Raw genomic sequence first — 288,358 nt, 5'->3', positions numbered from 1 at the left:
AGAAAAAAAAGTAAAACACAAATTTGTACGGGGTGGAGGTTAGGTGAAAATGGTTGTCAACCTTACTAACTGTAGCTATTTCGATTTTTATGCTAGGGTTGGGCGTATAATTGAACAGGGTATTGACTCTCTTATAATGACAAAGGAGAATACTCAATAAACGCGGATGTAATTAGTTCTCAAATCCGCTAAGAGACGAAGCCATGAGCTGAAAGATTGTACTTGAAAAAACAAAAATTTATGGGCCGTTTGCAGCAGCTAAAGATAAATGTTTGGAAAAGGTAGCAAATTATTTCTCCTTTGTAGCCTTTGGCACGTGGAGAGAATAGAAGACGAAGGGAAATAAGTTAATGATATATATATATATATATATATACACAAGTACACAGAAATATTTCGCACAAAAATACAAACACACTCGCGATGAGCATATTGTAGGAAGCAGAAAACTACACAATAGGCTGTGTTGGCTATGTGTACTTCTGGGAATTGAGCCCCGTATTTTGTCGTTAGGAAATCTGTAATCTTTTGCCACCCCGACAGAAAACATGGAGAACGTAAACAGAAAGAATACAAGAATTATTATGGCAGGGTTGAAAGTCTTAATTTAGTGTGTTTCAAATAAGATATTGTTTCTACTTTAATATTGTTGTTGTTTTTTCTGTGACACGTTAAGAGCAAGGGAATCATTTTTATATTTCTATTAATCAAGGTTCATCAGTAGTTTTATTGTAGAGATGAAACTGTTTTATTAGAAATAGAAACATACCTGGTTTTAAAATTATTTGCTGCGGAATTCCGATAAAATCAACAAATCCATTTCTTCTCTTCTTTCAGCCACGAATCTCCTGAGCTTAACACGATTTTACGTCATTGCACGTGTTGTTCACCAGACTCTTCTAATCATTCATAGCGGCCCAAAACAAACTTGCCAACTTTAGACAGCCAGAAAATTTAACAACTAACGTATTCTCAGCGGTGATCGATTTTAGCGTAATTTGGTTTGGTTTGTTTTGAATTTCGCGCAGAGATACTCGAGGGCTACCTGCGCTAGCCGTCCCTAATTTAGTAGTGTGAGACCAGAGGAAAGGAAGTTAATCATCACCACCTACCGCCAACTCTTTGGTTTCTCTTTTACCAACAAATAGTGCAACTGACGGTAACTTTATAACCCCCGCGGCTAAAAGGGTGAGCACGTTTGGTGCGACCAGGATTCGAACACGCGACCCGCTGATTACGAGTCGAACGCCTCAACACACTTGGCCATGCCGGGCCGTTCTTCGATTACTAAGATATTACATAATTAGTTTACGTAATGTAGATTGTACTTAATAGCATATTTCATATATTATAGTAAATAATTCAGAAAGACAAATAAACATAAAATTGTATTTAAAATATAATAACATTGTACTTTTATCATATTATTGAAGTTATTTGTAAAAATAAAATAAATAACAAATGTCCACACAATAATTTGACAGCTGATGTTCTAATAATTAATAATCTTATTTACTGAATGTAATTCACATTTCACTAGATGTCAGGGCAGATTAGGTGTATGATGTCACCCTTATAGTGTTTTCAATAGATAAATAATTTATGTACAACTTGACTTTAATAACAAGAAGTAAATAATAAAACAATAAAAATGATTTTTATCAAATAACCTGAAACTTTAGACAATTAAAAAAGGTTTGTGAAACAGGAATTGGACTATAAATTTAATTAACACCACTGTGTTCTTTAGTAGCAAATCATATATTAAGATGTTCCTTTGATTAAAGTTTCAGTGGGGTCCACCCCAACCACTGTGTGGGTATGCGTGGTACTGTACTTCATGGTCTAGGATCCGTATAGTGTTCTTCCTATTAATTGTATGACCCTGGCATGTGGTCATCAATTGTATGCCTACACAGTGAGTTGGGGTGAAGTGGAGGTGGAGAGCGTGGGTTCTCGAAATGTCCCCTTAACGTTGGTTCAATGCTCCGGGGTACTTGTACCGTCCAGGAGGAACCATTCCACCTTCATTGACCTCCAAAAAATAGAAAACAAAAACGTATATTTCATTTATTAACCTCATTTGTTAAAACAAGAAAAAAATTTATTGTGGTTAAAATTGGTATTTTAGGACTTTCGTTATCTGCCACTAGAGGGGGGAACAGTATAATTTGCTCGTTTTTTATTAACTGTGAAACTACAGAAAGAGGCTATCTGTAATCAGCCCTCATTTGTTATCTATCTCTGTTTTCAATCGTTGTAAGTGCTATTGGGAAGACTCGTTTCATTTATGAACAAGTCTAATAAGTGGATTTTTCTTTGTAATACTAAGAAATATCTTTCGTAATATGATAAACTATGACACAAGAAGAAACTAAAACGCTTGTGATTTTTTTTTCCAAACTAATGTAATGTCAAAGAGTCATTTTACATGTACTGGTGTGTATTGCATTATAACAGTAGAGTCATAAATTAATTATAAAACACGAAGTACAAGATCATGACAAGAATGTGCAGTCAATCCCACTGTTCATTGGTAAAAGAACAGCCCAAGAGTTGGTGGTGATGGCTTGCTGCCTTCTCTGTAGTCTTACACTGTTTTTATATCTGATTTCTCTCTCTTTGAACACAAATATAATCTCTCACTTTCACCATTATAGTTAACTAAATGTTTTCAAATGAAACTTACTGGCTCATATCAACGTTCTTTAGTTGAAAAGAAAAGCTCTATAAGGCTCGGCATGGCCAGGTGGGTTAAGGCGTTCGACTCGTAATCTGAAGGTCACGGGTTTAAATCCCCGTCGCTCCAAAATTTAGCAGTGTAAGATTAGAGGGAAGGCAGCTAGTCATCACCACCCACCGCCAACTCTTAGGCTACTCTTTTACCAACGAATAGTGGGATTGACCACATAATTACAAAGCTCCCACGGCTGAAAGGACGAGCATGTTTGGTGTGAGGAGAACTCAGACCCGCGACCCTCAGATTACGATTCGAGTGCCTTAACCACCTGGCCATGCAAAGCCCTATTATAGCTTCAGACTTTTACCACGATAATTAAAGGAATTGAAACACGCTATGAACAAACTCAGAAGAGTATTATTATAGAATAAGTGTTGAAACATCAGAAAGTCGTGAGTACTCCTTGAATTGTCTCTTAAGTTAATTTATATCTTTGTTTAAATAATTGATTACTGTTTTGCTCTTCAAAATATTTTAAACTCTTTAATTCTATCCGTTTTTTGTGGTTCACCCTGTAGCAAAATTATCATTCTCAGTTCCTTTTAATAGTTTTACGAAAAGTTGTTAAAATGTTTACATCAGCCTCAAAATTATCAGAAAAGTTTATTATTTTTCTCTAAATTATTCAAGTCATAGGAAAGTAAAGTATTTAAAATTTTGGTAATTATTGACTTTGGACTTTATTAGATAATCTGAATAAAGTTTAGCTTAAAGGTTTTGATAACAATAGTTATCTTTTTTTCCTTCCTCAACCAAGAAACTCTTCTATAAATGTATGTTTAGCCAAAACAAATTCAAAGAGAAAGAATTATATAAGTTTTATTTAACATATTGAGCACAACTCACTTAATCACTAAACACATGGCACATATAAACCAAGAAATATTTTTGTAAGTTATCTCTAAGTAATAAACTCCTGTTCCTATGGATACACTAATTATCTCTTCAACTTTAAAGACACAGTAGCATAAATATGTTAATTGATTTAATTATGTTACTATTAGTGGTTATGGTTACAACATCGGCCAGAGAAGGGTTCTTTTGCAGAACATTTGTCAGTATCCATTTCTTATTCACAAAGTGACAACTGGAATTCTTAAGCCTACTTATAAGCGTTGTGATTATCTGTTAATTTACCGTTAACAATATTTAGTTACTTAACATAAATATTTCCCCCGCTATTTCAGCGGTATGTATCCGGATTTCCACCGCTAAAATCAGGGGTTCGATTTCCCTCGGGGGGTGAGAAAAGATCTTTCTTGTTGGGGTTTGTGCAGTAGGCTAACAACCTACTCACTTAAAAACCAGCCTGTTACAGAAACTGCAGTGATTGCGGCCCTGTGTTCCTTAAGGAATTTATTGTCATATTATATTATTATAAATATAAATTAAAGGTATTTGTGTTTTCTTTTTACAACGTGATGACAAAGACAGTTATTGGCCAACAGTAAAGCAACACGTCAATCAAACGTAAGCCTGACCTTATTAACAACTTAATATTTAACTACACTAACTAAGAATTCTAACTTAGCTTTTTCTCACCAGTGTTTCAGTAACAAAGTTTATTATCAATTTTAAAATCATTTTCAGTATATCTGTGTGAAACTTTAAGGAGATAGAATTTGGTAAGGCAACCATATGAAGGCTAACCCTATACACGTACAATACGTGGTCTCTCAAAACGAATATACCGAAAAAGAAATGCGAATAAGTTTTTTATTATTTAAGATAATAATAACATTCAAAAATAAATATCGTGTGAAATCTTGTAAGTTTTATTTCAATTAGTTATCATTTTTATCACTTAAATTATTTATGAACGTATTTTATTTGTTTTAATGTATATTTCAGAACTCACCCTGTTTTAAAGTAAAATAACAATCCCTTAAGATCTCCCCAATTTCTCTACTTTGGACTTTTGTCCTTGGAGCTTTATCGAAACAAAAAAACTATTAGGACAAACAAAGGAGTCTTGAGGTACTAAAACTTCGTATCTGTGATACATACTTACCCATTCCTTCAGCGTTCGACTCGTAATCTGAGAGTCGCGGGTACGAATCCCGTTCGCAGCAAACATGCTCGCCCTCCGAGCCGTAGGTGTGTTATAATGTGACGGTCAATCCAACTATTCGTTGGTAAAAGAGTAGCCGAAGAGTTAGTTGTGGGTGGTGATGACTAGCTGCCTTCCTTCTAATCTTACACAGCTAAATTAGGGACGGCTAGCACAGATAGCCCTCAGTAGCTTTGTGCGAAATTCAAAATAAACAAAAGAAAATAATTCTAGTCTTACACTGCTAAATTAGGGACGGCTATCGTAGTTAGCCCTCGAGTAGCTTTGCGCAAAATTCAAAAACCTACAGCTGTGTTGGAAAATGTGTTCTCTGAATCTGAACATAGCTAATGATAGACGACGTCTAGAATATTATTAAATAATTAAAATAAAGGTTACAATCTTCAAAATATATTTTGTTTTTAATTTTATTGTTATCTGAAATGTAACGTTATTTCTCTTTGGTTTATATATTATGGGATACTTTATATATAAATAAGTAAATGTTACGTGAATTAACTGTCCTCTAAGATATCAATTTTAGTTTCATATCTAACCACCAAAAAATCGCAATTACATGACGTAAACTGCATCGATTTGCATTCACGTGTTTCGGTTAAAAAAACCTTATCCATTCACTAATATGTAACGAAATTGTAATTGTTTGTATGCTGAACTCCAACGAATTCATGGTTCTCTGCATTTATTTAGCGCGAACAAATTATCGTATTCCCTTGTGATACATGAGCTGTAAATTATAATTGTTTTATGAATAAGTCCCGATGTTACACCTATATATGGATTAACTTTGATCTGCACGTGAAGGTTTGGTAAGTTTATTATTACTTTCTTAATAACTAACAATACAGTTACAAAGAGCTTAATGTCTAAACTTACATTTTCTTAACTACAGCAATGACAAATCAAGGATCTGTAAAACATGCAGAACTATTATGTTTTAATAAAGTTTTTCTTCTGTTTTAACTCAAAACGTAATAGGTTGATCCTGTTTTATTAATATCATAAAATGTCTTCTTTTTCTCCTAAATGTTCCGCTCTTCAGAGCTCTGCAAGGTTATAACAGAGATTTAAAATAGTGACGAGGTGGTTAAGCACTCTACTCGTAATCTGAAGGTCAGAGGTTCGAATCCCATTCACACCAAACATTCCATTCAGCCGTGGGGGCATTATAATGAGACGGTCAATCCCACTATTCGCTGGTAAAAGAGTAGCCCAAAAGTTGGCGGTGGGTAGTGATGAGTAACTGCCTTCCCTCTAGTCTTACACTGCTAAATTAAGAACGGTTACCGCAGATAGCCCTCGTGTAGCTTTGCACGAAATTCAAACCAAACCAAACCTGAATGAGTGAAAAAGAAAATCTGCGAACGTAATGAAGAAAAGAAAAGTAAAAAACAAAACAAATAAGAATATTCAGAAGTGAACTAAAATCAGCTTTCTAGATTTTAAAATATGATGGGGTAGTCCAGTCTCTAAAAATATGTAAACTGAATGTCAGTCTACTAGTGGGATAGTAGTAAATCAGTAGACTTACAAAGCTAAAATCTGGGGCTCGATTCTTCATGATGAACACAATAGATAACACAATAAATACTTGTTCTAAAACAAACAAGCTCAAAAATAGAAGGTATATTTTGTATCCCGATGGGGCAGCGATACGTCGACGGATTTACAACACTAAAATGAGGGGTTCGATTTTCATCGGTGAATACAACTGACAACCCGATGTCGCTTTCCTATATGAAAATACACATACGCAATATTATGTCTTGTTCAGACGAAAATATTGACCTGGCTTTTAACATGCAATCGGAGAAATTAACAAACTACAGTGTTGTCGTCCAATTACTCAGAAGTATATTTTTTAATCGCGCAAACTTGAAAATTTATAAAACGAGGATCTCGCGAAATTGAAAAAAAAACACGAAAAAATTAGGTTTTCCAAAAATACAGACATTACAACATGCATTTTTAAAAATTTAAATATTGACATAAATACAACAGTAATTAAAGTTTCTTACCAAAAGTTTTAAACAGTATGACCTGATCTGATACTTAATTACTTAATATGATGTTCCACAAATGATATCCAGTTGTTACGTATTCAGGTATAGACAAGACTATTTACCGAATATTATAATAGATTATATTTCGAATACCGGTCGCACCAAACTTGCTCGCCCTTTCAGCCGTGAGGGCGTTATAATGTGATGGTAAATCTCACTATTCGTTGGTAAAAAATTAGCCCAAGAGCTGGCGGTGGGTGGGTATAAGTAGCTGCCTTTCCTCTAGTCTTACACTGCTGAATTAGGGATAGCGCAGATAGTCCTCGTGTAGCTTTGTGCGAAATTCAAAAGAAATTTTATCTTATTTAATTTAGAATAATCTTAATGAGTGGAAACACTTTTATTTAATGGCTGAAATACCTCGATTGGCTTAGTAGTAAGATTGAGGACTTATTGTGCTAAATTCGAGTTTCGATACCCACGGTGGTCAGAGCACAGATATTCCATTGTAAAACTTTGTGCTTGACACCAAACGTACAAAATATAACCGCGTCTAAATTTTCCAGGGATGTATCTACCATTACTGAAGATTTGACCGTTATACCAGAATGTTATTCTTACATAATAGCACATGAAAAAGTTTCATAAATGTATCACCTAATGGTGAATATATGGAGCATTATGCCCACATGTTATTCTTAAATACCACAGTACTTAAAGTTTTCGTTATCATAATAATTAAGCCAACTTTAATTTAGACTTATTTGTTTTATTACCACGTCTGGAAACATTTAGCAAGCTCACGTGGTAAATACTCTGCAACTTAACTAAGCCTACATTAATTTAGACTAATTTGTTCTATAACCACGTCTGGAAACATTGAGCAAGTTCACGTGGTAAATACTTTGCATTAAATCAATTTATATAAAAAGAAAAAAGTCTATACACTCGTAGATAGCATTTAGCCCTAGCACACATTTTCTGAGCTACTTAAGTACCAACTCAGTGTTGGTTCATGAACTTATTAGTATGGGATTTTAAATAGCATATGAACTATATAAAACATACCAATATTGCATTAAATCCACCTAATCATTGTTCATTTTACAGAAAATGCGTGATTTTTCTCAGTGTATGAGGCCAGTTTTTCACACCGACATTTGTAACAGACAAGAAACATAAACTTAATTTGAAGCAGTATGTGTAGCACACAGTTGGCTCAGCGATAACTGTGAAAACTTTGAACAAACACAAAAAATTGGGTTTTGATACCGTACTGGCTTTATTACAAATAGCCCAATATGTAGGTTTGGGCTTAACATCAAACAACTATTGAAGATGATCACATGGCCGTAACATCTGATTCTGGAGGACGTTTTCGATTTATTTTTTCTTTACGTGTAAAGAACAAATAATTAACATGTATTAAAAAAGAAAAGCTAACCCTATTTTAAGACTTATGTGTCAGGTCATCCCATGAATATTATCTGATAATTTAATACACAAAGTATGTCATCATTTCTCTCTTTGTAGAAAGCTTTAATGACTAAAATATGTAGTAGGACGTGTGTAAAAATGTTCAGACAAATAAAAGAAACTGACCCAACTCCATTTTTTCAGATCATTAATCAAATAAACCCTTATGAAGATGGATGTGTCTGAGGAGCACATTAGGTATATAATGCTTTATGAATTTAAAAAAGGCAATAGTGCAGCAGAAACTACACGAAACATTCAAGGTGTTTATGGTGCGGAGTCTCTCAATGAAAGAAAATGTTGAAGGTGGTTCCAGAAGATCAGATGACTACAGTTTAAGTGATGCACCACGTTCTGGTCATCCTGTTGAATTTAATGATGACTTGCTGCTGGCTGCACTTGATGAAGATTGTACTGTAACAGTTGAAGAACTAGCACAGAAGTTTAATTCAACACATTCAACAGTTCACCGTCATCTGCAACACCTTGAAAACATTTCAAAACTTGGAAAATGTGTCCCCCATGATTTTACAGAAGCCAACCTTAAAGCAAGAGTGGACATTTGCACTTTTCTTCACTCTCGTGAACGTAACTCACCTTTTTTGAACAGTTTAGTGACTGTAGATGAAAAACGGATATATTTTTTTTAAATGTTAAGTACTGCAAACAATGACTCAGTGCAGGTAAACTGGCTGAAGCACTATCAGAAATAGACCTTGACCCTAGAACAATCTTGTTAAGCGTTTGGTGGAATACTGTTGGTGTGGTCCACTTTGAGTTGCAATCACTCAATGAAACGATTACATCAGACTTCTATTGTCAAGAGTTAGAGTGCTTGAATGTTTCACTGAAAGAAAAGAGGCCTGCTTTGATCAGTCGTTAAGGTGTTGTGTTACACCAGGATAATGCACAGCCCCATACAGCAAGGATCACATCTGTAAAGATTGAAGAACTAGACTGGGAAAAACATCCACATCCTCCTTATTCTCCAGATCTTGCTCCATCTGATTATCATCTATTTTAAAGTTTGTAGAACTATCTTGAAGGAAAAGAGCTTGGAACACATGAAGATGTCAAAACTACCCTCTCTACATTCTTTTCCTTTAAACCCCAAGGATTTTACAGAACTGACTTTCAGAAGCTTGTGAATTGTTGGCAGGAAGTAAGTTATAATAATGGAACATACATCATTGATAAAATAACATTAAAAACGTTTCTCTTTTTTCAAACCTAAAAATCGGACATTACTTAAGGGATGACTTGATGCCTAAAGCAAATTTTTGTGTCAGGGCTTCACACATAAAATTAATATTACGTTTTTGCTGTCGAGACGGATAACATTATAACAATATTACTGCACAGACGTATCGAAAGCAGTAGTATGGGCTTCATTGTTATTTAAAATTTAAGAAACCAATGTTTTCTGAACTATTTAATAACATTTTCGTCAAAAAGTAAACAATTAATAAATCTAGTAATTATTAACAAGTGAAGATTCTTCAATACTGAGATAATAATGATAAAAGTATACAGAAAATGTAAGTTTAATGTTAAGGGTATTACAAATATAATGTAATGGTTTCCATATTTCACTTTTTCATTTTTACCATCTAGAAACTTGTACAAACCTTTATGATCCAGGAACGCTTATAAATTTTTATCATGTAGAATCTTTTACAAACCTCTACTATCTAAAAACTTTTACAAATCTTTATTATCTAGAAACTTCTAAACAATTTTACAAAACTTTACCACCTGGAAACTTCTACAAACCAGATGCCCATTTTTCAAAGTTTACCCTCTAATTATAAACAATAGAATATACTTATAACCAAGATATTTGTCAATCATAAGATCTCACTTTAGAAACACCACAACATGGAGTTTGAACATGGAGTTTTAAATAATTAACCTGTATTAAAAAAGAAAAGCTAACCCTATTTTAAGACTTATGTATCAGGTCACTTTGATTGAGCGTCACTTTATAACGCCCCCACGTCTGTAAGGGCGAGCATGTTTCGGGCGACGGGGATGCGAACCCGCAACCCTCAGATTACGAATCGCACGCCTTAACACTCTTACAATGAGAATGACAAACTTACATAATAATCACCCATCAGATCGCCTGGTCATTGTTACTTGCTTTGTTACAAAATATTCATGACCAGTTGACACTGTCGTTTGGTCCTATTGTAATTATAATTATTATAATTAATTTTTATTCCTTAAAATTAATATCCTGCTAAGTTAATTAATATATATTGTTTTGTCATTATTATATTTTTTTATTATAATTCATTCCATAACATTTCTGGTCCTATTATAGATCTAATTATATCGCTTCTTATCCCGTTATAGCTTTATCTATATCATTTTTGTCCGTTTTTGTATTTCGCGCAAAGCTACACGAGGGCTATCTGCGCTAGCCATCCATTATTTAGCAGTGTAAGACTAGAAGGAAAGCTGCTTGTCGTCTTGAGCTACTCTTTTACGAAAGAATAATGGGACTGACCGTGACATTATAACGCCCATACGACTAAAAGGGCGAGCATATTTGGTGCGACCGGGATTCGATCCCGCGATCCTGAAATAGGTTTGTGACATAGGAATTGGACTATAAATTTAGTTAACACCACTGTGTTCTTCAGTAGCAAATCATATATTATAATGTTCTTTTGGTTTAAATTTTCAGTGGGTGGGTATAGTAGGAATCCGTATAGTGTCGTCCTTATTAATTGTTATGACCCTGGCATGTGGTCATCAATTGTATACCCACACAGTGAGTTGGGGCGAAGGTAGAGAGCGTGGGTTCTCGAAATGTCCCCTTAACGTTGGTTCAACGCTCCGGGGTATTTGTACCGTCTAGGAGGAACCATTCCACCTTCACTGGCCTCCAAATATTCTAAAAACAGAAAAAAAACATGTCATTTACTACTCTCATTTGGTAAAATTATGAAAAAATTTATTGTGGTTGAAATTGGTATTTTGGGACTTTCGTTATCTGTCACTTGAGGAGGAATAGTTCAATTTGTTCTTTTTTTTAACAATAAAATTACAGAAAGGGGCTATCTGTGTTCATTCCTCGTTTGTTATCTCTGCCTTTTTTCAAGCATTGTAAGTCCTACTGGGAAGACTCGTTTCCTTAATAACCAAGTCTAGTAAGTAAATTTTTCTTCAAAATCATTGTTATGCTAAGAAATATCTTTCGTAATATGATAAACTATGCCACAAGAAGCAACTAAAACGCTTGTGAATTTTCGTTCTAAATAAATGTAATGTCAAAGAGTCATTTTACATGTACTGGTGTGTATTGCATTATAACAGTAGAGTCATAAATTAGTTATAAAACGCGAAGTACACGTTTATGACAAGAATGTGCAGTCAATCCCACTGTTCATTGGTAAAAGAATAGCCCAAGAGTTGGTGGTGATGGCTTGCTGCCTTCTCTCTAGTCTTACACTGTTTTTAAATCTGATGTCTCTCTTTTTGAACACAAATATAATCTCCCACTTTCAACATTATAGTTAACTAAATGTTTTCAAATGAAACTTACTGGTTCATATCAACGTTCTTTAGTTTAAAAGAAAAGCTCTACAAGGCCCGGCATGGCCAGGTGGGTTAAGGTGTTCGACTCGTAATCTGAAGGTCACGGGTTCAAATCCCCGTCGCTCCAAATTTAGCAGAGTAAGACTAGAGGAAAGGCAGCTAGTCATCACCACCCATCGCCAACTCTTAGGCTACTCTTTTACCAACGAATAGTGGGATTGACCACATAATTACAAAGCTCCCACGGCTGAAAGGACGAGCATGTTTGGTCTGACGAGGACTCAGACCCGCCACCCTCAGATTACGATTCGAGTGCCTTAACCACCTGGCCATGCAAAGCCCTATTATAGCTTCATACTTTTACCAAGATACTAAAGGAATTGAAAGACGCTATGAATAAACTTCGAAGAGTATTATCATGGAATAAGTGTTGAAACATCAGGAAGTCGTGAATACTCCTTGAATTGTCTCTTAAGTTAATTTATATCTTTGTTTAAATAATTGATTACTGTTTTGCTCTTTAAAATATTCTAAACTCTTTAACTCTATTTGTTTTTTGTGGTTCACCCTGTAGCAAAATTATCATTCTCAGTTCCTTTTAATAGTTTTACGAAAAGTTGTTAAAATGTTTACATCAGCCACAAAATTATCAGAAAAGTTTATTATTTTTTTCTAAATTATTCAAGTCATAGGAAAGTAAAGTATTTAAAATTTTGGTAATTATTGACATTGGACTTCATTAGATAATCTGAATAAAGTTTAGCTTAAAGGTTTTGATAACAATACTGTTATCCTTTTTTCCTTCCTCAATCATGAAACTCTTCTATAAATGTATGTTTAGCCAAAACAAATTCAAAGATAAAGAATTATATAAGTTTTATTTAACATATTGAGCACAACTCACTTAATCACTAAACACATGGCATATAAAAACCAAGAAATATTGTTGTAAGTTATCTCTAAGTAATAAACTCCTGTTCCTATGGATACACTAATTATCTCTTCAACTTTAAAGATAGAGTAGCATAAATATGTTAATTGATTTAATTATGTTACGATTAGTGGTTATGGTTACAACATCGGCCAGAGAAGGGTTCTTTTGCAGAACATTTGTCAGTATCCATTTCTTATTCACAAAGTGACAACTGGAATTCTTAAGCCTACTTATAAGCTTTGTGATTATCTGTTAATTTACCTTCTCAAATATTTAGTTACTTAATATAAATATAAATTAAAGGTATTTGTGTTTGTATTATAAGAACGTGATGATGAAGACAGTTATTGGCCAACAGTAAAGCAACACGTCAATCAAACGTAAGCCTGACCTAATTAACAAATTAATATATAACTACACTAACTAAGAATTCTAACTAAGCTTTTTCTCACCAGTGTTTCAGTAACAAAGTTTGTTATCAATTTTAAAATCATTCTTAGTATATCTGTGTGAAACTTCTAGGAGATAGAATTTGGTAAGGCAACCATATGAAGGCTAACCCTATACACATACAATACGTGGTCTCCTAAGACGAATATACCGAAAAAGAAATACGAATAAGTTTTTATTATTAAAGATAATAATAACATTCAAAAATAAATATCGTCTGAAGTCTTGTTAGTTTTATTTCAATTAGTTATCATTTTTATCACTTAAATTATTTATGAACGTATTTTATTTCTTTTAATGTGTATTTCAGAACTCACCCTGTTTTAAAATCAAATAACAATCGTTTAAGATCTCCAAGATTTCTCTTCTTTGGACTTTTGTCCTTGGAGATTTATCGAAACAAAACTCTATCAAGACAAACAAAGGAGGCTTGAGGTACTGAAACTTCGTATCTCTGATACTAACTTAACAATTCCTGCAGCGTTCGACTTGTAATCTGAGGGTCGCAGGTATGAATCCCGTTCGCACCAAACATGCTCGCCCTTTCAGCCGTGGGAGCATTATAATATGACTGTCAATATCACTATACGTTGGTAAAAGGGTAGCCAAAATTAAGCGGTGGGTGGTGATGACTAGCTGACTACCCTCTAGTCTTACAGTGATACATTATGGACGATTAGCACAGATAGCCCTCGAGTAGCTTTGCGCGCGAAATTAAAAAAAACACACACCAAAAGAAGACAAACTCTATGACAAAATGACAGCATCACATGAGAAAACAGACGAGGAAAACAGGTTAAAATTATTACGAATCCAAAAAGGAAAATAAGTTAGAAGTCAGTACAAATTAAGCCTGGATTAATTCTCTGTTTCGTAGTGTATATTGGAAACCTACCCTTGAGAATTATTAAAACTTATGTAGTTAATTTAAGCTGCTGTAATTAGAATGCATTTGCTGTAGAAATATCTCTTCAGCTACGTTCCGTTAACACTTCTTAGTAGTCTAGGATAACAGACTGTCTGTTCGTGACTGTTGTGTACAGGTTCACTCCACCTATGTGTATTTGTTTTACTACTATGAGCAGCATATCTGTATTAGATATATCCGTAAAGTTACTTAACATCAGAAGTTTCAATAAAAAATAAAACATAGATTTAAGTATTTTAATAATTTCTAAAAACTGAAGAACGGGTTACGTCTGGAAAGCGTTCTGTCCTTTTCGTATATCCTTGTTTGATCACATGTCAGGCAAAAAAGAAATCTTAATTTCGTGTGCATGTTTTGAATTTACTAGCTTCTCTTTAGCTTGTTCCGAATCGGTTAACGATAAATGTAAGGGCTTGAAACGTTAAGGTCCGAGATTCAATTCCCTCACAGTGGAAAGGAACCACGTAGTCCATTGTGTATCTTTATACAAAAACAGTACTGTTCTCGTTAATTTATACATATACGTTATTCTAATGAGCTACACACATGATTATAATAATTTATGTGTTCTTCCTCATTTCATTATCACATACACACGTGATTATAGTAATTTATGTGTTCCTTAGTTTATTATTACGTGTACATGTGATTACAGTAATTATAGTAAAATTAAATTTTCAGAGTGTTAATGGTTAATACAAAGTTTAGCATACGAAGTTCAAACTCCATGTTGTGGTGTTCCATGTTAAAAACCAGGTAAATATTTTCGTGTGTACAAGACATAATATTGTGTATGTGTATTTTCATTTTGGAAAGCCATATCGTGTTGTCAGTTGTATTCACCGATGAAAATCGAACCCCTGATTTTAGTGTTGTAAATCCGTAGACTTACAGCTGCCCCATCGGGGGACAAAATACACTTCTATTTTTGAGCTTGTTTGTTTTAGAACAAACATGTATTGTGTTATCTATTGTGTTCATCATGAAGAATCGATCCCCAGATTTTAGCATTGTAAGTCTACTGATTTACCACTATCCCACTAGTAGACTGACATTCAGTTTACATATTTTAAGAGACTTGACTACCACATCATATTTTAAAATCTAGAAAGCTGATTTTAGTTCACTTCTGAATATTCTTATTTGTTTTGTTTTTTCCTTTTCTTTTCTTCATTACGTTCGCAGATTTTCTTTTTCACTCATTCAGGTTTGGTTTGGTTTGAATTTCGTGCAAAGCTATAAGAGGGCTATCTCCGCTAACCGTTCTTAATTTAGCAGTGTAAGACTAGAGGGAAGGCAGTTAGTCATCACTACCCACCGCCAACTTTTGGGCTACTCTTTTACCAGCGAATAGTGGGATTCACCGTCATATTATAACGCACCAACGGCTGAAGGGGATGTTTGGTGTGACGGGGATTCGAACCTACGACCCTCGGATTACTAATAGAGTGCTTAACCACCTCGTCACTATTTTAAATCTCTGTTATAACCTTGCAGAGCTCTGAAGAGCGGAACATTTAGGAGAAAAAGAAGACATTTTATGATATGAATAAAACAAAATCAACCTATTACGTTTTGAGTTAAAACAGAAGAAAAACTTTATTAAAACATAATAGTTCTGCATGTTTTACAGATTCTTGGTTTGTCATTGGTGTAGTTTTGAAAAGAAAATATAAGTTTAGACATTAAGCTCTTTCTAACTGTATTGTTAGTTATTAAGAAAGTAATAATAAACTTACCAAACCTTCACGTGCAGATCAAAGTTAATCCACATATAGGTGTAACTTCGGGACTTATTTATAAAACAATTATAATTTACAGCTTATGTATCACAAGGGAATACGATAATTTATATGCGCAAAATGAATGCAGAGAGCCATGATTTCGTTGGAGTTCAGCTTACAAACAATTACAATTTCGTGACATATTAGTGAATGGGTAAGGTTGTTTTAAACCGAAACACGTGAATGCAAATCGTTGCAGTTTACGTCATGTAATTGCGATTTTTTGGTGGTTAGATATGAAACTAAAATTGATATCTTAGAGGTCAATTAATTCACGTGACATTTACTTATTTATATATAAAGTATCCCATAATATATAAACCAAGGAGAAATAAAGTCTTATTTCAGATAACAACAAAATTAAAAACAAAATATATTTTGAAGATTGTAACCTTTATTTTAACTAATTAATAATATTCTACACGTCTTCTATCATTAGCTGTGTTCAGATTCAGAGAACACATTTTCCAACACAGCTTCAGGTTTTTGAATTTTGCGCAAAGCTACTTGAGGGCTAACTGCGCTAGCCGTCCCTAATTTAGCAGTGTAAGACTAGAATTATTTTCTTTTGTTTATTTTGAATTTCGCACAAAGTTATTGAGGGCTATCTGTGCTAGCCGTCCCTAATTTAGCTGTGTAAGACAAGAAGGAAGGCAGCTAGTCATCACCACCCACAACTAACTCTTCGGCTACTCTTTTACCAACGAATAGTTGGATTGACCGTCACATTATAACACACCTACGGCTCGGAGGGCGAGCATGTTTGGTGCGAACGGGATTCGTACCCGCGACTCTCAGATTACGAGTCGAACGCTGAAGGAATGGGTAAGTTAGTATCACAGATACGAAGTTTCAGTACCTCAAAACTCCTATCTTTGTCCTAATAGTTTTTTTGTTTCGATAAAGCTCCAAGGACAAAAGTCCAAAGTAGAGAAATCGGGGAGATCTTAAGGGATTGTTATTTTACTTTAAAACAGGGTGAGTTCTGAAATATACATTAAAACAAATAAAATACGTTCATAAATAATTTAAGTGATAAAAATGATAACTAATTGAAATGAAACTTACAAGATTTCACACGATATTTATTTTTGAATGTTATTGTTATCTCAAATAATAAAAAACTTATTCGCATTTCTTTTTCGGTATATTCGTTTTGAGAGACCACGTATTGTACGTGTATAGGGTTAGCCTTCATATGGTTGCCTTACCAAATTCTATCTCCTTAAAGTTTCACACAGATATACTGAAAATGATTTTAAAATTGATAATAAAATTTGTTACTGAAAGACTGGTGAGAAAAAGCTAAGTTAGAATTCTTAGTTAGTGTAGTTATATATTACGTTGTTAATAAGGTCAGGCTTACGTTTGATTGTCGTGGTGCTTTACTGTTGGCCAATAACTGTCTTTGTCATCACGTTCTAAAAAGAAAACACAAATACCTTTAATATATATTTATAATAATATAGTATGCCAATAAATTCCTTAAGGAACACAGGGCCGCAATCACTGCGGTTTCTCTAACAGGCTGGTTTTTAAGTGAGTAGGTTGTTAGCCTACTGCACAAACCCCAATTAGAAGGATCTTTTCTCAACCCACCGAGGGAAATCGAACCCCTGATTTTAGCGGTGGAAATCCGGATACATACCGCTGAAATAGCGGGGGAAATATTTATGTTAAGTAACTAAATATTGTTAAAGGTAAATTAACAGATAATCACAACGCTTATAAGTAGGTTTAAGAATTCCAGTTGTCACTTTGTGAATAAGCAATGGATACTGACAAATGTTCTGCAAAAGAACCCTTCTCTGGCCGATGTTGTAACCATAACCACTAATAGTAACATAATTAAATCAATTAACATATTTATGCTACTGTGTCTTTAAAGTTGAAGAGATAATTAGTGTATCCATAGGAACAGGAGTTTATTACTTAGAGATAACTTACAACAATATTTCTTGGTTTTTATGTGCCATGTGTTTAGTGATTAAGTGAGTTGTGCTCAATATATTAAATAAAACTTAAATAGTTCTTTCTCTTTGAATTTGTTTTGGCTAAACATACATTTATAGAAGAGTTTCTTGGTTGAGGAAGGAAAAAAGGATAACAATATTGTTATCAAAACCTTTAAGCTAAACTTTATTCAGATTATCTAATAAAGTCCAATGTCAACAATTACCAAAATTTTAAATACTTTACTTTCCTGTGACTTGAATAATTTAGAGAAAAATAATAAACTTTTTTGATAATTTTGTGGCTGATGTAAATATTTTAACAACTTTTCGTAAAACTCTTAAAAGGAACTGAGAATCATAATTTTGCTACAGTGTGAACCACAAAAAACGAATAGAGTTAAAGAGTTTAGAATATTTTAAAGAGCAAAACAGTAATCAATTATTTAAACAAAGATATAAATTAACTTAAGAGACAATTCAAGGAGTATTCACGACTTCCTGATGTTTCAACACTTATTCCATGATAATACTCTTCGAAGTTTATTCATAGCGTCTTTCAATTCCTTTAGTATCTTGGTAAAAGTATGAAGCTATAATAGGGCTTTGCATGGCCAGGTGGTTAAGGCACTCGAATCGTAATCTGAGGGTCGCGGGTCTGAGTTCTCGTCACACCAAACATGCTCGTCCTTTCATCCGTGGGAGCTTTGTAATTATGTGGTCAATCCCACTATTCGTTGGTAAAAGAGTAGCCTAAGAGTTGGCAATGGGTGGTGATGACTAGCTACCTTCCCTCTACTCTTACTCTGCTTAATTTCGAGCGACGAGGATTTGAACCCGTGACCTTCAGATTACGAGTCGAACACCTTAACCCACCTGGCCATGCCGGGCCTTGTAGAGGTTTTCTTTTAAACTAAAGAACGTTGATATGAGCCGGTAAGTTTCATTTGAAAACATTTAGTTAACTATAATGGTGAAAGTGGGAGATTATATTTCTGTTCAAAGAGAGAGAAAACAGATATAAAAACAGTGTAAGACTAAATAGAAGGCAGCAAGGCATCACCACCAACTCTTGGGCTATTCTTTTACCAATGAACAGTGGGATTGACTGCACATTCTTGTCATAAACTTGTACTATGTGTTTTATAACTAATTTATGACTCTACTTTTATAATGCAATACACTCCAGTACATGTAAAATGACTCTTTGACATTACATTAGTTTACAACGAAAATTCACAAGCGTTTTAGTTGCTTCTTGTATCATAGTTTATCATCTTACGAAAGATATTTCTTAGCATAACAATGATTTTGAAGAAAAATCCACTTACTAGACTTGGTCATTAATGAAACGAGTCTTCCCAGTAGGACTTACAATGCTGACTTACAATGCTTGAAAAAAGGCAAAGATATCAAACGTGGGCAGAACACAGATAGCCCCTTTCTGTAATTTTATTGTTAATAAAAAAGAACAAATTGAACTATTTCTCCTCAAGTGACAGATAACGAAAGACTCAAAATACCAATTTCAACCACAATAATTTTTTTTCATAATTTTACCAAATGAGGCTAGTAAATAACATGTTTCTTTTTTCTGTTTTTAGAATATTTGGAGGCCAGTGAAGGTGGAATGGTTCCTCCTGGACGGTACAAGTACCCCGGAGCGTTGAACCAACGTTAAGGGGACATTTCGAGAACCCACGCTCTCTACCTTCGCCCCAACTCACTGTGTGGATATACAATTGATGACCACATGCCAGGGTCATAACAATTAATAGGGACGACACTATACGGATTCCCACTATACCAACACAGCTGTCAGGCTCGATCCCACTGAAAATTTAAACCAAAAAGAACATTATAATATATGAATTGCTACTAAAGAACACAGTTGTGTTAACTAAATTTATAGTCCAATTCCTATGTCACAAACCTATTTCAGGGTCGCGGGATCGAATCCCGATCGCACCAAATATGCTCGCCCTTTTAGTCGTATGGGCGTTATAATGTCACGGTCAATCCCATTATTAGTTTGTAAAAGAGTAGCTCAAGACGACAAGCAGCCTTCCCTCTAGTCTTACACTGCTAAATTATGGATGGCTAGCGCAGATAGCCCTCGTGTAGCTTTGCGCGAAATACAAAAACAGACAGAAATGATATCGATAAAGCTATATTGGGATAAGAAGCGATATAATTAGATCTATAATAGGACCAGAAATGTTATGGAATGAATTATTATAGGAAAAATAATAATGACAAAACAATATATATTAATTAACTTAGCAGGATATTAATTTTAAGGAATAAAAAATTAATTATAATAATTATAATTACAATAGAACCAAACGACAGTGTCAACTGGTCATGAATATTTTGTAACAAAGCAAATAACAATGACCAGGCGATCTGATGGGTGATTATTATGTAAGTTTGTCATTCTCATTGTAAGCGTGTTAAGGCGTGCGACTCGTAATCTGAGGGTGACGGGTTCGCATCCCCGTCGCACGAAACATGCTTGCCCTTTCAGCAGTGGGGGCGTTATAAAGTGACGCTCAATCTTGTTATTCGTTGGTAAAAGAGTAGCGCAAGAAATGGCGGTGGGTGGTGATGACTAGCTGCCGTTCCTCTAGTCTTACACTGCTGAATTAGAGACGGCTAACGCAGACAGCCCTCGAGTCGAGTAGCTTTGTGCGAAATTCAAAAAACAATCAATCATTCTCATTGTAAGTTGAAGTATTTAGGTTTGTACAAGAACTTACAAACACGATTACTTAAATTCCGCTAAGATCTGAAGAGAGTATTAATTTCTATAAATAACTGAAGACATTTTACTGTTCCAGTTCTCATTACTTGACTTACATGGAGAAACTTCCTTTTTCCACATTATTAAAAAAAAAAAAAGTAAAACACAAATTTGTACGGGACGGAGGTTAGGTGAAAATGGTTGTCAACCTTACTAACTGTAGCTATTTCGATTTTTATACTAGGGTTGAGCGTATAATTGAACAAGGTATTGACTCTCTTGTAATGACAAAAGAGAATACTCAATAGCCGCGACTGTAAAACGCTCTCAAATCCGCTAAGAGACGAAGCCATGAAGTTTGTACTTGAAAAACCAAAAATTTATGGGCCGTTTGCAGCAGCTAAAGATAAAAGACGCTAATGTTTGGAAAAGGTAGCAAATTATTTCTCCTTTGTAGCCTTTGGCACGTGGAGAGAATAGAAGACGAAGGGAAATAAGTTAATGATATATATATATATATATATACACAAGTACACAGAAATATTTTGCACTAAAATAGAAACACACTCGCGATGAGCATATTGTAGGAAGCAGAAAACTACACAATAGGCTGTGTTGGCTATGAGTACTTCTGGGAATTGGGCCCCGTATTTTGTCGTTAGGAAATCTGTAATCTTTTGCCACCCCGACAGAAAACATGGAGAACGTAAACAGAAAGAATACAAGAATTATTATGGCAGGGTTGAAAGTCTTAATTAAGTGTGTTTCAAATAAGATATTGTTTCTACTTTAATATTGTTGTTGTTTTTTCTGTGACACGTTAAGAGCAAGGGAATCATTTTTATATTTCTATTAATCAAGGTTCATCAGTAGTTTTATTGTAGAGATGAAACTGTTTTATTAGAAATAGAAACATACCTGGTTTTAAAATTATTTGCTGCGGAATTCCGATAAAATCAACAAATCCATTTCTTCTCTTCTTTCAGCCACGAATCTCCTGAGCTTAACACGATTTTACGTCATTGCACGTGTTGTTCACCAGACTCTTCTAATCATTCATAGCGGCCCAAAACAAACTTACCAACTTTCGACAGCCAGAAAATTTAACAACTAACGTATTCTCAACGGTAATCGATTTTAGCGTAATTTGGTTTGGTTTGTTTTGAATTTCGCGCAGAGATACTCGAGGGCTACCTGCGCTAGACGTCCCTAATTTAGCAGTGTGAGACCAGAGGAAAGGAAGTTAATCATCACCACCTACCGCCAACTCTTTGGTTTCTCTTTTACCAACAAATAGTGCAACTGACGGTAACTTTATAACCCCCGCGGCTAAAAGGGTGGGCACGTTTGGTGCGACCAGGATTCGAAGACGCGACCCGCTGATTACGAGTCGAACGCCTCAACACACTTGGCCATGCCGGGCCGTTCTTCGATTACTAAGATATTAAATAATTAGTTTATGTAATGTAGATTGTACTTAATAGCATATTTCATATATTATAGTAAATAATTCAGAAAGACAAATAAACATAAAATTCTATTTAAAATATAATAACATTGTACTTTTATCATATTATTGAAGTTATTTGTAAAAATAAAATAAATAACAAATGTCCACACAATAATTTGACAGCTGATGTTCTAATAATTAATAATCTTATTTACTGAATGTAATTCACATTTCACTAGATGTCAGGGCAGATTAGGTGTATGATGTCACCCTTATAGTGTTTTCAATAGATAAATAATTTATGTACAACTTGACTTTAATAACAAGAAGTAAATAATAAAACAATAAAAATGATTTTTAGCAAATAACCTGAAACTTTAGACAATTAAAAAGGTTTGTGAAACAGGAATTGGACTATAAATTTAATTAACACCACTGTGTTCTTTAGTAGCAAATCATATATTAAGATGTTCCTTTGATTAAAGTTTCAGTGGGGTCCACCCCAACCACTGTGTGGGTATGCGTGGTACTATACTTCATGGCCTAGGATCCGTATAGTGTCCTCCCTATTAATTGTATGACCCTGGCATGTGGTCATCAATTGTATGCCTACACAGTGAGTTGGAGTGAAGTGGAGGTGGAGAGCGTGGGTTCTCGAAATGTCCCCTTAACGTTGGTTCAATGCTCCGGGGTACTTGTATCGTCCAGGAGGAACCATTCCACCTTCATTGACCTCCAAAAAATAGAAAACAAAAACGTATGTTTCATTTATTAACCTCATTTGTTAAAACAAGAAAAAAAATTATTGTGGTTAAAATTCGTATTTTAGGACTTTCGTTATCTGCCACTAGAGGGGGAACAGTATAATTTGCTCGTTTTTTATTAACTGTGAAACTACAGAAAGAGGCTATCTGTAATCAGCCCACATTTGTTATCTATCTCTGTTTTCAATCATTGTAAGTGCTACTGGGAAGACTCGTTTCATTTATGAACACGTCTAATAAGTGGATTTTTCTTTAAAATCATTGTAATACTAAGAAATATCTTTCGTAATATGATAAACTATGACACAAGAAGAAACTAAAACGCTTGTGATTTTTTTTTCCACACTAATGAAATGTCAAAGAGTCATTTTACATGTACTGGTGTGTATTGCATTATAACAGTAGAGTCATAAATTAATTATAAAACACGAAGTACAAGATCATGACAAGAATGTGCAGTCAATCCCACTGTTCATTGGTAAAAGAACAGCCCAAGAGTTGGTGGTGATGGCTTGCTGCCTTCTCTCTTGTCTTACACTGTTTTTATATCTGTTTTCTCTCTCTTTGAACACAAATATAATCTCTCACTTTCACCATTATAGTTAACTAAATGTTTTCAAATGAAACTTACTGGCTCATATCAACGTTCTTTAGTTGAAAAGAAAAGCTCTATAAGGTCCGGCATGGCCAGGTGGGTTAAGGTGTTCGACTCGTAATCTGAAGGTCACGGGTTCAAATCACCGTCGCTCCATAATTTAGCAGTGTAAGACTAGAGGAAAGGCAGCTAGTCATCACCACCCACAACTAACTCTTCGGCTACTCTTTTACCAACGAATAGTTGGATTGACCGTCACATTATAACACACCTACGGCTCGGAGGGCGAGCATGTTTGCTGCGAACGGGATTCGTACCCGCGACTCTCAGATTACGAGTCGAACGCTGAAGGAATGGGTAAGTATGTATCACAGATACGAAGTTTTAGTACCTGAAGACTCCTTTGTTTGTCCTAATAGTTTTTTTGTTTCGATAAAGCTCCAAGGACAAAAGTCCAAAGTAGAGAAATCGGGGAGATCTTAAGGGATTGTTATTTTACTTTAAAACAGGGTGAGTTCTGAAATATACATTAAAACAAATAAAATACGTTCATAAATAATTTAAGTGATAAAAATGATAACTAATTGAAATAAAACTTACAAGATTTCACACGATATTTATTTTTGAATGTTATTATTATCTTAAATAATAAAAAACTTATTCGCATTTCTTTTTCGGTATATTCGTTTTGAGAGACCACGTATTGTACGTGTATAGGGTTAGCCTTCATATGGTTGCCTTACCAAATTCTATCTCCTTAAAGTTTCACACAGATATACTGAAAATGATTTTAAAATTGATAATAAACTTTGTTACTGAAACACTGGTGAGAAAAAGCTAAGTTAGAATTCTTAGTTAGTGTAGTTATATATTAAGTTGTTAATTAGGTCAGGCTTACGTTTGATTGACGTGTTGCTTTACTGTTGGCCAATAACTGTCTTTGTCATCACGTTCTAAAAAGAAAACACAAATACCTTTAATTTATATTTATAATAATATAATATGACAATAAATAGAACGAAAATTCACAAGCGTTTTAGTTTCTTCTTGTGGCATAGTTTATCATATTACGAAAGATATTTCTTAGTATTACAATGATTTTAAAGAAAAATCCACTTATTAGACTTGTTCATAAATGAAACGAGTCTTCCCAGTAGTACTTACAATGATTGAAAACAGGGATAGATAACAAATGTGGGCTGATTACAGATAGCCTCTTTCTGTAGTTTCACAGTTAATAAACAACGAGCAAATTATACTGTTCCCCCTCTAGTGGCAGATAACGAAAGTCCTAAAATACCAATTTTAACCACAAAAATTTTTTTTCTTGTTTTAACAAATGAGGCTAATAAATGAAATATACGTTTTTGTTTTCTATTTTTTGATTATTTGGAGGTCAGTGAAGATGGAATGGTTCCTCCTGGACGGTACAAGTACCCCGGAGCAGTGAACCAATGTTAAGGGGACATTTCGAGAACCCACGCTCTCCACCTCCACTTCACCCCAACTCACTGTGTAAGCATACAATTGATGACCACATGTCAGGGTCATACATTTAATAGGGAGGACACTATACGGGTCCTAGGCCATGAAGTATAGTACCACGCATACCCACATAGCTGTTGGGGTCGACCCCACTGAAAACTTTAACCAAAAGAACATCTTAATATATGATTTGCTACTAAAGAACACAGTGGTGTTAACTAAATTTATAGGTCAATTCCTGTTTCACAAACCTTTTAAATTGTCTAAAGTTTCAGGTTATTTGAAAAAAATCATTTTAATTGTTTTATTATTTACTTCTTGTTATTAAAGTCAAGTTGTACATAAATTATTTATGTATTGAAAACACTATATGGGTGACATCATACACCTAATCTGCCCTGACATCTAGTGAAATGTGAATTACATTCAGTAAATAAGATTATTAATTATCAGAACATCAGCTGTCAAATTATTGTGTGGACATTTGTTATTTATTTTATTTTTACGAATAACTTCAATAATATGATAAAAGTACAATGTTATTATATATTAAATACAGTTTCATGTTTATTTGTCTTTTTGAATTATTTACTATAATATATGAAATATGCTATTAAGTACAATCTACATTACATAAACTAATTATGTAATATCTTAGTAATCGAAGTACGGCCCGCCATAGCCACGCGTGTTGAGGCGTTCGACTCGCAATCAGCGGGTCGCGGGTTCGAATCCTGGTCGCACCAAACGTGCTCACCCTTTTAGCCGCGAGGGTTATAAAGTTACCGTCAGTTGCACTATTTGTTGGTAAAAGAGAAACCAAAGAGTTGGCGGTGGGTGGTGATGATTAACTTCCTTTCCTCTGGTCTCACACTGCTAAATTAGGGACGGCTAGCGCAGGTAGCCCTCGAGTATCTATACGCGAAATTCAAAACAAACCAAACCAAATTACGCTAAAATCGATCACCGCTGAGAATACGTTAGTTGTTAAATTTTCTGGCTGTCTAAAGTTGGTAAGTTTGTTTTGGGCAGCAATGAATGATTAGAAGAGTCTGGTGAACAACACGTGCAATGACGTAAAATCGTGTTAAGCTCAGGAGATTCGTGGCTGAAAGAAGAGAAGAAATGAATTCGTTGATTTTATAGGAATTCCGCAGCAAATAATTTTAAAACCAAATATGTTTCTCTTTGTAATAAAACAGTTTCATCTCTACAATAAAACTACTGAAGGACCTCCATTACTAGAAATATAAAAATGATTCCCTTGCTCTTAACGTGTCACAGAAAAAACAACAACAATATTAAAGTAGAAACAATATCTTATTTGAAACACACTTAATTATGACTTTCAACCCTGCCATAATAATTCTTGTATTTTTCTGTTTACGTTCTCCATGTTTTCTGTCGGGGTGGCAAAAGATTACAGATTTCCTAACGACAAAATACGGGGCTCAATTCCCAGAAGTACACATAGTAAAGACAGCCTATTGTGTAGTTTTCTGCTTCCTACAATATGCTCATCGCGAGTGTGTTTCTATTTTAGTGCGAAATATTTCTGTGTACTTGTGTATATATATATATATATTATTAACTTATTTCCCGTCGTCTTCTATTCTCTCCTTGTGCCAAAAGCTACAAAGAAGAAATAATTTGCTACCTTTTCCAAACATTAGCGTCTTTTATCTTTAGCTGCTGCAAACGGCCCATAAATTTTTGTTTTTTCAAGTACAATCTTTCAGCTCATGGCTTCGTCTCTTAGCGGATTTGAGAACTAATTACATCCGCGTTTATTGAGTATTCTCTTTAGTCATTATAAGAGAGTCAATACCCTGTTCAATTATACGCCCAACTTTAGCATAAAAATCGAAATAGCTACAGTTAGTAAGGTTGACAACCATTTTCACCTAACCTCCGTCCCGTACAAATTTGTGTTTTACTTTTTTTTTTAGATAATTAGGAAATAGGAAGTTTCTCCATGTAAGTCAAGTAATGAGAACTGGAACAGTAAAATGTCTTCAGTTATTTATAGAAATTAATACTCTCTTCAGATCTTAGCGGAAGTTAAGAAATCGTGTTTGTAAGTTCTTGTACAAACATAAATACTTCAACCTACAGTGAAAATGTTTGTTTGTTTTTTGAATTTCGCACAAAGCTACTCGACTCGAGGGCTCTCTGTGCTAGCCGTCCCTAATTCAGCAGTGTAAGACTAGAGGGACGGAGGCTAGTCTTCACCATCCACCGCCAACTCTTGGGCTACTCTTTTACCAACGAATAATGGGATTGAACGTCACTTTATAACGCCCCCATGGCTGTAAGGGCGAGCATCTTTCGTGCGACGGGGATTCGAAACCGTGACTCTCAAATTACGAGTCGAACGCCTTAACCCACCTGGCCATGCCGGACCTTACAGATATTTTCTTTTCAACTAAAGTAAGTTGATATGAGCCAGTAAGTTTCCTTTGAAAACATTTAGTTAAGTATAATGGTGAAAGTTTCTTATTCGTCTCATGAACTTGTACTTCGTGTGTTAGGGACGGCTAGCGGAGATACCCATCGAGTAGCTTTATGCGAAGTTCAAAAAACAAAACTTCCTTTACTATAATTGTGTATTTTATCTGGTTACAACCTAATTATAATTTTAAAAATAGCTGAATTTATAAAATAATGAGGATGAATTTTCTCTCAATAATCTAAGGTCTGATACGTGAAAGTGATTTACATTACAGTCGCAAATCTCGAAAAACTACTCCTAAAAATTTTTGTATAACTTTAGTATAAATACATGTAAATCTTGATTCATATGTTGTCTTATACAGACTTTATGTAAATGAAAATGTTCAAATTTGTCCGTTTTTACATAGAAAATAGGTTAAATTATAAATTTCATTATTCAGGTCACAAAAGCAAAGTTTCAAGGGAAAAATGGCCATTTTCTATACTTTTACAACATTAGTGATTAACAAATAACACATACTATCTAGTAACAAAATGTGTTACATAGTGTAAGTCAGTCACATAAAACAAACACGAATCACATTAAATATTTTAATACTCAAATACGAGCACGATTAGAAAAATATTCAAAACGAATGTTTTCATACGTTTCGAAAAGATGGTTAAAAATTATGAAACTTGTTAAACTAACAATTTAGTTTCGTCATTTTTAACTTAGTTTTCATGAGTTTTCAATGTATTACGCTAACGCGAATTTCTTCAAAAACGGTTTTATACTTTCATACTGGATAAAGCTGGATTTGTTCCTTTGATGTACATGTTCTCGTCAGTTAACCACCAACTCTAAGCCTAATGAAATAAACGTACTTTAAAATAGTAAAGATCTCACACAATTTTTCACGATCTGACTTAAATAACTTTGTGTTTTATACAGTTTTCTTGATTGTATATCATGATAACATTGCATATTTACAAATTTATTTTTGTGATGCATTGAGAAACAATAACTTTAACTTATTTCAGTTTGCATTGACGTCAGAACCTGTGGAGTATAAATTTTGTTTTAGATTAAAGTTTGTTTGTTTTGAGATTTTGAAAGACTTATATATAGTCCGTCATTATTTGATATGCGTTTAAATATATAATCAAATATCTTTCACTTGCCACATAAAAGTGAAGCATGGAAGTGAACCTTTCATGACAAATATTTAATATTTGTTTAAATATGTTAAATAAATTACAGTAATTATACTGCTAGAAAAATATTTATTAATACACATATAATAATTCAATTGTAGATTGCTCTTAACGACTACGGGATTCAATCCACGTCACACCGAACATGCTCGCCTTTCAAACCGTGAAGGCGTTATAATGTAACAGTCAATCCCTTTTTCCGTTGGTGAAAATAGTTCAAGAGTTGAAGGTGGTTGGTGTTGACCAGCTGCCTTCCCTTAAGTCTGTCATTTGTAAATTTGCAACAACTAGTTCAGATAGTCCTCGAATAGCTTTTAGCAAAATAAATAAAATAAATAATCTGACCTTCTAGGAAGTGTGGAATTGGACGTTAGCCAGTTAATAAACAAGGTATGACCAATAAATTCAGCTGCCATGTTTATACCCAAGAAAGAATGTTTACATGCAGTTGAAGCGACTCATCAAATTATACTTTATGGTGGCGATCCACTCTTTACCATTGCTGTTCAACGAACTGCACCATAAGGAACTGTATTGTCGTGTACTTTACCGTACAGCCTCGGATTGGCTAGTGTAACATGCTGATGAAACAGAAAGGAAAACTTTCTGTTCACGTGTAAATATGTTAAAAAGTATACAATACGTATAAACGTGTTCGTATGAAATAACATATAGCTTTAGTTTTCCGAGTCCAAAAATACATACCACGAATACCAGATTGTGATATAATTATTTCTATGTGGCCTCTTTGACCTGTTATAAACTTTACTTAAAAGTCAAATGTTTAATGAAAATATGTGAGAATAGCATCATACTAAATAGAAAAGTTTCATAAACTATTTTGTTAATCATTAGCTCATAATTTACCTGATGCGCTAAATAAAAACCCTCAATTTGTGTTACTAACTGCCCAACGATAAAAGTTATGAGTGCCCAAAAGTTATATTAAATATTCACTTAAATAATTGCATTCCTAACTTATTAGCATCATGAACTAATCAGAACTTTAAGAAAATCTCTTGTGATCATAAATTTGTAATATCAAGCAGAAACAATCTCGATAAATATTGTCCCCGGATTACAACGCCAAAATCAGAGGTTCGATTCCCCTCGGTGAACTCAGCAGATATCCCGATGTGGCTTTGCTATAAGAAACACACACGCACTCGATAAGTATTACTCCCAAGAAGCATGCCCCGAACAAATTCAGGTGTGTTTAAATATACAAATTTTGGCGTAAAGAATTGTCGTTACCCATAGTTTACGTTTTGTGCCGAAATAAACTCACCGATAAAACGTTAACGTGCACCCAATATTTTCTATATTCATATTAGTAAAACCAAAAACAGACACACAACCTGGCTTCTAAAGCTCCTCCTGGTAAAATCAATGCTTTCGGTCTGCACTTAGCCATCTTACGATATTTGCATTTGAATACGTCAGATCCGGGCCAGTGCTGTGAGCTTATACGTTTTTGTTTCTTTTTCATAGAAAATAGGTATGCTCGAAATAATCCTAATGGAATATTGAATCATACAACGCTAACTTTAAAAGTAATATTTATATGTGAATTTGTTTATCCAGACGTTGAAGTTTTCATTGATTGTTTGAAGTTAAGCTACAAAGCTACACAAGTATCGAAACCCGCTTACTAGCGTTGTAAATCCGCAGACATTACGCTGTGCTTATGGGGATGGGGGCGCCATTTTTTTACTTTAAACAAAATGAAACATTTATGTAACTCCAAATAAACACTTCAGACATGTTACACTTGATTTTAAAACCCTTACTAATGGACATGATAAAAGAATCATTTGAATAAATTTCTGTGTTTTATCACTTGAAATGTAAGTGGTCGTAAACATAAGGTGAAATGTCAAAGTTTCATAGTGGACGTTTAGCGCTTCTAGGATTCCTTCCTTGAACACTCGCAGACATATCCGAATACTTTTGACATTTATTATAATGTTAATCTTACACTACGAAGAATCAGAGAAGTTTTCCAGTGTCTAGCCATCAATTACCTCAGCACTTATCTAATTACACGTATTTACCTTCAGGCACATTGAGATAATTAGACAACATCCTAAACAATATCCGTGTTTTCAAACACAAGGCAATTTACGTCTACTACAGAATGTTATTTATAATAAATGTTAATTTCTTGAAAGTTCTACCCTATTCGACTCTACATACGTAGGAAGTTAACAAAGTGTTACGGTTTTAAACTACAAGTAACGATTTTACTGAATGTAGATTGTATCTGGTTTGATATTTTTACTTTAAAAAAAGCCACAATTTACTGTTTGACAACTTTTTTTTTACAATCCAGGTTTTTATGTGAATTCTGTTCTGTCTTATCCACACAAATATTAATTTTTTCTTATCTGAATTGTAGCCGATCATAAACTGTGGACCATTCAAGAAATACTAATGGAAGTCAACAATAAGGTTCAAACACTACCCTTAAATTGTGTAAAATATTCAAGAAATTCAAGTGGAAGACAACAATAAGGCTCAAACACTATCCTTAAATTGTGTAAACCATTCAAGAAATACTGACGGAAGGCAACAATAAGGCTCAAATACTACCCTTAAATTCTGTAAACTATTCAAGAAATACTAACGGAAGGCAACCGCAAAGCTCAAACATTAAGTTATATCATCTTAACATGCTGGGACGGAACATTTAAGACAAAATTATTTAATTCTCTTTTAAAAACAACATTTTATCAGTGGAACTAGAAACTTTTATATAATCAATTAATTTGACATTGAATGTTTAGTTTTAAACTTCTTAATAGTTTGTTTTAATTTTTACGGACAAACTCTATAACATTTAACTCTATAATAAATTCATTTTATTTCTAAGCTAAAGATTTTTTTTGTCTAATTAACGAAATTGACGTTCAAAGTGTAGTTCTGAACTTTACAACAGAAGTTACGTTAGACGTGTTAAAGGCTATAATAATTTTACTCTATACTAAATACAACACTTTATCGATGGAAGTAAAACTTGCATAAGATAAAGTAAACTGGTAGTAAAGTTTAGTTTTAAATTTTATCACAGAAATTGTTTCGTTAGAAGTATTAACTGCTAAGACAATTTCTTTATGTTATAAACACAACATGGAGTTGACTGTTGATTCTCTATTATAGATGTTTATCAACAGAATTCAGTCCACTTTTGGTCACTCTGTAACGTTCCACTTTTTCAAAGATTTCAGTGGTGCTTCAGAAACATAGTCTTAAACAGAGTGTTTACTTCATACATATATATATTTAAATTATTTTATAAAATATATACTAAATAAGGTTTGTGCTGTCTCCTGGCTTCTACCTAATGCCTTAAGAACAAACTTACTTCGCTTTGCATTACATTATATTTTATTATTGGTGGACCACAGAAAATGGACCATAAACACAAAGTTATTTTCAAAGCCCTTTGTATCACTCCAAACATAAGTCACCACTAAACTATGGTCTATAGTATATCTTCTCACCAACTGGATATTTGCGTGCTAGTCTAGAAATGCATTAGGTTAAATATATTCTGGAAAGTGTAATAGCAGTTAGTAACTGTAAACAAATGGAAATTGTTGTCTGAAACGGATCTCGAACAAAATAAAACTTTTTTTTACATAAAACTGTATTAACTGTATTTACTGTATTTTAACTATCATACAGGATTGCACATAAGACTGGTACGTAGGAAAAACATAACATAAACTACACATAAGAAACATTTTTTTTAAATCAAATATCTAAGTGTAGACAAAACACCTTTAACTATTTACCAGGTTATAGTATTCTAACAATAAGATACTGAACCATTTTATATGATTATTTTTAATTTAACTTCATCTTCAGTGGTTTTGTTTTACGTATCCAATTCCAGTGTTTATACTACCTTAATAATAAGATGTTATAATTAATTATACTTTGTTTCCAAGTAACCATAGTTATTTTACAATTAGCAACTGAAGATATGAATTTTTAAAAAACTTAAACTGATCTGTGACACAAAACTCATAATATTTTAACTTGTGCATTATTGGAAGCCAGATGATTAAAGCGCTCGACTCGTAATCCGAGGGTCGTGGATTCGAAAACCTTTTACACCAAACATGCTCGCCCTTTCAGCCATGGGGGCATTTTAATGTGACGGTCAATCCCACTATTCGTTGATAAAAGAGTAGCCCAAGAGTTGGCGGAGGGTGATGTTGACTATCTACTTTTCTTCTAGTCTTATACTGCTAAATTAGGGACGGCTAGAGCAGATTGTCTTCGTGCAGCTTTGGCGCGACTCGGGCGCGAACCAGCGGCCCTCAGATTACGAAGCGCACGCCATAACGCGCTAGGCCATGCCAGGCCCTAATTGTGTTTCTAGTTTTATTATTTGACTTAACCGATATTACAAACAAAGCTGAAGGAAACAAAACAAAGAAAAGGCTTTAGTGTCGACAGCAGCGCTACCTAAGTACATTCTGTATCGTATATCAGTATTATGTAATTGTTATCACTTTATTTACTAAGGTTCCTTTTCAGATACCTATTCTACAGAAGATAAATTTTCCAGTAACATATAAAACCTCGAGAAAATAATGTATTTAGGTTATACAGAATAGTTCTCTCGTTTTAATGGTCTATTTATTAAAATATAGTAAGTTATATGCTAAAGATACGAACGTGCACTTTCCTGTTTCAATATATTTATACATATACACCCGATTTATGCTTAAAGAATTTATATGTATAAAACAAAACAACTGATCGATACCCAATGTCAGTTTTAGAAATCCATAGTATGGTTGGTAACATCAGATTAGACGATTTCCGCAAAAACAACAACATGAATTTCTGAACTGTTTTAAACAAACTTAAATACACTCAAATGAAGTTAAATATATTTGTATATATATGGTATTTATTATTTCATTATACAAATAAGACCAACTATTACTGACCCGGAATGGCCAGGTAGTTAAGGCACTTGACTCGTAATCTGAGGGTTACGGGTTCGAATCCCCATCACATGAAATATGCTAGCCCTTTCAGCCGTGGGTATGTTGTAATGTGACGGTCAATCCCACTTTTCGTTGGTGAAATAGTAGCCCAAGAGTTGACGGTGGGTGGTAATGACTAGCTGCCTTCCCTCTAGTCTTACACTGCAATATTAGGGACGGCTAGAACAGATAGCCTTCGAATGACTTTGTACGAAATTCAAAAACAATCATTCTGTTTGGCCCAAAAAATAACTTTCTTTTAAATTCGGCATCGTATGTAAAACACTTTCCCATGGGTAAAAAAAACGCATTAAAAATAAAAATAGCAATGAAATAGCGCCTGAACAACAGGAAAATCAGAAGATGGTGATGTCCAAATATACCGCTAGAGGCGCTGGCGTTGGCAAAATTAACATTTGTAGTATTTTTGGTCCTTTTAAGCTTACTTCTTTTAAAATATATTCCAATCTGTTTGTTAATACAAAACATTTTTCGAAAATCTTTCATATTCGAGGAAAATGATGTTTTCGAGACTTTAGAAGAGTGAAAATTATAGTTCGAATTTCAGACACACCCTAATTTTCAATTCGTAAAATTTTAAGAAAAATGGTCTTAAATATCTCACATAACGACGTGGTTCCTTGAACTAGCGGTAAGATCGTAGCTGGTAACAATAATGACGACATGGTTGGCAGTTCCGGCGGTAAGGTTGTGGTTACTAATCGTGATAACTACGTATCTTGTTATGAGTACGTTGGTGCGACCGGGATTGAAATCCGCGACTTTCGGAATCGAAGCTCGTCGCGAAACATGCTCGCCTTTCCTCTCTTAGATGATACAAAATAACTTAATAATAACCAATTCAGTAGGTGTTGTATTCCCTCTAGTTTATCGCTGCTATATTAGGAACGGCTAGTGCAGACAAAACTATTAGGCGATTGCACTTCCTATTATGAACGTTTAGATTAGATGCCGTTATTGAAGCTCGCCAGCGCCATCTCTCGGGGATACTCTTGTCTCACCAAAAGTGAAATATGATCGTTTCTCTTCTGGTGCACAAACAAAACAAGCATCAATCTCTTGTTTTGAATTTCGCGCAAAGCTACACGAGGGTTATCTGGGCTTAGCCGTCCATAATTTATTAGTGTAAGATTAAAGGGCAGCTAGAGATCACCACCAACTACGAACTCTTGAACTACTCTTTTACCAACGAATAGTGGGATTGACGGACAAATTATAACGCCCCACGGCTTGAAGGGCAAGCACGTTTGGTGTGATAGGGCTTCGAATCCCCAACCCTCATATTACGAGTCGAGCGACCTAACGTGTAAATCGCATTTTTGTATAAAAATACGACAACCGATAAACTCTCTGATTCAAGGTTTGATCTCGTTAAGTACAAAAGCCATTGATCCTTTCAGATTGAAAATATAGAATATTTATATAAAATGATTTGAATAATTGTTTAACATGTTAACAAAACTGAATTTTTAATAACTGTTTTTGGTATTTTTTAAAATTAAAAATATATATATATACAATTTTGCATTTAACCTTTCTGTTTCATGGTCCACTGGTAACTGAATCTAAAATTCAACAGTAATTTCTCTTTTAAAAAGTCACTCAGTTGCTTAGGAGCAATTGGTCCGAAGGCAAGTAACGCTGGAAATTGGATTGCGTAACCCATAGTGGCCATAGCACAGAGAGCCCATTGTGTAGCTTTGCTTTGTTTGTTTGTTTGTTTTTTTGTTTTTTTGGAATTTCGCACAAAGCTACTCGAGGGTTATCTGTGCTAGCCGTCCCTAATTTAGCAGTGTAAGACTAAAGGGAAGGCAGCTTGTCATCACCACCCACCGCCAACTCTTGGGCTACTCTTTTACTAACGAAAGTGGGATTGACATTATAACGCCCCACGGCTGGGAGGGCGAGGATGTTTAGCGCGACGCGGGCGCGAACCCACGACCCTCGGATTACGATTCGCGCGCCTTACGCGCTTGGCCATGCCGGGCCCCATGTGTAGCTTTGCACATGACAACAAAAAACTTTTAAGTTTTTAAACTTTAATGTATAAAATTTAAAGTAAATTATTTCTGGTACAGACTTCATCGTTTCTTTATGTTATTCTGAAAACCTAGTATAACTTTTTTTGTTAATATTTTCAGTTCGGTTGTTTGAAGAATTCCAAGGTACACGATACGTGAAATCGTTTGTTTTGGGTTTTCTTTTGTTTTTTTCTAATATTTAATAATTACCTGCCACCTATTGAGCATTCTCTAAATCAGCTGCGAGAAAAAAAAATTCTTAATTTCACGTTAGGACTTTACTGCCTCTTTTATTCCATTGGTTTCGACTTTTGTTTTAACATTTTAATAAGAATTTGATTAGGAACGAAAACGAATTTAAGCGGAACAATTTCTCATGTTCTAAAGTGACTTTTTCATTACTCACGAATTTACATAACTTCCGTCCTGGAACTGGGTACTTTAGCGAGTTCTGCAGTATTAAAGTTTCTTTTGTTTTTGAATTTTGCGCAAAGTTACTCGAGGGCTATCTGCGCTAGCCGTCCCTAGTTTAGCAGTGTAAGACTAGAGGGAAGTCATCACCATCCACCGCCGATGTTTGGGGATCTTTTTTTACCATCGAATAGTGGGATTGACCGTTACATTATAACGCTCCCATATATCATACGTGTATATTTCCAATAGAAGGTAAATTAGTGATAACACCATGTAAGCAAATAAATTAACTAAATGTTTGAATGCTCCATAACTTCACGTTTACAAGCAGAACATTCTTTAGACAGTGCCTGTCAAATGTTATTGTCAACTGTATGAAGGCCCGACATGGACCAGCTGGTTAAGTCACTCGACTTGTAATCGAAAGGTTGCGGGTTCGAATCCCCGTCATACCAAACATGCTCTCCCTATCAGCCGTGGGGACGTTATGATGTGACGGTCAATCCCACTATTCGTTGGTGAAAGAGTAGCCCAAGAGTTGACGGTGGGTAGTGATGACTAGCTGTCTTCTTTCTATTCTTACACTGCTAAATTAGGGACAACTGAAGCAGATAGCCCTCGTGTAGCTTTGCCCGAAATTCAAACCAAACTGAACAGTATGAAACTATTGCCAATAAAACAGTATCCTACTTTATCAGATTAAAATCGAAGTATATTTATCATTCTAAACATGATTAGGGCAACGTCTAGTATTACTAAAGAGGAAAACGTTAAATATTTAATAGTTTTGGTGGGTTTGTTTTGAATTTCGCGCAAAGCTATTTGACGTAAATACATCTGCGCTATTAACTGTCTCTAATTTGTAAGTAATGGACTATATGGAAGGCAGTTACTGAACATCATCCAACGTTTGCTCTTGGGTTACTCTTTTATCAATGAAAATTAGAATGCACCGTCACATTATAACGCTGAAAGAGTGATCATGTTCAGTTATGGGATTCGAACAAACTACCTTCAGTGTGAGAGTCAAACGACATAGCTCTCAGGTTATAATTAGGCCTAAAAACACTAAAAATTAAATTTAACATATTTTAAACATTCTGTATAATATATATTTATTGTAAGGGAAAGCCCTTTCATAGCCCGGATATTAGAGCGTTAGACTTGAAATATAGCGGTCAAAGGTTCGAATTATCATCGCCGAAGATGTTTGCCTTTTCAAAGTAATGGCGTTATATTGAATCTATAAATCTCAAAATTCATTGATAAAAGAGTACCACCAGATTTTGCGGTAGATGTTTTCAGCAAACTGCCTTCCTTCTAATCTTCTCTTGCTGCTAAATTAGGGACGACTACCTGGAGAATATATTAGCGCCACCAGGTAAATATGCCCGAAAATAACCAATGATGTATTTTTATTTAAGGTACCTCAACGGTCATAGGAAGAGAGACTAAAAAAAATTGTAAGACTAAACATAGGCCTAGTTTTTAGCCAACCGAGCTGCGTATCAGGCAGTTCAATGCTCAGATACCGATGTGCTGCTTAGCATATTCCATACTTTCGGCTATGGAAACGTTATAAGTGTAATAGTAATTCATAATAGACGATTAACTAAACCAATGTTAAACAGCAAGTACTGTAGTTTGTATCCCTCCTTTTGGTAAACACTTAGGTATCTTTATTTGCCGTGTCTAAACCTAAAAGTCTGGGTTGTGGCCGTCTAGATCTTGTGTCGCCTGTTAAAATGTACTGTACTGTCATTTTTTCCCCAATACCTGCAGTGGTTCCAACATAAGAGATGATAACATTGTGCGTTTTATTTATGAATAACTCATTTCCCGAACTATGAAATTCTTGTATCTTTCTTTTTGAATTTTGTGAGAGGTATCTGCTTCCAATCGTTCCTAATTTAACAATAAAAGACGAGAGGGTAGGCAGCTAATCATTACCACCCACCGCCAACTCTTGGGCTACTCTTTTACCAACGAATAGTGTAATTGACCGTAACTTTATAACGCCCCCACGGTTGAAAGGGCGAGTCTGCTTGGTGTGCCGGAGATTCACACTCAGATTACGAGTCGAGTACCCTAATCACCGAGCCATGACTATGAAAATAGCATCTGGATTGAAATAATACAAAGAATAGTGAATGTTAAGATTTTATAAATATTTCTATCGATAAACTGTGCAAATAGACAGCTGACACTAAGTTATTGTGTTCTTAGTTAATGCAAAGTAACTTATAAATAATCTATTTCATTACAGCAACGTGCTTTCTTTAAAGAAAACGTATTCCATTACATGTTTCTCTTTAATATATTATCCCAAAAACAAAATTTAAAATATATTTCTTTTACGTACAGTAGTACTTTATTATAGGAATCGACAAGGATTACATATAATTCATGCATCGAGAACCCATTCTATCGCATCCCTAAGCGAAAAACCGACCATTCAAACTATTGGTTGCGAAATATTACGCACATATATACTAATAACACACCAGAATGTTCATCAACATTTCTTGTATAAAATTCAAAATTTTCTAAAATAGCAACTTTTCGTCTACCAGCTACATACATGACCACGTCAGCAAGGCGATCCTCTAGACGGCTCGATTTTTTGTTTGTTTGTTTTTAAATTTCCCGTAAAGCTACACGAGGGTTATCTGCGCTAGCCGTCCCTAATTTAGCAGTGTAAGACTAGAGGGTTGGGTTTGTTTCGAATTTCGTGCAAAGCTACACGAGGACTATCTGCGCTAGTCGTCCTTAATTTAACAGTGTAAGACTAGACGGAAGGCAGCTAGTCATCACCACCCACCGCCAACTCCTGAGCTATTCTTTTACCAACGAATAGCGGGATTGACCGTCACTTATAACGCACCCACAGCTGAAAGGGCGAGCATATTTGGTGTGACGGGGATTCAAACCCGCGACCCTCAGATTAGGAGTCGCACGCCTTAACCCACCTCGCCATGCGGGCAGACGGTTTGAATTATAAAATTCCTCCAGCTTACTTGATTGATCACTTGGTGTCCACTTTTGATATTCCCTTTTAAAATCCATATATATACATATATACAGGTATAATGCAAATGCACGTACATTAATTCAACCCCATAAATGGTACGACATTTCATTGGATAGTCACGCAACAGGTTCTAAAGGTCAATAATATTTATTGTTCAGGTAAACTAACAAGCGAATTAAAATGTTATGGGTTTTAAAATGAAGTAAAAATCCTGATATAAGAAAAGTAATACAACAGGAATTAAAACCTCCATCACAAAATATAATTATATGATTAATTTGCGACTGTTGTATTAATTGTTTCTTTACCTTTTCATTCCAGAATCCAACTTCTTATTATAATTCGCATGTTAACACTCTTGCGCAATTTAAAATTCACATATGTGTTGTGCTGCCATCTAGTGAATATATGTTTATATACTGCATAAAGGAAAATTAAGATCGTATATGTTTTCAAGTTGAAAACGACCGAGACAATAGAACCTCACATCACTTGGATCGTTATAAATTACGTTCTTGATGTCGAAAACCAAGTTTTGTAACCTGTTATTAAAAAAAACGCAATATGTCATAAAATATATATTAATACGAAATATAACAAAATATACCTGATGTTTCATTGGAAAGTGAATTCAGTCTCAACGTGTTAGGTTTGACACTTTATGAATACTATTTGTGAATAACACAGGTTTCTTGAATGTTGTAAATTCTTAGTGTTTCACGTTGAAAATAGAGATGAATATCTTCAGAGGTTTTTCTCAGACGTATGACCATATGTTTTAATTTGTTTCACAGTCAAAACTATAATATCCTTCCAAACAACTAATGCGTCATCAGTGGTTCTGTGAGACGTGTTGCCCAAAACTTTTCCTAAGGACTTTTTTCAAAGTACAAATATATTTTAACGTCATAAATTTTGATACAAGATGCCTTATTGGACCTCATATAATCAAGCCTAGTAATAAATGATATAAAAACATATTCTAGTAAATACGTTTATTTATTAACTCTGAAATTAAATGTTATAATCTTATATACGTTTATTTTTTTAAATTTTCATTCTCTTAAATTTACTTATATAGGTGAATTTTCAACTGTACAAACATTTCTTACTGGTGTACAATTTGTGATCACGCTAAACAAACCCATGGTAAGACCCCACGTTTCAATTCTAAATCAAATCGTGTCCCTCAAAAGTGGTTTTCTGAGACGTGTGTTCCCACATTTTGATACTTCTTACTGTGTATCAGTGATTACCTATATTGTGATTTTGTAACAAATAAAAGCTTTTATGATCTGCCACATTAAATGTGCCTGATAATTATATAAGACTTAAACTGTAAAATTTACTATATCAGACTAAGCTACGTAGTATCAGTGTCAGCAATTACCGTCATTAGTATAGTTATATAAACACACCTCTAGATGGCAGCACAATATTTTAAAACAAAATTGCAGTAAAATCTTAAAAGATGTAATGCTACGATTGACACCAGTTCAAGTTAGAGTTTTACGACCACATTTACAACTAAAATGTCATAATTCTACGAAATTACAATAGATGGACTTAGTGTTCCGAAAGTTGTTTAATCTCAAAATATAAGTTCAAAAGAGGTCCAGTTCAGTCTACACTTTAGTCAACATGTGTTATTTTCTTAAACTAGTTTAGGATAAGTCCACACTTCATCAGCAACCATGAGCACAAGTTAACCACAAAGAAAGAACCTGGACTTGTACCATTAGTAAAAAGTATCAAAGGTGTTGGTGTTTTTGCGCTTTGTGGTCACTATGAGAGAAACCTATACACTGGATAGGTGAAGATTGGACATCATTCAGTCCTTCAAATTATATAACCACACATTAGCTTCTTCGTTTCACCTGTCCAGTGTACAGGTTTCCTGGAAGTGACTACAAAGCATGTTCACACCAACAGTGTGTTTAAAGGGTAAGTTGTAACATGTGAGCCAGATTACAGCTGCCATATCCAATACCGACAACACTTTTCGAAATAGCAGAGGTGATTCGGCAGACACACTGACATTGTTTGTTTTTGAATTTCGTGCAAAGCTACTCGAGGGATATCTGCGCTAGCCGTCTCTAATTTAGCAGTGTATGACTAGAGAGAAGGCAACTAATCATCACCACCCGCCGCCAACTCTTGGGCTACTCTTTTACCAACGAATAGTTGGATTGACCGTCACGTTATAACACCCTCACGGCTGGGAGAGCGAGCATGTTTGGTGCGACCGTGATTCGAACCCGCGATCCTCAAATTACGAGTCGAACGCCTTAACCCACCTGGCAATGCTGAGCCCAACAATTTTACTATAATTCATAATAACCAAAATAATGCTTTTATTCTCGGGGCAGTTAGCTTGTATTTTAAATACTCGAATACGTCTATATGGTCTCATCAACAGAGAATGTGTGAAACAATGGAGAAATGCTTTACGTGCCATATTATGAGAAATTTAAATTTGTATAGATCACGCTTATTATACAGTTTGTATTCCTTCACGCTCAGATTACAGTTTCCTTATCTAAGCACAAAGCTTCGCAATGCATATCTACATGCATTGCAAGGATCAAACCCGCGTTTTTAGTGTTATGAATTCTCAATGTTATCACTAAGTTAACAAGAGAGCATAGCTTTAACCTATTGAGTGCCAAGTATTTCAGCTGCTACAATACAACTCTAATGCTTCTTCATTTTGTAACTGTTTTCTCTATGCCATTTTGGATCGAAAGTGAAACAATTCGTAAGTAGGTCAAATGCATGTATGGTGCTGACGTCTAGCGTTGAAGTTAGGTATTATTGGGAACGAATTAACTTGTCCGTGGCACTGTGTTACCGATCGGCTTGGACTGATTATCTCGTCTACGGAACTGAACAGGTTAAAATAAACGAATAATTAACTTATCTTTTATCTAATTTTGCGCACAGCTGATGTCGACATCCACAACCATTCTGTATTTATTTTTCATATGACTCACATTTTTAGAATTTCATAAATTAAAAGTATCAAATAGTAGAGATTTATATAGATTTTTTTCTTTTGTCCCATACTGTGAAAAACAAATCCACCAGTCTCTGAAACTGACGATGAAACCGTTTTTAGTCATTTCATTCTTGTATTAAAAAAAAATGATATTAATACGACTACACTACTTATATGGGCCCCTGCATGGCCAGGTGGTTAAGGCACTCAACTCGTATTCTGAGAGTCGCGGGATCGAATCCCCGTCACACCAAACATGCTCGTCCTTACAGCCGTGGGGACATTATAAAGTGACGGTGAATCCTAATATTTGTTGGTAAAAGAGTAGCTCAAAAGTTGGCTGTCGGTGGTGATGACTAGCTGCCTTCCCTCCAGTCTTACACTGATAAATTAGGGACGGCTAGTGCAGATAGCTTTCTTGTAGCTTTGCGCGAAATTGAAAACACACTACTTATATTTATGTCTTAAACTCACGACTATTGTGAGGTGGCGGTGTGTGTCGCCACACATCATTCTTCTATAGCTAGTTAAACGACAATGAGTAGTGAGAATAAAACAGATGAAAATAATAATTACAATGTGATTACAAAATAGCCCTCCAGTGGCTCAGCGGTATGTCTGCGGACTTACAACGCTAAAATCCGGGTTTCGACACCCGTGGTGGGCAGAGCACAGAGAGCCCATTGCGTAGCTTTGTGCTTAATTCAAAACAACAACAACAGATAACAAAATAAAACAAGCTCGAAAATACTTCGTCTATCCTTCTCCTCTGTGTGAGCTCCCTCTGTGGGACAGCGGTACAGTTACAGAATTACAACGCCAGAAATCGGTCACTGATTACCCGCGGTGACAAAACAGGTAACCTAACGTGGCTTTTCCCTAAAACAAAGAAACAAAATACATGTCTCTATTTCTCGAGTGTTTGTGTCTAAATTTTCACTTGGTAATGCGTTATATTTTTGTGTAGGAATTTCAGAAAACGTCTGGAGAAAACATGTTCAAACAATCAGAACACGACACGACCTAAACAATGATGAAAATGAGTTTTCTTGTTTCATTTATATTAACTAACTGCCGATCAAAATGGTTAGAGCGCACAAACTCTGTCATTGTTAATTGCATGAGTGAATGTTATTTGGAAAACACCACGTCACTATTTCCAAGTTGTGTTGTTTAAACACTAAAACATAAAGTCTTAGTTTTTTTCAAGGAAACTGTTTTCATGAATTTCGCGCAATGCTACACGAAGGCTATCTGCGCCAACCGTTCTTAATTTAGCAGTGTAAGCCTAGAGGAAAGACAGCTAGTCATCACCACCCACCGCCAACTCTTAAGCTACTCTTTTATCAACGAATAGTGGGATTAACTGTAACATTATAACGCCCCCACAGCTGAAAGAGAGAGCATGTTTGGTGTGACGGGGATTCTAACCCGCGACCCTCAGATTACGAGTCGAGTGCCTTAACCACTTAGCCATGCCGGGCCATTTCGAAGTTTGGACAGTGTCATTGGTACCAGCAATAATCATCAGATTGCTAATGTTTCTAGTCATCCATCTTTCATCTGGTTTTCAATTTGCTGGTTTTTCCTCTTTAACTTTTACCTTATTTCCTTTCATGAATTTTTCATCAAACGTTTTACCAACTGTTCGGCGCAGATAGCTTCATTGTTTTGCGCCGTTGAACTCTAAACACCCAACCAAAACCCAACACAATGAGGTAAGAAAGCCTAAATTCATTTGAATTGAAAAGTCCTAATACATTCATGATAACACCACAATTCAAACGTGATGTTTAAACTTTTTAGCCTGTGATTTTTTTAAAAAACGAAGGAAAAGAATGGCAACTGTACCTGCGAACTCATCTATAAAATACGTCACACCCAACGTCACTTAAGAACAACCTGGTCTAGCTGTCACAGTTTTCAACTGATAGACTAGAAACGATTCACTGACATCTTTCGGCTTATCTTATCTGGTGGTCAATCTTATAAAGCACATATGGCCCTTAAATACGTAGGTCAGTTATATAGCAACAGAACTCTTCGCAGTCCGTCTCAAGATATATACGATTTTATGATTATTTCCATGAAAACAAATTTTGTCACTGATTTGATTTAATAATCTTCTTTTGACTAAATAAACTAGATATATATATTCGATACCTTATAACACTAGTGCTTAAGAAGCCGCTCGGGTCATAGGGTATCGCATTTTGGCGTTAATGTTGTTTTATAAATTCTGTGCTTTAGATGTTTCGATAGGAAATGAATTTTTGTAAACGGCAACTTTATCTTAAAATACCAAAAAACACCACAAATGTTTGGGAGAGAAGGGAATTATTCAACATTGGAGACGTATATAAAAGACCACGTCTTTACCTCCTAATGACGTACTTGTATTGCCAGAAACGTCGTCTCGCACGTGAGTGACATACTTCCGGCAGTCAGCTCTTCCTTCCTGTTGGGTAGCGAGTGCATTCTCTAGTAGCCAAGAGTCGGTGAGAAAATCTATGTAGTAATAAAGTTGAAACCGTTTTCCGATGGAGATTATTGGGCAAAATTTCAAAATTTGTGCTTGAGTTGTTTTTTTTTCTTTTCACAGTTAAATCTCCTCAGAAATAAAAGACAGACAGTAAAAAATCGTTTAATTAAAAGATAATTTTATATTAAAATCTGGATTTACAAGTTTGAGTAATTTGGTCAAATTATTAATTCTATTCATAGGTTGTTTGTTTTGTTTTTTGGAATTTCGCGCAAAGCTACTCGAGGGCTATCTGCGCTAGCCGTCCCTAATTTAGCAGTGTAAGACTAGAGGGAAGGCAGCTAGTCATCACCACCCACCGCCAATTCTTGAGCTACTCTTTTACCAACGAATAGTGGGATTTATCGTCACATTATAACACCCCCACAACTGAAAGGGCGAGCATGTTTGGCGCGACGGGGATGCGAACCCGCGACCCTCAGATTACGAGTCGCACGCCTCAACACGCTTGGCCATGCCGAGCCTAAATTTAATGTGTGTTTTCTTTCAGCAAAGCCACCTCGAGCTATCTTCTGACCCCACCGAGGGAATCGAACCCTGATCTTATCATTGTAAATCCGTAGACTTACCGCTGGACTAACGGAAGGCGTGCGTCACCACACTAAATAAAGATAAATTATAGGGTTGAACGTGACACAGTGCCTAGTTAGCCGGGTTGTGGACCGTATTTCTCGTCCCGTTACCGTCAACGCACTAAATAAAGATAAATTACGTGAATTGTAATGTTGACGATTAAATCACGCTATTTCATTAAGTCAGCCGGAGAGTTGGCGGCGGGTGATGTTCGCTAGTTGCCTTTTCAGTTTAAAATTAGAAATGTTATCCTTGCACATCATTCAACAACGCATAGAAAAGAAAATGCTGTTCAAATCCCCCCAAGTTTCAGTTTTTCTATGAAAGAAATAATTAAACTCGTTTTTAACCTATTCTTTTCTCGTGCCTCCCCTCCCCTTGGTACAGGGGTAAGTCTTCGAATTTACAACGCTAAAATCAGGGATTCGATTCCCCTCGGTGGGCTCAGCAGATAGACCCATGTGGCTTTGCTATAAGAAAACATACAAAAACAAAGACATTCCCCTGCTAGTACAGAGGTAAGTCTTCGGATTTACAACGATGAAATGAGAGGTTCGATTCCCTTCGATGGGCTCAGCAGATAAACAGATATGGCTTTGCTATAAGAAAACACACACACTTTTCTTTATTTCACTAAAACACCCAGCAGTTGTTGTTGTTATTTTGAATTAAGCACAAAGCTACACAATGGTCTATCTGTGCTCTACCCACCACGGGTATCGAAACCCAGTTTTTAGCGTTGTAAGTCCGCAGACATATCGCTGAGCCACTGGTGGGCAGTTATGACTGACTAGGCCTGATTGTATAATTTTTAAGAGAACGTAGCTGTCTAGCTCAGTCAGACCGATCAAACATGTCCGGATAAAAAAAAGTCTTTAATCGAAGACTGACCATCAGACCGATCAAACATGTCCTGATAAAAAAAGTCTTTAATCGAAGACTGACCACTGAAGTGTCTGCAATTTTTTCGTCCTTATTCCGTTCCGGACAAAAGTGATAGAAATACAATATAAGGAAATAAATAAAGGACAGTTTCGACAATCTTCAGTAATCTGTGAAAACCAATGTTGTGTCGACCAGTTAAGTCACATTATTTTCTTTTGTCGTGGTCTTCACGCCTAGCATGTGCAGTAGAATTGGACGTTAAAGAGGGAAAATGGTGGTGGAAGAAAGGGAAAACTATTCTCTGTAATCAAAGAGCCTTTCCGATGTCGAACCTCCACGTATAACCATTCCCACAGAATGAGTGCTCCAATTAGAGTCGCTTGAGTGCAGTCTAAAAGGCCAACTCCGTGCGAACTAATTGAGGGTCGCGCGGTCAAGAAGAATTATAAATCTGCTATTCAGTGCAGTCCAGTTAGTTGAATAAAACCATGCAAAATGAATGTAATGTTTGTACAAGTTGTAATCAACTGTAATCTTTTTTTTTTTATTTACTTTTACCTAGATTTACCGAGTAAGCCACTTCATGGTTAATGTTTAACAATTGTTTGTTTTTGAATTTCGCGCAAAGCTACTCGAGGGCTATCTGCGCTAGTCGTCCCTAATTTAGCAGTGTAAGGCTAGAGGGAAGGCAGCTAGTCATCACCACCCACCGCCAACTCTTGGGCTACTCTTTTACCAACGAATAGTAGAATTGGCCGACACATTATAACGCCCCCACGGCTGAAAAGGGGAGCATGTTGGTGCGACGTGGATGCGAATCCGCGACCCTCAGATTACGAGTCGCACGCCTTAACCCACCTGACCATGTCGGGCCTAATGTTTAACAGTGAAGTGTTATCGTATTTGCCGCTACAACAATATATAAATGAGTGAAATTAAAACCATTTTATTATGATTTTTTTTGTTTTATTTGTTAGTTTTAACGCAAAGCTATGCAATGAGATGTATGCCCTGTCTCCATCAATGAGAATCGAACCTCGAATTTTAACGTTGTAAATCTCTGAAAAAAAATAAAATTGTTTCGAAACGTGTTGGACTGTGCATCTGAGATTAGCGTTCCTTTAGCGACTAAAAAAAAAGAAATCTAGACCTTCACCCTGCGGCCGTAGGTGAGTTAAGACTTTTTATATGTGTGGCTAATAGTCGTGTTCTGGATTAAATAAGTGATATGTAAGTATGAAGTTCATAATTTCTTTAGTAATACAGATGGAAATGCCTATATTCATATATCTAATTATATAGACGGGATAACGTGATATTGTTATTGTTATTTTGAAGTAAGCACAAAGCTCCACAATGGGCTATGTGTGCTATGCCCACCATGGGTATCGAAACTCGGTTTTAGCGTTGTAAGTCAGCAGACATACCGCTGAGCCACTGGTGGGCATTACGTGATATATATATATATATATACGTAATTCAGGGTCAATAACTCTTTACTAATAAAGGCACGCTAAATATATATAAATATATTAAAAGCCATTATTAGTCAAACAACAACTGTACAGTTAACCAGATGGTTTCCCTCAAGTCTGTCTGTTCAAAATCAGAAACGTTTTGAAGCAAAGGACACGAGATTCTGATTTTGACTCATCATAAAATAAAATGTTTTTGTTGGTTTTTCTAGTGCTACAATTCAAGCCTTCCCCCAGTAGATGGCGGTACGTCTGCGTATGTAAAACACCAAAAACCGAGTTTCGATACTCGTGGTAGACACATAATAATAGGTTATAGGTGCTCTGTCCACAGCGACACCTATTGTAATTAGTCAATGTCTGCTTAATTACAAACAAATCTCAAAACAGTTCAAGTAACTGGTTCTTCTACCGATAGGCTCAGTTAACCAGGACTGGACAACAGGGCCCGGCATAGCCAAGCGTGTTAAGGCGTGCGACTCGTAAACTGAATGTCGCGGGTTCGCATCCCCTTCACGCCAAACATGCTCGCCATTTCAACCGTGGGGCGTTATAATGTGACGGTCAATCCCACTATTCGTTGATAAAAGAGTAGCCCAAGAGTTGGCGGTGGGTGGTGATGACTAGCTACCTTTCCTCTAGTCTTACACTACTAAATTAGGGACGGCTAGCGCAGATAGCCCTCGAGTTGCTTTGTGCGAAATTCCATAACAAACAAACAAACTGGACAATAGAAAGGTTGTTCGAGATGTTGACCAATAAAGTTCTTTACTTTGGCGATATTTCATGGATTCTCTTCCCTCCATCACGAGCCATCAATAGACTCATGTCATTTGTATTTACAAAGACTGACAACTTTAAATGTGTTTTCGAAGACGTGTCTTATTTATAGCTGGAACTACTGATTGCAAATCACAAGGAAACAACGTTTTAGTTTGGAAATCGTCCTTTGGTGGTCCATAACATGACTCACTTGTTGTTGTCATTCTTCGATACCAACTTTTATTACGAGTGTTCGTATAATCGAATAGTAACAACCAAAGATTAAAGAGACGGACAATTGTTTTGTAGTCTACCAGTTCTTTTCGAACCCCCAGAGATTGCAACTGCTGTTTCGCGGCCTGATTCACTTTTCTTTAACCGGAAGAAGATGAAAGGCCACTTCCGCTCTAAGTGAAAGTGAGTAAAACTTGAAGATTTCTAACTTAGTAGACGCAAACCCCAACAGTAGACAGAGACCCCAACGTTTCTGTATGCTTCTGACTTATCGAGATTTTAACGCGTGTCACACACACCTGAACAGAGTTGCGTGACACTTTTAAAAGAAACATAGGTCACGCGCAAAGATACTCGTAAAATATATTCATATAGATGTCCGTAATTTTGAATTAATAAATTAGCAGGAAAGCAGCTAGTCAAGAGTACCCACCGCCAACTGGGACACAGCTCTTGTCTGACGGAATAGTGGGATACTACATTCATTCTTATAACTCACAAACGAAGTAACTGGACCCGAACAGCGAATCCGATAATTTATAGTCCTAGTAAGCAAACCAACAGACTACGCCAGTTCCGAAACGAAATAAAAACTCCATATTGCAATTCTTATTAAAATTAAACTGGAAAACTGACGATGTGGTCGTTGGGACCTCTTTCTGACAGATCACTTACCACAGAATAATCACTACTGCATGTACTACGAATTCTTTAAGCATTTTATGTTATACAGAAGCTAAAAAAATAAACACATATTGATTAATTTACATGCATACGAAAATCCCGCATGTAATCCATATTAAATAGTACTGTTTCCGATACTGATTGTTTTATCTGATACCATCTTGATTTGGTTGTATTAAATCATTTAAATAAATATACAATAACCTCCAAATTGAGAAACAAACATTCACAATAAGCTTCAACGTTAGAATTGAGGACTCGTTGTAAGTTCCTTGTTCCACCATTTATCCTTCAATTTGCCGTTCTACCTAACAGTCAAAGTTTACACGTTACTGATGTTGCGCGAGTATTCTTACATTTTTGACATCTGCAACAACCGCACGTTGAGATTTTCCATTAATGTTTTTCGTGTCGTCGAATAAAAGAAGACGGCCTTGTTCTTCTGCCTTGCATAGGTTGAAAGGCACGTGTTGGAGCTGACCCTGTCAATATACAAGAAGGCCTGCTAGTAGCTGTTTCCCGCGCGTTTCCCTCCCCCATGTTCTTCCACCACTCCCTCCGTCTTCTGAGGACCATGTTCTCGCTTGCCACAAAAGGTTAAAAGCCTCCTTGACCTCCGGGTTTACTCGAACATTGCTGTGACATGTAAATGGTTTGGAAACACCTTGTTACAGTCTTGTTAGATATATTGAAACCTTTATAAATACATCCAGTTAAACCGCGTTTGGTTCGCTGACTTTAAATTAAAGAAAGAAAAGAGTTACTTTCAAGGGTGTTGAGCCACGGGAAGCCATTGCAAAAGAAAGGCAGCTCATAGTATCCAATCATATTTCTTCTTGTTAAGAGACCGGATGTAATCGTATATCTAACGGTCCGTTAGTTTCGTTGTAGGATTTTTACGCACCTAAAAGCCGTTTCGAAACATGGTTCCGTGTGACAAAACATTTGACATTGTCCACAGTTCATTTATTCCACTAGTTCTGTTGGAACTGGAAACATGCATGCAATCGCTTGCATTACGGTTTTGGAGTTCTTACCACCTCCTCAATAGAATTTGTAGAAAATGTACAATATATAGACCCAATTTCTTTTGATCGGATCCCTTTTTATAAAACCAGAGGAAGGTCCTTAAAACTGTCCAAGTTGCCACAAAAATTAATATGGATGATTTATTTTAGTTTCTCTAAAGTAAAAAAGCTTACTTAAAACTTCAGTTTAAATAGAATATTCACACAACTGTGTATAAAACATTCAGAATATTCACATAACTGTGTACAAAACATTCAGAATATTCACATAACTGTGTACAAAACATTCAGAATATTCACACAACTGTGTATAAAACATTCAGAATATTCACACAACTGTGTATAAAACATTCAGAATATTCACATAACTGTAAATAAAACATTCACAATATTCACACAACTGTGTACAAAACATTCAGAATATTCACACAACTGTGTATAAAACATTCAGAATATTCACATAACTGTGTATAAAACATTCATAATATTCACATAACTGTGTACAAAACATTCACAATATTCACACAACTGTGTACAAAACATTCAGAATATTCACACAACTGTGTATAAAACATTCAGAATATTCACATAACTGTGTATAAAACATTCAGAATATTCACATAACTGTGTACAAAACATTCAGAATATTCACACAACTGTGTATAAAACATTCAGAATATTCACATAACTGTGTATAAAACATTCACAATATTCACATAACTGTGTATAAAACATTCAGAATATTCACACAACTGTGTACAAAACATTCAGAATATTCACACAATATTCACACAACTGTGTACAAAACATTCAGAATATTAATTTTAAACAAGGTATTCAATATGATCAGAAAATTTATACTCATAAATGTTTGTTCTTCCAAATTCTTAAAATGTCTTATTTTTGTTTGTTTTTAGCAAAGCACAAAGCAATCCAATGGGCTATCTGTGTTGTGCCCACTACGGGTATCGAATCCCGATTTTTAGCGATGTAAGTCCGTATACTTTCCGCTGAGCCATTGGAGAACAATTTTTTAATTTAGACACTAAAAGCAATCTAAACATAACATGAGAATGTTTCCATGTAACTTGTAAGTGTTTTTGTTACCCATAAACCCATATCAGTATTGTTACCCATAAACCCATATCAGTATTAACCTTCCAGGTAACTTTACACGAGTTTCTTTGATCATCTTGTGACTCATAATTTTCGGATGTCCATTTATCTGACATAAGTATCATCGCGTGCTTCATAACTTACCAAGAAGTACTTCAAAATATTTCACTGTTCATCACTTGAAATATAGCTTCACACGAACATTATTTTATATGGGTTTCTTCCAACAACACGCCATATATACGTATGGTAATAATTACTGTTTGATTTTAAGATCAGTGAATGTTTCTTGGGTGTTCTCACATTCAATAAACAAAATGTTCAGATCGAAGTATATATGTAATCAGATATTGACACTCAGACAATTCTATATAATAGAGATTAAACTCAGTTACATATAACCAAATATTCACACTCAAACAGTTCTATATAAACAAATATTCACCTTCAGGCTGTTTTTAGCTGTTTACATGTAACCAAAGATTCACACTCAAACAATTCTATATAAACAAATATTCACCTTCAGGCAGTTTTTAGCTGGTTACATGTAACCAAATATTCACACTTAAACAGTTCTATATAAACAATTATTCACCTTCAGGCAGTTTTAGCTGTTTACATGTAACCAAAGATTCACACTCAAACAGTTCTATATAAACAAATATTCACACACATACAGTTCTATATAAACAAAGATTCACACTCAAACAGTTCTATATAAACAAATATTCACACACATACAGTTCTATATAAACAAAGATTCACACTCAAACAGTTCTATATAAACAAATATTCACACACATACAGTTCTATATAAACAAAGATTCACACTCAAACAGTTCTATATAAACAAAGATTCACACTCAAACAGTTCTATATAACAAGGGTTCCTCCCTCCCTAAACAGGGTTCTTGACAAATTAGAAAGATACGAAACTGATTACTTAGAATCTAAAGATTGAAGAAATTTCCAACTATCTGCTGACTTCTTTCAGCACGAGCTCAACATTCCTGTTTTATTTTACCCCGTCACGTGCAAGTGGATCAACCTCAACTCCGATTTGTTAAAAGGAGATAGTTATGGCTGTTATTACGTTTCGTCATCTACCTCAGATGTCTCAAAATTGACACGCACACAAAATCCACCACAATCCACAGATTATAGCATATAAGCTCTAACTACAAGTTTGTCCTATGCACAGTACGACATATGGTCGTCTACTCGTAACGCCACGTGTCATGGAGCTTGGAGTAGGTTCCACATACACACACACACACACGCAGTAATGTCCCACAGCCAGACAGTTAAAAAAAAAAACTCTAGGGATCAGATATCACTGTGATGTTCCTTCTCCATTCGGTGACGTTCAAAGGACCCAGACTGAAAATTAGTAGTTTCGACATGGAAAAAGACTATTTTTGATTTAAGTAAAAGGAGATTTGCTGTAGTCTAAATAGGAAAGCACCCCACAACAGCGCGCGTGTTCTACCACTCTAGTGTGTTTAGTCGCACGTGCCGTCTCTTTGGGAACCCGAGAAATACGCAAAGCTAGAACAGATTGTTCCAAAGAACAAATGAATAGATTTCCATTCAGCGCTGGCTTATTTCAACTGTTTTTCTCACGAATGAAATTCATTTGTGTGATGGATAAATATCAGAAAAATTCTCTGCACAGTCAGAGGTATAGCACAACAGAGAGAAAAACAACAACAACTGTACACACTGAAATTTAAAATTATGAAGTACAAAATGAGACAAGCATCGCAGTCTGTATGCGTTAAAAATTAATTATAATAATTAGATCAGTAATTTCTCGCAAAAGTTAAGAAATGCGCAAATATTTCTCTTAACCTCGAGCTTCCAGAACGTTTAACGTTTCACATTTCGCGCGTCGTGAAAGACTGTAATCAGGTTTCAGATTAATATTTCGGGTTATACCTGTCTTTTTAAGTCTAAGTTACAGAGCAAATCGAAATATTGCTACGTTTGGTTGAAAAACGCTAATACTGTAATAAGCAACTTGTTTTTATTAAGAACTGTAATGCAATATGTGTGTCTAGATGCAAATGAGGTAAAAAAAAACCTATGCAGTTTTCATCCAAATAGTTGTTATGCAGCGACCGTTTTAAAGTTTCAACGAGGGTCATGACTTAGTATTAAATTAGTTTGTTCGTTTTGTTTGTTTTAGTATTCTGCTCTGTCCATTACGTGGCATCAAACTACATATTTTAGCGGAAGTATACCCTGACTTACTGGAGTACTACGACATCAAACAAGCCCGAGTTGGAGAACAATAGTTGGTAAAATACAACTTCTACAAGTTGTATCTCAGGAGGACTGGTATGGATATTAACAGTTTACAAGTTGTATCTCAGGAGGACTGGTATGGATATTAACAGTTTACAAGTTGTATCTCAGGAGGACTGGTATGGATATTAACAGTTTACAAGTTGTATCTCAGGAGGACTGGTATGGATATTAACAGTTTACAAGTTGTATCTCAGGAGGACTGGTATGGATATTAACAGTTTACAAGTTGTATCTCAGGAGGACTGGTATGGATATTAACAGTTTACAAGTTGTATCTCAGGAGGACTGGTATGGATATTAACAGTTTACAAGTTGTATCTCAGGAGGACTGGTATGGATATTAACAGTTTACAAGTTGTATCTCAGGAGGACTGGTATGGATATTAACAGTTTACAAGTTGTATCTCAGGAGGACTGGTATGGATATTAACAGTTTACAAGTTGTATCTCAGGAGGACTGGTATGGATATTAACAGTTTACAAGTTGTATCTCAGGAGGACTGGTATGGATATTAACAGTTTACAAGTTGTATCTCAGGAGGACCGGTATGGATATTAACAGTTTACAAGTTGTATCTCAGGAGGACCGGTATGGATATTAACAGTTTACAAGTTGTATCTCAGGAGGACTGGTATGGATATTAACAGTTTACAAGTTGTATCTCAGGAGGACTGGTATGGATATTAACAGTTTACAAGTTGTATCTCAGGAGGACTGGTATGGATATTAACAGTTTACAAGTTGTATCTCAGGAGGACTGGTATGGATATTAACAGTTTACAAGTTGTATCTCAGGAGGACTGGTATGGATATTAACAGTTTACAAGTTGTATCTCAGGAGGACTGGTATGGATATTAACAGTTTACAAGTTGTATCTCAGGAGGACCGGTATGGATATTAACAGTTTACAAGTTGTATCTCAGGAGGACTGGTATGGATATTAACAGTTTACAAGTTGTATCTCAGGAGGACTGGTATGGATATTAACAGTTTACAAGTTGTATCTCAGGAGGACTGGTATGGATATTAACAGTTTACAAGTTGTATCTCAGGAGGACTGGTATGGATATTAACAGTTTACAAGTTGTATCTCAGGAGGACCGGTATGGATATTAACAGTTTACAAGTTGTATCTCAGGAGGACTGGTATGGATATTAACAGTTTACAAGTTGTATCTCAGGAGGACTGGTATGGATATTAACAGTTTACAAGTTGTATCTCAGGAGGACTGGTATGGATATTAACAGTTTACAAGTTGTATCTCAGGAGGACTGGTATGGATATTAACAGTTTACAAGTTGTATCTCAGGAGGACTGGTATGGATATTAACAGTTTACAAGTTGTATCTCAGGAGGACTGGTATGGATATTAACAGTTTACAAGTTGTATCTCAGGAGGACTGGTATGGATATTAACAGTTTACAAGTTGTATCTCAGGAGGACTGGTATGGATATTAACAGTTTACAAGTTGTATCTCAGGAGGACTGGTATGGATATTAACAGTTTACAAGTTGTATCTCAGGAGGACCGGTATGGATATTAACAGTTTTATCAAAATAAAGTAGACATCTTCTTAGGACGTCTTCAGGTTAACAAACTGTGTTTGTTTACTTGAATTGCAGGAAAAAAGTAATAGTCATATAACAGTTTTACAGTATAGATCAAGATGTATTACAGTATAGATCAAGATGTATTACAGTATAGATCAAGATGTATTACAGTATAGATCAAGATGTATTACAGTTTTACAGTATGGATCAAGATGTGTTACAGTTTTACAGTATAGATCAAGATGTCCCTTGATGGCTCAGCTGTATGACAGTTTTACAGTATAGATCAAGATGTCCCTTGATGGTTCTGCTGTATGATAGTTTTACTATATAGATCAAGATATCCCTTGATGGCTCCGCTGTATGACAGTTTTACAGTATAGATCAAGATGTCCCTTGATGGCTCGCTGTATGACAGTTTTACAGTATAGATCAAGATGTCCCTTGATGGTTCTGCGGTATGACAGTTTTACTATATAGATCAAGATGTCCCTTGATGGCTCCGCTGTATGACAGTTTTACAGTATAGATCAAGATGTCCCTTGATGGCTCGCTGTATGACAGTTTTACAGTATAGATCAAGATGTCCCTTGATGGTTCTGCGGTATGACAGTTTTACTATATAAATCAAGATGTCCCTTGATGGCACCGCTGTATGACAGTTTTACAGTATAAATCAAGATGTCCCTTGATGCCTCCGCTGTATGACAGTTTTACAGTATAGATCAAGATGTCCCTTGATGGTTCTGCTGTATGACAGTTTTACTGTATAGATAAAGATGTCTCTTGATGGCTCCGCTGTATTGGTTTGGTTTGTTTTGAATTTCTTGTAAAGCTACACGAGGGCTATCTGCGCCAGTCGTCCTTAATTTAGCAGTGTAAGACTATAAGGAAAGCAGCTAGTCATCACCACCCACCGCCAACTCTTGGGCTACTTTTTTACCAACGAATAGTGGGATTGACTGTAACATTATAACGCCCCCACGGCTGAAACGGCGAGCATGTTTGGTGCGACCGGGATTCGAACTCGCGGCCCTCAGTCTAAGAGTGCTTTAACCACCTGACCATGTCGGGCCTGTGTCATGACATAGAGAATGACATGGATCTACACGATAACTAGATTATGTCATAAAATAGAGGGCGACATCATGATATGGGTGATGATATTAATATACAAAATAATTAGATAGTATCACGACATAAATATGAATTGTTGACATTCTTAGAATTTAAAACACCTGAAAGAAATTGGCACTTTTGAAAATTGATCTGAAAATAGGTGGGTTTATTTATTATTATTATTATTTATTGTCAAATGAAGCATTTTAAATATCATTTCTCATAATCAGTAAGGAATAGTTACTGTTCACACACATTAGGCTCAGCATGGCCAAGCGTGTTAAGGCGTGCGACTCGTAATCTGAGGGTCGCGGGTTCGCATCCCCATCGTGCCAAACATGCTAGCCATTCCAGCCGTGGGGCGTTATAATGTGACGGTCAATACCACTATTCGTTAATAAGTTGATTGATGATTTCACCTTCGTTGTATTCAACAAACAGGCAAATCTAGAGTTTTCTCTTATCATTATTTGGCATGGCCACATGATTAAGGCACAAGACTCGTAATCCGAGGATCGCGGGTTCGAATCCCCATCAAACCAAACATGCTCGCCCTTTCAGCCATGGGGCGTTATAATATAACGGTCAATCCCACTATTCGTTGGTAAAGAAGTAACCCAAAAGTTAGCGGTAGGTGATGATGACTAGTTGCCTTCCCTCTAGTCTCACACTGCTAAATTAGGGACGGCTAGTGCAGATAGCTTTGCGTGAAATTAAAAAAAAAATCCAAACCAAACCTTTACTAGTGTAACATAGTTCCTCATTTGTTCGCTAGAGTTCCGTGGTCTTGGAGGGAGTGGACTTGTCAGTAAAGGAAAACTGTAAGTACCAACTTAGTTTATTCTGCCCAGCAGGGAGCTGTCACCTCATGAGATGCTAAAAGCTAGAAAATCCTCAAAGTTGGTATTCCATAGTTTGAACAAATAGCGTAATGTGTTTTCCACGGAACCGGGAACGGATTGCTAAGGTTAAAGTGGGTTTTGACAAGTTTATAGACTTTCAAAGTAGATTAGTGTACATTTCTTTTTCTCCAAAGCTGAGAAAAAAAGGTTGAACTTTAAACAGAACGAAACCACCGCAGATGTTTTCACCTGAACTTTCAGTAGATTTCTACCCCATTGTCATTCTTACTGTTTCTTTAGTTGTTTGTTTACTGTGTACAATGGTTCATATGTGTTCATTTAATTCAAATATTAACAGTGTTTATGGCAAAGTTTTGTGCACATTGGCAGAAAGTGTTATTTCCCAATTGCTTATGCCTAAAGTAAATGAAAAGACCTATTTTTATCTTCACACTTTGCTTTTGTGACCTGGGAACGTATAACGAAAACACGATGGGAGACTATATTTGGGGCTGATACGTGAAAGTGATTTACATTACAGTCGCAAATCTCGAAAACCTACTCACTTCTAAACATTTTTGTACAACTTTAGTATAAATACATGTAAATCTTGGTTCATATGTTGTTTTATTCAGACCTTATGTAAATGAAAATGTACAAATTTGTCCGTTTTTACACAGAAAATCAGTTAATTTCTAAATTTCATTATACAAGTCACAAAAGCAAAGTTTGAAGGGAATGATGGCCATTTTCTGTACTTTACAACATAAACAATTAAGAAATAACACATACTATCCAGGAACAAAATTTGTGTTACATAGTGTTATCCTTCTGGTAAAACTAAAACACTGGTCCACAAACACTTCTGGATGACGTCATAAACTGCTCCTCGAATTATTTTTGAAATCAGAAGTAAATAATCATTCTTAGTTCATTGTATGGAGCTTTCAATCCGTTTGTATAAAACTCGAATGCAGCATATCGATTGGTTAGTTTAAATTAAAAAAAAAAACTGGATCTAATTTCTAACAATAAAATAAATAGATAAATAACATTATCCGGTTATTTTAGGTTAAATATTCTGGTTACTGTTAAGTAAAACTATATTTGTGCGGTCAAGTGAGGTGTTCTTTGTTTTATGTAAATACCTACGACGAACAATAAAGCAAACACATATTCTTAATACGGCTGGAACGGGTATTAAAACTTCAATTAAAATAAAGTACAGACCTTCTTAGGTCATCTTTAGGTTAACCATACCAGGTCATCACGAATAAAGCAAACAAAATCACCTGGCCATACATTTGTTTGTTTATGTTTGAATATCGCGCAAGGCTACAAGTGGGCCATCTGTACTTCCCGTCCATAATTTTAGCAGTTTAAGACTAAAGAGAACGCAGCTAGTCATCACCACCCACCGCCAACTCTTGAGCTACTCTTTTACCAACGAATAGTGGGACTGACCGTTACATTGTAACGCGCCCACGGCTGAAAGGGCGAGCATGTTTGGTGCGACCGGGACTCGAACCCGTGACTCTCAGATTACGATTCGAACGCCCTAACCACCTGGACATCCATAGAGTTGAAGAGACTTTTATCGAGTTTTCTGCAGACCATGTGGATAACACTAAATGTTCTAAATCTTACGTTTCACTCGTATACTAAGTTCCAGTTTTTAAATTAATTAAAAATGATTGAAGCATGTATGTTACGAACTGTTCATTTGAAGACAACAGTCTGTTGCTCCACAACTGAAGAAAGCGTTATTAACCAATGGGCTTAAAAAAGATTGTGTAACACTGTTTTTTCATTACTGCCTGGATAATATCTTATATTGGTTACGCGTGAGTTTTATCTATGACTAACACAAAGGTAATACATCGATAAAACAACAACGTATGATAAGTACACATGTCAAGACGGGTAGCATATCCATATCTGTCCCTGAGTTATGAAACTAGACAAAGATGAATTTGTTTCTAATTTCTAAATTACATCGTTTCCTATTTGTTCGTTTGATGTTGTTTTAATCCAGTGTGGGATACCCACTCTGATTAAGTCCACTCCATGAAAAACAAACTAACCAGTACAAGACGATTACATGCTTGACTCGTAAGGTGAGGATCACGGGTTCGAATCCCTGTCTTCCCAAATATTCTTGTCTTTACAGCCGTGGGAGCGTTATAATGGTACAATCAATCCTACTATTTGTTGGTAAAAAAAAATAGAGCAACAGTTAACGGCGGGTAGCGATGACTAACTGTCATCTCTAGTCTTACACTAATTAGGGACGGCTAGTGCAAACAGTCCTCGTGTAGCTTTGCGCGAAATTCAAAACAAACCAAACAATCAAGACGAATTACAACTCATATGAAATACACGGAAACTACTTGCAAAACAAAAGGTTACATAGAGCGGTCCCCCGCTAGGATAACGCTAAAATCTTGGATTCGATTCTCCACGGTATACACAGCAACTGGTCCAGTGTGGCTTTGTTCTAAGTGGATCAAATACTCAAAGCGTAATTTAAGATGCCAATAAAAAAACACGAAGTCCAGGAGTGACAGGGATCAAACGCGGGATTAGCATGCATTAGGTCCGTGGACATGTCGATTATATGAAAGAGGTGAAATAGTGACGTCAGGAGCACGAGAGTGACACACAGAAAACCCAACGTGGTTCATAAGAGATCTGGGAACGTTTAGATGGTGCGTACAATGATCAGGGATACTTGAGTGATGCGCATTGAGTCTAGGACGAAATAATACACGTTTGCACTATGAATAAACTGAAACTATGAATAAATGAATAAGTTTATGCATTTGTAAAGAAGGGGAAAAACTGCATTAAACTTAAATTAAAGCGAAAAAAACGACGTTGTAAACATTGATTCAATTCATTCTATGATTAACTGACGAGGGTCGCGGGTTCGAATCCCGGTCGCATCAAACAAGCTCGCCCTTTAAGCCGTGGGGGCTTTATAATGTGACGGCCAATCCCAATGTTCTTTGGTAAAAGAGTAGCCCAAGAGATGGCGGTGGGTCATGAAGACTAGCTGCCTTCCTTCTAGTCTTACACTGTTAAATTAGGGACGGCAAGCGCAGATAGCCCTCGAGTAGCTTTGCGCAACATTCAAAACAAACCAATAACATGTGTAATTTTTTACATAAAAGTTTAATAGATAAAGTCTGGTTTCTAATTAGTGTTGGTGAGACAAATATTTATGTTATAATAGTATTACGTTACTATTGTAGATGTGTGAAGAATTCTGCTCATAAAACATGAAAAGCAACTTTATTCGCTGATTTGATTTCTGGTCCCATTATCTTTGTTTTATTCTCTTTATAAATGTATTTATGAAAATATTTATGCTAATATCATGGATGAAATCTTAAACTGTGTCAATGAAACAATGAGTAATATAAATTATTCGTACACCAATGCAAACATAACTCAGCCAGTTATGTAAGTTTCACGCTGTGTCAATAAGTCTATTTACATTGTAAAAAAAAAGTTATATTAATAGCTATGTTTTTACTCTATCAAGAGTAGTGGGCAGTTGTTATGTTATTTTAATAGGTTAACACTAACGATATTTTTCCTTCCACTTTGTTAATAGGTCACAGTAGTCGTGACGAGACCTTGTATTGTGTCAATATCCAATGAGTAATAACAAGTTTTAAATGTTCACACTGTTACAATAAGAATGTAAGGAGGGATGAGTAGTTCTTCTGATCCAATAAATCTGACATTAATAATAAGTTTTAAATGTTCACACTGTTACAATAAGAATGTAAGGAGGGATGAGTAGTTCTTCTGATCCAATAAATCTGACAACAATGATAAGTTTTAAATGTTCACATTGTTACAATAAGAATGTAAGGAGGGATGAGTAGTTCTTCTGCTCCAATAAATCTGACATTAATAACAAGTTTTAAACTTTCACACTGTTACAATAAGAATGTAAGGAGGGATGAGTAGTTCTTCTGATCCAATAAATCTGACATTAATAATAAGTTTTAAACTTTCACATTGTTACAATAGGAATGTAAGGAGGGATGAGTAGTTCTTCTGATCCAATAAATCTGACATTAATAATAAGTTTTAAACTTTCACAATGTTACAATAGGAATGTAAGGAGGGATGAGTAGTTCTTCTGATCCAATAAATCTGACATTAATAACAAGTTTTAAATTTTCACACTGTTACAATAGGAATGTAAGGAGGGATGAGTAGTTCTTCTGCTCCAATAAATCTGACATTAATAATAAGTTTTAAACTTTCACACTGTTACAATAAGAATGTAAGGAGGGATGAGTAGTTCTTCTGCTCCAATAAATCTGACAACAATGATAAGTTTTAAATGTTCACACTGTTACAATAAGAATGTAAGGAGGGATGAGTAGTTCTTCTGCTCCAATAAATCTGACATTAATGATAAGTTTTAAATTTTCACACTGTTACAATAAGAATGTAAGGAGGGATGAGTAGTTCTTCTGCTCCAATAAATCTGACAACAATGATAAGTTTTAAATATTCACATTGTTACAATAAGAATGTAAGGAGGGATGAGTAGTTCTTCTGATCCAATAAATCTGACAACAATGATAAGTTTTAAATTTTGACACTGTTACAATAAGAATGTAAGGAGGGATGAGTAGTTCTTCTGCTCCAATAAATCTGACAACAATGATAAGTTTTAAATATTCACATTGTTACAATAAGAATGTAAGGAGGGATGAGTAGTTCTTCTGATCCAATAAATCTGACAACAATGATAAGTTTTAAATTTTCACACTGTTACAATAAGAATGTAAGGAGGGATGAGTAGTTCTTCTGCTCCAATAAATCTGACAACAATGATAAGTTTTAAATATTCACATTGTTACAATAAGAATGTAAGGAGGGATGAGTAGTTCTTCTGATCCAATAAATCTGACATTAATGATAAGTTTTAAATTTTCACACTGTTACAATAAGAATGTAAGGAGGGATGAGTAGTTCTTCTGCTCCAATAAATCTGACAACAATGATAAGTTTTAAATATTCACATTGTTACAATAAGAATGTAAGGAGGGATGAGTAGTTCTTCTGCTCCAATAAATCTGACATTAATAATAAGTTTTAAATGTTCACATTGTTACAATAAGAATGTAAGGAGGGATAAGTAGTTCTTCTGATCCAATAAATCTGACATTAATAATAAGTTTTAAACTTTCACATTGTTACAATAGGAATGTAAGGAGGGATGAGTAGTTCTTCTGATCCAATAAATCTGACATTAATAACAAGTTTTAAATTTTCACACTGTTACAATATGAATGTAAGGAGGGATGAGTAGTTCTTCTGATCCAATAAATCTGACATTAATAATAAGTTTTAAACTTTCACACTGTTACAATAAGAATGTAAGGAGGGATGAGTAGTTCTTCTGCTCCAATAAATCTGACATTAATAATAAGTTTTAAACTTTCACACTGTTACAATAAGAATGTAAGGAGGGATGAGTAGTTCTTCTGATCCAATAAATCTGACATTAATAATAAGTTTTAAATGTTCACACTGTTACAATAAGAATGTAAGGAGGGATGAGTAGTTCTTCTGATCCAATAAATCTGACATTAATGATAAGTTTTAAATTTTCACATTGTTACAATAAGAATGTAAGGAGGGATGAGTAGTTCTTCTGCTCCAATAAATCTGACATTAATGATAAGTTTTAAGTTTTCACACTGTTACAATAAGAATGTAAGGAGGGATGAGTAGTTCTTCTGATCCAATAAATCTGACATTAATAATAAGTTTTAAACTTTCACACTGTTACAATAAGAATGTAAGGAGGGATGAGTAGTTCTTCTGATCCAATAAATCTGACATTAATAATAAGTTTTAAACTTTCACACTGTTACAATAAGAATGTAAGGAGGGATGAATAGTTCTTCTGCTCCAATAAATCTGACATTAATAATAAGTTTTAAATGTTCACACTGTTACAATAGGAATGTAAGGAGGGATGAGTAGTTCTTCTGCTCCAATAAATCTGACATTAATGATAAGTTTTAAGTTTTCACACTGTTACAATAAGAATGTAAGGAGGGATGAGTAGTTCTTCTGCTCCAATAAATCTGACATTAGTAATAAGTTTTAAACTTTCACACTGTTACAATAAGAATGTAAGGAGGGATGAGTAGTTCTTCTGCTCCAATAAATCTGACATTAATAATAAGTTTTAAATTTTCACACTGTTACAATAAGAATGTAAGGAGGGATGAGTAGTTCTTCTGCTCCAATAAATCTGACATTAATAATAAGTTTTAAACTTTCACACTGTTACAATAAGAATGTAAGGAGGGATGAGTAGTTCTTCTGCTCCAATAAATCTGACATTAATGATAAGTTTTAAATTTTCACACTGTTACAATAAGAATGTAAGGAGGGATGAGTAGTTCTTCTGCTCCAATAAATCTGACATTAATGATAAGTTTTAAATTTTCACACTGTTACAATAAGAATGTAAGGAGGGATGAGTAGTTCTTCTGCTCCAATAAATCTGACATTAATAATAAGTTTTAAATTTTGACACTGTTACAATAAGAATGTAAGGAGGGATGAGTAGTTCTTCTGCTCCAATAAATCTGACATTAATAATAAGTTTTAAACTTTCACACTGTTACAATAGGAATGTAAGGAGGGATGAGTAGTTCTTCTGCTCCAATAAATCTGACATTAATAATAAGTTTTAAATGTTCACATTGTTACAATAAGAATGTAAGGAGGGATGAGTAGTTCTTCTGATCCAATAAATCTGACAACAATGATAAGTTTTAAATGTTCACACTGTTACAATAGAAATGTAAGGAGGGATGAGTAGTTCTTCTGATCCAATAAATCTGACAACAATGATAAGTTTTAAATGTTCACATTGTTACAATAAGAATGTAAGGAGGGATGAGTAGTTCTTCTGATCCAATAAATCTGACAACAATGATAAGTTTTAAATGTTCACATTGTTACAATAAGAATGTAAGGAGGGATGAGTAGTTCTTCTGCTCCAATAAATCTGACATTAATAATAAGTTTTAAATTTTGACACTGTTACAATAAGAATGTAAGGAGGGATGAGTAGTTCTTCTGCTCCAATAAATCTGACATTAATAATAAGTTTTAAACTTTCACACTGTTACAATAGGAATGTAAGGAGGGATGAGTAGTTCTTCTGATCCAATAAATCTGACATTAATAATAAGTTTTAAACTTTCACACTGTTACAATAAGAATGTAAGGAGGGATGAGTAGTTCTTCTGCTCCAATAAATCTGACATTAATAACAAGTTTTAAACTTTCACACTGTTACAATAAGAATGTAAGGAGGGATGAGTAGTTCTTCTGATCCAATAAATCTGACATTAATAATAAGTTTTAAACTTTCACATTGTTACAATAAGAATGTAAGGAGGGATGAGTAGTTCTTCTGCTCCAATAAATCTGACATTAATAACAAGTTTTAAACTTTCACACTGTTACAATAAGAATGTAAGGAGGGATGAGTAGTTCTTCTGATCCAATAAATCTGACATTAATAATAAGTTTTAAACTTTCACATTGTTACAATAAGAATGTAAGGAGGGATGAGTAGTTCTTCTGCTCCAATAAATCTGACATTAATAACAAGTTTTAAACTTTCACACTGTTACAATAAGAATGTAAGAAGGGATGAGTAGTTCTTCTGATCCAATAAATCTGACATTAATAATAAGTTTTAAACTTTCACACTGTTACAATAAGAATGTAAGGAGGGATGAGTAGTTCTTCTGCTCCAATAAATCTGACATTAATAACAAGTTTTAAACTTTCACACTGTTACAATAAGAATGTAAGGAGGGATGAGTAGTTCTTCTGATCCAATAAATCTGACATTAATAATAAGTTTTAAACTTTCACATTGTTACAATAAGAATGTAAGGAGGGATGAGTAGTTCTTCTGATCCAATAAATCTGACAACAATGATAAGTTTTAAATGTTCACACTGTTACAATAGAAATGTAAGGAGGGATGAGTAGTTCTTCTGATCCAATAAATCTGACAACAATGATAAGTTTTAAATGTTCACATTGTTACAATAAGAATGTAAGGAGGGATGAGTAGTTCTTCTGATCCAATAAATCTGACAACAATGATAAGTTTTAAATGTTCACATTGTTACAATAAGAATGTAAGGAGGGATGAGTAGTTCTTCTGCTCCAATAAATCTGACATTAATAATAAGTTTTAAATTTTGACACTGTTACAATAAGAATGTAAGGAGGGATGAGTAGTTCTTCTGCTCCAATAAATCTGACATTAATAATAAGTTTTAAACTTTCACACTGTTACAATAGGAATGTAAGGAGGGATGAGTAGTTCTTCTGATCCAATAAATCTGACATTAATAATAAGTTTTAAACTTTCACACTGTTACAATAAGAATGTAAGGAGGGATGAGTAGTTCTTCTGCTCCAATAAATCTGACATTAATAACAAGTTTTAAACTTTCACACTGTTACAATAAGAATGTAAGGAGGGATGAGTAGTTCTTCTGATCCAATAAATCTGACATTAATAATAAGTTTTAAACTTTCACATTGTTACAATAAGAATGTAAGGAGGGATGAGTAGTTCTTCTGCTCCAATAAATCTGACATTAATAACAAGTTTTAAACTTTCACACTGTTACAATAAGAATGTAAGGAGGGATGAGTAGTTCTTCTGATCCAATAAATCTGACATTAATAATAAGTTTTAAACTTTCACATTGTTACAATAAGAATGTAAGGAGGGATGAGTAGTTCTTCTGCTCCAATAAATCTGACATTAATAACAAGTTTTAAACTTTCACACTGTTACAATAAGAATGTAAGAAGGGATGAGTAGTTCTTCTGATCCAATAAATCTGACATTAATAATAAGTTTTAAACTTTCACACTGTTACAATAAGAATGTAAGGAGGGATGAGTAGTTCTTCTGCTCCAATAAATCTGACATTAATAACAAGTTTTAAACTTTCACACTGTTACAATAAGAATGTAAGGAGGGATGAGTAGTTCTTCTGATCCAATAAATCTGACATTAATAATATGTTTTAAACTTTCACATTGTTACAATAAGAATGTAAGGAGGGATGAGTAGTTCTTCTGCTCCAATAAATCTGACATTAATAACAAGTTTTAAACTTTCACACTGTTACAATAAGAATGTAAGGAGGGATGAGTAGTTCTTCTGATCCAATAAATCTGACATTAATAATAAGTTTTAAACTTTCACACTGTTACAATAAGAATGTAAGGAGGGATGAGTAGTTCTTCTGATCCAATAAATCTGACATTAATAATAAGTTTTAAACTTTCACACTGTTACAATAAGAATGTAAGGAGGGATGAGTAGTTCTTCTGATCCAATAAATCTGACATTAATAATAAGTTTTAAACTTTCACATTGTTACAATAAGAATGTAAGGAGGGATGAGTAGTTCTTCTGCTCCAATAAATCTGACATTAATAACAAGTTTTAAACTTTCACACTGTTACAATAAGAATGTAAGGAGGGATGAGTAGTTCTTCTGATCCAATAAATCTGACATTAATAATAAGTTTTAAACTTTCACACTGTTACAATAAGAATGTAAGGAGGGATGAGTAGTTCTTCTGCTCCAATAAATCTGACATTAATAACAAGTTTTAAACTTTCACACTGTTACAATAAGAATGTAAGGAGGGATGAGTAGTTCTTCTGATCCAATAAATCTGACATTAATAATAAGTTTTAAACTTTCACATTGTTACAATAAGAATGTAAGGAGGGATGAGTAGTTCTTCTGCTCCAATAAATCTGACATTAATAATAAGTTTTAAACTTTCACATTGTTACAATAAGAATGTAAGGAGGGATGAGTAGTTCTTCTGATCCAATAAATCTGACATTAATAACAAGTTTTAAACTTTCACACTGTTACAATAAGAATGTAAGGAGGGATGAGTAGTTCTTCTGATCCAATAAATCTGACATTAATAATAAGTTTTAAACTTTCACACTGTTACAATAAGAATGTAAGGAGGGATGAGTAGTTCTTCTGATCCAATAAATCTGACATTAATAATAAGTTTTAAACTTTCACACTGTTACAATAAGAATGTAAGGAGGGATGAGTAGTTCTTCTGATCCAATAAATCTGACATTAATGATAAGTTTTAAACTTTCACATTGTTACAATAAGAATGTAAGGAGGGATGAGTAGTTCTTCTGATCCAATAAATCTGACATTAATAATAAGTTTTAAACTTTCACACTGTTACAATAAGAATGTAAGGAGGGATGAGTAGTTCTTCTGATCCAATAAATCTGACATTAATAATAAGTTTTAAACTTTCACACTGTTACAATAAGAATGTAAGGAGGGATGAGTAGTTCTTCTGATCCAATAAATCTGACATTAATGATAAGTTTTAAACTTTCACATTGTTACAATAAGAATGTAAGGAGGGATGAGTAGTTCTTCTGATCCAATAAATCTGACATTAATGATAAGTTTTGACACAGTTGGCAGCGATAAATTCACACATAAGTCAGTTAATGTACGGTATCATTAATTTCTGTTTCACACTTTAAGACTCTGGGTTTCTTATTCTTCGACTTTGTCCACTTTTCCTTTCTGGAGATAATTCCAGTCATTAATTTATGTTTTGTCTTCAACATCCAAACAATAAAATCCCCAGATTTTGTGCGTGTGTATGTGTGTTTTCTTACAGCAAAGGCACATCGAGCTATCTGCTGAGTCCACGGAGGAGAATCGAACCCCTTTTTTCAGATTTTGTGTATGATAAAGTATTACTATTGAATTAAAACGAAATGCTATTGACAATTGGTTGATTGTTCCAAAAGTAATAATTCAGTTTCTAAATACATTGAATCCAGGAAAAAACATATTTTTAACCGTCAAAGTGGGAAGCATGCAAATTATGTAGCATTTTTTTTATTTCGAATGTTTCTTTCCTTGAGTACGCTTTGTTTACTTTAAAGATCTGTTTCTATAATATTGTTTGTAGTCACAAACAACCTCACAGTAAAAGTTTTAACTTTTTTTTTTTAACCTTATTGGCACATCATCTACTTTGGAAATTTCTTAAAACTAGGGTCACTTGGCTAACACGAGTTCGTACCTTTACGTGTGTTGGTTATTACGTTGTTGTCATTGGGAAGGGACAAGAGATATCTCGGTAGTTCACAGCAGGGACCGCCACCGACAGTTAGTGAATTACTAGGGCCGGGAAATATGATTAGGGAAGAAAGAATAATGCGTGAATCCGTTTATATAAACACCACTCTATGAGATACTCCAGGAAGACGGGACAAAAGAAGTTGAACACGTGGGGAAGTGAAAGTTTTAAAAAATGTTCTGCTACCTAACAAAAGATAAAAGCCTTGCTGACAGGCGTGTACGAAGAGAATAAACACACTGACAGTCTAAATTGGCCATATTTTTTTTTATTACTCACTGAAGATCTTTACAACTGAAAGCCTACAACCAAGTATTCTTCAGGGAATAAGCCCAGGCCATTCTCCAAACAGATGTGGCCATCTCTTTGCTTATGTCCTGCTAACCACACTTACGGTTTTTATCAGGCCAGTTAACCTAAAGATGTCTTTATAAAGGACTGTTTTTTTTTTCCCTGTGTGTGTGTGTGTGTTTTTTTTCTGTTAGAGCCACGGCAGATCAAAGAGCCTAACGAATCCAAACATTACAAGCCACGAACATCTAATCATAACTGTTTAGGTTAAGTGACATTCACGTAACATTTTAAGTTTGAAAATCTCATTTTATTTGTGGAGTTAAGCGCAATGGGCTGTATGTGCTCTGCCCACCACGGGTATCAAAACCCGGTTTCTACCGTTGTAAGTCCGCAGACATACCGCTATGCCACTGAGGGAGGGAGGGCTTAAAAAGTCATCCTTATCTTTCATCCATTAATTTCTTTAAGTGTGTTCTGTAACGTCCTATAAACTTAGTCTTAGGAACCACTTCAATATCATCGCATAGTTTTAGGTTTATTAAAAGCTTAGGATAATTCGGTGTAATATACGCTTCAATGACACTTATACCGAAATCTGAGTTTTCCGCCAGAAGTTACAAAAATTCATCGGTCCTCTCAAATAACTAAGTAATTAAGTTATTAATGTTGTTGCGTTTTAAAATTATTTTATTATTTAAATAAGTATTATTGCCTTAATATTAACAAATTATATAAATCGCCACGTGTGAAGATAAACACAAAACATACATACAAAAAGAATTACGCAAAATTATTAATCACGTTCACGTTTTGTAAAGTCCAGTTTATCTGTAAATGAAAAAAACAAACAACACAAATTTGACCAATACGCCATAATACCAGAGAGATGTCATCTTCCGAAGCTGGACAAAAAAAAAACAATACAACACCAACTATCGCTTCCATATTGCAAACCACGTACACTTGTGAATTACTTCATATCTCACATTTAGGTTAATTCTTCGATGAATGTAAGTTCCAAAAATAAAACACTCACACTATGACGATTCTTTTGCGTTTGGCCCGGCATGGCCAGGTGGGTTAAGGCGTTCGACTCGTAATCTGAGGGTCACGGGTTCGAATCCCGGTCGCACAAAACCTGCTCGCCCTTTCAACCGTGGGGCGTTATAAAGTGACGATTAAATCCCACTATTCGTTCGTAAAAGAGTAGCCCAAGAGTTGGTGGTGGGTGGCGATGACCAGTAGCCTTTCCTTTAGTTTTACACTGCTAAATTAGAAACGGCTAGTGCAGATAGCCCTCGAGTAGTTTTGCGCGAAGTTTAAAAAACAAAAGACAAACAAATCTTTTGCGTTTGTCAGAAAATTAATTGATGTAAATGCATTATTTGCGTACAAACGACGTGTGTGCGTATTAGATACGTAGTTTGCCATGTGGTTTCGACCTATGTCACCGAGCTTGTACACTCCTTCCTAACTTCTGGAGTTTGTGACCTCAGGTTAAAGAAATGAGACAAACAGTTCATGTCTAAATTATATAGGCTGCATGGTGTTGAACGTTTGAAAGTTTCGGTTTCTTTCTTAAAACAATCTCTTTTACAATCTTTAGCCAAGACCATAATTAGACACCACTTTGTTTCTAAACGTTTATGCCATATTACGATCGGGACTAGTTCTCTGTTGTTGCCCGGCATGGCCAGGTGGTTAAGACACACGACTCGTAACCTAAGGATCGCAGGTTCGAGTCCCCGTCACACCAAACATGCTCGCTTTTCAGCCGTGGGGACGTTATAAGTGACGTTCAATCCCACTATTCGTTGCTAAAAGAGTAGTCCAAGAGTTGGTAGCGGGTGGTGATGACTAGCTAGCTGCCTTCCCTCTAGTCCTACACTGCTAAATTAGAGACGGCTAGCGCAGAAAGGATTCGCGTAGCTTTGCGCAAAATTCAAAATCAAACAAGTTTTCTGTTGTTTTCTATTATGTGTTTCAAATCCAACGAAACGTTTCTAGTAGCCTTGTACAGAATGATAAAAATATGAATCGTCTTTGAACGAGCAAACTGATATAAAGCATTACAAATGTTCTCGAATATTAACGTTCTTCGCAGCGCGAGAGTTCAGTAGTTTCTTCTCTTCACATTAAATAAAAATCGAGATTTAATTATTAGATTAGTACCAAAAATCATTACTTTAAATAATGCGTACAAGCTGTTTAGATAAATGAAATAATTTAATCCACTTTTAAAGATTTTGGTTAATGTATGACATTTCATTAAAAAATGGCGGGTTTTTTTTTTTTTTAATTCGGAAGAAAACTTGTATTTCATGTTTAAAAAATAACTTTTACGTTTGAATTTCGCGCAAAGCTACTCGAGGGCTATCTGCGCTAGTCATCTAGGAAGGCAGCTAGTCATCACCACCCACCGCCAACTCTTGGGCTACTCTTTTACCAACGAATAGTGGGATTGACCGTCACGGCTGAAAAGGCGAGCATGTTTGGTGTGACCGGGATTCGCACCCGTGACCCTCAGATTACGAGTCGTGTGCCTTAACCACCTGGCCATGCTGGGCCACAAATAATAAAATGAAAACCAACTTTAAAAGGATCTTATAACACGTGTAGAAACTCTGTTTCCTTTTATACCTGTCGTTTCGCGTATTAAATACGAAGAGACTTTAAAACTTTCATTTCATTACACGTAAAAACTACATGTGAAAGAACGAAGTGTCAAAAGTTATGTTATTTTAAGCCGTAAGAATAAACGTTACTTTTATGACTCTGTTGCTGGTTCAGGAGATACGTTTTTCAATTTATTTTTGTGTCGGGAGAATTAAACAAATTCAGTCATACCACGTGTTTATAAAAGTTGTTTCTTGGTATGTGCTTAGTTGTAAAACGAATGAGTTACCGGGGCAAACACGGATAAAAAACGCTCGCTTTGAACCCATAGACTCTAAGGTAAAATGTTCTTTTAATAACACACACATTTTATTTTACATAGCAAGTGCGAAGATTACACATTAAAACACTTGTCTCACAATAATAAACTAAGTTTAACAGTTAATGTTTCATATAAAATGTTTGAAACACACGAAATAAGCAGTAGTAGGTATTTTTATAGTCCGCAAAGACGGTTTAGCTTTAATTTAAAATTATTTTGCACTGAAACATTACATTAATTGGAAATCATTTCGGTTACTAGAAGATCACGTGACAATTACAGGAATGAAAGAAACGTTACCAAATATTAGCGATTTTTTTCCCTCAGGTTCTCATAAACACGCTATTGTATCATTGGGTTGTTATACCATTAGCGGAATGACGGCATAATTAGCGTGTACATAGAAGTAATTTCATGTCATTCAGTAGTCTCTAGTTTTCTTATGCGAGTTCACTTGACATGTTTGGTGAGGGATGTGTGAAAGGTTAAAGTAATATGAGGGGCAAATTAACTTATAAAACAACGAGATACTTTCCCTATGTGCATACTTGACTTAGTTTTAATGTCTCAATAATGTGGAGTTTAGCCATTACCGCTCTTATGACGAAAGAAGTTTGGAAAACTCAGAATGTTTTAAGTTCATCGGTTCATCATAATGATTAGTTTGTATTATTTCACACTTGAAATAACGAGTGTTTCGGTAGATATTTCTCTTTAAAATATTCGAGATAAGCAAAAGTTAAATGGGCCACGTTTTCCAACAAACAGGGGGAATGCATTAAAAGACAACAAACGGACAACTCTTATATCCTTCGAAAGCTGTTCCTACGAACAAGTACAAATAGAATGAAAAATTATCAAGATGTTTACAAAATAAACAAGCTGCCAAAGCTGACTTACCCAGTACACAAATGACCTTTTTTTAAAAACGTTTCTTAATTAATAAACAAACTCACGTTTCTAAGTTGGTTCGTAAAACAGTTATTTGATCGTTCATAATAACTCATTCGTTAATTTGAATGGTAATAATTTACAATCCATCGATAGCTGGAATAAGACGTGATTTTTTTTTTTTTGTCTGCACTTGAAGGGTAGAGCCACGAAGCTTAACACAGACTCAATAAAGCATTCCGTGATTAACGAATGTTGGAAACATCGAACTCTTTAGTCTGTTGAATGCGTTTCAAGTTAAGATTCTAAATGTGGTTTTTGAACAAACTCGGTGTACAAGCAGAACATGATGACTGTGGTAATTTCGAAACATTCTCAAAATTATTATGTATTACAGAATTTTGGAAGAGCTGCACATGCGCGTTAGGTAGTTTCAGTGAAGCAGCGGAATCTTCTTCAACTGTGTCCACTAAGAAACTACAGGACCCTTCGTCATGTTCTAAGTCCCCTGTTACATCCAAGGTTTTCTCGCGATCATATTGGTTGTGGTAATGATTATTAACCCGCAGCTCAGATGGCGGTGACACTCGAGTGTTTCCACTAGTAGAGCAGATACTCTTTGCTATTGCTGTGTCTTCTGGATGGTCAGGGGCAAGTAAGCTTTCAACATCAAACATCCTTCGTTTTGTGCAAAGGCTGCCCTTTGGGGCTTTCGTGACTTCTGATTTTTCGAAGTTCGTGAGGATCCTTTGGTGTTGCTCGTGTGAAAGAGAAGACGAGTGGTTGCTTTCAAGTGGTAGAACAGAACCAGAGCTGTCATCTTCTTCAAGCACATCCAACCCCATGTGCTTTCTAACTTTTCTCTGGGCCTTTCGACGCGTAAAGTCTCCCTTTTTAAAGTCTTCCACATTGGCTGGATGGACGGCCCAGTAATGTCCCTTTCCATTAGCGCTTCGTCCAGCTTTGACGAAACAATCGTTCAGAGACAAGTTATGACGAATACTGTTCCTCCAGCCGGGTCCTCGGTTCCGGAAATAAGGGTAATTATCCAAGATGTATTGATATATATCACTTAATATTAACTTCTTCTCTGCCGAACTGAGGATGGCCTTAGCAATCAGGCCAATGTAGGACTGCTGAGGCTTCGGTTCTTCGTACAGAAATCTTCCTCTGAAATCATAGTGAGTGAAAGGAGTAGACACGAAGGGTAGAGGTGGACGTCCAGTAGCTTGGACACTGTATGGTTCAATGGTGTAAGCCGGTAAGCAGGCTGGATGCTCACATCGAACATTGGATATAGCTTGAATATATTCGTAGAACTGGAGTCGCTGGTACTCCATTAACACAGTGGAATTTCCTGCAACACAACGAGGTCCAAAGGAAATGTTCGTGGGAACCGACATATCTTTTATCACGAAAGGTATTGGCATTTGAAGACGGTTAGTAAACATTACTTGCTCAGACTAAAGATTAGCACCACAATGTTCGGTTCTGAAACCATCCAAATAATCAAACTAAATCGTCCGTAATGTTTTCTTAACCTGTCGCCCGCTGGATGTCTGTATCAACCGAAATCGCTGATTGGTCAGAGAAATGATTGACAATCATTGGCAAGCGTTGGTGTCGGCCCCAAACTGCGTTGTCAATCAATCTACTAACGATGGGGGTGGGGAAAGCCAAATGAATGGAGCAGTAGACCTCACGTGGTTGGTGAGGTAGAAGAAAGGTTTCTCCAGTTGCTAATCGAACCTCGATCGTTGTTATCGTGAAAGTTAAGGCTCAGTTGGATATGTTTAAAAAAACTTAGCTAAAAGTTCTTTGTTAATAGTATAAAGAAAGATGTCTTCTTTTCGTAATAACGATTTATATTAGATTTGTGATATATATACAGTGGAGAGAACAAACAAGGTATTGATATATGTATAGTGGAGAGAACAAACAAGGTATTGATATATATATAGTGAAGAGAACAAACAAGGTATTGATATATATATAGTGGAGAGAACAAACAAGGTATTGATATATATACAGTGGAGAGAACAAACAAGGTATTGATATATATATAGTGGAGAGAACAAACAAGGTATTGATATATATACAGTCTAGAGAACAAACAAGGTATTGATATATATATAGTGGAGAGAACAAACAAGGTATTGATATATATATAGTGGAGAGAACAAACAAGGTATTGATATATATACAGTGGAGAGAACAAACAAGGTATTGATATATATATAGTGGAGAGAACAAACAAGGTATTGATATATATATAGTGGAGAGAACAAACAAGGTATTGATATATGTATAGTGGAGAGAACAAACAAGGTATTGATATATATACAGTCTAGAGAACAAACAAGGTATTGATATATATATAGTGGAGAGAACAAACAAGGTATTGATATATATATAGTGGAGAGAACAAACAAGGTATTGATATATGTATAGTGGAGAGAACAAACAAGGTATTGATATATATACAGTGGAGAGAACAAACAAGGTATTGATATATGTATAGTGGAGAGAACAAACAAGGTATTGATATATATATAGTGAAGAGAACAAACAAGGTATTGATATATATATAGTGGAGAGAACAAACAAGGTATTGATATATATACAGTGGAGAGAACAAACAAGGTATTGATATATATACAGTGGAGAGAACAAACAAGGTATTGATATATATACAGTCTAGAGAACAAACAAGGTATTGATATATATATAGTGGAGAGAACAAACAAGGTATTGATATATATATAGTGGAGAGAACAAACAAGGTATTGATATATGTATAGTGGAGAGAACAAACAAGGTATTGATATATATATAGTGAAGAGAACAAACAAGGTATTGATATATATATAGTGGAGAGAACAAACAAGGTATTGATATATATACAGTGGAGAGAACAAACAAGGTATTGATATATACACAGTGGAGAGAACAAACAAGGTATTGATATATATACAGTCTAGAGAACAAAACAAGGTATTGATATATATATAGTGGAGAGAACAAACAAGGTATTGATATATATAGTGGAGAGAACAAACAAGGTATTGATATATGTATAGTGGAGAGAACAAACAAGGTATTGATATATATACAGTGGAGAGAACAAACAAGGTATTGATATATGTATAGTGGAGAGAACAAACAAGGTATTGATATATATATAGTGGAGAGAACAAACAAGGTATTGATATATATACAGTGGAGAGAACAAACAAGGTATTGATATATATACAGTGGAGAGAACAAACAAGGTATTGATATATATACAGTCTAGAGAACAAACAAGGTATTGATATATATATAGTGGAGAGAACAAACAAGGTATTGATATATATATAGTGGAGAGAACAAACAAGGTATTGATATATATATAGTGGAGAGAACAAACAAGGTGTTGATATATATACAGTGGAGAGAACAAACAAGGTATTGATATATATATAGTAGAGAGAACAAACAAGGTATTGATATACATATAGTGGAGAGAACAAACAAGGTATTGATATATATACAGTGGAGAGAACAAACAAGGTATTGATATATATACAGTGGAGAGAACAAACAAGGTATTGATATATATACAGTCTAGAGAATAAACAAGGTATTGATATATATACAGTCTAGAGAACAAACAAGGTATTGATATATATATAGTGGAAAGAACAAACAAGGTATTGATATATATACAGTCTAGAGAACAAACAAGGTATTGATATATATATAGTGGAGAGAACAAACAAGGTATTGATATATATACAGTGGAGAGGACAAACAAGGTATTGATATATATATAGTGGAGAGAACAAACAAGGTATTGATATATATATAGTGGAGAGAACAAACAAGGTATTGATATATATACAGTGGAGAGAACAAACTGAATCGAATTGACAAAGTGTTCTTCCAAAAAAGGTATACTGTGTAAAACAAGGTTTACTGTGTTAAACAAGGTGTAATGTGTTAAACAAGGTATACTGTGTAAAACAAGGTATACTGTGTTAAACAAGGTGTACTGTGTTAAACAAGGTAAACTGTGTTAAACAAGGTATACTGTGTTAAACAAGGTGTACTGTGTTAAACAAGGTATACTGTGTTAAACAAGGTGCACTGTGTTAAACAAGGTATACTGTGTAAAACAAGGTATACTGTGTTAAACAAGGTGTGCTGTGTTAAACAAGGTGTACTGTGTTAAACAAAATGTACTGTGTTAAACAAGGTTAAACACTGTGTGTTAAACAAGGTGTACTGTGTTAAACAAGGTGTACTGTGTTAAACAAGGTATACTGTGTAAAACAAGGTATACTGTGTTAAAACAAGGTGTACTGTGTTAAACAAGGTATACTGTGTTAAACAAGGTGTACTGTGTTAAACAAGGTATACTGTGTTAAACAAGGTGTACTGTGTTAAACAAGGTATACTGTGTTAAACAAGGTGTACTGTGTTAAACAAGGTATACTGTGTTAAACAAGGTGTACTGTGTTAAACAAGGTATACTGTGTTAAACAAGGTATACTGTGTTAAACAAGGTGTACTGTGTTAAACAAGGTATACTGTGTTAAAAACAAGGTGTACTGTGTTAAACAAGGTATACTGTGTTAAAACAAGGTGTACTGTGTTAAACAAGGTGTACTGTGTTAAACAAGGTATACTGTGTTAAAACAAGGTATACTGTGTTAAAACAAGGTGTACTGTGTTAAACAAGGTATACTGTGTTAAACAAGGTATACTGTGTTAAACAAGGTATACTGTGTTAAACAAGGTATACTGTGTTAAACAAGGTATACTGTGTTAAACAAGGTATACTGTGTTAAACAAGGTATACTGTGTTAAACAAGGTGTACTGTGTTAAACAAGGTATACTGTGTTAAACAAGGTGTACTGTGTTAAACAAGGTATACTGTGTTAAACAAGGTGTACTGTGTTAAACAAGGTATACTGTGTTAAACAAGGTATACTGTGTTAAACAAGGTGTACTGTGTTAAACAAGGTAGGTATACTGTGTTAAACAAGGTGTACTGTGTTAAACAAGGTATACTGTGTTAAACAAGGTGTACTGTGTTAAACAAGGTGTACTGTGTTAAACAAGGTATACTGTGTTAAACAAGGTATACTGTGTTAAACAAGGTGTACAAACAAGGTATACTGTGTTAAACAAGGTGTACTGTGTTAAATAAGGTATGCTGTGTTAAACAAAATGTACTGTGTTAAATAAGGTGTACTGTGTTAAACAAGGTGTACCGTGTTAAACAAGGTATACTGTGTTAAACAAGGTGTACTGTGTTAAACAAGGTATAATGTGTTAAACAAGGTGTACTGTGTTAAACAAGGTGTACTGTGTTAAACAAGGTATACTGTGTTAAACAAGGTGTACTGTGTTAAACAAGGTATACTGTGTTAAACAAGGTGTACTGTGTTAAACAAGGTATACTGTGTTAAACAAGGTGTGCTGTGTTAAACAAGGTGTACTGTGTTAAACAAGGTATACTGTGTTAAACAAGGTGTACTGTGTTAAACAAGGTGTACTGTGTTAAACAAGGTATACTGTGTAAAACAAGGTATACTGTGTTAAACAAGGTGTACAAGGTATACTGTGTTAAACAAGGTGTACTGTGTTAAACAAGGTATACACTGTGTTAAACAAAGGTATACTGTGTTAAACAAGGTGTACTGTGTTAAACAAGGTATACTGTGTTAAACAAGGTATACTGTGTTAAACAAGGTATACTGTGTTAAACAAGGTATACTGTGTTAAACAAGGTGTACTGTGTTAAACAAGGTGTACTGTGTTAAACAAGGTATACTGTGTTAAACAAGGTGTACTGTGTTAAACAAGGTGTGTTAAACAAGGTATACTGTGTTAAACAAGGTGTACTGTGTTAAACAAGGTATACTGTGTTAAACAAGGTATACTGTGTTAAACAAGGTATACTGTGTTAAACAAGGTATACTGTGTTAAACAAGGTGTACTGTGTTAAACAAGGTGTACTGTGTTAAACAAGGTGTACTGTGTTAAACAAGGTATACTGTGTTAAACAAGGTATACTGTGTTAAACAAGGTGTACTGTGTTAAACAAAGTGTACTGTGTTAAACAAGGTATACTGTGTTAAACAAGGTGTACTGTGTTAAACAAGGTGTGTTAAAACAAGGTATACTGTGTTAAACAAGGTATACTGTGTTAAACAAGGTGCACTGTGTTAAACAAGTACTGTGTTAAACAAGGTGTACTGTGTTAAACAAGGTGTGTTAAACAAGGTGTACTGTGTTAAACAAGGTATACTGTGTTAAACAAGGTATACTGTGTTAAACAAGGTGTACTGTGTTAAACAAGGTATACTGTGTTAAACAAGGTGTACTGTGTTAAACAAGGTGTACTGTGTTAAACAAGGTATACTGTGTTAAACAAGGTATACTGTGTTAAACAAGGTGTACTGTGTTAAACAAGGTATACTGTGTTAAACAAGGTATACTGTGTTAAACAAGGTATACTGTGTTAAACAAGGTGTACTGTGTTAAACAAGGTATACTGTGTTAAACAAGGTGTACTGTGTTAAACAAGGTGTACTGTGTTAAACAAGGTATACTGTGTTAAACAAGGTGTACTGTGTTAAACAAGGTGTACTGTGTTAAACAAGGTAAAACAAGGTATACTGTGTTAAACAAGGTATACTGTGTTAAACAAGGTGTACTGTGTTAAACAAGGTATACTGTGTTAAACAAGGTGTACTGTGTTAAACAAGGTATACTGTGTTAAACAAGGTGTACTGTGTTAAACAAGGTATACTGTGTTAAACAAGGTGTACTGTGTTAAACAAGGTATACTGTGTTAAACAAGGTGTACTGTGTTAAACAAGGTATACTGTGTTAAACAAGGTGTAGTGTGATAAACAAGGTATACTGTGTTAAACAACTGTGTTAAACAAGGTATACTGTGTTAAACAAGGTGTACTGTGTTAAACAAGGTGTACTGTGTTAAACAAGGTATACTGTGTTAAACAAGGTATACTGTGTTAAACAAGGTGTACTGTGTTAAACAAGGTATACTGTGTTAAACAAGGTATACTGTGTTAAACAAGGTATACTGTGTTAAACAAGGTGTTAAACAAGGTGTGTTAAACAAGGTGTACTGTGTTAAACAAGGTATACTGTGTTAAACAAGGTGTACTGTGTTAAACAAGGTATACTGTGTTAAACAAGGTATACTGTGTTAAACAAGGTATACTGTGTTAAACAAGGTATACTGTGTTAAACAAGGTGTACTGTGTTTAAACAAGGTATACTGTGTTAAACAAGGTGTACTGTGTTAAACAAGGTATACTGTGTTAAACAAGGTATACTGTGTTAAACAAGGTATACTGTGTTAAACAAGGTATACTGTGTTAAACAAGGTATACTGTGTTAAACAAGGTATACTGTGTTAAACAAGGTGTACTGTGTTAAACAAGGTATACTGTGTTAAACAAGGTATACTGTGTTAAACAAGGTGTACTGTGTTAAACAAGGTGTACTGTGTTAAACAAGGTATACTGTGTTAAACAAGGTGTACTGTGTTAAACAAGGTATACTGTGTTAAACAAGGTGTACTGTGTTAAACAAGGTGTACTGTGTTAAACAAGGTGTACTGTGTTAAACAAGGTATACTGTGTTAAACAAGGTATACTGTGTTAAACAAGGTATACTGTGTTAAACAAGGTGTACTGTGTTAAACAAGGTATACTGTGTTAAACAAGGTATACTGTGTTAAACAAGGTGTACTGTGTTAAACAAGGTGTACTGTGTTAAACAAGGTGTGTTAAACAAGGTATACTGTGTTAAACAAGGTGTACTGTGTTAAACAAAAGGTGTGTTAAACAAGTGTTAAACAAGGTGTGTTAAACAAGGGTACTGTGTTAAACAAGGTATACTGTGTTAAACAAGGTATACTGTGTTAAACAAGGTGTACTGTGTTAAACAAGGTGTGTTAAACAAGGTGTACTGTGTTAAACAAGGTATACTGTGTTAAACAAGGTATACTGTGTTAAACAAGGTATACTGTGTTAAACAAGGTGTACTGTGTTAAACAAGGTATACTGTGTTAAACAAGGTATACTGTGTTAAACAAGGTATACTGTGTTAAACAAGGTATACTGTGTTAAACAAGGTATACTGTGTTAAACAAGGTGTACTGTGTTAAACAAGGTATACTGTGTTAAACAAGGTATACTGTGTTAAACAAGGTATACTGTGTTAAAACAAGGTGTACTGTGTTAAACAAAAAACAAGGTATACTGTGTTAAACAAGGTGTACTGTGTTAAACAAGGTGTACTGTGTTAAACAAGGTGTACTGTGTTAAACAAGGTATACTGTGTTAAACAAGGTATACTGTGTTAAACAAGGTGTACTGTGTTAAACAAGGTGTACTGTGTTAAACAAGGTATACTGTGTTAAACAAGGTGTACTGTGTTAAACAAGGTATACTGTGTTAAACAAGGTGTACTGTGTTAAACAAGGTATACTGTGTTAAACAAGGTGTACTGTGTTAAACAAGGTATACTGTGTTAAACAAGGTATACTGTGTTAAACAAGGTGTAAGTGTTAAACAAGGTGTGTTAAACAAGGTATACTGTGTTAAACAAGGTGTACTGTGTTAAACAAGGTATACTGTGTTAAACAAGGTGTACTGTGTTAAACAAGGTATACTGTGTTAAACAAGGTGTACTGTGTTAAACAAGGTGTACTGTGTTAAACAAGGTATACTGTGTTAAACAAGGTATACAAACAAGGTATACTGTGTTAAACAAGGTGTACTGTGTTAAACAAGGTATACTGTGTTAAACAAGGTAAGGTTAAACAAGGTATACTGTGTTAAACAAGGTATACTGTGTTAAACAAGGTATACTGTGTTAAACAAGGTGTACTGTGTTAAACAAGGTGTACTGTGTTAAACAAGGTATACTGTGGTGTGTAAACAAGGTATACTGTGTTAAACAAGGTGTACTGTGTTAAACAAGGTATACTGTGTTAAACAAGGTGTACTGTGTTAAACAAGGTGTACTGTGTTAAACAAGGTATACTGTGTTAAACAAGGTATACTGTGTTAAACAAGGTTAAACAAGGTACTGTGTTAAACAAGGTGTACTGTGTTAAACAAGGTATACTGTGTTAAACAAGGTGTACTGTGTTAAACAAGGTATACTGTGTTAAACAAGGTATACTGTGTTAAACAAGGTATACTGTGTTAAACAAGGTATACTGTAAACAAGGTTACTGTGTTAAACAAGGTGTACTGTGTTAAACAAGGTGTACTGTGTTAAACAAGGTATACTGTGTTAAACAAGGTGTGTTTAAACAAGGTATACTGTGTTAAACAAGGTGTAAACAAGGTTAAACACAAGGTATACTGTGTTAAACAAAGGTATACTGTGTTAAACACTGTGTTAAACAAGGTATACTGTGTTAAACAAGGTGTACTGTGTTAAACAAGGTGTACTGTGTTAAACAAGGTATACTGTGTTAAACAAGGTGTAACTGTGTTAAACAAGGTGTACTGTGTTAAACAAGGTAAATACTGTGTTAAACAAGGTATACTGTGTTAAACAAGGTATACTGTGTTAAACAAGGTATACTGTGTTAAACAAGGTACTGTGTTAAACAATACTGGTATACTGTGTTAAACAAGGTATACTGTGTTAAACAAGGTATACTGTGTTAAACAAGGTATACTGTGTTAAACAAAGGTATACTGTGTTAAACAAGGTGTACTGTGTTAAACAAGGTATACTGTGTTAAACAAGGTGTACTGTGTTAAACAAACAAGGTACTACTGTGTTAAACAAGGTATACTGTGTTAAACAAGGTATACTGTGTTAAACAAGGTGTACTGTGTTAAACAAGGTGTACTAAGGTATACTGTGTTAAACAAGGTATACTGTGTTAAACAAGGTATACTGTGTTAAACAAGGTGTACTGTGTTAAACAAGGTGTACAAGTGTTAAACAAGGTATACTGTGTTAAACAAGGTGGTACTGTGTTAAACAAGGTTAAACAAAGGTGTACTGTGTTAAACAAGGTATACTGTACTGTGTTAAACAAGGTGTATACTGTGTTAAACAAGGTATACTGTGTTAAACAAGGTATACTATACTGTGTTAAACTGTGTTAAACAAGGTATACTGTGTTAAACAAGGTGTACTGTGTTAAACAAGGTATACTGTTAAACAAGGTGTTAAACAAGGTACTGTGTTAAACAAGGTATACTGTGTTAAACAAGGTGTACTGTGTTAAACAAGGTGTACTGTGTTAAACAAGGTATACTGTGTTAAACAAGGTATACTGTGTTAAACAAGGTGTACTGTGTTACTGTGTTAAACAAGGTATACTGTGTTAAACAAGGTGTACTGTGTTAAACAAGGTATACTGTGTTAAACAAGGTATACTGTGTTAAACAAGGTGTTAAACAAGGTACTGTGTTAAACAAGGTATACTGTGTTAAACAAGGTGTTAAACTGTGTTTAAACAAGGTATACTGTGTTAAACAAGGTATACTGTGTTAAACAAGGTATACTGTGTTAAACAAGGTGTACTGTGTTAAACAAGGTGTACTGTGTTAAACAAGGTGTACTGTGTTAAACAAGGTATACTGTGTTAAACAAGGTATACTGTGTTAAACAAGGTATACTGTGTTAAACAAGGTATACTGTGTTAAACAAGGTATACTGTGTTAAACAAGGTATACTGTGTTAAACAAGGTGTACTGTGTTAAACAAGGTATACTGTGTTAAACAAGGTATACTGTGTTAAACAAGGTGTACTGTGTTAAACAAGGTATACTGTGTTAAACAAGGTGTACTGTGTTAAACAAGGTATACTGTGTTAAACAAGGTGTACTGTGTTAAACAAGGTATACTGTGTTAAACAAGGTATACTGTGTTAAACAAGGTATACTGTGTTAAACAAGGTGTACTGTGTTAAACAAGGTATACTGTGTTAAACAAGGTATACTGTGTTAAACAAGGTATACTGTGTTAAACAAGGTGTACTGTGTTAAACAAGGTGTACTGTGTTAAACAAGGTGTACTGTGTTAAACAAGGTATACTGTGTTAAACAAGGTATACTGTGTTAAACAAGGTATACTGTGTTAAACAAGGTGTACTGTGTTAAACAAGGTATACTGTGTTAAACAAGGTATACTGTGTTAAACAAGGTGTACTGTTTAAACAAGGTATACTGTGTTAAACAAGGTATACTGTGTTAAACAAGGTATACTGTGTTAAACAAGGTATACTGTGTTAAACAAGGTATACTGTGTTAAATAAGGTATACTGTGTTAAACAAGGTGTACTGTGTTAAACAAGGTATACTGTGTTAAACAAGGTATACTGTGTTAAACAAGGTATACTGTGTTAAACAAGGTGTACTGTGTTAAACAAGGTGTACTGTGTTAAATAAGGTATACTGTGTTAAACAAGGTGTGTTAAATAAGGTATACTGTGTTAAACAAGGTATACTGTGTTAAACAAGGTATACTGTGTTAAACAAGGTATACTGTGTTAAATAAGGTGTACTGTGTTAAACAAGGTATACTGTGTTAAACAAGGTATACTGTGTTAAACAAGGTGTACTGTGTTAAATAAGTGTTAAACAAGGTGTACTGTGTTAAACAAGGTATACTGTGTTAAACAAGGTATACTGTGTTAAACAAGGTATACTGTGTAAAACAAGATATACTGTGTTAAATAAGGTATACTGTGTTAAACAAGGTGTACTGTGTTAAATAAGGTATACTGTGTTAAACAAGGTATACTGTGCTAAACAAGGTATGCTGTGTTAAATAAGGTATGGTGTGCTAAACAAAAGGTATTACGTAACATGCGACATCTAATAGATAGTTTTACTTATAAAATATATTGTTTAAACCAAAATCTTTTGTGTTAAATAGGGCGTTTTATGTTTAAAACTATATAGTGTTGAATAAAATGTGCTATAGTAAATAAACTGTTTCGTATTAAATAGGGCGTTTTATGTTTAAAACTATTTAGTGTTGAATAAAATATGCTATATTAAATAAACTAAATAGGTCGTTTTATGTTTAAAACTATTTAGTGTTGAATAAAATACGCTATAGTAAATAAACTGTTTCGTATTAAATAGGGCGTTTTATGTTTAAAACTATTTAGTGTTGAATAAAATATGCTATATTAAATAAACTAAATAGGTCGTTTTATGTTTAAAACTATTTAGTGTTGAATAAAATACGTTATAGTAAATAAACTGTTTCGTATTAAATAGGGCGTTTTATGTTTAAAACTATTTAGTGTTGAATAAAATATGCTATATTAAATAAACTAAATAGGGCGTTTTATATTTAAAACATTCTTATGTTGAACAAAATGTGCTACATTAAACTAACTGTTTGATGTTAAAACTATATCATACTAACTAAAATGTGCTATGTTAAACAAACTGTATAGTGTTAAAAAGGACAATGTGTTTTAAAATAAATTATTATGTGTTAAAAAACTATGTGATAGTAAGTATGGAATACTGTTTTAGGTAAACTGTGTCTTTGTAAGAAAAGTGTATTATGTTAAAAACGTTTTCTCGTGTTAGCTGTCATAAAACTAATATCCTATAAATACTGTAGCACTGAAACTGTAGGATAATACCAAGCAATATTGTTTAACAAACATTAATGTATTACAGTAATGGAAGCTAATAGCTAGAGTTTCTTTGTTCCAGAGCAAGGTATACTTTGTTATTTCTTTACTGTTACTTTATTTTAGACATATTTAATACGTCTAATGTCATTATGTTTAATTTATTCTAAAGACTGTTTTCTATTGTAATCTTAACGTGTAGATTAAGGACTAATCTAAGATTCTTAAGTTGGTCGAACCTCGTGACATATTAATGGGTTTACGACCGAAAATATCGCTCAAAGCGAGGATATCTAGTTACGACACAATGCATTTTAATCTGTATAAATAAGAATGTAAAACGTTTGTTTAATAATTAACTATATTAATTACTAGGCTGACTTTTCTATTCCATAGAAAGTCAATATTTATTACAACTATATAATTATTTCATGTTATATTGTAACACGGAAGTAGTAATTACAGTAAACCATATGGTAACGTTGTAATTTTATAATTATAGTAGACCGTATGGTGACATTCTAATTTTATAATTACAGTAAACCATATGGTAACGTTGTAATTTTATAATTATACCAAACCATATGGTAATGTTCTAATTTTATAATTATAGTAGACCGTATGGTGACATTCTAATTTTATAATTACAGTAAACCATATGGTAACGTTGTAATTTTATAATTATACCAAACCATATGGTAACATTCTAATTTTATAATTATACCAAACCATATGGTAACGTTAAAATTGTACAATTGTTGACATACGATAATTACGAGCTGTACGGTGACACGTAGATCGTGTTATGATAATTAGCAATGGCATAACATTAAAGTTGCAACATAAAAGTGAAGCGCCGTACGTCAATCACGTTGTGATGAATTTCACGCACCACCAATAGCATAATAAATTACGAGTGACGCCCCTTTAAAATCAGTTAAAAGTGTGTTGTATCTCACGGCATCGTACTTGATTAATTTATAGTAAAATAAGACAAAAATATCATATACAAATAAATAAATAAAAATGAATAATTCGTTTGCAAATCATTTCAACTTTTATCAAAGCGTTTAAGAAATTTATACATCAAACGAAGGACAAAGTACATCCGTGAATAGTTTAGCGACACCTCGTATTCAAATTATTTATTACTCTGTCAATCCAAGCAATAAACACGATATCAATATAACACAAATACCCAAGCCAAACATTTCAATAGAATAGAACTTAAAACGAAAGGATCAGCCGTATATAAAAAATACAATAAACAGCTGGGTAAAACAGAAAATTGGGTAACGATGCAATTTAATAGTAGGTAATATAAATAAGAGAAACATTTTAAAAAAATGTGCTGTCCCATTTGTTTATATGTACTTCCGTTCCTGTTCGTACTAGACGACATAAACATGCTATCTGTGTGGAGAAATTAATCATACGAATTAGTAAAGAAGATTAATCAGAATTATCTACCAGGCTACACGTTAAGCTATCTGTGCTCTGTCGAAACCCGGTTTTTAGCGATCAGTTCGCAGACGTACCACTGTGCCACTGGGAGACACTTTATTAAAGAAACATTAGTATAAGGCCTACATTTGTCATCAATCCACAGTTTTTAACAGTATATATATAAGTGTAATTGTTTTCCGAGCTAAACATCCTGTGTTTGCTTCACGATTCGCTTATACAACTAGAACAAAAAAACAATAATTTTCTTACATTTTCTTCGTTTGTTTTGAATTTCGTGCAAAGCTACTTGAGGGCTATCTGCGCTAGCCGTCCCTAATTTAGCAGTGTAAGACAAGAGTGAAGGCAGCTAGTCATCATTACCCATCGCCACCTCTTGGGCTACTAGTTTGCCAACGAATAATGGGATTGATCGTACATTATAACGCCCCCACGGATGAAAGGGCGAGCATGTTTGGTGTAGCAGGATTCGAACCCGCGACCCTGGCCGATACATTTTTTTTATCGATTATTTCTTTTCACCTGACGCAGACATTACAGATTTGTTTTAGATCTGATCAAAGAGTGTTTTGCTATGTGTAGAAATATTAGATTAGTTATACCACTTAGAACAGAGCTGGTTCGATCTTTTTGAAAATAACTTCCTAACTTGGCTGGAATCTATAAGTTGCCAGTCTTTACCTAAAGGTTTGTATAAAATGGTCCAAATGTTCTGTTAAACCTCTTATGAGAATTAGATGCGTTTGTTTTTCTTGCAGATCCTAATTCAAAGTGTTATCAGCTTTGTATTATGGATAACTGTATATAATGGTATATTATCTGAACTTAAAGATAAACACCATGCTTTAATATTATGTGTTACCTAAGTTTCATTATGACACGATGTCGAAAGAGGTGATACCACACATCAGCGTGATGTGTGTTTTATCGGAGTTTAAAGTAGTTTTGTGTCGTAAGGATACACATGAAACAACAGTGTGCAATGTACCATGTGAAGATAATACAAGAATAACAGTGTGTTGTTATGTGCGAACCTAGGATACGTTACTTTAAAAGGTTCTTATTTCAGCTTACATTCTCTATAAATATATTGTATAACACAAAATGGCCTGTGAATTTTCGTACGTTTCGATCTGAAGAGAGTGAGTTATTTTAAGAAGAAATGTATGGTTGGATACAATAGTTTTAGTGGAGCAAAATCACACTTGTCTGATAGTAGTTTTTTTATTGGTTGTTTAGGATTCAGCACAAAGCTACACAATGAATTATTTGTGCTCTGTCCACCACGAGTATTGAAACCCGGTTTCTAACGGTGAGTCCGCAGATATACTGCTAAGCCATTGGAGGATAATATTAGTTTATAGTAGGTGTATAATGTTAGAAAACTTTGTTTATTTTATGTACATTGTAGGAGACTTCAGAGAAAACATGTTATAGGGAGTTGATACTAGCACTAATATCAGTCATATTATATGGAATTTTAGAGGATTCATGTTATAAGAATTATGTATTTGCTTCTTTATGGTTGGGAGAGATTTGTATTAATCTTTATACCAGACGTATTATAGAAAACTGGTTTTAGTTTTTATATGAAACATAACTTAGGGAGTCTATATAAATGTTTACACGAGGTACAACGTATATAGAATGTTCAAATGTAAACATACTTTAAGAAGCTGGCACCAGTGTGTGTGTGTGTTTTCTTATAGCAAAGCCACATCGAGCTATCTGCCTAGTTCACCGAGGGGAATCGAATCCCTGATTTTAGCGAAGGACGTTGGTACTAGATACTATGCGAAAGATATTTTAAAATATTGATATAAGTTTTACAATAAGAAATACTATAGAACAGTGGTATTAAAATTTATATGCGCGAATTGAAAAGAACAATTTTTTTTCACTTAATACAAGTTTTTAAGATATGACGGAATGTTGTTGAAACTTTTCCTCACATAGTATGGTTGTGTCGTTTAACTGGCAGTTGAAATCAAACAAATGTTGTACCTTCGATGTTTACGTGCGTGTCATTGGTAAAAATCCAACTCCTGTTCATCTGTGGTGAAATCAAATAATTTAGTTTTTGTTTCACGAGAAAAAAAACACTGACGTATTTTTAAATATTTGCCGTTTTATCTAATTCTTCTGGCTTAGCGGCAAGCTTAACGACTTACAGCGTTAAATCCGAGGTTCGATACCAGTGATAAGGGCAAAACTGAGAGCCCATTGTGCAGCTTTGCGCTAAAAAGACAAATGAGAAAACAATTTTTAGGCCCACGACTCATGGCTAATTATGAGGGTTTATAACATTAAACAATGAGGTTCAATATCCTCATTTCGCACAACACAGATAGTCCATTGTGTAGCTTTGCGCCTAGCAACGAACAAACTAAACAATAGCTCGCAATATTTCGATGTCGTAAGCTCGACAAGAATGTTGACATCTTTGATGCATAGTGGCCTTTAGTGAGTTAAACTATTCTATTTAAAACATGTAATCTGATTGAACTTTAGATAATTAAACACAGAAAGAATATTAAATGCAAAAATCCGCACTCCAGCAAAAGAAAGTCCTGGACATCAGCATTGGAAGACATTGATGGTAGGTATTCTGGAGATTACACGGGAGGGAGGGGGTCTTTCGAACAGCATATGTCCGAGGAAAAGACCAAAATCCTACCAAGTTTATTTGTCATAAGGTGTCAAAGGTGTTTTGAGTATATAAAGTGTCAACACCAAACCTCTGAACTGTCAAGTGGCCCACGTTCTGGTGACGGGTTAGTGTGTTATTCATTGGGCCTTACAAATCTGTGGTCTGTTTATATTGGCCCTTGTACTGTTGACGTTTCTCAACAGACCTCGCCAGTAACAATGAGCATTGCCCACTTCAACTCAGATTTCAGCAATTACAAGGACGACAGAATCATTGTTGACAGAGCATCCTTTCACGCCATACGAGCAGCCCCTCCGAACGACAAATGGTCCTTTTCATACCAGTAATTCAAATCTCTTGTCTTCGTAAACACTGCCCTGTTTTGTAGCCGTACTCGCAGATACCATGAATATAAGGTTTTCTTTTAGAGCCTGCCCCTTTTTGCCCTTCTTTTTTGGGCGCTCTGTAACTCCATCAAACGTTCTGTGTTTATATACATATATTGTATATGTGTGTATATATATTTATTCAGAGAAAGTGACATTTCCTAGTATTGTGGACACTGTATCGTTGGGGAAAACTCCGCGACTGTTTCGTTTGAAAGTACGATATTCGTGTATATATAGCATGAATTATAATTTTGGTTTCTAAACACTAAATGTGTATTTTTTTTTATCAGTGTCACTCAAATATGCTTCATATATTCCACTTAATTACGTGGGTGAGCATGTTGACACTGACTTGGACAATATTTTCGGTTTGTTACTAAAAATCTTTTACAATAGCTTGAATAAAGTTTCCTGTTTGTTTCTGCGTTATGTTTACATGAACCTGAGGAAACCTTTCGGTTAGTTACTACATACCCTTTGTAGTAACGTGAACAAATATTTCCCTTTGTTACTACCTAATATTTGAAGGAACTTGAAGAGAGCTCTCTGTTTGTTACAACGTAATACAGTAACTTAAACAAAGCTTTCTCTTTGTTTCTACGTAATATTTACAGGAACTTGAAGAAAGCTTTCTGTTTGTTACAACGTAATACAGTAACTTAAACAAAGCTTTCTCTTTGTTTCTACGTAATATTTACAGGAACTTGAAGAGAGCTTTCTGTTTGTTACAACGTAATACAGTAACTTAAACAAAGCTTTCTGTTTGTTTCTACGTAATATTTACAGGAACTTGAAGAGAGCTTTCTGTTTGTTACAACGTAATACAGTAACTTAAACAAAGCTTTCTGTTTGTTTCTACGTAATATTTACAGGAACTTGAAGAGAGCTTTCTGTTTGTTACAGCGTAATACAGTAACTTAAACAAAGCTTTCTGTTTGTTTCTACGTAATATTTACAGGAACTTGAAGAGAGCTTTCTGTTTGTTACAACGTAATACAGTAACTTAAACAAAGCTTTCTGTTTGTTTCTACGTAATACAGTAACTTAAACAAAGCTTTCTCTTTGTTTCTACGTAATATTTACAGGAACTTCAACAAAGCTTTCTGTTTGTTACAACGTAATACAGTAACTTCAACAAAGCTTTCTGTTTGTTACAACGTAATACAGTAACTTCAACAAAGCTTTCTCTTTGTTTCTACGTAATATTTACAGGAACTTCAACAAAGCTTTCTGTTTGTTACAACGTAATACAGTAACTTCAACAAAGCTTTCTGTTTGTTACTTGTGTTAATCACAGTAACTTCAACAAAGCTTTCTGTTTGTTACTTGTGTTATTTACAGTAACTTCAATAAAGCTTTCTGTTTGTTACTACGTAATATTTACAGTAACTTAAAGCTTTCTGTTTGTTACTTGTGTTATTTCCACTAACTAAGCATAAACTAAGACTGTCCATGGTATACTTTTCCACAATTTAACTTGAATAAATAAGCACTGTGCCTGGAAAAAAAAACAAAAAACAATCAGTCAACGTTTCGTTTCTATAGTTTAATCAGTAACAATCTTCCACTTAATAAATAAACTTAACAAAACGTAATCATCATTCCAAGTGTATTAAACTTGTATTCATTTTTTTTCATTAACAACGTTAAGCATTTATAGTATTATTCTTTTACGGTGAAAATAATTCCGAGTATAAACAGTGATTTTTAGTTTGATATTTGTAAGTCTGTACAAATAAGCAGAACAAAGGGAATGATTGACACAAATAAGTGATATAAACCACTGTTAAACTACGTAAACAATATATTACAGAATTATATTATGCTCATTGTTATGAGAACTTTACATAAATTCCCCCCCCCAGCCGTTTCGAGTTATCAACATCTACCGATTTCCTTTTCATCATAACGTTGCTATCTTAATCATAACATACAGATGGTACCTTAATACCACAGAGCTTTTTTTAATACATTTTTCAAAAGTATTTATATATCAAATCGCTTGTGATTCCTTACATGGCTGTCAGATGTCTGGTCTCCAATACCACATTAATCGCACATAAGAGTGGACAAAAATATCTTAAATAATGTGATTGGTTCCACTAATTATTGTCAAGATCCCCTCTGTAGTTTATACAGAAATTGACCGGTTTCCCTAATTGTTTTGATTCATTAGAATAAACGTCGTAACCGGTAGAAACATAAAGGTGCTCTCTGTGTGTCCCTGGCGAGTCAACGGTAAGACTTCGAATCTACAACGCTGAAATCATGAGTTTAGTTCTCGATGTACACACCAGATAGCCCGATATGACTTTGCCATAAAAAAACACATACGCACACACTCCTTACGTGGAACAGTATATATAAGAGGATAATAATTTGCGGGTTTCAGTGGGTGGATAATGGTAGAACGCTTTGTTTGTTTATAATTAAGAACAAAGCTAAACAATGGATTATCTGTGCTCTGCCCACCACGGGTATCGAAACGCTGTTTCTAGCAGTGTGAGTCCGCAGACACACAGCTGTGCCACTGAGGAAGGAGAAGTTGTTAGGTTGACTATCCTCAGATCTGTACCTCAAGACAAGTGGTTCTTAAACTTTAATAACTCGAGGGCCTCTTTTAATTTGGATTTTTTTTCGGGGGCTCTAAAACCTATCGATATTTCAATTAAAAAAAAGGAACATAAAAAACAAACAAGCCTGTAGTCCAAAATTAAATGTTTTAGTTTTATCGAAGATGTTATTTTTTGTTCTGTAAATTGTACTTTTAAAATATTTTTTATGAAATTTCGGGCATCGCACGTTCCTCAGGTTAAGAAACTATACTTTCAAGCACAGTATGAGGTATACAATCATACGATTGTGACCGTATCGGTATTTTTCTTCTTATTATTATTATTAATCGAATTAGTTTGTTGTTGTTGCAGTTACAAGTGTTAATATTTCTTTTTAAAGAATACGTTCTAGTTGTCAAATAACACAAGTAACGTGAACAAGGTTCTGTCTGATCAAATTTACCGAGTTGATTTTGTTCACGAAATAAAAAAATTAAAATAGGCTTCAAAGATAGCCCTAAATATTCGAGTGTGTTTTCCGTTCTCAGGTAACGTGATCAATTTCAGTTCAATGGAACCAACGCAGCACACATGTGTTACGGGTATTTTCTTTGTATGTATCACATTGAATAATCACGCATATAAATCACTTAGTTAACACGAACAATTGCACAGACACTTTAATAGACTGCCGCTGCATTTAATCTTCTACTTTATATACAGAACCTGTGGGAGGCTTGAGCTAATTACCGATGCACAGACTTAGGTGTCCTGTTACCCAACGGTTAGGACGGTGCTGATGAGACGCTCTCAAGAGGTGTCACCTTCTTGATGGCGTCAACCATACCAAAGAAGGAAGGGAACCACTGTGATTGGATTGGCTAGCCTCGTATCTCACAACGTCATCACCATCACACCTATCTCAATTAGTTCTCGAATGTCATCTATTCGACTCCACTTGCTTCTGGCGAATATTATGCTCCCATGGGTGGGGGACGTATGCTTGTAAAAATACGAAGAGTCCAGCTTAGTAAAACCTATAAGGCTTAAACTGGCTTTTATTAAGCAGATAATCCGATATACTCGTATATTATGTCCCTCATAAGCATTCACGTTGATTTTGAATAGGACAATATTCGTACATTATGAAGCCTTGCTCGCTGGATAGAACTGTATTTTGTGGTCTTTATCAGACAAGCAAGAGTTATTCACACATGTAACCATATGGTGCATTAAATCTCCAAGTCTTAAAAAGAGATCTTTAATTGTTTTAGTCCTAGTATGAAACACTCTGCTGAGAATTATAAAGCTAATACAGGAGATAATATATAATAATAACGCAGTTCAACTAAATATATATTGGGGTATGGCATGTTCAGGTGATTAGAACGTTGGTATAGCAATCTTCGTGTAGCGGGTTAAAACCCAATCACCGAACATTGGGACGTTACGACGTGACGGTGGCCTAAAAGTTAGCAGTGAGTGGTGTTGACCAGCTGCCTCTATTCTATTACATCAAAATTAGGGACGGCTAGCGCAGATAGCCGTCGAAATTCAATAAACACACAAATTATTAATAATTGCGTGCAACCTGAAGCTATTTCACCTGATTATTAAGAATGAAACACGTTTTACTTTACTTGTTACGTGTGAATGAATAAAAGCACTTTAAGCCTACAGAATAATATTCTACTATCCGAATGCATTTAAGTTTCTACATCTTTTGAAATCTGCTTGATCTACAGTCGCGGCATATCGGCTAATAGATGGCTCTGAGTTTTTGTTTTCAAGTACAAACGTTTAATTCATAATTCCGTCAACTCTTGACCGATTTGAGATCTAATTACAGCTGCGACAACTGAGGATCCTCTTTTGTTTTCGTGGCTCATTATGGTTAAACCATTACATGAATAATAATTTCAAAGATCATTTACCAGGGAACGTCTATTTCTCTAGGTTTACAAGAATATACATCATTGATGCTACTGGTTTAGTTTATTAGTCTGTTTGTTTGTTTGTTTTGAATTTTGCGCAAAGCTACTCGAGGGCTATCTGCGCTAGCCGTCCCTAATTTAGCAGTGTAAGACTAGAGGGAAGGCAGCTAGTCATCACCACCCACCGCCAACTCTTGGACTACTCTTTTACCAACGAATAGTGGGACTTTGTTTTTCTGTCCAATAAAATCTCGTCTTTGAATTCTGTTTCATGCTATTCAGGTTGGTTTTCTTAAACTGCTACATTTACCTGTGAATAAAAACCTTTTGACACAGGCAGCAGTAAAGACCGAGCGATAATATTGTCTGTTGTATTGTTAACCTGAGAAATTCTATATTCTAACACTTAAAGGCACTCAACTCGAACAATAACACTTCCTCTGTCACAGGGATTTGACTGAGATCGGAGCTTTTCATAGCTGACGTCAAAAGAAGAAGAAGAAAAAGAAACTGTTTATTTATTTTGTGATATATCACAATAACAACACCTGCAAACAGCGCAAAGTAAAAAGCAAACACTTCAGTGTGGGTACGGATATGTGTGTTTCTTAGCAAACCCTCATCAACTGTATTCGAAGAATGGAACATGAGAAATGTGACAGGAATGAGAAGACAATTCGAGATGCTTATCTAACTGTTGGATAATACAGAGAGGGTTTTATGTTGGGAACAAAAACTTCAACCATTGAAAAAACAACAACGAGATGTTGCAAATGACATTAAACTGTAACAACTGTTAAACCAACGTCTTTTCCCTCAAATATTTTTCGAAATATTCCAGCTGTTAGACTAGCTTCGTTTTCAATAAATAGCTATCACACAGAACAGTGGTTATATCAACTTTGTCTCCGGTTATTTTCAAATTATAATTGTTATGTCAGTTTGTTCGTCACCAAATGTATTTCACACTATATCAAGTGTTAAACCAACTTTGTGAGCTTGTTGCTTTCAAACTGCAACAGTTGTAAAGTTTGTCACTCATATACTTTCAAACTATATCAGTTGCTTAGACAGCTACGTGGCCCAGTTACTCTGTAATTCAGCAATGTGGGAAGGCAGCCACTTAGCACCCTTTTACCAGGGAATAGCGAAATTGACCGTCCTATTATAACGTCCCACGGCTGAAAGAGTGAACGTCTTCAGTGTAGGGGATTCGACACGCGATCTCTACATTAGGAGTCGAGCGCCCTAACCTTCAGACCATGTCGGACCTCACATGTCAAGTAAAACTCTATTAATCAAATATCAACAACTTTCACTGACCAGTTACTAATTGTTTTATTCTTTTTCTGACAAACTTCCATCTAAAATTGTTTCATTGTTTTTCTCTATATTAATGGAGGCACATTGTAGTTCTTGTTGAACATGGTGTGGACAGTTCATTTACCAATTTATATGCAAAAACGGCTCGTTTGGGTTGATAAAATATTTTACACAGAAGAGCGAACAACGTTTCGACCTTCTTCGGTCATCGTCAGGTTCACAAAGAAAGAGGTAACTGACCGGAAGCTGACCACATGTTTGAAAGGGGTTGTGTAAGTGTGTATCGAAATGTAGAGGGCGGTGTTAGATGTTTGAATATAATTTTACCACTTTCACATACCACATTCAGAGCTGGGACTTCAGGTGACATTGTGCTATCACAATCTCCAACGAGTTTACAAGTGCTATAACACTTGTGCAATACATTAAGTAACATCCACAATGTTACATCTTTAAGGTTTCTTATGAAAGTACAAATACCCTGTAGGGTCCAAGATAACGAAATACAGCATAAGTAAAATAAACATTCTACTTATTAAACTGCGCCTAAAAAGTCGAAATATTGAAATGAAAATATAAAGAATAAATAAATGATGGGTCCTCATTAAACGCACGGTTTGTTTACTTGTAAATAAGTGCTAAGATATACAATTAACTGTCTGTGTTGCCTACCATGGATATCGAAACTCGGAGTCTTACAAGTCCGTAAGTTTGTCAATTTGCCACTAGGGGACTATAGAAATACACGAAGTGGAAAAGAGGCACAAAGGCTGTTTGTTTTGAATTTCAGCGTAGAGCTACACGAGGGCTATTTGCGTTAGCCGTTCCTAATTTAGCAGTGTAAAACTAGAGGGAAGGCAGCTAGTCATCACCACCCACCGCCAACTGTTGGGGCTACTCTTTTACCAACGAATAGTGGGATTTACCGTCACATTATAACGTACCAACGGCTGAAACGGCGAGCATATTTAGTGTGATGGGGATTTGAACTCGTGACCCTCGAATTATAAAACCTCCTAAACACCTGGCCGTGCCGGACCAGGGCCGGGAACAGATATCTACAAAGTAGAATATTTTACTCATTTCTTTTCTGAACAACTGGAAACTATCATTAAAAATAGTATTATTACCAGTTCTGATACGAAATTACAGGCCCGGCACGTCCATGTGGGTTAAGGCGTTCGACTCGTAATCTGAGGGTTGCGGGTTCGAATCCTCGTCGCATCAAACATGCTCGCACTTTCAGCCGTGGGGACGTTATAAAGTGACTTCAATCCCATTATTCGTTGGTAAAAGAGTAGCCCAAGAATTGGCGGTGGGTAGTAATGACTAGCTGCCTTTGCTCTAGTCTTACTCTGCTAAATTAGGGACGGCTAGCGCAGATAGCCCTAATGTAGCTTTGCGAGAAATTGAAAAATAAACACAAAATCATATAATATAGATAATAGTTTTTCAAACTGTAGTCCGACATTTCATATAAATATTTTTAAAATATGATTTATAAAATTAAAAAAAATATTTCAGTAAAATTAAATCTATATAAATTTGAACTATATAAATATCTATATAAATTTGGACTTATAAATATCTATATAAATTTGAACTATATAAATATCTATATAAGTTTGAACTATATAAATATCTATATAAATTTGGACTGTATAAATATCTATATAAATTTGGACTATATAAATATCTATATACATTTGGACTCTATAAATATCTATATAAATTTGAACTATATAAATATCTATATAAATTTGGACTGTATAAATATCTATATAAATTTGGACTATATAAATATCTATATAAATTTGGACTCCTTAAACCACTTTGAGCGACATTATACCCGTTTTACTCCTTTATGGACTGTAAGTGATTCCTAAATATATTTAATATGACATCATTTTTCTTAGGCTATCTGCGTGTATATATATATATTTGTCTTTAATGTCAGAGCTTTATTATTCAAGCTCCAAAACGACAGAGTTTGAGAGGACAACTTAAGCTCTGATGACCATGAATGGCATTATCTACCTTTAGGGCTCTGAAACTGATTGGTCATTACGTTGTGAGTCACTCACGTTTCTTCCCTGAGTCACGAACGGTCAATTTTCACGAACAGGAATTTTTGGCTCGTCAGAACCCTGAATGGTTGTTAACTTATTGTTGTCCATCTGGTGAATCAGATGTCAGATAACGTCCAGTCTCGTTGAGTGTAGGTGTTAGAGTCCGTATAGCTTTTAACATCTTTGTTTTACCCATTACTAGTTCTTTTGACACAAAATCGTGTTTGTTCGTGTACTTGCAATTTCTAATCGTTTAAAAATAAATCCTTTGTTACTACACTTTTAACATTTATTAATTTTTAACTTTCGAATATTATATTCCACAGAAAAATAGCTTGGAAGACACATATGAAAAAAAACAAAACCGCCCTTAATGTATACAGCTTTGTGCTTACGTAACAAACACCATTTTTTTCCGTAAAGTGTGGGCGCAATATTTTTTATTATTATGGCAGTCAAAACCAGAAGTTCTGTAAAAATGAATATTAAATATTTCTTTATTTTAGGACTTCGAATAAAGACACACACACAAACATTACCTGCATATAACAGTCTCTAAATTTTGAACTAATAGACTAGTCAAAAGCAATGACTGCTAACTCGTGGGTTATTCTTAAAATACCTGATTTGTCAGTCACTCTTACGACACCCACTACACCAAAATGCGATTATGGGTATCTAGTAACGGAACACGAATTCAAAATCTTTGGTTTCACACTCCGGTACGTTAAACAATTGGACAAGCATTGTCCGTAGTTGAGGAACATTAAATAGTATTTTGACACTGTAACAACTCATGTCACCAGTTCAAGATTACTTGTTAGAGTACCAATAAAATCTGAACAAAGTAAGCTAATCTACAGAAAATACAGTTGATTTGTTTGTTTGCTTTTTTTTTTAATTCCGCGCAAAGCGACACGTTGTCTATCTGTGCTAGCCGTCCTTAATTTAGCAGTGTATTGCTTTTGTTTGTTTTTTTGAATTTCGCGCAAAGCTACAAGAGGGCTATCTGCAATAGCCGTCCCTAATTTAGTAGTGTAAGGCTAGAGGGAAGGCAGCTAGTCATCACCACCCACCACAAACTCTTGGAATACTCTTTTACCAACGAATAGTTGGATTGACCATCACATTATAACGCCCCCACGGTTAAAAGGATGAGCATGTTTGATGCGACGGGGATTACGAATCGAACGTCTTCACCCACCTGGCTATGCCGGGCCTTCTTAAAACTTTAAAAATGAAAATTTCTTAATGGATTAATGAAATAAGTATTGTATATTTTTTATGTTTCTCCTTTCACACCTGTAAGTTCGTAATTTTAGTCCTAACTACATAAGCATTTTAGAGTCTTCTAATTAACGTCTACAGAATTTGTTATATAATAAAATTTTTCTTTGGAAAGTGGATCCTTTCTTCGTCTTTCTTTGTTTTCATGGGTGAACTGGAAAGTGTTGCGAGTTGTCATGTTTCTAGTTTTATTATTTGACTTAACCGATATTACAAACAAAGCTGAAGGAAACGAAACAAAGAAAAGGCTTTAGTGTCGACAGCAGCGCCACCTAAGTACATTCTGTATCGTATATCAGTATTATGTAATTGTTATCACTTTATTTACTAAGCTTGTTTGGTGTGATGCGGAAAATACAGTTGAAAGTTAACTTAGTAATTAATATAACTAGGATCACATATTATTCTTAAACAAGTTACGCATACAAACAAGTAATAACAAAAGCACTGATTATAGAATTGAGCATCCTCTATTATGAACTATTGGAATGTTACGTTTATCTATTGCTGACAGCTAGTCCGATGTCGCTTTGCTATAAGAAGACACACACGCATGAAGATACTATTATTTTATAAAGTTTTTTTTTTAAATTAATTTAAACTTAAATGAATTATTGACTACTTTGTTGTGTTAGCACACGTGCGAAAGTATATATTTTTTTTACATATGATCTGGCCTGGCATGGCCAAGCGTGTTAAGGCGTTCGACTCGTAATCTGAGGGTCACAGGTTCGAATTCCAGTCGCACCAAACATGTTCGCCCTTTCAGCCGTGGGGTCGTTATAATTTGAAGGTCAATCCCACTATTCGTTGGTAAAAGAGTCGTCCAAGAGCTGGCGGTGGGTGGTGATGACTAGCTGCCTTCCCTCTAGTCTTACACTGCTAAATTAGGGACGGCTAGCACAGATAGCCCTCGAGTAACTTTGTGCGAAATTCCAAAAAACAAAAAAACAAAACAAACTTTGCGCGAAATTCGAAAACAAACAAACACGTGACCTGGAAGACTCAGGTGTCTATCTGTCTGTCTATCTCCTCTTAATCTAATAAATCTGTCGTTTATTAAAACAATATTCTCTCAAAATGAGACATATACTTGTTACCTTTCGTCAACATGAAAATGTTGCTTAGGTTACATGGAATTGGTAAAAGCCTGACTATGTGAAGAATAGCCGACAAATAAAATGCCTTATAACACTTCCGGTAATAATTTCACTATCACTCAGTCATCCGGAAGTGCATGTAACCGTCAGCATCATTCGCGTGACCCTTAGACGCGTGCATGTTCGCGGTGTCATAATGCAAGGACAATATAAAACTCTCTTATTACTGCATTATGTCATGACAAGTACAGATAAAGAGCCACTCTACACTGATTCTGAAACGGTGCTGGGCTTGTAGGTACGTCCACCTAGCGAAGATGAGTGTGTCATTAAATCAACAACGTGATCAGTTTCCGACAATCCCCGTCACTCCACACAGTGATAAACACAAGCATTACTGTTTCTATCCTTTCAACACACGCCAGTTTATGGCTATGGTTTACACGGTATCTAGTGCCTAAGCTATATACAACACATCCTGTAGCATAATGTTTAACGTGACCTGTAAAAGCGACAGGTTACTTGGCTGAAAGTTTGACTACGTACAGGTGGAAAGGACTTTTCTCTAAAAAAAAAAACCACGTGTTGTCATTTAAAGTTTCGCATAATTTAGGCTTATATCTTGCTAAAAACTATGAAAAAGTAATATTTGTATATATATTTATGTATATATTAGTGAAAATAATTACATTTTAAGGAAGTTAAATAAGTACAATAATAAGGTAGGACTGCGTTAAAAACAGCAAATCCAAACCTCTGACTAATCATATAATGTGTTATTTGAACTCAAATACAAGCGGAAATAAAAACAAATTAAACAAAAAACGCTGCGTTAACTGAAAAGATCCCAGGGTGCAAGCTATAATGTGTGATTATAAAATATGTCCTAAGTTTTTGTAAGTAATGCCTAGTAAAGGCTTGAAAAGGTTACCGTATCATACACGTTAAAATGCTTGTTTTTGCTCAAACCAGCCATTTTATTTTATAAAGTGCTGCCATCTAGGGACTACTTTAAAAGTGGAAAATAGAACAATAGAAAAAATTAACATTGACATATTTAATATTAAAACAAAATAATTACATAATGAACACATAACTGACAGATTTATGCCGCAATTCGAATTTTACGTTGTTGTTGGAAATAACTTTTGAAACAGAAAAATGGAGATCAGTTCTCGTAATTTTTAAATTTTAACACTTGTAGTTTTGTTTAACGAACCTTGTATGTATTTTTTTCTGGAGGTGTCTGAGCTCGCACTCGGAACCTCATATAAATAATCTGTGTCCATGTTTGTGTTTCTTGCAACCTTGTAGAGTTCCGTGAAAATTAGAAACATGGACTATAATATTTTATTATTGAAATGTAAACTTTCTATTGGGTTCGGGATATGAACGTTGGTTTCCTAGGTATGTACTGTTTGTTTTAAATTAAAGCCACTTTGTGATAGCTACTGTGTCCACAATGTGGAATCGAGCCCCGAACGTTATCGTAATAAGTTCGTAAAGTTGACCACTGTATCACCGTGGGAGAAATTTATACATCGTAAATATTAACTTAAATGAATCACCCTCAACTGGACATACAGTAAAAGAAAATATTGGAACAAAACATAATTTTTATTAGTGTATACAAGAAATATTAAGCACAATATTTTTTCTAGCTTATGTTTCGTTATTTTGAACTTTATATTTTCAAAATATAAAACGCCCCCGCAAGTACAGCGGTATGTCTCCGGATTTACAACGCTAAAATCAGGGGTTCGATTCCCCTTCGTGGACTCAGCAGATAGCCCAATCTGGCTTTGCTATAACAAAACACAAACACACAAAATATAAAACTATAGCGACACGATCACGATAGTATCCGAATTTATTGTCCTTTAGTAGCGCCATCTGTATGTCGTTTTACTCATCCTTGGAGTTTCATTTATTTAAAAATCCGAAAAATGATGAACATTTCAAGAAGACATCGGATGATCTCAGTATTTTTTATTAATTTATTTATTGACTATTCATACACATATTAGAAATCTATATTGTAATAATTGTATTTTGGCTATTCTCACCAGAGGCTGGTATGAGCTGATGGTAAGTTTGTTTGTTTGGAATTTCGCGCAAAGCTACTCGAGGGTTATCTGCGCTATCCGTCCCTAATTTAGCAGTGTAACACTAGAGAGAAGGTAGCTAGTCATCACCATCCACCGTCAACTCTTGGGCTACTCTTTTACCAACGAATAGTGGGACTGACCGTCATATTATAACACCTCCACGGCTGAAAGGGCGAGCATGTTTGGTGCGACCGAGATTCGAACCCACATCCCTCAGATTACGAGTCGAATGCCTTAACACGCTTGGCCATGCCCGGCCATGATGGTAAAACAGCAGTCTCCGGGTCGCGGGTTGAAATCTCGTCAGCGAACATACTGATCATTTCAGTAGTGGGAGCGTTATAATGTGATGGCCAATTCCCCTATGAGTAGTGTTGACTAGCTGTTCTTCCTCTAGTCTATAACTTCCATATTATGGATGTCTGACGGAGATAGCCCTCGAATAGCTTTGCGCAAAATTCGACAAACTAAATGAAGCAAACCGGCCTTGTGGTGGTTGAGCGACAAATCGGAGGTCTTATAACGCTAAGAATGGGGTTTCAATACCTGTGGTGAGCACAACACAATTAGCCCATTTGTGTAGCACAAAGCTACTCAGTGGTTTATCCCTGATGTATCTAAACCGCAGACTCAACACTGAGCCACTGGATGCAGATTTGTGTTTTCAATGTTTATGTTACTGAAGAAAAATACGGTAAAAATTATAAATAATCTTTATTGCTTAGGAAAAACGTTTGTTTTAGGAGTAAGATGAAAATGTAGTGATAGATAATATTAGATTAAATAAAATCACAGAACTTTTATTCAAACTAAACAAACACACGGAAAACTATGATCAATATCAAATAAATAAATGTCCCTGGACGTGATATTAAAAATAAATAACACACGAAATGGGGACATATCGAAAAATACATTTAATTAATTATGATCGGAAAGAAAACTTGGTGCATTTTAACAGTGTATTTAATACATTTTTCATAATACTCTGAATGTATAATCGAAGAGTAATTTATAATACATTGTGGAGTTGGTGAATGTTTATCTGTTTTTGAATTTAGCGTGCACTAAGCCGTCATGATTTTCAAATGATAAACCATAAGGTAGGCAGTCAGTCAACACCATTCATTGCCAACTGTTGGGCTACTTTTTACCATCAAATATTAGGATTGACAACACATTATAACGTACCCGATAAGCGGGTTTGTTCAGTGAGAGGATTCGAACCGCGATCTTCAGAGAACGTAAGAGAAGCAATCCAACACATTGACAGAAACACATGCTACACATTACGTGAAGCTTATAGACGTTCATTAACAAATATTAAAACAAAATGTTTATAGATTGTTGTACACCACAGCATAGACTGATGTTGAATTTGGTTACATAAAATCTTAAATCAATGCAAGTAAAAAACTAATGTCATATTTTGTCAAGTTACTGCGTGACAAAAAAACAAAACAACAACCAGTAAAATCGTGCGACGCACTGAGTCGGATGAAAAAAAAAGTTGGTAAATAACTTGGGTTAATCGATAAAGGGAGCAAGTTCTTTTGGAAGCTGATGAGATAGTTTGACATTTAATGGTCAACAAATAACGACAAGCTGATTCTGAGACACTTTAATTATCCTCCATTCAATTAGCAGAATCTCTAACTGGACGAATGAATCATTCAGGTTAACAAATAAAAAATACATCAACTACTTTATTGATCAAATAAAAGATAGGTGTTTGTGTGTTTTTCTTATTCCAAAGCCACAGGGGACTATCTGCTAAGTCTACTGAAGAGAATCGAACCAGTACTTTTAGTGTTATAAATCTACAGTCTTACCGTTGTACCAGCGGGAAACGAATGATATGTAAAGCGCATTATGTAATATTATGGAGATGACAAATATAATGTGGTTGTTGTTATTACCATTCTAATTGTTGAAAATACCTAAGGGACTAGATGTTTGTTTGTTTGATTTTTGAATTTCGCACAAAGCAACTCGAGGGCTATCTGTGCTAGCCGTCCCTAATTTAGTAGTGTAAGACTAGAGGGAAGGCAGCTAGTGATCACCACCCATCGCCAATTCTTGGGCTACTCTTCTACTAACGAATAGTGGGATTGACCGTTACATACACGCCTTAACACGCTTGGCCATGCCGGGCTTAAGGGATTAAATAAAGAACATAGTACTCAACACTGTCGTAGGCCTAATAGTAATGTTTCTTAACAAATATAATTGAATATCTTATTTAAAACCAACTTTGAAACATTATTTTGTCTTTTTTTAATTAATTGGCCCGGCACGGCCAGGTGGTTAAGGCGTTCAACCCGTAATCTGAGGGTCGCGGGTTCGTATCCCCATCGCACTAAACATGGAGACGTTATAATGTGACGGTCAATCCCACTATTCATTGGTAAAAGAGTAGCCCAAGAGTTGGTAGTGGGTGGTGATGACTAGCTGCCTTCCCTCTAGTCTTACGCTGCTAAATTAGGGACGGCTAGCGGAGATAGCCCTCGTGAGCTTTGCGAGAAATTTCAAAAACAAATAAGCAACCATCTCCAAATTAAAAAAAAATATATATATAGTAACTGCTTGGTTTATTTAAACCAGAAAATTCGGAAATGTATCTACAATTTTTATGTATTCAAATAAGTCTCAAAAATCGAGTTAGTTTAATTAACAATCGCGCACAAAACCACAGTACAAGTGGGAGCAAATGGGCTTTGAAGAAGAAACTCTTGTAACAAGATTTGGTTCGCGTGTTTTGTGTTGACTTCGAAAGATATAAATATATATATCTACAAAAGACCTCCACGACCCAGGTGTGCCATCCATCTGTCAGTGGTGCTGAGTCAAAGCTAAATCTGCACGTGGAACCACTACCAGATCTATATGTGTCTGAGAACACGCGCTCAAGCATGTTGTTGCGCACATTTATAGAGAAACCAACTGAGTATCTAATGAGCACCTAACTCTAACTAAAACAAGATATAATAACAACAACAGAAAAGACGCCCTTAACAAGCAAGAAGTGAGATCGTTCTGCGCTGTTACTTGACCACAGTTTCTGAAAAAAATACACACATTTTTAGGGCTTTAATTCCGTGTGTCGTATATCTGAGACAGTTTCAAATAACTACTGCGTAGCTTCGGGTATTTGTATTTATACTGAAAAGAAACCGGTCGCTAATTCGCAATGTCTCAAAAAAGGTGTCTCTGCTTTCAACCAGCCCTTTTTATCGTCATATCGTTAACTTGTTTGGGGATGCTGAGTTTGAACTACTGGGATTTATATGTTAGTTACAAAGATGTGTTTCAACAGTTGCGAGAAGTGAGAGAACAAGAACGAGTTGCGAACCAGAAAAGAGCCGAATCTGAAACGTACGCCGATAAGACGAAAATCGATTTATACAACCTTCGAGAAGAATTTGATAAAATAAAATTTGAGTTTAGCAGGAAAGATAAGATTCTACAAGATAAAGATAAAGAGCTGATGAAGAAAACGGAAGAAGCAGAAAATCTGACCAATAGGATGGTGGAATTGAACAAAACGTCATCCGAGCTCCAGACTTGTGAAGAAGAGTTGGTTTGTATTTCAGATACGTACTTCAAGTACAATAGCAATACGATTGGTATCAAGTCGTACATTGTTTTGTTCTTATTTTGTTTTGTTTGTTTTTAATTTCGCGCAAAGCTACTCGAGGGCTATCTGCGCTAGCCGTCCCTAATTTAGCAGTGTAAGACGAGAGGGAAGGCAGCTAGTCATAACCACCCACCGTCAACTCTTGGGCTACTCTTTTACCAACGAATAGTGGGATTGACCGTCACATACACGCCTTAACGCGCTTGGCCATGCCGGGCCTAAGGGATTAGATAAAGAACATAGTACTTAACATTGTCGTAGGTCAATCCCATTATTCGTTGGTAAAAGAGTAGCCCAAGATGACTAGCAGTCTTCCCTCTAGTCTTACACTGCTAAATTATGGATGGATATATAATTAGATCTATAATAGGACCAGAAATGTTATGGAAGGAATTATAATAGGGAAAAATAATAATGACAAAACAATATATATTAATTAACTTAGCAGGATATTAATTTTAAGGAATAAAAATTAATTATAATAATTATAATTATAATAGGACCAAACGATAGTGTCAACTGGTCATGAATATTTTGTAACAAAGCAAGTAACAATGACCAGGCGATCTGATGGGTGATTATTATGTAAGTTTGTCATTCTCATTGTAAGCGTGTTAAGGCGTGCGACGTAATCTGAGGGTTGCGGGTTCGCATCCCCGTTGCGCCAAACATGCTCGCCCTTTCAGCCGAGGGGGCGTTATAATGTAAAAGTCAATCTCACTATTCGTTGGTAAAAGAGTAGCCCCAAAATTGGCGGTGGGTGGTGATGACTAGCTGTCTTCCTTCTAGTCTGACACTGCTAAATTAGGGACGGCTAGCACAGATAGCCCTCGAGTAGCTTTGTGCGAAATTCAAAAACAAACAAACGAAGATACACCTGGCAGAAAGATCTGTGATGCTATTTTGAATTTCCTTGTATGCGACACCTGCTAAAAATGTAATCTGGGTTATGAAACAGAGAGAAAAACGAAATACGTGTTACATATACATATATATATATATTTGCTGTAACAGCCGGGAAACGCTTCGACAGGTAAGAGATGAATTATACTTTCTAAATAAATAAATAATTGCCGAAGCTCGCTCAACGTTTGTGCAAAATGCATCCTTTTTAAATAAAAATGGTTTAAATAAAATATATATATATATAAAGAGAGAAAACTCCCTCTTACGGACAATAGTATAAAATAAAACAAATATTTTAAAGTAAACTATTTTATCGCTTTTGAAGTTTCACGTTCTCTTCAGGGTAGATCAATAAACCGTAATGTGTGAAATTAATAAAAATCAATTAACGTTATTACATTTGTCTTCGATTATATGCGAATACATAATTTTTTATGTAATTATAAAAGATTTTTTTTCCTCAACACTATAGGTTATAATTAGGTGATAAAATACATTTTGTTATTGTGAGGGCCCAGCATGGCCAGTAAGGCGCTCGACTCGCAATCCTAGGGTCGCGGGTTTGAATCCCAGTGCACCAAAACATGCACACCCTTTCAGTCGTGGGGACGTTATAATGTGACGGTCAATCCCACTATTTGTTGGTAAAAGAGTAGCCCAAGAGTTGGCAGTGGGAGGTGATGACTAGCTGCCTTCCCTCTAGCCTTACACTGCTAAATTAGGGACGACTAGCGCAGATAACCCTCGTGTAGCTTTGCACGAAATTTAAAAAACAAACAAAATGTTATTAAACATGGTATACAGTGGAGCATCATTTAGGCTTAGCACACACTCAAATGTGATTAGAATAATCGTCAGTTTTACTGTGATCTCATATTTATATTCAATAATTAAAGAAAACCACAGAAGTGTTTCATTTCGTATTCTTCCTAAGCATTATGCAATAGTTATGACGTCAATAGCATCCTCTTGATACTAGTCTCGGTCGTCGCGTGACTCCAGGATACTGCTTGTTATCCAAGATGGCGGACAGAAAAGTTGCGATGTCAGTTATGGTTTTAAACTGAGAGGGTTTCTCTATTTTTCCAAATGAATAGTAATAGTAAAAGTAACTTTTAAACCGATCTAAACTGCACACTTGCTTTTAGGTCTCCTACCTTGTGCTGTACACGTGTACGATTATCATTATTCAAATTTATGGTTTATCCAATTTATCGGATTTTTACCCAATGGCATGATATTTCTTTCTTTTTCTAACAAACTGCTGCATACGCATGCGTGTAAATAATTAATAACGTTGTTGGATTATTTTAATACTCAGTGGTATCTACACCCTTGTGCAAATTAATTGAAACAAATGGCCATTTTACGATATTTTCAGCATGGCGGCCGGTGTAGGCTTGCTGGACCCGCTGATTTCCTTTAATAGTCATTTTTTTCACACAGATGGCGTCATTAGCTGTGTTTTGCAGTATGGTCGATCTATTTTTGGGATATATGATGAGATTTTGAGGAATATTACGTCATTCTCAAATTGCGTTACAAGGGCAAGGAGACCAGTCAAAAAACAACTTCTTACCAACTCAATGAAGAAAAAACTGTATCAATGGGGTCTGAAATACAAGAACTGGACGCCAGAACAATGGAGGAAGATATTATTCAGTGACGAGACTCATTTTTTCGTACAGGGTAAAAGAAATCTGCATGTTCGCAGATCTCCAGGTGAGAAACTTCGAGAATCTCACATCAGTCAGTTCGTAAAACATCCCTTGAAGAAGATGTTTTGGGGCTTTTTCAGTTACTATGGCATCGGAGGCTTACATATCGTAGAAAGTATGATGCGAGGACCACAGTACATCGAAGTATTGCAGAGAAGAGTGGTTCCAGAATTGAAAAAGAGATTTTCAGATGTATCTGTCATTTTTCAGCAAGATCTGGCTCCATGCCACACATCGAAACTTGTGAAGAATTTTATGACCACAACGGGAATAAAGGTGCTGGACTGTCCTGGAAACTCTCCGGACTTAAATCCTATTGAAAATATTTGGCCGATTTGTAAAGAAAGATTTCGGGGCAAAGACTGTACTAGGAAAGAAAAGTTAATTGAGGCCATAATTGAGGTGTGGTACCGCGATCCAAAAATTAGTAAATATTGCAGTCAACTCGTGGACTCGATGCCAAAGCGGATTAATGATCTTCTGAAAAATAAAGGCGGTCATATCATGTATTAATTTGTGAGTAAATTTTGGATTCTCAGAAAAAAAAAATGCAGAAAATTGAAAAAATCGTAATTTTCCGTCTTGTTTCAATTAATTTGCACAAGGATGTAGTAAGGTTATTATAGAGTTTGACTGTATTTCTTCAACTACAGTTGTTGTACTCATTGCTGTTTCTCTGAAGTTATGATAAAATACAGTCAAATTGTAACTCAAGAACACACACATCACAGTTACCAAAAATCGCACCTTAACTCAGTAATACACTGTATAGCTGTAATAAGTCACATTATAACTCTAAAATACACACCACACCAGTAGCCACATGGTAACTGAAAAATGTACATCATAGCTCTCAGAAATCATATGGTAACTGAAAAATACACATCACAGCTATAAGAAATCACGTAGTAACTCAGAAACACACAGTACAACTCTTAAAAATTACATTTTAACTCAAGAATACACAGCACAGTTCTCAGAGGTCACATTACAACTCAAGAATACACAGCACAGTTCTCAGAGGTCACATTACAACTCAAGAATACACAGCACAGTTCTCAGATGTCACATTACAACTCAAGAATACACAGCACAGCTATGAGAAGTCACATTATAACTCAAGAATACACAGCATAGCTATCAGAAGTCACATTACAATTCAAGAATACACAGCACAGCTATCAGGAGTCACATTATAAACTCTATACAGTCACAATATTGATTTTAACCTCTTCGCATCAGAAGCAGTGTTTATCCCTTTACGGATTTTTATTCATTTTGATTGTTTGATGAATTGGTTTTGACATTGAGGTCTCCACGACATAACTCCAAGGTCTCTAAAAATCATCTGAGTCCAAAGTAGTTTGTTTAGTTATACCTGTCGCCGTCTCTAATTTTGACAAGCCATCAGAAGAGAAGATAACCAGCTGGCAGCATGTATCGAAAAAATTTGGGTTACTTTTTAATCAACATATAGCAGGATTAAACTTCACATTATAATAACCCCACGGCCGGAAGGGTGAACAAGTTTCGATCCCACGACCCACAAATTGTGAGTGAGTGTCCTTACCATCAGAGTAATAACAATACATTAGAATCATTTGTTTTGTAGCTCTATAGTCGTGCATTTGTTAGTAATTCACAGAAACTGATACTGTTCCCATTTATTGGGCCCAGATGAATTAATCTGAGGGTCACAGATTCGTGTCCCGGTCGCACCAAACATGCTCGCCCTTTCAGCCGTGAGGGCATTATAATGTGACGGTCAATCCCACTATTCATTGGTAAAAGAGTAGCTCAAGAGTTGGCGGTGGGTGGCGATGACTAGCTGCTTTCCTTCTAGTCTTACACTGATAAATTAGGGACGGCTAGCGCAGATAGCCCTTGAGTAGCTTTACGCGAAATCCAAAAAACAAATTTCTCAGACGTATATAGGCTTACACAAATACTGTTTCAATATCACGTGAACGTAGATTGTCGGCCACTTCGGACACACAAGTATTGAAGTGAATAACTGTTATTGATACACCAGCCCTTAACGAATTAATGAATGCGCCAACAACAACAATAATAAAATCTATGCGCGCTTGTCTCTTGATCTTGTACGATTTCACCCGCAGATAGCCCTCGTGTAGCTTTGCGCGAAATTCCAAAAAAACAAACAATCCCATGCATTTAGTTTTATTCATTTTAATACACGTAAATTAAACGACCACTTTACAGACATCCAGTAAACAAAACGTTTCAAATAAATCTTGATGCGTCTCCGATAATCAATGTTGTTTTATCGGGGGAGGGGTGAAGATAGCGAAAAAAACATTTGTGTAAACATAACTAATCGTTTTTTATTTGAGTTTATCGGGCCTAAATAGTAACATATCGTAGCACATGTTTGTTTGTTTGTTTCGAAATTCGCGCAAAGCTACACGAGGGCTATCTGCGCTAGCCGTCCCAAATTTAGCAGTGTAAGACTAGAGGGTAGGCAGCTAGTCATCACCACCCACCGCCAAGTCTTGGGCTACTCTTTTACCAACGTATAGTGGGATTGACCGTAACATTATAACGTCCCCACGGCTTAAAGGGCGAGCATGTTTGGTGTGACGAGGATTCCAATCCTCGATCATCGGATTACAAGTCGAGTGCTTTAACCACCTGGCTATGCCGGGCTCGTAGCACGTATAAAGAAGTGAATGTTGGAGAGCCCCCAGGATTTACCCCAAATCTTCTGTCCTGGGGTAACTACATGGCTTTGTCATGTGATCCAGAAATCACGAGCATTTCTCTGAGGTGAGTTTTATGCACAGTCAAAACATCTTTAATTACGTGTGGTATAATTATACAATTAACACCTGTCAAGTTATACAAACTGTCAGCATGTTGTATGCAATACGACACAACGAAGCGAAACGGTTAAAACACGTATAAGATCTCCATGTAGCCCAATATTCATTTGTTTTACAATAAAGTCATAGCTCTTTGTAGTTCAAGTAATCTGAGGGTCGCAGGTTCGCATCCTGGTCGCGTCAAACATGATCGCCCTTTCAGCCGTGGGGGCGTTATAATGTGACGATCAATTCCACTATTCGTTGGTAAAAGAGTAGCCCAAGAGTTGGCGGTGGGTGGTGATGACTAGCTGCCTTCCCTCTAGTCTTACACTACTAAATTAGGGACGGTTAGCGCAGATAGCCCTCGAGTAGCTTTGTGCGAAATTCAAAAACAAAAAAATTGTAGTTCAATGATAAATGCGTAACACAGGCCGTAGCTTTCTTAGTTTAATAGCAACTATGGAAGACAGGTCATAGTTCTCTGTACTTCAATGGTAACTGTGAACATAGGTCATAGTTTTCTTAGTTCAGTGGAAACAGTAGAAACACAGGTCCTAGTCATAGCTCTCTCTAGTTCTCTGGTAACTGTAAAACACAGGTCGTGGTTCTCTGTGGTTGAATGGTATTGTTTGAACGCGTTACATATATCTACACAATCTATGGCTTTCGGCTTTCTATAGTTCAGTAACTGTAGAACATGGGCTGTAGCTCTCTTAGTTCAACAGTAACAATTAAACACAGGTCATAGCTATCTGTAATTCAGTGGTAAATGTAGAATATGGGTCATAGCTCTCTTAGTTCAACGGTAACTGTATAACACAAATATATGTGTTCTTGTAATCATATGACAGCACTAAAAGATACGTCATTAACCTATAGTATCATGAAAGTAAAGGTCGTTGTTTATTATAGTCACGTGGTAATTCTGAATATTATACAGTCATCAAATGGTATTACTGGACCACTATTCGTTGATAACAAAATATAAAGACGAAACTATTTGTGTTACAGATGGTTTTAGATATCAATTGTCCAATGAGAGTGAGCTCAGACATCCAAATAATTTGTTTTAATTTTGTAGATATAATTTGTTAATATTTGTCTTATAGGAAAACATCTTAAGTTGGCAGATTTGTGGTAAAAGTAAGCTTTTTAATGCGATTCACAAAAAACTATTAGTGTTAAGTTCCAAACTTTCTGGTACGTCATATATTCTAATGTTATTAATAGATTTCACAAGAATAAGCCGACAGTTTCATGAAAGCAACTAAACTTCCTTTTATTTTAACGTATTTCGTTCAACCAGTAACTTACAAAGTTCTAGCTTTCACACTATACGCTATTTGATAATCAACAGGTTTTGTTCGTATGTAATTACGCAGAAAGCTACACAATGGGTTGTCGATGCTCTGCTTTCCACGGGTATCAAAACTCGGTTTAAAGCGTTGTAAGTCTGCAGATGTCCCACTGGGGACTAATCAATAGCCTGTTGTTTTTTTTTAATTTCGCGCAAAGCTATACTAGGGCTATCCGTGCTTAATTTAGCATTGTAAGACCAGAGGGAAGGCAGCTAGTCACCACTACCCACCGCCAATTCTTCTACCTACGAATAGTGGAATTGGCCGTCACATTATAATGCCCCCATATGTTAATGTGATTGGGAATCGAACCCGTCACCCTCAGATTACGAGTCGAGTGCCCTAACCACCTGCCCATGACGGGCCAGGCTAATCACTAGGAAATCACTTTTGTATAAAAATTATAATCAGACTATAGTTATTTAAAAACTTTGTAAATCTAAATACTGAATTAAAAACCTGGTTTTGGAAACCTGTACAAAAGTTAATTATTTTTCTTCAAAATTATTCTAGCAAAGTTGTCTAAAAGATTCCAAGGGTAAAGAAGAAAGCAACAGGAATCTTGAAGGTAAGCCTTTCATTCGGAAATTGTTGTTGTTGTTGTTCTGAATTAAGCACAAAGCTACACAATGGACTATCTGTGCTCTGCCCACCACGGGTATCGAAACCCGGTTTTTAGCGTTGTAAGTCCGAACACATACTGCTGAGCCACTGGGGGCCATTCGGAAATTGCAAGAAGTGTTCACTGCCCTGTTTATGTTGTTTTTTTATTTTCTAATGTAAAAAATAGACTCAAAATCTTTCTCATTAAATTCGCTTTAAAATAAAAATTCGTCATTCGGGATTTCCAAAAATATTTAACGGATTGTTTGTTCGTTTGTTTTGAATTTCGCGCAAAGCTACTCGAGGGCTATCTGCGCCAGCCGTCCCTAATTTAGCAGTGTAAGACTAGAGGAAGGCAACTAGTCATCACCACCCATCATCAACTCTTGGGCTAGTCTTTTACCAACGAATAGTGGGATTGACCGTCATGTTATAACACCCCCACGGCTGAAAGGGCGAGCATGTTTGGTGCGACCGGGATTCGAACGCCTTAACACACGCTTGGCCATGCCGGGCCCACATTTAACGGAGAAATAACGTTTTTCAATGCCAGATTTATTGTTTAGCGCGTAAGTTTTATTAACAGACGTTTAGCCCTGTTAAGTCACATTAATAGAAAACATTTATATTTAGTCAAATTAAAAATCTTAATTTGTTCCCTATTATTAATTAATAAAAAACGGGGAAGCATAAATTATCTCGGGAGTTAATTATATTAGTCGATAAGGATAATTTCAATTAATTTATTTATTTTATAGAGCTTAGACTTCATATAATATTTTTAGAAGTTAGTCATAACTCATGACTAACGTGACTCTAAAATACAGATAATAGAAGACACAATAGGCGTTTTATTTGTTTGTTTACTTATGCGTCTTGTTGCTGACTTCGTAAGTTAATGAAAACAATCACACGTTGATCATATATTCGATTATTTAAGTTATATACGTTTGTTCAATACTTGTTTCTTAAATACCAGCTATGTAAGATAAACTATACAGAGACATTGTTTGTGTAAATTAACGAGCTAACTTCTGAAAACCTTTCTTTTAATTTATGGAAAAGTTCTCTCTATGTGTCCGTCAATTACTAACAATATAGATTTATATTACTCTGTATGTATTATAAGTTATTTTAGTGTCAGGATTTTCATTACAGCTGAAATATTCGTGCTTAAAGACGATAATAATCAACTTAAGGAGACGTTGGATAAACTGCGGTAAGTGTAGTTTTTTATCAGCTAAGTTCTCTTTAATGATAAAATGAAATATATTTTTCATCATATATACATTTTAATGCAAGTTTATCTGTTAGTCACTAAAAATTTAGTTTCAGTTACAGTAAAAAATTTTCCCTTAAGTTTGCGTTACTAAATAGTTTATCCTTAAAACTAACTTGTCAGTGTGACAGATAGATGGCAGTATTATTATATTCCATTTTCATTGGGCAATATGCTAATCTTCAAAATTTATATACTGCATGAAACTTGATCCTGTTTAAATACAATCATGATATATTCTTAAAATATAAAATAACAGCTATTGCGATTTTAATTGTAATTCAAGTTCAAATAAGAACACATGATTTTAAATTAAAGAATAATAGAAATAATTGTCGCTAATTAAATTAATTATTAAAATCATAATAATTAATCATAATTTATGAAATTTGTAGGCCTAGAAAGAATGAGTTTGCTTTTAGTCTACACTGGGAGCATATGGTTAAGGACTTCCATTCGCAAACAGTGGGTTCGAATTCCGACACCTAACATTTGGTATTTGTTTTTTTTAATTTTGCACAAATCAACACAAGAACTATATGAGCTATCCGTCCCGAATTTAGCAGTGACAGATATGAAGAACGGAAGCTAGTCAACACCACCCAACGCCAATCTCTGAACTACTCTTTTACGAACGAATAAGACTAGCATGTTCGGTGAAAGGGATTCGATCCTGCGACTCTCAGGTTGCGAGTAAAGTCCCATAACCATCAAGCCTCCTGCGAAGAGATAAAAGTGGTAAATAATCTAGCTAAGCTACCCAAAATTTCGTAATAGGAGATTAGCAAAAGCTCAAAGAATGCGGCCCGGCATGGATAGGTGGTTAAGTCACTCGACTCGTAATCCGAGGGTCTCGGTTTCGAATCCTGGTCGCGCCAAACATGCTCGCCCTTTCAACCGTGGGGGCGTTATAATGCGACGGTTAAGCCCACTATTCGTTGGTAAAAGAGCCACCCACGAGTTGGCGGTGGGCGGTGATGACTAGCTGCCTTCCCTCTAGTCTATCGCAGATAGCCCTCATGTAGCTTTGCGCGAAATTCAAAACAATCAAAAAAATATACTTATTTTTCATAAAACGTGATAAAAGTTTTGATTTACTGAAGTTTTACTTGTGTAGAACCTATTCTTACTTTCGCTGAAAGTAGTTGAAAAGCGGTACTATAGGTTTTCTTAGTCTCATATAAAGCTGTCACATAATTACCTAATTTTTGCTCCGGAAGTGCATCTTTATCTTCAATAATGATCAAAATTGCTGAAGTTTAAACTTATCAAACATAAATCTACGTAATAAATTTCTGGTTATTTTCGATAACAAGCTAGAATATAATTTAGTAACCTTATGAGATGTGGTACATTTTAATGAAACGACTTTATGTTACAATAACAACAATAAAGTCGCAATGGAACGTAATGTATCACAAAAACATTTTGACATTGCTTGATGTTTTGTAGATAGTGTGATGACCCCAATAGACTGTTCTCCTTTTTTGGGATGTGTATACAACATGATTTTCCGACTCAAAACATTCATACACTCAAATAACATAGAGCATCAGAACCATTCAGAAATAGACTTGCAACAAGTCGCACCGCAGTCCTGATAAGTAAAATGCGTCGTCTTGTAACAGATGATAATCCACTAACACAAAGGTCAGAAGCTGCTCACATGTCCTAGGCAATATCGGGTATCATAATCAGGAAGAATATAGTCTGAAAACGAGGGTAGCAAAGTAAAGGATTACCAAGAAAACACTTCTAGTTATATCTCCTATTTAACCCCCACATACCCCAAACAGATTGAGAATGAAACAGGGGTTCATGCTACTCTATATGAATACATACCAGTCATGTCGTCATATGCAGCACTACTGCATATTTGTGTGATAAGACCTTAGAAACGGGCATTGAGAAGCCGTCGTTTTTGTAAGTAGATGGAGCATGAAAAGCATGCAGGGCGGAGTGACGTGCTTTGAACAAGTCAGTTTTCCTCTGAAATAGTAGCTGCAGAAGTTTAGTCAAGACGCACAATAATCAGACAGAGCATGACCGAACGTGGCGACATGACTGTTATGGCGTTGTGGAGTCCCCAAATCGTTTGAACACAATGTATTCAGTCTTGCGTATACAAGCAAAACTTTTGTATTGCGTTAAACTTATGCTCCATTCAGAGTCGTATAAATTGTCACATTATTTGCTGGTTTTAAATAAAAATGTATTTCAGTCGCGTTTTGTAATTGATACTTTAACAACGTATTTTATTTCCTAGAAAGAGAATTCCAGAGGGCGTTCTAGAAGGTATGTAATCCTTCATATTCAAACTATGGATTAACTATTAAAATCATAAATATAAACCATCTTATACACCTGTTCTGATGAAAGACATATAAGTAGATAATTAACGTAAGGTACTGTTTAAATATTAAGAAAGTTTATTACGAACGTTAGTCACAAACTTATTTTTCGAAAGATTTACTAATTTGTAGAACGAAATAGTATTATATTTAGTAATAAAATGAACACATATTTTATTGTATCATAGAGAAAAAAATTCGAATCTGTATATCTGAGAAGTACCTTAATTCATTTTTACTGTGTGATCTGTATATCTGAAAAGTACCTTAATTCATTGTTACTGTGTGTTCTTTTAACAAGACTATAAAAACTGACATTAAAATGTTATAATCCTTAGGCACCGGCCTGGCACGGCCAAGTAGTTAAGGCACTTGACTCGTAATCTGAGGGTTGCCGGTTCGTATCCCCTTCACAACAAACATGCTCGCCCTTTCAGCTGTGAGAGCGTTATAATGTGAGAGCCAATCCCATTATTCGTTGGTATAGAAGTAGCCCAAGAGTTGGCAGTGGGTACTAATGACTAGCCGCCTTTCCTCAAGACTTACGCTGCTAAATTAGAGAAAGATAGCGCAGATGGCCCTTGTATAGCTTTGAGCGAAAGCTCAAAACAAACAAACAATTCCTTTGACCAAAAATTCCAATGTATGTCGATAAAGATTTTACGAGCAAGAAATCCCCCTAATCTTCTGTAATATTGTGTTTTGTTACTTTTGGCAACAAGATAACACAAGAAGTTCAGCAAGAAATCCCCCTAATCTTCTGTGATATTGTGTTTTGTTACTTTAGGCAACCAGATAACACAAGAAGTTCAGCAAATGAGGATTGCAAAAGGCCAAAAAGAGAACCAGTTCGAAATGAACAAAGATGAGACTGAAGAAGAACTGACCAACACCAATAACGATGGAGTCGTAAACGCCGAAACTGCAGAAGAAAGTAAACATAGTTTAAAAAGAAAGGTTCGGAGTTTAACCTGTTTTACGTTTTGTTAAATTTCATTAAAGATGAAAAAAACACAGTAATAAAAACGAAGAAAACTAAAAACATATAACTTCAACGAGATGGGTTTGATGACAAATAGAAAGACGTACAAATTATATATTTTTTCTCTCTGATCTAGTGATAGGAATAACAAATTTTGTCTAAGAAATACAACAAATATCTTTAAATTTATCATTTTTTTCGCCCTCTTTAGTAGTTCGAAGGTAAACATTTTAATATTGTATTTCCAGATTTTACGCGTACATGGTGTACCGCGAATATTATATTTTATTTTAAACAAATAATTTTACACCTTGCTAAAGAGTCCATTAAAAAGTGTTCTATTACAGTATGTTACGGTTTATGTTTTTTTTACAGAATCAAAAACTGTATTTTATCTAACTGCGTAACTCTAGCTCAAAGTTTACAGAAAATAAATTAATTACTAAAATAGTGAAAATTATTTAATTAAATTTATAAAATAAAAAAAAAACGTGGATAACTTCAATAATCCTGTTACCTATTATTATTATTTTCTCACTATTTTTACAGTTACTGTCCCTTGACAAGAGTGGTTACTACAATCAGTGGGAACCTACTCATAAAAATTCAAACACTTACAATGAAAAACTCGGTTCGTCGCTCCACAATTACGAGCAGCCTTTGGAAGAAATTATAGGTTATACCACTGATAATGAAGACAACAGCCAGAACGTTGAAAACAGTCCTGATATATCACCTTATAGGCCTAGCGTGAAAGTTCCTCCCATTCAAACCGTCTTCTTTTCTGGAAACATGTTAGACCCGAAGAAAACTGGTATTTCAAACGGAAATGCTCCTATTTCACAACAACAGGGTGTGCAAGCGCGTGATGAAGACCCCCAGTTATCACCTGGAATGTCTCTCCAATCTGATTATTACCGTCTGTCAGAACAAAGACCTTACTACATTATATATTCAAAAGAAAATAAACCGAAGTTAGTCGAGTTACCTAATACATCAGAAGGAAGCCATAACGAGATAAACGCAGATGAAAGTCAAAGAACAAACTTTATTTCTAGTCAAAATAATAGAGCAATGATTAATGATATCAGGGAAGGTTTGGATAAATATTATCATTTGGTGGATTGGAAAGAAAACGCTCAGAAGTTAGCTGTAGACAAAAGCGATGAGCAGGACGAAAATGAAAGACTTGCTAGGCCCTGGGAAACACGAGATAAACCTGAAACAGATTTAAATTGGAAACAATCAGATAACACACTGCAGATTCAGTTGAGAGCCAAAAATTCTCCATCAGAAAATGAGATGACGTTTCAATCAGAAGTAGGGCATAAATCATCTGATAAACCGAATGACGCTGCTCCAACCCAAACATTTAATATAGACGATAAAAATCAAAACCTAATACATGGGAAAAGAGAAAGGGAATTAGCTTTTCTTGACAACATTTCGAACATTTTAAATAAGGTTAAAATACAGTTAGATGACATGCAATTACATGTACTTCGGTCTTCAGACAATAATAAGAGGTATCCAATTGGGACACAAGCGGAGAGACATCATGCAACAAAACAAATCTACAACAATAGGTACACAGTAGATGCGCAAGAGCAAAATAATCGCCCATTAATACAAAACTACTATAACAGAAACTCAGCAGAGACACATCCACAAACATATCATGAAATAGAAAAAGTTCAGTCTTATGAGAATTACCGAAACGTTCGCAACGAATTAGAGTCTGACCTAGATAGAAACATGAAGGACTTTCAGAGTAAAAGGTCAGCGTGGTCAGAGTTGTTGCACAGGTCCCTAATTCCCGAGGTTGAAAAGAACGAAAACTCTGAAAGTGTTGTTAGTAGCGAAGAAAACCAATATTCAAGAAATATTTTGCCCAATAATTTCTTTAACCCAAAAAATGTGCTCGACCTCGAATTACAAAATGAAGTTCAAGAAAAATCGCAGCTGTCTAACCAAACCTTATATGAGACTTTTAAGATCTCTGATATACCCAATACCTTAAGAGCGAATGGATCCGATGTTATCCAATTAAAAATGATACAACAGCGCTTTGACGTTCCTGGAGATATCTTTGATACCAGAGAGGTGCGTATTGCACATTGAATGAAGAAATACGTTTGTTTACTTAAGATTTCTTTTGACGCCATATTGAAGTTCAACAACCCAATAAACGTTTATGTAAAGGAAAACAACATAGCTCTCTCAAAACATTAATAAGAATAGCGAAATATTTGGATGTAATTACGTGGTAAGTTTAGTTTGTTTTGAAGTTAACGCAAAGCTATACGAACGTTGCCTGTGATAACCATCCCTAATTTTCCAATGACAGACTAGAGAAAAGACATTAGTTAGTCAATGCCACCCAACGCCAACTCTTGCGTTACTCTTTTACCAATAAATAGTAGGATCGACCGAGCGTTATAACGGCCCCATGGGTTATTCGAATCGAATAGTAGGACGCTGACAAAACAACGCACAGGGCAATATGTTTCCTATCCACAGAAGGACTGTCTGTCTGTTTTGAATTTCGCACAAAGCTACTCGAGGGCTATCTGCGCTAGCCGTCCCTGATTTTGCAGTATAAGACTAGAGGGAAGGCCACTAGTCATCATCACCCACCACCAACTCCCCTACCAATGAATAGTGGAATTGACCGTAACATTATAACGCCCCTACAGCAGAAATGATGAGCATGATTGGTGCGACAGGGATTCGAACCAGCGACCCTTAGCTTAGGAGTCGAAAGCCTTAACCACCTGGCCATGCCTACCTGGTGTCAATTATGAATAGCACTTATTAAACCCCAATAAAATATACGAGATTTTTTATCTATAAATGGAGTTAACAGTTTTAAAAATGGTTTTGTCATCATTAAAGTAAAATGTTTATTGTTTTTAAAATCTTAGCCTGTTTCATTTAAGGTTTGCTAATGTCACATTTGTTTCCAAACTTTTATTTAGCATTACAAAATGTAGCACAATATAAATACATTTAAGACATGATTAAAAGATAGTTTTACTTTTAGTCTTTGATTATTTCTTAGGTTAACGAGAGAAAACTTGAAACGGACGAGGAAAAGGAAGACATTGAAGGTATCGTAACTACTACTTTGCCGTAATTTGTGTATTGTAAAAACAAATTTTAGCGTCGCGATTGTCAATAGATGGCGCGAGTTTTCAATTTTTGCATGAATCGTTCTGTAGCCATGTTTGAAACGCACCTTAAATGTCAGCACTGACAGTTTAATTTTGGTTTGAATTTCGAGCAAAGCTACACGAGAGCTATCTGCGCTAGCCGTCCCTAATTTAGCAGTGTAAGACTAGAGGGAAGACAGCTAGTCATCACCAGTCACCGCCAACTGTTGGGCTACTCTTCAACCAACGAATAGTAGGATTAACTGTCACATTATAGCGACTCACGGCTAAAAGGGCGAGCATGTTTGACATGACGGGGATTTTAACCCGCGACCCTCCCGATTATGTGTCGAGTGCTTTAGCAACTTGGCTATACTCGGCCAATCACTGACAGTATAAACATACATCTATTATACCACAAATTGTCTTCTTAAAGATATACTTGTAAATTGTATTAACAATTTAAAAACTTTGAGAAAACATAATATAAAGAATAATATATATAGCTTTCACTAAGCTTTAAGAAAATAATAAAAAGAAACATTCACCACGACTGCGTATCTATTATAAATTAATGATGGTTTTAAATAACTCCTGACAAAAAACAATGTTTTTTGTAAGCAGAAAACTTGAAAATAACCACTTGTAGTGAAAAGGAACGTGGGGAATATGTAAATGAGAGATAGACAAAAAACTCTTGTTCAAGATGTACCAAACATGTTTGAGAAAAGCTCACCTACACATCTGTAGGAGTTGAAATAAATCATTTGTATGATGTTATAGTCTTCTGAGAGATATTGTCCAACAAGAGCATGATGAAAAACAGCGAAAATGTCTCACTAATCCTGTGATCATTTTGGTAAGCCTCACTAATCCTGTGATCATTTTGGTAAGCCTCACTAATCCTGTGATCACTTTGGTAAGCCTCACTAATCCTGTGATCATTTTGGTAAGCCTCACTAATCATGCGATCATTTTGGTAAGCCTCACTAATCATGCGATCATTTTGGTAAGCCTCAATAATCCTGTGATCATTTTGGTAAGCCTCAATAATCCTGCGATCATTTGGTAAGCCTCACTAATCCTGTGATCACTTTGGTAAGCCTCACTAATCCTGCAATCATTTGGTAAGCCTCACTAATCCTGTGATCACTTTGGTAAGGCTCACTAATCCTGCAATCATTTGGTAAGCCTCACTAATCCTTCGATCACTTTGGTAAGCCTCACTAATCCGGTGATCATTTTGGTAAGCCTCACTAATCCTGCGATCATTTTGGTAAGTCTCACTAATCCTGCGATCACTTTGGTAAGCCTCACTAATCCTGTAATCATTTTGGTAAGTCTCACTAATCCTGCGATCATTTTGGTAAGCCTCACTAATTCTGTGATCATTTTGGTAAGCCTCACTAATCCTGCAATCATTTTGGTAAGCCTCACTAATCCTGTAATCATTTTGGTAAGTCTCACTAATCCTGTAATCATTTTGGTAAGCCTCACTAATCCTGCGATCATTTTGGTAAGTCTCACTAATCCTGCAATCATTTTGGTAAGCCTCACTAATCCTGCGATCACTTTGGTAAGCCTCACTAATCCTGTAATCATTTTGGTAAGTCTCACTAATCCTGTGATCATTTTGGTAAGCCTCACTAATCCCGTGATCATTTTGGTAAGCCTCACTAATCCTGTGATCATTTTGGTAAACTCACAACAAAATATATGAAGTAACAAACGTGGGCGGCGCGTAACTTGAGTAACCCAACTGCACTGTTTACAGAATTGCCTGGCGGTTAAGTAGAACAATACACCAGTAACACATATATTTACACTAGAATAACACATACATATTGTGTAGATTTTTAGCTACTGGTCTAAGAGTTAAGTGGAGTTTACATCAATAACACATTCTAAAGTAACACACTGGCTTAGCAATCAGTTAAAGCAGTGCATCGTTAAAACATTAATATCTGTATTAGAGCAATTTCGACCATCTATTATGGCCCTCATTAGGGTTAACATCCTTGATCATGCATCCGAAATCGAAAAAAAAGGATAGCATATAAATAATTATTTAACATGGAAAATATTTAAACAACAAACTAGCCTTGTTAGAAATCTAACTAAATAACTTGCACAGCGTAGAGTTTCTTATTTCATAACTGACATAAATAAGTAATCCATTGTTTAACGCTTTTCCATACAATATTCAGTCCATTAATTTTGATATAAGATCAAGCGATATAGTTGTTATCAATAATAAATTTACTGGATTCGTTATATATTTTAGCACACAAAATGTACAGGCACTTTTTCTTTCAGGTAAAAAATACTTCTATCTTCCTGATTGGAAATCGTCTAGTGACTATAACAAAGAGAAGTCGTTTAAACAACAGACGAACAACGATGAAACCAATTGGAATCTTCTATGGAATACTGAAGATGATACTAGGGATAACCACCAGCGACAAAGAGAATCATGGAACAACAGAGACAAATCGAATAAGGAAAGACAGAGGTATGAACTTATTTCAAATGGTAAAACGGTAGAGGACGACACTGACGAAATTTACAGTGCGCCATCTTATTACTATTACGACGAAGAAGACATTGAAATGAATCAAAACTACAACAGCGACACTGATACCAAACTTATAAAGAATGACGACTCGTACAGAGAAGAAAGTGAATAGCTTTAGGACAAAGATAAGAAAATTGGGTTATCCTGGTAAAGATCGCTAGGAAAGATAGTATACAAAAGATAGACCTGTCTGAAAATGACAGAATGTGTTAATTTCTCGTTTTTAAGCTTTGAAAGATGAAATCATTTGAATGGGTTTTCTCAGGTATCGCATAATAATGTTTGAATGCACCATTATACAATATATAATTATAAATTAAACACAGCATCTGATTTAACTCGGTTTGTTGTTGCTGTTTTCAAACTTTTTTATTTTAACAATTTGTAATTAATTGCGTTCGCTATCAATGCTTGTATGTAACTGAACGTTTCTATTAAAATATTTTTAGTCACATGTTCCATGTTGACAAATTATTTTCGTGGCTACTTTTTCGTATAGGGAATTCAAACTTTCTGTTAGCTTGTTATAAAAAAAGAAAAAAAGTATTCAAAAATAAAACTCTTACTAATCTTAAAGGTTCAGTCGCAAATGCATTTAATTTTGTCATAAATATTCAAGCTCTCAAATTTTTATCCTGCGCACAACAGACAACGCGCCACCAAGCGAGATTTGTATATAATTTCTAATAACCGCCATAAATCAGGTGTCACGTGCAGCTCGCGGAAGGTGGTGGTAGGCGGCAGCTTCCTTATGTAATTGTTATAATTGTCGTTACACAGATCACGAGGTAGTTACAATAATAATTAATTACTTAGTGGGTTAACGATATTCTACAAACGGTTTTTTGGTCGTATAAATAGTTTGTGTGAATAAAGATTTCCTTTTGTTTTAAGAGCGTATTTTATGATTGACTTTCAATTTCAATCTTTGTTTGTGCACCATTTAGACATGTCTTACTGCCACTACTATTGTTAGTTCTTCAGGTTTCATTTGTACTCAGAAAAAGGTAAGTTTCCTTTATTAAATTTAAAACAATTGCGCATATTTTCTAAAGTTTTTCGAGCTCCATATTTCAACAGTGTAATATTTTTGGCGTTGTACCGCGAAGGTCAATCCCGCTGTTTGTTGGTAAAAGAGTTGGCGGTGGATAGTAATGAGTAGCTGCCTTTTCAGTTGTTATTCACTGCTAAATTAGGGATGGCCAGCATAAATAACCCTGGTGTAGCTATTCGCGAAACTCCCAACAGATAAACGTAAAAGCCAGCGATAGAGGTGATAGGGTTAGAGTTCTACCACATTTTAGGCTAGTTATCACAATATTTTAAAACTTTTATTGATCAATATAGCAGTAAATCCTACAAGTTTTATATACGATACACACACACAACTTAAAGTACATGACAAACCTAAAAGCACGATAAAACGCATCTATATGTCCTTACATTAAGCTGCTTCTAACAGTTGTTCTAACTTAATGGTCCTGCCAGCAAAATGTAGCTTCACATTAGGCTTAGCAACAAACGAGTACTTTTTACACGTTGGTAAAACACACACAAGCTCTTTAAAAAAAGATAATTTAAACTCACTAACCTCTTGTAAATCACGTAACAATCAGGTGGTAATGGATATTAACATGAATCTATAATCATTGCTAGAACATAAATATTAAAATGTTTTATAGACATGACATTTTTGGGTTACTGTTATTTCTCGGGAGCAGCACGTTTTCTGAATAATCTATGTTCTTAACCCGTGTATTTAATACGTAGAAATACAGTCATCGTGGTAAAGTAAATACGTTTCATGTTCGTAAGGTAAGCTTCGCTAGTTTAGTTGAGTAACAAACTTAAATACACCTTTCTTTCGAATAGCAAACATAACGATGCCTTTCTTTCTAGGACTAAAATCAAGGGTTCGATTCCCCTCAGTGGACTAGGCAGATAGTCCAACGTCGCTTTGCTATAAGGAAACCATAACCTTTCTAGGACTAGCTACTTTATATAATAAATTTAACAACACTTTCCTTTCTACGAACGACTAGTTTATATAAAAACTTAAATGTACCTTACTTTCTACAAATAACATCTAGTTTAATTAATAATAAACATAACAATGCCTTTCTTTCTAGGACTAGCTAGTTTAGATAATAAAATTAACAATACCTTCCTTTCTAGGAACATCCAGTTCAATTGACAGTAAACGATCCTTTTCTCTCTAGGACTAGCTAGTCTATAAAGTATGATGCTGTTCACATATTTTTAAATATTTCGTGAAAGTGAGACAGTCAGTGAGGTTTACATTTATCAGGTTAGTCTATTTTATAAAACACATTTCACTATTTCGGCTTCTTTAATTTTTCATTTAAAACTCCTTAAAAAGGAAACCTTGTATACATACCACCTATCGGAGAAAATCAAAGTACAGAAAATAAAGTTCGATATAACAGATATAAAAACACAATAAGACAGATTATAAAAAACCTACCAAACCAAATAACAGTTTACGCTGCCTTCTTCTAACAGCGGTATGTCTCCAGATTTACAACGCAAAAATCAGGGGTTCGATTCCCCTCGGTGGGCTCAGCAGATAGCCCGATATGGCTTTGCTATAAGAAAACACATTCTTCTAATAAGAATAATTACATAGAAGTTCATTAAAAGGCCCGGCATGGTCGGGTGGGTTAAGGCGTTTCACTCGTACTCTTGGGGTCGTGGGTTCGAATCCCCGTCGCACCAAACATGCTCGCCCTTTCAGCTGTGGGGGCGTTATGATGATACGGTCCATCCCACTATTCGTTGGCAAAAGAGTTCATATCCAAAAGAGTTGACGGTAGGTGGTGATGCCTAGCTGCCTTCACTCTTGTCTTACACTGCTAAATTAGGGACGGCTAGCGCAGATAGCCCTCGAGTAGCTTTGCGCGAAATTCTAAAACAAACAAACAAAATTCATTAAATTTTTAAGTCACATTGAACATGTATAATCATAATTAGTATTAATGTTCTATTAAGTCAAACAAACACTGTAGAAAATGTAACGAGTGTATGTTTTTAGTCAATAAACATACACTAAAAACTGTAACATGTAAATATGTTAAGTCGCACTGAACATGCATCATATATAATTATAATTGTTTTACTTTCTCATGTTTTTTTTCTGTTTTTCAGTATTTTGGAATCAGCCGAATGGTTATTTATAAAACGAAACATTTTTGATAGAAGTCTAAAATATATTGAAAAGAAAACGGGAAAACAGAGTGATGAATCTGTATGACACAGACATTATCTTGTAATTTATCGTGTAAAGTCGTTTATAATGAAGAAACTTCATTTCGTGGTAAGAGAAAGTCAAATTGATTATGCAATTATGATTCAGTTCTTATATACGTCATTTTTCCAAACACACTCACACATGTATGTTGATAGACAGACCATTTATTGACACGGTATTAGCTCAGTGCAAGAGATTTCAAATTCACAGCCAATGTTGTATTTTTGAGTTACCATAATCGACGGATACGTCGTAGGTTCACGGATTTATGTTTGACTTTAACACACGTAATTAGTTGTGAACTGACTGTATGATTTATTATACGAAACAATAAAACTAAGTTTTTGAAATAGTAAAAAAATATATATTTTTTTCTTAGCCTAAGCCTGAGAACAATGAACTTCACTGCTAAAATCTCCTTACTCCAAGAATTTTTAAACGTTTCATGTCAGATAAATAAACAAAATAAATTTATCGGATTCATCTCACTGTCTCCGTTTCGAATGATGTTAAGTAATATTGACAGATATTACAGCTTTATCATAGGGACCAAAACATTAATAACACCAGTAAACCTCGTAAATAATAAAGGGAAATGTCATATCTTTCGAGTTTTGTCGGAAACTATTTCGTTTAAGGACAAAAAAATATTAAACTTCTGCTAACTCACTGGCATTGTTTATTAGAATAGAAATAGATAATTATAATAAAAGAAACTCGACGGTTGGTAATACTCTTGTATAAATATAGTCTGGTTTACCCACAGCCAACTCATGGGACTTTGAGTAGAAATGTTATCCAATAGTGAAAACGTTATTAACTAAAGATTCATTCTTGAGAGATTCAATCTTTTTTTTTTTAATATCCTATTGATTATAAATTACACGTAAATTCACCATTTTTCTGCCAAGTTGAATTATACACAGCTTTGAGGTAATGTACGATTTATTTATATCCTCTTTAATGACTAAACTTGTCAATATTGAAAGGTGGAAGTAAAACGAGGCCTAGTTCATTCTTGAATTTAGTAACTTTGTACAAGGGTTCACTGAAGGATAAGTGTAGGCCTATCTCTTTCAGGTATTTACTGTAGTTTGTTATTTAACATAAGGGCTAAAAGAAACACAGAACAGTGAAGAAGTATGCAAAACGTTAGCCGTTTTTTATTACACCTGAATTTCATTTACTCAGTGCTCACCGTCTTGTCTATCAGAATGTTGAGTATCAGATAAAGTTCACTTACACTTACGATGAGCTCGTACAAAAATGGCGGCGTTTGTTTGAAATGCTGTCAAACACATTGTGGCGCTGTTGTTCAAACCGACTTTTTACAGAGCAAGTTATGAAAGATGTAATATTTGTCACAGGCTGCCGATCTCTCATCTGAATTGTCTTTTGTGCGTGTGTGGATTCACAGACTAAATCTTTAACAAAGTTTATATATTAGTTATTTTATGTCTTCAAGAGATAATGGGTAACATATTTCGTCGCAAGACAATGTTAAAACTGTTACCTTTTCAATGTTCTCAGTCAGTACATATTTACAGACGATTATTACATTAAGGTGTAAACACTTTTTTTTTTTTTTACTTACCGCAGTTTTAACATTAGTTTGATTGACATCTTGAATGGTGATTATTTGGTAAGATTTGCAAGAATAATTATGAACAAGAAAATACGAATACTAAAAGAGAAACGTACTGTTGCATCCGTTCTAAACGTTTTGCGGCCCGGCATGGCCAGGTGGTTAAGGCACTCGACTTAACTGAGGCTCGCGGTTTCGAATCCCCGTCACACGAACATGCTCGCCCTTTAAGGCGTGGGAACGACATAATTTTATGGTCAATCCCACTATTCATTGGTAAAAAAGTAGCCCAAGAGTTGGCGGTAGGTGGTGATGACTAGTTGCCTTCCCTCTGGTCTTACACTGCTAAATTAACGGACGCAGATAGTCCTCGTGTAGCTTTGAACGAAATTCAAAATGAACAATTTCTCTCCACCACGAGTAACGAAACTCGGTTTCTACCAGTCTAAGTCCGCAGACATGCCGCTGTGCCACTGGAGGGGGAAACCCCCAAATTAAAAATGTTTCTTTCGAAGTCTTGGAAAAGCCAGGTGGTTAGGGCGCTTGACTCGCATTCTACAAACCGAGGGTTCGAATCTCGTCACACCAAACATGCTCGCCCTTTCAGCCAAGGGGCGTAATGATATATACGACTAATTTCACTATTTATTGGTAAAAGAGTAGCCCAAGAGTTAACGATGGGTGGTGATGACTGATTGCCTTCCATCTAGTCTCGCACTTCTAAATTAGGGACGTCTAGCGCAGATAGCCCTCGTGTAGCTTTGCGCGAAATTCAAAACAAAACAAAAACCCTAACTTAAATCTTTTAATTTTCTGATTTTTTTAATTCACTTTTATACAACATGTCAAAATTAAGACACATTACGGAAGACGTTAATACGTCGTATCTAGGCCTATATTATTACGTTACGTCATTAGAAAAAATGCACTGAATTAATTTACGTCGCACTATTGGAAACATATTGGCAACATTTTTGTTTTATTTGTAAATATCGCATAAGAAAGGCTTTCATTAAACTATAGATGGCCTTAATTAATGTTTGTTTTTGAATTTCGCGCAAAGCTACACGAAGGCTATCTGCGCTAGTCGTCCCTAGTTTACCAGTGTAAGACTAGGGGGAAGGCAGCTAGTCATCACTACCCACCGCCAACTCTTGGGTTACTCTTTTACCAACTAATAGTGGGATTGACCGTCACATTATAACGCCCCCAGGTAGAGAGAGAGAGAGTATGTTGGGTGTGACAAGGATTCGAACCAGCGATCCTAGGGTTACGAGTCGAGTGCCTTAACCATCTGGCTATGCCAGGCCGCCTTACAGTTTAACATTTGCAGAGATCTGTTGTAAAGAAATATATGAAAAACAGACACAACCTCTCGGACCAGTTTCTAATAGGAAATCTTGAATTGTGATGGATATATGTTAAAATATTAACTTCAAGGCTGTTTACTTGTCTTCCTTGATGTATAAAGCTCTATCTTTTGGGTTTTTTACTTATCGAATTTTGTCAAAACAGGAAAAATTCCTGAATTTAAATGACATAAGTATGGCCCTTTAAACAAAAGGGGGGGGGGAGCGAACGAGCCAAAATGGGGCCTGATTTATCCAGAACTGTAACTATAATTATAGAACAATATATGTAGGGAGCACAATTACTCTTTGTGGGGAGAGGCCATCTTCTGTAGTTACTCCACTGAGTCACAGGTCCCTTTTTCTGATAAATTTTAAACCCTTTTTATTCACCCATTTTTTGAAATTAATGACGAAAATTTAAATTTTGGCTCTTCTCACCACGGGAATCGAAACCTGATTTCAAGCATTTTAAGTTCACAGAATATAACCCTTGTGCTACTGGGAGGGGAGGGCTAAATTTCAAAGGTAAACAAAAAATTCCTGGACGCGATTTGCCCGCTTTTTCTTTCTTCACATATTTGAGTAAGAGTAAACAAATCGATGAATAAAATCAATAAATTAATACATCACTTGTTTTCTAATAGATCGAATACAGCACTTGTTTTCTAATAGGTCGAATCAATAGATGAATACAACACTTGTTTGTTAATAAGTCGAATACAGCACTTGTTTAGGTCAAATCAATAGATTAGTATAGAACTTGTTTACTGATAAGTCAAATCAATAGATTAATAAAACACTTGATTACTGATAGGTCGAATCAATAGATTAATACAACACTTGTTTTTTTAATAGATCGAATACAGCACTTGTTTATTAACATGTCGAATCAATAGATTGACACAACACTTGTTTTTTAATAGGTCGAATATGGCACTTGTTTACTAACAGGTCGAATCAATAGATTAATACAGCACTTACTAATAGCTAATCGAATCAATAGATTAGTACAGCACTTGCTTACTAACAGGTCGAACAGGACACAGAGAATGCGTCTTAAATATTTGAGAGAATATGTAAACAGTGTTACATAACCCTGTTTTCATGCTTACAAACACAGGAAATGCGTCCTTGACGTCTGAGGAGATATAGAATCAATGCGAATAATAATAAAGCATATTTGGGATTACACTTTTCATGGATTGTAATCCTCCAAGTATACGGACAATAATCTTGATACGTTATAACTTCGTTTGATGTAATGGATTTGGTTACAAACACTAGCTCAAGTTTCTAAGTGGTAGCATATGTTTACAGAGTCCATAACGAATAGCTAAAGTATATACAATGCCTCAACATCTGTGCTTTCCTACAGGTAGACAAAAAGTAGTGAAAACATAAGAAACCTGCTTGTTTGTTCTTGAATTAGGCATGTGAAGCGAAAATTGTTTGGAAGTAATGAAATTTCATTAAAGTAACACTAATGTTTACATTACACAGATTTATTACAAGTAAATTAAAAATCGCATTATCACTTTTGCTCCTAGAAACAAATAAAATAAGAATTATTAGTCTAATATCTCCTATTTCTATTTTCTAATTCGTGTTCTTCTTGCAAATCAAAAAAAGGGAACCATAATTTATTATTAAAACTGCGTTTTCACAAACTCTAAATACAATCTTTTTAGCTTGTTAATGATAGTAAGTCATACAGAAACTAGCCATTTCAATGCACCACGCTTTATGTTAGGCCTAACCTGATCTACATTGAGTTCGATGCACAAAGCTTTATATTAGGCCTAACCTGTTCTAGATTTATTTGCTCGCGCAAATTATTGGCATATTGTACGCTTTGTGTGTGTGTGTGTATAAAGCTAGAGATATATCGCACCCAACAGTTTAGCCTAGGCTGTAATTGTTGAATGAGTAATTCAACCAAAAAGGCTCGGTAAAACAGCCATTTATGCACCTCATTTTGTAAAAAAAACAAAAAACACTTCCATCAATGAGTAAAGTTTACTATATATTGTTCAATTATTGATAATTTCGTAATATATTCACTCTAAGTATATTAAGCGTTCTTTGAGTCACAAAACTGAAGTAAGGTATGTCCTTAAGTATGACACCGTTAAATTTGAAGAGTGGAGTACTACACACGTTGACTTGATGGGAAAGATGTGATAAACTGATTACTATTCTGTGCATTAAGATGCAAACGGATCTCTACTGAAGGATAAAAGTGCTATTACATAAACAGACAGAAATATTTCTCCAGTTGTATGTAAGAAAAAGTTTATCTTAACGTTACTGGACGTTTAACTAGCTCAGATGATTTTGGTTTATTTAGCTACATAAGAGCTATCTGCGCTAGCCGTCCCTAATTTAGTAGTGTAAGCCTAGAGGGAAGGCAGCTAGTCATCACCACCCACCGCCAACTCCTGGGCTACTCTTTTACCAACGAATAGTTGGATTGACCTTCAAATTATAACGCCCCCACGGCTGAAAGGATGAGCATGTTTGGTACGACGAGGATTCGAACACGCGACCGTCAGATCACGAGTCGAACGCCTTAACCCACCTGGCCATGCTGGGCCTAACTCAAAGAACATAGATTAATGAACAAAAGAAAATTCTGATAGTATGAACACAATATTTGTAAATATTTTGACATTTCTTTCATCAAACAAGTACTCGTGTTGCTGTACTGTCAACTAACAATTGATGTGTTACACGTGTTTCTGTTGCTGCGCTGTCAACTAACAACTGATGTGCTACACGCGTTTGTGTTGCTGCGTTGTCAACTAACAATTGATGTGCTACACGCGTTTGTGTTGCTGCGTTGTCAACTAACAATTGATGTGCTACACGCGTTTGTGTTGCTGCGTTGTCAACTAACAATTGATGTGCTACACGCGTTTGTGTTGCTGCGTTGTCAACTAACAATTGATGTGCTACACGCGTTTGTGTTGCTGCGTTGTCAACTAACAATTGATGTGCTACACGCGTTTGTGTTGCTGCGCTGGTGACAATAAATAGATGTATTACAAGTGTTTGTGCTGCTGTAGTATTAGATGTAGTAGGTTATATATTGTGTAATAAAATGTAACTACAGCTATAATACACACAGAAGTTCATTTTGGTAAAGTGCTGGTTAACACACACATTCCTTGTGGCAGTCTCTATCTATTGAGATACGGTGTTACTTGAGTTGAGGAATAATTCGTGAGCGTTTTTTCAAGTTAAAAAAATATATTCATAAATGAAACGCTTTCGCAAAATATTTCATGTCATTTGGTAGATAATTTTTTGCTCTAATAGATGGTGTGTTTGATTTTCATATGTCTTTAATTTTTGCTTTCATTTTCAGCTCATTAAATGGAATGTCAAGTGGACAAAATCGAGCATTTTCGACCCATCTGCTTTTCGCATTTAATTTCTTGGAATTTCGTTTAAAACAATGCATACTATACACCTAGGTATTACATGAAATAAAGTATCATAATAAATGTTTTGGGTGTAATGTGTTCATGCATTGAAGTATTGTATAGTCTTGCATGTAATGCTTGAATGAATTTATTTAAAAACGCTCACGAATTATTCCTCAAACTAATATAACAGTGATGATTTATTTTTAATGTGGAATTGCTCAAAGTATTGTTAACAATCGTGCTTTATCCTTTAACTGACAAAGCTACGTAAAAGGTATTGTTGACAATCGTCCTTTATCCTTAAACTGACAAAGTTACGTAAAAGGTATTGTTAACAATCGTCCCTTATCCTTTAACTGACAAAGTTACGTAAAAGGTTTTGTTAACAATCGTCCCTTATCCTTTAACTGACAAAGTTACGTAAAAGGTTTTGTTAACAATCGTCCTTTATCCTTTAACTGACAAAGTTACGTAAAAGGTGGCCTGTTGAATCTGGCCAGAGTGAATTAGTGCGTCATTTTGAACATCCTCGAAACTCCATAAAGGTTCCTGGAATAAAGATGAAAGCCAAGCCATTGTTATTCGTTGATCAGAAACAGATGTTTGTTGTATAACGTAAACATGTATGTTATATATATTCCACCTTCTAAATTAATGACTAATTCAATTATAATGTCAACTGTAAGTTAACTCATGGCAAACGAGAGTAAGAGCTATATATATATGACTCAAAACATATAATTGTTGAAAAAAGTTAATATTTTATCGACAAATATTAGAAAGTAATTGCTATACAGGGGTTGGAAAAAAGATAGAAACACCTTAAAGATGTATCCGTTCACTAAGTCTTAACACGTACATGTAAGACTGAAGGATAGGCCGCCATGATTGAAATAACCGTTGGTTATGGAAGATTGTGTCATTGAATAGTGGAACCTAATTGACACGAGTTTTCAGGTGCTTTACTCTGAAGAACTGGAGAGGCCTGGCATGGCCAAGCGCGTAAGGCGTGCGACTCGTAATCCGAGGGTTGCGGGTTCGCGCCCGCGTCGCGCTAAACATGCTCGCCCTCCCAGCCGTGGGGGCGTACAATGTGACGATCAATCCCACTATTCGTCGGTAAAAGAGTAGCCCAAGAGTTGGCGGTGGGCGGTGATGACTAGCTGCCTTCCCTCTAGTCTTACATTGCTAAATTAGGGACGGCTAGCACAGATAGCCCTCGAGTAGCTTTGTGCGAAATTCCAAAAACAAACAAACTGAAGAACTGGACTAGTTATTTATTCAGAAGCAAAGTGTCGTTAGTAAGCGATCTCTGGTAGACGTTTCACATTTGTTGTTCAAGATTTATACCTAAACGATTTTGGTCTAATGACAAAAATGTTTAATAAAGAAATGTAGATCGATATATGTGTTAACTTTCTTTAATATGCCACCACCCCACCCGCGAGAAACTGGGATTTTATATCCATGGTGGGCAGAGCACAGATAGCCCATTGTGGATATTTGTGCTTAATTTTACAAAACAAACAATCTTTTATTTGATGTGAGACAAACAAGAGTTGAAATGTTTGTTCGATGAGGTTAATGACGGTTTCCTTCAGAATCCTAGAACTGGTGTATTGAAATCTTTCTTGATGACGAGAAACTCACTTGAAATAAAAATATATCTCAGTGTTAATACCTAAATCAGTCGTTCTGAGATGCTTTGATTGTTTGTTTGTTTTTGAATTTCGCGCAAAGCTACGCGAGGACTATCTGCGCTAGCCGTCCCTAATTTAGCAGTGTAAGACTAGAGGGAAGGCAGCTGGACATCACCACCCACTGCCAACTCTTGGGCTACTCTTTTACCAACGAATAGTGGGATTCACCGTCACATTGTAACGCCCCCACGGCTGAAAGGGGCAAGCAGGTTTGGTGTGAGCGGGATTCGAACCCGCAACCCTCGGATTACGAGTCGAACGCCTTAACACACTTGGCCAAGCCGAGCACGAGATGCTTTGAAATCTTGTTTTAACTTTATATTGAAAATACTGCAGCACATTTCAAAAATGTTTGAGAGAAATTTCTCGTTTTCAACAAAAACAAATACACAAAGAATTACCGAGAGTAAAATCTCAACAAAAACAATTACTGATGTTTTTTTCAAAACTTCTGATAACCTAAATATTGTCCTCGTCAGTACTGAAATGATATATAAAGGGTAGGGGAACAATAAGAAATCTTCCCCAAACTAAGAAATCGTTCGCGTCTCTGAATATGCCCCCCGGTGGAACAGGGGCAGATCTTCGTATTTACAGTACGAAAATCAGGGTTTCGGTTCCCCTCGGGATATACAGCATATAACTTGCTGTTGCCTTGCTATAAAAAAACACAGTCAATGTGAGAGACAGATTGGTTTATCTTGTATAACAATAGCACTGTTATTTGTTCTTTAGACAACATCAGGAACTTTTCCATTGCTAATGCTCTTTATATACCTATTTACACAATGTATAAGTAATCCATAATATTGTGCAATATGTTTTAATCAAAAACTTGTCAGGCTTGTCACATTTTAGTGTATCTTAACCCTTAAGTCGTGTACCATAACCTCAGTCGTCGTCTTCGCATATTCGCTGTTTTTACGCGAGTGTTCCCATTGTGTTTCAGACGCGACAAAGTAGAAAACGCTTGGTTCTCACCTGTGTCAAAGTTCAGTTGTAGTATGGTTTAGTGACCGTAACGTTAACATTAGTATTTTAAGGTAGGTAAAAGTGTCATTTGTTAATACTACGTGATTAGGAATACATTTGTATAGACTTAAACGTGTATAATAGGTACATAAATTATTGGTATCAAGCTTCTTATCTTGTATCTGTTTTCGATTGATATAGAGCTAGATTATGTTATATTAAAATAATTTTGGAGCTTAATTATATCACGTCAGCACATCTATTTGAAAAGTCCGGTCGCACAGAAATCCTTAGACGGTGATCTAACCAATATATATGCCTTTATGCGGAATAGCATGAATACTTGTTTTATTTTCCAGTTCCTTGAGTATTTCATAATTGAATAATTATGTCGTTCAAACAAACTGTGTAGACATGACTTGTATGACTTTTCCAAACAGAGATCCTTCTTTTTGTTACCTGGAGCACGTGGACGGCTTTTGCTACTGAATTTTGTGTTTGTATATTCTCCTCTGTTACAAAACGCCGCACTTCTCTTACCACACCAAAGGTACGATTTTTTGCGACTCTTTTTCTGAGTGGTCCTGCTACCCCAAGATGATCCATATTATGTTGTTTACCAATGCTGTAAAGTTCAATGAATATCACGCCTAAGAATACCTAAATTATTGATGTTAACACACCTTTATAATATTAGTATATGAATATTTTGCGTCGGAAAGGAGTGATGAAATTATACTACCTGCGTAACATCAAACAGCATAAAAATGTATTTCTGGTACAATCTGTTCCACCGTTACTTTATATCGGCTGTGATTTTCACGTGATTGATATATTTATATAATGAAAGCAGTTTCAACCCAATGTGGAGTTTTATTATCACACAGATCAAAGCGATCTTAATAAATTGTTTAATTAATAAAATTTAATACTCGGTACTTTCATCAAAAGCACAAAATAACGTCATTCATTTCGTTAATTATCAGTCATCAGCTTTCATATTTCCTGAGCCAACTTTAGATAATTATAATTTTATAATTTAGACAGTTTTATCCATAAAAAATATATACAAGTTATGAAGGTGAAATAATACTATTATACTTGACGTAAGGTAACTAACTTGTTCTACTATCATTAGAAACACTAAATGGATAATTAGAATTAACGAGTCTTAACTGGTTAGAAGAATAGACTTCGGTTGTTGTGTGCAAAGCTGTGCAATGGACTGTCTGTGTTGTACCCATTTCTCGCAGAAATGGAACCCTGACTTTTAGGACTGTAAGACCTCAATTTCTTCGGGGACTTACGGAAGTGAAATCGCTAAATCAGTTATATAATTCCTTTAAAGCTCCTACTGTCATTTAAATATTCAGAAAAATGTGTAAATCCAATTCACTTTTTCTAGATTCTCTTTAAAGTAGTGAGATAAAACAAACTTAAACAAGAACTGCAACAAACCAAGCATTTAAAGTATCTCACAAAATCTTTTAACATGGTGACAAAATGGTGGTGTCAGTGATAATTTAAATTTTCTTGTATGGTCTGACATCGTGGTGCTATTTCTACCGTAATTGCGTGTTGTTTTTTTTTGTTTCTTGCCTAACTTTACAAAATTACTGACAACATTTTCTGATTTTGAAGGAAGCGGCAAATTTAATGAATAAACATGGCAGTTGAAAACAAAAGTTTTGTATGCCAGTACGAAGGAAGTATTTTCTTACAAAAATAATAAAAAACATCAGATAGATCGCAGAAATGAATTAAAAATACAAACAGTTAAAACCGTAAAGACGACAAAAATATAAATATTAAATAATAGGTTGAACGATGGGCAAGTTTGTTTTTTATATATTTTTATTCAAAGAAGGATGACGTTTCAAGCCAGCGCCCCCTTTCGGATCGTACAGTTTACAACAATTGTTGAACCAGTTATTCAATTTTGAAATGAAGTTAAAAATATATATTGTAGAAGACGTTGCATAGAGGAAGAATGTGTCTTCTTATGTTCATTCAGATTATGTTTATTTCATTTTTCTATGTTCTCATTCTGACTGGCCCGGTATGGCCTGGTGGTTAAGAACACGACTCATGTTCACTCTTTCAATCGTGGGGGCATTGTAACGTAACGATCAATTGCACTCTTTGTTTGTAAAAAGAGTACTCCAAGAGTTGGCGGAGGGTGGTGTTGACTATATGCATTCACTTTAGAGTCTCAGTATTAAATTAGGGACGGGTAATGCAAAAGGCTTTCGTGTAGTTTTCCATAAAATTCATAACTAGCTGGTGAGAGATATGAGCATGTTCAGTCGTGTTTTCTTTGTACGAAAACTTGCTTAAACTAAACTATAATTAATGGGAAAAAAACAACACAAAAACTGACGACAGTTTCAGTTTTGAGTGTTACTCAAGTTTCTCTAACGCCAAACTTGCAGGAACCACGATATCAGTTACGTTGAGAAAATGCCAAACAAAAAACTTGAAACTCTATTCCTTGACTTAATGACATTGTTTTTGAATTTTGAGCAAAGCTACTCGAGGGCTATCTGCGTTAGCCGTCCCTAATTTACCAGTGTAAGACTAGTGAGAAGGCAGCTAGTCATCACCATCCGCCGCCAACTCTTGGGCTACTCTTTTATCAACGAATAGTGGGATTGACCGTAACATTATAACGCTCCCACGGCTGAAAGGGTGAGCATGTTTGGTGCGACCGGGATTCGAACCCGCGACCCTCGGATTACAGTCGAACGCCTCAACACGCTTGGCCGTGCCGGGCCACTTAATGACATAAACATCAAAACGAACAGATAAACTTGTACATTTAAGATATCCACCGTATTAATTAAATTACATTAAAGAAAGCACTACAACGGCAGGAATGTTTATAACAAATTTCTGATCAGTGACTAATTAAAATTAATTAAATAAAATATGTACCGAATAAATTAATGGAATTTAAGTCTGTATGTTAAAAGTGCAGGTCACGTGAACTCAGGAACAGCGAGTAAAGGAAATAAAACAGGCTTACAAAATATATATGCAAAAACGGCTCGTTTGGGTTGAGAAAATATTTTACATAGATTTTGGTGTTATGGAACAAAATCACTGACGCTTTGTTTTGTTTTGTTTTTCAAATTAGTACAAACATACAATCCGAAAAAATGTGTGAAGCACCCCCCTCCTCCCCATACAAAAGAAAGAACGAAAATAACTAGCCTGCCTATTATTTGTCTCTCTCTCTTTTCAGAAAAATACAATCATAATTTGGAAATTCGTGCTTTTAATGAACAAAAATTATTCTTATACTTTACAAAATATCCAAATCCTGTGTGTATGTGTTTTCTTCTAGCAAAGCCACATCGGGCTATCTGCTGAGCCTACCGACTGGAATCGAATCCGTGGTTTTAGCGTTGTAACTCCATAGGCTTACCGTTGTACCAGCGGGGAACTAAGAATAGTGTGTGTGTGTTTTCTTACAGCAAAGCCACATCGAGATATCTGCTGAGCCTACCGACTGGAATTACCCCTTATTTTAGCGTTGTACATGCGTAGACTTACCGATGTACTAGCAGGGGCCTCAAATTCCGTAACTTTCAACTGGACATCAATATCGCTGATCAGAAGCGTCCTGCACGAAGTGGATTCAATTTGTATCACTACTGGTTGTTGATTTACGTAAGTTCTCGAATTTACTATTAATGTTGATGCCCATTAGATTCGGGAAGACTAAAGACCCAGAATGTTTTTGAAGGAGAACAGTTGAGTTAACCACACACCTAAAAAAAAACCAAAAAAAACCACCTAAAGCAGAATTTGAGAACTAAAAATATTGACTTCTGACTGGTTAACATGAAGAATATTTAACAGTGTAACGTGTTAAATTGTGCAGATACTCGATATAAACCATTCGACCGCACCTGAAATCACTCATAAACAAGAACCAGATGTGGTGGATTTTGAAACCATTAAAAATAGAAAGCATGTTACTTTGTTTTCGAAAGTACCCAAACAGATCTCACACCATCCAGCGAAAGAAATGTAGTTCTATAAGTGTACGTAAACATGCGTATGTTAGGAAATGCTTGTGGTTGCGCAGAATAAAACTGGTCCGTTTCCTGAGTTTTCATGGATATATTTTCTAAATTTTCCCGATTCATTTTGTAATATTTAATTATCCGTTTTCTGAGTCTCATCAATTTTGGGCCCGGCATGGCCAAGTATGTTAAGGCGTTCGACTCGTAATCCGAGGGTTGCAGGTTCGAGTCCCGGTCACACTAAACATGCTCGCCCTTTCAGCCGTGGGAGCGTTATAATGTGATGGTCAATCCCACTATTAGTTGGTGAAAGAGTAGTCCAAGAGTTGGCGGTGGGTGGTGATGACTAGTTCCCTTCCCTCTAGTCTTAAACTGCTAAATTAGGGACGGCTAGCGCAGATAGCTCTCGAGTAGCTTTGCGCGAAATTTAAGACAAACAAACAAACAAACCTGTTTGATCCAGGTTACAGCTATTGCTTGTATAGTAACAATATTATTTAGTTCTCACACAATCCCGCCCATACAACCACTAAATTCAACTGACCATATTTTGGTGTCATCAGAAACTGGTTTATAAGACACGACTTGTTACGCCTATTCTTCGGTAACTTTGCAACAAAACCCGTCGAGTAATTATCGGTAGCAACTTAAGCCGCTTTCTGAACGTTAATACATTTCACTATAAATCCTTCCATTAATTAGAGCATCAAATGCAGATGGCCGTGTTTATCGTAAAAGCGAGCTCTTAGTAAAAGGCTTAACATATTTTATAGCAAATCAGCTACATAAACAAATGTTAAGTGTATAAAGATTGTTAGAAACAACATATGTAATTAACTTGTCAAACATGTTGATTTTAAAGGGTTATCAGCTAATACATTCAAAGTCGTGTAGTTTTGATATGATTAAGACAATGCCAATGAACTATAAGTACTGCATCTTCGCGGGTTCCGAGACCCAATTTCTTGCGTTTTAAGCCCTATGACTTACAGCTGAGCTACGTATAACAATAGACGTGTAATAACTGATGTTACACAGGTCTCAAGTAGTAAAATGCTATCATATATAGGCCCGGCATGGCCAGATGGGTTAAGACGTTCGACTCGTAATCCGAGGGTCGCGGTTTCGAATCCCGGTCGTCCCAAACATGCTCGTCCTTTCAGCCGTGGAGGTGTTATAATGTTACGGTCAATCCCACTATTCGTTGGTAAAAGAGTGGCCCAAGAGTTGGCGGTGGGTGGTGATGACTAGCTGCTAAATTAGGGACGGCTAGCGCAGATAGCGCTCGAGTAGCTTTGCGCGAAATTAAAAAAAACAAACAAACAGTCATATATAAAAATAGAACTGAAATATATTTCCCCAGTATTTAAGTAACTATCTTAAATTCGAAGATCTTGAAATGTCTATTTTGTGTAGCATTTTTAAGAGTGACACATTTCAACGACCAATGGTACTCGTATTCGAGGTTGATGCTTCCATGATTTAGTAGATGTGTCTACAGGAATCCATAGCTTATATTTCCTTCTCTAAAAACCCCTGTGTAGGCGAATATATATATATAAATAACATAAAGCCTTGTAGATTTGAGAAAATTTGTTTACCTCAGGCGTAAAGGCACGTTTAGCTTCGCTGAAAGGAAACCTCTTTCAAAACAGGAACCGGATATGGTCGAACAATGTGCAATCGATTACACGTATTAGCAGATGCCTAGTACGAGTGCACATAAACTCTTTTGCATCAGAGTTAAGAGACGCGGAGGAGGGCAAGTTATTTTTACAAAGGAGAAAAATACTTCGGATTTCTCTCGCTCTACAACTGAGATTTAATTAGATCAAAAAAAAATTATTTTAACGATTTAAGATGCACGAGATGACTTCGGAAATAACAAGAAACATTAAATATTTCTTGTAACAAAACAATCCGTTCTTGGGGCCCTAAACTGGTTTGGTGGTGAAGAAGCTTGACTCACAATTTGAAGGTCACGGGTTCGAACCTATCTCATCAGACCTGCTTTTCCTTTCAGCCGTGGTAGAGTTATAATGTTACAATTAATCCCACTATTTGTTGGTAAAAGACTAACGCAAGAATTGGTAGTGGGTGGTGTTGCCTTCCCTCCTGTTTGGCACTACTAGTTTAGGGACGGGTAGTATAAAGATAGTCCTCGTGTAGCTTTGCGCAAAATTCAAACGAAACTTTTGTTCTTGAATTTGAATAATTTACTGTGATTATATAAATATATATATTGCTAAAATTACTAATAATTATTTTTAGTTTAAAATAAGGTCATTTAAGAACTTGGCACTACTTTATGCGGATGTACACCTTGAGCCGCATATAAAAGCAGTACAGTCACAGTAAACTATCACTTTACTGGTGTCGTGTTAATTAGTGCCTCTTTTATATTGGGGGCAGGAATACTAACTTCAAGAGGTAAGGTTTATCTTACTTACCATCAGATGTCAGTACCTTATTTTTATTTTATTTATTCATTTTTCATCTCTTTATGTTTATATTTTTCTCATTCTTATTCTAACGTGGGAGAGCAGACACCTTCCCACGACTGTTGCAGAGAGTAAAGGGTGATATAGATATGGGACGTTGTGGGCTTAAGCACCCAAATCTCGCTCTCCTAATTTTAAATTTCTAATCTTTTTTATGTGAGACTAGCGAATTGAAGGTTAAGCCTGATAGATGGTGTATCCCCATCGCAATGTGGGTCCTACTTCTTCAGTCACCTCCAAAACCTAGGATACATTTTATAACCCCTATGATTTTTTTAAAAAACATGGAGCGTATTTTGTTTTATTTTAACGTTTTTTGTTTGTGGCTTAAAAATATTATTCTTCATGATTTTGTTTACTTATTTGGCTTCATTTGGATATAATTATTCAATTTCATTAAAATACACACATTATATATATATATATATATATCACACTATGTATAACCGAATATTTAATTATTACTTTAACATCGTAAGGAACCCAAATTCATTTCACAGTCCGGCTGACTCCCTATCTATTCACGGGATATATTTATTATTATTATTACTTTGTTTTACTCTATCAGCGCAAAGCTATTCAACCACAAGATGTCGCTAATTTTGAACTGATAGTCTCTAACAAAGACAGCCAGTCAAGAGGGCTCACAGCAAGTTCTTGGGATATTTTTGACCAAAGAACTAATAGTCGGATTTGACCTACACTCTCTTATAACACACTTACAACAAATTTAGAGAGGGCGGAGCGCATTTTTTATTTTTTGCTTTAGCTAGCGTGACGCTAACATTGGATCTACAGCTCCGTACGCTTATCACTCAGCCCCCCAAATGTTTTACAAAATATGACTATAGGAATACAAGATGAAGAATTTCAAATAGTTACAAATATTTTGTAGGATTGTTGTTGACTCGTAATCTGAAGATCGCGGTTCGAATCCCCGTCACATCAAACATGCTCGCCCTTTCAGCCTTGGAGCGTTATAATGTGACTGTCAATCTCACTATTTGTTGGTAAAAAAGAAGCCCAAGAGTTGGCGGTGGGTGGTGATGACTAGCTGCCTTCTTTCTAGTCTCACACTGCTAAATTAGGGACGGCTAGCGCGGATAGTCCTTGAGTAGCTTTGCGCGAAATTCAACAAACAAACAGATATCAGAAATTAAGGCTTACCCGTTGACAGTGGCATAAAACTGAAATGCAATCTCAAAGCGTTTAAAAACGCTACAGAACACCAACAGTATTAGTAAACATCAAGTAGCCGTGAGTTTAACATCCACGAGTGAAAGTAATTTGGAGATTATAGAACAGTCTGAGTTCTTGTTGTTGTTTTTTTATTGAGGATAAATTTTTGTGCTTTGGCAGACCAAAGTATAAAACTAACCAACAGAGATATTTATTTTAAATAAAAACAGCAAACCAATCTTTTGTTTTCATAGAATTAACGAAACGCGAAGGTTTTTAGTTCAACCCACGCAACTGGAGCATATGTTTCCATGTAACATGCGTCGACCAATTCATTTTAGAACGCAGGTTTTGCAACAAGGGGTTGCGAACCATAAATATCCGGATTCACACTATGGGAACGCTAACCAATAGACCGGCGCAGATCGGAGGAAAGTGTTTGTTATTTTTTTAATTCCAAGAAAAGTGTGTTTGCAGTTAAGTTCCCAGACATATCTCTGTGCCACTGGAGGGTCACAGTAAGGCCATCTTGTATAGTTATATTTAAACTGTCATTTATTTTTGTACATGTGTAAAATATGTGTGCACAGAGATTATGTAAATTCGTGATTAATGAAAGATTATCTTTGGACATGAAAAGTTGCTTCCCTTATGAGTAATTGTGATAAAAAACAAACCACAAGAACGATCACAAAAAGGGCAAAACATGAGATGTGAAACCGCCAGCCGACCTGTATCTCCACATGGACCCCACAAACCTTCATGCCGAATGTAGTAAAGATCCATCAACAGGGGGCGAAGTAGTGGTAAAAAACGCAAACCTGAAAAATTGTTTGTACCACCACACGAACCTAATGAACCTACACAGCAAGTATAGAGACCTATCAATACCCTGCAGAGTAGTTAGATGGATGTACAACAGTCAGTACATTTATAATCATATAGATAAGTAGTTACGCAGATATACAACAGACAATACAATTATATTCATATAGATAAGTAGTTACATGAACGTACAACTCACAGCACTATTATATTTATATAGATAAATAGTTTCTGGATATACAACAGACAGTACGATTAAATTATTAATTTTATATAGATAAGTGGTTATAGAAACATACAACAGATAGTACGATTAAATTGTTAAACTTGTACAGATAAGTAGTTATATGAACATACAACTGACAGTACTATTATATTTATATATATAAGTAGTTACATGGACATACAACTTACAGTACGAATGTTTTTTATATAGATAAGCAGTTATATGGACATACAACAGACATTACTATCATATTTATGCAGATAAGTAGTTATATGGACATACAACTGACAGTACTATTATATTTATATAGATAAGTAGTTATATAGACATATAACTGACAGTACTATCATATTTGTATAGATTGTTGACACTTAATCTTCCCAGTGTCTCAGTGGTAATTTCTGAAGGCTTATAACACTAAAAATCCGTGTTTCTATACCCGTGGTTGTCAAAAACACAAACAATCCCCTGTGGCGCTTTGTGATTAACAAGAAACAACTGAGCATTAGTTTTCAAAATTCCTTACGGTATTGTGACTAAATCTATTTTTTTATCTTTTATTATAATTCTTTTTTACTTCAGCGAGAAGTGAGCAGCACGTTCAAAAGACGCGAATGTAATAAAATGTGTGAAACTTGATACATTGCATTGTTTCATCTCATATAATATTTATGAATTCTACCACTAGGTGGCGTATTGACTTCTTAATTAACGTAGCGTTCAGTTAAATTATTCCTTTTCTATTTATGCAATCGTACTCCTTGCGGATTCCTTATAAATAATTCAGTTTATTCTGAAGACAATGTGCTTGTAGAGCAGAAATTACAAAATTATTTTTTACTACAAATTGGGGCCGTTTGAGATATAAAAACTGCATAATTTATAATAACTGTTCAGCTAATGTTACCAGTTGATTTAAACAGCTTGCGAAATGTATTCGAGAAAAATACGTTTTTTTTCTTTTAAAAACAAAGTTTTCTTCCCAGAAAAATCGATATTGTTACCATGGTTTCAAGACACTTCACAGTGAAGTCTTCCTAAAGAAGACTGAGCTACGAGTATATATTGAAAACAACACTGTATTTGTGAGAACATTTACTGAACTTGTAATTAATTAAAGTTGCTATTGATCTAGTGGCAGAGAAAGTGTGTGTGTTTTCTTATAGGAAAGCCACACGGGGCTATCTACTGAGTCCACCGAGAGGAATCGAATTTAGGGTTGTAAATCCGTAGACTTACCGCTATACCAGCAGGGAACACAGAGGAACAGTTTGTTTTTAAATTTCGCGCAAAGCTACACGAGGACTATATGCGCTAGCCGTCCCTAATTTAGCAGCGTAAGACTAGAGGGAAGGCAGCTAGTCACCACCACCCATCGCCAACTCTTGGGCTGATCTTTTACCAACACACAGAGGAATAGAGTTTGAGTGGTCGACATGGGTTTCTGTAGTGGATAAAAGTCGTATAAGGGGCTGGAAATAATTCAGTTTTTTTTAAATAAAATTTTAATATATAAAGTAGATTCTGAAATATGTTTGCAGAAAAAAAAGTGGAAGTTACACTTTAACGATTAATAAAGTTTATTGGAAGAAATTAGAATCAAATATTTCTTCTTTTGGGATAAAAACTTTAAAATTATTATGTACATTTCTATGGACGTTTCTATAATTTTAGCTTTTTACTCTTCGCACTCAGTCAATATAGTCAATGTTGTCAGGCGTAGCTTTAATACAACATTTGTCCATTAAGTTTCAATATAAGGAGAGAATAAAAAAAATCTTAGGAGTGGCAGTTGAAATGGAACTGGTGAATATATCAAACAGCACTTAAGTAGCAATAAACTCTTACGTATTAATTTGATAAGACGTGCACAGGAAACTTCTGTTGAAAAATAATGCTCGCTTCTTAACGTCTTTAGAATTTATAATAGTGGAGTTTTATTATTTAAAAAGCAAACAAACCATCATATATTAAAATATCAGAAGAGAAGGACAAGCAAACGGAATTCTGATTAATTTGAAATAAATAAAAATCTTTGCGTCGGCTTCAATATTTCCGGAGCTAAAAATAAGTAACCGAAACTATTTTACCGTTTGTTTGTTTCTTTTTGAATTTCGCTCAAAGCTACACGAGGGCTATCTGCGCTAGCCGTCCCTAATTTAGCAGTGTAAGACTAGATGGAAGGCAGCTAGTTATCACCACCCACCGCCAACTCTTGGGCTACTCTTTTACCAACGAATAGTGGGATTGACTGTCACTTTATAACGCACCCAAGGCTGAAAGGGTGAGCATGTTTGGTGCGACCGGGATTCGAACCCGCGATTCTCAGATTACGAGTCGAACGTCTTAACCCACCTGATCATGCCGGGCCCTATTTTACCGTTTTCGAACATATTTAGGCCCGGCACGACCTAGACATTTATAAAGAGAAGTATAACTGAAATTTTTAAAATATAGATCTGCATCTAAAAATTATATTAAAATTATGTATCTCGAAGTTTAATTGAAATAAAACACGCATGTTTATTCCAAAAATTTCATCACAAAACAGATTTGTAAATAAAAGTCCATAAGAACATACACTGATGCCCAAAGGTGAGGCTCAACTCGCAATCTGAGTGTCGCGGGTTCGAATCCCGGTCACACCAAACATGCTCGCCCTTTCAGCCGTGGATCCGTTATAATGTGGCGGTCAATCCCACTATTCGTTGGTAAAAGAGTAGCCCAAGAGTTGGAGGTGTGGTGATGACTAGCTGCCTTCCCTCTAGTCTGACATTGTTAAATTAGGGACGGATAGCGCAGATAGCCCTCGTGTAGCTTTGCACGAAATTCAAAAAACAAACAATTCGAACAGTGTTTAATGAAATATATATCTATACAAAGCAGGCTCGGCTTATTTGGAATTTTTTTCACAAATCTTCAAGAAGGCTATCTGCGCCAGCCGTCTCCACCTTAACAGGGAAGGCAGCTAGTTAGTATCGCTCACCGCCGACACTTGGACTTTTTTTTTTTATGAAAGAAGTAGTGGGATTGATTAACACATTATATGGCTGAGAGCACGAGCGTGTTCGGTGTCGAGGATTCGAACCTGCGACCTTCAGTTTGCGAATCAAGGTGGTCATGCCAGACCAATACTGATTCTTCTTGCTTCCTTTTAAATATGAAGATGGTATTCATGCATTATTTCAGTTATGTGCCTTGAAAAACGGCTGAAATAGCTAGCATTTTTGGTGCGTCGGGGATTCGAACCCGCGACCCTCAGATTACGAGTCGAGTGTTTAACCACCTGGCAATGCTGGGCCTAAAAGAAGGAAGGCAACTAGTCATCACCACCCACTGCCAACTCTTGGGCTTTTCTTTTACCAACGAATAGTGTGATTGACCGTCACATTATAACGCCCCCGCGGCTGAAAGAGCGAGCATGTTTGGTGCGACGAGGAGTCGAACCTGCGGCCCTCAGATTGCGAGTCGAGCGCCCCTAACCACGTGTCCATGCCGGGCCAAAACGATCATAAGAAAAATCCAGATTTGCCTGTTTGTTGAATACAACGAAAGTGAAAACATCAATCAATTGTTTAAACATTACTTTCAAAACAAAGTTGGTGGAAATGCTATATTCTTACAAAATAAACACGTTATTCTGTGACATGTATAATAAATAACTTGCTTCAAGTTTTACCGATTTAGCAAATATTTAATATTCGAAAGTCGCCCTCTACATAAAATTGAATCGTAGAGAATCTGCTTTCGGGCTGAGATGTAAAACGAAAAAAAATGTTGTCATTAGATAAACAAAAGTACACTGAAAATTTAATTTCAATTTACGTATGTTGTAAGAATATAAAATGATATGAGAAAACCCTTTTCCTAAAGTAGTTTAATCCAGTCTTAAAGTTTCATAAAACTTTAATTTTACTTAAAAAAAGTAATACCAACTTATCTTGATGTATATAAAATATATGAAATTTTAATCCAGAAATTCAATTATCTTATTCGGTGAAGGATGATACTGATGACTTTGGAAAGCTGTAAAATAAACAGTTGTAGTAACTTGTAAAAATAAATTACTTTATTCTTTAGAGTGTAATCTAACCTTTGATCTTAATGTTTGTTCAGCTTCAGGGGATAGTTGTTTTAAATAATACAATCTCGTTGGTTATATCATCTCGTCATCTGTAGAAACTTATCACATATCACTATTTGATAGTTCTCACTAATTCCTACAGGGGCACTGGTAGCATCCTACATAAATAAGTTTTGTCAATCTGTGAAGTACTGTGAAATAAGTAATACCACTGTAGTTGTTGTTTTTTCTAACGCTAATGGTTTCATAGCGTTTCACTTGATAAGTAATTCTAATTTACTCCTACAGGGGCGCTAGTAGCGTCCTATATAAGTAATTTTCGTGAGTTTGTGAAATAATATGAAATAAGTAATGCTGATGTAGTAGTTTTTCCTTCAAAACATAAAAGCTTTAATGTGGTTTCACCATTATACGTATTGCTCTTTAGGCAACACTAATAACTAAAAAAGCAATTCTGGGGTTCAAACCCTACCCCACAATATTTTTTTTTTATTTTTGTAGTAACCAACCTAAGGTATTCACAGAGCGGTTTGTCATCCTCACCCGGCATGGCTAGGTGGTTAAGGCATGCGGCTCGTAATCTGAGGGTCACGGGTTCGAATCCCCGTCACATCAAACATGTTCGCCCTTTCAGCCGTGAGGGCGTTATAATGTGACAGTCAATCTCACTATTCGCTGGTAAAAGAGTAGCCCAAGAGTTGGCGGTGGGTGGTGATGACTAGCTGCCTTCCCTCTAGTCTTACACTGCTAAATTAGGGACGGCTAGTGCAGATATCCCTCATGTAGTTTTAGGCGAAATTCAAAACAAACCAATCGCCATCTTCGAAAACGTTCATCTAAGCGAGATTCTCTTTAAAATCCAGTTTCTTCTCGAGTTTTGTCCGTTCTCCGAAAGCCCATGTTACTATCATTATGACAAAAATGATTGCGTTTGAGTGTGTCTTTGAGTTACTTCTATTAAAATTCAATTAACTAGTCCCTTGGAGACACTCAAACTTTGTACCAACTTATAGCAAAATCAAATATAAACTTTTCTAAATATACATCCGCACATTTTCTCACTAGATGTCGCGCAGATACGCAAGTCAAACAGTAAACAGCCGGTATTGCCAATAATATCACGTTTTGCTCGACTGATGTCGTGATCAGAGAGACCTTAAACCGAAATAAGTGTTATGATGAAAGGATAAAAAATTCTTAATGTCTTTTAGTCCTTAAAATTTGGCTTCCCCTTACTTTAAAGATTCACTTTTTTGGCAGAAATAATTCACAGAATGCTTGCTTTGTTTATGAATACAACATACGCTAGTTTTATAATAATAGACACTGTAGAAGCTCTATAGGGCAATTCTTTCCGGAAACTCCATTTTACCATTCACGTATCTCATAAAGTTTTTGTTGTTTTTCAGATCTTACAAAGTCAGGCTTTTAATGATCATTATAAAACACTGGAAGTTAGTTACTTGTAAATGAAGTAATAATTACTTGGCCGATTGGCAAATAAAGATAACTTGAAATTGTCATTAATATACAATTATTATTATTATTATAAGAGATGTCTCATTGGGAAACGTTCGTATAAGGTAATTCTAAAAGTGAATTTTCCGATAGCGAGTTCTTTAGTAGTAACAACCTTTCTAATTTGTATTGTTGCTACAGCTGAATGTGAAAAATAGAGTTTATTTCTTTGTATATTACAGTATTTATGTAATTAATTATTACAGTATTAATTATTTCTACGTGTATTACAGTATTTATACCTACCAAACATATCATATGTTTCTACCTTTTCTTCTTGTAGAATTCGTGCCTTAAAGTTAGTTTAGTGAGTTTTTTTTTGTTTTGTTTTTTTAACCCCCTAACCAAAGTCTTTTGTTCTAGAAATCGTGTCGGCTTTCGAGCTGAGTAAAACTGAGATATGGCACGGAAAACGTTACACGGTAAAAGGTTCTGTCCTTCCAGTCGCGGTAATATAAAACAAACTAACTATGGTCAAAGCTTTGTGTCAGTTAGCTAATGGAATCTTCATGCTTTTACCACGTGCATCAGAGACAGGCTTGTGATAAAAATAAAATTCTTATCCAAGTTATATTACAAACTCATTTCAAAAGTCATTTCAGTTTAATTTGTTTATAACTTTAAATACTCTACTAAACTCCCAAAATATGCGAATGTGTTTGGGAAATAAAACCAAAAACGAAATTAATATAAATAACCTACAAATCCAACCGATAGCCCTCGTGAAGCTTTACGCGAAATTCAAAACAAACACATCCCTAATATAGAAGGAATAACAGAATATACTGTGACGAGAAACTAGAATTTTTTTTTAAATTGGAATTCTCTTTCTATAATGCCTTTATATTTTCAGGCTATATGGTGAGCCATTATTCCTAGATTAGCCCACAAAAGTATATTTTTACAGGCCCGGCATGGCCAGGTGGGTTAAGGCGTGCGACTCGTAATCTGAGGGCCGCGGGTTCCCCGTCGCATCAAGCATGCCTTTTCAGCCGTGGGGGCGTTATAAAGTGACGGTCAAACCCACCATTCGTTGGTAAAAGAGTAGCCCAAGAGTTGGCGGTGTGTAGTGATGACTAGCTGCCCTCCCTCTTGTCTTACGCTGCTAAATTAGGGACGGCTAGCACGGTATAACTGAACAGTTATAGCTCTCTATGAAATTAGGGAAAAGTCAAAATTATCGTTAGTTGGAGCTTCGTGTTATTACATTTTATTATTTTCAGTAGCTGTCCTGGCACTGATAAAAAATGCCTGTCGTTTGTGTTTGTTGGTCATTCATTTGAATAAGTTCCATTATAATGTTTTCCTTAATTTGTACTGAGTCAGCTACCATGGTAAAAGTAACAACTCTTTCTGAGAGACGCTAAGCTGTCGCAAGCCAGTGTAGTTTTCATAATTTATATACAATGGCTAGACTTTTATTGATTCGTTTTCATATATTTCTCACGAATACGTTTACTTTGGAAATACATCAGACCTATGTGATAGCAATATTATTAACTGGTTGGAGTACCCGTCTCCTGGACGGAAGTTATGTGAATCAATGTTTAATAAAAGGTTATCTTAGGTCATGAAAAGCTGCTTCCTTTTATATGAAATGAGTAAAACACAATGTGAAACCGCAAATTTGCATCTATATCCCCATGTACCCAAGAAATCTTCACGCCAAATTTGATGGAGACCCATCAACAGGCGGCGAAATAATGGTTATTGTTGCTGTTTTGAATTAAGCACAAAGCTACACAATGTGCTATCTGTGCTCTGCCCACCACGGGTATCGAAACCCGGTTTTTAGCGTTATAAGTTTACAGACATACCGCTGAGCCACTGGGGGGCCGAAGTAGTGGTAAAAAAAAACCCATAAAAGCCGCAAAACACTAAATATAAAAAATTGAAAATTTGTATGGACCCAATGAACCTCCATATGAATTTTCATAAAGATCCAGCCACACCCTGCGAAGTAGTTACATTGACATACAACAGTCAGTATTTATATGGATACCATTCGATATCTACATTGTAAAGTAACTTTTTTCTGATCACCGTGAAACTAACTATCAGAATTTTTTTGATATAACCAGTGGAATCTTAAAATCCAATGCTTTATTCATTTTCCCATTATTACGACTTTGAAATCCATTTCTTTTTCGACGTTTTGTCAGATCCACATGACAACCGCATCTGATACAAAGTCGCATGACTTGACTCGCAGTGTGAGGGTCGCGAGTTCATATTCACGTCCCACCAAACAAGCTCGCTCCTTCAGCTGTGGGAGCATTGTAATGTCACAGTCAATCCCACTATTCGTTGGTAAAAGTGCATCTCAAGAGTTGGCGGTTGGTGGTGATGACTCTGCCTTCCCTCTAGTCTTACACTGCTAAATTTGGAACAACTAGCGCGAATAACCCTCGTGTAGCTTTGCGCGAAATTCAAAACAAATAAAGTGGCAGTGAAACGGAATGTTAAACTGCAATTTTTATTGCTGCCATAATATGTATAGTACTAAGAAGTAGAAGAATATGGATCAACATGGGGTACCAAGAACATAGAGAAAGAGACATACAGTAAGTGGTAGACTAGCCGTGATACGCAAACTACTGCATATCGTAACAGACGAGAATCCACGAACATAATGGTAAATAACAAATGCTGTCTACGTGCCCCAGACAGCAACACGCAACATAACTAAATTGGATTCCCCAGCGACAAAAATCAAGTGCACATAAGTTACTTCCACAAGACAACTATTCAAACTTAAGCAAATGGAGAATGAAACGAGAAATTGTGCTATTCCATATGAAGGCGAACCGGTCAGGTTGCTGGACGCAATTACTACGGATTTCCATATGACAGGACTGTTGGAAAGGGAGCTGCAAAACCGTCGTAACCGTACAACAGATGAATTGTTGAAAGCATGCCGGAAGGAGGGGTAGTATTTTGTACATGACAACCTAACAAAGAGCTTTCTTCCAATGGAAACTATGCTGTATGGCTATTTTAAAGATGCACAGTCGTCAGATGGAGCACGTGACGACGTGATGGTAGTCCAAAAATCGTTTTTTATTTCAAGTGGATCGCAATCTTCTGTAAAATATGACCAACAATACGAACATTATAATAAATTCAACACTTTACACAATAGGAAAAATTTAAGAATAATTAACTTAGTGATGAGTCCCCTGCTGGAACAGCGGTAAGTCTACGGACTTACAGCGCTATAATCAGGAGTTCAATTCCCCTCAATGGACACAGCAGATAGCCCAATGTAGCTTTGTTATAATAAAATACATACACATAATAATGAAATAAAGAATGTATGTAACACTGCACTTGGTATCATAATAATTTTAACACAACAACAACAGAAAACTGTTAATAATATCAACACTTAGATAATTTGTCATTTGGACGAGGACTGGTGTATTTTCTACTGTAGTGAAGACTCCATAAATATAAGGCTTTGTTCACAAAATTCTGTATCATAGAAATTCATTGGTAGGTACCTTTTTTTCGCCCCCCAATCCTACCCCCAACAGTACACCGATATATCAGCGAACGTATAGTGCTAGAAACTGGGTTTCGATACTCGTGGTGGGCAGAGCGCAGATAAGCTTTTCTGTGGCTTAGTAACAAACAAACAGACCTTATTTTCCTGCCGTTATTCTGGTGGAGATTCGCTGCTACATACATAAATATGGCAAAGACGAATTGCTAGATGTACTATATGGTAGAAACAAAGACTAATTGCTTGATGTACTATATGGTAGAAACAAAGACTAATTGCTTGATGTACTATATGGTAGAAACAAAGACTAATTGCTAGATGTACTATATGGTAGAAACTAATTGATATATGTCTTACTGTATGGTAAACTTATTGATAGATTCCATACTATATGGTAGAGACTCGTTGATAGATACCATACTAAATGGTAGAGACTCATTGATGAATGTCATACTGTATGGCAGAGACTCATTGATGGATGTCATACTGTATGGTAGAGACTCGTTGATAGATGCCATACTGTATGGTAGAGACTCACTGATGGATGTCATACTGTATGGTAGAGACTCATTGATGGATGTCATACTGTATGGTAGAGACTCATTGATAGATGTAATACTGTGTGGCAGACTCATTGATGGATGCCATACTGTATGGTAGAGACTCATTGATGGATGTCATACTGTATGGTAGAGACTCATTGATAGATGTAATACTGTGTGGCAGACTCATTGATGGATGCCATACTGTATGGTAGAGACTCATTGATGGATGTCATACTGTGTGGTAGAGACTCATTGATGGATGCCATACTGTATGGTAGAGACTCATTGATGGATGCCATACTGTATGGTAGAGACTTATTGATGGATGCCATACTGTATGGTAGAGACTCATTGATGCATGCCATACTGTATGGTAGAGACTCATTGATGGATGCCATACTGTGTGGCAGACTCATTATTAGTTAACCATCTACAAAGTAAAGAATCATATTTACGTAGTGTACTATGAGACAGATGTTCACAGTATCATAACTTACAACAGTGTATAAGTTCACCTATATTGTTAAAGTTCTACTACCACTGATCACCTATATTGTTAAAGTTCTACTGCCACTGATCACCTATATTGTTAAAGTTCTACTACCACTGATCACCTATATTGTTAAAGTTCTACTACCACTGATCACCTATATTGTTAAAGTTCTTCTGCCACTGTTCACCTATATTGTTAAAGTTATACTGCCACTGATCACCTATATTGTTAAAGTTATACTGCCACTGATCACCTATATTGTTAAAGTTCTACTACCACTGATCACCTATATTGTTAAAGTTCTACTGCCACTGATCACCTATATTGTTAAAGTTCTACTACCACTGATCACCTATATTGTTAAAGTTCTACTACCACTGATCACCTATATTGTTAAAGTTCTTCTGCCACTGTTCACCTATATTGTTAAAGTTATACTGCCACTGATCACCTATATTGTTAAAGTTATACTGCCACTGATCACCTATATTGTTAAAGTTATACTGCCACTGATCACCTATATTGTTAAAGTTCTACTGCCACTGATCACCTATATTGTTAAAGTTCTACTGCCACTGATCACCTATATTGTTAAAGTTCTTCTGCCACTGTTCACCTATATTGTTAAAGTTATACTACCACTGATCACCTATATTGTTAAAGTTCTACTGTCACTGTTCACCTATATTGTTAAAGTTCTACTGCCACTGATCATCTATATTGTTAAAGTTCTACTACCACTGATCACCTATATTGTTAAAGTTCTACTACCACTGATCACCTATATTGTTAAAGTTCTACTACCACTGATCACCTATATTGTTAAAGTTCTACTACCACTGATCACCTATATTGTTAAAGTTCTTCTGCCACTGTTCACCTATATTGTTAAAGTTATACTGCCACTGATCACCTATATTGTTAAAGTTATACTGCCACTGATCACCTATATTGTTAAAGTTCTACTACCACTGATCACCTATATTGTTAAAGTTCTACTACCACTGATCACCTATATTGTTAAAGTTCTTCTGCCACTGATCACCTATATTGTTAAAGTTCTACTACCACTGATCACCTATATTGTTAAAGTTCTTCTGCCACTGTTCACCTATATTGTTAAAGTTCTTCTGCCACTGTTCACCTATATTGTTAAAGTTCTTCTGTCACTGTTCACCTATATTGTTAAAGTTCTACTGCCACTGATCATCTATATTGTTAAAGTTCTACTACCACTGATCACCTATATTGTTAAAGTTATACTACCACTGATCACCTATATTGTTAAAGTTCTACTGCCACTGATCACCTATATTGTTAAAGTTCTTCTGCCACTGTTCACCTATATTGTTAAAGTTCTACTACCACTGTTCACCTATATTGTTAAAGTTCTACTACCACTGATCACATATATTGTTAAAGTTCTACTACCACTGATCACCTATATTGTTAAAGTTCTTCTGCCACTGTTCACCTATATTGTTAAAGTTATACTACCACTGATCACCTATATTGTTAAAGTTCTACTGCCACTGATCACCTATATTGTTAAAGTTCTACTGCCACTGATCACCTATATTGTTAAAGTTCTACTGCCACTGATCACCTATATTGTTAAAGTTCTTCTGCCACTGTTCACCTATATTGTTAAAGTTATACTACCACTGATCACCTATATTGTTAAAGTTCTACTGTCACTGTTCACCTATATTGTTAAAGTTCTACTGCCACTGATCATCTATATTGTTAAAGTTCTACTACCACTGATCACCTATATTGTTAAAGTTCTTCTGCCACTGTTCACCTATATTGTTAAAGTTATACTGTCACTGTTCACCTATATTGTTAAAGTTCTACTGCCACTGATCATCTATATTGTTAAAGTTCTTCTGCCACTGTTCACCTATATTGTTAAAGTTATACTGTCACTGTTCACCTATATTGTTAAAGTTATACTGCCACTGATCACCTATATTGTTAAAGTTCTACTGCCACTGATCACCTATATTGTTAAAGTTCTACTGCCACTGATCACCTATATTGTTAAAGTTCTTCTGCCACTGTTCACCTATATTGTTAAAGTTATACTGCCACTGATCACCTATATTGTTAAAGTTCTACTGCCACTGATCACCTATATTGTTAAAGTTCTACTGCCACTGATCACCTATATTGTTAAAGTTCTTCTGCCACTGTTCACCTATATTGTTAAAGTTCTTCTGCCACTGTTCACCTATATTGTTAAAGTTCTACTACCACTGATCACCTATATTGTTAAAGTTCTACTGCCACTGATCATCTATATTGTTAAAGTTCTACTACCACTGATCATCTATATTGTTAAAGTTCTACTACCACTGATCACCTATATTGTTAAAGTTCTACTACCACTGTTCACCTATATTGTTAAAGTTCTACTACCACTGATCACCTATATTGTTAAAGTTATACTGCCACTGATCATCTATATTGTTAAAGTTCTACTACCACTGATCATCTATATTGTTAAAGTTCTACTACCACTGATCACCTATATTGTTAAAGTTCTACTACCACTGTTCACCTATATTGTTAAAGTTCTACTACCACTGTTCACCTATATTGTTAAAGTTCTACTACCACTGATCACCTATATTGTTAAAGTTATACTACCACTGATCACCTATATTGTTAAAGTTATACTGCCACTGATCACCTATATTGTTAAAGTTCTACTGTCACTGTTCACCTATATTGTTAAAGTTCTACTGCCACTGATCATCTATATTGTTAAAGTTCTACTACCACTGATCACCTATATTGTTAAAGTTCTTCTGCCACTGTTCACCTATATTGTTAAAGTTATACTGTCACTGTTCACCTATATTGTTAAAGTTCTACTGCCACTGATCATCTATATTGTTAAAGTTCTTCTGCCACTGTTCACCTATATTGTTAAAGTTATACTGTCACTGTTCACCTATATTGTTAAAGTTATACTGCCACTGATCACCTATATTGTTAAAGTTCTACTGCCACTGATCACCTATATTGTTAAAGTTATACTGCCACTGATCACCTATATTGTTAAAGTTATACTGCCACTGATCACCTATATTGTTAAAGTTCTACTGCCACTGATCACCTATATTGTTAAAGTTCTACTGCCACTGATCACCTATATTGTTAAAGTTCTTCTGCCACTGTTCACCTATATTGTTAAAGTTATACTACCACTGATCACCTATATTGTTAAAGTTCTACTGTCACTGTTCACCTATATTGTTAAAGTTCTACTGCCACTGATCATCTATATTGTTAAAGTTCTACTACCACTGATCACCTATATTGTTAAAGTTCTACTACCACTGATCACCTATATTGTTAAAGTTCTACTACCACTGATCACCTATATTGTTAAAGTTCTACTACCACTGATCACCTATATTGTTAAAGTTCTTCTGCCACTGTTCACCTATATTGTTAAAGTTATACTGCCACTGATCACCTATATTGTTAAAGTTATACTGCCACTGATCACCTATATTGTTAAAGTTCTACTACCACTGATCACCTATATTGTTAAAGTTCTACTACCACTGATCACCTATATTGTTAAAGTTCTTCTGCCACTGATCACCTATATTGTTAAAGTTCTACTACCACTGATCACCTATATTGTTAAAGTTCTTCTGCCACTGTTCACCTATATTGTTAAAGTTCTTCTGCCACTGTTCACCTATATTGTTAAAGTTCTTCTGTCACTGTTCACCTATATTGTTAAAGTTCTACTGCCACTGATCATCTATATTGTTAAAGTTCTACTACCACTGATCACCTATATTGTTAAAGTTATACTACCACTGATCACCTATATTGTTAAAGTTCTACTGCCACTGATCACCTATATTGTTAAAGTTCTTCTGCCACTGTTCACCTATATTGTTAAAGTTCTACTACCACTGTTCACCTATATTGTTAAAGTTCTACTACCACTGATCACATATATTGTTAAAGTTCTACTACCACTGATCACCTATATTGTTAAAGTTCTTCTGCCACTGTTCACCTATATTGTTAAAGTTATACTACCACTGATCACCTATATTGTTAAAGTTCTACTGCCACTGATCACCTATATTGTTAAAGTTCTACTGCCACTGATCACCTATATTGTTAAAGTTCTACTGCCACTGATCACCTATATTGTTAAAGTTCTTCTGCCACTGTTCACCTATATTGTTAAAGTTATACTACCACTGATCACCTATATTGTTAAAGTTCTACTGTCACTGTTCACCTATATTGTTAAAGTTCTACTGCCACTGATCATCTATATTGTTAAAGTTCTACTACCACTGATCACCTATATTGTTAAAGTTCTTCTGCCACTGTTCACCTATATTGTTAAAGTTATACTGTCACTGTTCACCTATATTGTTAAAGTTCTACTGCCACTGATCATCTATATTGTTAAAGTTCTTCTGCCACTGTTCACCTATATTGTTAAAGTTATACTGTCACTGTTCACCTATATTGTTAAAGTTATACTGCCACTGATCACCTATATTGTTAAAGTTCTACTGCCACTGATCACCTATATTGTTAAAGTTCTACTGCCACTGATCACCTATATTGTTAAAGTTCTTCTGCCACTGTTCACCTATATTGTTAAAGTTATACTGCCACTGATCACCTATATTGTTAAAGTTCTACTGCCACTGATCACCTATATTGTTAAAGTTCTACTGCCACTGATCACCTATATTGTTAAAGTTCTTCTGCCACTGTTCACCTATATTGTTAAAGTTCTTCTGCCACTGTTCACCTATATTGTTAAAGTTCTACTACCACTGATCACCTATATTGTTAAAGTTCTACTGCCACTGATCATCTATATTGTTAAAGTTCTACTACCACTGATCACCTATATTGTTAAAGTTATACTACCACTGATCACCTATATTGTTAAAGTTATACTGCCACTGATCACCTATATTGTTAAAGTTCTACTGTCACTGTTCACCTATATTGTTAAAGTTCTACTGCCACTGATCATCTATATTGTTAAAGTTCTACTGCCACTGATCACCTATATTGTTAAAGTTCTACTACCACTGTTCACCTATATTGTTAAAGTTCTACTACCACTGATCATCTATATTGTTAAAGTTCTTCTGCCACTGTTCACCTATATTGTTAAAGTTCTACTACCACTGATCACCTATATTGTTAAAGTTCTTCTGCCACTGTTCACCTATATTGTTAAAGTTCTTCTGCCACTGTTCACCTATATTGTTAAAGTTCTACTACCACTGATCACCTATATTGTTAAAGTTCTACTACCACTGATCACCTATATTGTTAAAGTTCTTCTGCCACTGTTCACCTATATTGTTAAAGTTCTTCTGCCACTGTTCACCTATATTGTTAAAGTTCTACTACCACTGATCATCTATATTGTTAAAGTTCTTCTGCCACTGTTCACCTATATTGTTAAAGTTCTACTACCACTGATCATCTATATTGTTAAAGTTCTACTACCACTGATCACCTATATTGTTGAAGTTATACTGTCACTGTTCACCTATATTGTTAAAGTTCTACTACCACTGATCACCTATATTGTTAAAGTTCTTCTGCCACTGTTCACCTATATTGTTAAAGTTCTACTACCACTGATCACCTATATTGTTAAAGTTCTACTGCCACTGATCATCTATATTGTTAAAGTTCTACTACCACTGATCACCTATATTGTTAAAGCTATACTACCACTGATCACCTATATTGTTAAAGTTCTTCTGCCACTGTTCACCTATATTGTTAAAGTTCTACTACCACTGATCACCTATATTGTTAAAGTTCTACTACCACTGATCACCTATATTGTTAAAGTTCTACTGCCACTGATCATCTATATTGTTAAAGTTCTACTACCACTGATCACCTATATTGTTAAAGCTATACTACCACTGATCACCTATATTGTTAAAGTTCTTCTGCCACTGTTCACCTATATTGTTAAAGTTCTACTACCACTGATCACCTATATTGTTAAAGTTCTACTGCCACTGATCATCTATATTGTTAAAGTTCTACTACCACTGATCACCTATATTGTTAAAGTTCTTCTGCCACTGTTCACCTATATTGTTAAAGTTCTACTACCACTGATCACCTATATTGTTAAAGTTCTACTGCCACTGATCACCCATATTGTTAAAGTTCTACTACCACTGATCACCTATATTGTTAAAGTTATACTACCACTGATCACCTATATTGTTAAAGTTCTTCTGCCACTGTTCACCTATATTGTTAAAGTTCTACTACCACTGATCACCTATATTGTTAAAGTTCTACTACCACTGATCACCTATATTATTAAAGTTCTACTACCACTGATCACCTATATTGTTAAAGTTCTTCTGTCACTGTTCACCTATATTGTTAAAGTTCTACTGCCACTGATCATCTATATTGTTAAAGTTCTACTACCACTGATCACCTATATTGTTAAAGTTCTTCTGCCACTGTTCACCTATATTGTTAAAGTTCTACTACCACTGATCACCTATATTGTTAAAGTTCTTCTGCCACTGTTCACCTATATTGTTAAAGTTCTACTACCACTGATCACCTATATTGTTAAAGTTCTACTACCACTGATCATCTATATTGTTAAAGTTCTACTACCACTGATCACCTATATTGTTAAAGTTCTTCTGCCACTGTTCACCTATATTGTTAAAGTTCTACTACCACTGATCACCTATATTGTTAAAGTTCTACTACCACTGATCACCTATATTGTTAAAGTTCTTCTGCCACTGTTCACCTATATTGTTAAAGTTCTACTACCACTGATCACCTATATTGTTAAAGTTCTTCTGCCACTGTTCACCTATATTGTTAAAGTTCTACTACCACTGATCACCTATATTGTTAAAGTTCTACTACCACTGATCACCTATATTGTTAAAGTTCTACTACCACTGATCACCTATATTGTTAAAGTTCTTCTGCCACTGTTCACCTATATTGTTAAAGTTCTACTACCACTGATCACCTATATTGTTAAAGTTCTACTACCACTGATCACCTATATTGTTAAAGTTCTTCTGCTACTGTTCACCTATATTGTTAAAGTTATACTGCCACTGATCACCTATATTGTTAAAGTTCTACTGCCACTGATCACCTATATTGTTAAAGTTATACTACCACTGTTCACCTATATTGTTAAAGTTCTACTACCACTGATCACCTATATTGTTAAAGTTCTACTACCACTGATCACCTATATTGTTAAAGTTCTACTGCCACTGATCACCTATATTGTTAAAGTTCTACTACCACTGATCACCTATATTGTTAAAGTTCTACTACCACTGATCACCTATATTGTTAAAGTTCTTCTGCCACTGTTCACCTATATTGTTAAAGTTCTACTGCCACTGATCACCTATATTGTTAAAGTTCTACTACCACTGATCACCTATATTGTTAAAGTTCTTCTGCCACTGTTCACCTATATTGTTAAAGTTCTACTACCACTGATCACCTATATTGTTAAAGTTATACTGCCACTGATCACCTATATTGTTAAAGTTCTACTGCCACTGATCACCTATATTGTTAAAGTTCTAGTACCACTGTTTACCTATATTGTTAAAGTTCTTCTCCCACTGTTCACCTATATTGTTAAAGTTATACTGCCACTGATCACCTATATTGTTAAAGTTCTACTGCCACTGATCACCTATATTGTTAAAGTTCTACTACCACTGATCACTTATATTGTTAAAGTTCTTCTGCCACTGATCACTTATATTGTTAAAGTTCTACTGCCACTGATCACCTATATTGTTAAAGTTCTACTACCACTGATCACTTATATTGTTAAAGTTATACTGCCACTGATCACCTATATTGTTAAAGTTCTACTGCCACTGATCACCTATATTGTTAAAGTTCTAGTACCACTGTTTACCTATATTGTTAAAGTTCTTCTGCCACTGTTCACCTATATTGTTAAAGTTATACTGCCACTGATCACCTATATTGTTAAAGTTCTACTGCCACTGATCACCTATATTGTTAAAGTTCTACTACCACTGATCACTTATATTGTTAAAGTTCTTCTGCCACTGATCACTTATATTGTTAAAGTTCTACTGCCACTGATCACCTATATTGTTAAAGTTCTACTACCACTGATCACTTATACTGTTAAAGTTCTACTACCACTGATCACTTATATTGTTAAAGTTCTACTGCCACTGATCACCTATATTGTTAAAGTTCTACTACCACTGATCACTTATATTGTTAAAGTTCTACTACCACTGATCACCTATATTGTTAAAGTTCTTCTGCCACTGTTCACCTATATTGTTAAAGTTCTACTACCACTGATCACCTATATTGTTAAAGTTCTACTACCACTGATCACCTATATTGTTAAAGTTCTTCTGCCACTGATCACCTATATTGTTAAAGTTCTACTACCACTGATCACCTATATTGTTAAAGTTCTACTACCACTGATCACCTATATTGTTAAAGTTCTACTACCACTGATCACCTATATTGTTAAAGTTCTTCTGCCACTGTTCACCTATATTGTTAAAGTTCTACTACCACTGATCACCTATATTGTTAAAGTTCTACTACCACTGATCACCTATATTGTTAAAGTTCTTCTGCTACTGTTCACCTATATTGTTAAAGTTATACTGCCACTGATCACCTATATTGTTAAAGTTCTACTGCCACTGATCACCTATATTGTTAAAGTTATACTACCACTGTTCACCTATATTTTTAAAGTTCTACTACCACTGATCACCTATATTGTTAAAGTTCTACTACCACTGATCACCTATATTGTTAAAGTTCTACTGCCACTGATCACCTATATTGTTAAAGTTCTACTACCACTGATCACCTATATTGTTAAAGTTCTACTACCACTGATCACCTATATTGTTAAAGTTCTTCTGCCACTGTTCACCTATATTGTTAAAGTTATACTGCCACTGATCACCTATATTGTTAAAGTTCTACTGCCACTGATCACCTATATTGTTAAAGTTCTACTACCACTGATCACCTATATTGTTAAAGTTCTTCTGCCACTGTTCACCTATATTGTTAAAGTTCTACTACCACTGATCACCTATATTGTTAAAGTTCTACTACCACTGATCACCTATATTGTTAAAGTTCTTCTGCCACTGTTCACCTATATTGTTAAAGTTCTACTACCACTGATCACCTATATTGTTAAAGTTCTTCTGCCACTGTTCACCTATATTGTTAAAGTTCTACTACCACTGATCACCTATATTGTTAAAGTTCTACTACCACTGATCACCTATATTGTTAAAGTTCTACTACCACTGATCACCTATATTGTTAAAGTTCTTCTGCCACTGTTCACCTATATTGTTAAAGTTCTACTACCACTGATCACCTATATTGTTAAAGTTCTTCTGCCACTGTTCACCTATATTGTTAAAGTTCTACTACCACTGATCACCTATATTGTTAAAGTTCTACTACCACTGATCACCTATATTGTTAAAGTTCTTCTGCTACTGTTCACCTATATTGTTAAAGTTATACTGCCACTGATCACCTATATTGTTAAAGTTCTACTGCCACTGATCACCTATATTGTTAAAGTTATACTACCACTGTTCACCTATATTGTTAAAGTTCTACTACCACTGATCACCTATATTGTTAAAGTTCTACTACCACTGATCACCTATATTGTTAAAGTTATACTGCCACTGTTCACCTATATTGTTAAAGTTATACTACCACTGTTCACCTATATTGTTAAAGTTCTACTACCACTGATCACCTATATTGTTAAAGTTATACTGCCACTGTTCACCTATATTGTTAAAGTTATACTGCCACTGATCACCTATATTGTTAAAGTTCTACTGCCACTGATCACCTATATTGTTAAAGTTCTACTGCCACTGATCACCTATATTGTTAAAGTTCTACTACCACTGATCACCTATATTGTTAAAGTTCTTCTGCCACTGTTCACCTATATTATTAAAGTTATACTGCCACTGTTCACCTATATTGTTAAAGTTCTACTGCCACTGATCACCTATATTGTTAAAGTTCTATTACCACTGATCACCTATATTGTTAAAGTTCTACTGCCACTGATCACCTATATTGTTAAAGTTCTACTGCCACTGATCACTTATATTATTAAAGTTCTACTGCCACTAATCACCTATATTGTTAAAGTTCTACTACCACTGATCACCTATATTGTTAAAGTTCTACTGCCACTGTTCACCTATATTGTTAAAGTTCTACTGCCACTGATCACCTATATTGTTAAAGTTCTATTGCCACTGATCACCTATATTGTTAAAGTTCTACTACCACTGATCACCTATATTGTTAAAGTTCTACTGCCACTGATCACCTATATTGTTAAAGTTCTTCTGCCACTGATCACCTATATTGTTAAAGTTCTTCTGCCACTGTTCACCTATATTGTTAAAGTTCTACTGCCACTGATCACCTATATTGTTAAAGTTCTACTACCACTGATCACCTATATTGTTAAAGTTCTACTGCCACTGATCACCTATATTGTTAAAGTTCTACTGCCACTGATCACTTATATTATTAAAGTTCTACTGCCACTAATCACCTATATTGTTAAAGTTCTACTACCACTGATCACCTATATTGTTAAAGTTCTACTGCCACTGTTCACCTATATTGTTAAAGTTCTACTGCCACTGATCACCTATATTGTTAAAGTTCTACTGCCACTGATCACCTATATTGTTAAAGTTCTACTACCACTGATCACCTATATTGTTAAAGTTCTACTGCCACTGATCACCTATATTGTTAAAGTTCTTCTGCCACTGATCACCTATATTGTTAAAGTTCTTCTGCCACTGTTCACCTATATTGTTAAAGTTCTACTGCCACTGATCACCTATATTGTTAAAGTTCTACTACCACTGATCACCTATATTGTTAAAGTTCTACTGCCACTGATCATCTATATTGTTAAAGTTCTACTGCCACTGATCACTTATATTATTAAAGTTCTACTGCCACTAATCACCTATATTGTTAAAGTTCTACTACCACTGATCACCTATATTGTTAAAGTTATACTACCACTGATCACCTATATTGTTAAAGTTATACTACCACTGATCACCTATATTGTTAAAGTTCTACTGCCACTGATCACCTATATTGTTAAAGTTCTACTACCACTGATCACCTATATTGTTAAAGTTCTTCTGCCACTGTTCACCTATATTGTTAAAGTTCTACTGCCACTGATCACCTATATTGTTAAAGTTCTACTACCACTGATCACCTATATTGTTAAAGTTCTACTGCCACTGATCACCTATATTGTTAAAGTTCTACTGCCACTGATCACTTATATTATTAAAGTTCTACTGCCACTAATCACCTATATTGTTAAAGTTCTACTACCACTGATCACCTATATTGTTAAAGTTCTATTGCCACTGATCACCTATATTGTTAAAGTTCTACTACCACTGATCACCTATATTGTTAAAGTTCTACTGCCACTGATCACCTATATTGTTAAAGTTCTACTGCCACTAATCACCTATATTGTTAAAGTTCTACTACCACTGATCACCTATATTGTTAAAGTTCTACTACCACTGATCACCTATATTGTTAAAGTTATACTACCACTGATCACCTATATTGTTAACGTTCTACTACCACTGATCACCTATATTGTTAAAGTTATACTACCACTGATCACCTATATTGTTAAAGTTCTACTACCACTGATCACCTATATTGTTAAAGTTCTACTACCACTGATCACCTATATTGTTAAAGTTATACTACCACTGATCACCTATATTGTTAAAGTTCTACTACCACTGATCACCTATATTGTTTAAAGTTATATTGTTAAAGTTCTACCACTGATCACCTATATTGTTAAAGTTCTACTGCCACTGATCACCTATATTGTTAAAGTTCTACTACCACTGATCACCTATATTGTTAAAGTTCTACTACCACTGATCACCTATATTGTTAAAGTTATACTACCACTGATCACCTATATTGTTAAAGTTCTACTACCACTGATCACCTATATTGTTAAAGTTATACTACCACTGATCACCTATATTGTTAAAGTTCTACTGCCACTGATCACCTATATTGTTAAAGTTCTACTACCACTGATCACATATATTGTTAAAGTTCTACTACCACTGATCACCTATATTGTTAAAGTTATACTACCACTGATCACCTATATTGTTAAAGTTCTACTACCACTGATCACCTATATTGTTAAAGTTCTACTACCACTGATCACCTATATTGTTAAAGTTCTACTGCCACTGATCACCTATATTGTTAAAGTTCTACTACCACTGATCACCTATATTGTTAAAGTTCTACTACCACTGATCACCTATATTGTTAAAGTTATACTGCCACTGATCACCTATATTGTTAAAGTTCTACTACCACTGATCACCTATATTGTTAAAGTTATACTGCCACTGATCACCTATTATTGTTAAAGTTATATTACCACTGTTCACCTATTATTGTTAAATTTCTTCTGCCACTGTTCACCTATATTGTTAAAGTTCTTCTGCCACTGATCACCTATATTGTTAAAGTTCTACTGCCACTGTTCACCTATATTGTTGAAGTTATACTGCCACTGTTCACCTATATTGTTAAAGTTCTACTACCACTGATCACCTATATTGTTAAAGTTATACTACCACTGATCACCTATATTGTTAAAGTTCTACTACCACTGATCACATATATTGTTAAAGTTCTACTACCACTGATCACCTATATTGTTAAAGTTATACTACCACTGATCACCTATATTGTTAATGTTCTACTACCACTGATCACCTATATTGTTAAAGTTCTACTACCACTGATCACCTATATTGTTAAAGTTCTACTGCCACTGATCACCTATATTGTTAAAGTTCTACTACCACTGATCACCTATATTGTTAAAGTTCTACTACCACTGATCACCTATATTGTTAAAGTTCTACTACCACTGATCACCTATATTGTTAAAGTTCTACTACCACTGATCACCTATATTGTTAAAGTTCTACTGCCACTGATCACCTATATTGTTAAAGTTCTACTACCACTGATCACATATATTGTTAAAGTTCTACTACCACTGATCACCTATATTGTTAAAGTTATACTACCACTGATCACCTATATTGTTAAAGTTCTACTACCACTGATCACCTATATTGTTAAAGTTCTACTACCACTGATCACCTATATTGTTAAAGTTCTACTGCCACTGATCACCTATATTGTTAAAGTTCTACTACCACTGATCACCTATATTGTTGAAGTTATACTGCCACTGTTCACCTATATTGTTAAAGTTCTACTACCACTGATCACCTATATTGTTAAAGTTCTACTACCACTGATCACCTATATTGTTAAAGTTATACTACCACTGATCACCTATATTGTTAAAGTTCTACTACCACTGATCACCTATATTGTTAAAGTTCTACTACCACTGATCACCTATATTGTTAAAGTTCTACTGCCACTAATCACCTATATTGTTAAAGTTCTACTACCACTGATCACCTATATTGTTGAAGTTATACTGCCACTGTTCACCTATATTGTTAAAGTTCTACTACCACTGATCACCTATATTGTTAAAGTTATACTACCACTGATCACCTATATTGTTAAAGTTCTACTACCACTGATCACATATATTGTTAAAGTTCTACTACCACTGATCACCTATATTGTTAAAGTTATACTACCACTGATCACCTATATTGTTAAAGTTCTACTACCACTGATCACCTATATTGTTAAAGTTCTACTACCACTGATCACCTATATTGTTAAAGTTCTACTGCCACTGATCACCTATATTGTTAAAGTTCTACTACCACTGATCACCTATATTGTTAAAGTTCTACTACCACTGATCACCTATATTGTTAAAGTTATACTGCCACTGATCACCTATATTGTTAAAGTTCTACTACCACTGATCACCTATATTGTTAAAGTTATACTGCCACTGATCACCTATTATTGTTAAAGTTATATTACCACTGTTCACCTATTATTGTTAAATTTCTTCTGCCACTGTTCACCTATATTGTTAAAGTTCTTCTGCCACTGATCACCTATATTGTTAAAGTTCTACTACCACTGATCACCTATATTGTTGAAGTTATACTGCCACTGTTCACCTATATTGTTAAAGTTCTACTACCACTGATCACCTATATTGTTAAAGTTCTACTACCACTGATCACCTATATTGTTAAAGTTCTACTGCCACTGATCACCTATATTGTTAAAGTTCTACTACCACTGATCACCTATATTGTTAAAGTTCTACTACCACTGATCACCTATATTGTTAAAGTTATACTACCACTGATCACCTATATTGTTAAAGTTCTACTGCCACTGATCACCTATATTGTTAAAGTTCTACTACCACTGATCACATATATTGTTAAAGTTCTACTACCACTGATCACCTATATTGTTAAAGTTATACTACCACTGATCACCTATATTGTTAAAGTTCTACTACCACTGATCACCTATATTGTTAAAGTTCTACTACCACTGATCACCTATATTGTTAAAGTTCTACTGCCACTGATCACCTATATTGTTAAAGTTCTACTACCACTGATCACCTATATTGTTAAAGTTCTACTACCACTGATCACCTATATTGTTAAAGTTATACTGCCACTGATCACCTATATTGTTAAAGTTATACTACCACTGATCACCTATATTGTTAAAGTTATACTACCACTGATCACCTATATTGTTGAAGTTATACTGCCACTGTTCACCTATATTGTTAAAGTTCTACTACCACTGATCACCTATATTGTTAAAGTTCTACTACCACTGATCACCTATATTGTTAAAGTTCTACTACCACTGATCACCTATATTGTTAAAGTTATACTACCACTGATCACCTATATTGTTAAAGTTCTAGTACCACTGATCACCTATATTGTTAAAGTTATACTACCACTGATCACCTATATTGTTAAAGTTCTACTGCCACTGATCACCTATATTGTTAAAGTTCTACTACCACTGATCACCTATATTGTTAAAGTTCTACTACCACTGATCACCTGTATTGTTAAAGTTATACTACCACTGATCACCTATATTGTTAAAGTTCTACTACCACTGATCACCTATATTGTTAAAGTTATACTACCACTGATCACCTATATTGTTAAAGTTCTACTGCCACTGATCGCCTATATTGTTAAAGTTCTTCTGCCACTGATCACCTATTATTGTTAAAGTTCTACTACCACTGATCACCTATATTGTTGAAGTTATACTGTCACTGTTCACCTATATTGTTAAAGTTCTACTACCACTGTTCACCTATTATTGTTAAAGTTCTACTACCACTGATCACCTATATTGTTGAAGTTATACTGCCACTGTTCACCTATATTGTTAAAGTTCTACTACCACTGATCACCTATATTGTTAAAGTTCTACTACCACTGATCACCTATATTGTTAAAGTTCTACTACCACTGATCACCTATATTGTTAAAGTTCTACTACCACTGATCACCTATATTGTTAAAGTTCTACTGCCACTGATCACCTATATTGTTAAAGTTCTACTACCACTGATCACCTATATTGTTAAGGTTTTACTACCACTGTTCACCTATATTGTTAAAGTTCTACTACCACTGATCACCTATATTGTTAAAGTTCTAGTACCACTGTTTACCTATATTGTTAAAGTTCTACTGCCACTGATCACCTATATTGTTAAAGTTCTACTGCCACTGATCACCTATATTTTTAAAGTTCTACTGCCACTGATCACCTATATTGTTAAAGTTCTACTGCCACTGATCACCTATATTTTTAAAGTTCTACTGCCACTGATCACCTATATTGTTAAAGTTCTACTGCCACTGATCACCTATATTGTTAAAGTTCTACTACCACTGATCACCTATATTGTTAAAGTTCTACTACCACTGATCACCTATATTGTTAAAGTTCTACTGCCACTGATCACCTATATTGTTAAAGTTCTACTGCCACTGATCACCTATATTGTTAAAGTTCTACTGCCACTGATCACCTATGTTGTTAAAGTTCTACTACCACTGATCACCTATATTGTTAAAGTTCTACTTCCACTGATCACCTATATTGTTAAAGTTCTACTACCACTGATCACCTATATTGTTAAGGTTTTACTACCACTGTTCACCTATATTGTTAAAGTTCTACTACCACTGATCACCTATATTGTTAAAGTTCTACTACCACTGATCACCTATATTGTTAGAGTTCTACTGCCACTGATCACCTATATTGTTAAAGTTCTACTGCCACTGATCACCTATATTGTTAAAGTTCTACTACCACTGATCACCTATATTGTTAAAGTTCTACCACCACTGTTCACCTATATTGTTAAAGTTCTACTGCCACTGATCACCTATATTGTTAAAGTTCTACTACCACTGATCACCTATATTGTTAAAGTTCTACTACCACTGATCACCTATATTGTTAAAGTTCTACTGCCACTATTATATTGGAGAACCTACAGGAAGAAGAACAACAGAATTAAAAATTACTTCTTTAATGCTCTGAATAAATAGATGACAGCTGTCAGAAGATTTAGTGCTCTGAATAACTGGATGACAGTTGTCAGAAGATTTAGTGCTCTGAATAACTGGATGACAGTTGTCAGAAGATTTAGTGCTCTGAATAACTGGATGACAGCTGTCAGAAGATTTAGTGCTCTGAATAAGTGGATGACAGCTGTCAGAAGATTTAGTGCTCTGAATAAGTGGATGACAGTTGTCAGAAGATTAGGCTAAATCAAAAGATGGCTCTAATTACCCAGGTCTGCGATGGTTTTATTATTCTAATTTTTACATGTTCTAAAATAATTCGTGTACACCGAATCCGAAAATGATGTCCATTTTTCTCCAACTCGTACATGTAGTTCATAAAATGTCATATGTACGTTTATATAAGTGAATCATTTTCATCACAATCGGGTCACATTTTGTTATGCTTCAAATGTTGACAACGACTGAGTACAGATTTCTCTAGATCAATTGCGACGTGAGCGTCTTATCGATCGTCCTAAAGGCCACGAGAAACACACTTCAAGTATTTAAACGGTTAACAGGCCATATGTAGTGTCATTTCTGAATAGTGTTTGTTTGTACACGTTGACATTTTAATTATTTATTGTTATGGTAACAAGAGGTTGTGGAAATGACCCAAACATATTCTGTTATATTTGAGGAAAATTTGTTGTAAAGAAACAAAGACGAAGCATAACATAATTCGTCAAAAAAGCTTATTACGTGTATTTTGGAATAAACTTAAGGATTAAGATAAATCATGGGATACACACAAAGTTTGCACCGTTTGTGTCGAAGCGTTGGGACAATGGATTAAAGATAAGAAGTCTTTGCCTTCTGGAATTCCAATGGTCTGGTGTGAGTCTAGAAACCAAGAAGACGACTGCTAGTTTTATCTCATGTGACGTGCAAGATTTCAACAGTCGAAATAAAAAGAAAATTTCTTATCAGAACTTCCAGTTTGCTATAGATGTACCTGAATCTACTCCATCAAACTCTTGTTACAGTTTCATCTAATTCTGAGTCTGATGTCAGTATAACTGATGATAGGGATTGTTTTCAACATAAAACGTTTCATGGACCACAACTTTTCCCACAAGGTGAACTTAATGACCTCGTGAGAGATTTGGGCATTTCAATGGACTGTGCAGAGAATTTTGTGTCCAGATTTCGGACTAAGAACTAACTTTCTTCAGGGACATCATTTTACTGATACATAAATCGTGAAGAAAAGTTTATATCATATTTTTCGCAAGGTTCACCAGGTTATTGTAACAATATTGCTGAATTAATACCAAGGCTAGGAGCTGCAGTCTATCAACCAAGTGCTTGGCGACTGTTCGATGATTCCTTCAAAAAGAAGTCTTAAAAAGTGTTACTCAGAATAGTAGCATAGATACACACGTTCCTGTTGCTCATGAGGTTCACTTGAAAAAACCTCGAACTTCTTAAGAAGGTAAGTTATTAAGAACATGGAATTTCTGTTGGGCCTCAGATTATGAAATTCACTTTGATGAACAATTCCAAAGGAAAATGAGGAAGACAAAAGCGTGGATTTCCTTTAAAGATGTTATTGACAATGTTTTGGGAAATAACAAGGACCCAAATTACGAAAATGTTCTCAATAACATGCTAGATGAATACAAAGAGTTTGGTTGTTATATGAACGTAAGTTGTTTTGTTTTGTTTTGTTTTACTCTCACATATTGACTATTTCCAATTAAATGTCGGTGGTCGTCAGCGAAGAGCAAGATGATAGATTTGATCAAAACATCAGGAAAATGGAGATGAGGTGATTATGAAAGATGAAACATCAGTATGATAACATCACACTGCACAACAATTGTTTTGAAGAGTTTTGCTTCCTGAAATGTTTTTGCTGATTGTGACAGGTACCTGGTGGGTATGCACAAATATAGTTTTGGTTTTGCTTCCTGAAAAGTTTTTGCTGATTGTGACAGGTACCTGGTGGGTATGCACAAATATAGTTTTGGTTTTGCTTCGTCACGTAAGAACTCTGAGAAATAGACAGTTAACTGTTTACCGGCAATAATGTATTTAATTGTGTTTATGTTTCTTATATGTTATTAAGTTCAACATAATTAGAAGTGTTTTGCTCCTGATTTTCGTTTGTATTCAATGTCCGGTGCATCACTTTGAAGTGTCCAACAGTAGTCAGCAAGCATTGACGGATTCCAGTTGCCCTGATATCGTTTTTCCATTGTACCAATGTCCTGGTAAAACTAAAGATTTCGATAAAAAGGTTCATGATGGGCAAATTTGGATGTGATTTTCGTGATCAGCAGCCAAAAATCTATAAGGAACACCCAACAGTGTTCAAGAAGCAAAAACTTTGTTGTGCAGTGTTACCGCTTGTCGTGGAAACTAGATGTTCCTGACTCAATACATAAAAGAAAGACCACAAAACGTAGTTTTGAGACTGAAAAACTTTTAAAAAATCAAGATGAATGAGGATACAAATTTGACATCTGTGTTCTTCCCTTTTCTTCAGTTTCTTTGTATTTTGGTTTACAAACATAAACATAAAATTTTCGTTGTAGTAAATGTAATAATAATTTGATCTAAGTAAGTTTCTTCTTCCCGATTTGTAAAGTATTCTTACGCGATAGAAAAAAAAAGAATGTTATTTTCGAAATCTGCTTAGCTGAATTATAGAAAATCCGTTACCGAAACCGAAACGACTCTCAGGAACTTAAAATTCGCAGGTCTCAGTTATCTTTTACCAGCTATTGAGAAATTATAATTTTCCATTAACCTCTAGACAATTCTGCATCGAAACCTAATGTCTGATAATTCATTTTATGTTTATACTTCTTCTGGCAGCTAAGACTAAATATTTAATTTCAGACTGCTAGTATTTTACTTTCTTTCTGCAAGAAAGATGGATTTAATACGCATGACAATTTTGACTCCGAATTTGTTTTAAAATTTCCTGGCAAATCTTATGAATCAGTAGCTTCTGTTTTCTATGTTTGAAATTTATTACTGATTGAAGCTTCTTCTCCTTCGAGCAGATAGATTTGCCCCTTCCCTGATGGTTCAGAGATGTAATTGAAGGCTTGGAACATTGAAATTAGGTGTTGAATTCCTGCATCGGATACAGTGCAGATAGTCCATTGTGCGGCTTTGTGCTTTAAATTAAATAAATGTGAGCTCGGCTGTAGGTAACGTTACACTCTATGAATCCTCCGCTTGGACAGCTGTAAGGCTTCGGAGTTGCAACGCTAAAATCAGGGGTTCAATTCCCCTCGGTGGACACAGCATTTAGCCTGATGTCGCGTTGCTATAAGAAAACACTCACACACACACACACTATGAATTTTCAGTTGCAAGAGGAAGGTTATAAAATTGATAGCCAATTCCGTTATTTGGTTTAGTTTTTGTTCAGCACAAAAATTACACGATGGGCTATCTGTGGTCTACCCACCATGGGTATTGCAAACTGGTTTTTAGCGTTATAAGTTTGCAGACATTCCACTGTGCCACTAGGGAGCTATACGGTTCAGTTTTTGTTTGTAGTTAAGCACAAAACTACACGATGAACTATTTGTGCTCTGCCCACCACTGGTATCGAAACCCGGTTTCTAGAGTTATAAGTCTCCAGACTTACCACTGGGAGTGGAGTGCTAGTCGGTTCAAAGAACTGAACAAAGTTTTAATGGAATCTTCTAGTTGGTTACCATCTCTCTAGCCCTGTGGTAAGCACAGCACAGGTAACCTATTATGTGGCTTTGCTCTCATCAAGAAACTAACAAAGCCGTTCATTTGATTAGCACAGTTGAGAAATGGAGACTGAGGATTATATCTAAGTTCCAAGGCTCTAGCTATTTAGCCCACCTGCCTATAATGTGAAGGCTGAAAATTCCAATTCTTAATTTTAGTGATAGGGCATAAATAGGGAAAACAACTAATTCCAAAACTTGAGTACTGACATAAATGAATAAGAACTTTGCTACTAGAGGGCACTTCGAATTGTAAATGTATACAAATGAGTATGTGATGGTATCTTTTTTGAATGTAGCAATATTATCTTTAAATACTATAATATTTCCATGGTCGAGTTTTTACGAGATGAAAAAAAAACTTTCTCAATAATTAATAAGTGGTCGCATGCAGAAAATAGCCAGGCAGTTTCGAATAAACAATGGTTGATGTATCTAATACCAAAATACAAAATAATGAAGTCATGAAATCAGGTGTTGTTTGCAGTACATTTTTGTGTTGTTAAATTAAAATAGGTTTGTTTAAAAAATATGAAATAGAAACTTTTTCTAATTATGCATAATGTCTGTCACATTCCATGAATGGTTTGTTGTTTTTTTAATTTCGCGCAAAGCTGCACGAGGGCTATTTGCGCTAGCCGTCCCTAATTTTGCAGTGTACGATTAGAGGGAAGACAGCTAGTCATCACCACCCACCACCAACTCTTGGGCTATTCGTTGGTAAAAAGAGGGTTACGACCCTCGGATTACGAGTCGAACGCCTTAACTCACCTGGCCATGCTTGGCATAGGCCTAATTATAACCACTTATGACAAATGTAATCATTCTTCGTCGTTTTATAAAAGGCTTACGCACCATAACAATGATTGAAGAAAATATTCTGTGCTTAGTTCAAGTAGGTTTGAACGAGTTATATTAATTTCTAAATGATTTTGTCACTTATGAAGTCCCGCCATAGCCAAGTGGTTAAGCGCGCTCTACCTGTAATGTGAGAGTCTTGGGTTTGAATCCTCATCGCACCAAACATACTCGCCTTTTCATCCGTGTGGGCGTTATAATGTGACAGTCAATCCCACTATACGTTGGTAAAAGAGTCCATATCCAAAAGAGTTGGCGGTGGGTAATGATGAAAACAATCCTACACACCACTTTGGCCAGTTCATTATCATCCAAATGGCTTTTTCACTTCAGCTTTAAGAAAAAACGAAATCGAGTACTTCCAGATATCTAAAACAGACATTCGAATTTTTATTCTCGAATCCGTTCACTCGAAGATAAGATAAATGTTTAACCTTTGCAATGCTGGAAAAATATTTTAATGTTGTTTTGTTTGTTTGTTTTTCTTTGAAATTAACCATGTTTTATTTCTTTGATGAAATCAAATAATTTTTTTTTGATTGTTTATTTTGATGTATCAATTATTTATGTTTTGTGTCTAAACGTCTACAGAAGTCACTGGATTGAGAACCAACATTCTTTCGTTTTGTTTTGTTTTTCAATTTTGCCCAAAGCTACACGAGGGCTATCTGTGCAAGCCGTCCCTAATTTAGCAGTGTGAGACTAGAGGGAAGGCAACTAGTCATCACCACCCACCGCCAACTCTTGGGCTACTCTTTTACCAACGATTAGTGGGATTGACCATCACAATATAACGCCCCCACGGCTGGGAGGGCGAGCATGTTTGGCGCGACTCGGGCGCGAACCCGCGACCCTCAGATTACGAAGCGCTCCCTTATCACTTATCCGCTCCCATTGACCCAGCAGTATATCTATGGACTTACAACGTTAGAAACAGGGTTCTAATACCCGAGATGGGCAAAGCACAAATAGCCTATTGTACAGTCATGGGTTTAATTACAAACAAATAAAATAATTATTTAAAATTTTTTCGCAGAACGTTGAATGGACGTTTTCTTCACAACCCTCCACTCGCTGAATAACCAATAAACTAACGTGTGTAAGTAAAAAAAACAAGTATATCTTTAATTACATTTCTCCTGCCATGGATTTGAAGCTAATATTCTTCCGTTTGAAACTCACTCGAATTAAGTTTGCTGTCTAATTAATTTCGCATAGCTACCGAAACAAAGTTTCACGCTCAATGTGTTGATTGCTTTTAGCTCGCTTGGCTACTTCACCTCCGAGCAGAATTTGTAGAAATCACATTGAACTTTGTAATGTCACTTTTATTAACAAAAAATTAAAATGAACCTGTAGAAAGTGTTTTATGTGTTTTGTTTTATTAAACGTCTTAGTAAAACAAAACACACTAATAATCTCTGCCGAAATCGTATTTTTTGACAGTGATTTGTTTTGAATTTCGTCGTCCATAATTTAGCGGTGTCAGATTAGAAGGAAGGCAACTAATCATCACCACCTACCGCCAACTGTTGGGCTACCTTTTTACCAACGAATAGTGGGATTGATCGTCACATTATAACGCCCCCACGGCCGAAAGGGCGAGCATGTTTGGTGTGACGGGGATAACCCGCGACTTTCGGATTACGAGTCGTGTGCCTTAACTACCTGGTCATGCCGGGCTTGGACAATGAAAAAGCTTTACGTTTTTGAAGTATCAATACCAATGATGAATTTAGTTTACTTCGTTTGAATTTGTGTTCAACAATTAACGTTTTCCCTTTTACCAAACATAAATTATCATGAAAACATGGAATACCAAAACAAAAACAAAATGCTAAAACAGAAAAATATGATGCATGGAACATGTTAAAACTCGAGTTATAACTGCATTGTTATACATGAAATATCACTGTTGTGTATTATTATACCTATATTTGCAAACAATAGTGGGATTGACCGTCACATTATAATGCCCTCACGGCTGAAAGGACGTGCACCTTTGGTGTGACGGAGATTCAAACTTTAGCTATAACTGCATTCTTATACACAAAATGCAATTGTTGTGTATTGTTATATCAGTATTTGCAAACAAACGGTTTTATTTCTTTTCGTCAAACTATTAAAAAAAAACATGACAATTACAATGAGAACGCACCTTCAAGGTTTCTAATAGTTTTTTATTCAGTAATAATGATTATTTTAAATTGTATAGGTTTTTGTATAATATTTTTGAAGAACTACAAAAGTGTGTGTTTTTCTTATACCAAAACCACATAGGACTATCTGCTGAGCTCACTGAGGGGAATCGAACCCCTGATTTTAGCGTTGTAAATCCATAGACTTATCTCTGTACTAGCGGGGGGACAACTACAGAATTACCGAGTAAAAATAAAAACTTCGAGTGACGTCGTCTCTTACCCAGAATCTTAAAATCGAGTGTGAAGCGAATAAGTAAAAACTGTTCTATTTCTAGTATAGTAGTTAGTATAGACTCTCCGTATTTAATTTTATGATTGTGACTGTCAGTCATGCTAATTGCAGTTAGAAATGTGTAACACATATTCGCCATTTCATTGTGTCAGAAGGAAACGTATTGTAATTCGACTGATGTAATATCACGATGATTTCGTTTTGTCTCCTTAAATATATTTCAAAAGTCGCGACGTGAAACGTAAAAAGACGAATAGTTTTGAAGATCCCGCAGATAATCACCCTTCTATAACAGTACAAAAATGGCCGTGGTACTTTCTTCGTATAACAATCTAACTTTGATGATATAAATTTATGCAATTCATTTTTCACTTTCCAACATTTCTTTTTCAATTTAATGTATTTTCAACCTGGTTGTCATCTTGTGCAACACAGAAGGCTAAAAGATAGGGTCAAAGCCCCCTAGGGCTCGTGTATCGCCATCTCTCGTTTTTAAATACTGACCAGAGTGAGGGCAGTCGGTTGGCAGCAACCATCGCCAGGGGTTTTGAACCAAATAATGTGTTTGACCATCACTTACAACCGAAAGTACAGAGTGTTTTAGTGGCTAGTGACATGAACCTTAGACATTTCGATCAGCAGCCTTGCACTAAGCTGAGTCCGGCCCTTTTCAAGTACTGAAACCCTAATATCTGCGAAACCCTCATTTCCCATCGTGTGTCAAATGTATGATTGTTAACAAATCCGTAACAATATTTCTAGTTCTAACTATACAACGAACAAATCATAGTCTTGAGATGTACTATCGATTTTTCTGCTAACCCTTTTCTTAACCAAATGTCGATTATTTAATTTCTTACTTCTCTCCATTAGTCATGCTATAGTTCTAGAAGAGATGTGTCATTTATTGAAGTGTCCAATCAATTGGCTGTTTCTTCCTCCTGGATGGATACTCTTACTGTGTCGAGCAACCTCTTGATCTCACGATCTACTGGTGCGTGGCAAAAGGAGAGACAGTGCTAACGAATCAAAGATCACAAACAATGGAAGAGGTAGAAAAAACTGTTGCGTGAGGTCGTTGTTTTGTTTGTTGTTGTTTTTTTCTCTGTGGTATTTGTATTAGATTTTTATACCACAAGAAGCTGAGTATATCTTAAGATAACAATAATAATATTACTCTTACATGAGAACACCAGTATAACTTTAAGAATAAACTAATTTTTGATCTTGAGATATTTGACAAACGTTAAACATGAAATATTAGTACTAGATGTACTTCTGCAGGGTTCCCGAAACTGTTCTGCTTCAAGAGTGCATAAAATCAAAGTAACCTATAGACAACATAATTCTTCTCGCGATTCATGGCATGCGCACCCTTTACTGACGTCACAACAGTACAAATTATAACGTTAAAAGTCCCTTATGTGATGTCATTTTAATGTCTACCGACTTACCAACAAACAGCACACTAGTGTATTATGGTGCGAATGGTTATAGAAAGATGACTCCTACAGGGGACTTTCGGCCCCCTTTCGGAGAAAATAGTCGTCTTTACTTCAAACTTTTTAATAGAGGATTTTACAGAGAGCACATTGCGCCACTTCCTCGTACAAAATTATTACATCGTTGTTTTGTTTTCCTACCACGAGGCAAGAACTAATATAGTTAAGTCTTGTTTGTTCACATCTATCAGGTAAAACGGAAGTAGTAAACTGTCCAGTATAGCACGTGAGTTAATTAACTAATCGCAGTCTCGTTTTCGTAAAGTTCGCGAAAGGTTAAGTGTTGGTTTTTTTGTTAAATGTGTCTGTACATAAGTCAAGGAATTTCATCTTATTTGTTTTGTTGAATGTTGCGCAAACTACACGAAAGTTGCCTGCGCCAGCCGTCACTAATTTTCAATTAATAGGCTAAATAGAAGGCGGTTAGTCAATACAAACCAATGCCAATTCTCGGACCATTGTTGTCAGACCAGTTATATTTGGATTTGATATCAATCTTATAAGGTATTCAGTATATCGCAAAATAACAATCACTCTCTACCTCTAACAATATCTCAATCTGTATTTCTAATCACAATTGTTTACTCATATTATTGTATTTGGTTTCATATAAACAGTTTCTTTGCGATATTTAAAATAGGACTTATTTTCTACAACAAGAGGTTATACATAGCATGTTGAATTTAAATGTCACTTCCATAGTAAAAAGTTAATTTGCTGTGGATTTATTTGTGCAATGAGAAATAATTCATTGTATATTCGAAAATGATGTGGCAGTTCACGTCTTTCCCGGCATTTAAAGTATTTCTTTCTGTCCTTCTACATTTACGGCCCGGCATGGCCAGATGGTTTAATACATCGCGGGTTCGAACCCCGCCACACCAAACATGCTCGCCCTTTCGGCCGTGTGGGCGTTATAATGTGACGGTCAATCCCACTATTCGTTGGTAAAAGAGTAGCCCAAGAGTTGGTGGTGAGTGGCGATGACCAGCTGCCTTACCTCTAGTCTTACACTGCTAAATTATGGATGGCTAGCGCAGCTAGCCCTCGTGTAGCTTTGCGTAAAATCCCAAAACAAAAAACAAACAAACAAACCTCCTACATTTGTCATCTGATTACGTACTAACTTTTCAGTATCCTCAAGAGAAACTTAGATGAGTGTGTTCTAAGTTATATACACTGCTGGCCAAAATATTAAGGCCAATGAACATAAAGAAAAAAATTTTTCTTTTCTTATTTTCATCTTTCGAAGCTCTACTCAAATACGTGGCTGAGTCTAACAACGTAAAATGCAAATTTTTCTTTATGTACATTGGCCTTAATATTTTGGCCAGCAGTGTATATAACTTAGATTATTTATTTAAAAAAAAAAACGATTGTAGGTCCGCATTTTAGATTCGCTGCTCAGTTTATGAATTATGTTTTTAATTCGTATATAACAATGAGAAAATAAAACTACATCGGTGTAATTAACTGTCGTATGCAGTAGAAAAAAATAACCAGAAAATATATATTTTTAAATATAGAGTACAGCCACAAAGTATATACTATTATGTTCATCAGCATGCGGAAGAAAGAAATAAAGCCAGGCATGCATTAAGGTTGTACGTCATTAAAAAGGAAGCTGACTGTAGTGTGACGTCATGAAAATGTGGAATACTCTAACAAAACTTCCATTCGAAGTCCTGGCGCTGAAAAGGATCGTTTCCTTGCACAGTTGTATTTCTAGGAATGTGTGCCATACACGGGAAGTTCGAGAACAATACCAACCTTTCACTGTCCCTGGAAAGAAATAGACTCCACTTGGCACTTGATGATTCGATTGTTGTTTTTTTTAATAATGAATTTCTCTGTAAACAATATTCAAGAGTGTGTAGTTTATTCATTAACATCTCACGGTACTTCATACTAAATACGTTTACTATTGTTGGAAGTTTAATAGTTTTACTATATAAACAATACGGTATTTTCAAGAATAGTTTAAACTTTCATAATTTGTTAATTTTTTCCTACTGTCTCTGAAATACGTAGGTCATTGAACTGTTTGTTTTTGAATTTCGCGCAAAGCTACTCGCGGGTTATCTACATTAGCTGTCCCTAATTTAGCAGTGTAAGACTAGAGGGAATGCAGCTAGTCATAAACCCCCACCGCCAACTCTAGGGCTACTCTTTTACTAACGATTGACCGTCACATTATAAACTCCCCACGGCTGAAGGGGTGGGTATGTTTAATGTGACGGGAATTTGAACACGCTACCCTCGGATTACGAGTCGAGTGCTTTAACCACCAGACCATGCCAAACCCCCAAGTTTTCCCCTGATTCACAAAAGTATATAGCTATCTTCCATAATTTTATTTTATTTTTTACTTATGACTCTAAAAATGTCTTGCGGTTCATGACGGTATTTGAGGGCCACAAGTGAAATATACAAAAAAATACGTATTGTTTGTTTGTTTTTGAATTTCGCATAAAGCTACACGAGGGCCAAAACAAAACAAAATAAAAAAAACGGAAGTTTATTGAAACGGAAAAACGTACTGCAGGTTAATGGAACAGAAATAATAAATATCGAATATTTTTCTGTTAGCTCGGCATAGCCAGGTGGGTTAAAGCGTGCGACTCGTAATCTGAGGGTCGCGGGTTCGAACCCCCGTGACACCAAACATGCTCACCCTTTCAGCCGTGGGGGCGTCATAATGTTACAATCCCACTATTCTTTGGTAAAAGAGTAGCCCAAGAGTTGGCGGTGAGTGGTGATGACTAGCTGCCTTCTCTCTAGTCTTACACTGCTAAATTAGGGTCGGCTATCGCATATAGCCCTCGTGTAGCTTTGCGCGAAATTCAAAACAAACAAGATTATTCTGTTTTACAAAGTACTGTACAAAGTATATTATTATAAATCGTCCCTTTTGGCAACACTCGTTTGGTGAATCTAAAGTATTGTATACATTTGTTTTGTGTCTCTTTTCATGGCCCATAAATTGTTAATAATCTAATACACACTCGTGCTTTGTACCCCCCTTCTGCAGCACGAAGCTCATGAACGTGAAATTACGTAATGTATACACGTGAATTGACGCCAGTAAAATGGCAAAGTTTACTCTGGAATACCAGGTTAAATGGCTCTAGTATAAGGTAATTTCTCGTTTTAAAATATGAGGCACGTGTTATTTTTAACTTGGGAAACGTTGTAATGTCAGTATACAACACTTTCTTTGTGTAATGGATAGATCTATGTTTGTACACGGAACAATGGCTTCTAACTACAAGGTGGTATTTCGTTACTTTTGAGAACTGACAGCGATGTATACGTTTACTACATCACTAGGGTGAGCCACATGCGTGAAGGGATGGGAAAATATATCAATTTCTTATTATTATAGTAAAACAGCTAGGTGGCAGTAATGTCATTCCCAGGTTTTCAGTCTCAAACTGTATTTTTATTCCTAGGTATTGATGTACAAGGATGTGCACTTCAAGGTACGTTTGTTTTTAAATTTTTCGAAAAATACACGAGGTCTATCTGCGCTAGCCGTCCCTAATTTAGCAGTGTAAGGTTCAAAGGAAGGCGACTATTGATCATCACCCACTCTCAATTTTCGGGCTACTCTTTTGAACAACAAATAGTGGGATTGATCGTAACTCAAGAACGCACACACGGTGAAAGAGTGAACAAGTTTGGTGTGACGGGGTTTCGAACCCATGACCCTCAGATCGCAAGTCAAGCTCCCTAACCACCTAGCAATGCCGGGCATTTGCTTCGACGTATCAATTGTTTCGGGTTCTTGGGCTACTCTTTTACCAACGAATAGTGGGATTGACCGTCACATTATAACGCCACCACGGCTAAAAGGGCGAGCATGTTTGTCGCGACTGAGATGCTAACCCGCGACTCTCAGATTACGAGTCGCGCATCTTAACACGCTTGGCTGTGCTGGGCCTAGGGTTCATTGTTACTCGTTCAGATAACCTTGTTTCACATTTTCACAAAATCTGTTTCGTTCATAAATTCAAAGGGCAAACGTGCGTAATAAATATTAGATGATTAGAACACGGCAATATGAAACTCTTTCGAGAAAATTTAGAGAAAAAATATATGTCGTAGTGTGTTTTTTTCTTATAGCAAAGCCACATCGGGCTATCAGCTGAGCCCACCGAGGGGAAACGAACCTCTGATTTTAGCGTTGTAAATCCTGAGACTTACCGCTGTACTAGCGGGGAGCTATCGTAGGTGAATGGGACAGCTATTAAAAATGTCCTGAACTTTGAACTATCGATCAGAGAAATGGCAGTGCAGTGCCACCCATCATCAAGATTATAATAGTGATTGACTGTCACTCTTATAACACACTCACATCTTAAAGTAGACAAATATTTTGTGGCATCACAGGGATTTGAACGCGGCTCATTAGCTCCGAATTTTACCACAAGGACAACTCGAAGATTATAAACACCCTAGACAACTGATTGATTGATTGCTTGGTTTCTAGCTGTTCTAGACAACTGATTGATTGATTGTTTGGTTTCTAGCGGTTCCAGACAACTGATTGATTGATTGATTGGTTGGTTTCTAGCTGTTCTATACAACTGATTGATTGATTGGTTGGTTTCTAGCGGTTCCAGACAACTGATTAATTGATTGGTTGGTTTCTAGCGGTTCCAGACAACTGATTGATTGATTGGTTGGTTTCTAGCGGTTCCAGACAACTGATTGATTGGTTGGTTGGTTTCTAGCGGTTCCAGACAACTGTTCTGCGCTTTTTAATTCAATCGAGCCGCACAAAACAACGTACATAAACAAAATTCATACATACCTATTTCTTTAGAAAATGTTCGAACCTTCGTTACGACAATCTTTCTATATTCAGACGCAGGCCTTCTTATCAGAAATCGTTGTATTCGAGTTCAATAAATTTCAAAGCGTATACTTGCAGAGTGCCAGGAGCTGAGTTCTTTCATTCAGGATCATTAAGCCTTAAAAGTAAGAAAAGGAGAGAAATATGTTTGAAATATCTGCTCTTAGATTTCTAATACCACATCAATCATTTTCCTTTTTTACAAATTTTTTATCAATATAACTAAAAGTTAATAGCGTATAGAACTTCTTTGCCAAAAGTGTGTTCTTACCCATCTTGTACTTCACTGTTTTCTAGTTTGTAATTTACAATACCTACTCCTAAGATGTTGCTATAACTTTTAGTACAAAACTACATTATGGACTGAATTCGCTCGCGCTCTATGTCACAGAAAAAGAATCCCGGGTTTTAGCGTTGTGCGTCTATAAATTCATCTCTTGACCCGCTGGGAAACATTTAGGTGAATGGTCACTCTTCAGGGTATGTGCCACTGTTCCCCTGACAACTGTACTAGTGATTTTTATTCCAGCCGAGCTAAGGATTTGTTTCTCCAATAGTTCATGTTCTTATATGTAAGTTCATGCTTTTGGAAACATTTTTCTGTATTTTGGAGAAACGTGGTAGAATTTTAAACCCCTCTTCCAAAAAATAATGTATTTAAATTACAATAATTTGTTAGCACTTGAATTAGTGGTTTAATTTTATCGTTTGTTGTTCAACACAATGCTACACAATGGGTTATCTGTGCTATGCCCATCTCAGGTATATAAACTTGATTTTTAGGGTTATAAGTCTTCACCATTAACTCTAATAAGGCTGTATATTGATGAATTAACCGATCAATTCTTTCAATATCTAATGATAGTAAATTAGATTTAATCATGCTCAGAACAATGAGGCAGTAGTGAAACGATGAATACCATAACAGGATCTCATATCTCAACGTTTCGACTACAAATCATGAGATTGATTTGTGTTCCTCTGATTTTAAAACTCTTCCATCTTTGCTATTTTACTCTATCATAAAATGTTATAAAACAGTCTGTTCCTACAACCCTCCCCTCTACCCCATCCCAATGGCATAGCGGTATGTCTGCGGACTTAAACGCTAGAAACGATTTTCAATATCCATGATGGGCAGAGCACAGATAGCCAATTGTGTAGCTTTGTGCTTAATTCCAAACAAACAAACTTTTGCTACGTTATTAAGCAGTTTTTTCAGTGCATAAGCTGAGTTTAACTTGGTTTGATTACTGAGAAGCGCAAAGGTAGACAATAGGCTACCTGGGCTTTGCCCACCACGGGTATCAAAATCCATTTTTGTAGTCATATCCATGCAGAATTACTTATCTCTCAGTCACTAGGGTAGGCTCCCAAGTCTAATGGGAAAACAGACTTGTGGCTTTTCAATTTTTTTTTATGAATAGTCCCAGGCTGGGACAGCTCTAAGTCTTCGGATTTACAATGCTAAAATCAGGTGTTCGATTTCCCTCGTTGGACACAGCAGGTAGCCTGATGTGGCTTTGCTATAAGAAAACACACACACACACTTGTTTAAATATTGCTATTTTCAACCTATTGCTATATTGAACCTAAACTAAACGACCGGATCAGTGACTCCATGTTCGGGCATAACCGTCTAAAATTTAGAAATGTTGGAGGACAACTAATTAGTAACACCTATATGGCCAGTCCTAACTGAAAATTGGGCTTAAGTGCCACTGTTATTTATATATATATAACACAGATATGTAAATCATCTGCAACAACATAATGTGGATTTGAACCTTAAACCTTTGGATCCGTAGCCCAGCATGCTGATTCTGCCGAGTTCCTTACTGGGATATTCAATATCACATTTGTTTTCGTTGTCAAATTACTTTGATAATGCTCACATCTTGAACCTCAGAACTAGGTGTAAATGATTAATTATTTCGAGAAGATCTCTTCAAATAACATTATACATTAGTTTTCAACTGATGAATTTCTGTTTGCAGCTAATAGTTATTGTGAAAAACTTTTAGAAAACAATTCTAAACCCGGCGCCCCCCATCGCCGATGTCCCAAGACAAACAACACCGTGGAAATTTGCTTCACATTTAGAAACTGACCACAAGAGTTTGTTATACAGCAACGAAGTCCAATCACGAAAAAAAAACAAGATGATGGCAGAAGCACGTGTGAAGTTAGTCCAGTAACTACACGTGAAAAGGTCACGGACATAAGCAGCAACAGATGGCAAAGGTCAACAATCACGTGTCAAAATTCAGTCGACGAATAGAGTTTAAATAGACCACCAAATAAATTTTCGAATAAAATATGTTAATACAGTCGGAAATTCATCTGGTATAACACACTACAGAACAACTAGCTCATGGACTAAGTGATAAACCGATAGCTAACACAAGTAAAACCTCTTCAGGACAATTGTACTGGCGAGTATTGATGTATGCTGTAGATACACTTTTTCACTTTCTTAGATTTATTGATGTACATCAGTAGTGGCCAAAATAAACTTAACCGCGAGTCACACTTGTGGCCCTCAAATACCGTCATATACCGTAAGACATTTTTAAGAGTCATATGTAAAAAAAAAAATTATGAAAGATAGCTATATATCTTTGTGAATCAGGGAAGATCTCGGGGGCATGGCATGGTCTGGTGGTTAAGACACTTGACTCGTAATCCGAGGGTCGCATGTTCGAATCCCTATCACACCAAACATGCTCGCCCTTTCAGCTGTGGGGGCATTATAATGTTACGGTCAATCCAACTATTCATTGGTGAAAGAGTAACCCAAGAGTTGGCGGTGGGTGGTGATGACTAGTTGCCTTCCCTCTAGTCTTACACTGCTAAATTAGGGGCGGCTAGTGCAGATAGCCCTCGTGTAGCTTTGCGCGAAATTCAAAAACCAAACCCAGAGATCTGAGGATGGCCCCTATGGTGCCGCTGGTTAGCTCACCACTGCTGTTTGTTGTTAATAGATTATAATAGCAACCCGCCTTCTGTTTCTTTGCTGCATTTTGTAAATAAGTTATCATAACGTTTCACTTTTTCTTTCGTTACTGTACATTGTTGATAAATAATTATAACTTTCCTCTTTCAATACTGTTGATAAATTATTGTAATACGCAGTTTTATTCTTTCATTATCCCATATTGTTGATAACCTACAATAAATTGTACAACTTCTTAACGTGTTCTGAAGCTTAAACTGAAGTCAATATCTATTTTCAACGTCCCAGCAACAGAAGGTTAAACACACCATAAATAACGATTTGCATATTCGAACACAAAAGCATTTCGTCTCCGGGCAACAACTTTAAAACCTTTATATTTGTTTCGAGGCCAATTCCTGACTATTCGATAATACGGTGTCGCCGGTGATAAAGTTGTGACTGAAGGCGTATGAATTTCTGTCCGACGATGTTCGTATAGCGAGGTCACTAAACGATATAAATCAGACAACCTCATACATCAGGACGATCAAAACAGAAATAGGCTTTGAAACAGCACCTTAAACCTATCATGAACATGATGTAGGAAATAGTTACGAAACAGAACCCTTCAACCCAAAAAAAAACCATTACGATAAAAAAACACACATTTCTTGGTATCGTTAACATGATGATAAACAAAGATTCGAAAGTGACGAAAACTCACCAGTTAGTTCATAAACTTGTAATTACAACCCGAAGTCAGTGAAAACTCACCAGTTAGTTCATAAACTTGTAATTACAACCCGAAGTCAGTGCTGTGTGCAGTCGAAATAATTAGAATTGAATTTTTCACATTTGGCCATGTCAGCTTTTCTGATGTCCACGTACCTTCAAAGATACACCGAAAATTTGATAAAATGTATAGTTTAGGACTAATCTTCTCACCATCCATCGGACGAACTAGTTATAATGAAAATTACTGTGTCAACCAATAATCCTTGGTCATTTCTGTGAGACAGATCAGGGTCGTTGGTGAAGTAAGTTGTTCCAAAGAGAGCACGTGATCTGCTACGTCATTCCAGTGAAGGTCGACTAAGCTTCATAGAATACCAACGAATTAAGTTACATTTACTGGGGGTAGTTACGAAAACAAAACTACATGCTGTACACAAACAACTTTTGATAGAGACGTTATGCGTGCGACTCGTAACTTGAGGGTCGCGAGTTCGCATCCCCTTCGCGCCAAACATGCTCGCCCTTTCAGCCTCGGGGGCGTTATAATGTAACGGTCAATCCCACTATTCGCTGGTAAAAGAGTAGCCCAAGAGTTGGCGGTGGGTGGTGATGACTAGCTGCCTTTCCTCTAGTCTTACACTGCTAAATTAGGGACAGCCAGCGCAGATAGCCCTCGAGTAACTTTGTGCGAAATTCAGAACAAACGGACAATAGAGACGTCATTATGTGCCAGCAAAAGGTAAATTCCACGGGTCAACATCTTATGGCCTCTTCCATTGGAAGATAAATAATAAACGTGATAAACGACGTCTTATTTCTTGTTTGTTTTTTTCTAACTTCGCCGGCAACATTAGATGGGAGAACAGTAAGCCGTACAAATCTGTAATGTAATTAAGGATTTAAATCGAAGGTTTAGAAAACGTCATCTCTCGCACGTGCGTATATTAAGATACGATTAAATATAAGGAAGCAACGACAGAGCTCGTGTATTCGGCGATGGATTGATCGAAAGTATTACAAGTGGAACCGCCGTATATTCTTTGTGTACCTTTTTTAACAAGCAACACTTTAGGTCGATTAAACTGCCTGATGCAGACCGAGGGTCTGGTCTCGAGTTTCCTTACACATTCTGCGCTTCTCAGTAGCAGTACTTGGCATGATATTATTTATTGATTTAATATCGTTGTAATTCAAGCTCTTGTGTTATATTCTTTAGGTGTTGCTCGCTTTCTATCTTTAACACTCACAGTCCTCTACCGAGTCCACGATTTTTGCATCGATTGTTGTACGCACGAAAACGAGCCTGGCAAACAGACGGTGCGCGTTGTCAGCTATCTCTATGGCAACGCAAACCCAGCGTCCAGTCAGCTCGCAGAATATTTTTGCTCAGTGCGCCGTCTCTGGCCGCGAACATTCCCGCGCGAGTATAGGAAGCTCGGATCAGATATTCGGTTTCTATACGATAAACCAACGTGCGTTTTATAACGACACCAACGTACAGCTGAAACAACCCATCGAGTTTGTAAAATGTCTTCATGACGGTTGTCGTCACGATATGCGAGACCACTCGTTGTTTGCTTCGAGTGAAATGAGCTTTGAGGTGAGATACTGTTTGACGAACAGTTTTGTTTTGTTTTGTTTTGTTTTTTTGTTTCATAATCAGATAATATAAATCATGAATGGTATCGCCTTTATATTAAATGTGGTTACCTGTGCTATGTTAGATGGAGGTTTATGACACAAGAGTCCAACACGTTTAAAAAGTACAGCTTCGACTGTACGTCTCTGGACTTTTGTAGCTTGAAAAATGATAGATTTTATCATCTGTCTAAATGTTGGTTGTCTTTGCTAATGCTCTTAATGAATATTTAAATATTTGTTTTTTTAACATTGGAAATAACTTAATGAAACTTCGTGGAATGGACGGCAACAAGACAAGTTTCATCATGAATACTCTGCCTAAACAATCTTTCAAATAAAATAACTTATTTGGAACCAAAGATCTGTAATTAAGACAAAACTATTGAATTTCTGTGTTTACAAACAAAGCTATCAAAACTAGATATACCGGTTTTTTTCCTGGGTCTCCGCTGAAGATCCGAATTCTGTAGTTTTTATATCTAATCACCAATATTAATTATTAATTCAATACAACATCATTGTTTTTAATCTCAACCTCAGCAATTTTACACTCCAACACTCAGGGGTCATCTCCTGGCCCGGCATGACCAGGTGGTTAAAGCAATCGACTCGTAATCTGAGGGTCGCGGATTCGAATGACCGTCACACCAAAGATGCTTGCCCTTTCACCCGTGGGGGCGTTATAATGTGACAGTCAATCCCACTATTCGTTGGTAAAAGGGTAGCCCAAGAGTTGGCGGTGAGGTTGAGATGATTAGCTACCTTCCCTGTAGTCTTACGCTGCTAAATTAGGGACGGCTAACGCAGATAGCCCTCGTGTAGCTTTGTGCGAAATTAAAAACAAACCAAAGTCATTTTCACTCCTGTGACTCCCCGCCTCCAATCGTGGCACAGCGGTACGTCTGCAGACTTACAACACTAGAAACTGGATTTCGATACCCTTCGTGGGCAGAGCACAGATAACTCATTATTTAGTTTTTTTGTTCACATACAAACCCCCCCCCAAGTAAATATAATTAAAGTGAACAATTTTAACCTGAGGATGCAAAACAAACGAAAACTGTTAAGTAGGAAGTCCGTTTCGAGAAATTGAACTATGTTGTCAACTAGCTGTTGGAAAGACAAACAAAAACAATCAAGTACGTTTTAAAATGTACGACACTTCCGGAAATAAATGGCTTCCAAAAGAAGATAGAGAAATATCGATTTAATACGACAAGATGAACATATAAATAAACAGGACGAACATAACTAACATAACACCGTACAACCTGGCAAATAACACAATGCAACACAATGTTTACTTTTTCTTGTTCCTGGACAGAAACTGTTATTTCCCAGTTGTTTATGCCTAAAGTAAATGGAAAAGACCTATTTTTCTCTACAAACTTTACCTTTGTGACCTAGGAGCCCATAACGAAAACATGATCGGAGACTATATTTGGGGGCTGATACGTGAAAGTGATTTACATTACAGTCGCAAATCTCGAAAAACTACTTACTTCTAAACATTTTTATATAACTTTAGTATAAATACATGTAAATCTTGATTCATATGTTGTTTTATTCAGACCTTATGTAAATGAAAATGTGCAAATTTGTCCGTTTTTACATAGAAAATAGGTTAATTTCTAAATTTCATTATCCAGGTCACAAAAACAAAGTTTGAAGGGAATAATGACCATTTTCTGTATTTTTACAACATAAGCAGTTAAGAAAAAACACATACTATTCAGGAACAAAATTTGTGTTACATAGTGTAATAAATGTGATTGTTTGCAGTCTGTATGGATAGTCACGATATCGTGAAATTTCGTCCGTTAATTAATATGATCCCGTGAGATCCCTGTTAATAATCTGTAATATTTTGTGAAATCTCATAACCTAATTACTGTGATGTAATCTAATATTCAATATTTGTTCATAATACTATCGGAACCTCAAAAAAAGGAAAGTGTATATTAAAGATGATTTATGTGTTTCAGTGGAATATTTTGTAACAACTAGCGTGACTTCATAAACTAATTGAGGTCCAAATAGCCGAGAGAACCAGAACAACGGTGTTTGAGTAATGAAACTCATGAAAACACCGTACGCGAACATTAGATACTGTTAATGGGACTCTTTAAAACAAGATGTTTAAATAAATGAAATAAGAAAATATCCTAGTAAGTTCGTGCATTCTGCTATAAAGTATCAAACATAACTCGCGTCTTTCTATCTCGTCTTTTATTCTAATTTGAGGCAAGTTCGTGGTAACCTGGTCTGTTGATTGTCAATTACAGTTAAGAGAGAACTGCCAAACTACGAAACTCACGAATAATTTTAAGTGAAAGACGTGTAATCCGTTACTGTGTTGATGTAAGTTTAATGATGTTATTGTCTTCCCGAGCAACCTTGTCGTTAAGCGAAAACATCTTTAAAGGGGCTGCAATAAATTAAAAGTTTATCCCAAGCTTCAACTAACAACAGTTGTTCCACATGTGATAACATTATTTTATCTCCTCTACTACGATATGTGCGAATGTTGTTGTTTTTTACGAAGATAATTAAAAATTACTGTGTAGTTTATTGAAAAGTAAAAAAAAAATCAATCGTAGATAAGCCTATATTACACATTATATATGATATATGTATGGTTTAATAACGTTCTTGATTTAATACAGTGTAATACCGTAGCCTATAAACTGTTTCCTTTCAGAAAAAAACAGTCTCGCCCTGTACAGTCAAATGAACCCCGGTTGTAGACTTGACGTCTGGACTTTAATCAAGACATGGCTTCATTGACCACCTTACCTTGAACCCATTGTGTTCGTGATAACAATAAAATCACCACGTGTTCTCCTCGTGACACGACAGGCTACTACCAATCGGCGTGCATTAAACACTTGCCGATAGAGACACGCATCAACGCTGGAGTGCAACTGATGTAACCCTCTTTGCTCTACGTGGATGAGTGGCCCTGAATTTGCAGGAAAGCGGGGTCACCACCGCAACACCTCCCGGCGGAGCAGCGGTCTTCGTGGTGTCTTATCCCGCCGGCTCTCCGTGGGTTCCTTACACGACAGTCTGGAGCACAGCAAAGAAAGTCAGTCACATCTAGCCGAATGTAACCGGGTAAGTGGACTGGTAGGTTTGTTTCCTTAAACACGAAAGTACACAATTAACTACACGCGCTCTGCTCACCGGTGGTATCGGAACCCGAGTTGTAAGGGTTTAAGCCCACACTTTTACTGTTGAGCCACCGGAGGGGGTTACCATTGATGACGGTGATCGTAGATTAGCAAAGTGCAATTCGATAACGGTACAGTGAAGGTTATAACCGTTAATCACGTGGTGAAATTCTATTGCACTGTCGTATGACTTTGTATACATTACTTGCACATGTGCATGTTTCTGTTAACTACATTTGTTGGGACTTATTTATACTTGAAATGTTAAGCTATATAGTATCAAGGAATAATAGGTTTCTGACTCTGGTTTCACTTCTGGTTATTGTGACAAAATGATGCGAAACGTTCATCTTGTTTCTTTAAATCATCTCATAAAGGCGATGATTTCAGAGACATTCTTACGGTTCGTGTGATACAGTTTTTGGTAACATCTGTGAAACGGTCACTGTTTCCCTGAATTATTCAACAATAACATGCATTCAGTGGTCACATTATTTACATGAATTATTCAACAATAACATGTATGAAGTGGTCACATTGTTTACATGAATTATTCAACAATAACATGTATGAACTGGTCACATTGTTTACATGAATTATTCAACAATAACATGTATGAAGTGGTCACATTGTTTACATGAATTATTCAACAATAACATGTATGAACTGGTCACATTGTTTACATGAATTATTCAACAATAACGTGTATGAAGTGGTGACATTGTTTACATGAATTATTCCACAATAACGTGTATTCAGTGGCCACATTGTTTACATGAATTATTCAACAATAACATGTATGAACTGGTCACATTTTTTACATGAATTATTCATTGCTTATATGCATTTATCTTTAATCAATAGACTGGTATAGTTCTTTCGCACGATATATTAACAGTGAACAGTGTTGTATTACCTGGGTGGAATATAAAACAGGATTACAACCAGTAGTGGTACAACTTTGTTTTGTGTATATGTGTGTGTGTGTGGTAGTGGGGTTACTACTTATTTGTATTCACCAACTATTTTATTAATCAACATCTGAGTGAGAGTTCTGGTACTTGATTGGGCTATCTTTCACACAACCAGTAGTGCCATCTATTTCAATGTAATCTGTTTGGGTTTCTTTCTTACGTAACGACCGTGATGGTTTAATTATCATCCTAGACATGTGGTGAGAAACACGCTGTACCATAACGAATGATTTACTTCTGTGGTTTGTACTGACAACATTTATTGGTTCGTTATGAACCACGGAGATTTGTTTTTGTTTTGTAGAGAATAAATCTGAGAGCACGAAACCAAGTCATCACATCACAAGTCAGTTTAGCCACCGGTCAAGATACGAACTGCAGTTTGTTGACCACACTGTTGATGTCAATCATAAGAATGTATGCTTGTTTGCTTCAGATGATTCGCGCGAGGCTACACAAGACTTGTCTTCAATTTTCAACTGCATGATAGACTAGAGGTATCCAACAGCATCTACAGCCGAGTTTTTTATTTACGACTAAGTATTGGAACTTAACTGTCACTCTTATAACGCACTCAAGGCTTGAGAAGCGCAGGTGAAACGGGCCAATTTTATAATTCCTCTTGCAATTATAGGGTAACGTGTTTATGGCGCTTGACTCGCAATTTAAGGGTCGTAGATTTAAGTCACCGTTCCAGAAACACGTTCGCCCTTTCAACTATGACAGCATTACGATGTGACGGTCAATCCTACTATTCGTTAGTAAAAGTATGTCCCAAGAGTTTGCAGTGGGAGGTGATGACAAGCTGTCTTCACTCTGATCAAACTGGGCCCGGAACGGCAAGGTGGGTTAAGGTATTCGACTCGTAATCCGAGGGTCGCGGGTTCGAATCCCCGTCGCACCAAAACATGCTCGTCCTTTCAGTCGTGGGGGCGTTATAATGTCACAGTCAATCCCACTATTCTTTGGTAAAAAGAGTAGCCCAACAGTTGGCGGTGGGTGGTGATGACTAGCTGCCTTCCCTCTAGTCTTACACTGCTAAATTAGGGACGGCTAGCGCAGATAGCCCTCGTGCAGCTTTGCGCGAAATTTAAAAACAAAACAAATCTGATCAAACTGAAACTATGATCGGCTGAAAAGAACGTTAAAGTTTACCTCACTGCCAAGCGAAACCGCGGTTTCGTTTTATAAAATAAATTATGTATTCTTGCGTTTCTAAACTATTGATAATGTTGTTGTTTTTAAAACATTTATTAACAGAGAGACATGATTACCAAGTATCCAGTATATGAACCGGAATCTACTTTTTATTTGTTCTCTGCTTCATAAATTACTAGAGGGACGACAACTGTCAATAACTTTGTAATAAATCAAAACCAAAGCTGTCATTTACTTTCTTTTTCATTAATTAAAATCTCACCTGACAGTAATAAATGATCGCATTCATGTGTGGAAAACACCTTAACTCTCTGCTGAATTTGATTTACATGTCGGCAAATAAAGGTATTTCGTTATTATATAAATATTATAGCAAAGTTGATTTATAAAATAGGGTGCTTCTATATGTGACATTCAGAAAAGAGGTTTCATAAATAAACTTTATTTGCATTCGTGTCAAAAGTTCGCAGGGGCTATCTGCACACAGCTGTTCCTAATGTTGATTTAATAAACTGGAGAGCAGACGGCCAGTCAACAGTTTTAATCGCCAACTCTTGGGCTACTGTTACAGTATCGAACTGAAGGTGCGCTCAGTGGAGAGTAGAGTTCATGTTATTCGGTTCTCCAAAAATACGAAAATGCGTTCTATGTCCGTAATTATCGACGGACACGGACCATTTTTGGCAGGACTGTGAAGAGTGATATTCTACATAAGACCACCAATTTTCATCAAAATCCAGTCATTTTGGCTACGCAACAGAGAAAAAATAGCTTGAAAAATCTGTCCCCATGCTGACAGATAGAGATTTTCCGGAACTTTCTTAACATTAACGTTTGACCTTTGGGTCATAGTCTAAATGTATCTACAAAATTTTGGCCAAATCCATTAATGTGATGTTTGTTTTTTTAGAAAAATTGCTGAGAAACACACACGAAGGGGTTAAAATATAAAACTATACGGTTTATAGAAAGCTGACACCGAAGATTAGTGTGCTTTGGACATGACAATCTTATAAAAAGAGCCTTATGCAAAAGAAATTATTCAGCATAGCAACTGTAATTATGTCCGGTCGTAAAATATAGCATGACCAGATGTGGGGGCATGGACTTTAACAACGTGGTCAGGCCCTTAAATCGTTTTAGCATAACGTATTCAACCCTCTATTTTATTTGACAGACAAAAGTTATCTAGTCCCTTGCTTCAGATTTGACTAAATAGGAAACTAATAAAGAAACCGTATCTCAGACATCGGTGACGTATATTAACGATTTGAAGACATGAATAACTCGTAAGTAGGCCTCTCAGAGACTAAAGAATTATATTAATATTGTTAAGAGACTAATAAAAACCCGTAAGCGGATTTCTCCAACTTTAAAATTTTCTATACAAACACAGAACCTGATGAAGGAACTCCAGTCGTTTCAGACATTAATATATTGGTAAGAATCCGAAAGAATTACAGAGTTATAACATCGGTACTTGTGCTCTTAATTTCTTTACTTTACACTGGCATCTGGCGGTATAAAAATGCACTATTAGATGATTCTTAATGTTACAGTTCATCTGATACAATAAATTACATGTTTACTTTCTTTTCGTAAACATTGGCCCGGCATGGCCAAGCGTGTTAAGGTGTGCGACTCGTAATCTGAGGGTCGCGGGTTCGCATCCCAGTCGCGCCAAACATGCTTGCTCTTTCAGCTGTGGGGGCGTTATAATGTGACGGTCAATCCCACTATTCATTGGTAAAAGAGTAGCCCAAGAGTTGGCGGTGGGTGGTGATGACTAGCTGCTTTCCCTCTAGTCTTACACTGCTAAATTAGGGACGGCTAGCACAGATAGCCCTCGAGTAGCTTTGTGCGAAATTCCAAAACAAACAAACTTTTCGTAAACGTGTTTTTATTCACAAATAATTCACTGTAATATATATATATATATATATTACAAAGTAACTAACTTCTTTTTTTTCTGTTTTTTTTTTAAATCTAATATCAATCGCTGGTGGATACAATATGTAAACAAACGGTAAAATATGATTTCAAGTTGTCACACGAATCTGTTAACTCTGTGATGAAACGCTCATCAGACATATGTTCAAATTCTCTTCAAGTAGTGGTTTTGAAGATATACTAACGCAGTTTTCCGCGTTGAAGTATAATAGCAGTAATTAACACAACACGTGCTTTTAACTCAAATATTACACGTGTCAGAGGTGGCGCATTCTGGTTGCAATCAAGTGAAGACCTGAAATACGTGCTAATTTCATTCTAATCAGGTTTATAAACTTGGCTCTTTGAATCATTGTTTCCTTTATAAGGGATCGCGTTTTCGTAGTGTTGAGCATATAAACCTGGCTGGTACAACTACCAGTTATTCTGATATTTACATATAAATGGAAGTTGGTCTCCGATATCTTGTTTTTTTTCAGTATGCATTCGGATTAAACTTGAGAAACGTTGTTATGACCGTCTTTTGCTGAACGTATTTTGATGTTCCTGTTATGCAAGTAAGAATAAATAAATACGACTGAATTGAGGTAGAATATATTTATTATTATTAAAACGCATCTTTGTAAGATTTGCTCTTCTAAAAGAAAGGTAGTTCTTCCCAACGCATCGTATTTTGTATCCTTTTTGACCCTACGGTTTCTCGTACGTGATTTTTTTTCTTTCTAGATGATTCAAATCGATCAGTTCGAATAGAAGACGGATATTTATAGAAAACAATTCTGGCTATGTTCTACATTTTACAATTTAGCGAAATTATATTTGAGGAAAGTGTCAATATCCGCGGGTTTACAAAATGGAATTTTGATTAGTCAGAGTACCATCTGTTAGACATAATTCATCAATGATTGGTTTCGTTTGTTTTGAATTTCGCGTAAAGCTACACGAGGGCTATCTGCGCTAGCCGTCCCTAATTTAGCAGTGTAAGACTAGAGAGAAGGCAGCTAGTCATCACCACCCACCGCCAACTCTTGGGCTACTCTTTTACCAACGAATAGTGGGATTGACCGTCACATTATAACGCTCTCACGCCTGAAAGGGCGAGCATGTTTAGCGCGTGACACGGGCGCGAACCTGCGACCCTCGGATTACGAGTCGCACGCCTTACGCGCTTGGCCATGCCAGGCCTTCATCGTGGTGTTACAAATATATATATGTATATATATATGATGTATTTCTGAGTGTATACGGATACGCGATGCCCGTTATAAAATTTCAACAGAGAAAAACTTTATGGTAGCTTCAATTTATTTCTGAACGACAGATATTACGCCTTCTTTCGAAAAAAAAAATTCTACAAGTGTTATAAACGCAAGTGTCAAGAAATATCTGAGTATTATAACATATTCACAATTATCATGATGTCAGCTCCAGCCTAATATTACCTGTCTATACTAAATTCATTGCACAATATTTTGTTAAACACAATTAATTGTTAAACGTGTAGTTTACCGGTTTTATTTTATTATTAATGCACATCAGTATAAAATAAATAATTGTTACAAAACGTGTAGTTTACCGGTTTTATTTTATTATTAATGCACATCAGTATAACATAAATAATTGTTACAAAACGTGTAGTTTACCGGTTTTATTTTATTATTAATGCACATCAGTATCAAATAAATAATTGTTACAAAACGTGTAGTTTACCGGTTTTATTTTATTATTAATGCACATCAGTATAACATAAATAATTGTTACAAAACGTGTAGTTTACCAGTTTGATTTTATTATTAACGTCCATTAATAAGGTTTTCGGAGCTCACTGATATAATTCAAATTTAATTCTAATGAAGCTGGTATTATTGTTAATTTTGTAGTTTTATCTCTATTGGTTAAGGTTCTTGTTGAATAACCTCACAGTGTGTGTACGAATCAACTCATCTGTCATATATTTAAATGTTTCATCTGTCCAAATTATTGATGTCATGACATTAATGAAATATTGCGCTAGTAGCACTTGCAGTAAAACTAATGGCCAGATATACAAGTTTACATTTTACATACTTTGTGATATTTTTATGGATAATATTCAAGTGTTTGCTCTGTCTTTGACTGAATTTAAATTGACGGCCCTTTTGTAGTGTGGCGATACAGAATAGTTCAATTAAATAGTTCATTTTTGTCGTATTTAACTAACCTTAAATTTTGAATTAAATGTATTCTTGGAGTAGCGGTGAATCATTTTTTCTCTCTTCTTTCAGATGTTTTAGTAAAAGAAAAATTTAAATGTAAATTATCGTGCAGGATAAACCATATCCTGTTGTTACACAAACAATATCTTGCCATATTCTTCTTCTTTTACTCTGGTTAATCAGATTATAAGCACATGTTCTAATTTAGACTGGCCCTTTTGGGATGCACGCGGAATTGAATTGTTTTAAAGCTGTTGCTAGCTATCAGTAAATATTATTAACCAAGTTTTTAAATTGTGTATTTCCACCTCCCCTGAAAAAACAACAACTGAATTTTACCTTCCTTTAAAGAAATATTGTGAGTAAAACTGGAGAATACAGTATCCGTTGTAGAAATTTAATTATCAACTTGTGTTTAAAACAAAGGCTTAATGAATATCACATAAATGTAAGAAACAATCATTGGATGGACTCGTTTCTGACACAGGCCCGGCATGGCTAAGCGTGTTAAGGCGTTCCACTCGTAATCCGAGGGTTGCAGGTTCGAATCCCAGTAGCGCCAAACATGCTCGTCCCCTTTTAGCCGTGGGGGCGTTATAATGTGACGGTCAATCCCACTATTCGTTGGTAAAAGAGTAGCCTAAGAGTTGGCGGTGGGTGGTGATGACTAGCTGCCTTTCCTCTTGTCTTAGACTGCTAAATTAGGGACGGCTAGCGCAGATAGTCGTCGAGTAGCTTTGCGCGAAATTGGAAACAAAGGAACAAACGTTTCTGACAAGTCAGAGGTTAAATGACCGGACTTACTACCAGTGACAGCCAATTCTGTAGATTTGCACGAACACAAAACAGTCCATGTTGGTTTAGTTAAACAGGATCAAATACAAATTTCATGAAAAAATGATTTTGTTTATATTAATATTCTTAAATCAACTACAACAACTGGCGAAACTGTACGGAGTAACTTAACTTGAATTGTTTCGTGTATAACTAGTGGTTCTATGCCTTTTATGTGAATTTTTGATTACGGATCATAGTTTTGTAAGCTGAAAAAAGACAGAGAGCGAAGTTTTATTCGCTCTGCCTTTTAATAAACTTCTGTGCATTTTTTTAAAAGTTGTGCGGATCGTGTTTAAACATTCTGCACGTGAAGTAAGTAATATTTATGTAAACGTGTGTGGCTGGATACACAATGCATTCCAGCTCTGCAAGAAACCCATTCAACTCTGTATTATTACGTATATGTACGCCTGATCTTGGGTGTATTTGTATTGGGTTGAGGAATAATTCGTGAGCGTTTTTTCAAGTTAAAAAAATATATTCATAAATGAAACGCTTTCGCAAAATATTTCACGTCATTTGGTAGATAATTTTTTGCTCTAATAGATGGTGTGTTTGATTTTCATATGTCTTTAATTTTTGCTTTCATTTTCAGCTCATTAAATGGAATGTCAAGTGGACAAAATCGAGCATTTTCGACACCATCTGCTTTTCGCATTTAATTTCTTGCAATTTCGTTTAAAACAATGCATACTATACACCTAGGTATTACATGAAATAAAGTATCATAATAAATGTTTTGGGTGTAATGTGTTCATGCATTGAAGTATTGTATAGTCTTACATGTAATGCTTGAATGAAATTATTTAAAAACGCTCACGAATTATTCCTCAACCTAATACAATTGCGTATGAAATGTAGTCCTGACATAGCAAAAAAATCTCCCGTGTTTAGTGTAAGTTAACATATTTTATTGTTTTAAGATATTTGTTATCCTTTCTTTAACATTCAGTGTACTAGCAGATGCATTATCCAGTCATTTCTGATATATTTTGTTTATTACAATCGATAAATATTTCTGGTTATTCAGTATAAATATCACCAATCATCACTCCAACAGTTCGCTTATCCCGACCCAGCATGGCCAAGTGGTTAGGGCGTTCGACTCGTAATCTAAGGATCACGGGTTCGAACCCCCGTTACACCAAACATGCTTGCCCTTTCAGCCGTGAAGGCGTTATAATGTGTCGATCAATTCCACTATTTGTTGGTAAAAGTGTAGCCCAAGAGTTGGCGGTGGCTGGTGATGACTAGCTGCTTTCCCACTAGTCTTACGCTGCTCGATTAGGGGCAGCTAGCGCAGATAACCCTCGCGTATCTTTGCTAGTTTTGCGAAGTTTAAAAACAAACAAACCCTCCCCGGTACAACGGTATTGCTGCGGACTCACATCGCTAGAAACAGATAATATAACTTATCTCACAATGCTTCTTGTGTTTTATTTAATATTAGTTTGTTGTTGTTTTTTGTGTTTGAATTTCGCACGAAGCTACACGAGGGCTATCTGCGCTAGTCGTCCCTAATTTAGCAGTGTGAAATTAGAGGGAGGGCAGCTAGTTATCACCACCCACCGTCAGCTCTTGGGCTACTCTTTTACCAACGAATAGTGGGATTGACCATCACATTTTAAAACGACCACATGGCTGAAAAGGCTAGCATGTTTGGTGCGACGGGGATTCGAACCCGCGACCGTCAGATTACAGAGTCGAACGCCTTAATCACGTGCTCATGCTGAGTCCAGTTTGTGTTTTTATAAAACAAACTGTAAGTATATTTTATTTTCAGTATCGAGTTCTGTATCTGGAGCATTTCTCATGAAGAAAATCTTCCATGATCAACACACTGCTACCTCCGATATAATTTAATTGCGACCAGCTTCACTCTCGTTTAGGGTTAGAAAACGTATTTTACTAACGAAATGAGGCCCGGTATGGCCAGGTACTTAAGGCACTCGGCTCGTAATCTTAGGGTTGCGGGTTCGAATCTCCGTCACATCAAAGACTAGAGGGAAGGCAGCTAGTCATCGCCACCCACTGCCAACTCTTGGGCTACTCTTTTACCAATGAATAGTAGGATTGACTGTCACATTATAACGCCCCCAACGGCTGAGAGGGTGAACATGTTTGGTGAGATGGGGATTCGAACCCTCAGATTGCGAGTCGAGCACCATAACTATCTGGCCACGCCAGGCCACCATTCAGCTGTATAAGAAATTCCAACTGAGGGTTAATCTGTGATGGACTTCAAGCAAAATGCTTGAAAATGTTCATCCGGTTTAGCCAGAGAAAACTGGAAGTAATTAAACGCCAGCGTTATGTGTCTTTTAGGCACGAAATGAAATAATGTACTTACTTGTCCGTCATATTAAAGCGATTTTGAATATCCAAATATATTAAAGGATCAATGGTCAAACCTAACTGTTGAAAAATATATAGTACAAACAAGATAACGAATTTTCCAGCTGGTTCACAATATGTAAACGTTAAGATAAGATAAGAAGATATAATTTGTATATCACAAGATATCAATACTTTTATTTACAAGAATACATTCACGAAATATGTGCATATGAATTAATTTTGGGGTTATAACACATGATATCTTTCAGCCATTACTTGCCCTATGTTTTCATCACAATTCCAAAGCTAATCTTTAGAATCTACTAAAGAAATTCACAATTATAGTTGTGATTCGTATCTTTTATAAATAAATGGTTTTCTATGAAACATCTCACTAGTTTCACTGTCTTTGTTCCGATTCTATTTGTTGACATTTGTGGAAAGCTATTAATCGAAAGGAGAATATAAGAACAGCCACGCAGTCTACTTATACTTATCTGATACCTTTGTTGTTTTTTTTCGCTCCCTGGAGCTGAAACATAATGGAATGATTAACCGCTATAGATAGTTTCATATTACTTGGGACCTCGTTTTACTCAAAATCACTGAACTTGTATTATATACATGTGTGTATATGTAATATGAGAATACGCTGTAATATATTTTTTCACCTTTACCCACAGACGAATTTCTATAAAATATGTCTAGCGGTGTTTTTTTTACCACGATATTTTATCTCGCTGAAATATGTTTTTGAATAAATGGAATGTGTGTGATTACCATAGTAACCCACAGATAGATGTTCTAAATTATACGTAGATCTGGATTGTTGCCATTGGTAGCTCATAGGTAATTATTTTAAATTAAGTGGAGATGTGCTGTTGTCGTGGTAACCCACAGATAGATGTTTTAAAATGTGTGGATCTGTATAAAGATTACACGCGTAGTCAATCATGTATATTGAATCTTTGTGAGACATTAAGTTAAGAATCCAGTTTCCGAACCTGCTCGACATTTCAACAGGAGGGGCGTTATAAGCTATGGTCAATTCATTATTTTGTGAACAGTAGCCCATGAGATGGTGATGACTGGAGATGACCAGCTGCCTTCCCTCTAGTCTTTCACCTCTAAATTAGGGACAGCTAATGCAATGGTTAAGACGCTCGATTCGTAATCCGAGGGTCGCAGATTCGAATCCCCCGTCGCACCAAATATGCTCGCACTTTCAGCCGTGGTGCCGTTATAATGTGAGGGTTAATCCCACTATTCGTTGGTGAAAGAGAAGTCCAAGAGTTGGCGGTGGGTGATTATGACTAACTGCCTTCACTCTCGTCTTACACTGCTAAATTAAGGATGGCTAGCGCAGATAGCTCTCGTGTAGCTTTGCGAGAAATTCAAAAACAAACAAACAAACAGCTAATACGAACAGCCCTCGAGTAACTTCAGGCGAAACTCGAAATAAATAAACAAGATGCTAAGATATCAGTTTTGTTACATCGTTGTAGCATAAATCCTGTTTCTATCGTACATTTCAAGAAATTATGAATAAGAAGAACAAAAAACATAATGTTAACAATATTTCAATAAATTCATATCCTAACCGCGATCCGTAAAACACGTACAGAGTTTTCATGACCTTCCGTTGAATTTTCCTTGTGATTTTCACGCATGCCCTTTAAAATACGCTTTCTTGTAGGCATGATGTATTAGAATGATAAATCCTGGTCTACTTTTAAAATATTTACGCGGCCAAACAAACAAAGAAACTCATATAGACGTAGCTTTATTTAATGGAACTGTTATGAGTGTTCAGTCTGCTACGTTTTATGAGTTGAAACAAAGAAACTCACAAAAACAAAGAATAAGAACCATAAAACAATCAAAAGTTAAATTATTGGAGAGCAAGGTATATTTTAAGATGTAATGAAGGCAAACTTAGCTGAATATGCAGAAACGTCTGAATGTGTGTTCACAAAGTAATGAGCATATGTTATTCAACGAACTACGCATGCGTATTTTAGATCTAAATAAGTAAAGAATGACTACAACAATTCCATTTTGTGTATTGTTTATCTTCTTTTAAGAAATTGTGTACATGTTAATTATTGTTTCTCTGAAAGAGCTTGCAAATAAAAACTGTAGCGGAAATCGAGACCGCTCGTCATCATATGATGACAACGACATTGTGCCAACTCGTCGTATTAAAAAGTTTGACTAAGCAAAAAACAATTAAAGCGATTCTGAATTGAAAAAAAATAATATGAAATAATATGAAATATGAAACTGAAACTCAGCCAATCTCATTTTAATCCACGCTATGTGCATTTAAAACTAAATAAACGTTATTAACAGCCTGTGTGTATGTAGAATTCTACCGTAAAACCTGAATAAGGTTGAATCTGTGACAAACTTCATTTCGTGTTAGATGTTTGTAGATGTGCAAAGTATTGAGGCACATTTCCTTGTAAATAGCCACTATCTATAACTAGCCAGCCTCGAGTGTTCGGAACAATAGTCAAACAGACTACTTATTAAAGTCAGGAAGAGCCAGTTGTTGGCAGCCTATCCAAGTCAAGTGTTCCTATGTTCAATTCCCGTATTATCTTCTAAACCAATAACGTTTCTCTCACGTGTCTTTGTTACCCTACCATATGGTGTTGTTGTTTGGTTTTTTTTAATATGTCCCATAATACGATTTTATCATATAAGTGCTGTGTTTGAATTCATTGGTGGTTATTAGAATACGAACTACCAACCTAGCTTTTGACATTTATAACTTGAACGGCGCCTTATGCTACACGAACTGAACAGCCAAATATAGAACCCTGTATGGCTCGGATATAGCTGTCCCTAATTTTGAACTACTGACCAAAAAGAAGATAGCCAATCAGCAGAACTCGCGGCCATAAGGTACTTCTCCGGCTTCGAACTAAATAACAGGATTGGCTCTTACACTCAGAATACGTCCAAAACTGAACGTGCGTTGCGTGCACACCAGCAACGCGAAATATACGAACGTTCCGATACGCATTTTGACACGATAACCGCTAGGCTTATTGTTGTCACAGCAGAAGTGGTGATGAAGCCATGCAAAGATTACAACATGAATACGATAGTATTTTGAGTGTGATTTCTTGTCACGTTTTAACGTACTCGATTGAATACCCCCAAGTCCATGTCTAAATCAGTTACGTACGTTTCAAGACTATCGGTATCATTAGATTGTCTAACTTCTTTCTTTGTGACTACTGGTTTCACACGGTTATACCAGAGTCTCATAACATCACTGAAGTTATTCAGTTAGTACACTTCGAAGTTTTTAAGATCAGTACGCCCGAATAGTAAATCCAAGGGTTCGGGATGCGGGACCAGTTATCACAAAGAGTTTCATTATATAATTTAGTGTGTTACTTCAAAATGTTTTACCATGAAACACCATAGAACATTTCTTGATATTTTAGAATTTCATTGAATTTCGTATATAGTTATGTTAATTAATTATTATTTGTTACAAGAAAAGAAGTTCAGTACATCTGAATCGTTGACGAGGCCCCGGCATGGCCAGGTGGTTAAGGCATTCGACTCGTAATCCGAGAGTCGTGGGGGCGTTATAATGTGACGGTCAATCACACTATTTGTTGGTACAAAGAGTAGCTCAAGAGTTGTCGGTGGGAGGTGATGACTAGCTGCCTTCCCTCTAGTCTTACACTGCTAAATTAGGGACGGCTAGCGCAGACAGCCCTCGTGTAGCTTTATGCAAAACTTAAAAAAAAAATAATGTGAGGTGATGCTGTGACGATAGCAAAATTCAAAACAAATCAAATGGATCGTCGATGGAGTTTAATGAAACGCGAGAACGAAGTAAAACCGAACAATTAAGAAAATTATTCTTATTTTTTCACAGCCCACGCAAAAAAAAAAAAAATAGTTTTAAATAACTATTGATTGTGGAAACGTCAAGGAACACAATTAAGAAAAAATCGAATAGTTTTATCGATTTTCATTACTAATACAATACTAAGAAGAACCTTAGAATAACAACTGTTATTGGGAAAATTCCCAAGGGGCCACTCGGGTTTTTCACGTTGAGATTTCTTAGAAACATACACTGTATGGATAGCGATTTATTCAACAGTGTATTTACTAAGCAGTGTTATTGTTTGATAGGAAAGGCGTTTATAAATAGTTCTTAAACAGTTAATAATTCTTAGTGATTGAAGAACACAATGTCTTGTGAAAGCGTACTTGAAGCATTCATTTTTCAGGATGGGTAAACGCCACAGAAGTGAGTTAACAAGTTTAGTTAAACATACGAGACAACACTTCACGAAAACTGAACGACTTAGAAAAGATACCGAAAGCTATTGTTCTAGGGCAAGAAGGCCCGCCATGGCCAGGTAGATTGAGGCATTCGACTCGTAATCTGAGGGTCGCGGGTTCGAATCCCCGTCGCACCAAACATATTCGCCCTTTCAGCCGTGAGGGTCAATTCCACTGTTCATTGGTAAAATAGTAGCCCAATAGTTGGTGGTGGGTGACGATGACTAGCTAGCTGCCTTCCTTCTAGTCTTACATTGCTAAATTACGGACGGCTAGCGCAGATAGCCCTCGTGAAGCTTTGCGCGAAATTCAACAAACAAACAAACAAACCAGGACGAGCCTGTTTATGTTTAACAGATATAATAAAATATTTCTATAAAATTGTTGTTGTTTTGAATTAAGCGCAAAGCTACTCAAGGAGCTATCTGTGCTCTGCCCACCACGGGTATCGAAACCCGGTTTTTAGCGTTGTAAGTCCGCAGACGTACCGGTGACCCACTGGGGGGCATTTCCATAAGAAGAGCAAAAGAACACGTCTAGGATAGCCAATGGTGAGGGGAGAGCTGTTAAAACTTAAACAGTTTTAAAACGTTGTATTATGTGGATGATGATTTTCAGTCATCACATCTTTATTATGGGATCTTTTCACTTGCAAATAAGTATGCGTTCCGCCAGTGCAGCGGTAAGTCAACAGATTTACAACGCTAAAATCAGGGGCTCGATTCCCATCGGTAGGCTCAGTAGATAGCCCAAGTGGCTTTGCTATAAGAAAACGCACATACAAATAGGTACACTTTTATCACACTTAATTATCACTCTTGCAAAGGAACTGAGAGTAATCTATCTTAAACTGGCCCGGCATGGCCAAACGTGTTAAGGCGTTCGACTCGTAATCCGAGGGTATCGGGTTCGCATCCCCATCGCGCCAAACATGCTCGCCCTTTCAGCCGCGGGGGCGTTATAAAGTGACGGTCAATCCCACTATTCGTTGGTAAAAGAGTAGCCCAAGAGTTGGCGGTGGGTGGTGATGGCAAGCTGCCTTCCCTCTAGTCTTACACTACTAAATTAGGGACGGCTAGCACAGATGGCCCTCAAGTAGCTTTGCGCGAAATTCAAAATACGTAACTAATAAATAACTAATCTATCCTACTGGTTAGTGCTGAGTATCGAATGGTTGAAGGTTTGAGATGTGATAGCGTTGACCACATCTCGAACTTTTATTGTTGTTCTGTGCGCGGTATAAAAAAAGAAATTCCATCCAATTATTTATAATCGAAAGTCCTGACAATTCCCTTATGGATGAGAGTTAGTGTCTTAAAATTACGAATCTTATCAGTTTATCACCAGCTTCCGTTTAGGTCTTGCGTATAAAGTGCAAACGTGCCTTTCAGGTTCGAATTTGTATTCTCGAAAAGTTCGATATTGTGGTACGATTTTACTTTATCACTGTTTTCGAGCCCATGTTAACCCGTACTAATCGAGTTCGGTAATCTTAGTACAAATGGTTCCTAACCTTTACAACTAACTTTAAAATTACGAACACAGTCAAACAATAAAAGCACAGCATTAAACTTAACAAATCATAAGCTTGTTGAATAACTTATTGGAACTGAACATCGTGCTTTGAGAATGTATTAATTAAAAACAAGAACAGTACTATACAATTCATTACACAATGTAACACAATGTTTACTTTTTCTTGTTTCTGGACAGAAATTGTTATTTCCCAATTGTTTATGTCTAAAGTAAATGGAAAAGACCTATTTTTCTCTTCAAACTTTACCTTTGTGACCTAGGAGCCCATAACGAAAACATGATCGGAGACTATATTTGGGGGCTGATACGTGAAAGTGATTTACATTACAGTCGCAAATCTCGAAAAACTACTCACTTCTAAACATTTTTGTGTAACTTTGGTATAAATACATGTAAATCTTGATTCATATGTTGTTTTATTCAGACCTTATGTAAATGAAAATGTTCAAGTTTGCGCGTTTGTACATAGAAAATAAGTTAATTTCTGAACTTCATTATCCAGGTCACAAAAGCAAAGTCTGAAGGGAATAATGGCCATTTTTTGTACTTTTACAACATAAGCAATTAAGAAATAACACGTACTATCCAGGAACAAAATTTGTGTTACGTAGTGTTACTTTGTATTAAGTCCGTAGAACAGGCAAAAATCATATACGTTTTGTCGTGTTGTGTTTTCTTTAACAAAACGTTACAACTAACTTCCACCCTTACGTAAGATACTGCTGGCTAAACAAGAGTTAAAATAATTGTATTTCTTTTAATCCTGGAGTTAAAACTGAATAAAGACATTTTGTAAGTCGTTCTCCGTTATGACATCAAAGTTTACTGAATCACATCACTGATATCCAAGGATCGATTACCTGCGGTGGGCAGAGAGCAGACATACCTTTTTGTAGCTTTGTGCTTAACTACGAGCAAACAAATACTTCCACTGCATTAAGGACATAGCTACACAAAGGTCTGTGTCCATCACGGCTATCTAAACAAAATGTTTAGTGTTATAAGCTTTCAGTCGTATCGCTGAGCCTGTGAAAGGAAAGAGGCTTACTTGATACAGTTGAACAGTTGCTGTAATTAGCAAAAATTGTGCTTTCCATTTTTTATCCAAGTCTTTTGAATGTTTTCCAGTCGTTTTAAATGTGCAAACGTTCTTTTCGTTATGACCCGGCATAACGTGAAGATACAATGACACTGTATTAGGAAAGTAATGAAGATATAATGGCACTGCACTAGGAAAGTAATGAAGATACAATGGAACTTTACTAGGAAATTAATGAAGATACAATGGCACTATAATAGGAAAGTAATGAAGATACAATGGCACTTTACTTAGAAAGTAATGAAGATACAATGACACTGTATTAGAAACGTAATGAAGATACAATAGCACTGTATTAGGGAAGTAGTGAAGATACATTGGCACTTTACTGGGAAAGTAACGAAAACACAATGATACTGTACTAGGAAAGTAATGAAAACACAATGGCACTGTACTCGGAAAGTAATGAAAACACAATGATACTGTACTAGGAAAGTAATGAAGATACAATGGCACTGTACTAGGAAGTAATGAAGATACAATGGCACTGTACTAGGAAAGTAATGAAGATACAATGGCACTGTACTAGGAAAGTAATGAAAACACAATGATACTGTACTAGGAAAGTAATGAAGATATAATGGCACTGTACTAGGAAAACAATGAAGATATAATGGCACTGTACTAGGAAAACAATGAAGATATAATGACACTGTACTAGGAAAGTAATGAAGATATAATGACACTGTACTAGGAAAACAATGAAGATATAATGGCACTGTACTAGGAAAACAATGAAGATATAATGGCACTGTACTAGGAAAGTAATGAAGATATAATGGCACTGTACTAGGAAAACAATGAAGATATAATGGCACTGTACTAGGAAAACAATAAAGATATAATGACACTGTACTAGGAAAACAATGAAGATATAATGACACTGTACTAGGAAAACAATGAAGATATAATGGCACTGTACTAGGAAAACAATGAAGATATAATGGCACTGTACTAGGAAAACAATAAAGATATAATGACACTGTACTAGGAAAACAATGAAGATATAATGACACTGTACTAGGAAAACAATGAAGATATAATGGCACTGTACTAGGAAAACAATGAAGATATAATGGTACTGTACTAGGAAAGTAATGAAGATATAATGGCACTGTACTAGGAAAACAATGAAGATATAATGGCACTGTACTAGGAAAACAATGAAGATATAATGACACTGTACTAGGAAAACAATGAAGATATAATGACACTGTACTAGGAAAACAATGAAGATATAATGGCACTGTACTAGGAAAACAATGAAGATATAATGACACTGTACTAGGAAAACAATGAAGATATAATGACACTGTACTAGGAAAACAATGAAGATATAATGGCACTGTACTAGGAAAACAATGAAGATATAATGGCACTGTACTAGGAAAACAATGAAGATATAATGACACTGTACTAGGAAAACAATGAAGATATAATGGCACTGTACTAGGAAAACAATGAAGATATAATGACACTGTACTAGGAAAACAATGAAGATATAATGGCACTGTACTATGAAAGTAATGAAGATATAATGACACTGTACTATGAAAGTAATGAAGATATAATGACACTGTACTAGGAAAGTAATGAAGATATAATGACACTGTACTAGGAAAGTAATGAAGATACAATGACACTGTACTAGGAAAGTAATGAAGATATAATGACACTGTACTATGAAAGTAATGAAGATATAATGACACTGTCTTAGATGCAATGGAAGTGTTTATTCCAAACTTTGAGATTACACAAGATATCTTTCATTAGAGATATCCGTATACGAAATATGATTTCGTGTTGTTATTTTTTTCGAGCAGTAAAACTGAAAATAAATCTAAAAGATCTAAATGTGATTAAGATACTTAAACAGTAAAATATCTTAGATATAATATTTCATGAAGATGGTAATATCCAATGACGCAGCAGGCTGTAAGAAACTTAGTACGCAAACTCATTAGTAATACATAGTAACACACTTATCTACTCTTAAAACGTTGTTTAATGTTTTGTAAAACAGCCAGTATTATGAACAGGGATACTTTAGCTGTATATATTGAGTTAACGCCCGACGCTTTTAACATTCAAAGATAAGCCTAGAAAAAAACTTGTATGTACCAATCAATTGTAAAGTGAATTTGTTTAGTTTATGCTTTGACCAAAAGAGAGATTGAAGCTCCGTCTGCTAATTTCTGTACTATATTTTGTAAAATATTCGCCAGGGTTGTGTCAATAACAGGAAGCATTGAATGGACCGCTTTAAATTTTAGTGAGACACAGAAAATCCATTAAAATAAACCAATAGAGAGAAACGTGATAGTGTAGTGAAAGAAAAATGTAAAATTATTTTGTTTTTCCATTAAAGAAAGTGGTTTCAGTAAGGTACATTATCACAAAATCATACAAGGTAAATGTAAACACTTTAGTTTACAGACAAACGCGCAGTAAAACACGGACTGTTGATAAGGACTTCTCCACGAAGGTGCCACATATGAAAAGCTGGTATAACTTTAATACCATAATTCAATGTGCAGTTATTAAAACAAAGATCTGTAAAGAATAAAGAGAACCAGCTTTTGAAAACTCTAACCTTTAAAAGATCACGATAAACAATACGATCCTATTTCTAAAGATCATGATACACAGTACGATCATACTTCTAAAGATCATGATACACAGTACGATCCTACTTCTAAAGATCATGATACACAGTACGATCATACTTCTAAAGATCATGATAGATAGTACGATCCAACTTCTAAAAATCATAATAAATAATACGATCCAACTTCTCAAGATCATAATAAACAGTACGATCCTACTTCTAGAGTTTATGATAAACAGTACGATCCCACTTCTAAAGTTCATGATAAACAGTACGATCCTACCTCTAAAGTTCATGATAAACAGTACGATCCTACTTCTAAAGGGCATGATAAACAGTACGATCCCACTTCTAAAGTTCACGATAACAGTACGATCCCACTTCTAAAGTTCATGATAAACAGCACGATCCTACCTCTAAAGTTCACGATAAACAGTACGATCCCACTTCTAAAGTTCATGATAAACAGCACGATTCTACCTCTAAAGTTCATGATAAACAGCACGATCCTACCTCTAAAGTTCATGATAAACAGTACGATCCTACTTCTAAAGGTCATGATAAACAGTACGAATCCACTACTAAAGATCCTGATAAATAGTACGATCCTATTTTAATTCCACAAATTTATTTGTTTCATAAATCAAATAAACAACACCTTGTTTTAAGGTTTTTATCATTATTTAATATGTACGATTGGGTTTGGTTGTTTTTCAGTAATGAAGTTTGTAAGGCTGTTTTAGTTATTGAAAAGTTCGGTCATGAATGACCTCACCTCTTCAAACCAAGTTAAAAACAGTGTAGCAAAAGGAACAACAGCGTCAATGGAACATATATTTATCAACAAAGCAACAGTGTTAGTAGAATATGTATTTATCAACAAAACAACGAAAGAAACAACAGTGACTATGAAACATATTTAGTAACAAAACAACGAAAGAAACAACAGTGACAATGAAGCATATTTAGCAACAAAACGAATATTACAAATACAAGACTTAATTGCCAGGTAAAGATCCTTCTATCTATTAATAAACTTGAATTGTTGTGAGACGGTTTGTTATAATACTTATTTCAACAAAATCCGCAAATATTCCCCCTTTATATATAATTCAGCAGTCTTCTATCTACGATTAATTGTTGTGATAAGGTTTGCTATGACATATATTTATTTATTTTTTTCATTTTCCACATCTATCATAAGAATTAATTTTTTATTTACTTCCTAGAACAGTTTGTATTTATTTATTAACCGTGTAAATATTTTAGTATTTATTTTTATGTACTAGCAGAGCAATATGAGCCGGTTGATCACCAGTTGTTGTTGTTAAAAGCAAGATAAACGTTGTGTGTTTTACAATATTTCTAAATAGGACTGAATAAAGTGAATTGGAAACTCTTCTCCCAGTTCTTTTAAAGAGTAGTTTTGGCCAAGTAGATGAAGCGACTGCGCACTGGTGTGGAATATTCCTTCATTGTGTATAGTGAAAGGTTAATTCGTTGTAATGAATTACTCTTACAGGCATTAGGTATATCACACAGAGAAAACAGATTGTTGGACTAACACTTGGACAAGTAAGGAATGGAGAAACTACGGGATAATTAGGCCTAAACGTGTAACACAACCAGTAACTTTACGGATTTTGGTGATATAGCATGTTGATATAATGGACGCGAGAGTTTGTACGTCCATAAATATGCTATTAAACGTGAAATTGAAAACAAAACAAAACTGGTTTTAAAACATTACTGAACTCGTAGCGTATAAACTGTTACGTTTCACTTGCAATAAGTAGTTTCTACATTCCATTTATTTCAATGAAACTCGAGTGGCCCCGGCATGGCCAGGTGATCAAGGTACTCGAATCCCCGTCATACCAAAATATGCTTGCCCTATCAGCTGTTTGGGCGTTATAATGTGACACTTTATATGAAGTTCCACAAAGAATACCACTACTATAAAATCAATAGTAGATTAACCACTAGATTAACAAGAACTGTTCGAATGTTATTCTCTTATTCTTTACAAGACTTTTAAAGATCTTACAGCTTAGTTTGTTTTGTTTGTTTTTTTTAATTTCGCGCAAAGCTACACGAACGCTATTTGCGCTAGCAGTCCCTAATTTTGCAGTGTAAGACTACAGGCAAGGCAGCTAGTCATTACCATCCACCGCCAACTCTCGGGCTACTCTTTTACCAACGAATAGTGGGATTGACCGTCTCTTTATAACGCCCACACGGCTGAAATGTTGAGCATGTTCGGTGTGACTGGGATTCGAACCCGTGACCCTCAGATTACAATTCGAACATCTTAACCCACCTGACCATGCCGGGCCTTACAGATTAGACACGTTGCTGTAATCTGCCCTTATTGCTAATTTTAATAACGTGACAATGATCGTTTTTTATTTAGCTGCTCCCAGTGGCACAGCTAAAATTTATTTCGATTTCTTACGGTTTTAATACGAGGGTCGCGATTTCGAATCCCCGTCACACCAAACATGCTCACCCTTTCAGTCGTGGGGTCATTATACTATAACAGTCATCCCACTATTTGTTGGTAAAAGAGTAGCCCAAGAGCTACTGGTAGGTGGTGATGACTAGCTGCCTTCCCTCTCGTCTTACGCTGCTAAATTAAGGACGGCTAACACAGATAGCCTTCTTGTAGCTTTCCGCGAAATAAAAAAAAAACAAGATTTTTTATACCCCTTCTATGACGGTGGATTGAAAAAGATCACAAAAATGTCTACAACATTATAAACCAGATTTCGATTCCCGTTGTAGACAGAACAAAGATAGCTTATTGTGTAGTTTTGTGCTTAATTTCAAATAACCAAACGTTAAAAAGCTCCATTGTTTAGGGTTTTGTTTTTAAAATTAAATGCAATATTTTAACTTTAATTTGCAATAGCATTAGTTCTAGTAATTAATTTCATTGTATATTTTGGTTCAAGTTAATCTGGAGAGTTTAATAAGGAATACTTTTATTTCTATATTAATAAATATAATCCAACATCTAAGCACGCCCTCTACATTCCCACACACAATTACACAACCGCCTTCAAACATGTGGTCAGCTACCGGTCAGTTACATCTTTCTTTCTTTGTGAACCTGACGATGACCGAAGAAGGTCGAAACGTTGTTCGCTCCTCTACATAGTGTTTTCTCCACTTATACCAGCCGTTTTTTACATATATGGCAACCTGAATGTTCGATTCCTTTGCTGCAGAGAGAGCATTGTGATGTCATGGTTTATCCCACTATTTTTAGTAATATAGTAGCCCTCAAGAGCTAGTGATGGTTATTATTTACGTGTTACCTTATCTCTAGTCTATCACTTCAAAATTGTCCCCGCTGCTAAAATCAGGGGTTCGATTTTCCTCGTCTGGCACAGCAGATAGTTAGATGTGGCTTTGCCATAAGAAAACACACACACTCTTCAAAATTAAGGACGGTTAGCACAGATAGCCCTCGAGTAGCTTTGCGCGAAATTCGACAAACAAATTAACATTTGTATAATATTCACTGTACCGTGGTGTTCCTGGTCTGCAAATATTTTACGAGTGTCTGTGTTTACATAAAAGAATGGACATACTGAACATAATTATATTCCAGCTAAATGCACGACAAACATTATGTATTATTGCTCTGAAAATTAAACAAAACCGTACCTTTTGGTTTGTGCCATCGTGGTTGTCCAGGTAACGTACTCCATTAGTTTGTACTACTGTGCATTCATGAATAAGAGATTATAGAATGCACTTAGTTAACTTAAATCTTTGTTACTAAAAATCGGTGGAGATATCTCGTGCAGTTACACAAAGATGCATGGTGTTATATGTTAAGTTAATTAGTAAACACGTGCGCAGAATGCACGAGCTTGACAATACTCATAATTTACCATATATCTTCTTGAAGTTCTAATAGAACAGTAGTTTTTGGGATAGTTTATTATTAAACGTTGTACGACTACGTCATCATCAATTTTTATATGCACGAGACAGAGAGGATTAAAAATAATTACCAGCGACATTATAAATTTATTCACCCAAACAGTATATACAGAGAGAGCATGGATAAAAGCCATTTTATGGGCACGGCAACTTACCTGAAATATCTCCGAAATAGTGGATTCACCGACTACTGAAATGAACAGCATTTCGAACTCTTTACTGCCTGGGGCGCATAAATCGATGACATTTCAACCTATTTACTGTGCGTTTTGCACCACATAAAAATCTTTAATTTAATATAATCTGCCCTGCGTGAAATGTCATTAAAACATGCACGACGTCAGTTCTCAGGTGAATTCTGACAACATTAGGAATATAGAACTTTGTAAAACGTGTGTTTCATTATTAACATCCTATCTTTGTAAAACGTGTGTTTCATTATTAACATCCTATCTTTGTAAAACGTGTGTTTCATTATTAACATTCTATCTTTGTAAAACGTGTGTTTCATTATTAACATCCTATCTTTGTAAAACGTGTGTTTCATTATTAACATCCTATCTTTGTAAAACGTGTGTTTCATTATTAACATCCTATATTTGTAAAACGTGTGTTTCATTATTAACATCCTATCTTTGTAAAACGTGTGTTTCATTATTAACATCCTATCTTTGTAAAACGTGTGTTTCATTATTAACATCCTATCTTTGTAAAACGTGTGTTTCATTATTAACATCCTATATTTGTAAAACGTGTGTTTCATTATTAACATCCTATCTTTGTAAAATGTGTGTTTCATTATTAACATCCTCTATTTGTAAAACGTGTGTTTCATTATTAACATCCTATCTTTGTAAAACGTGCGTTTCATTATTAACATCCTATCTTTGTAAAACGTGTGTTTCATTATTAACATCCTATCTTTGTAAAACGTGTGTTTCATTATTAACATCCTATCTTTGTAAAACGTGTGTTTCATTATTAACATCCTCTATTTGTAAAACGTGTGTTTCATTATTAACATCCTATCTTTGTAAAACGTGCGTTTCATTATTAACATCCTATCTTTGTAAAACGTGTGTTTCATTATTAACATCCTATCTTTGTAAAACGTGTGTTTCATTATTAACATCCTATATTTGTAAAACGTGTGTTTCATTATTAACATCCTATATTTGTAAAACGTGTGTTTCATTATTAACATCCTATCTTTGTAAAACGTGTGTTTCATTATTAACATCCTATCTTTGTAAAACGTGTGTTTCATTATTAACATCCTATCTTTGTAAAACGTGTGTTTCATTATTAACATCCTATCTGTGTAAAACGTGTGTTTCATTATTAACATCCTCTATTTGTAAAACGTGTGTTTCATTATTAACATTCTCTATTTGTAAAACGTGTGTTTCATTATTAACATCCTATCTTTGTAAAACGTGTGTTTCATTATTAACATCCTATCTTTGTAAAACGTGTGTTTCATTATTAACATCCTATCTTTGTAAAACGTGTGTTTCATTATTAACATCCTATCTTTGTAAAACGTGTGTTTCATTATTAACATCGTATCTTTGTAAAACGTGTGTTTCATTATTAACATTCTATATTTGTAAAACGTGTGTTTTATTATTAACATCCTATCTTTGTAAAACGTGTGTTTCATTATTAACATCCTATCTTTGTAAAACGTGTGATTCATTATTAACATCCTATCTTTGTAAAACTTGTGATTCATTATTAACATCCTATCTTTGTAAAACGTGTGTTTCATTATTAACATTCTCTATTTGTAAAACGTGTGTTTCATTATTAACATCCTATCTTTGTAAAACGTGTGTTTCATTATTAACATCCTATCTTTGTAAAACGTGTGTTTCATTATTAACATCCTATCTTTGTAAAACGTGTGTTTCATTATTAACATCCTATATTTGTCGCATTCTATTTTCTTCACGTTTTTAAACTGCTCTTGGTGTGGTCAGCAGTCAGTTAATAATTTTAATCTAAGCCTAAAATTTCTCGCAGAATCAAATATATAATTTGTTGAAAATGTAGGTATTTAGAAATAGAAACTTTCTGGTATTTCGACACGACTGGAAGACCAGCTCATAAATGCGAAAAGTGTTTCCAAAGGTGTCTTCAAGTTTTCATCGTGGCTTTCGCATACAATTATTTCTAGGAACAAAAAAAAATAGGCCCGGCATGGCCAGGTGGTTAAGGCTCTCAATTCGTAATCTGAGAGTCGCGGGTTCGAATTCCCGTCACACCAAACATGCTCGCCCTTTCAGCCGTGGAGGCGTTATAATGTGACGGTCAATCCCATTATTCGTTGGTAAAAGTGTAGCCCAAGAGTTGGCGGTGGATGGTAATGACTAGCTGCCTTCCCTCTAGTCTTACTCTACTAAATTGAGGACGGCTAGCACAGATAGCCCTCGAGTAGTTTTTCGCAAAATTCAAAACAAACCAAACCAGGTTTGTAGGTATTAAAAACGTAACTGAAATTTTAACAGTTAATGAGATGTTGTTGTGAAGACATAAAAAAAAACAATTTCTGGCTCCTCTAAAAATATCTGAAGAATTCTGAAGGTTTTTTCTTTAGAATGAATGCCAGACAAACGCCTTAATGTACAAACAAGTGTCAAACATATTAAGTAGAAATTGTTTCCTTGGCGGATTCAAGAGCCCGACATGGTCAGGGGGTTGAGGCGCTCGACACGTACTCTGAGGGTCGCGAGTTCGAATCTCCGTCCCACCAAATATGCTCACCCTTTCAGCCGTGCGGGTGTTATTTAGGGGCAGTCGATCCCCCTATTTGTTGGTAAAAGAGCAGCACAAGAGATGGCGATGGGTGGTGATGTCTTACACTGCTAAATTAGGGACGGCTAGCGCAGATAGTCCTCGAGTAGCTTTGTGCAAAGTTCCAAAGCAAACAACCTACATTACATGCAACACCTTTTGTTGTCCTACCCAATGCTGATGAAGGATAGTTAAGATTCCCCATTGTTCTTCATTCATTGCAATCTCATCTAACCTTCCTAATTCAAGCTTCACCAGTTCATTTCCTTTGATGCAGTCGAGGTTTTAACGTTCTTTCTCATGGCAATATATTCTAATCTTCCATCGTATCTTAATTGAATAGCCAAAACAGAGTACGTTCTATTTTTTACATACGTCAAACAGTTGCATATTTATTTCTACACATTCCCATATTTTCACATTAGTTGTTGTTTTTTTCTTCTGTGTTCAGTTGACCTATAACTAAGACTATTTACGAACTCAAACACACTGTTAGGTGCCTCGTTCATTCGTACGCTCAGTTTGATATATTATGATATTTGTTTGGTAATTCAAAGTTCGCCACATCTATCAATCACAGCCAAGGAAAACTGTCATCAGCAAAATCTTCCAGCTGTTCAATTGAAATAATCGATACTCTTTGCCTAATCCAATTAATATTGTCTGCATGTTTTACAGCCGTGGTGAGGGTTTTTAAAGGTGAAGTAGTTACGAAGCCTTCTACCTAAATTTATATATTTCGCTAGCTGTGATAAACAATAACTGACCACCACATTAACCTACTGTTAAAAAGTATTTGTTTAACTAATAATAGAATGTGCATGTTTATTTTAATAGTTATCTCCAATTTGTGCCTACGCGCCTCCCAGTGGCTCATTATAAGTCCGCAGACTTATAATGCTAAAATCCGGGTTTCAATACCCGTGGTGGGCAGAGCACAGATAGCCCATTGTGTGGCTTTTTGCTTAATTCAAAAAACAACAACAACAACAGCATTTGTGCCTACGCATTTTCTCGATAGAAGAATGCGTTTATATATAAAATAATAGAGGGGCAGGCGTAATTTCAAAACTTTAGAAGTGTTCGTATTACAGATAGAATAATTGGTCTTTACAAAAGTAATATAAGGTAGACGTAGTAAGCTGATTAAATCCTACATCTTAAGACAGCAACACATTAATTATAAATTTCTATCTCTCGCAGCAATTCACTACGTAAGAGCTATTTTGGTTCGTAATAAAGTTGATCCAAGTGATAGAGATATCTAACCTTCGCTCGACTGGTTTAGTTTCGCACAGTAATCTTTTATCAAAGTTTTCTAATTCTCTACAGACGATGTGTGTCGTAACAAGACCTTGTAACAAGCTGTATACACGTACAACACAGTCGCCCGAAGACCAGCCAAAACAAATGTCGTCTATTGTAGAAGTCTCTCTCTCAATTTAGTTAATTAATCATTCTATCCTATTAAGTTTGTCGTTTTCTTGTTCAACGATATAAAGTCAAATTAGTACCGGTGTTGGGCTCTCCGTTTCCGTCTATAACACAGCTAATAAAATTAATGATGTATTATTTTCTTCGTTTTACCTATCAGCCAAGTAAAATGTTATATTTATCGAACTTGACAAAAAAAAAAAAAGAAACGTCTTGTTTAAAAGTAAGAATAAATATACAAAGAAAGAACCAATAGAGGTGAACACGTGCGGAATAATAGTGCTGAAAGGGTTAAAACAAGAAAGTTAATGTAACTGAAACAATGTCAAGCACTAAAGTTAAACAAGGGAAAGAACAACACTCAAATTAACACGTGAAAATGATTAAAACGATAGAATTATTATTACTGAAACAGTGCTGTGAGTATGACTAGAGAGAACTAGGGTTAACAACAACATTATAGTCATGAACGAAACTAGAGAAATGGTTATAGGTGAAAATTAAAGATTGTGGAAATTGTATGAGTCTTAATGGCACCTCTGTTTTGTTTGTTTGTTTGTTTTTTGAATTTCGCACAAAGCTACTCGAGGGCTATCTGTGCTAGCCGTCCCTAATTTAGCAGTGTAAGACGAGAGGGAAGGCAGCTAGTCATTATCATCCACCGCCAACTCTTGGGCTACTCTTTTACCAACGAATAGTGGGATTGACCGTACATTATAACGTCCCCACGGCTGAAAGAGCGAGCATGTTTGGCGCGACTAAGATGCGAACCCACGACCCTCAGATTACGAGTCGCACGCCTTAACACGCTTGGCCATGCCGGGCCACACCTCTGTTTTCTTGACAAGTAATTGTGGCCAAACTTGTATGAGTCTCAATGGCACCTCTGTTTTCTTAACAAGTAATTGTGGCCAAACTTGTATGAGTCTCAATGGCACCTCTGTTTTCTTGACAAGTAATTGTGGCCAAACTTGTATGAGTCTCAATGGCACCTCTGTTTTCTTGACAAGTAATTGTGGCCAAACTTGTATGAGTCTTAATGGCACCTCTGTTTTCTTGACAAGTAATTATGACCAAACTTCTATAAGTCTTAATGGTGCCTCTGTCTTCTAACAAAAGTTCAAATTGCTCATTATAAACTTTTAATCTATTTATAGAAATCAGGCAAATAAACAAAACAGTTAATAATAACTAGTTAAGTTAATTGTGTTTTTCTTATTACCTACGTAACTACTTACTCGCATATCGGTAGCACTCTCTACCTTCCTAACTGGCTAGCTCCAAAACTAGCTCTACAAATAATTAGCCACTATTCTGCTTCTTCATTACTTCTAGCAAGCCACGTGTAGTTAGCTAAGTGATTTTTGTTTGTTTGTTTTTTTCCTAATCTTCAGAAGTGATATACCAACAAATGTAACACTGATGTGTTTTTTTTTTATCTGCAAATTACCTACTAGCAAGGAATCTAGAAAGCTTTCATCTCGGATTGAAAACAAAAAAGCCGTTCACTCTCTCTCTGGCTAAGTTTATCTAACTTTCGTTGTCAGACAAGTGATATACATAGACTGGTTGATTGGTTGGTTGGCGTTTTATGGCGCAAAGCAACGAAGCTATTTGCGCCAAACAAGTTGTAAAAATTGGTTTGTTTTCAATTTCGCGCAAAACTACACGAGGGCAACCTGCGCTAGCCGTTCCTAATTTAATTGTGTAAGACTAGAGGGAAGGCAGCTAGTCATCACCACCCACCGTCAACTCTTGGGTTACTCTTTAACCAACGAATAGTAGAATTGACCGTCACATTATACCGCCCCCACAGCTGAAAGGGCGAGTTTGTTTGGTATGACGGGGATTCCAACCCGCGACCCTCGGATCACGAGTTGAGTGCTTTAACCACCTGGCCATGCCGAGCCATTTTAAACTCAAGAAGCATTTAAAGTTAAGCTGAATATTGAAGAATGCAACTTAAAAAAAATTAAATATTATAAAGACATTTTCAATCTTTTTCTACATGTAGCTTCTTTTGTTCAATTAGTCCGAGAAATGTCCAATGTCTTTCCTCTTTAAATTTAACGTTTTATTTTTTCAAATAATTCTAATAAAATATCAACACGTAATTTATTATTTTATATGTTATTGTCACTCTCTTGATATTATTCTGCTAAATGAGGATTATACGTACTGTTATGGCATGTGAGAGTTTTGCACAAAGAATGTTATTTGTTTTTAGCCCTGGAGTGCGGGGGGAGATGCGAAAGAAATGCCGTGGGGGCGTTATAATGTGACTGTCAATCCCATTATTCATTGGTAAAAGACTAACCCTAGAGTTGAGGTGGGTGGTGATGACCAGTTGCCTTCCCTCTAGTCTTACACTGTAAATTAGGGACGGCTAGCGCAGGTAGCCTTCGTGTAACTTTGCGCGAAATTCAAACCGAACCAGACAGCTACGTATGAATTTATCAGAATGTTTTAAATTATTTTTAGGCCACCCTATCTATAGATTTGTCCGTACTGGCAAATTACGTATTTGATTTTTTTTAATCATAAACCAGTGCAAATGAGAAAGTATAGGATTACTAGGATACGACGTTAATGACTGTCAAAAACCGAACTGGAATGTACCAGTTCTGCTGATTTCTGACATGGTAATTTGAAACTATTTGTTCATTAACACTGATAAATAAGTTGGTTAATTATGTACTTTAGTCGAAATACAAGATAATTTAGAAATCCAGGCGCACGATGACAAGAAGTGGTTAATTTTAGTCTATAAAACGCTAGGAGATAAATGGTTTTCATCAGTTTAATCGACTGACCAAGTAGGAAGATGTCTGGAAGAAATCGAGTTTGAAGAAACGAAGCTGGAAGCTTCCTTCGATTCGCAGTGAAGCTCTTATTCTGAAATGGTGCTATATTATGGAATATCGAAATACAGATAATAAAAGGCACTGGGACGTTTGTTTTTCGAATTTCGTGCAAAGCTACACAAGGTCTATCTGCACTAACCGTCCCTAATTTAGCAGTGTAAGACTAGAGGGAAGGCAGCTAGTCATCACCACCCACCGGCAACTCTTGGGCTACTCTTTTACCAACGAATAGTGAGATTGACCGTCACATTATAACGCCCCCACGGCTGAAAGGGCGAGCATGTTTGGTGCGACCTGGATTCGAACCCGAGACCCTCAGATTACGAGTTGAACGCCTTAACCCTCCTGGCCATGCCGGACCGGTATCATTGGAAGGCCATTAGGTATGCTCAGATAACTCGCAAATAAACACTAAAGACTCTAAAATAGAAGACTAACGAATTCAAACTCTATCGATTACAGCGTGAGCTGTCGCCGAGATTAAACAGCTGTGGTAGGAATTACTTTCTTAATAGAAGTTTAATATTTTCCCACAACTTTTTACGTAGTGTTCTAATTTCTCCCCTTGGATTATTTGATTATTTCAGCTTTTGAAAGAACTTGGGATAGTTCGTAATGTTAGTGCCTGAGGAAAACAAAATTAAAGTTGAACGGTCTGCACCGTATGTTTATGTTCAATAAATTCTCATCTCAGAGCGCTGAATCTTAACAAATAAGTAAAGCGAACAAGAAATTGCTCTCTAACCAGTTTTTTAGTATATACGAGTAGCTGCAACGATAACCAAAATGTCGTGTGTTCCGCACGACAAAGAAGCATAAGTAATGTAAAACGTTGGAAACCAAAGTTTTTGCTAATTCTGAGAAATAAGGACACGTGGCCCGGCATGGCCAAGCGTGTTAAGGCGTGCGACTTGTAATGTGAGGGTCGCGGATTCGCATCCCGGTCGCGCCAAACATGCTCGCCCTCCCAGCCGTGGGGGCGTCACAATGTGACGGTCAATCCCACTATTCGTTGGTAAAAGAGTAGCCCAAGAGTTGGCGGTGGGTGGTGATGACTAGCTGCCTTCCCTCTAGTCTTACACTGCTAAATTAGGGACGGCTAGCACAGATAGCCCTCGAGTAGCTTTGTGCGAAATTCCAAAACAAACAATAAGGACACGTATGAGCAAGTGACCACTATTTTCATTAACAGGCAGATCTATTTCTTATTTTCTTTTCTCTAGAGTTGAATAATATATTTCTTCGTATCACCAATACTTTCTAGTGAAATCAAGCTAAACTCACTCGGTGGACCAGAACTGAAACAATACATTGTAAATATTGTGGCCTAACTAGAAGTAAGCAAGGTCACCAAACAAATCATAATACATAAAAAAAAACAAAAAACATATAACAATCAGGAAGTAACGTTTCATCAGTCGATGGCTACTATTCACACTTTTGGCCGTAATCCCAATAGCATCTCATGACTTAAGGTGTGTTTAAGAAATTTTGGTCATTCCCAAAAGTCATTTATATTATACTAGGAGTGAAATATAATCTAAGTGCGGACAGAATAAATATTTTTTTATATACGTAGACATCCGTATACAAGGAAGTAGACACAGTTTACAATATGTTCAGTAGGACTTGTCAGAGAGAGAGTCCCATTTCAGACATTGAGGAGTGTACTGGTATTTGTTTGTTTTATGGGTGTCTTTTTATCTGTTTTGTTTTAAATTAACAATAATAAAGAGTTTGTATTTATTTTTCATTTATACATAGTAAATATATCAACACTAGTTTTGACATTAATGTAAAATGTTCATGGTATTTGGGTGGTTAAAACAATAACGTCTAAAAGTATCAGGTTGTATTTAATTCTTTACAGGCCAGATTATCAAAAGACCATATGCATAAGGGACTCTAGTCAATTGTATACCAGCCTGTGTGCAGTTATCGTTTATGTTTAAATGTGTGCGTGTGTGTTTTTCTTATAGGAAAGCATCGGGCTAAATGTTGTGTCTACCGAGCTGGAATGAATTTTTTTATTTTAGCTGTACCAGCGGGGGACATTTTATATTTAATTTCCCATAGTCAACTGTATATCAGCTTGTAAGTAACTGTATGTTAGCCTTCACGTAATTCATCTTTATGCCTAATTCACTATAGTCGACTGTTTGCTAACCTCTGTGTAATTCATGTTCATGTCTGTCTTTCTTCTGTCATTTTAATGTTAGACTATAAATAATTCATAAGTATTTCTGAAACATTATTTATGTGCATGATAAACTATTTAGGAGTCACATTTGACTCTATCTAGTCACGTATTTGTCACATATTATCTATAAATTATCGAAGTGTCTAAATATCTTTACTGGGATACAATTTTATCTTTGCTAACAATATTATCATTTTAACCTCTGTGTTTTGTTCAGTTTAATTCTCTCGAGGTAGGAAAAAGTTCACAGAGCGAGTAGGCTAACTTTTGTATTGTATACTATCGAGTCTGCTATGAATCGATAATTTCGAACATTTTGTGTTACGTGCTACAATATATACCTTAAAGAGCTAACAAAAGTGTTTGTCGTATGAACACTAGTCAAACAAACCTTATCCACCTTAATGATTTCCAACACAGACTATTGTTGAAAGACCAGCTCATATGATATATATTCCACTCACTCTGTAAGATGTGGCAGGCGCATTTCATATGTATTTTTTGCAATAGTCCCCACTTTACACGTAATGAGAAATTTAGGGTTCAAATTAAACACTTGCGAGTTTATAATATCTGATCTCAGATAAAATACTGTAGGAGAATTTTATGTCTTATTTTACAAAAAGAAAATTTATTAATAGTGACTCCAAAAACTTCTTAATAAACGATTCTAATAATTTGTTCAAAATGCGATGACGTTCGAATTTAAAGTATCTTTTCCAACCACGTTTTGCGAAAGTTATTAAGTGAACTTATGACTCTTTCAATTAGGTTTCACACTCCGTAAAGTTTCAGAACCGTTAAATTTATTTGTATCACCATGTATTATATATATATATATATTATATTCTAGCTGGAGTATCCGTTCCGTGGACGCAAGTTATGTAAATTCATAATTAATGAAAGTTATCTTAGGAGATAAAAGTAGCTTCTCTTATTTGATATTGTAAAAAATACAAAATACCCATAAATTTTTCAAGACAAAATTTGAAACTGAATATTTTGTATCCTCGTATAAACCTAATGAACCTAATACCAGTTCTAGTGAAGATCCATTTATATCCTACAACAAACAGTACTATTATATTTATATAGATAAGTAGTTATATGGACATACAACAAACAGTACTGTGATATTTATATAGATAAGTAGTTACATAGACATATAACAGACAGTATTATTATATTTACATAGATAAGTAGTCAAATGGACATACAACAGACAGTATTATTATATTTATATAGATAAGTAGTTATATGGACATACAACAAACAGTACTATTATATTTATATAGATAAGTAGTTACATGGACATACAACAAACAGTACTATGATATTTATATAGATAAGTAGTTACATGGACATACAACAGACAGTACTATGATATTTATATAGATAAGTAGTTACATGGACATACAACAGACAGTTTGATTATATTTATATAGATAAGTAGTTATATGGACATACAACAAACAGTACTATTATATTTATATAGATAAGTAGTTACATGGACATACAACAGACAGTTTGATTATATTTATATAGATAAGTAGTTACATAGACATACAACAGACAGCATTATTATATTTATATAGATAAGTAGTTACATGGACATACAACAGACAGTTCTTTTATATTTATATAGATTAGTTACATGGACATACAACAGACAGTACTATTATATTTATATAGATAAGTAGTTACATGGACATACAACAGACAGTACTATTATACTTATATAGAGTCCTGAAGCAGTAATAGGACATACTGTTAGCATCTAATATTTGAAAGTTCTGATGAAATTAGACCTTTCAAGATAACTTCATCTGTGGCACCCTTTGGGTTCCCTCGTAGATGATAGATAAGTTTGCAGACATGTTATGGAAATATAAGGGGAGGAGTCGATTTCTTTTGGTGGATAGAGGGCAGATTTCCCATTGTGTAGGTTTTAATTTAGAAAAGAAACAAGAGTGTAGTATGGTAGCTGAAACACATGCTATCGTTGGATTTTAATGAGTTTTAATTGTATACTATACAAATAAACATTTGATTAATGTCAACATGTCTTTCGAAATATATTGCCTTTAAGAACCATTTCCTCACATTGTAATGCATTTAATAAAAATTAGAAGCTCAAAGATTTCTTACCTGGTGTTCGTTTGTTGTGTGGAAAGCTCACGAACATAAAACGCTAAAGTTCAAGGTTCGATTTCCCGCAGTGTCCAGATCGTAGATAGCTCACTGTAAATACGTGAAATTATTGCTGACCCTTTGGGTGGGCCCGGCATGGACAAACGTGTTAAGGCGTTCGACTCGTAATCCGAGGGTTGCGGGTTCGAATCCCGGTCGCACCAAACATGCTCGCCCTTTCAGCCGTGGGGCGCTATAATGTGACGGTCAATCCCATTATTCGTTGATGAAAGAGTTGCCCAAGAGTTAGCGGTGGGTGGTGATGACTAGCTGCCTTCCCTCTAGTCTTGCACTGCTAAATTAGGGACGGCTAGCGCAGATAGCCCTCGAGTAGCTTTGCGCGAAATTCAAAACAAACAAACCCTTTGGGTGATCTCGCCTTGTGGCTTGTGATTTTTATTTTTGTGTTATTTACAGACATTTTATTTAATGTAGATACTTATATTTCACAGTTGCTTTTTTTTTGTTGGTATAATATTTGATATTTTAGTATTAACACCCTGAACGGGAGAATGAACGACGAACCGTCTATACATAAGCCTAACGTCGAACCATCTAGACATAAGCCTAACAACGAACCGTCTAGACATAAGCCTAACTACGAATCGTCTAGACATAAGCCTAACTTAAAACCACTGGTCAGAGAAAGAGACAGAAAGCAACCAGTCATCATTTTCCGCCCCGTATGCCGCTCTTTGTTTGTGTGTTTCTTTATAGCAAAGCCACATCGGAATATTTGCTGAGCCCCCCGCGGGGAATCGAACCCCTGATTTTAGCACTGTAAATACGTAGACTTACCGCTGTAACACTGGTGGGGGAGAGACGACCGAAGATGGGGCCTGGATCTTTGTTCATACATATTATTGTTAGTGGTACCAGATACTGACATTTGTTCCAACAATGACATCTGATTCAGGGAAATAGTCTTTATTTTAATTAAATTAATTAATTAATCTTTGGGATGCCAATGAAATAATGAAGGTCTATGTTGTTAGTAGTCTCGGTTTGTAATACTATACTATTATAGTCTGGCTAGTCCTGCCTAACTAGAGATCGGAAGATCCAGAGTTCGAGATTCGTTCTGCTGCTGAACACCTTGTCCACTTCCAGCTGTGAGGGTGTCATAAACGTAAGCGCAAATTATATTATTATGTTTATGTAGCGGGGGGCGATGCCGCTGACTAGCCAGACTATAATAGTATAGTATTACAAACCGAGACTACTAACAACATAGACCTTCATTATTTCATTGGCATCCCAAAGATTAATTAATTAATTTAATTAAAATAAAGACTATTTCCCTGAATCAGATGTCATTGTTGGAACAAATGTCAGTATCTGGTACCACTAACAATAATTTGTATGAACAAAGATCCAGGCCCCATCTTCGGTCGTCTCTCCCCCACCAGTGTTACAGCGGTATGTCTGCGTATTTACAACGCTAGAAACCGGGTTTCGATACCAGTGGTGGGCAGAGGACAGATAACCATTGTGTAGGTTTGTACTTAACTACAAATAAACAAACCATCTTAGAATGTGTTCACTCTAATAAATATGGTTACGTAGCTGGCCCGGCATGGCCAGGTGGTTAAGGCACTCGACTCGTGATCCGAGAGTCGAGGGTTCGAATCCCGGTCGCACCAAACATGCTCGCCCTTTCAGCCGTGAGGGCATTATAATGTGAAGATCAATCCCACTATTCGTTGGTAAAAGAGTAGCCCAAGAGCTGGCAGCGGGTGGTGATGACTAGCTGTCTTCCCTCTAAATTAGGGACGGCTAGCACAGATAGCCCTCGTGTAGCTTTGCACGAAATTCAAAACAAACATGGTTACGTAGTTTTCTCATTTTCCATTCTAATAAGCTTCTGTGAAGAATGATGGAGTAGAAACCTTGGATCATAAATCTTAACAGTATTTTCCCCGACTTCCTACATTACATTTACGGACACCAGTTTCAAAGACCACGTTCTATCAGTCGAGGACAATCAACTCTGACTACAGACAGTAACTGAAAACACAAACCAGTGTTTCGAAAACAAAAAAAAAATCTCGTGACGACGTAACACACATTACTTATTCTTAGGAATTATGATTTAAATAACTGAGGAATAAAAGAAATGAAAACTTCTTCTCGGAGAATGAGGAAATGTGGTTGAAAAGTTGTTGGTCTTGTTTTCCAACCATTTTTGGAACTAAAACATTTCGCGTCGCGCAAAAACCAATAAGTTTCCCACAAATGTTCATTCCCACAACGTTCTGAGCGGATTTCAAACTCTTATTAGAACTACTGTTATATCAAATCGACCCCGTTACGACAGAATGACGTATGCGAGAGAGTACATTAGTTTGAAGAAAACGGGAGGCGTTGTTATATCTGAAACCGTTATTTTGAAAGATTAGAAAGTACTCATCATGTTATTTGCTACAACTCACATGAGACTTTAGCTTTGCTATGCTCGTATTGCTGCCCCCTAGTGGCTGAGCGGCATGTCTGCGTACTTACAACGCTGAAATCCGGGTTTCGATACCCGTGGTGGGCAGAGCACAGATAGCCCATTGTGTAGCTTTGTGCTTAATTCAAAACAACAACAACTCTCATTGCTGAATGTAACAACCTAAAAGAATCTGAAATGTATGCAGAAAGTAACACATTCTGGCCTTGCTGCATATAAAACCTAAAGTATGTTAATAAAAACCTGAAATGTGTGAAGAACGTAACACATTCTGGCCTTGCTGTGTATAAAACCTAAAGTATGTTAAGAAAAACCTGAAATGTGTGAAGAACGTAACACATTCTGGCCTTGCTGTGTATAAAACCTAAAGTATGTTAAGAAAAACCTGAAATGTGTGAAGAACGTAACACATTCTGGCCTTGCTGCATATAAAACCTAAAGTATGTTAAGAAAAACCTGAAATGTGTGAAGAACGTAACACATTCTGGCCTTGCTGCATATAAAACCTAAAGTATGTTAAGAAAAACCTGAAATGTGTGAAGAACGTAACACATTCTGGCCTTGCTGCATATAAAACTTAAAGTATGTTAATAAAAACCTGAAATGTGTGAAGAACGTAACACATTCTGGCCTTGCTGCATATAAAACTTAAGGTATGTTAATAAAAACCTGAAATGTGTGAAGAACGTAACACATTCTGGCCTTGCTGTGTATAAAACCTAAAGTATGTTAATAAAAACCTGAAATGTGTGAAGAACGTAACACATTCTGGCCTTGCTGTGTATAAAACCTAAAGTATGTTAATAAAAACCTGAAATGTGTGAAGAACGTAACACATTCTGGCCTTGCTGCATATAACACTTAAAGTATGTTTAAAAAAACCTGAAATGTGTGAAGAACGTAACACATTCTGGCCTTGCTGCATATAAAACTTAAAGTATGTTAATAAAAACCTGAAATGTGTGAAGAACGTAACACATTCTGGCCTTGCTGTGTATAAAACCTAAAGTATGTAAATAAAAACCTGAAATGTGTGAAGAACGTAACACATTCTGGCCTTGCTGCATATAAAACCTAAAGTATGTTAAGAAAACCTGAAATGTGTGAAGAACGTAACACATTCTGGCCTTGCTGCATATAAAACCTAAAGTATGTTAAGAAAACCTGAAATGTGTGAAGAACGTAACACATTCTGGCCTTGCTGCATATAAAACTTAAAGTATGTTAATAAAAACCTGAAATGTGTGAAGAACGTAACACATTCTGGCCTTGCTGCATATAAAACTTAAAGTATGTTAATAAAAACCTGAAATGTGTGAAGAACGTAACACATTCTGGCCTTGCTGCATATAAAACTTAAAGTATGTTAATAAAAACCTGAAATGTGTGAAGAACGTAACACATTCTGGCCTTGCTGTGTATAAAACCTAAAGTATGTTAATAAAAACCTGAAATGTGTGAATAACGTAACAAATTCTGGCCTTGCTGTGTATAAAACTTAAAGTATGTTAATAAAAACCTGAAATGTGTGAAGAACGTAACACATTCTGGCCTTGCTGTGTATAAAACCTAAAGTATGTTAATAAAAACCTGAAATGTGTGAAGAACGTAACACATTCTGGCCTTGCTGCATATAACACTTAAAGTATGTTTAAAAAAACCTGAAATGTGTGAAGAACGTAACACATTCTGGCCTTGCTGCATATAAAACTTAAAGTATGTTAATAAAAACCTGAAATGTGTGAAGAACGTAACACATTCTGGCCTTACTGCATATAAAACTAAAGTATGTTAAAAAAAACCTGAAATGTGTGAAGAACGTAACACATTCTGGCCTTGCTGCATATAAAACTAAAGTATGTTTAAAAAAACCTGAAATGTGTGAAGAACGTAACACATTCTGGCCTTGCTGCATATAAAACTTAAAGTATGTTAATAAAAACCTGAAATGTGTGAAGAACGTAACACATTCTGGCCTTGCTGTGTATAAAACATAAAGTATGTTAATAAAAACCTGAAATGTGTGAAGAACGTAACACATTCTGGCCTTGCTGCATATAAAACTAAAGTATGTTTAAAAAAACCTGAAATGTGTGAAGAACGTAACACATTCTGGCCTTGCTGTGTATAAAACCTAAAGAATATTATGAAAAAACTGAAATACGTTAAAACAGTAACATTGTCCTTGCTGAATATAAAACCCTAAACCTCATATTGTGAAAAACCTGAAATATACAAAGAAAATAACGTTTGTTCCATGAGAAAAGACGGTCGTTGATTTATGACAAATGCGTGGTTTTGTATTTCTGTATCACTCCTTAAAGTACCCTTGGTCATCTATTTTCTAGTTTATTTTGTCTTGTATAATTTGTCCAGATACAGAGATCAATAATCTATCAATATGTGTTTAAACAATTACTTTATTGATATGTAATCATGTCCTTCATTGGTTCAACTTGTAGATTTGTTTGTATGTGTGTTACCCTTTTTTTTAAACTGTTAAGGGCTAAACGTGACAGGCATACTCGTGTGCATCAGAAGGACTAAAACGTGTCCAGAACACCATCTAGGAATGATGACGGACCTAGCATAGCGCTTTTTGTCCCTGGAGCGCCAACTTTGAGTCGAGCCAAACTTGGCCCACGCGCTCCAAATTGTTTTCCTGTCTATGCATTTTAAGCAAAGTTACTCAAGAGCCACGTATATGCATTTGCTGTCCTTGATTTTGAAGTGATAAATTAGAGGAAAAGTATCTATTCAACACCACCTACCTCCAACTCTTAATGGCATCGCCTATCACTTATAATGCCCCCAAGACCCGCAGATTTTGAGTCGAGTGCCTCAACCATCAGGCCACCACTGGCCTCAGGAAGTTATCAAACCTCAGGGGGTTAATCGAATAAGAGTACGGAAATTTCTAACTTTCATTACCCCCTCCCCCCCAGTGACACAGTGGTATGTCTGCTGACTTATACCTCTACAAACCAGGTTTTGATACCCGTGGTTGGCAGAGCACAGATAGCCCTTCGCGTTGCCTCGTGCTTAATACCAAACAACAACTAACTCTGAATTTAAAATGTTCATTGTTTCCTTCAGAAAAAAGCCACATTTGGCTGTGTTCACCCTGGCAAATAGATCCCCGGATTTTTGCGTTAGAAGTTCGTTGACTTACCGCTGTCCACTTCGGGTGACTGTAGTTTAATGAACGTTATTCAAGAAAGTCAAGACGGCTAGTATGGATATGAAAACTTTAATTAAAATAAAGTACAGAACAACGTTTCGACCTCAGGCCCGACATGGCCAGGTGGATTAAGGCGTTTGACTCCCCGTCGCACCAAAACATGCTCGCCCTTTCAGCCGTAGGGGCGTTATAAAGTGACGGTCAATTCCACTATTCGTTGGCGGTGGGTGGTGATGACTAACTCTCTTCCCTCTAGTGTTACACTGCTAAATTAGGGACGGCTAGCGCAGATAGCCCTCGTGTAGCTTTGCGCGAAATTCAAAACAAACAAACAAATGTTTCGACCTTCTTAGGTCATCTTCAGTTTAACCAGGCGTCTTGAGAATACATTTTTATTTAAAGTGTTTTTTTTTGTCATCACGAAAGTCAGGTGTTGTTTTTATTCGTATTTTAGGAATGTTCCTATATATAAATATACTTTTCAGTAAAAAACTTTTAAAAAGGATTGTATAGCTAAATTAATATGATTTGTTAGGCTTTGATTGTCATTTAAGAAAATTTTTAGTTTATTGGTTTTGTAATAAAATGACCACCCCTCAGTGACATTGCAGTATGTCTTCGGAGTTATAACGCTAAAATTCGGGTTTCGATACTGTGGTAGGCAGAACACGGATAGCCCATTGAGTAGCTTTGTGCTTTCTTACAAATAAGTAATAAAATGAGATATTTTAAAATTTTTAGTCTAAAAACTTCGTTAGTTTTACTATTAATTAACAAGAAGAACAAGGAATTTAAGATTTAGTTAAAACTATTTGTTTCTTAATTTTGCGCAAAGCTACACGTGAGCTATCTGCGCTAGCCGCCCCTAATTTAGCAGTGTAAGACTAGAGGTAAGACAGCTAGTCATCACCATCCACTGCTAAAGAGTAGCCCAAACGTTGGCGGTAGGTGGTAATGACTAGCTGTCTCCCCTCCAGTCTTTCGCCCCCAAATTATGGGCAGCTATCGCATATAACCCTCGTGTAACTTTGCGCGAAATTCAGAAACAACCAAACCAACCTTTATAGAGGGAACCGATAAACAGCTGGAGTTTCCCGAAACTTGTATAACACGCTTATGAGTTGTGGGCTTCATATTTATGTGTAAACATTTGTATGACAAACCCCAATTTTTGCTTCGTTGTCACGACTTATCACCATAACTATTTTATCACCTAACTTAACACACTAGCTCAGGGTAACTGGTTATGAAATTATGTTCAGCTGTGTTATTCCTTCACGAACATTCCTAAAGCACCTACATTTAACGTCTATATGTCAGACCTGTTTAATACTAAACCTAGAGTATCCTGCACCGCAGTCGTAGTTTCCCCAGGGAGACGAGAAAGCCCCAAGCCCTCCTATTATTTTCACTATATAATACACACAGGTGCTTTATAGAAGAGACTCTAGGTATAGGCTAAATTCTTTGGCACGTTATCTCTGAGCGGTGAGATCGAGAGTATAATAATACTTCATAACATATTGCGTTACATTTTCTTGGAAGCATTAGTGTTAGGATTACCTGAAGGTAAGTAATGCTTTCAAAGCATCTAACGCAGACGAAGCACGAGTTAATCTATAATCTTGTTAGTATCCGGCTGAGTTCTTTGTCCATTAGTAAATTGATGTGATTGGCGGTGTGTTGCTACACCTGAATATCGGCAAGTCTCGGATCAGTTTTCATTCCTTCTCTTCTTTTATCGTCTGAAGTGTTTTCGACCAAAATGAAACTCGTAACTCAGATGCTTCTGACCTCAGGCTTTGATTATCTATGTGAAAGGAAGCGAATTTTCTAACTTTCTTTTTCTTTTTTTTTTTTTTCAAAATCATCACAGCTGTGTTGGATTTTTGAATATCCATTCTTTCCAACATCAAAGCCTTGGACAGAATGATAATGGTAAAAATGACTCATCTTTTCTTCACACCTATGAAGAGATGAGGTAAATTCTGCATTAACATTTTGCTAAGATATAAGATGAGGTGTGTGTGTGTTTGTGTTTTTCTTATAACAAAGCCACATCGGGCTATCTGCTCAGCCCACCGAGGGGAATCGAACCCCTGATTGTAGCGTTGTAAATCCGGAGACATACCGCTGTACTAGCGGGGGGCATAAGATGAAGTACAGCTGAGAGCAGAGAGAGATAAATGGTAGTCTGGTTGGTGTAGTATCTGGATGTAACACTAAACATGACTTATGTCTCTTCAAGGTACATATATCCACTGTTTATAATCATGGTATATATGATACTCCATCTTTGAGGTTGGAAATTGAATTATGGTTATTTGTGTCTCGCGGCTGCTCATGAAATTTGAACAACAGTTACGAGACACTTATAATGATTTGTTGATTTGCAACTTCAGTGGCTAAAATCGTTCACTGATTTTAATTGTTTAAAATACAAAACGAGTCTTGCGGAAGCGTATTGAAACACGAATTACGTTTTCGAATAGGTTGGATGCGAGAATCTAGATATTAAACACAACTTATAAAGAACCAAAGAGCAAGAAATGTTTCACCAGAAATCCATCAAAAGTTTGTTTTGGGAATTTCGCCCAAAGCTACTCGAGGGCTATCTGTGCTAGCCGTCCCTAATTTAGCAGTGTAAGACTAGAGGGAAGGCAGCTAGTCATCACCACCCACCGCCAACTATTGGGCTACTCTTCTACCAACGAATAGTGGGATTGATCGTCACATTATAACGCCCCCACGGCTGGGAGGGCGAGCATGTTTTAGCGCGACTCGGGCGCGAACCCGCGACCCTCGGATTACGAGTCGCACGCCTTACGCGCTTGGCCATGCCAGGCCCATTCCATCAAAAAGGAAGCCGGGGAGAAAAATATTAGACGAAAAGACACGAAAATAACCAAAGAAGAATAGAAAATGAATGAACAGTGTTAGTGTAACTGAATGATATTCCCTGAATACGACAAGATAAAAGAAAGGTATTCTCTTGAATACGAGAAGATAAATTAATAGTAATACAATACTTGTAAGATACTCCCCTAAACACAAAAAGATATGAGTAGTAATGTTGTCTCTGCACTACTTAAATTGAATAACTTGAAGTTACTTATCAAGATAGTGTAGGGTGAAGTTGCACGTGTAATGTTGTTCTTGCCATTACCAAAATTTCTTGAAACGACTCAACAACTTTCTATCAAAATTCGGTGAAATAAATGCTCTTAGTATTTGTACCTTCTGTCATGTAGGATTTGAATTGAAAGTAAATATGGTTTTGTTTGAATTTCACGCAAAGCTACACGAGAGCTATCTGCGCTAGCCGTCCCTAATTTAGTAGTGTAAGACTAGTGAGAAGGTAGCTAGTCATCATCACCCACCGCCAACTCTTGAGCTACTCTTTTATCAACGAATAGTGGGATTGACCGTCACATTATAATGCCCTCACGGCTGAAAGGGCGAGCATGTTTGGTGCGACCGGGATTCGAACCCGTGACCCTCCGATTACAAGTTAAACCACCTAGCCATGCAGGGCCAATTTATAACTGTCTCTACAAAGAATTGCTTCAATATAATATTCGTTTTATTTCATTGGTGGTTGAAGAGTAAACTTTAAAATTTATAACGCCAAAATTAAATTATCGTAATTGATGCAAAGCACACAATACATTGTGAATGAAACCCAAAGAAAAATGGAGCTCATAGATATTTATAACAGTGTATGAAAAAAACTGAAGTTAAATTATTGCAAAATAATGTAAACGTAAAGTTGTAAAAAGTAAATTTAGCTGAATATGCAGAAACGTCTAAATGTGTGTTTACAATGAGATAAGCAAGTGGTTTTGAACGAACAGTGCATGCGTATCTTAGGCCTAAATAAGTGGAGAAAACCAATAGAAATTGTATTTCGCGTAATATTCATTTCTCTAAGAAATTACATGCAGGTTAAGTGTTATTTGCGTATAATACATTGCAAATAAAAAAAAAACTAAAGGTAAAATCGAAACTACTCGTCACGTGATAACAATGACTTGTTACGTTTTGCACCTTACTCGTTGCAGTAAAAAATTTGACTGAGAAAAAAAAACAAGTAAGATGAGTCTGAATTGTAAAGCCGGGTAATCTGACGATATTAGATTTTTAGCGTTTGATTTAGAAATTGGAGAGAAAACTTTCGGACAGACAAACACAAGCGTATTATATATTATTTGCACCAGCAAAAATATTCGGCATCTCGACATGAATAACTACTAGTTCGTGCAGAGGGTTATTGACCCTGCGGCCATTTCTAGAGTTGTTTGTCAGTTCAACGACAATGTAATCACACTTAACATTCAGTAATGTTCACCAACCATGATAAAAAGGGTTTTATTTAAATGTTTGTTTGAAAATGAGCTATCGTCACAGCATTACCTCACTTTTTTTTTTTTAATTTTGCATAAAGCTACTCGAGGGCTAACTGCGCTACCCGTCCCTAATTTAGCAGTGTGAGACTAGAGGGAAGGTAGCTATTCATCACCACCCACCGCCTCCTCCTGGGCTACTCTTTTACCAACGAATAGTGGGATTGACCGTCACATTATAACGCCCCCCACCTGGCTATGACTGAAAGAGCAAACATGTTTGGTGCGACCGGGCATGGAAGTGTGCGACCCTCAGGTTACGAGGTCGAACGCCTCAACCCACCTGGCTATGCCGGGCAATCCTCACATTATACTGAAGTAATTCTTTGTAGAGATTTATCGGTTGGCCCGGCATGGTCAAGTGTGTTAAGGCGTTTCACTCGTAATCAGAGGGTCGCAGGTTTGTTGCATCCCCATCACAAAGAAACATGCTCTTGATTGGGCGTTATAATGTTGAATTTGAAACACGCCATCTTTGTGCGAATTTCATGACGATCAATCCCATTATTCGTTGGTAAAAGAGTAGCCCTAGAGTTGGCGGTGGGTGGTGATGACTAGCTGCCTTCCCTCTAGTCTTACACTGCTAAATTAGGGACGGCTAGCACAGATAGCCCTCGAGTAGCTTTGTGCGAAATTCCAAAACAAACAAACAAAACAAGCAATCGTCAATCATATTATAATACTCCCACGGCTAAAGGGCGAAAATATTTGGAGCCAAGGCTCGAACCGTTGGTCAGCACATTACATAGAGGTCGAGCACATAATCACCAACTAATGGCATGTCTTTTATGTTAATTAGGATGATTCACGCACTTCACTTCTTTATAATCTCATGTTAATTAGAGTACATTAATATCAGAAACATGTAGTTCTTATCAATGTGTTATCACGATAAAATAATCAAAGAGACGAAGTGTGTTCCCATGTAATATTCACTCTATGATTAACATTTCTAACGTTTATCATTGGCAACTCTTCCAGTCTCAAAGCTAGGTACCTGCTACATTTGTGTATTAATATTAACATAAACCGTCGACACTACACCTTGTACTGATGGGACTGGGTTGGATTGCTCAAATACATTTCTTCAATTATTTGTATGTGGACACGGCATGGCCAGGTGGTTATTACCACTCGACTAGTAATCTGACGGTCGCGGGTTCGAATCCCCGTCACTCCAAATATGCTCATCCTTTCAGCCGTGGAGGCGTTATAATAATACAGCCAATCCCACTATTCATTGGTGAAAGAGTAACCCAAGAGTTGGCGGTGGATGGTGATGACTATCTACCTCTACTCTAGCCTTACACTGCTAAATTAGGGAAGGCTAGCACAGATAGCACTCGTGTAGCTTTGCGCGCAATTCAATAAACAAACAAATTTGGATGCATTTTGTCTACTTTAGTTTGAAAGGAACTCACCAGGGTTTAATTGGTATAAAATGCAAGGTCGATTGATCTTTCACTCGGCTGCTCTTCTGGTTGGCACGCCAAGCTCAATCCGTATCAGGAGCGTTGGTTAAAAAGTTTTCTGAATGTATCTTCAAAATCTTAGTTAACTTTCAAGTATTTTTTTTTTCAGTAACGGTTTTTCTTCTTTGTTTATTGCCACTTAGGTTCTGAAGAAGGAAAAAAACATGACGTCGTTAGCAAAGATAATACGTTAAAAATGCTCCTGGTGCTCAGAGGGAAATCTGAGGGCTTATAACGCTAAAATTCAGGCTTCAATAAACCCGTGATGGCCATTTTAGAGCGAAACGGTACATTGTGATCTGGTCCTCCGCTGGTACGGCAGTAAGTCTATGGATTTACAACGCTAAATTCAGGGGTTCGATTCCCCTCGGTGAACTCAGTAGATAACCCCATGGGGCTTTATTATACATAAGAAAACTCACACATTGTCATCTGTTTTCCGATGAAGGCCCAGATGGTTTGTACTGTGAACAGAGCCAATGAGGTTATTATTGTTATGGTTTGTATGTTTGTCTCTCCTGCTCTTACTGGCTTCATCTCACTTTGTGCTGAAAGGATACGTTACGAAATTAGACTAAATACCAAAATGTGACTAGCGTATGATGTGGCTTTATTTGTATTCGTTGCATGAAAATAAAGCGATCTATCATTCAGTATGTATGGAATGAATTAAAGGAATGAATAAATGTGAGCTATCTGTTTATCATGACACTCTAGTTTTAAAGTGTAACATTTAAGATGAATTTTTATCACTGAACCTTTTCTTCCTTAATCTGGCCAGGTAGTTAAGACACTCGATTCGTAGAGTGAGGGTCGCGGGTTCGAATCACTGTCACATCAAACATGCTTGCCCTTTCAGCCGTGAAGGCGATATAATGTTACAGTCAATCCCACTATTCGTTGGTAAAAGAATAGCCCAAGAGTTGGCGGTGGGTGGTGATGACTAGCTGCCTTCCCCCTAGTCTTACATTGCTAAATTAGGGACGACTAGCGCAGATAGCCCTCGAGTAGCTTTGCGCGAAATTCAAAACAAAACAGACCTTACTTCGCCCGGCATGCCAGGTGGTTAGGGCACTCGACTCGTAATCTGAAGGTTGCGGGTTCGAATCCCTGTCACACCAAACATGCTCGTCCTTTCAGCCGTGGGGGCGTTATAATGTAACAGTCAATCCCACTATTCGTTGGTAAAAGAGTAGCCCAAGAGTTGGCGGTGGGTGGTGATTACTAGCTGCCTTCCCCCTAGTCTTACACTGCTAAATTAGGGACGACTAGCGCAGATAGCCCTCGAGTAGCTTTGCGCGAAATTCAAAACCAACCAAACCTTTCCTCACCAACTAAATTCTTAGGTGCTGTTTCACACTCATTTTTCCTTTCTTTCGTGATATATTTCTCTGGTGTTTAGTTTCACAAATGGTATTCTTCTTTTCAGTACCAATCATCTTAGTTATTATTTGACTTCAGTTACATATTTCTGACTTATTGCTTAGGACTTTTTCATTAAAGTTATACCGTATGCTCTCAGTTTTCTGACAACTTAGTTTAGTTTTTCTCTGTTCATGTATGATTCTTAGCTTGTCTGATGAATTTCGACCAAAGCCACTCAAAGGCTATCTGCACCAGCCATCTATAACTTTAGAAAGATTACAGCAAGGTTCAATAACCCCTCAAAGAATGAGTCATTTATTGTGTGCTTGTTGTGGTACTTGGAGTTAATGTCAGTGGTACACGATACAATTAATACAAAACTAAACATGCTCGCCCTTTCAGCCGTAAGGGCGTTATAATGGGTGGTGATGACTAGCTGCCTTCCCTCTAGACTTACACTGCTAAATTAGGAACGGCTAGCGCAGATAACTCTCGTGTAGCTTTGCACGAAATTCAAAACAAACAAACAAAGCAATTATTTTCCTTATCTGTGTGCCTAAGCTATACGATAGGATCTTTGTTCTCTGGGTACTGTGGATAATGTTGTTTGTAATTAAGAACAAAGCTACACGGAGGTCTATCTGTGCTCTGCCCACCACGGGGATCGAAACCTGGTATTCAGCGTTGTAAGTCCCCAGATATGCCGCTGTGCCATTGGGGGGCCATGTTGATGATGGAACAAAACTTTCTGCTAAATCACCGAGAGGGTTTTCAATTAAATAAGCCTAGCATGGCCAGGTGGTTGAAGCACTCTACTCTTAATCTGAGGGTTGCGACTTCGAATTCCCCTCGCACCAAACACGTTCGCCCTTTCAGCCGTGGGGCGTTATAATGTTACAATAAATCCCATTATAGCTCTCGAGTAGCTTTGCGCGAAATTCAAAAAACAAAGAAAAATTAACTTTCACAGTGTAAAATCGATTACAAAATCAATTCTATTTCGAACAAATTGCTTTGTCGTTTTTTTAGTTAAAATTAAATATCTATTTTCGAACTCAGAGCGTGCTGGCTTGTCTCTGTGTCGCTCTAAACCAATGTAACCCTAACACTACATTATGTTGGGTAATTTTGGATTACTGGTTTTGTTTTTTTCAAGTTTGAAGATTAAGTGTAAGGAACAGATCAAAATAGAAATATCTGTAAATCATTTGTTTTTTTATATAAAATACGAAGAAGAAACAATTAGCGAAAATGATAACACTAATGGTGTTATTTAGTGTTAAGCCAACTCTGTCGATGATTCTAGAGTTGAAAATATTACCTACGTAAATTAATATTATAACCCAAGAAGGGGGTTAATTCTAATGGAAATTCACCCATTGTTTTTTTATTCTTTGCATCAGTCTCTAAGAGAACGTCTTACAGGAATCACATGTTCAGGAATTGTTCGTCTTCCATCCCTAAAAAGATCACATCAAAGCCAGTGGAGGAATCTTCCACACGTTAAGCTGTGGAATGTATATAACAATGGCGGGCATTTCTGTACGCGAAACTGTTGAGATTCACTAAGAATCATCTCTTAGTAATACCTGAAACATGTTAGAATGGAAATACAAGTTTTGTATTTGTTTCTTTTTTAAAATAGTTTTGAGAGATTTTAGGGTATTTATAAAATAATAATGTAGTGTAAATATTAAACAAAGTTACGATCAACAGATAAGTGTAATAATGAATACACACAACTATAATATTACAAATATTATTTGAAGGGACTATTTTCCTCATAAGACATGACGTTGGAGTACACATAGCGTTAATTCGCCAAACGCTAGTGTGCTTTGTTGTGTACAATCAATACGTCACGCAAAGCCTGGCAACAGCAGACTATAGCACCTGGTCGTTTTTTAACTGATTGCAGGCAGTTTTGAGCAGCACTTATCTGAAAAACTAAGATCATAACTAACTATTCATTATTAGCTTCTAATCGACTATTTATGTTATTTGATACTTAGGAATAATAAACCATTCATGTGTATGCGCTTTTTGTTGCATTAAATGCATTTAAGATTTCGTTTTTAATTGGTTGGGTGAATCAGGTCATCCCGTCCTCCAGGAATTAAAGACCCGTGAAGAAAAAGCATAATTGTTGTTGAGCGATAGTCAAAATAACAGGTAATGTTAGAGCTAAGAACAGTTCTAAAGAGTGACCCCTGGTGGATAGTTTTCGTTTCAAGTAAAATAAAAAAATGATAATAATGATTTGCTCCTTCCACACTAGTCCAGTAATAAATACGAAAGTTTATAACGCTAAAAATTAGGTTTCGATACCCACGCTGAGCACAGCACAATCACAGCCCATTGTCCATTTTTGTCCTTTGTTGTTGTTGTTTTTTTGTTTTGAATTTCACGCAAATCTAATCGAGGGCTATCTGCGCTAGCTGTCCCTAATTTAGCAGTTTGAGACTAGAGGGAAGGCAGCTAGTCATCACCACCCACCGCCAACTCTTGGGCTACTTGTTTACCAACGAATAGTGGGATTGACCGTCACATTATTATGTGGCCACGGCTGAAAGGGCGAGCATGTTTGGTGCAACCGGGGTGCGAACCCGCGACCCTCAGAATACGAGTCGAACGCCTTAACACGCTTGGCCATGCCGGGCCCCATTTTTGTCCTTAGCAGCAAACAAACACAAAAAGATAATAATCCGTTCTAAGAAGTTAAGACGAGTTGATGCTTAAGATACACGACTCAGAAGGTCTACTTTTTCGTTGAATGGTAACAGATTATGTTTGGGAACCGTACATTCTGTATTTGTTAAATCTGATGAGAACACACAAGTTCGTTCTTGGCTAAAATCAAAAGCTTTCTACCACTAGACAAATTAAGTTCGCCAAAAATTAACCCGGAAACCTTAACCTTTTCTGAGACCGTCGTCAGCAGATCGGGTTGTTCAGCATTTCAGTAAACCACTTCTAATCTTCTAATTTCCCCCAGGAACGAATCAGTTACGTGTACGTGCTTAGACGTCCATAAAAAATGGATCTTGGTAAATTTCAAATGAACTTATGCCTTTCATACACGAAAATGATAAACGAATTCTGCTTTCTTCTATTTGATAATGGTCGTGTCATCATTCTAGGAGAGGCAATTTATCTGTTATTTCATGTCGATTTTGTTCCATTAGTTTTTCTTTAATGCTAGAAATAAACGACCTTACAACACCAAAATGTTGTTTTTATTTAATCAAACACTCACGTAAATAAAAAAAAACATTTTGGTGTTACAAAGTTGTTTACTTCTAGTATTAATAGGTCCGGCATGGCCAAGCGTGTTAAGGCGTGCTACTCGTAATCTGAGGGTCGCGGGTTCGCACCTCCCGTCGCACCAAACATGATCGTCCTTTCAGCCGTGGGGGCGTTATAATGTGACGGTCAATCCCACTATTCGTTGGTAAAAGAGTAGCCCAAGAGTTGGCGGTGGGTGGTGATGACTAGCTACGTTCCCTCTAGTCTTACACTGCTAAATTAGGGACGGCTAGCGTAGATAGCCCTCGTGTAGCTTTGTGCGAAATTCAGAAACAAACAAACAAACTTCTAGTATTAATATGTCTCGTATACACGAATGTACTCTATATAAAATAAATAAAAATAAAATAGATAAATAAATAATAAGGTTTCTCCTCCTTCGGTGGATTTGTAACGCTAGAAAACGAGTTTAGATACCCGTAATTGGCGGAGCACAGATAACCCATTGTGCAGATATGTGCTTAACTTCAGAGAAACAAAACTTTTGTTTAGAGTTTAAGGATAATGATGAATGAAACTGAATTTCGACAATACGTCAAATAATTTTGTGGCCCGTTTAATTTTGTTATACAAAAGTCAATTTATCTATCAACTGTAAAATGTGAAATCATACCTAGAAATTTCATCAGCCTTAATATAAAAAACAACACGGAGTTCACAGATGTAAATTTAAGCTGAATGTTCATCAGGTTCGCTCTAAATAATTTTGGCAGGTTAACGCAGCCCAGTGATTAGCGTACTTTGTTGCTAAGTGAAAGGTCTAATGTCCGAGCCGCGATATAGCTGAACACACCCTAAACTTTCGGTTATGAATTATAAAGGTGATAAAATGTAACTATATCCATAATAGGATACGATTCTTGGATTCATTCCCTATAACCCCAGTCTGCGGACTTACAACTCTAAAACCGGGTTTCGATACCCGTGGTGAGCAGAGCACAGGTAACGCATTGTGTAGCTTTGTCCTTAATTCAAAACAACAACAATAACTTACCCCCCAGTGGCTCAGCGGTATGTCTGCTGACTTACAACTCTAAAAACCAGGTTTCGATACCCGTGGTGGGCAGAGCACAGATAGCCCATTGTGCAGCTTTGTGCTTAATGCAAAACTGAAAGGTCTTAAAAGTAATTTATTAAATGTAACTGTTCGTTCTGACCTTCTTTCACAAAATGTTTCCTTTACTAATACAAGGATTGTGTGTTTGTTTCTGAATTTAATTAACATTATAGGGTTTGTTTTGAGTTTCGCGCAAAGTTGCACGAGGACTATCTGCGCTAGCCGTCCCTAATTTAGCAGTGTAAGACTAGAGAGAGGGCAGCTAGTCATCATACCCACCGCCAATTCTTCGGCTACTCTTTTACCAACGAATATTGGTATTGACCGTCACATATAACGCCCTCTACCGCTGAAAGGGAGAACATGTTTGGTGTGACGGTGATTCGAACCCGCGACATGCAGATTGAGGACGAGAGCCCTGAAAGTCTGACCATCATAGAGATTACAAATCCAGGTCAAATATTTAGTACACAGAATCACCTGCAACAGTTGTAATATTTTCAAAACGGGACCCAAACCTAGAGCGTTTTCTAGTGAATGACTTATTCTTCTGCAGAAGAATGAAGGGTCATGTTTAATGAGTGTGATGAAATATATAGGCTTGAATGTCACGTGAACCAGATGTTTAATATTAGTTGGTCTTGAGAATTAGCCAATTATAGCCTGGAGCTGTTTGTGTCAGACTTCGTTTTCTGCATAGTTCATATAATAGTTATAATAGTTGTTAACTAATTTTTATAAAGATAAAATCAAAATAAACAATAGAAATAACATTAAATAATGACAAAAAGTAAAATATAGAAAATAATAATAATGTAACCCTAACTCAATATATAGGAAATCGAACCAGTATATAAAAGAAATAATAATGCTAATAAACTAAGTTTAATTATGAATTTACTTTTGGAAATCTTTACAGAGGCTAGTGAACAACCCTGGGATGGGGATTGTTTCCACTTGGTGTCACAGAATTTAACAGTGATAATAAGATTCTTTAATTACCCTGTTTCTGTTTGATGTAGAATTTGTCCCTATATCCATTGAGTTTAGTGTCTTGGAGAGAGAATCCAGCCATGTTAAAGTGTTTTGTTGTTATTGTTGTTGATGTATGGTTATTAAAACGTGCCTGTACAGTACAGTTGTCTTGGTTTGACCTACATATTGAAAATTACATTTTCGACAGTGGATTAAGTAAATAACATTTTCCCTTGAGTAATTTATGGAATTAGTGATCATAGAGGTTGTAAGGTTTACTAGAACAAATAGTCCATTAGTTATTACTGAATTTAACGGATCGTCAAGTTTTGTTATGTTTTAAATAACGTAAGTTTTATTCTAATGCCGGTAACACCAAACATGCTCGTCCTTTCAACCGTGGGGGAGTTATGATGTGACGGTCAATCCCATTATTCGTTGGTGAAAGAGTTGCCCAAGAGCTGGCGGTGGGTGGTGACGATTAGCTGCCTTCACTCTAGTCTTACACTGCTAAATTAGGGACAGCTGGCGCAGATAGCCCTCGTGTAGCTTTGTGCAAAGTTCAAAAATAAACAAAGAAGTTTTTGTTGTTGTTTTTTGAAACGTTTTTCATTTCGCACAACATAATTAGACCATGATTCTCAGCTGACAAGTCTTCTGCGTATTGTACTATTTCTGTTTGTTCACGCATCATTCTAAGGATGTTTATAACTCATGCACCATTCAACCCTCATCCCAGTGGCACAGCGGAATGTCTGCGGACTCGCACCTCTAGAAACCGGGTTCCGATCCCTGTGGTGAGCAGAGCACAACTAACTCACTGTGTAAATTTATGCTTAATTCAAAACTGGCATTATTTAAATTCTACTTTTTGTTCTTCAAACATTCGTTGGATACTATTAATTCAGTTATTATTTATTAAGACATTTCGGGCTTTCGAACTAGTGGTGCTGTTAAAATATCTAAACTTATAAGAATTGTGAACGTACGTATATACATATGAAGCTTCAAAGCCAATTCATCAATGACTAATGATTATTTCTAAGTGGGAACTAGACATACAAGCTAGAGGAATAGGATAAAAAAAAAGGTATTTTTAACTCACACTTAGGAAGTAAATTCGACGTATCACTAACTGAAGTGTGCCAACAACGCTGCTCCAAGATGTGTCATCTTTTCACTTGGAGGATGTGTTTCATTGTCGTCGCTCCGACGTGTGTGTCGCGCGGTTTGTTTCATCTTTGAACTTCAACGTAATAAGCAAACTTAACTAGGTCATTATTATCAAAGTCTTACTACTGCAGTTTCTACAACAAGTTTTGGGCGGCAAAACAAGAGAGAAATACGCCAGAAATGTTCACTCTAAATAAAATCACGTAGCGGGTTTTATTTCTTGTAATGCACACGACGTGCTGTATCTACATATTAATACACCTGATTCTACGTAGCTGTGGCTCTGTTCTTTTAGGGACAAGAAGGCATTTTACCCTTAAAAAAAAAAAAAACTCTATATGAAGAGGTATTTAGCGCCCTCTATCAACAGTTAACTAATCCATTGAAAGTAAACCAAAAACTAAATGACACTGGCAAGGTATGGTCAAGTGATTAGAACGCTCGATTCGTAATCTCAAGGTCGAAGGTTCGAATTCCCGTCGCATTAAACATGCTTGTCCTTCCAACAGTGAGAGCGTTATAAAGTTACAATCAATCCCACTTTTCGTTGGTAAAAAAGTAGCCTAAGAGTTGGCGGTTGGTGGTGATGACTCTCTACCTTTTCTCTAAGCTTACACTTCTAAATTGCGACGGCTTGTGCACATAGCACTCATGTAGCTTTGCGTGAAATTCAAATCAAACAAATGAGCCTCTAAACCAAAACTATTAATAAATTGTTTTGTTTGTTTTGGAATTTCGCACAAAGCTACTCGAGGGCAATCTGTGCTAGCCGTCCCTAATTTAGTAGTGTAAGACTAGAGGGGAAGGCAGCTAGTCATCACCACCCACCGCCAACTCTTGGGCTACTCTTTTACCAAATAATGTGGGATTGACCGTCACATTATAACGCCCCCACGGCTGGGAGGGCGAGCATGTTTGGCACGACGCGAATGCGAACCCGCGACCCTCAAATTACGAGTCGCACGCCTTAACGCGCTTGGCCATGCCGGGCCCTATTAATAAATATTTAAAAAAAAAATCTTAAAACCAGCCCTTATGAAAGTAATTTTATAAAAAACACAACAACATTTGGAAGGTCTTTGAACTTTATTTAAATAAGATGTTGATTTCTTACATTGTCTAATTATAATATACTACTAATAAGGTTCAATTATTTTTGGATTTTGTATGATACATCATTCTGATTTGATTGATTGTTTTAGACTATTATATCTTGAACGTATTTGATTATGCCTGTATATTTCAAATTTGCTAAACACTATGTATTTGTATATCACGTGTTAGCTTTAATTACGTGGCTGAAGAGCTGCGCCACCAACCAATCGAAATCCAGAATACAAATTAAAAAAAAATACTTTCAGACTGTTAAAACTTTAAATATTCATATATTAAATACAGTTGAGAATATTACACCCATATATATACATTTTCCAATGATATTGATAACAAAATATGATTGACTGTAGTTCAAGTCTTACGACAAGTTGACAAATTCTGTTTAATATTTTTACCGAAAACTTTTAACCCTCACAGAAATTACATATACAGTTAAGGCACTCGGCTCGTAATCTGAGAGTCGCGAGTTCGAATTCCCATAACTCCAAAACATGCTCGCCCTTTCAGCCGTGGGGGCGTTATAATTACACGGTCAATCCCACTATTCGTTGGTAAAAGAGTAGCCCAAGAGTTGGCGGTGAGGTTGAGATGATTAGCTGTCTTCCCTATAGTCTTACACTGCCAAAGTAGGGACGGCTGGCGCAGATAGCCCTCGTGTAGCTTTGCGCGAAATTCCAAAACAAAAAAACAAACAAATCGTCTCTACCTGTCCCTAGTAATTCAACTTGTTGACTGAACCAATCAAAACGTTCCCCCGGTGTGATAGCGGAAAGTCTATGGACTTTCATTGCTAAAATCCAAGGTTCAATTCTCCGCGGTGGACGTAATGGAGAGCCCATACGGCTTTGTTCTAAAATAATCTTTACCTTTCTAACAACCCAAATTACTGGCTATCAACTAAATAAATAATTACGTTCTATTATTTTGTAGAACTACAGCTAACTTTTCTCAAACTCATTTCTTTGTTTTCAGCCGTGTGAAACACAAGTGCAAAAGACTCTAAGGTTCGTTTTTCTTTGTAGCTGATCGAAGAGTTAAACTACCAAACGGCACTCTTTCGAGACCTGCTCATCTCGGTCGGAAACCGGCATGACAGCCCGGAAGTTCGAGACAAGATTAAGCAAGTACGCCGGAAGTGCTTGGACATTTGCTCCTCAGTCAGTCACGTGTTAATGCCTCAAATACGAAGGTAAAAGAAAACTAACCAGCTGATTCATTCTAACCAAACTGTTGTTGTTCAAGTATGAAAATGTCTCCTTCACTTTATCATATGAGATCTAAGCCTGATCGTGTGGTACAGGCACTTCCCGTTATTTTATCGGGTATTGACCAAAAGTCCTGTATGATAACCAGGGTGTAAATTTGTATTGTTTGTTTAGCATTTCTTATTAATACTCTCTATAAACATCCTGTAAACGAGGGGATAATTTTTATATTATGCAAGTATTTGTTTGTTTTGTGTTGTTTCTTGACAAAAGCTACTCCGTGAGAGTCCTACGTTAACAAAGGAGTAAGTTTGTATTGTTTGTTTTATGTTTAGTGTTGACAACAGTTATTCTGTGAATCCTACGTTAACAAAGGAGTAAGTTTGTATTGTTTGTTTTATGTTGTGTCTTGACAACAGTTATTCTGTGAGTCCTACGTTAACAAAGGAGTAAGTTTGTGTTGTTTGTTTTATGTTGTCTGTTGACGACAGTTGTTCTGTGAATCCTACGGTAACAAAGGAGTAAGTTTGTGTTGTTTGTTTTATGTTGTGTGTTGACAACAGTTATTCTGTGAATCCTACGGTAACAAAGGAGTAAGTTTGTGTTGTTTGTTTTATGTTGTGTCTTGACAACAGTTATTCTGTGAGTCCTACGTTAACAAAGGAGTAAGTTTGTGTTGTTTGTTTTATGTTGTCTGTTGACGACAGTTGTTCTGTGAATCCTACGGTAACAAAGGAGTAAGTTTGTGTTGTTTGTTTTATGTTGTGTGTTGACAACAGTTATTCTGTGAGTCCTACGTTAACAAAGGAGTAAGTTTGTGTTGTTTGTTTTATGTTGTGTGTTGACAACAGTTATTCTGTGAATCCTACGGTAACAAAGGAGTAAGTTTGTATTGTTTGTTTTATGTTGTCTGTTGACGACAGTTATTCTGTGAATCCTACGTTAACAAAGGAGTAAGTTTGTATTGTTTGTTTTATGTTGTGTCTTGACAACAGTTATTCTGTGAGTCCTACGTTAACAAAGGAGTAAGTTTGTATTGTTTGTTTTATGTTGTGTGTTGACAACAGTTATTCTGTGAATCCTACGTTAACAAAGGAGTAAGTTTGTGTTGTTTGTTTTATGTTGTGTGTTGACAACAGTTATTCTGTGAATCCTACGTTAACAAAGGAGTAAGTTTGTGTTGTTTGTTTTATGTTGTCTGTTGACGACAGTTGTTCTGTGAATCCTACGGTAACAAAGGAGTAAGTTTGTATTGTTTGTTTTATGTTGTGTCTTGACAACAGTTATTCTGTGAGTCCTACGTTAACAAAGGAGTAAGTTTGTATTGTTTGTTTTATGTTGTGTCTTGACAACAGTTATTCTGTGAGTCCTACGTTAACAAAGGAGTAAGTTTGTGTTGTTTGTTTTATGTTGTCTGTTGACGACAGTTGTTCTGTGAATCCTAAGTTAACAAAGGAGTAAGTTTGTATTGTTTGTTTTATGTTGTGTGTTGACAACAGTTATTCTGTGAATTTTACGGTAACAAAGGAGTAAGTTTGTATTGTTTGTTTTATGTTGTGTGTTGACAACAGTTATTCTATGAATCCTGGGTTAACAAAGGAGTAAGTTTGTATTGTTTTTTTATGTTATGTCTTGACGACAGTTATTCTGTGAGTCCTACGTTAACAAAGGAGTAAGTTTGTATTGTTTGTTTTATGTTGTGTGTTGACAACAGTTATTCTTTGAATCCTACGGTAACAAAGGAGTAAGTTTGTATTGTTTGTTTTATGTTGTGTGTTGACAACAGTTATTCTATGAATCCTAAGTTAACAAAGGAGTAAGTTTGTATTGTTTGTTTTATGTTGTGTGTTGACAACAGTTATTCTGTGAATCCTACGTTAACAAAGGAGTAAGTTTGTATTGTTTGTTTTATGTTGTGTCTTGACGACAGTTATTCTGTGAGTCCTACGTTAAAAAAGGAGTAAGTTTGTTTTATGTTATGTCTTGACAACAGTTATTCTGTGAGTTCTACGTTAACAAAGGAGGAAGTTTGTATTGTTTGTTTTATGTTATGTCTTGACAACAGTTATTCTGTGAGTTCTACGTTAACAAAGGAGTAAGTTTGTGTTGTTTGTTTTATGTTATGTCTTGACAACAGTTATTCTGTGAGTTCTACGTTAACAAAGGAGTAAGTTTGTATTGTTTGTTTTATGTTGTGTCTTGACAACAGTTATTCTGTGAGTCCTACGTTAACAAAGGAGGAAGTTTGTATTGTTTGTTTTATGTTGTGTCTTGACGACAGTTATTCTGTGAATCCTACGTTAACAAAGGAGGAAGTTTGTATTGTTTGTTTTATGTTATGTCTTGACGACAGTTATTCTGTGAGTTCTACGTTAAAAAAGGAGTAAGTTTGTTTTATGTTATGTCTTGACAACAGTTATTCTGTGAGTCCTACGTTGACAAAGGAGTAAGTTTGTATTGTTTGTTTTATGTTGTGTGTTGACAACAGTTATTCTGTGAGTCCTACGTTGACAAAGGAGTAAGTTTGTATTGTTTGTTTTATGTTGTGTCTTGACGACAGTTATTCTGTGAATCCTACGTTAACAAAGGAGGAAGTTTGTATTGTTTGTTTTATGTTATGTCTTGACGACAGTTATTCTGTGAGTTCTACGTTAAAAAAGGAGTAAGTTTGTTTTATGTTATGTCTTGACGACAGTTATTCTGTGAGTCCTACGTTAACAAAGGAGGAAGTTTGTATTGTTTGTTTTATGTTGTGTCTTGACGACAGTTATTCTGTGAATCCTAAATTAACAAAGGAGTAAGTTTGTGTTGTTTGTTTTATGTTGTGTGTTGACAACAGTTATTCTGTGAGTCCTACGTTAACAAAGGAGTAAGTTTGTATTGTTTGTTTTATGTTGTGTCTTGACAACAGTTATTCTGTGAGTTCTACGTTAACAAAGGAGTAAGTTTGTATTGTTTGTTTTATGTTGTGTGTTGACAACAGTTATTCTATGAATCCTACGTTAACAAAGGAGTAAGTTTGTGTTGTTTATTTTATGTTGTCTGTTGACGACAGTTATTCTGTGAGTCCTACGTTAACAAAGGAGGAAGTTTGTATTGTTTGTTTTATGTTGTGTCTTGACAACAGTTATTCTGTGAATCCTACGTTAACAAAGGAGTAAGTTTGTGTTGTTTGTTTTATGTTATGTGTTGACGACAGTTATTCTGTGAGTTCTACGTTAAAAAAGGAGTAAGTTTGTTTTATGTTATGTCTTGACAACAGTTATTCTGTGAGTCCTACGTTGACAAAGGAGTAAGTTTGTATTGTTTGTTTTATGTTGTGTGTTGACAACAGTTATTCTGTGAGTCCTACGTTGACAAAGGAGTAAGTTTGTATTGTTTGTTTTATGTTGTGTGTTGACAACAGTTATTCTGTGAGTCCTACGTTGACAAAGGAGTAAGTTTGTATTGTTTGTTTTATGTTGTGTGTTGACAACAGTTATTCTGTGAATCCTACGTTGACAAAGGAGTAAGTTTGTATTGTTTGTTTTATGTTGTGTGTTGACAACAGTTATTCTGTGAATCCTACGTTGACAAAGGAGTAAGTTTGTATTGTTTGTTTTATGTTGTGTCTTGACGACAGTTATTCTGTGAATCCTACGTTAACAAAGGAGTAAGTTTGTATTGTTTGTTTTATGTTGTGTCTTGACGACAGTTATTCTGTGAGTCCTACGTTAAAAAAGGAGTAAGTTTGTTTTATGTTATGTCTTGACAACAGTTATTCTGTGAGTTCTACGTTAACAAAGGAGGAAGTTTGTATTGTTTGTTTTATGTTATGTCTTGACAACAGTTATTCTGTGAGTTCTACGTTAACAAAGGAGGAAGTTTGTATTGTTTGTTTTATGTTATGTCTTGACAACAGTTATTCTGTGAATCCTAAGTTAACAAAGGAGTAAGTTTGTATTGTTTGTTTTATGTTGTGTGTTGACAACAGTTATTCTGTGAGTTCTACGTTAACAAAGGAGGAAGTTTGTATTGTTTGTTTTATGTTGTGTCTTGACGACAGTTATTCTGTGAGTCCTACGTTAAAAAAGGAGTAAGTTTGTTTTATGTTATGTCTTGACAACAGTTATTCTGTGAGTTCTACGTTAACAAAGGAGTAAGTTTGTATTGTTTGTTTTATGTTGTGTCTTGACAACAGTTATTCTGTGAATCCTACGTTAACAAAGGAGTAAGTTTGTATTGTTTGTTTTATGTTGTGTCTTGACAACAGTTATTCTATGAATCCTAAGTTAACAAAGGAGTAAGTTTGTATTGTTTGTTTTATGTTGTGTGTTGACAACAGTTATTCTGTAAATCCTAGGTTAACAAAGGAGTAAGTTTGTATTGTTTGTTTTATGTTGTGTGTTGACAACAGTTATTCTGTAAATCCTAGGTTAACAAAGGAGTAAGTTTGTATTGTTTGTTTTATGTTGTGTGTTGACAACAGTTATTCTGTGAATCCTACGTTAACAAAGGAGTAAGTTTGTATTGTTTGTTTTATGTTGTGTGTTGACAACAGTTATTCTATGAATCCTAAGTTAACAAAGGAGTAAGTTTGTATTGTTTGTTTTATGTTGTGTGTTGACAACAGTTATTCTGTGAATCCTACGTTAACAAAGGAGTAAGTTTGTATTGTTTGTTTTATGTTGTGTGTTGACAACAGTTATTCTGTGAATCCTACGTTAACAAAGGAGTAAGTTTGTGTTGTTTGTTTTATGTTGTGTCTTGACGACAGTTATTCTGTGAGTCCTACGTTAAAAAAGGAGTAAGTTTGTTTTATGTTATGTCTTGACGACAGTTATTCTGTGAGTTCTACGTTAACAAAGGAGTAAGTTTGTGTTGTTTGTTTTATGTTGTCTGTTGACGACAGTTATTCTGTGAGTCCTACGTTAACAAAGGAGGAAGTTTGTATTGTTTGTTTTATGTTGTGTCTTGACAACAGTTATTCTGTGAATCCTACGTTAACAAAGGAGTAAGTTTGTGTTGTTTGTTTTATGTTATGTGTTGACGACAGTTATTCTGTGAGTTCTACGTTAACAAAGGAGGAAGTTTGTATTGTTTGTTTTATGTTGTGTCTTGACAACAGTTATTCTGTGAATCCTACGTTAACAAAGGAGTAAGTTTGTGTTGTTTGTTTTATGTTATGTGTTGACGACAGTTATTCTGTGAGTTCTACGTTAACAAAGGAGGAAGTTTGTATTGTTTGTTTTATGTTGTGTCTTGACAACAGTTATTCTGTGAATCCTACGTTAACAAAGGAGTAAGTTTGTGTTGTTTGTTTTATGTTATGTGTTGACGACAGTTATTCTGTGAGTTCTACGTTAACAAAGGAGGAAGTTTGTGTTGTTTGTTTTATGTTGTGTGTTGACGACAGTTATTCTGTGAGTTCTACGTTAACAAAGGAGGAAGTTTGTATTGTTTGTTTTATGTTGTGTGTTGACAACAGTTATTCTGTGAATCCTACGTTAACAAAGGAGTAAGTTTGTATTGTTTGTTTTATGTTATGTCTTGACGACAGTTATTCTGTGAGTCCTACGTTAACAAAGGAGGAAGTTTGTATTGTTTGTTTTATGTTATGTCTTGACGACAGTTATTCACTTCTTAGCCCTCAACTCGCGAAACGTATACGTTTAGATTTAATACATGGAGGATTATTCTATTATACTCATTGTAACGTGATATCTACCATAACACTGTTTAGTATTAATACAAAGGTGACATCCCACAGCTTCGTAAATACACTGCTGGCCAAAATCTTAAAGCCAATGAACATAAAGAAAAAATATACATTTTGCGTTGTTAGACTCAACCACTTGTTTGAGTAGAGCTTCGAAAGATGAAAATAAGAAAAGAGAAAATAAATATAAAAACTTTTTTATCATTTAATAAGGAAAATGTTAACACTGTAAAATTAACCTAAATACTAGCTGGTCAAAAGTTTAAGACCATACCAAAAGGAAGTCCTATACAGGGTAGGAAATGCCCAACAAGAGGTCTCAGTAGTGAGTTGCACGGCCGTCATTGCAAATAACTTCAAACATTCGCTTTGGCATGGTCGATATAAGCGTATGCAGAAGGCTGGCTGGAATGTTATTCCGAGTGGTGAAGATGGCTTTACGAAGATCATGCACTGTTTGGAATTGACGTCCATTTCTATAGACTTCCCTTGTCATCCACCCCCAAACATTTTCAATGGAGTTCAGTTTGGGCGAACACGCTGGATGGTCCAAAAGAATCGCGTTATTCCCCATGAAAAAGTCCTTTGTCCTGCAGGCATTGTGGATTGCAGCGTTGTCCTGCTAAAATGTCTCGTCATTTCCACACAAGCGAGAGTCCTCAGTTAATAAGGATGCTCTCGCCAACATGCCAATGTAGCCAGCTGCTGTTTGACGCCCCTGTATAACCTGAAGCTCCATTGTTCCATGGAAGGAGAAAGCACCCCAGATCATGATGTAACCTCCTCTACTGTGTCATGTAGAAAATGTCTCCGGTGGGATATCTTTATCGTGCCAGTAACGTTGGAAGCAATCTGGATCATCCAGGTTAAATGTTTTCTCATCAGAGAACAAAACCTTCTTCCACTTTTCTACGTTCCATGTTTGGTGCTTCTCAGCAAAGTTTAACCGAGATGTTTCGTGGTGTGAAAGGAGGCGTGGTCTTTGAAGACGTTTATGGTTTTTAAAGCATTTCTCTTGTAGATGCCGTCTTATTGTTCTTGAACTGCACTCTGCGTCCGTAAGGGCCTTAATCTGGTTCGACGATCGGCTGATGCCTTGCCGAACAGCCCGTCGAATCCTCCTGCTCAACGCTGGCAAAATTTTCTTGGGCCGACCACTTGAAATTCTCGTTCCGTATCCCTCAGTGTCTTTTAAGATATTTACAACAACAGGTTTACTACACCCAATCTCATGAGCGATGACACGTTGAGAGAAACCTTGCTGTTGCAGCTCGACAATTCCATCACGTTCAAACTCTGTCAACTTTTTAGCCTTTGCCATGTTTTTACCCAATGTAACACAGGAGATGTCAGTGGGAAACGTTGACAACGCTAATGCTTGAACACAAATGACTAAATTTCATTACGTGTTTACCGATTAACGCTTCCTTTTAGCATGGTCTTAAACTTTTGACCAGCTAGTATATAGTCTAATTTCATAGTGTTCACATTTTCCCTATTAAATGCTAAAAGAGTTTTTTTTTTTATTTCCCTTTTCTTATTTTCATCTTTCGAAGCTCTACTCAAATAAGTGGTTAAGTCTAACAACCCAAAATACACATTTTTTATTCATGTTCATTGGCCTTAAGATTTTGGCCAGCAGTGTATGTCTATTGAAAAAAACAACGACACGTGCGGAACGATACAGTAAGTAGTATTGAGATTTTCGAAATGTATTCGAGGAAAAATACATTATTAATCACTTTCTGTCTCAGCAGTGTGTAAACTGAGTTGTCAATTATTCGTAGGAATATACAGTGTGAGGTAAGAATTACTTATATGGTTGTTTCGTGTGGAACGTTGTTTAATTTCCAACTCTATTCTGAAACAAACAATAATTACATTGATTGTACTTCCTTTTACAACTTTTCTTTGGTGTCAGTTGGATAATAAAACTATGGTAATTGTTGTGTTAGTGTATATATAAAGTTTACTTAAATAATTTGTGACTTGTTAATTAGCTCGAAATGTGATAACAGCAAGGTACTGATACCATTTCATTAGGTAGGACACATAACTCGTAATCCGCGGGTGGGCCCTGGCACGGTAAAGCGTGTTAAGGCGTTCGACTCGTAATCCGAAGGTCGCGGGTTCGAATCCCGGTCGCACCAAACATGTTCGTCCTTTCAGCCGTGGGGGCGTTATAATGTTACGGTCAATCCCACTATTCGTTGGTAAAAGAGTAGCCCAATAGTTGGCGGTGGGTGGTGATGACTAGCTGCCTTCCCTCTAGTCTACCACTGCTAAATTAGGGACGGCTAGTGCAGATAGCCCTCAAGCAGCTTTGCGCGAAATTTAAAAAAAACAAAACAAACAAACAATCCGCGGGTGGCGAGTTCGACCTAACGTGACAGATGCGTCTGTCCGAAACTGCATGCAACGTTTGATTACTCAGAAATCACCTAAACCTCTGAAAAGTCCCATTTTCAACTTCAAGTGTGCAAATCTTCTTCCGTCACAAATTAATTTTAATTATGAAAACTTTCTTCGTTCACAGTTAGCGATTCTACAGCTCTGAAAATTTACTTATATTTGATACAGTTTTTCTATTAAATAACTTTGCTAAACCTAAAAATGAATATTTGTATTAATGCAATCAGTATTTGTTCAAAAATGTTTATTTAGATTTGGGTTGATTTCTTTGGAATTTTGCATCAAGCTATACGAGGACTGTTTGCTCTAGCCGTCCTCAGCTTAACAGTGTAAGACAAGAGAGCAGACAGCTAGTCATCACCACCCATCGCCCACTCTTGGGTTACTCTTTTACCAACGAAAAGTGGGGTTGACCGTCACATTATAACGCTCCCACCTCTGAAAGGGCAAGCATTTTTAGTTTTGTATTAATTGTATCGTGTACCATCGACATTACCTCCAAGTACCACAACAAGCACACAAAAAATGACTTATTCTTTGAGGGGTTATTGAACCTTGCTGTAATCTTTCTAAAGTTATAGATGGCTGATGCAGATAGCCTTTGAGTGGCTTTGGTCGAAATTCATCAGACAAGCTAAGAATCATACATGAACAGAGAAAAACTAAACTAAGTTGTCAGAAAACTGAGAGCATACGGTATAACTTTAATGAAAAAGTCCTAAGCAATAAGTCAGAAATATGTAACTGAAGTCAAGTAATAACTAAGATGATTGGTACTGAAAAGAAGAATACCATTTGTGAAACTAAACACCAGAGAAATATATCACGAAAGAAAGGAAAAATGAGTGTGAAACAGCACCTAAGAATTTAGTTGGTGAGGAAAGGTTTGGTTGGTTTTGAATTTCGCGCAAAGCTACTCGAGGGCTATCTGCGCTAGTCGTCCCTAATTTAGCAGTGTAAGACTAGGGGAAAGGCAGCTAGTCATCACCACCCACCGCCAACTCTTGGGCTACTCTTTTACCAACGAATAGTGGGATTGACTGTTACATTATAACGCCCCCACGGCTGAACGGACGAGCATGTTTGGTGTAACAGGGATTCGAACCCTCAACCTTCGGATTACGAGTCGAGTGCCTTAACCACCTGGCATGCCGGGCGAAATAAGGTTTGTTTTTGTTTTGAATTTCGCGCAAAGCTACACGAGGGCTATCGGCACATGCAAAGTAAGAGAATAATTAGTAAGTGTATTAAGACGACAACGTATTCCTGAAACTTAGGTTAGGAATGAAAGACACGAAAGTTTAATAACGTAATGATAAAATATCTGAGAATAAGCTAACAAGGAAAGAGATGGTAAGTGTAAAAACGTGATTATAAAATACGTGTGGATTTAGTTGAAGGATAACAAACAGTGAGGATATACGTGTACGTGAGAGTAAAGTTAGTAATATAATTATATAAGTCTCTCCATTTTTTTGGGTACAGTGACGTTGCTGAAGGAATCCCAGTAGACAGTCAACATCTGGTGAACCTAGTATCCTGTACTCAACTTTTCTTTCGGGAACTTCACAAGTGTAAACAGCTGGTTTCTGTTAACGCAATGGATATGCGCGAGTTTTATGGTGAGTGCTTCTCTCTTAATTTTTTATTTTGTTTTCTCTTCGTGTCTAAGCACAAACCCAGGCAAAGGCCTACCTGAGCTGCGTCCACCGCAATTATTGAAACCCAATATTTACATATATAAGCCCTCAGTATTGCTACTTAGTAATCTGGGGGTGGGGTGTCAGATTGTTTGTTTGTTTTTTTAATTTCGCGGGGACTATCTGCGCTATCCGTCCGTAATTTAGCAGTGTAAGACTAGAGGGAAGGCAGCTAGTCATCACCACCCACCGCCAACTCTTGGGCTACTCTTTTACCACCGAATAAAGGGATTGCTCGACACATTATAACGCCCCCATGGCTGTAAAGTCGAACATGTTTGGTGTGACAGGGGTTCAGATTACGAGTCGAGTGCCTTAACCACCTGGCCATGCCGGGCCGGGATAACAGAAATAAGAAATGAATAATAGAGGTTAAGCGATTCATGTAGATATTTTCTATAGATAAGTACAATATCGCATTTATACAGAATTTCTATAAAATAGTGTTCACTCTCTCAAAGTTTGTGATGAAAAATATACTTAAAGCTTCATAGACTAATATTTTTTAAAGATCAGATTCTAAAAAAAAAAAGAGGTGAATCCAGATATAGAGTCGCGCATACTTACAGGAATTAGCTTTGATTTACACAGAACTATTTGGCGTACGTCTGTAATTCCACAAATTACACGAAAAATATTAACGAATACGTCTCTGGATCTGCAGTTGTATTACAGTAATTTCCCGAGAAGTTTGGTGTGGTTCCCTTAGCAACAGTATTGAAAGCAACGCCACACAGTAATTACCGTTAAGCAAATATTTCATTCAGGTGAGTTTTGTAATTTTTTTTTCAAGGGAAAGTAAGTCGTTAAAAGTAAACATGTTTAGAAGCATTGTTCAAAGAATTTTATTCGTTGTATTATTTTAGTGGATATAATCAAACCAAAATATTTTTTTATGTTTAATTCTACCTTCAACAAATTATCACGAGAACAAGTGCAGATCTATAGCTTTAGGAACTAAAACGGAGTCACACTTTAAGCTATTGGTGTGTTATCAGTGAAACAGTCATTCCCCTAGTGTGATCGGTTGGTGGCAGGACGTTGTTTGATCAGCGAATATAATGTGAATAACATTCTTAATTAATCTTACTTATATTTTTATTATTATTAATAATAATAATATTTTATTATTAATCTTAATAATAAAAACTAATTCTATGTTAAAAATATAGAAAGGGTGTGTGCATGTGTCTGTATAAATATTCGCCAATTATACAGTTTTCAAAGTTGACAACACCTTTATCTGGTGTATAAAATATTATTTCATAACGACGCAGCTTCTAGATATATGGTGCTGCGGTGATATACTACCTATTTATGTTACAAATTTCCAAAAGTTTAATATTGTACATTGGGCGAGTGGATTCTGTCAAAATGTTTGTGGTTCTTCCAGAAGCTCGAAACTGTTGTGGTGCGTCCAGAACTGGTGGATTCTGTTAAAATGCCTGTGGTTCTTATAAAAGCTCTGAATTGTTTTAGTGTGTTCATGACTTATGATTCTCTTAGAATGATCGTGGTTCTTCTAGAAGCTCTAAATTGTTCTAGTGAGTCCAGGACTAGCGGATTTTGTTAGAATGATCGTGGTTCTTCTAGAAGCTCTAAATTATTCTAGTGAGTCCAGGACTGGTGGATTTTGTTCGAATGATTGTGGTTCTTCCAGAAGCTCTAAGTTATTCCAGTGAGTCCAGGACTAGCGGATTTTGTTAGAATGATCGTGGTTCTTCTAGAAGCTCTAAATTGTTCAAATGAGTCCAGGACTGGTGGATTTGTTAGAATGATCGTGGTTCTTCTAGAAGCTCTAAATTGTTCTAGTGAATCCAGGACTGGTGGATTTCGTTAAAATGTCCATGGTTTTTCTAGAAGCTTGAAATTGTTCTATTGAGTCCAGGACTAGCGGATTTTGTTAGAATGATCGTGGCTCTTCTAGAAGCTCTAAATTGTTCTAGTGAATCCAGGACTGGTGGATTTTGTTAAAATGTCCATGGTTTTTCTAGAAGCTTGAAATTGTTCTATTGAGCCCAAGTCTGGTGGATTCAGCTCCAAATGTCTGTAATTCTTCGAGAAGCTTGAAAGTTCTACAGTATCGTGCTGGGCTGACAGATTCAGTTAAAATGTTTCTATTTATTTTAAAACCTTGAATATAATTATATCCAGATAGAAAGTTATTGTAGTTGAAAAATACGCCTTAATTCATACCAAGAGATCTCAAACTACGGTCGAGGAAAGCTTCAAAGAAATACTCTAAGGAATTGAAAAGATGTAACAAATATCTCTGTTTGTTTTCTGTATATTCAAAGATAACATTAACCAGTTTTTCTGTCTGGATGTGGTACAGGTAGAGTATTTCTTTTATTTTCTCTTCAGTTCGTTTTGTCTTTTTTTGTGCAAAGATATACAAGGGCTATCTACGCCGCACAGCTGTTTTTGACCGTAAATTGAGAAACTAGATGGAAGGCAGCTAATCAACAGTAACATCCGTCACCAACTCTTGATCCATCTTCGTTTGACTAAATACCGAGATCCAGATTTCGCGCCACTCTTATAACACATCCACTGAGCCAAAAAAACTGAGCGAAACGCGAACTGAGATCTCTTGAATTCGTAGTCCAACGACACTATCGAATATGCAACGCCCTGTCATTGATTTTAATACCATACGTACTTTGAAACTAAATTATTCTATAACTTCAAAATAAACTGATAGAAGTGTATAATAAACAAACTGAGAATTAAGATAGCAATGAAAGAATGTGATCACACTTGAGAATCAGGTTAACCAATAGAGACAGTAAATGCAACGCTTGCTGAATTTCAATTACCTTACAAAGGGATTTTCCTTAATTTTTAAAACCCTAAAGAAGTTAGATTGTTTGTTTGTTTTGAATGTCGCACAAAGCTACTCGAGGGCTATCTGTGCTAGCCGCCCCTAATTTAGCAGTGTAAGACTAAAGGGAAGGCAGCTAGTTATCACCACCCACAGCCAACTCTTAGACTACTCTTTTACCAACGAATAGTGGGATTGACCGTCACATTATAACGCCCCCACGGCTGAAAGGGCGAACATGTTTGGCGCCACCGGGATGCGAACCCGCAACCCTCAGATTACGAGTCGCACGCCTTAACACGCTTGGCCATGCCGGGCCTAAGAAGTTAGAACTCTGATTTATAAGATATTAAATTATCGTTTTTCAACAGTTAAATCATGCGCGATTTTATTTAGTAGTTCAGTAAATGAAAGTTAGTTTGTTTGTCTTCCCACACTCTTAAAGAACAGACATAAGATTTAATTTATTAAAAATATAATAATAATGTGAACACATATGTTTGTATGTGGGAGAAAATAAATTCTCAACTGTTTAAGAAACGTGAACCAACTATATTGTGTCTGGGACAGGAAACGTTAAGTCAAGCTATCGGCGTTCATTGGTTATTACCAAGACATTCAACATCGTTAAGACGGTGTTAAGAATAGATCTGATGTTTATCGTGTTTATTATTAAATTATTTCACTGACGCTAAGACTTCATTAGTTGTAAACTTAGAATAATTTGCATATTTACGGGTGTAGACATATAATTTGAGTGTTTTGACGTAAACCTTAGAGTTGGGAATAAAATGTAATTAACGCGTCTTAAATTTGTTTGTTTAGAATTTCGCACAAACCTACTCGAGGTCTATCTGTGCTAGCCGTCCCTAATTTAGCAGTGTAAGACTACAGGGAAGGCAGCTAGTCGTCACCACCCACCGCCAACTCTTGGACTACTCTTTTGCCAACGAATAGTGGGATTTACCGTAACATTATAACGCCCCCACGGCTGAAAGAGCGAGTATGTTTGGTGCGAGCGGGATTCGAACCCGCGACTTTCGGATTACGAGTCGAACTCAACGGCTAAAAATATTTTCAAATGTGTGACAACTGGTCAAACTGTTTGTTTCTGAAATTCGCGCAAAACTATCTGCGCTAGGCGTCCCCAATTTAGCAGTGTAGGGGAAGTTATCACCACCAATTCTTGGTCTATTCTTTTATCAAATGATAATTGAAGTGACCGTAACATAATAACATCTCTACGACTGAAATGGCGAGTATGTTAGGTGTGACGGGATTCGAAACCGCGACCCTGAGATTGTCAGTCGAATGTCTTAATTACATGGTCATGCCGGGGCTTTTTAAACTGATCAAGCAGCGGCGAATTTAAGGTTGTGTTGGCCCAGGAGCTAATAATTTTAAGGGGTCCTTCATCCCATGTAAATTTATATTGAATAAGCATATATATACTTGTAGTTGTAAACACCTGCCTTTCCAAAAGACGACAATGGAAGGAATTTCACAAGTTATTGCACGCGATGAGTAAAATTAACACGACAAAATGTTCAGTATTGGGTCACGTTCAGTTCAGTATTGGGTCACGTTCAGTTCAGTATTGAGTCACATTCTGTTCAGTATTGGGTCACGTTCAGTTCAGTATTGGGTCACGTTCAGTTCAGTATTGAGTCACATTCAGTTCAGTATTGAGTCACGTTCAGTTCAGTATTGGGTCACGTTCAGTTCAGTATTGGGTCACGTTCAGTTCAGTATTGAGTCACATTCAGTTCAGTATTGAGTCACGTTCAGTTCAGTATTGGGTCACATTCAGTTTAGTGTTTTGCTTTGCTGCAAGAGCTTTGGAACAGCTCGGTCTTCCGTCAAGAGTCGTAAAAACATGTCAGCACTTTTAAGTAGACGTAAGAAATCAACTGAAACATTTTGGAGACGTTTGACCGGTGGAAAGAATTATAATCTCGAGTGAATCAAACAATCGATACAGAAAATATACGCCTGATTGAGTAAGATATGTAGCGTCGGTGAGGTGCACTTGAAAGACTTATTGCCTTGATAAGTGTTCACTGAATTCAAAATATTGCACTTCACGGAAGTCACGAGAACATCTTCTCATTCGGAAATAGAAAATTCTGGAATATTTGGTGATGTTTGATCTTGACATTTAAAAGACTTTAGAGAGACTGCCAGACAAGAAATTCATAAGCATTACCATGAAACGTACATCCAATTGATTCAACTGCTGTCCAACAAGACCTACAGGGGTATACTAAATGTCAAGTTGCACTTATTTATGCTCGAAGTGACTCACATATAAGTTGCAGAGATAAGATTACAATGGTCTCGTTTGGTTTGAAGTTTGCGCACGGCTGGTCGTCACCACCCATCGACAACGTTTGGGTCACTCTTTTACCATCGAATAGTGGAATTGACCGTCACATTATACCGCCCCCACGGCTGAAAGGGCGAGTATGTTTGGTGCGAGCGGGATTCGAACCCGCGACTATTGGATTACGAGTGGAGTGCCTTAACCACCTGGCCATGCTGGTCAAGGTTAGAATGACTGTTCGGATTGTCACAGCAGTTGAATAGGCCCGGCATGGCCTGGTGGGTTAAACTGTTCGGCTCGTAATCTGAGCGCGGGTTCGAATCTCCATCGCACCAAACATACTCGCTATTTCAGCCGTGGGGGCGTTATAAGGTGAGGGTCAATCCCACTATTTGTTGGTAAAAGAGTAGCCCAAGAGTTGGCGGTGGGTGGTGATGACTAGCTGCCTTCCCTCTAGTCTTACACTGCTAAATTAGAGACGGCTAACGCAGATAGCTCTCGTGTAGCTTTGTGCGAATTTCAAAAACAAACAGCTGTTGAAATATTTATACGATATTGAAATATGCTGTGCAAGACCAGTCTGTATTTGTGGATTGTTTCTTTGCTTTAAGGCTCGGCATGGCCAAGCGTGTTAAGGCGTGCGACTCGTAATCTGAGAGTCGCGGGTTCGCATCCCCGTCGCGCCAAACATGCTCGCTCTTTCAGCCCTAAGGGCGTTATAATGTGACGGTTAATCCTACTATTCGTTCACAAAAGAGTAGCCCAAGAGTTGGCGGTGGGTGGTGATGACTAGCTGCCTTCCCTCTAGTCTTACACTGCTAAATTAGGGACGGCTAGCACAGATAGCCCTCGAGTTGTTTTGTCCAAAATTCCGAAACAAACAAACAAATTATTTGCTTTTTGTAAAGATGAAATTCTCATGGAGTCATCTGCTGTGTCTGCCGTGAACTATCTTACCCTGGATTTTAGCGTCATAAATTCATAGACTTACTGCCACCCCACCGAGGGACTGCACCAGTGATAAAGCTATTGAGACAACTTACACCGTCCCTGATTTTGAACTTAATGACCAGATCATGTTTTAATACCCTTGATGATCAAAGCACAGATTGTGTTGTTTTTTTAGACGTCCCTGGAGTGTGTTTTATGTTTTCAATAAAGAAATGAACGTTGTGCTAAAAGAACGCGCTTTTCATAGTTTCAGCAAAAACAAAACTCAGACAAGTTAACTGTTTCGTCAGAGACGAGGAGGAAGCTTAGTAACCAGCATATTTCCTATAACTAAATCTCCTGCTTTTTTTGCAGTTTTAGACTTTGGAGCTTATGATGCAGAAAGATGAAGTTAAAAGCTGGACTTCACGTTCCGTAATGGCTGTCGGAAAACTCAAACTTTGCTCGAAGGGGTTGGCATAGTTCCAGGGGAGGAGACAATTATGTAGAAGAAAGTTTTCCAATAAAACAGCCATAACCAGTAACATTACAACAGTACACCGTGTTCATATGGATCACGTTAACCTCAGACACGTGTACTCTCCAAAACCAACCGTAGCTTTGGAAGTCTTTTCACTTCACTTTCTGCATACAAATAGCTGGGTTTTTTTTTATTACTTATGTGGGGAGAGCATATCAATAATAATAAAAAAAAAGACTGTCGGTCGAAAAATTCTGCACACTCTACTGCAATATATACACCCCCCCTCACGAAGTTTGCCATTAACCTCTTTCACATCATTTGTTTGTTTTGAATTTCGCGCAAAGCTACTCGAGAGCTACTTGCGCTAACCGTCCCTAATTTAGCAGTGTAAGACTAGTGAGAAGGTAGCTAGTCATCACCACCCACCGCCAACTCTTGGGCTACTCTTTTACCAACGAATAGTGAGATTGACTGTCACATTAGAACGCCCCCACGGCTGAAAGAGCGAGCATATTTGGTGCGACGGGGACTCGAACCTGCAACCCTCAGGTTACAAGTCGAACGCCTTAACCCCGTTGGCCTTGCCGGGCCCTTTCATTCACGTCGTCAAAAAAAGAGAGAGAGAGAGAGAGAGAAAAGTGAAACTGACCGGTAAGAGTCAAAAATATTTTTCTTGATAAAATTACGTTAATTTTAAAAATATGTATTCCCCAAACCCTCAAACACTGGATAATAAATGAAAAGAAAAATTCTACACAAGTCCATAACTGATCGAGTCAATGTATAATGCAGTTCTTTTTTTAAATATTTAGGCTTAAATTACAAAGGTGCTTCTTCTAAAAGTTGAGGCAGTACTTTTAAAATAACTTTCATTTTCGCTTTCCATCAGCTCTGTTTCTGTGTAATCGCGTTTATGTTGAAGAGCCGTTTCACATTGTTCATACATTACATCAGGAAGGTGTAACACTGTTGTAGGTGTAATAGTAGTTTCTTAGCGTCTTCCAAATTTGCTTTCGTTTTACGACAGTGGGTAACAGAAAAACGGTCCTTTCAAACAGGCGTGATTTCAATTTTTTTTCAGTTAATTGTGTAACTAACTGTTATCATTGATTTAAATTATAACCTTAAAGCTATTTAGCACCTTATTTACGAACTTTTGTAACCTAGAAAAATAAATTTATTCTATTTATTTCCAAGAGATAAAAATAACAGAAAGTTTGTAGTTTATGGAGCTCAAATCTTTTTAAAATATGACAATGAAACGAAATATTTAATCACACGTTTTTGGAATATTTTTGTTGTACGTTTTTCCTGTAAAGAAAACGAGAAACTTCTCGTGTTCAGGAAATGAAGTCCAATGTTTAATCCCCGCTGTTCTATTGATTCAGATGTGTTGAACTAGTGAAAAACTTAACATTAGAGATAATAAAATATATATTTTGTATTTCTGTCAGGTCGTGCCCAGCAGTGACACGGCGGTATAGCTGCGGGCTTACGACGCTAGAATCCGGGTTTTGATACTGGTAGTGAACAGAGCACAAATAGCCCATTGTGTTGCTTTGCGCTTAACTTCAAATAAACAAAGACAAAACTGTCAGGCGCAGTAACTTTTCAGTACTTGTTAGCCTAATAATCTAACTCGCGGTGGTGTATCCGCGGACTTACAACGCTAAAATCCGGGTTTTGATACCCGTAGTGGGCAGAGCACTGATTGCCCATTGTGTAGCTTTGTGTTTATCTTCAAGCAAAGAGATGTAATAATCTAACGAATATCAGATAATCCATTCGTTCCCGAAGATTTAGCTGTAAGCTTGAGGACGTATAACGCCAAAATTTGGAGTTCGATGCCCCGTTGTGAACATATTGTATAACTTTGCGCTTACTAACGAACACCTTTAAGAAAGAGTACATTTCAAGTTACGTCACTTGCTTGCTAGACTTGTACGTTGTAAAAGGTAATATATTTTTTGCACACTCTAAACACACGTATGCTACCCCATTCCAGTGGTTGAATGGTAAGTTTACAGGCTCAATATAGTCAAAATCATGTTTCAACCCTAGTGGTGGATGGGGCACATATAGCCCTTTGTGTAGCTTTGCGCTTAATAACAAACAATAACTTATCAGAGACCAAATTATTTCCCTTATGAAGTCGGTCACTTTACAAACAGTTATATAAATTAAATCTAAAGCCATGTGGTAACACTCTTTAGACATGTCTACAGAATAATTCAGTTGGTCAGTTCACTTCTTCAGTGTTTTCCCAGACTCTTTTGGTAAAAGCGCTAAATTTGTTTCGCGTATCGATCACTTCCAAGTAAATGGAAGTGCACGAAATTAGTTCATATACGCATGCACAAACGTTTGCAATATAATTTCCAAGAAGGTTAAAGTTCAGTATTTTTCACTTGAGTACAGTAGTTGTTATGTTTAGTTTAATTTAATCGATTTCATCATGAGCGACTTCTTTTGAGCGTTATTTGCTTAGACCTGTTTGTTGTTGTTTTTCTCCAAAAGTTTCAAATACTTGCGCATGCGCTAACAACAATAATTTCAGTGCTTGCTTTCACCAGAGTTCATTCGGTGTTTTGAAAACCACGTTCTGCCCATCAACGCACTCAGTGATGTATTGGTTATTATTCTGAATGCTATCCTAGTTCATCTCTTGAGTATGAACGTTAATCCCACTTGTAGCGAAGCCACATCGGACTGTCTGTCGTGTTCATCAAATGATATCGAACCCCTGATTTTAGAAGTAGAAATACGAATACGTGTGGATATGTTTTGACTAATTATCTACCTATTAGATGACTTGAAAGCAACAAATACGCAATATGTTACAGAGATCTACAGCACAGTTGTTTCTTCCGTGTCTTTGCCAAATGATTGTCAGGAATTGCGTTGGTATAATTGGCAAAAGAGGAAGACCTCAACATGTCCTTCGTTTGATCCTGGCAAACAAACAATCACAACAGGTGGTGCAGATGAGCTGATGTCAAGCCAGAAAACCGTTGTTGTTTTATTGTTTGTTGTTAAACACAGAACTAGACACAGGGCTATCCGTGCTCTGCTTACCACGGCTACTGAAACCCAATTTAAAGTGTTATAAGTTCGCAAATTTTTCGCTGTGCCACTGGGGGCACCAGAAAACGTCCAATTCTGCACAGTAATAAAAAAGAATTTAATCATTTAGTTTAGTTTATATTATAATAATTACGTTATGCCTTAGAAAGGCAGATATGCACTGTATGTATGCATTAACAACCTTCCATTTATCATAGAATAGCTAAGTTTTTCATGCCAAAATCTTGATTAATTCGTATGAGAATGAAACTTCAGTAAATGTTTTTGTGTGTTTGGTGATACGTAAAATAATTGTTTGTTTGTTTTTGAATTTCGCGCAAAGCTGCACGAGGGATATCTGCGCTAGCCGTCCCTAATTTAGCAGTGTGAGACAAGAGGGAAGGCAACTAGTCATCACCACCCACTGCCAACTCTTGGACTACTCTTTTACCAACTAATAGTGGTAAAAAGATGCCCGCTCTTTCAGCTGTGGGGGCGTTAAAATGTGACGGTCAATCCCACTATTCGTTGGTAAAAGAGTAGCCTAAGAGTTGGCGGTGGGTGGTGATGACTAGTTGCCTTCCCTCTTATCTCACACTGCTAAATTAGGGACGGCTAGCGCAGATATCCCTCGTGCAGCTTTGCGCGAAATTCAAAAACAAACAAATAAAAGAAAACGTATCTTTGTTGCTGCATACCACGGTTTGTGTCCTAACTTAGACATGCCAAATCCACAAACTAGGGTTAGAAATGTAAAGATAAATCAGCTAATATGTCTCAGTCTTGCAGACGCTTCACAGACTGCACACGAATTAATCAAATGTGCGAAAGAAATGTAAAGTCAGCTCGTTGTGCTGAGGTGATGGAAAAGTTCACATAAAAATAGACTTAGCTTTTAAGACTAGAGATAGAACATGTTTCTAGGTATGGATCACGTCAGATCTTGTCAGGTTTATCAAGATCCGTAAAATGTCTTTGTTGTACTTGATACATCAAAATGTTTTCCTCAGTGATTGATATATTTCCAGAACCACATTAAGACAAATAAAGGTGTGAAAAGTTAATCATGCCTAAACTTTTGCCTTTAAGTGAGTGAGGAACACTTTTTTTTCAGATATGTGGAAATTATGTGTGTGTGTGTTGTCTTATAACAAAGCCACATCGGGCTATCTGCTGAGTCTACTGAGGGGAATCGAACCCCTAATTTTAGCGTTGTAAATCCGTAGACTTATCGCTGTACCAGGCGGGTACGGAAATTATGTATTGACTCTTATATTATGTTTTAAAGCATCTTACATTAATGAGTGCATGCACACTGGCTTGTCATTTGTATTTAACAAAACATTAAATAAATGTTTAGCCCTGTTTATTTAATGTATTCAGTTTAAAATAGTATATATCTTGATTTCTGAATAATACAAAATGTAAGTACAGCACGATAGCATTTGCACCATCGGCGCATGCGCAACTGTTCTAGTTAGTGATGTCACCATTTCTAAGAAATTAAAGAAATCAATTGCCACAAAGCTGCAAAATGCTACGATTTAATGTAATATAAGACAAGACCTGCGATGTAATAACTATCACTATTTTAATTAATTAATATATATACAGAATATCGAACCAACACGTGCATGAGCAAATTCTCAGGGGCCCGCCATGGCCAGGTGTTTGAGGCACTCGGCTCGTAATCTAAAGATCGAGGGTTCGAATACCCATCGCACCAAAACATGCTCGCCTTTCAGCCACAAGGGCGTTATAATGCGACGGTCAATTCCACTATTGGTTGGTAAAAGAGTAGCTTAAGAGTTGGCGGTGGGTGGTGATGACTAGTTGCCTTACCTGTAGTCTTGCACTGCTAAATTAAGGACGGCTAGCGCAGATAGCTCTCGTGTAGCTTTGCGCAAAATTCAGAAACAAACAAAGAAACAAATCCTCAATATGAAGTTTATTTGTTTCTAGTTAAGCACAAAGCTTACCCAAAGATAACCCACTGGGCTATCTGTGTCCTGCCCATCACTGGTTTCGAAACTCGGGTTTTAGCGTTGTAAGCTCGCAGACAAACAGCTATGCCATTGGAGGGCTTCCAGATCGAGACGTGTCCATATCTGGAATTAATCAGTCAACTAAAGGAAGTATCATTACTCTGCCATGTTTCATGTTTCAAGTTCTTATCATACAACCAGGAAATTTTCGGCTACGCCGTTTCGCGACAAGCATGTTTATAAATTCAGTCGTTTCTTACGTGAGGTCCCCTCATTACCAGGTGGTTAAGGCACTGGACTCGTAATCCGAGAGTCGCGGGTTCGAATCCCCATCACACCAAACATGCTTGCCTTTTCAGCCGTGAGGCGTTATTATGTGACGATCAACCCCACTATTCGTTGGTAAAAGAGTAGCCCAAGAATTGGCGGTGGGTGATGATGACTAGCTGCCTTCCCTCTAGGCTTACGCTGGAACGCTTTTGTGCATTTCTAGTTTGTTTTTTATGGTGATCCTTAAGAAAAGTATCAGTTTGTTTTTTTTAATTCTATTTTGATTTGTGTCGTTTGTAAAATAAGCCATTAGGCGTGCATGCACTGTTAAACAAAAGCGGCTATAGTAGCTTTATTTTGTATTAAGAAAGCAACTGAGAGCTCGAAACGTTCACATTTTTGAAACAGGATAGTTTTAAAAAAAAGCCATTATTTACGGGACTTATAAAAGACAGATTATGCTTGTTACGTTTTACACAAAACTGCAACTGTTGCAAGACTTCATAACACAAAAATGTCAAAACTGAATGAAGGCTTTTGGAAATCTTGAAAATGAGTGAATATTCTAAAACAATTTCGTGTAAGGGACCCGAAGGCGTCACTTGTTGTAATCATTCGCACCTATATATAGTAACGTGTTGTCTGTCAGCGTGTCAGTAGGCGCTGAAATGACGTTACGTAATGAACGCTTAACGTTTCAGTTTTTACTGTTGTGACATGAGTAAAACGTTCGCGTGCCATAAATCACGAGAAAAATTATGTGGTCTGTTAGCTACAACACAAAGCAAGATAATAAAATATATTTGTTACTTTTAGTTTTATATAGTCTTGAAACAGAACAATTTCAGGAACCCTGTGGAAGTATGATACATCAGGTGCACACCAAAAACAACATCAGATCATCAGACATTTTGAAGATGACAGTTACTGAATGTGTCTGCAGATGTAGTCATATCGCTTGTCATTAAAAAAAAGTCTATTTTTAGCCTACTTTGGTCGTAATCATGAAACTATTTCGCCGTCATAAGAAATGGTACTGTATTAAAAAATATAGACTACACAGTACTGCGAAACACCAGTTAAGTTAAACTAATTCTACAGGCAGTAGATAGGTAAAGACTCTAATCACCTTCTTTGATTACCCCCCCCCCAGTGGCTCAGCGGTATGTCTGCGGGCTTACAACGCTAAAACCCGGGTTTCGATACCCGTGGTGGACAGAGCACAGGTAGCCCATTGTGTAGCTTTGTGCTTAATTAAAAACAACAACTTCTTTGATTATTTATATGAATACCCTTTAAGTATATCTCTTCGTCTTTTACCGTCGCCTTGAACTTTATGACTGGCGAGTGACGCATGCGCAAATCGAGGTATTTTATCAGGATATTACCCCACATTTAAAATTCAAAAGTTTTGTGTACATGCAAATATATATTACATGCGAGGCCCTGCATGGCCAAGTGGTTAAGGCGCTGCACTCGTAATCTGAGGGTCGCAAGTTCGAATCCCCATCACACCAAACATGCTCACCCATTCAGCCGTGTGGGGTGTTATAATGTTACGATCAATACAACTGTTCGTTGGTAAAAGAGTACCCCAAGAATTGGCGGTGGATAGTGATGACAAGCTAGCTGCCTTCCCTCTAGTCTTAAACTGGTAAATTGGAGACGACTAGCGCGATAGCCCTCGTGTTATTTTCCACGAACTTGAAAAACAAAGATATTTATTACATGTGCAAATAAAATCTAAACCTGAAAATTAAATATAACAGACGGTGTATCCCTCTGGTGAGTGAGTTAAAAATTAAATATAACAGACAGTGTACTTCTTGAAAACGTTGTTGCTACTCTAACTCAGTATTGTTTTTGACATATCTAACTGCTTAGCTTATATACGTTTGTGTATAACATTCTATTGTTCGTGTTTCTTTAAATGTTAAGTTACATTTAATCCATATATGTAAATATAATGCACAGTGTCTTATCTGTTAATGTTTTCTATCACAGAAAACCGTCCAAGCTCCTCGGGTATGGCAGTACTTGATAAGCTGGTCCTTTGGCGACCTCCACACGACTATCACCAGGAGGAGCTAGTGTCAATTGATAGGTTAGTTTAACTTACTTCATTAACTTCACACGAAAACAGTCGTTTTTGATGAATATTCATGATATGAACGTCATCTAGACCACTACCATGTCTGTCGTGTCCAATCCGATCTCGTGAGTCCCGGTATTGTACATAATGCCTCATCGGCACTGGAGACGACAGATATAGTATGGTTATGGTATTATTGTATATTCATTTTTCTTTCACTCATAACTTCTTAAAATTAAAAATAATAATAATAATCCGTGGAATATTTATTATATTAGGTATAAGTGTTTAATTTTGCATTTTTATTATAATTATATGTCTTCAAGTAAATGAGGTATCACTATTTTCTATATTCAAATTAGAGCAAAGAATATGTGCTATAGTATAGGACCTTGCCTTTCAGTTGTCTTTGGTCACGAAGGTGCAGAGTTTACCTCTTACACGACATGTTAAAAGTGTTCATGTTTAGGAAGGTACCACAGAAATCAGGTTTTATTAAATTTTCTTTGATCACCTCTATGGGCTGAACCTGGAAAAAACCGCGGAGAAGACGTTCTCATAACGCTGAGAAACCTGATCTTGTATTGCTCAACATACGCAGTCAGTACACGAAATTGATTCGAACTAAATTTAAATCTACGGTTAAAATATAACCTTCAAGATATAAAGTTTAAAGTGGCAGATACTTCTGACAAATATTAACCCTCAGAAAGATACCAACGTCTTGTTGTCGCATATATAAAGATTTGTGTTGTTTTTTCTTAACAGGTTTTTAATTTTCTTAAATATACGTAAGTTACATTCGATTAGTTTTAAATGTAGCAAACAAACAAACGCAAAGAAATCCGATACGATAATTAGGAAAATAAAAGATAACATTTTATGTCAAATTTGTTTCATAAAGAGAGTCAAACCGTTTCTTAAAAAAAAGAAGTTGGTATTACATTTTTAAAGCATGTATACAAACTTGACTTATCCACAATAATATATCAGAAATGACATTTTGAAGTCTTTGATGTGTCTGGCAAATAGCCAGGGAATTTTTGAACACGTGTGTGGCGTAACAGCCAGGGAACATTTTAGTACTGTGTATCTGGCGTTTTAGCGAAAACCGATATATATATTTACCCTATTTACCAAGGCATTTTAAACACTGTGTATTTTGTATATTGGCTAAGATGTTTTGAATGAAGTCTGTATGTTTCACGTGCCGACCACAACATTTTGAATTTTTTTTAGTCGTATTTCCTGTATGTGATGATTAGTGTGGATTTTAAGGCCGGCATGGCCAGGTGGTTAAGGCACTTCACTCAGTTCGAATCTCCGTCGCACCAAATAAGCTCGTCCTTTCAGCCGTGGGGGCGTTATAAAGTAACGATCAATCCCATTAATTTTCACGTTGTTCAGAGAATTTCCTACATTAAGTACTTAACTTGTTTCACAAGTTATTGATATACGTTATATATCACGACCACTGATATACGTTATATATCAAGACCATTGATACACGTGAGTTGGAAATAGATAATTCAATCAGATTCTCACAGTTCGTTTCAGCCTGAAATAAAAACTGTTTAAAGTTAAGATTCATTATCCGTGAAGAGTAAACTTTCTAAAAATAATCATTGCTCTTGAAATCAAATTGACATTAAAATGATGGTAGGTTGGTTTGAACTTTCTATTTTTTTTTAAACAAAAATTGTATCTTAACTGTCCACACTTTCTACGAAGACAAAGTATCAGAGACCAATCATGCTCTAAAATGTGTAACGACCAACAATGCTACAACATGTGTAAAGGCCAATCATGCTATAACATGTGTAAAGACCAATCATGCTGTAACATGTGTAGAGACCAATCATGCACTAACATGTGTAAAGATACGTTAATTGAATTAGAAGATTCCTGAAATAGTGACACGATTTACATGAAGAAATAGTGACACGATTTACAGGAAAAATAGTGACGAGATTTACATGAATAAATAGTTACATGATTTACATGAAAAATAGTGGCACAATTTACAGGAAAAATAGTGACACGATTTACATGAAGAAATAGTGACACGATTTACAGGAAAAATAGTGACACGATTTACAGGAGAAATAGTGACACGATTTACAGGAAAAATAGTGACGAGATTTACATGAATAAATAGTTACATGATTTACATGAAAAATAGTGACACAATTTACATGAAGAAATAGTGACACGATTTACATGAAAAATAGTGACAAGATTTACATGAAAAATAGTGACACGATTAACATGAGGAAATAGTGACATGATTTACATGAAGAAATAGTGACATGATTTACATGAAAAATAGTGACATGATTTACATGAAGAACTTTGAAACGTTTTTAGGTATTTTACAAAACTAATAGAGATACCTTACAGTAGTAATGTTATTGACAAATGCTGTTGTTGGTTAAACGAGAGAAATCTCAATTACAACATAAGTCTGCTCTGTTGAAGTGACTGGATGAACGATTTGTTTTTGGATCGCAAGCAAAAAGTAACATTTGTTAAAACAAACACTTCCATCATGGATGTGTTATACTGATTGTAACAGTTCAGTGACGGACGTGTTTCCTTGACCCTTAAAGAAAGGGCTAATTTCACTGCAATAAGTATTTTTTTTAATCATAAACTACACTTTTGATCTACATGTTTTATTTTTTATCGTAAACTACACCTAGTGGTTAAAACATTACACCTAATAGGTACTTGTTAAATGTTCCTTCGAAATAAACCTCAACCGTTTCTTTAATCGAAACTGATTGATGAACTCAAAATTGGCCCGGCATGGTCACGTGGTTAAGGCACTCGACTCGTAGTCTGAGGGTCACGGGATCGAATACAAGTCACACCAAACATGCTCGCCCTTTCAGCTGTGAGGGTGTTATAATGGTACGATCAATCCCACTATTTGTTAGTAAACGAGTAGCCCAAAAGTTGGCGGCAGGTGGTGATGACTAGTTGCCCTCCCTCGAGTCTTAAACCGCAAAATTAGGGACCGTTAGCGCAGGTAGCCCTCGCGTAGCTTTGCGCGAAATTAAAACCAAACTCAAAATTAGATAAAGTTAGTTTTAGAGGTACTGAAATTACGACAGGTCACGTTCATTTTCGAACATTAAAAAAAATCTCCAAAATAGGCTTATCTCACTATCTGTAAGCAGTTTATTTAGAATTGAAACTCCACGTTAAAACTATATAACTCTTCTCGAATGCATATAAAGTAGGAATCAGTCAAACTTGTGTGTTTTCTATTTTTGTAACTTGAAAAATGTCACATTACAGTAAAACAGTTTCTAATACTGACAAGCATCACCTCTCATACTAACAATTTTTTATTTTATTAATAACACTAATACTGACTATTTCTCCACATCTGAGGGTCGCGGGTTCGAATACCTGTCGCACCAAACATGCTCGCCCTTTCAGCCGAGGGGGCGTTATAAGGTGACGGTCAATCCCACTATTCGTTGGTGAAAGAGTAGCTCAAGAGTTGGCGGAGGGTAGTGATAACTAGTTGCCTTCCCTCTAGTCATACACTACTAATTTAGGGCCTGCTTACCCAGATAGCTGTCGTGTAGCTTTTCGCGAAGTTCACAAACAAACAAACAAATTTCTCCTCGTGGTAGTGTTGGTATTATTTAGGTTCTTTGAATTTCTTCATTCTACCAACCAGTTATGAATGCCTAGGGTTTAGCGCCAGGCCTTATTATACTGTTTCCGACAGGCATTAAGATCTGTCGCTGAAATTACTTAGGTTTCTTAGGACATAATTAACCCAAAGTTTGTTCTCATTACCTGATATATAAATGTTTACCAGTATATTTAGTCATACAAAAAATTCTTTATTCTTGGATCTGCCAAATCATCGTCGTTGTTCACTTGATACTAAAGTTTTTAATTTAATATTTTCACTCCGTTCAGTCGAGCTGTAAGTTTCAAATATCTGGTTGCAGAAGGCCTCCGTAGCAACTTCTACAAATTAAACTGAAGTGTTTGTTTTTGAATTTCGCACAAAGCTACTCGAGGGCTATCTGTGCTAGCCGTCCCTAATTTAGCAGTGTAAGACTAGAGGAAAGGCAGCTAGTCATCACCACCCACCGCCAACTCTTGGGCTACTCTTTTACCAACGAATAGTGGGATTGACCGTCACATTATAACGCCCCCACGGCTGAAAGGGCGAGCATGTTTGGCGTGAAGGGGAAACTGAAGTGAGAAAGTAGAGTTTTTTTGTGTGCAAAAAGTACTTACTGACACAACAAAATACATAAGTTAAAGTTTTAACCTCTAACAGTGAGGTGAACAGTACCAATGGTAATAAATACAACAAAATTTGTATATTTTATCAGCATAAACTGATACTTAAAAACCAGTTTTCTCACAAACACATTTGTAAAATTTGAGTACTTCCGATTTCTATTAGCAAATGCGGCAAAAATACATTTTGCCATAAGCGTTTAAAAAACAACAGTTGGAGCTCTGGTGAATTACAAATCTTTAGTCGATCATTCCTACTTTGAGAAACAGAAAGATAAAAGTGCAGCTGCACAACTGTGAATTGCTGGATATATGATTCATCGATTACACGAAAACTTAGAACTTTGAGAGCTAAAGAAAGTCTCTTTTCTTTAAGATGAAAAGCTTTACTTAGAAGCAACAAATGAGAAGAAACTTGTGAACCAACAAGGACGAGGAATGGTTGGCTTTGTTTGAACCAATTCACAGAAAAGAAAACTTCTTGCGGAATTAATCTGTTCCTTTAGAGGTTTATGAAAGAAAACCAAATTATTTCCGTGTGTTACATTTCGCCTTCTTCTTGTTATTTGTTGACACGCTAAATATGCTATTCACGGAAATGTCAAAGAACAAGGGCGATCTCTTGCAGCACGAGGTGGTAAAAAAACAAAACAATTTTTTTTCTCTTTAGTTTCACAAAAATATTACAGATATAATTCAGTAAATTAAAAATTAAAAAACATTTGCTCCACTTGAGAAAAAAATGAGGGAACATAAACAGTACCAAAAGATATTAATAGTTAAAACGTATTGCACAGAACAAGTGATGCGTTTTTTTTCATTTGTTTTTAAATACAATTTATTCTTTAAATATTTTGTAAAGTTGTACACTTATTAAACACTCAGAAAAATTTATTTTGTTTTTTAAATGAATAAAACCGAGTCGAAAGTTATCCGAAGGAAATTTCCCTCGTGTGAAATAAATTTCATGGGCGAGATTCCAACTCGTACAAGTTCAGGCTTCAACCCGCTTTAAAAGTATATATATTTATTTATTTATATTAATTATATCGGGTTAATTTACAGTTTAAGCAACTGCGTATTAAATTATCAATACTAAAGTAATCTTCCCCCGTCACACCAAACATGCTCGCTCTTTCAGCCGCCGGGGCGTTATAATGTAAGGCCAATCCCACTATTCGTTGGTGAAATAGTAGCCCAAGATATTGCGGTGGGTGTTGATGACCAGCTGCTTTCCCTCTAGTCTCCCACTGCAAAATTAGGGACGGCTAACACAGATAGCCCTCGTGTAGCTTTGCGCGAAATTCAAAACAAACCAAGCTAATGACGTAATAAAAAAGCTGTTTCATCTTATTTATTTGGGGAACTTAACACAGTATAACACATAAGTAACGACGTAAAATAACGTAAATGATAAGCAAGTATTTAAGACACATGTAAGGTTGCAGTAGGCTGTAAACTGTGGTATTTTTCTAATATTTTAAATCTCTATGATTTTAACATTTAGCAGCGAGATGGATATTAACAGTGGTAATAAAAAGTTTAATTTTTTTAATCATTAATAGCGAAACAATTATTAGCAGTGATAATAAATACAACAGAAATGTGTGTATTGTTTACATATACACATATGACGTTTACGTTTTTAACCTCTAACAGCGAGATAGATGTTAATAAATATTAACAAAGAGGCTTAATAAGAACAAAGGTAAACCTAGGTGAGGATATTAACAGCTTGAGATGCCACCTGGCTGAGACTGAGAAACAAATGTTATGAGGAAGCCTTAATATGTTAACAGACGCCAAAGTATTTTTCTTCCACAGTGCAAAAATTCCTTAAAAAATACTTTGCATCGCTTGAAATGCTAGCACTGAATGTTGCCAATCGCTCATTCCTCGAAAAATAGTGATAGTACAGTTCTTAACAGTTGGTCTTAAGATCACAGTAAACCACGGTTAACATGTATATCTCCAGTGACATGATGGCAGAGGTAAAAGCTTGTACTAATTTCCTGGATGCTCGGCCCTCGGCATGGCCAGGTGGTTAAGGCACTCGACTCATAATCTGAGGGTCGCGGGTTCGAATTCCCGTCACACCGAATATGCTCGCCCTTTCAGCTGTGGGGGGGGGGAGTATAATGTTACGGACAATCCTACTATTCGTTGGTAAAAGAGAAGCCCAAGAGTTGGCGGTGGGTGGTGATGACTAACTGCCTTCCTTCTAGTCTTACACTGCTAAATTAGGGACGGCTAGCGCAGATAGCCCTCGAGTAGCTTTGCGTGAAATTCAAGAACAAACCGTCCCACGCTGGTACAGCGGTAAATCTACGGATTTACAATGCTAAAATTAGGGGTTCGATTCTCCTCGGTAGACACAGCAGATAGCTTGATGTGGCTTTGCTAAAAGGAAAACACACACACACTATTCTTGGCCCCCCGCTAGTACAGCGGTATGTCTACGGATTTACAATGCTAAAATTAGGGGTTCGATACCATCGGTAGACACAGCAGATAGCCCGATGTGACTTTACTAAAACAAAAACTCACATTACTGCTGTTTCGTTTTTGCTGGTTATTTATTATAATAAACTAGTTCTATATATAATTGAATGGAATTAAGCACAAAGGGTTATCTGTGTTCTGCCCACCGCAGGCATCAAAACCCTGTTTCTAGCGGTGTGAGTCCACATATCGCTGAGCCATTGAGGGACAAATTGTTGTTGTTTAAAATTAAGCACAAAGCTACACAATGGGCTATCTGTGCTCTGCCCACCGCGGGTATCGAAACCCTGTTTCTAGCGGTGTGAGTCCACAGACATACCGCTAAACCATTGAGGGACAAATTGTTGTTGTTTGAAATTAAGCACAAAGCTACACAATGGGCTATCTGTGCTCTGCCCACCGCGGGTATCGAAACCCTGTTTCTAGCGGTGTGAGTCCACAGACATACCGCTAAACCATTGGGGGGCAAATTATTGTTGTTGTTGTTTAGAATTAAGCACAAAGCTACACAATGGGCTATCTGTGCTCTGCCCACCACGGGTATCGAAACCCTGTTTCTAGCGGTGTGAGTCCAGAGACATACCGCTGTGCCACTGGAGGAAAGACGCTCAGTGTATAAATACACATTGCAGAAACTGAAACAAAGGCTCTTTATAAGTTCGGATTTGGAGTTATTTCAGGTTAAATAATGTTAATATGTTTGTCACTTATTTTTCGATAAAATTGTGATTTATTTTTATTTCAAGACTCCATTACAAGAGTTTCACACAATTAATAAGCTTGTAACTTTTTTCGAAATGTTTCCTGTTAATTTAAAAATGGAACTAAGATATTAAGTTTGGTTTGAATTTCGCGCAAAGCTACACGAGGGCTATCTGCGCTAGCTGTCCCTAATTTAGCAGTGTAAGACCAGAGGGAAGGCAGCTAGTCATCACCACTTACCGTCAAATCTGGGGCTAGTCTTTTACCAACGAATAGTGGGATTGACCGTCACTTATAACGTCCCTACGGCTGAATGAGCGAACATATTTGGGGTTATGGGGATTGGAACCCGCGACCCTCAAACAACGAGTCGAGCGCCCCCTATCCACCTAAGAAATTAAGATAGTTGTGCCTGTTCATGATTTTTTACAAATTTTAACCAAAACTAACAGAAATAAGTTGAATGTTTTGTTGAGAAACTAAATTAAAACATTTTACATGAAACTAATCTGATGAGAGTTTCTACAGCGATACTAATAAAACTAAATTACCTAGATTATTTTTAAGATGACTAAGGGTCTGGCATGACCAAGCGTGTTAAGGCGTTCGACTCTTAATCCGAGGGTCGCGGGTTCGAATCCCGGTCGTACCAAACATGCCGTTTTAGTTCTTGGGTCGTTATAATGTGACGGTCAATCCCACTATTCATTGGTAAAAGAGTAGCCCAAGAGTTGGCGGTGGGTGGTGATGACTAGCTGCCTTCCCTCTGGTCTTACACTACTAAATTAGGGACGGCTAAATAGCCCTCCAGTAGCTTTGCCCGAAATTTAAAACCAACATGAATAATGAAACTATGAAACTAACTTTCATGATGTTAATGAAGCTAGTTCACTAAGGTTTTATTACTAAAAACTAGTCTAGTAACATTTCGTGCGAATAAAAATGTTTTTTTGCTTGTTTTTTTTTGTTTGAAATTTTATATTTTTGACCAGATCTCATGCCTACATTATTTTACGAAACATAACTACAATTTCATTGTTAACGAATGAAAATCTCTCGTTATGTTAATGTGATACCTGTGTATATTTTATCGCAAAAGTGCTTGATTTCAATCGTGTTTTCTCTTTCATTATTTAAATTCACAAACAACAAAGTAAACACTGAAATAGGAAACAGTGTTAGTGAAATATAATGCGAATAATAATAATAAAAATCCTTATGACTAAATGTTGTCATTATAATATATTTTAAGACAACATTTCAAACAATCACGGTTTGAAATGTCAGCTTCTTAAACGTCACTGTAATGGGTAAACTTCCTAGTTAATTGTACAGTTGAATACCTATTTTAGCTTCATAAATCTCTGTACACCAGGTAAAGTAAGTTCTATTCTGTTCGTTATGTTCAAATTGCACCTAATTTATAAACCTGACATGGTCAACTAAGGTGGAATTTCTCTGGCATTACAACATTTTGTTCGGTTAGCTGTGGTAGTTTACTATACCGAAAATAGTGTGTTTCGTCACTGCACGTGCAGAATGATCTTACGTAAGATAGTAGCAGGTACTGGGAAAAATTTTGCATCATTTAGTCCATTGTGAGAGACGTGTCCTTAATTATCTTGTTTTTATTGAGCACTTTATAACCACCCAAATTTGGTTCCACTTAGAGAAACTGGTTCTGTCTGATTTCTTCTTACCAGGGATACAGAAACTGTCAGGAACTTGTTAGCAGAAATGCAAGAATACATGCCCAAGGAAACTAATTGTGAGTTGTTTAACCGTTTAGCCAATAACAGAGACAGATAATAGTAACATTATCATTCGGCTATTGTGATTGGATAATTCTAATTATTTATTGCACAGTTACATATAAATAACTAAGTATGTGTTTTATATATATATGTGAGTGTAACTGTGTATATGTAACAACTAGTGTATCTTTGTATGTGTACTGATACTTTAACATTTAATTTATAAACAAATTTCTCTCATTTACCACAGGAGTGTGATACATACGTTTTGGTTCTTTGTTTGTTTGTTTTCCAGTGATACCAAAGCACTGTCTTTCATTATATGTTAACACTATGTTTTTGAGTTCCTTAACATTTGTCGATGTTATGATTTATATTTACAACTCATACTGATAAATGCCACATGAAGCCACTTTTAACCTGTTGACTGCCAAGTATTTCAGCTGCTACAATACAACTCTGATGCTTCTTCATTTTGTAACGTTTTTTCGTGACGCCATTTTGGATCGAAAGTGAAACACTTCGTAAGTCGGTTATATGCATGTATGGTCCTGACATCTAGTGTTGAAGTTAGGTATTATTGGGAACGAAGTAACTCGTCCGTGGCACTGTGTTACCGATCGGTTTGGACGAGTTATCTCGTCTGCGGCACTGAACAGGTTAAAATAGTCAGAGAAAAACTTTGGTGATTTCTATGTTGCTCAATTCCTGATAAAACTAGTACGACAAGTATATAAATATTCGTATAAATATTGAGTATTGGTAAATATCATGGAAAAATAAAGAAGCCACAAACAACCAGTAACTGTAGCTATTTTGTTATTATTATGATACATTATCGGCAAAAAAAAATACAAAATAAAATCAAACAAATTCTATAATTCACTGGTGTCTTATATTTACTTAAAATAAAATAGTCCACCATGTTTGTGTGCTTCCACACGTTTAACAAAGTACAATTATCTTTTTTTTGTGTTTTCAAATGTTCCGTATCGCTTTTCAGCTCAACCAACTTTTTGTGTTACCTTACAACCTTAACAATATTCATGTTGGAACTATATATTGTTCAATCCGTTTTGCTAATGTTGCATACATGTTATCAGTGTCTTGCCGGAAGATGAATCATTGCCCAATAGAGTTTGCTTATAACAGAATGACAGGGTGTATAAGAATGTGCTTGTACCTGTCAGCTGTCAGTGTGCCATCAATTTTGGTTGGATCTCGAACAATACTAGTTGAAATGCAGCTCACAATTCTATTGGTTGGTCATCATGATGTTTGGAAATATTGTACGTTGTATGTGATGCAGTTCTCTTCTTTGCCATCAAACAAACTATCGTTGACTGTTGCAAACATAATTGAACGACATAAAGGCTCGAGTTACCTAACATTACATTTGAGGACTTTGGTTTTCCATTTGAACTGCTTCTGTTATCAACAGCTGTCACTCTGCGTACTATATTTAGAATTTCCACACAGTTTATATTAAAATATGAATTTTTGTTCACTCTGTCACGTGAGTGTTCCTTATCAGTCAGTACTTTGGTTTCTACACGCTTTTCATATGACCCATAATTCCATTCACGACAACCACACCATTGCATGGGAATAGTATGACCTCTAGTACCTTTTAGGCATTATGTTGGTCTGTCATTGTCTAACTTGTGGGATCGTAGCCAGTTACACTGAATGTTGTCAGTATATAACTGTTATCTGCAAATCATTTTAATACACTGTAATTAGAGAAATTCCATAATATTTGCATTTCACTTCCTGTTTCCATAATTATTTCTAATGCTATGTATCAACATTTCATACCATCTTATTATACTGCCATTAAATAGTTTTATTTCATTTTCAGGTAAATCACTCATCGAGGACAATTTCGTCGCCTTTCCAACAAGACAAAAGGGGGCGTTTTATCGCAACATAGGCGATTTCTGTTGTCTGTGTAAATCGAATTTAAGCTAACCCTAACATTTGAAACACACGACTGGTAGTAAGTGTCGCTGCTAGTGAATGTTGGAGAACTTTGCGAGTCTCATCACGTGGTGTGCCTCGTGACAAAACGTAAACACACTTTTCCTGTGCCTCCCAAAAACTTTTGAAAATTCATACATACTGTCTTTTCTTTTATAATTATCAGTGACTTGCGACACTAAGGGGCGAAATGGACAATTTTAATCAGGAATCGCCTCATAAGAATATTACTTTCGATCTTCATTAATAAGTTTGGCACAAACGAAGACAAATTTACGAAACTACTATTTAAAAGAAAGTTTGTTATTACTTTCGATCTTCATTAATAAGTTTGGCACAAACGAAGACAAATTTACGAAACTACTATTTAAAAGAAAGTTTGTTATTACTTTCGATCTTCATTAATAAGTTTGGCACAAACGAAAACAAACTTACGAAACTACTATTTAAAAGAAAGTTGGTTAAGTGGCAGAATATTTGCCATAGTGCTCATTTACACTTACGTGTATAAAGTAATAGTGACAACAGTTAGGAGATGTTGATTATTTACTATGCATACATGTGTATATATTAATCTAATTTCAACTTCTTTTCTTGTTAAGAAATTTCTCCAATTTTCCAAAGGAAAACATATTAACTATTTAATTCAACCAAAGTTCTAAGCTTACGTCATTATTTATAAAGTTACAAGTAGTTACATTTGAAAAAAACAAAGGCATTACCTTACATAATTCTAACGTCAAGCACAGTGAATATTAACAGTCGTTACGTTAAAAACTAAATTTAACTTTACATTATTTCAACCACCAAGTATTGAAGGAACGTTAACAAACTACGTCAACGTTAACAAACTAGGTCAACGAGCGAAAACTTTATCACATTACACCGTTTCTTCTCTCCACCAGAATTAACCCTCCTTTGTCTCCAATATCCCATCTCTCCTTAAAACTTCTCCCAATGTATCACTCCTTTGTCATTCTATAGTAATTCTTCTTTTTCCAGTTTATCACACCCTTATTTCTTCTCCCAATGTATCACTCCTTTGTCATTCTATAGTAATTCTTCTTTTTCCAGTTTATCATACCTTTATTTCTTCTCCCAATATATCACTCCTTTGTCATGCTATAGTAATTCTTCTTTTTCCAGTTTATCACACCTTTATTTCTTCTCCCAATGTATCACTCCTTTGTCATTCTATAGTAATTCTTCTTTTTCCAGTTTATCACACCTTTATTTCTTCTCCCAATATATCACTCCTTTGTCATTCTATAGTAATTCTTCTTTTTCCAGTTTATCACACCTTTATTTCTTCTCCCAATATATCACTCCTTTGTCATTCTATAGTAATTCTTCTTTTTCCAGTTTATCACACCTTTATTTCTTCTCCCAATGTATCACTCCTTTGTCATTCTATAGTAATTCTTCTTTTCCAGTTTATCACACCTTTATTTCTTCTCCCAATATATCACTCCTTTGTCATTCTATAGTAATTCTTCTTTTCCAGTTTATCACACCTTTATTTCTTCTCCCAATATATCACTCCTTTGTCATTCTATAGTAATTCTTCTTTTCCAGTTTATCACACCTTTATTTCTTCTCCCAATGTATCACTCCTTTGTCATTCTATAGTAATTCTTCTTTTCCAGTTTATCACACCTTTATTTCTTCTCCCAATATATCACTCCTTTGTCATTCTATAGTAATTCTTCTTTTTCCAGTTTATCACACCTTTATTTCTTCTCCCAATATATCACTCCTTTGTCATTCTATAGTAATTCTTCTTTTTCCAGTTTATCACACCTTTATTTCTTCTCCCAATGTATCACTCCTTTGTCATTCTATAGTAATTCTTCTTTTCCAGTTTATCACACCTTTATTTCTTTCTCCCAATATATCACTCCTTTGTCATTCTATAGTAATTCTTCTTTTCCAGTTTATCACACCTTTATTTCTTCTCCCAATATATCACTCCTTTGTCATTCTATAGTAATTCTTCTTTTCCAGTTTATCATACCTTTATTTCTTCTCTCCAATATATCACTCCTTTGTCATTCTATAGTAATTCTTCTTTTCCAGTTTATCACATCTTTATTTCTTCTCCCAATGTATCACTCCTTTGTCATTCTATAGTAATTCTTCTTTTCCAGTTTATCACACCTTTATTTCTTCTCCCAATATATCACTCCTTTGTCATTCTATAGTAATTCTTCTTTTCCAGTTTATCACACCTTTATTTCTTCTCCCAATGTATCACTCCTTTGTCATTCTATAGTAATTCTTCTTTTCCAGTTTATCACACCTTTATTTCTTCTCCCAATGTATCACTCCTTTGTCATTCTATAGTAATTCTTCTTTTTCCAGTTTATCACATCTTTATTTCTTCTCCCAATGTATCACTCCTTTGTCATTCTATAGTAATTCTTCTTTTTCCAGTTTATCACACCTTTATTTCTTCTCCCAATATATCACTCCTTTGTCATTCTATAGTAATTCTTCTTTTTCCAGTTTATCACACCTTTATTTCTTCTCCCAATATATCACTCCTTTGTCATTCTATAGTAATTCTTCTTTTTCCAGTTTATCACATCTTTATTTCTTCTCCCAATGTATCACTCCTTTGTCATTCTATAGTAATTCTTCTTTTTCCAGTTTATCACACCTTTATTTCTTCTCCCAATATATCACTCCTTTGTCATTCTATAGTAATTCTTCTTTTTTCAGTTTATCACACCTTTATTTCTTCTCCCAATGTATCACTCCTTTGTCATTCTATAGTAATTCTTCTTTTTCCAGTTTATCACACCTTTATTTCTTCTCCCAATATATCCCTCCTTTGTCATTCTATAGTAATTCTTCTTTTTCCAGTTTATCACACCTTTATTTCTTCTCCCAATGTATCACTCCTTTGTCATTCTATAGTAATTCTTCTTTTCCAGTTTATCACACCTTTATTTCTTCTCCCAATGTATCACTCCTTTGTCATTCTATAGTAATTCTTCTTTTTCCAGTTTATCACACCTTTATTTCTTCTCCCAATGTATCCCTCCTTTGTCATTCTATAGTAATTCTTCTTTTTCCAGTTTATCACACCTTTATTTCTTCTCCCAATGTATCACTCCTTTGTCATTCTATAGTAATTCTTCTTTTTCTTTTTTCCAGTTTATCACACCTTTATTTCTTCTCCCAATATATCCCTCCTTTGTCATTCTATAGTAATTCTTCTTTTTCCAGTTTATCACACCTTTATTTCTTCTCCCAATGTATCCCTCCTTTGTCATTCTATAGTAATTCTTCTTTTTCCAGTTTATCACACCTTTATTTCTTCTCCCAATGTATCCCTCCTTTGTCATTCTATAGTAATTCTTCTTTTTCCAGTTTATCACACCTTTATTTCTTCTCCCAATGTATCCCTCCTTTGTCATTCTATAGTAATTCTTTTTTTTTCCCAGTTTATCACACCTTTATTTCTTCTCCCAATGTATCCTCCTTTGTCATTCTATAGTAATTCTTCTTTTTCCAGTTTATCACACCTTTATTTCTTCTCCCAATATATCCTCCTTTGTCATTCTATAGTAATTCTTCTTTTTCCAGTTTATCACACCTTTATTTCTTCTCCCAATGTATCCCTCCTTTGTCATTCTATAGTAATTCTTCTTTTCCAGTTTATCACACCTTTATTTCTTCTCCCAATATATCCCTCCTTTGTCATTCTATAGTAATTCTTCTTTTCAGTTTATCACACCTTTATTTCTTCTCCCAATGTATCCTCCTTTGTCATTCTATAGTAATTCTTCTTTTCCAGTTTATCACACCTTTATTTCTTCTCCCAATGTATCACTCCTTTGTCATTCTATAGTAATTCTTCTTTTCCAGTTTATCACACCTTTATTTCTTCT

At 35.9% G+C, this 288,358-nt stretch overlaps 3 protein-coding genes across 8 annotated transcripts; 2 read left to right on the top strand and 1 right to left on the bottom strand.

Moving 5' to 3' along the window:
• Positions 1-72,825: 72,825 nt before the first annotated feature.
• LOC143224150 (fork head domain-containing protein FD5-like) lies at positions 72,826-74,265 on the bottom strand. Its single transcript, XM_076452597.1, has one exon. It carries the CDS (start codon positions 74,010-74,012, stop codon positions 72,867-72,869), a length of 1,146 nt encoding a protein of 381 aa, XP_076308712.1. The 5' UTR covers positions 74,013-74,265; the 3' UTR covers positions 72,826-72,866.
• Positions 74,266-104,963: 30,698 nt separating this feature from the next.
• On the top strand, positions 104,964-123,936 carry LOC143222414 (uncharacterized). The gene is made up of 8 exons (XM_076448915.1): positions 104,964-105,676; positions 113,054-113,108; positions 114,302-114,362; positions 116,689-116,717; positions 117,561-117,730; positions 118,305-119,858; positions 120,817-120,865; positions 123,224-123,936. The coding sequence occupies exons 1-8, from the start codon at positions 105,287-105,289 to the stop codon at positions 123,592-123,594; spliced, it is 2,679 nt and encodes an 892-aa protein (XP_076305030.1). The 5' UTR covers positions 104,964-105,286; the 3' UTR covers positions 123,595-123,936.
• Positions 123,937-124,198: 262 nt separating this feature from the next.
• On the top strand, positions 124,199-285,955 carry LOC143222413 (regulator of G-protein signaling 7-binding protein A-like). 6 transcript variants are annotated; one of them, XM_076448911.1, is made up of 8 exons: positions 124,199-124,489; positions 179,338-179,516; positions 192,840-193,255; positions 249,286-249,452; positions 259,064-259,200; positions 273,162-273,261; positions 282,432-282,496; positions 284,344-285,955. In XM_076448911.1, exons 3-8 carry the CDS (start codon positions 193,091-193,093, stop codon positions 284,451-284,453), a joined length of 744 nt encoding a protein of 247 aa, XP_076305026.1. In that variant the 5' UTR covers positions 124,199-124,489; positions 179,338-179,516; positions 192,840-193,090; the 3' UTR covers positions 284,454-285,955. The 6 variants fall into 6 exon arrangements, with proteins under 6 accessions (XP_076305026.1, XP_076305024.1, XP_076305029.1 ...); XM_076448909.1 differs by lacking the exon at positions 179,338-179,516; XM_076448912.1 differs by lacking the exons at positions 124,199-124,489; positions 179,338-179,516 and adding an exon at positions 142,196-142,248.
• The last annotated feature ends 2,403 nt before the right edge of the window (positions 285,956-288,358 follow it).

This window comes from Tachypleus tridentatus, chromosome 8, assembly GCF_004210375.1.
Source record: "Tachypleus tridentatus isolate NWPU-2018 chromosome 8, ASM421037v1, whole genome shotgun sequence".
Lineage (NCBI taxonomy): Eukaryota > Metazoa > Arthropoda > Merostomata > Xiphosura > Limulidae > Tachypleus > Tachypleus tridentatus.
The sequence above is the reverse complement of the archived record's forward strand: the minus strand, read 5'-3'. Positions and strand labels throughout refer to the sequence as shown.

Bases quoted from the DNA above. Each gene is read 5' to 3' on its own strand.
- LOC143224150 (XM_076452597.1), bottom strand. From the start codon at position 74,012: ATGTTTACTAACCGTCTTCAAATGCCAATACCTTTCGTGATAAAAGAT.
- LOC143222414 (XM_076448915.1), top strand. From the start codon at position 105,287: ATGTCTCAAAAAAGGTGTCTCTGCTTTCAACCAGCCCTTTTTATCGTC. The intron at 114,363-116,688 runs GTAAGTGTAGTT...TTTATTTCCTAG, and splicing joins GAGACGTTGGATAAACTGCG to AAAGAGAATTCCAGAGGGCG. The intron at 120,866-123,223 runs GTATCGTAACTA...TTTTTCTTTCAG, and splicing joins GGAAAAGGAAGACATTGAAG to GTAAAAAATACTTCTATCTT.
- LOC143222413 (XM_076448909.1), top strand. From the start codon at position 193,091: ATGAGTGGCCCTGAATTTGCAGGAAAGCGGGGTCACCACCGCAACACC. The intron at 259,201-273,161 runs GTGAGTGCTTCT...TTTCTATCACAG, and splicing joins GGATATGCGCGAGTTTTATG to AAAACCGTCCAAGCTCCTCG. The intron at 273,262-282,431 runs GTTAGTTTAACT...TCTTCTTACCAG, and splicing joins GAGCTAGTGTCAATTGATAG to GGATACAGAAACTGTCAGGA.